The sequence below is a fragment of the Lithobates pipiens genome, unplaced genomic scaffold, assembly GCF_037356315.1.
Source record: "Lithobates pipiens isolate NorthernLeopardFrog02 unplaced genomic scaffold, aLitPip1_a1.2 Scaffold_10, whole genome shotgun sequence".
Lineage (NCBI taxonomy): Eukaryota > Metazoa > Chordata > Amphibia > Anura > Ranidae > Lithobates > Lithobates pipiens.
In genome coordinates, this window is record NW_027507686.1 from 173,992,272 (window position 1) to 174,219,477 (window position 227,206).

General features: G+C 42.1%; 1 protein-coding gene across 3 annotated transcripts; it reads left to right on the top strand.

The window, feature by feature from the left end:
• The first annotated feature begins 18,783 nt into the window (after window positions 1-18,783).
• Window positions 18,784-158,218, top strand: LOC143935844 (uncharacterized). 3 transcript variants are annotated; one of them, XM_077459970.1, is made up of 54 exons: window positions 18,784-18,890; window positions 19,775-20,036; window positions 23,890-24,004; window positions 24,213-24,303; window positions 26,140-26,255; window positions 31,898-32,114; window positions 35,051-35,176; window positions 36,772-36,889; window positions 38,232-38,370; window positions 40,504-40,614; window positions 40,833-40,902; window positions 41,782-41,919; window positions 42,836-43,000; window positions 44,628-44,722; window positions 45,829-45,955; window positions 46,814-47,069; window positions 50,287-50,333; window positions 50,906-51,006; window positions 51,455-51,606; window positions 53,439-53,577; window positions 54,549-54,659; window positions 56,655-56,834; window positions 62,851-63,090; window positions 63,684-63,840; window positions 65,233-65,364; window positions 65,734-65,881; window positions 67,568-67,605; window positions 76,088-76,228; window positions 77,865-77,909; window positions 78,329-79,423; window positions 80,440-80,508; window positions 81,920-81,985; window positions 105,350-105,418; window positions 109,381-109,404; window positions 111,875-121,186; window positions 121,560-121,745; window positions 123,346-123,632; window positions 124,040-124,214; window positions 129,710-129,954; window positions 130,553-130,736; window positions 131,885-132,089; window positions 132,958-133,133; window positions 133,778-133,847; window positions 135,924-136,036; window positions 137,271-137,302; window positions 138,441-138,618; window positions 140,045-140,149; window positions 142,874-142,914; window positions 145,005-145,124; window positions 150,387-150,482; window positions 154,986-155,111; window positions 155,697-155,736; window positions 157,183-157,306; window positions 157,861-158,218. In XM_077459970.1, the coding sequence occupies exons 1-54, from the start codon at window positions 18,815-18,817 to the stop codon at window positions 158,045-158,047; spliced, it is 17,178 nt and encodes a 5,725-aa protein (XP_077316096.1). In that variant the 5' UTR covers window positions 18,784-18,814; the 3' UTR covers window positions 158,048-158,218. The 3 variants fall into 3 exon arrangements, with proteins under 3 accessions (XP_077316096.1, XP_077316114.1, XP_077316106.1); XM_077459988.1 differs by having other exon boundaries at window positions 111,875-121,174; XM_077459980.1 differs by having other exon boundaries at window positions 80,443-80,508.
• The last annotated feature ends 68,988 nt before the right edge of the window (window positions 158,219-227,206 follow it).

The window sequence follows — 227,206 nt, forward strand, 5'->3', positions numbered from 1 at the left end:
CTTCCCCTTCTTAGTGGGCGGAATGGGGGAGTTGCGCCCATTACAAGCCTGCGGTGGGTTGCGGAACTCCCTATATGAATCTGGTAAGTCAACCAATGGGATCTGTATGTTATCACAGAAGGTCTGAAAATCGTCAGGTGTACGTAGGTAGAATTGCTTGCCCTGCAAAGTGACATTTAAAGAGAAAGGAAACTTAGGTGAAACCTAGAGTATGCTATCCAGTTCTGGGTGCCAGTCCTCAGGAAGGATGTACTGGAAACGGAGCGAGTACAAAGAAGGGCAACTAAGCTAATAAAGGGTCTGGAGCATAGGAGTTATGGGCAAAGTTTGCGAGCGCTGAACTTATTCTCTATGCAGAAGAGACGCTTGAGAGGAGATATGATTTCAATTTATAAATACCGAACTGGTGACCCCACAATAGGGATAAAACTTTTTCACGGAAGGGAGTTTAAGAAGACACGTGGCCAATATTAGAAGAAAAGAGGTTTAACCTTAAGCTACATAGAGGGTTCTTTACTGTAAGAGAAGCAAGCATGTGGAATTCCCATCCACAGGCGGTGGGCATCGATAGTTTAGGAAAGCACCTGAACGGATGCAACATACAGGGATATACAATGTAATACTGACATATAATCACACATACGTTGGACTTGATGGACTTGTGTCTTTTTTCAACCTCACTTACTATGTAAACTTCCATTTATATGGGATACTCTGTTTACGTAACACCGCCAGAAGGGGTCGCAGGGCACGTCGGTTATTCAGAGTAATTGGTGAGAGGTCCTGAAATATATTTATCGCATTTCCATTAAAAGCAATACGTTTGTTTTGCCGGACTTTTGCCATTATTTCTTCTTTCAGCTTAAAGTTAGGGAGACAACATATAATGTCGCTTGGAGGTGCTAAATCCGCCGGCTGTGCCCTCAGAGCTCTTTGTGCCCTCTATGTGTCAGCCTGGCATTCTAGCAGGTTGTTAAAGATTGAGTGCAAAGCAGAAATAATGCAGACTGGTTCCACTGTTTTCAGGTGTCAGAAACCATGAATCAGACAGAAGTACAATTAAATCACACTTGTTTATTAAAAAAATAAAAAGGTAAATAGAAAAAGCATAGTCAAGCATAGCCAGAGTCCAGTAACCAGATCGGGTAGTCAGCCAGGCCAGAAGTCAGGGATCCAAGTAGAGCAACAGCAAGAAAGGATAAGGAGCCAGAAGGGATGTCAGCAAGCCAGTCTTTAAAAAAAACGCAGGAGATGGTTTCTAGGGATGTGACCAAGGCGAAGGCAGAGCTGAAGTGAGCTGGAAGGCTTTAAGTAGGCAGGTCAGATGAGCATCATCAGGAACAGCTGGTAACTGTGGAGAGAGAAGAGAGCTGGCAATTAGCTGACAGCTGAGCGGCCAGCCCAGAGAAGGAAGGGCTAAGCCAGCCCTGACAGTACCCCCTCCTCAATAGCCCCTGTCCCTCGGAGGGCCAGCGGGCTTGAGGGGAAACCATCTATGGAACCTGCGTAGGAGGACAGGGGCATGTACGTCAGAGGATGAAACCCAGGAGAGTTCCTCCGGACCATACCCCTTCCAATGCACCAGGTACTGTATGCGCCCACGGAACCTACGGGAGTCAACAATGGATTGTACCTCATACTCCTCATGGTTCTCAACCTGAATAGGGTGAGGACGTGGCACCGAGGTGGTAAATCGGTTACAGACCAACGGTTTCAATAAGGAGACATGAAACACATTTGAGATTTGCATACTAAGAGGAAGATCTAACGCGTAAGCCACTGGGTTAATCCTGTGAAGGATATGGAAAGGCCCAATAAACCGAGGTGCAAACTTCAATGAGGGAACACGAAGCCGGAGGTTGCGAGATGACAGCCAGACTCTGTCCCCAACCTGGTAGGAAGGCGCAGGCAGGCATCTGCGGTCAACATGGAGTCCGTACCTATCATTAGCATGATGCAAAGCCTCCTGGACTTGTACCCAAGTGGAACGAAGACCACGGAGATGCTCCTCTAACGCAGGAATACTCTGTGGAACAAACGAGTCAGGCAACATGGAAGGTTGGAAACCATAATTCGCCATAAATGGAGACAATCGGGAGGCAGAATTCAAGGCACTGTTGTGAGCAAACTCTGCCCAAGGTAATAGGTCAGACCAGTTGTTATGATGGTCAGAAATATAGCAACGTAGGAATTGCTCCAAGGACTGATTGGCTCTGCAGCCCCATTAGACTGCGGGTGATACGCAGAAGAGAACGCAAGCTGGATTCCCAACTGTGCGCAAAAGGCTTGTCAGAGCCGGGAGACAAACTGACTGCCCCGGTACGAGACAATCACATTGGGTAGCCCATGTAAGCAAAAGATCTCCGTGCAAAAATGGAGCCAGTTGCTTAGAGGTGGGCAACTTCTTAAGTGGAATACAATGACACATCTTTGAGAACCGGTCAACCACCATAAGGATAACAGTGTTGCCTTGGGAGTTGGGCAACTCCACAATGAAATCCATAGACAGGTGAGTCCAGGGCCTCTCTCCATTGGGTAAGGGTTGTAGCAGGCCCACTGGAAGGTGTCGTGGAGTCTTACTCTGAGCACACACGGGACAGGCAGCTATGAAGGCAGTAACATCAGCCCATAGACTAGGCCACCAGAATTGTTGGGAAATGGCCCAAATGAGTTGATTCTTCCCAGGATGGCCAGCTGCCTCGGGTGAATGGTAAGTCTGGAGCACAGCAGTACGGAGACTCTCTGGGACAAAGCAGCGGTCACAAGGTTTATCAGGAGGAGCATGGACCTGAGCAGCAAGAATTTTGTCACCCAAAGGAGAAGTAAGACCGGTGTGAACCGTAGCCAAGGTACGATCAGGAGGAATCATAGGAACCGGAACCGACTCCGACTTGGAAGTGGAGGAAAATTGTCGTGACAAAGCATCAGCCCTTACATTCTTAGTACCGAGTAAGAATGAGACAATGTAATTGAAACTTGACAAGAAAAGAGCCCATCATGCCCTTCTGAGAGAGAGGTGATTAGCCTCAGACAATAATGAGAACTGGTACAGTGGTACCTTCGAGGAGATGTCTCCATTTCTTCAGTGCTAAAATGATCGCCAACAGCGCTCTGTCATCAATCTCGTAATTGCACTCTGCAGGTGACAATTTCTTGGAAAAGTAGCCACAAGGATGCAAAGAGCTCTCAGAGGTAGGACGTTGAGACAGAAGGGTGCCAACGCCAATCTCAGAAGCATCTACCTCTAGGATAAAAGGCAACGTAGGATCAGGATGTGCCAACACAGGAGCAGAAACAAAGGCAGCCTTGAGAGTCTCAAAGGCCTTAATGGATTCCGGAGACCAACTCTGTGGGTTACCGTCCTTTTTGGTCATATCAGTCAGGGGCTTGACCAGAGACGAGAAGTTACGAATAAACTTCCGATAGTAGTTGGCAAAGCCCAGGAAACGCTGCAGAGGACGTAAACCCACGGGTCGAGGCCACTGTAGGACTGCCGAAAGTTTCTCTGGGTCCATCGAAAAACCAGCAGTGGAAATGACATGGAATGTAAAATGTTCACGATGGAACTCGCACTTCTCCAGTTTACAATAGAGATTGTTCTCTCTTAGTTTCTGAAGCACGCGGCAGACATCTGTGTGGTGACCCTCCAGGGACTTGGAAAATATGAGGATATCATCGAGATAAACTACCACACACAACTGCAACAAATCTCGGAGGACATCGTTAATAAATTCCTGGAAAACTGCCGAGGCGTTTTCCACTCGTCGCCCTCCTTAATGCGCATGAGATTGTATGCCCCTCTCAAGTCAAGCTTCGTGAAAACCGTTGCTCCCTTGAGGCGGTCAAATAACTCTGTAATCAATGGAATTGGGTAGGCATTCTTAATCGTGACATGATTGAGACCCCTATAATCTATACAAGGTATACAATCTATACAAGGTCTCAGTTCACCGCTCTTCTTTTTCACAAAGAAGAAACCAGCACCAGCAGGAGATGAGGATTTGCGGATGAAACCTCGAGAACATGCGTCAGCAACATACTCCTCCATGGCCTTATCCTCCAAGACCGAAGGGAAAACCCGGCCATGGGGAGGTATGGCACCAGGTTGAAGGTCAATTTCACAATCATAAGACCAGTGTGGAGGCAAACTACCGGCTTGACCTTTATCAAAGACATCGCTAAAATCACGGTACTCCTCCAGCAGGGAGGGGAGTGAAGAGGTGCACAGGACACACTGGATACCTTCAGGAAGCATGTCTCACTGCATTGTGGTAACCAGGAGAGAACCTTAGCACGGAGCTAATCAACAGAGGGGTTGTGCCTCTGATGGCAAGATAACCAATAACCAGCGGAAACCTGGGTGAGGAAATAACTTGGAATTGGATTATCTCATGGTAAAGAGCCCCTACGGCCATGGACAACGGAACCGTCTCATGAGTCACATGGGCAGGCTGTAAAGGTCTCCCGTCAAGACCCTCAATGGCAAGTGGAGTGTCACGCAGCTCCAGCGGAATCGAGTGCTGCGAAACAAATGCAGCATCAATGAAGAGGCCTTCAGCCCCAGAGTCGATTAGAGCCTGTATCTCGATGGACAACTCAGCCAAAGAAAGGATAACCAAAACCAGGGGCTTATCCTCCTGGATAACTGGGGAAAAAACAACGCTACCTAAGGTCTGTCCATGACAGGACCTCAAGGTTCGGTCGTTCCCTGGACCGGTAGGATAAGACTTCAAAGAGTGAGCTGCCTGGCCACAATAAAGGCACAAACTCTCCCTCCTCCTAAAGGCTCTCTCATCCGCAGAGAGACGCGTGAAGCCCAGTTGCATGGGTTCATCTTCACTGTCCAACTCGGTACCAGGGGGCATGGGAGTTGAGGGAGGCATGGGTGGGACTACAAAGCTCGGAGGCAAACGTACAGGAGGCTTCCGCAAGCGCTCCTTAAGAGAAAGTCTTTCTCTGAGTCTGGAGTCCATGAGGATGGCAAACGAGATCAAGCTCTCTAGCTCAGTGGGTATATCTCGGGCTGCTATCTCATCCTTGATGGAATCCGAGAGACCATGAGAAAAAGCAGCCACAAGGGCCTCATTGTTCCAAGCAACCTCTGCTGCCAGAGTACGGAATTCAATGGCGTAGTCAGCAACAGTTCTCGTACTCTGTTTGATGGACATGAGGCACTTGAAGCGCAGTGTGCGGGAACGTCAAATACCCTTTTAAAGGAGGCCACAAACTGAGGGTAACTCAAGACAACAGGTTTTTGCGTCTCCCATAGAGGGTTAGCCCAGGCCAATGCTCTCTCAGAAACCCTCTGCATTGAACTGGATCACCCCCAAATCACTGGGGAAGTGGAGCAGAACCAGACATACCTCTTATCGAGGTAATACTCGAGGCGGGTGCCTGCACAGAGACTGGCACAGCAGCAGGGACAGCCTGCGACTCAGGTTGTACCGGAGTAGCCACCGTGGGGGATTCCAGGTGAGCTGTGCGATTCAGGAGCGTTTGTAACGCTATGGCAAACTGATCCATGCGTTGATCTTGCTCATCCAATCTGGAAAAAATATTACCAACAAGTGGATTGACTGTAACTTCAGAATTTATGGCCTTCGCTTACTGTCAGAAACCATGAATCAGACTGAGACAGAAGTAGAATTAAATCACACTTGTTTATTAATAAAAATAAAAAGGTAAATAGAAAAAGCGTAGTCATGCATAGCCAGAATCCAATAACCAGATCGGGTAGTTAGCCAGGCCAGAAGTCAGAGATCCAAGTAGAGCAACAGCAAGCAGTATAAGGAGCCAGAAGGGATGTCAGCAAACCAGTCTTTAAACAAACCACAGGAGATGGTTTCTAGTGATGTGACCAAGGCGAAGGCAGAGCTGAAGTGAGCTGGAAGGCTTTAAGTAGGCATGTCAGACGAGCTTTATCAGGAACAGCTGGTAACTGTGGAGAGAGAAGAGAGCTGGCAGTTAGCCGACAGCTGAGCGGCCAGCCCAGAGAAGGAAGGGCTAAGCCAGCCCTGACATTGGGTACCCCCGTACCAGTATGTTGTGTCTTCTCCCTCTGTTGTCTAAGTCTTCTAAGTGGCGATTCATCTCTATTAAGTGAGCAGAACTAGAAGCAGAGACATTTCTCTCCTACATGTAAAAATCATATTTTTTTTGCTAGAAAATTACATTATATATCTTTTTTTTTTAGGAGAGACCCTAGAGCAGTGATGGCGAACCTTGGCACCCCAGATGTTTTGGAACTACATTTCCTATGATGCTCATGTACTCTGCAGTATAGTTGAGCATCATGGGAAATGTAGTTCCAAAACATCTGGGGTGCCAAGGTTCGCCATCACTGCCCTAGAGAATAAAATGGCGGTTGTTGCAACTTTTTTTCTCGCATGGTATTGCACAGCAATTTTTCAAACCTGTTTTAAAAAAAAAAATTGGAGATTTTGAATTTCCAAAAAACAAAAAATGTGTCTGAATTTCAATTCTGACAAAACGAACTGCACATGTCTAGTTTAGCACAATGATTGGATTTGGAGAAGTACATTATAATATCTTAATTTGGTTCTGGCACTCCTTTGTGCAGAGGAGCACTGCACTGTTTTGTTGTTTATTATCCAAATACAGAACTAAGAAAGGAAGATTGTGGAACAGGTGTGGAAGAGTGGAAATGTGTTCTTCTGATGACCACTGCCACTGGGACAAGAAGTGAGAGAATTTTTTCCAATGAGAACACAATAAAAAACATGTATAATACGAATAAAGCATAATATTTTTATTGCTACTCATCTAAAACCAAATGCTACATATGGACTTTTAAAATAAACTTACTATTAAGGTATAAAAAATAAGCTCCTGGACCAACTTTTCTCAACCTTTTCAACACAGAGGAACCCTTGAAATAGTTCTTCGGTCTCTAGGATCCCCTGCTAAAAATTAGAAATCTACAACTCGTGATACAATAGTGTGATGGTCAGTGGAAAGAATGGTCCTTACACTTCTGGTCATTGTGAAAAATGACCTCCTTACAGATAGCTAAAAAGATCAATGGTGTCGGTGGGAACTTATTTGAGAGGCAGAAATTGCCCAATGCTCAACCTTTGTAGGAACCCTGGTTGAGAATCACTGTCCTGGAACATTGCAAACATAAAACAGTATGTACTAGGCCCTATTAGCACCTTGTTACAGCTTTTGTCAGACAATCTTATAATAAAATTCTATGGGGCCAAAAATGCTCAAACCTACAGTACCTCCAAGGAGCACCTGTATGGTTCATCTCAAAGTTCTAGTAATGCAAAGGACCAACCCAACAAAAACTAATTATGGACAGGTACTTTTATGTGTTTGTATACAACTGTGCAATCCAAGGTATTCCACAATTTACGTTCTTATTGAACCAAAGATACAAACAAAGTTGTTTTAATCAATTCCCAATAAAAGCCTCTTGCTTCGTGTTGTAGGAAATGCTCTAATATATACACAAAACTATTTTTGTAATCCTTGCTATTATGTAATAGTATGTAGGCAAACTCTTCAAGGTACAGTCCTTCAATGGGATACAATGCTTTATATCAGACATCTCATCACACTGAAGAATTGTACCTTGAAGAGTTTTATTTCCATGTAATACCAAGGATTACAAACATTGTTGTGTGGTGTATATATTGGAACATTTATTAAAACACCAAGCAAGAGGCTCTTGTGGGGTGTCAATGAAAGCTACTTTATTTGTATTTTCAGCTCAGTGACGATATCTGTTGAGATTTTATTGTGCTGTATATGTTTGTATCAAACCAAAACCATTAAAACCACTCCCATAGGCTGACACAGGCTCGAACAGAAGAAATTCTGGACAAGAATCCTGCTACAAAGGAATATATGTCCTTAAAGTGGTGTTGTCACCAAAAAAAAATAGCTTAAAATTCATTAAAAAATGTAAAAAAAAAATATTTGGAAAAAAAAATGTTTTTACTCACCTCTAAATGCCTGTTGCTAGGGGGTCCCTCGTAGTCTGCCTCCTTCATTACCCGGGCTGGGGACATCACTTCCCCTCAGCACTTTTTTAGGGGGTACCCCACTTTAACCACTTGCTTACTGGGCACTTATACCCCCTTCCTGACCAGGCCAATTTTAAGCTTTCAGCCCTGTCACAATTTTAATGACAATTGCGCGGTCATGCAGCGCTGTACCCGAACAATATTTTTATATTTTTTTTCACAAAAATAGAGCTTTCTTTTGATAGTATTTAATCACCACTGAGTTATTTATTTTTTGCTGAATAAGCAAAAAAGCCCAAAAACTTTGAAACAAAACAAACATTTTTCATAGTTTGTTATAAAATTTTTCAAACAGGTAATTTTTCTCCTGCACTGATGTGCACTAATGAGGCTGCACTGATGGGCACTGATAGGCATTGATGAAGTGGCACTGATGATGTGGCACTGATGGGCACTGATGAGGAGGCACTGATGGGCACTGATAGGCAGCACTGAAGGGCACGAGAGGTGGCACCGATGGACACTGATATGCAGCACTGATAGGCACTTATAGGTGGCACTGATGGGCACTGAATAGCAGCACTAGTGGGCACTGATTAACAGCACTGATTATCAGCACTGGTGGGCACTGTTGGGACCTTTGTCCCATATCAGAAGCCGATTACTGGCTTTCTTCTTTTCTCCTCACGCTGATAGAGCAAGGAGAAAAAAAAGCAGATAACCAGCTTGTGTTTACTTCCATGATCAGCTGTCATTGGCTGACAGCTGATCACATGGTAAAGGACCACTGTGATTGGCCCTTTACCCCAATCTGTGTTTAGCCGAGTCTGAAGGACTCGCCGATCACAAAGCGTTCTGCCCTTGTGCCGCAGGAGGTGGGCCAGCAGCGCGATCATGGGAGGACACCTATGGACGCCCTCCCAGCACTGGAAGCCTGCCCTGTAGCCTTCTTTTGGCTATAGCATGGGCGAAAAGTGGTTAAAGTCTATTCACTTATGTTTCAATGTGAGCGCTCCATTAAGGGTACCATTAAAATCTGGGTAAATCTCACCTTTATTCAAATGAAAACTACTTTCTCTAATGACAGTAATTATTGGCACCCCCCTTAGAGGATTGCTAGGTAACATCCTTATGTTCCCTTCAATATCCTCCCTATAATATTCATACAGGAGAGTCAAGCTGAATTCAGACTAATTCCAGTATAGGTCTTGTTATGCACCACTTACTTTCCATGGGGGACAAACCTGCTGCAAACACACCCCTCCTTCAGCTTTAAAGTGCAAAAGGACACGTATAATTCTTGTTATTAAACTATATTTATATGACCTGTTTCTGGAATAGTACAGGAGCTTATATACTTGTGGTTGGGGCTTAAGGCATCATAGTAGGGACACTGTGGAACTGTACATGGTAATGGCTGAATCACTGGCCGGAGCTGGGGTCATGTAACATCAACATTAAGGCAGGTATCCAGACTTTATAAATAAGCATCAACTTGCACAGTTAACTCCTTGGAATCCGTGGCCATACTTCTCATGCTGTTAACAATAAGCACTTTGGACATACTTTTGTTAGAGAACACCACTCCCCTGGTGGGCAGCATTTCTGAGATGGTACTGCAGAGCATGCATCAGTCTCCACCAACTCAGCAATCCCAACTGTCGTTACTGGATACAGGAAATGCATTTTCTCCATAAATCCATCCTTGTTCTCCCCCACTACATCTCTCCAGGCTAAGGTCCCTAGGTACTCTGTGTAGCGGGGACAGTCCCAGTAAGTGGGAAACAGTTGCTTGTGAAGGGGCTAAGCACACCTCCCCTCACTACCAGAGTAACTGTCTCCATTTCCTTGACACTCGTCTCCCGGCTGGCTGGGTGCATTAAGAAGTGACTCAAGCATGGCAGTCCTTTGCAATGGCAACATAGATTCATCTGGACAGCATTCTGCTCATTAGACTCACTATTGCAGGGGTGCTCAACCTGTGGCTCTCCAGCTGTTGCAAAACTACAAGTCCCATCATGCCTCTGCCTCTGGGTGTCATGCTTGTGGCTGTCGGAGTCTTGCTATGCCTCATGGGACTTGTAGTTCCGCAACAGCTGGAGAGCCACAGGTTGAGCACCCCTGCACTATTGTATCTTCTCTAACTTCAGTCGCCTTGTTGTATGCCCTGTTCTTTTAATACACCATGCATGCACCCCTTTAGAGACTTTAGACCAGGCAATTCACATGAACAAATAAAGAGCTTTTACAGAAGTAGTTGCAGGTAACAATTAACAGTTTATAAAGATAACTTCCACACAGTTTCCTATACAAAGCTCTCTAATGCCCCAATAAGTGGCTGTACCTAAGGCAAAGTCAACAAAGCAAACCTTTCAATTCAAGAGTCCATTTAGGCAGTGAATCCACAAATGGCAGCAACAGTCTCTTATGCCTCATACACACGATCAAACAATCCGGTGGAAAAGTCCGGCGGACTCAAGTCCGGCAGACAATCCGCCCGTGTGTAGGCTGCGGCTGACTTTTTTTACCCAAAAGTCCAGCGGACTAAGTCCGCCGGATAGTCTGCTTCGTGTGTACAAGGCTTTAGAGTCCATGATTTGGCAGTAATTCATAAAGGTAGTGAAGGTCATAACTGGCAGCTATAAGTCCATGAGAGCCCCTCCCCAAGGCAGTGATCCACTCCGGCAGAGTGACAGCTACATTTTATCGGTCTTTCCCCAACCAACCTTTCAGTGCACTTAGTGAGCCCTATTTATATGATATGACCTGCAGGGGGTGGTGACCTTGCTGAAAAGAGTGGGAAACATGTTAACCCTTCCTTCTGAGATACCACCAGTTCAGCAGGCCAACCTGAGGACACAGTGTAGCATTAAAGTGGAAGTAAACCCATCGATTTAAACAGTTAAAAAAAAAAATATGCCGGGAATGCTAACTGCACATTGGCTGTGCTCTCAGCCAAACTATCAAACCATCCAATGGCTGGTGTCATAACGAATCACATGTGCAGCACCATAGCAGTTGAAGATTAAACAGAGGCAAAGATGGCAGCTTCCTTGGCTGAAAATGATAGGGGAATTTACTTCCACTTTAAGACATTGTAACAATTTTTACCTGGCTGATCTAATTATTGTGAGGGCATAAAAACAGCAAGAGAAAAACAGTTTACCCTCAAGAAACCCCTTGGAAGCACCTGCTTACATACTTCATTTGTAAGTTTGGTTCCATTTACTTCATTGCCTTTAGAGGAATAGCAATAAAGATATTATGTTTTATTAGTATTTTACCTTTTTTTATTGTTTTCTAGTTTCTTGGGAAGATTTCTTTCACTTCCTGTGCCATGGCAGTGGTCATCAGAACAAGCAGTGTGAGTAAAACCAACCAGAGAACCAGAGAATCTAACCATTTCACACATTATCCTAAGATTAGAAAAAATATTTGGCTAGAGCTAGGTTTTAAAGGAAAAACTAAACTCCAATTACCCTTTAGAAATGAAAACTGATCGGCACTTGATAAAAATAGAATGTGATCTTGGACATTTTGGAACGACCAATGTATATTTAATATATCACTAGCATATTACTCAAGTATATAAACAAAGGAACTTATAAGCCTCGTGCATTCATCCAGATTTGTAGAGTAATCCAGCCAAATAAATAAGTGAAGGAGAGTAATGAGACGTGAAAAGGTATCAAGATGAAAGATAACACAAAAAAACCAGCACACAGCAACACATCCTTAAATATATTTATTACAAAGTGAACAAACAGCTCTAGATGATTGTAATGATGTAGTTCTGCCTACAGAGATGTCTTAGTTATAGCTATGGCTAGTTGCTGTGCATTGGCTTTCTTTGTTTCACAATATGGTTTATGGGTTAACAAGAGCCTAGGCTGAGCACCATTTTTTCAAATGTTCCAATTGGAAATGAAAGGTGGAGCAGTTTCATTTTACCTACTATTTCAGAATGAAATAATTCTTTGTTTGGGATTGTAGGAACTTGCATCTGTTCATTCACAGTTATGAAACGTGATGGAGTGCATGAGATCCAGACAATGAGATTATTGTGTGCGTCATTATCATTTGTATCTATAACATGACTGTTGTGAACTTTATGCATTAAATCTGAACAGCTATGGGTGGCTGCAAGGCAGATTTTCCTCTGCTGCAGTTACATAACACTTTCACGTATTGCCCCTCCCTCAACCTGTAAAAGAACATTAATGAACTTATTGCATATTTTTACTCTCCACCTATCAGCTTGTTAGAACATGGGCATTGATTGACTCCTTCCGGATTCTCCTTTTCTCAGCCTAAGCTCTGCTGTACGGGGGACTGTGACAAAAGAGCTTCACTCATATGTCACCAGTGCAAGCATGCATGTTTATGCCATGATCTCAGTAACTGCTGCATAAAATAATTGGAAGGTGGTCTAATCTTCTAACCCCCTCATCTCATTTCTTTTGTATAGCTAACCTAAACCACAGATTACTAAATAAAAAAATCCATCCGCATAACAAAACAATTAGGAACTGAATTTGTTTTTAATTTACATTTTGTCAGTTGTAAAAGTATACAATTTACAAAGGGTAACCCTCCTAGTAAAATTACAAACATTCTCTGGAGCATCATTATCAATATCAATTATCAATATCAGTTGACAATTCAACGATTCATATCGACAACAAAAATAAGATATGCTATGTTATTGTTAAGTTATGTACAAATGCATTGATTTATTGGCATACTGTAGATGTAAGTTTGGTAAAAAATGATTTATTAGGAACAAAATATGTTTTCCATACCCCAACTGTCCCTCATTTGGAGAGACTGTCCCTCTTTTGCCACGTACACACGATCAAACAATCTGGTGGAAAATTCCGGGGACTTGAGTCCATGATGACATCACAGAGCTGGTGGATGTTAGAGACGTTGCGATCCTCCACCTTACATTTGAGGATGCCCTGCAGATGCTTAATAGGGTTTAGGTCTGGAGATATGCTTGGCCAGTCCTTCCCCTTTTCCCTCAGATTCTTTAGCAAGGCAGTGGTCATCTTGGAGGTGTGTTTGGGGTCGTTATCATGTTGGAATACTGCCCTGTGGCCCAGTCCCTGAAGGGAGGGGATCATGCTCTGCTTCAGTATGTCACAGTACATGTTGGCATTCATGGTTCCCTCAATGAACTGTGGCTCCCCAGTGCTGGCAGCACTCATGCAGCTCCAAACCATGAAACTCCCACCACCATGCTTGACTGCAGACAAGACACACTTCTCTTTGTACTCCTCACCTGGTTGCCGCCACACACGCTTGACACCAAATACGTTTCTCTTGGTCTCATCAGACCAACAGGACATGGTTCCAGTAATCCATTGTGTAAAGGGGAAGAGAAGGAGGTGGAAAGGGATTATCGTGGTGCAAAAAAATACAGGGACACTATATTGGTATAAAAAATATTTAACAATATAATTTTATTGTAATGACAAAAATACAAAAACACTGAACAAATACAGACAATATGACATAAACAAAAGTTGATACAATGGGTACTAAGCAATTGATTATTCAGCTATTAAGCAACCAAAAATAATCCCACAGGCATAGATCTTGTGTTAGCTATGTTTCTATAATAATGTGTCCCTGTAGTTTTTGGCACCGCGATAACCCCTTTCCTCCTACTTCTCTCCCCCTTTACATAATAAATCCAGTAACAGGGATGAGGTGCTGTATTCACTGAGGTTCTTCCAGCCACACCCCGCCTTTTTCCAATAATCCATATCTTTAGTCTGCTTATCTTCAGCAAACTGTTTTCCGGTTTTCTTGTACATTATCTTTAGAAGAGAATTCCTTCTGTCACGACAGCCATACAGACCAATTTGATGCAGCGTGTGGTGTATGGTCTGATCACTGACAGGCTGGCCCCCCCATCCCTTCAAGCTCTGCATCAATGCTGGCAACACTCATATGTCTATTTCCCAAAGACAACCTCTTCTTTGGTCGACCATGGCGAGGCCTGTTCTGAGTGGAACCTCTCCTGTTAAACCACTGTATGGTCTTGGCCACCATGGTGCAGCTCAGTTTGAGGGTCTTGGCAATCTTCTTATAGACTAGGCAATCTTTATGTAGAGAAACATTTTTTTTCCAGATCCTCACAGAGTCCTTTGCCATGAGGTGCCATGTTGAGCTTCCAGTGACCAGTATGAGAGAGTGAGAGCGATAACACCAAATTTAACACACCTGCTCCCTATTCACACCTGAGACCTTGTAGCACTAATGAGTCACATGACACTGGGGAAGGAAAATGGCTAATTGGACCCAGTTTGGACATTTTCACTTAGAGGTGTACTTACTTTTGCTGCCAGGGGTTTAGACATTAATAGCTGTGTGCTGAATTATGTTGAAGGAACAGCAAATTTACACTGTTATACAAGCTGTACACTCACTACTTTATATTGTAGCAACGTGCCATTTGTTCAGTGTTGTCAAATGAAAAGATATAATAAACTATTTACAAAAATGTGAGGGGTATACTCACTTTTTGTGAGATACTATATATATATATATATATATATATATATATATATATATATAGCACTAACCCCCAAAGGAGCTGCTGATTATTTCTGGGCTTACCGTTACCTTCCGTTCTCCTTTGTTGCATGTCTAGGGGATGTCCCGTGGTAGATGGCACAGTAACTTGAGACTGACAATAAATCCACTTGAATGGATTTTATTTGCAAACTCAGACAATTGAACAGTCTTTCAACTTGGGATCAGAGGGTTGGAAGGGAGGTTCAGGTACTCTTATGTCAAAGTCCAAAAAAAGTTAAAGAACTTGCTTGCTTTGACTGCATCCAGAGAATAGCCATTCACAGCTGGATGAACACTCAGGTTGGACAGTCCCTCTCTCACATGGCCTAGCAGCTAACAAGGTGCTTACTCAGGAACAAAGTCTTTGTCACAGACGTTGTTGCAGAACATGTAGGGAAACTAAGCTTTAGAACACTTGTAGGATACCTGGATCTTTCAGCCTGCTTGGCGATATCCACAAAACCTGTTTGTCTCGGTTACTTCAGGCCTTCCAGGCTCTTGTTAAGAAAACCAACCCGTACATGGTGTTCTTCTAAAGAGTCCTCCCCTGGAGTGCTCAAAGTACACTGGGTCTCTCCCGAACCAGAGACGGCACCCAACCACCTCGGAATCATCCTTTAGTTTCCTTGCCTCGGGCTAGCCAGCCCTGAGACATTAGAGTCGGGTAGATCCGAACCCCAGGCCATAGTCTTCCTGGGGGCTGGTTAGGAGGACCAGGACCATGTAATCAGTACTCCATACTGGACCGGAACCCCGAACCACGTGACGTCCACATCTTAAATACCCTCCCCCAGAGGGCACAGTGAGAGGGCCACTCCCACTGACCTGGCTCTGAAAGAGAGTAATTTAAGCACCTGACCAGACCATAGTTCCACGCCTGCCAGAAGAGACCGTGCTCCCTGTGACCAGGCTGAACATCTCACAGTCCAATCAGACTGATGCAGAAGTCCAATTTAGACAAATAAACCCAAACCAAACTGCAGTTTAGGTAAAGTTTAACATTGAAAAAACGCATAGAGCGTGCTCTTCAGGAGCCCGCTGCTACATATACTGTATATATGTGAACACCTATAATGATAGGATGACTGGTGTAATGGTTGTTTAATCTAAACAATCAATAGAGGACTGGAAGAGAAACCCAAGTCTATTCCCTCAAATCACGTTTTAAACAGAAATTAAGGGAGTATAAATGCTATGGCTGCATATGCAGCATATATATTTTTACCTTAAAGTGGAAGTAAACTCCTCTACCGTTTTCAGCCAAGGAAGCTGCCATCTTTGCCTCTGTTTAATCTTCAACTGCTATGGTGCTGCACATGTGATTCGTTATGACACCAGCCATTGTGTGGTTTGATAGTTTGGCTGAGAGCACAGCCAATGTGCAGTTAGCATTCCCGGCATGCCTTTTTTTTAACTGTTTAAATCGATGGGTTTACTTCCACTTTAATAAGGAATGTCTGCGTTTGTCTCCCAAGAAAGCCCAGAACATTGCCTGGTATCATGACAGAGCTGAAGGAGTGGAGTCATGCAGCTGATCATAATCAAATCAAGTGCTTTCGATCCCTATAATCTGGGATCCATCTTCTCTGGTAAGAGGCTTTGTTTGTCATACACCATATAATAGCATGGATTTTCAAGATTCCATACTAAGGCACCTATGGACACTTGTTTTTTGAAGTTATAATTTATTTTTTAGAGGACACTTTTTGATTATTTCTGTGGATCATTTTTTCACTTTTTTCTTTGCAAGTCTTGTTATTATTCATTGCCTGTGATTGCACACTTATTTGTGTATATATTGATTGAATTTGTATTTAGATTCTCGAGTTGCAGCATTCACACATTTACACAATTTATCACATAATATTTTGGGAATACGCTGGCAGTAAAATAATAGGGATACAATTAGAGATGAAAGTAAATTTTAAGCTACGTTATCACAAAGAATTGTACAATTTGGGTCTGCAGAGCTGAGTCCTTAGGAGGTTGGATAAATAGGTCAATTGGCATTAAAACTGACTCTATCTAGTATAGAAGAATACCCTTCAAAGGTTTAAAAAAAAATTCTAAGTAAATGATATTAAGAGTTAAGCAAACAAAAGTTTCTGTAAAAAACTGTTGTTTGTTTTACCAGGTCGTAACCTAATTGAAATAAATCGAATACAGATCATTTGTCTGGCACTGGTCTGAGAAATATTTCAGAAAACCATAATGGCCATGGTCTGCCTACTTCTCTGTAAATGGGATGTTGCTTCGGATGGGCGATGGGGCATCCTGGTGACTGCTGCACTGTAATATCTCATAGGTGCTTCTGCATATAGTGACCACTGATGTTCTCTGGTCTCCTCCATATGCTGTCACTAGTAGAAATTCATCTTATTTCAAATACTAATCCTTGAAATTCACAAATAACATATATCTGACAACACAGAGCACTGAGCATCAGAAATAAAAATATAACTTGGGTCTAGTTGCTCACGATATAGATCCATATCATTTAAGAAAATTATATTTACAAAGTTAGAAGTCATCATTCTCACCACAATGAGCCACATAATTTTCCCGGATGGGCGTAAAAGATCAATAAACATGTGATAATAGGGAATGATGAATCTTCATTAATTTCATGCTTTCACTGAACAAAGAATAGATTTTGATTAGACGAATTGTAAATTTATTTTTCTGTGACTGCCTATGTACAGAATAAACAGTTATGACTTGCATACTATTGAATTAGCTTAAGGTGCACTAAGAACAATGGTTTACTAATGCTGTTTGCATATTAAAACAAATCAATTTAAATCAAGGAGACAGTGCCACAGGGCTGATAGCCAAATATCACTAGCATATTACAAGCCAACATTAAATCTGACATCTCTGTGACAGCTGAGATTCACCTTGGTTCCATCATATCACAAACACCCTTAAATTAAATATATCATAAGAATGATATGTGGGCTGCCATTGCTGACCACTTTGGTTCAAAATGTTAATTACCTGACTGTCATGCTGATGCGCTGGCTTCAATAATTTAGGTCAATGACCCAAGACAAACTAAAGATTAAAAATTCTGATTTTCCCTGGCTTTCATTTACCACATGCATATATTCTAGGTCATTGACTAGCAAATCCATTAAGACTAATGCCCTGTACACACGGTCGGAAATTCAGATGGAAAAGGTCAGATTATATTGTCGGAAAATCCAATCGTGTGTGGGCTCTATCGGACTTTTCCGACTGATTTTCCGACAACTTTGTCCGACTGTGTGTTTGCAATGCCAGTTTCGGACAAAATCCATCGGGAAAAATCTGATGGATTTTGTGGCCGGAATGTCCGTGTGTAGAAGGCATAATGCTACACTAGCAAGTGTGTCTCTGGTGTGAGCTAGCCAGTGGCAGGATCAATATTCAGGGCACGGCAGGGCAGTGAAATAATCATCTACTTGTAGCGCACCCCCGAAGGAGCTGCAAGTAAATAGGGATCCCCCACCCAGCACAGCGAGGCACACCGCATGTTAGAGAGACGGTCACAATCTCCTATCATGTGAATTGGATGCGGGGAAAGTTGTGGTTTATCCATCAATAATGTAGATCAAAATACAGTACTGGACATCATAGCAGTCACATGCTGTGCTTTAGACATAGATGTGTTCCCATTAATGAGTGTTTAGTTGTTCATTCGTATTATACCTATATATTTTTAGCTGTATTTTACTGGTTGCTATAAGTTACTTCAATCAAATGATATTATTATTAGATTGCATTAGGTCTTGCCTTCCCATCCTGTTATAGTAGATGTAGTAGGTACACAAAGTTTTTGAAAGAATGCCAGGTTCACATTAAATAATGAATGTAGAATTTTGTCTGCCATCATTTGTGGTATTATCTGTCAGCTATATACAAACAAGGTAACATGTTAGCCTGGCTAATTATGTAATTATCACACCTTAGTTTATTTACACAGTTAATACTGTCTTAGCTAAACTCACTCACTGGTCTGAATTGAAAAAAAATCAATGTCCAGCAATGACCTGGTTAAGGAAATGAATGCCATTGCTAGATCCCTCCCAAATATCTTATGAGAAATGAAAAAAAGAGAAAGAAAAAAGGAATGCTTGTTTGTAAAGATTAAACATTTTCCTCCCCTTTGATGTGATGTCATGTATACACTTCAAAATCCTATAAAGTTGTGAATGCTTCCCATACTTCTCACCATTCATTCACCCAGGGGCATTACAATGGGATACCATTCTGCTAGCCTGGGGGTACTGTGGATGGTTGTGGCTCTTTCAAATACAATTGATGTGATACCAGGTAAATGTGTTTCCTATAGCCTACAGCTTTTATTTCTTTCTCTTATGTCATTCCATTGTCTCCACTGTACCAAAGGCGACATTTAGTCATGCCAAGGAATTTCAAGCCTTTAAACATATTTTTTGAATCGAAATACAATATGCACATTCACAGATCAGTGAGTATTAAACTTGTTTTTCATAGGCAATGGGATGTAAAGCAGGGTTATTACAGAATAGACAATAGAAAATGGGCAATTAACTGTGTATTAATAAACCATCCCATGTATTTGAAGCTGCAATAAAAAAAGGCCATCTATTTTTGATGCTTATATCCCTTAAAGTGTCTTGCGGCTAATTCTGTCCTATGGCTTGACCACTGGCCTACATGTATGGGTATCTTATAGGTTTTAGCGGATTATTACATCTTAAGAGTAAAACATCACTCAAGTAAATGGACAGAAACCTATGCCAGTGCTATCACCATTTTAGCTAACCTTATTTATACTTAAATCTTATAGCACTTTTTGATTACATTTTGAATAAAAATATATGTAATATAGCCCTGATTTACTAAAGTCTGAACAGAAGTGAAGTGCAGTGAAGTGAACACAAATATGCCATTGCCTGCAGGGAAATAATTGAAAAAAAGAACATCTTTTTGATTGATATTTAAGATGAACTCATTAATTTCACTAATTACACTCACATCAAACGTTAGTCAACCTGTACTTTCCTTTAGGCCTTATGACTAAATTTATTTAAACCTGAAATAGAAGAGAAATGTCAATCTTAATAGTGTTTTTATAGGTAGTTTAAATTATTCATGTCCTGGAACAGGTATCAATTTATTGCATACTGTGAACCATTTAAATGATCTCAACTAATGACTCAATTTTTTCCTAGGTCGAAAACGTAATCATGGTCACGACGTCTGCAGTACATGGGGGAACAATCACTTTAAGACATTTGATGGGGACTATTACCAGTTTCCTGGCAAGTGCACCTACAACTTGGCTTCTGATTGCCGGGACTCTTACAAGGAATTCTCAGTCCATATCCACCGGTCAACTGACAGTGATCACCCACTCATAGACAAGATCACTATCACTGTCAAAGATGTCGTCATTCAACTGAGCACAAACTTAGCAGTGGTAGATGGAGCCATGTAAGTCACTGTAGAAAAACTGTAAATATTTTGTTAATATGATTTTTTTTCTGGTTATTATATGCAATTTTTGCTTTGTAAACCATACTGTATTTGTCATGTTTCCTGTGATGCACATGTAATATTCCTAAACTACCTATTTTGACTCCCAAATTATTTGAAGTTTATACCATTTTACAATAATGCCGCGTACACACGATCAAATTGTCCGGCGTACTTAGTCCGCTGGACCGCATTTCACCAGACAATCCGATCGTGTGTGGGCTTCAGCTGACTTTTTCAGCGTAAAGTCCGCCGGACTTAGAAAGTAGTTTTGCAGCCCAATCTTTCCGCCGGACCTGGGTTCCAGCAGACAATACGCTCATGAGTATGCTAGTCCGGCGGACTAAGAATGACGCATGCTGAGACTCAAGTACGAAAAGGAAGCTATTGGCTACTGGCTATTGAACTTCCTTTTTCTAGTACCATCGTACGTGCTGTACGTCATCGCGCTAGCAATCGCTGGACTTTCCGTGTGTCCGTGTATGGCCAAGTCTGTTCGGTAAAAAGTCCGCCGGACTATCCGCCGGATTGTTTGCTGGACTAAGTACGCAGGATAATTCGATCGTGTGTACGCGGCATTATATACACTGAAAACATTTCAAGTCCAGCTTTTAAAAAAAATCTATACATCTTCAGGAATGCTAGTGGTTTAAAAGGACACATACTGTAAAAATGTAAGCTACCATTCCTGACCTACTTACGTAAATGCTAGTTGTCTGTATGGTTGCCTGGTTTTCATAGTTTCTGAGTCACTGATCCAGAAATAGCATGCAGTGATTAAAGTCACTGTGAGGTCATATCTTCGAATGCCTGGCACACATGGGCCCAATATCATCCAGTTCAACTGAAACTGGCCGACATTCAGCACATGTGTACAGCACCCTGTCCTACAGAAGCTGGCCAAACGTCCAGCTTCTGAAGAATAGGCATGCCAGAAAAACACTTGCCAAACGGAATCTGATCAGTGATGACCAGCGTGTTCTGGTAGGGTGGGGTGGGTGGGATATTTGCAGTCCCCCTGTCAGAACACAATAGCTCAGCAGGGAGATCACTGCACTAAAATCGCATCCTTAGTTAAGGGACCTCCCCCCGAGCTCTTCAGTTGGGCTGAAAAAAACTCATAGTGTGTACCAGGCATTAACTGCAGGCTTGTTCCTGGTCATTGATTAAGAAAGTAATGAAGATAGTAAATTAGCACGACAGCTATTTACATATTAGCACAATTTTTTCAATTTTGGATAGTGTAAGAAAGGTTTAAGGCCTCTTTTATGTTTATTACTGCAGGCTATGTCCCCATTGGTGAGATTCACTCTCTATTTATCCTAGTTACTATAGCCAACTGGACTGAAAATGGGGGAAAATCCAACATTTTGAATTGTCACCACACAAGAGGAACAGATCAGAAATCTTCCAACAGTGACATTTGTTCTGGTGACAAATGTCTCAAAGGGGATTTCTTTTTTTGTTCCAGCACTCTTTTCTCTGCCAAGGCAGCCCATTTGCAGTCTACAGGCCTATGCAAAATGTAGAACTGTTTCCTTTAGTACATAGGCAGTTGATAGACTGATAGACAAGTGCTAAGTAGGTTTATAAGTAGCTTATCAAAAATGCTTCTTTGAAAGGAACATTGGTATTAAAAACTCTACTTCAGGTTTTTACAAAAACCGACAAAGTCACCTTGAGAGGTGACAAAGTGATTTGTATGACCTGGACTGTGTTTTGTTCAACAATCTTTCCTGACCTTCTTTAATTTATATTATATTTTCAGAACTGTAGTAATTTGGAGATTTTTAGACATTTTAAAATGTAAAAAGAGCAGAAAAATTACAATAAAACTTTTGCAATGCAGTTGTCCAGCCAAAAAACACACTTCAGTGGGAATGATGCCTGTTACTGAACTCAGGGGCATTTATTATTAGATCTGTCGAAATATTCCCCATATTGTATTTTTGAGGATTAATCGAGCACTGTTTAGATTATGTTTCTTGATTCCATACACATTTGCCAATTGACAAAACAACCAAAGGTACAACAGAGCGTTATCTAAATTTTAATAAGACTTAATGAATTTGTTTTTAAGTCTAATCAGAGGTCTTGATCTGCATTCCTAAATGTTTTGGGTGATTACATTTCACAATATCCATTTTTCAAGAAAGGGTAGTTTAAATGGAACTGCATTAATTATTGGCTGAAAGGTTTATAATCGGTTTTAAATGTATTGTTATCTGAGGCAACCTGAGATGTTGCGTGATATGACTAACTTCTTTCCTTTGTCGTCTTGATTGTTGTTTCCCAGGGTCACTCTGAAATCCCATATTGTGTTTTTCTACTAAAATATATTAGATGTATTATGATTTAACATTTTTAGAAAACAGTACAGTGCTTTGCTCTGCAAATTTCTAATATTATTTACAGCTCTACTTTAATCATCTAAACTCTTTTGATATATTGCCCTAGTATAATAAATAAGTATTATATGGAGACATGGGAGATAATGGGAACCAATGAGCTAATTTGTGTATAGCAAGTGAGACTGTAATCCAAATGATACATTAACAAAGACTTATCAAAAAACCTAACCATATACATGAACAAAAACTATGCAATTGCCATTGGGTATTCTGTATATTATATATGTTAAAAGAAAAAAAAATAGTGATTCTGGGGAAAAAAAATGTCAATAAGTGGCAAGAAATAAAACCTTGCATAACTGCTGGTGAATCATAATTGTTTCTAACGGTAAATTAACAAGCTGATAAAGAAATGTTAAGTACTAAGGTAAAGACTTGCAATTGCTCAGTTCAGCTAACTGTAGAATAAGTAAAAAGTGTACCCCTAGAGGAATTGTTCTATCAGGGACAACAGTCGTGTCAGTGATAAGTATGAATTTATTTTATTGGTAGACATTGGTCGCACAAAAAAGCAGTGACTAGTCTTCACTAGGGACATTTGTTGAGGGATTTTGTTCAACAATACTTCAGCAACAGATGCCTTGTTTAGGGACACCCTAGGTATCTGTTTCCTGAAATATAGCCCTTTTCTAATTATTGTCATTTTTATGTATTATGTATGTTTTCTCTTTTTATATGTAATAAGTAATTTTTATATTAGTGTTTGTTATTAGTACTGAGTCCATCACACATTCTTTGAGCCTGAGAATAAACATATGGTCAGCTTCAGCAACTGCCCTATTTTTCCATCCTCGTCCCCCTTTCTATACATAAATCTAGATGATGGTACTCTGTTATTATTTTTGAATAATAACTCTTATATGAGGCTATACTCTTTATTCAATACATGTTCAAAAATACAGAAATAGTCATGGAACAGAACATTAGTGAGGTAATGTTAGTCCCATGTCAATTTAGTGTTCTATAACAGTGTTAATTGTCCTATATTTAAATTAGTTTTGATATTAACGGCAATTCCATAAAAATTCTTGTTCCAAGAATATTACTTTCCTTCCATCGCTGTAATGCATTTCTACTGTACCCCATCATCATAAGAACCCCCCCCCCCCAAACTTTGAATATCTGTGAATACCAAAATGTTTATATAGCACACGCTGTGACATTCCAAAAGATGAATGCAGTGCTATGCTCACTCCTCACTCTTATACTCTACACATGCTCCCAAAAAGTCAGTCCAAAGCATATGTTATTAAAATATCTCATAATTTACAGTTTTCCTTCTAAACGTGTAAATATTTTGTGCGCTAAAGTCTACTGTCCTTAACTTTTTTTTTTATTAAACAGAATGTTTGCATATGTTACCTAATATTAAATCCATACTTTTAAATATTGTTTTGCAGTGCCAGGACTCCTTTCTATATGTCTGGCATCCTCATTCATAAAAATGATGCATACTTTAAGGTCTACACAAAAATTGGATTGACAGTGATGTGGAATAAAGAAGATGCTGTAATGGTGAGAGACCCCCTATAGTGTTTAAGTTACAGTTTATTGTAAATAATCTGATAGCAGCTTACATTTTATGATATCAACTTTTGTTTAATGCGCCAAAACTCACTGACACCAATCTAGGGCAGTGATATTTTTATGACATGTGAAACATTCTGTAAGGGTTGTAGTAAATTGTAAGTGTAATTATGATTGTGTAATTTCTCTTACTTAGCTGGAGCTCGACCCAAAATATAAAAATCATACCTGTGGCTTGTGTGGAGATTATAATGGTGTGCCGAACCATGATGAATTCCTCTCTGGAGGTGAGTAAGATGGAATTACCATTTCATTACAATACCTCACTTTATTTTACCACTGTTAGGAAAATATAAAAAGACAGCTGACAACTATACACTAGTTTTATATAGCATTGGCTTATTTAGTGTAAGTAGACAAGAGAGAGTCTTTGAAACCATGACTTTTTGAATACCATGGAATAACTACATACTGTAGATACTAATGCAATTAAATAATGCAAGGTCAGCCTTTCCAACCAGGGTCTCTAGAACCCTAAGGTTTTTCCAAAGGTTGCTAGGGGTTCCTTGAGCATTGAGCAACAGAAGATCCATCTCTTGACCAATGGTGCCTGCACAGTTCTAGGCTTATTGTGAGACCATTTGAGCCTCTTACTTTGCTTCTTAGGCAAATACCTACTGAAACATAAGACTTTTTTAGTTGTCTGTAAAGGTTGAATCTTTTTTTACTGACCATTAATGAAATTGAACTTTCTTCCCAAAGAACCCCAGTGTAAAGGGCATTCATTTCATGACCCCAACTGAGGGATTCTCCTCACTTCCTGTTTTGGTTATGGGACAGGAAATTAGGGCAAATCAACCCATAGGACACAATGGCAAAAAAACAACCACAAACAAAAAAACAGAGAGGGGTTAAACCACTCCATTATTCTATTCAAATAAAAAAAAAAAAAAAAAAAAAAAGTTTTGCCTTTAGTTCCACTTTAACCTTCAAAAATGTTAAACAGACATTTTGCAAGAGTAAAGTGAGGAGGTTTTAGAGAAGTGTATTTTTGATACAATGGAATGGGTAACTCTGGAAGATGTGACACTGCTGCCATAATGGTGCAGCTCTTTGTTTTTAGGGAAGATGGAGGTCAGGAAAAATCTATGGTTCCTTAAGAATGTGGGTCCCATGGGCAAATGCTCTGTTTGTTCTGCCCAACACTGGCCCTTTGGACTGTACAAGACTATTCTTTCCTCTAAAAGAAAAATTAGAAATCCCATAATACATATTATCAGTGAATAGGTACTTAATTTAGTCTTTTGTTTTGTGATATGTCCAAAAATGTCTGCACGGCAGGAAATTCTACCTCGAGAAAGACCTGCTCTTGCAATTCCCAGACATCAGACTAGCCAGTGGACATGGTACAGTTCCATTTAGCAATGAAGCTAAAGTTTTGAGCAGCTTACCTTTTTGATTAATTTTTAGCATGTGGTACTCCTGTAGATAAACAAATAACAAAGTCACATAACCCAGCATCAGCTAAATTGTATTCTTAATTGAGTTCTCCTTTAAAGGAACCATTTTAGTGGGCATTTGTGACATGCTGAATTTCCTCTCTTGAACTGTTAGTTTTTTTAATACAGGCTTTCCAATTATTAATTAGTTGATTTTATATTCTTTACTGGTATTCTCTTCTGTCAAAGAAGGCTCAGGCACACACAGGTTATTCAATATTCTGTGTGAGCTCAGTTCAGATATAAAACACATGAAAAAAACTGCCATAAAAAAGCTGCTGTCAGGATTACATAAAATAAAACAATAAAAATGTAATTGACAGTTTTACCCTCTTCCTGCATCCCAGATAGATTGTCAGTTATCATGCATGCCCCTCCATAGAGGCCATACAGCTTGAGACTGGGTAACTGGGAGAGAATACAAGTAAATACCCACCCCTACACCTATCACTCAAAGGTAGACCTGCATTACTAATTCTGATTCCTACATTCCTGATTGGGCCTCTTTAGGTTTTCCAGAGTGTTTGTAGTGATGGTGCTGTTTACTTGTCTGTGTGATTGTATCATTTATAGTAGTAGCTTTTTTTATATTGAATACTATTATTACATTTTATTGCTCCTCAGATATAATTCTCAGCTCTGCCCAGTTTGGAAACCTGCAGAATATTGATGACCCAAATAATGAATGCACTGATGTAGATGAGAGCCTATTTCCAAGCACAGAACATTGTTTCCAATATGTGAGTATTTAAATTGTGACATAAAAAGTATATTTCATGGTAAGGAGTGACTGCAGTGTATTTCACTTCCAGCTGTTTTTTTAATATTTTTTGAAAACCCCCATGTGATGGTTGCACCTATACATATATACTGTATATAGCGGTATGAGTAATAAAAGTATGTCTTCTTTTTCTTTAAAAAAAAAAAGACTTTGCTCTTCCCTGCGAGCATGATCCCATCTTGAGAATGGGCATCTGAAGCCCACTCGTTGCTTCCTCTGGGATATGGAGCTTGCACATATACATATTGTTTTAAAAAAGTGTGGCACACGAATATCGCAATGCTACAAGCAGAGGATGACCATTAACTCCTGGGATATGAGTTTCATCAATCCCAGGAGTTAATGGTCATCCTCTGCTTGTGTGGCCACTGGCCTGAAATTACATATCTCACCCCGGCGAGGTAGAGAGGAAGCAGAGCACTGGCTGGCGAAATAAGGTACATATATCGCTGGAACAAAAAGCGCCCAATGATAAATTGTGCAGTAGTCACGAACGTAGGGGCGAAAAGTTTAAAATATGGGTGGAACTCCACTTTAACTAAATATTAAACTGTATGCATTTTTCCAGCCAAATTGTGAAAACACCTCTTTTATATTTGTTACATCTTCTCATTGACATAGAATAACTTGGAAACATGTTTAAAAATGGCTGCTTACCTATTTACTTGCTATTCATGTGCCTAAAAATCATACCTAGCTTTCTCCAATATGCATGCTAAAGAGGATCTTCAGTTGCTTTTGAAAAAAAATAAAAGTCATCCACTACAAATGCTTCAGCTGCTGACTTTTAATAAAAGCACACTTCCCTGTCCAGGGATCCAGTGCCGTCCTTACCTGGGCTGTTTTTTTGCCAGTCTTTGGGTCTCCAGTGCCACCATCTTGACTATGGAAAGCCAGCTGGAACTCCTTGCAGATTCACAGCTGGCTCTTCACTGCGCATGCGTTCTGTGAATGATCCCGTAGCCTCCTGGATCCTGTGACATGTCCCAGGAGTTTGTAGACAGGGAAGGGGACCTGGGTGATTCCAGCGGAAATGGGAGCCCTTACCATTTCAAAACTAGGTACCTGCTCCCCTAAAAAAGTTACAAAAGCAGAAGTGAAATTCTGTGGAATTCCCTTTTAGGCTGGGTTCACACTGCTGCGGCTACGAGAACCAGATGTGATTCGCACCACACTGCAGTGCAAATCACATCCGACCTCTGTGCGATGCGAGTTTAGCCATACAGATAGTAGGGCTGAATTCGCATCGCACCCGCCCCAAACTCGCACAGGACCCTTTTTTTGGTCCGCAGCAGAATCGGATCGCATGGGTGTTCACACCATGCGATCCGATTCCTGTCCGAGTTTGCAGATCGCACTGCAATATGCGAACTGATCTGGGGGTGTCATTAACATTTCACTGACACTCCCAGCAGTTTGCATAGGGCAGTGTGAACTGCCGCCGAGAGGCATGCGATGCGGGAACCCGCCGCGGATTCGCGGCCTTCCCGCATCGCTGCAATGTGAACCTAGCCTGAAGGTGAGAGTGGCAATATTTACCTTTGTTAACCTTGTATGTACAGTGCTGACAGATCATCATTATCAGTTGTACACTAGATTTGAACACTGTCACCCTAACAAAGGGTTAGAGATCTCAGCGCATGGGTAGTGTATGTATGTCAATTAGGGATGAGCCGAACACCCCCCGGTTCGGTTCGCACCAGAACTTGCGAACGACCCCCGCGTTCGGTACGAACGTTAGAACCCCATTGAAGTCTATGGGACTCGAACGTTCGAATTGGAAAGTGCTAATTTTAACGGCTAATATGCAAGATAGTGTCCTAAAAAGGGTTTGGCGACCTGCCTCCTGCCTCAGGGGACATGGGTCACTGCAAAAAAAAGTTTTAAAAACTACCGTTTTGGCGGGAGCACTGATTTTAATGACGATTAAAGTGAAAAAAAAAAGTGAAATATTCCTTTAAATATGGTGCCTGCGGGGTGTCTGTAGTATGCCTGTGAAGTGCCACGTGTTTCCCGTGTTTAGAACAGTCCCTGCACAAAATGACATTAAACGGAAATAACACCATTTAAAACTGCTTGCGGTTTTAATGTTATATCTGGTTCCTGCAATATGGTTGAAAATCATTGAGAAACATGGCATGGGTAGCCCTCCCTGCCCATTACCAGCCTATTTGGGTCTTGTACGCATATTAAGGGGAACCCCGTACCCATATTAAAAAAAGGAAATGCGTGTGGCCCCCAGGCCCTATATACTCAGAACAGCAGTATACAGGCGGTACAAACAAGACAGGGACTGTGTAGGTTTGTTGTGTTAAGTTGAATCTGTTTGTCATTTTCAACCGGTACATTTTTAAAGTGTAGCTCCAGTCAAAAAAACTATCTTTAAGCTTTTTGGAAAACATAGGGAAGGGTTATCACCCCTGTATAATTTGTTTTGTCGTCCATCTTTTTTCATCTCACTTGCTGCTGTCTCCTTGCGTTTGCAAGTAGGAGATGTTTGTAAGTTGGATGTTTGAAAGTAGGGGCCTGCCCTATATTATAGCGGTATGTACTGGGTACAGAGCACGCAGACAGCACGCACTATCTCCTAACACTACTGACTGCAAGCTCTATTATTAACCACTTGTTAGCCCAATGTTTGCATAAAGTGAAAGATGAAGTTATGCTGAGTAAATAGATATCAAACATGTCACTCTTCAAAATTGCACATGCCCGTGGAATGGCGCCAAACGTCGCTACTTAAAAAATCCCCATAGGCGACGCTTTAAATATTTTTTTACTGGTTACATGTTTTGAGTTGCAGAGGAGGTCTAGGACTAGAATTATTGCTCTCGCTCTAACATTCTCGGCGATACCTCACATGTGTGGCACATGCGAGCACATGGGGACATGGGCGCTTTAATTTTTATTTTATTTTTTTATTGTTCATTTTACTTTTTTAATTTTAGTTTGACATTTTTTTCCCAAAAATATATTTTTGATCACTTTTATTCCTATTACAAGAAATGTAAACATCCCTTGTAATAGGAATATGGGGTGACAGGTCCTCTTTACAGTGAAATCTGGGGGGTCAATATGACCCCACATCTCACCTCTAGGCTGGGAAGCCTGAAATAAAAAATAAAAAAAAGATTCTGGCTTTGATCGTACTGGCGAGTTGGTAGAAGCACCGGAGGGCGGTGAGGGGTGGGGGGCGTCTATGGCTGGGTATTTCAGGGTATCACCGAGTATGGCTGGGTATCTCTGAGTATGGCTGGGTATGGCAATTTATGGCAGGGTATTACAGAGTATTGGCGGGGTATTGGCGGGGTACTACAGAGTAATAGCAGGGTACTGCAGAGTATTGGGGGTACTGCAGAGTAATGGCGGGTACTGCAGAGTATTGGGGGGTACTGCAGAGTAATGGGGGTTACTGCAGAGTAATGGGGGGTACTGCAGAGTAATGGCAGGGTACTGCACTGCAGAGTAATGGCGGGGTACTGCACTGCAGAGTAATGGCGGGGTACTGCAGAGTAATGGCGGGGTACTGCAGAGTAATGGCATGGTACTGCACTGCAGAGTAATGGCGGGGTACTGCACTGCAGAGTAATGGCGGGGTACTGCAGAGTAATGGCGGGGTACTGCAGAGTAATGGCAGGGTACTGCACTGCAGAGTAATGGCAGGGTACTGCACTGCAGAGTAATGGCGGGGTACTGCACTGCAGAGTAATGGCGGGGTACTGCAGAGTAATGGCGGGGTACTGCAGAGTAATGGCAGGGTACTGCAGAGTATGCACTGGTATTGCAGAGTATTGGCAGGGAATTGAGGGGTTAAATTCGGTGAGCAGCGATGTGGGCACTGCAGATGCAGCCCACATCGCTGCTGACACCGATCTCTTTCCCCTCCGCTGTACCGATCGGTACAGAAAGGGGAGGGAGGAACAGGCGTCATAACATGACGCCGGTTTGTTTCCAAGTGATCACTCCGTCATTTGACGGAGCAATCACGTGGTAAACGGCCGCTCATACCCGGCGGTCACGGATGCTCTCGAATGCGCACACCTCGGGGCACGCGAGAGCAGAATTCTGGGAGGCCGTTAATTAACGGCCTCTCTGAGTTAAACAACCGCCCTGAAGCCGTTAATCGGCAATGGGCAGTTGTTAAGTGGTTAAAGCTAGATCACTAGCTATATAGGTGAGGTGAATATAGTGGTGTATACTGCAGTCAGGGCACAGACAACAACCACTACACAGCAGCAAGATAGGAAATCAGCCAAAAACGATTGGTGTGTACTGTGTTGAAGGTACACAGAACACCCACTGCTTCAGATGCAAAGTAACACACTACAGGAGGCCGCCTTAAAGGCGGCCTTATATAGTGTGGAGCGTACACTACACAGCCTGAGCTATGATTGGCCACAGGCGGGATGCCTGTGGCCAATCATGGCTCTCCTCGCTGCCGGCGCTGCGATTGGCCAAGCATGCGGGGTCACAGTGCATGCTTGGCCAATCATCGGGCAGCAATGCACTGCGCCAACGCAGTGCATTGTGGTCCGCGCGCGCGTCACTCGAATTTTGACGCGAACGGCCAAAACGTTCGGAATTCGCCGAACGCACGAACAGCCAATGTTTGAGTCGAACGTACGTTCGACTCGAACACGAAGCTCATCCCTAATGTCAATGCACTTTATATCAGTCTGCCCCAGTATGTCCCCAGTTTCATTTAGTTTAGAATAGCTTGCAGACCTTTATAGACCTTCTCCAAGGAAACAACTGGAAATGTTAAACGTTTTTAAAATGATTTTCCTATGCAATGTGCCATAACAAACATATAATGGGGATTTCTCAAATCTGACTGCAAATGTGTAACTATACATTAAAGCAATTGTAAAGTAAAAAACAAAAACCCCAAAAAACCAAACATGTCTATACTTACCTGCTCTGTACAGAGTGGCCATGGACCTTCTGTTCTTGGGTCCCCCGTCGGCGCTCTTGGCCCCTCCTCTCTGTCCAGTGCCCCCATGGGAGACACTCGTGCGTGCTCGCTCCTGAGCCCTGCTGCTGCGTACAATTGCACAGACAGTGGGGCGGCCCCACTCCCTCGTCACTGGCTTTGATTAACAGCACTGGGAGCCAATGACTCCCGTTACCGCAGGAAAGCCAGTAAGACCCAGAAGTGAGGGGCGAGAAGAGCTGTAGACATGTACCTTGCTGGATTGAATGAGGGCTCAGTTAAGTAAAAGGGGGTGAGGGTGGACACTGATGCCTAAAATTTTTTAACCTTCATGCAAGGAATGCATTAAAGTAAAGAAGCATTTAGGGTTTGGAACCACTTTAAAGAGACCCTGTGCATTGTTGTTTAGCCTGCATGGAGGAACCTGTGAGATGACTTCTGTTCAGCCAGAGTATGGTCAGCTTTAGTCTCCATCTGTTTTCACAATATTCCTAATCTAATTTACTCAACTGCACCCATATTTACCCAAAACCATGCTTATGTTTCCAAAGCCTTAGCCTAATATGAGTTTGACAAAATTTTTACAACATTTATGAACCTGTCTCTGCTGAAGGTAATTCTGATACCTATAACCCTATGATTTTAACATTGTTCTTTTCCCCCTATAGCACTCAGTGTGTGAAGAACACCTGAGAAATGCTGCGTTTTCTGACTGCAAAGATCTGCTCAATGTGGATGCTTTCATTAATGCCTGTATGATGGATATGTGCTCCTGTAGCCAATCCCAGGATTCCTTCTGCCTGTGTAGCACTATCAGTGAATATTCCAGGCAGTGTTCACATGCTGGAGGTCACCCAGGAAACTGGAGGACTGACAGTTTCTGTCGTAAGTATGCTTTCCATATTGAAAAGACAAAGTACAAAACCAGGAAAGGATTGGATTAGATACTTTTTACCTAGGCAAGATGACATACTATCTTCTCTTCCAATGAAGAATGTTCATTATTCTTCTGTTTTACATAATGCATATACCAGTAGAATTTTGTTTTAAAGTTTGTAGGAAATTGTGAAAAATCGCCTTTGTCAGAGCATTTCATCTTACATCATTAAGTCAACTATTTTGTTCAATAGCCCTTAAAATTGAATCCATATATTCTATTTAAATAGAATCCCAGACATAAGAAACAGGTTTAATTTCGCCAAACAAAAAACACACTCACAGTTAGAATTTTTAACTTTTTTAAGTTAAGGAATTTAATATTCCATCCTTATGTTTTGAATTTTCTAGCCACGACAACAGAAAAATTTTATCGATTTGGCCCCACTAACCAACAAAAAAATCAAACAACATTCTGGAATAAAATAAATTCTACTGGTCTACAAATATTGATGTAGCACTTGTCAGGGGCAGGGCTTAGGTACACTATTGATTATACCATTTTCTTTCCTTCCACAATGGAGCAACACCAGTGTTGATTGGGGCATTCCTCCCACAATGCTACTGTCAGGGATACTTAACTGCTGGCAAAACACAATGATCACTGTGGGTGGTTATAGCCATCCATGGTGATCAAATAAAAAAATATACAACAGGCGTTTTATACTGACGTCGATCATTGGATCGACTTCAATACAACCAGACTGCCCTTAAATGGAATGAAACTCGGGCAGTTCAGCAGGGACCGGCAGTGATTTGATCCATCTATGGCCAGCTTTAGTAGACTGTTTGGGATGTACAGTACTAAAAAGACTGACTCAGGCAGAGAAAGCAGCAGAATACTCTTTCCCTTGAAATGGGGCAAAAGGTATCATTATACACACGAGGTCATAAACCTTTATGGGGCTAAAAATAAAAGAGACATAGTATAAGACGCCTGCATGATGATTTATCTGTTGGCAAGTCTGTCTGGATATAACCAGTTCATATATTGTTCACTGAGCTTTATCAGATTACTATAAAAGCACATAGCATTCTGCATTGTTCTTAAATATTTTGGAATGGCTTGGATATCATTGGTGACATTATTTATAAAAAGAACCAGTCACAGGTGGAATTAAAACCGAATCATAATATATTTTGTTTAACCTATTATTACTCTGCAGGCTTACCTGTAAAAGATTTATTTTAGCCTTGTTATTGATATAATCTACTCCGACCATCCAACATGACTCACTCCATAAGGTACAAAATACCCTGCTTCTGAACATCAGTGAACTCAAAGAGTCCATTTAACATTCAGATTACGTAAAGCAGAACTAAACCCTCCTAGTCTATACAGCCAAGGCAGCTGCCATCTTAGCCTCTGTTGGATCTGGATTTGTTATTGTGCTGAACATGTGATCATTTATGACATTAGCCATTTGATGGCTGGACAGTTCGGTTGAGCACAAACAACTGTAATGGTTATCATTCCTGACATACTTTGAATGCATCTGTCTTGGGAAACACTTCAATCGTTAGGTTTTGTTTGACTTTATCTTCTCTCAGTAAACTGTTCCAAAGTGTTTATTTTAACTGTCAAGAGTGGAAAACCAGAAAGATAAAGAGAAACCTGTATGTCAGGGATATGCAATTAGCGGACCTCCAGCTGTTGCAAAACTACAAGTCCCATCATGCCTGTGCATCAGGGTGTCATGCGTGTGGCTGTCAGAGTCTTGCTATGCCTCATGGGAGTTGTAGTTCTGCAAAAGCTGGAGGTCCGCTAATTGCATATACCTGATGTATGTGGAATATGCTGTACCTTATGAAGCAGGTTATGATGGAGGGACTGTTGATTTTTATTTATTTTTAACATGCACTGGGGTGGTTTTACTAAAGGCTAAAATAGACTGTGCATATTGCAAGTGCAGTTGCACTAATTTTACATAGGTGCTTAGTAAATATGTCAAAATTCTGCTGATTTCTATAATCCAATCATGTACAAGCAAGAATACTGTTTTTTATTTTCCTTGAACCTAATTGGGTGTTCTTTACCAAGCAAAGCTTTAACACATTTACTAGGTTCTAGTTAAAATGAATGCAACTGCACTTTCAAAGTGCACAACCTATTTAGTAAATCCAACCCAGGGCATTTAAAAAAAATGGAATATGCACTTTTTTGTCACGTTAGGCAGCCTTTTCAAATGAGAGCTCTTTGATTGGTGGAAAGCTGGTTGGGTGACTTTGATGGGCTCTTGCTGAGAGGCCGAGACGGGTGTCAGTCCAGGCACCTGGTGGATCCAGACTTTATTATTGCAATGTTGCGAAGCCTGGACTGATATCCTTGACGTCAGCAGAGAGCGGACTTCAGACCGCTCTCTGCTGAAAACGGGTCGCAAAATAAATCATCAGAGAAGCCCAACCAAACGAGCTCAGGCTGGACTTCTCCTCTAACCTATGTGACGTGACATGAATAAAACCATGTTAATCTTAGATCTACAAGTGAGTGCTGGTGCCTCTTCTTCTTCTATTGTCTCAAAATCCATTGCAGTCACTGCAAGCCCTATCCTGTTAAATTAGTCACAACATTGTAAAGAGTACAGCCCAGAACTGTGTTATAGTAAGATGGACAGTGCATGCTACAAGCATTAGGTTTAAGCAGGATTGCATGGTTGAGGCAAAGGATTACATCACCAGCAAAGTACAATGACCTGTAGCAAACCACCCAGTATTTAAACTTCATCAATTTGATGTAGCTTGATTACTCAAAAATGAAATACAATTGGTTACGTTGGAATACAGCACATTGGTGTTTGCATTTATTAAATAAAGATCATACATTATATTAACATTATATTAACAAAAAATAACTGTAGTAACACCTTGTCTTTTACATTTTACAGCTAAGCAATGTCCTGCTAATATGATTTATCAAGAGAGTGCCTCCCCCTGTAAAAACTCATGCTCCCGCCTAGAGATACACAGCCTGTGTGAGGAACACAATATGGACGGCTGCTTCTGTCCTGAAGGTGAGTCACATTATTATTATTATACAGGATTTATATAGCGCCAACAGTTTGCGCAGAGCTTTACAACATGAGGTCAGACATTACACTTACAATACAAATCAATACCGGAGGGACTAGAGGGCCCTGCTCGTTAGAGCTTACACATGGGGGTGATATACTAATTAAAGTAATTTTTTTCAGCTTTCCATCTATTAAAACTTCTGCCCTTGTTGTTTTAACTTTGGATAGGAGAACATTTTTTTTTCTGCCAGTAAATACCGTATACAGCCCACTTCCTGTTTCTTGTCTGGTTAAAAAGCCTAGAATTATGACATCATGCACAGCTCTCTCTCTCACTCTTGTGAGAGTTTGTCAGGAAGGGAGGGGGATGAGTCATTAGAGGGCCAATGAGAGCTGGAGGTGTGCCTCTGTGTGTCTGTTTAAATCCAGTAAGCGAACATGCAGCGGCTTCAGCTGCCCACAGTTAAAAACTCGATGGAGGGAAGTTTCTGCAGCATATATGGCAAGTACAGAATCAGAGTATACATAAAATAATATGCAAAGTGGTTGGAGGGAAGCTTTATAATGGCAAATTTGTTTTTTTTTTACAAATTATGTGAGCAGACTGCAGTTCCTCTTTAAGGTAGTTTTACCATAAAAATACATACATAAAATACATATCCAGCATAGAGTGACTTTGCATGGCTATGCAGTGTTTTGTGGGATGCATGTCCACTCCATGCATGTGCTACAAGGTAAAACATATTCCAATGAGAGCAGGTAAATCCTAAAGAGCCAGTCCAAGCAAATTTTTCAGTTATATGGAGTATGTTAGGCTCGGCCACCTGCTGCTTTTTTAATATCGCTTGAGGATTCTGATGGTGAGATTTCCCAGCCATATTTCCTGGCTCTGTTCCTGTCCACCTGTCAACATTTTTTCATGCTTCAGCCTTCCATGGAGGTGTTCTTGCTACTCCTATTGCATTTTTATAATATAGAATGATTCAAAAATGTTGCAAAGATAGTGGAAACCTCTCATAATGGCTGCTGCAGGTGTGCAGACCAAGGGACTCAGTAACTCTCACCACAGAATAAAACATAAGTTTATGCTCTGTGCAATGGTATTGCACAGAGCGGCTGCTTACTTCCTCTTCTGGGATTTCCCATTGGCACTATCTGCCTCCTCTTCTGTGTGTACCCTCATAGCAAGCTGCATGCTGTGGGGCACATGTGCAGTCATGTGTGGGCTCCTCCCCTCCGCTCCCTCCTTGTTTGATTTGATTAACAGCAGCAGGAGCCATTGACTCCTGATGCTCTCAGCAAAGCCTATGAGACCAGGAAGAGAGGATAGAAGATCTGCAGTCGGGCACAGAGCTGGATATCACTGTTCGTGGACTGACACTTTAATGATCAAAGGTAGAAATAGGAAAAATAGTGGCTATAAAGAATCCAAATACCAAGTGGAAACCCATATAGAATAATTTGAAGAAGCTGTTCACTTTCAATTCAGTACAGTCAAATGTTATTGGTTTCCTACTTTAAGGCTATGTCACATCAAAAATAGTCAAGATATCAGTCCAAATTCTGGGTTTCTAACTTTGTCATCTTATTTTCAGGCACTGTGCAGGATGACTACACTGATAGAGGATGTGTTGCTGTTAGTGAATGTCACTGTAAACACAGAGGAACTCTGTACACTCCAGGAGAAACAATACAGAAAGACTGTGATGAATGGTAAGAACCGTGAGGCTGATCTATAGCAGCGGTCATCAACCCTGTCCTCAGGGCCCACTAACAGGCCAGGTTTGCAAGATAACTGAAATACATCACAGGTGATATCATTTGCTGCTCAGTGATTGCAGTATTCTAGTCTGCATCTCCCCAAGGTAATACATAAAACCTGGCCTGTTAGTGAACCCTGAGGACAGGGTTGATGATCACTGATCTATAGGAAAGGGGAATTCTTAGCTTAGCCATACACATTTAGATTTCTCTTGTTCAGCCCAATAGGCTGAATGAGATAAATCACTTGATATGCTCATCCACACTAACCAACGTTGATGGAGAAATCTTCTCTACCGCCTCTTGCATGCAGACAGCCACATTACCTGCAACTGTCTGAATACCTGAACAGTGACTGCATCTGATTGGATGTAGTCTCAATTCAACTGACAGTGCTGAACCCAGCTCCTTTGATTTCTCAGTGTTTTGCCCACCAGGTTGATACCATCAGGGTAACCCACCACTAGAATTTCAGATGGATAATGAGTCTAGCTGTGTATGGCCAGCATTGCTCATGAAAGAGATACTATAATTGCCCCACTGGACCTAAAGTGCATACAAGCCCTAAATCAGTTTTTCAGTATTTTTGGCATCATGCCTTACTATTTACACTTTTCTTAAGCAATTTGTTTTGTGAATTTGTTACAAAGTTTCCTTACCTGGAGGTCCTGCTAGTAACAGTACTTTCTGTTGCAGTCTGACAATATCAAGTCACAGCCTCATAATTAGCCACAGTGTTGCCAACCTGCCACATGTGCTCCTTCAGTTGGTCATTGGGCTGCCTAGCAGGTCTATCAGATAGAAAGCTCAATAGCCAACAGAAAGAGCTCACACAGGAGACTGACATCACTTCTGCTAATTGTAAGGCAGTAGCCTTGTCACCTGCAGCAGGAAGTGCTGTTGCTCGCAGAATCTGCAATTTAGAAACTTTGTAAAAATAAATTGCTTAAAAAATTAATAACAATAAATCATGAGGACAAACATACTATAAAAGACATTTACAGTAGGTTTAAAAACACTTTAAAGATATTAACATTACTGTATTGATGGCGTGATTACATTTGGTAATATATATTATTGTGCTATATATTATTGTATTTGGTAATGGCATGGCGGTATGGGGAGGTGTAATATGTTTCTATCTTAGCATACTAAAATAATCACAAACAGCCAAAATAAATTATTTTACCTATAGATATATTAATTTTCAGATGTATTTGTTGTCCTAACACGCTTATTGATATAGAATACCATTAATCCTAAATACATTATCACATATTATTCTTTATTACAGCCGCTGTGAATTAGGAAGATGGAACTGCACGGATCGTTCATGTCCTGGAGTGTGTTCTATTGAAGGAGGGTCCCATATCACAACATTTGATGGGAAAACATATTCATATCATGGAAACTGCTACTATGTTCTGTCTAAGGCAAGTTTTTGTTTCTTTTTTGTTTAAAGTGACAAACTATGTTTGTAGCTGATCTCCTTTCAGACAAACCCTTTATCATTTTCAAATGTTGCTTGTTACAAGGAGGAATTGGAAATATAGGCATGTCTTCAGATCACTGGAGTGTTAATAGATATTTTTGTGTTTTGAGATTATTTGTAGAACACTTAAAATTAGTGCATTCTGGGTGTAACTTTCCACCATAGCAACAACCAACATTTCAGCATTTTTCATAATAAGAATTAAGAACTTAAGTGAATGCTATAGGTATAAATATATTATTTATTGTCCTATATGATTGGCAGTGAACTTTATGGGAAAAAAAACTAAAAGGTATGTATAAGCTGCATGACCTGACATTTGACAGCAAAAGTGCTCAGTACATACCTGTAGATTTATTCCTTGGTTTGCTTTCTACTGTACACAGCATTCTTATACATTACAGTGCAATAACCACAGTTCAAATGGTTACAATGAAGTTAAAGTGTAATAACAAATAAAGTGCAATATGTGGTTTTATTAACATTCTTTGAAATACTCCTCCAAAAATTTCCTTTGTAGCAAAAAGTTCCTTGTGTACAGTAAGTGCTCCTCTCAAATGTCTCCAAGTGCCTTGTACAAATAATGTGAAAATCAATCTGCAGATGAATCTTCAGTGCATAACTCTACCAATTTGCCTCCACTGCCACTCAGGAGAACTCACCAAAAGACCACGACCTTCCAAATCTCAGTAGGTCAATTTTCACCTTATCCCCTCAGGGGATCAAGTGTCCAGGGATTACAACAATTCCTCCATACATACTCTTCAGGAACACCAAAGAAGCCAGAAAAGAAAAAAAAAAGCTCCAATAATATAAATATCTTTTAGTAAAAGATTTTTTATACCACAACAATCAAAAGCTTATGCACTTACGTTAAATGGTGCATTTCACCATGCACCCAGGTTTAATGACTATATAATATAATAATATATAATATTACAGTCTGTCTTCTGGTGGGATGAATTCATTTTCTGTAGCTCCCCCTCATTCCGCCAGGAACATCCGGATGTAGTGAGATAAACCTGGATAGATTGGGGAAGCGGCTGTTTTCTCAGTAGGAATGGTGGAGCCGGATTGTCATATTATAGATTGATTAAACCCGGGTGTATGGCGGAATTCATAGAGTTTATCTGTGGATTGAGCTGCACATTTTATGCACAAGGCACTTTTTTTTTATTAAAAAGGACATTTTGGAGGAGCACTTCAAAGAATGTTAATAATACCACACCTTGTGTAATTATACTTTGATTTAACTGTAACCAATTGAATTGTGGGTATTGCACATTAATGCTATCAGAACACACACCGTATTGTATGTAGCAGCAAGGGATTCGATTTAATCCTTCTATGATCACTAAATGCAAAAGGAGGTGAGACCCAATCACTAAAATATAGGCACGTTTCAAGGATATTAGGATATATTAGGATTAACATGTACCATAGATCAATAGCAGTGTCAAATTATCAGTCATACATGGCATGGGGATTGTAAACATGGATATTTCAGAGTCAGTTACAGAGTTTTATCCTGTGACAGGTGCATGTCAAAAATTTCACAATCCACCATTTAGACTGGCTCAAAATGTATGCCCTAGAAAACTGCAATAATTAAGACCCTATAGATCAGTTATTCTCAACCAGGGTTCCGTGGAACCCTAGGGTTCCTCCAGAGGTTGCTAGGTGTTCCTTCAGCATTGGACAATTTCTGCCTCTCAGATAAGTTCCCACTGACACCATTGATCTTTTTAGCTATCTGTAAGGAGGTAATTCTTCCCAATGACCACAAGTGCAAGGACCATTCTTCCCACTGACCGTCACACTAATGTACCATGAATTTTAAATTTCTCACTTTTAGCAGGGGTTCCCCGAGAACGGAGAACTATTTCAAGGGTTCCTCTGTGTTGAAAAGGTTGAGAAAGGCTGCTGTAGGTCATACAGCCTAACCCGATCTCTCTAAATGTACTGTTTACATTAAATCAGAATGCACTATACACAATATACTGTACATGTAAAATATTATAAGCAGTATACTGTACATGTAAAATATTATAAGCAGTGTTCTTTTCTTTTATAGGGTAGCAGAAATGAATCCCACGCTGTCCTTGGAGAATTGGCTCCTTGCAGTTCTTCTAAAAGAGAAACTTGTCTCAAGTCTGTTGTTCTACGCACAGACAACATGCAAAATGCAAGTATACTAAAAATAAGTGAAAAGTTAATTAAAAAGTATCAAATACAAAACCAACCAAAATTATTATAAATTAATTGGAACTCCTTATGTTTCCATTTATTATCATTGCATTGCTAATTCCACACAGAGAATATTTTTATTGCAATGGATTTTTATGCTTAGTTTTTAAAGTATTTTGGTACCAGAATAACTATATTATTGCTTCATTTCTGCAGGTTGTGACTTTTAAAGCAGATGGGACAGTCTTATTAAATAGCCTTGAAGTCACACTGCCTCACATTACAGGTAATAATAATCAAATGTTTACAAAATACAATGTTTTATTGCTTATTACTTTATTAGACAGTTTGGATAGAAGCCCCACTGAAGCGCTAACCTGCTAAAAAAAAAACCTACCCTAAAACATGCTGGTGAAAAAGTATTGTGCGCTGACATGTACCAATCATTATCAATAATGAAATCTGTAATGTATTCTCAATTTTGTTTAAAGGGTATCCAAACCCAAGAACAAAAATGTAATATATTTCAGTTTACCAGTAATTAAATGTGGTGGTTGCATTTGTTTACTTTTTGAGGTGTTTTTTTACCAGGTTTAAACAAAGAGAAAAAAGCTGAAAAAACGAATGCAACCAAACACATCTAGAACTTGTGAACTATAATATATTGATTTTTTTCTCCTTGAGTTCAGATATACTTTAGCAGTGATACATGTAGAGAAATGTTAAATTGGTGTAGCCAATGTTGTATCTTAGCATTCCATTACTGTAAAAAATGAAGAAATGTAAAAAAGAACATGTTTCTCTAAGATACCCAATGATCTTAATGTGAACCTGCGTTTTGCCTATACCTTTCCTTTGATCCCCTTGATCCCTGAGAGTAAAAAATGGTAGCCTTGTGTAAGCTCCAAGTCAAAACTTATGAAGGGGTAAGTACTCTCTGAACATCCTCTGGAAAAATTCTGGGTGCCTGAATGGCTGAGGCATACCTATAGGTGCCAGTATTAATTTCAGAATGGGGCAAAAGGGGAAGTAAGTATAAGCTGCAGGGCACCACCACTTTAAAGTAGGTTGGGAACAAATATAAAATTATGCTTAGATTTATTCATTTACATTTGGAGATCTATCATTAGAAATTCCATGAAAGCTGGTGTGTTTTCTTCTACAGCCAGTTTTTCCATCATGCAGCCTTCTGATGCCTACATCATTGCTCAAGCTACATTTGGACTTCGGATGCAGATTCAACTATCTCCCATCATGCAACTGTACATTACAATGGACAAATCTGCCAGGAGAAAACTGCAAGGTTAGTTCCAATGTGGGTTGGTAGTGGACTCTAAACTAAATGAAATATGTGTATTATCATCTCCCAACCTTAATAGAGAAAGTGAATGTTGTTTCATAGTGTAAGCTATAATATTGGACAGTAGTGGGCTGGTAAGAAGGGGTACCAGACCCTAACACCCCTTTCACACCAGGGCGTTTTGCAGGCTCTATAGCATTAGAAATAGCGCTTGCAATCCGCCCTAAAGAAGCTGCACCATTGTGTGTAGTGTGAAAGCCCCGAGGGCTTTCACACTACAGCGGTGCGCTGGCAGGACGTCAGAAAAAAGTTCTGCCAGCAGCTTCTTTGGAGCGGTGAAGGAGCGGTGTGTTTACCGCTCCTCCACCACTGTTCCCCATTGAAATCAATGGGGCATTGCTGTAATGGCGCTGGCAAAACGCCGCTATTGTGGCGTATTGCCGGCGGTTTTAACCCTTCCGCGGCCGCTAGCGGGGGGTAAAAGCGCCCCGCTAGCGCCCAAAATGCGTCGCAAATCCAGCGGTAAAACGCCGCTAAAAATAGCGACGTTTTACCGTCGGCGCAAAGGGCGGGGTGGTGTGAAAGGGGTCTAAGTGGTTCAGGAACCACCAAGTGTCAATTATTAAAAAAATACAAATTTCCTGTCACAATTGTATGCGATTTTATGTAAAGCTTATACAAATACAATTTAGTATTTTTTGATACTGTGGTGTAGTCCTTGAGTACCTCAAAAGTCCATATTAATAAACTGACATTTGCTGTGTCATATTGGCAACTATGTCCATCAATACGGATGTGGCTGTTCTGTGAATGAACTGATTTTTCTGATATATGGTACTTGTTTGTGGAAACCACAATTTTCAGATTTGCTTTCTGTTATGTGTCAAGCGTTAAACAGGTTTTTTTTTTAACTTTAAAGGCCTTTGTGGGAACTTCAATTCCAAAGAAATGGATGATTTTAAAACATCAGGCGGTCTTGTGGAAGCCACTGCATCAGCTTTTGCCAACACATGGAAGACCCAGCCCACATGTCAAGATATGCCAGACTTCCTGGACGATCCCTGTAGCCTTAGCATTGAGAAAGGTAACAATTTGTTTCAACGATAGGTTTATTTCACAAAGATTTTTTATATTATTATGTCATAGCCATCAACAGTATAAAATGTACTGCCATGCCACTAATTTTGTAATCAGTATTCGATAGCTCAGGCAGAGGATATTTGGGCATAGAGAATATGATTTACACTGATCCTGAGATTTTTCTACATAATTTTAACTGTTTCTTGACTGCATAACTTACATATACGTTGGCAGAGCAGCTCTTGTGTGCTGGATCAAGTACCTAGTACGTGAACAGCATGCTCACCCGACTGTACTGTACAGCACAAGCCCATTAGCAAGTCCAGGCCAATTATTGATGGCTAGGCTCAGTAATTCACGGGTAGAGCTATGTGATGGTAAACATCACAGAGATCTGTGTAGTGACAGGCAATCTTGTTTTTTGTGGTTCAATAATTTTTTATTACAAATATATGAAATAATGTACAGTGATACAAAAATGAAGCCCCTAATCTGCCCACTCAGGGGCTATGATTGGCGACATGGAAATATCAATTCACACTCACAGTATAAATGAAAGGGGGGAGGGCCTCCTTCTCAAACATTCACATTATGCTTAAACATTACATATATGTATTTTGGGGGAACACTACTTTTTCCAAAGTAGCCAGTACATGTGTCTAAGACCCCCTGTGGGTGGTCCTGGACATCAATAGACAACCAAGGAGTGTTAACAAACCCATCAAAAGAGAGGAAACAAGAGCAAAGTTAGGAAAGAAAGGTAGGAGCGAAGGGAAGAGGGGCCCGGGATCACCCGAGACACCTGTTAAAGTCGAGCCACTCTTGTGAGAGGGAGATCAGGGAAAGCATATGTCAACCATGGTTCCCAAATGTTAAAAAACTCACACGCGAGTCGTTAAGAATATTAAACATTTGTTCATTAAGCATCATGGCCATCAAAAGGACTCTCACTCCTTGGAAGGGGACCGTAGGTTTCTTCCAGGCCTGAACAATCATTCTTTTGTCTGCTATGAACAAATAAGATGCCAGTTTTTGCTGACAAATAAGCCCGAGATGGGGCAATGCAGCAAAGCAAATTTAGCCACCTTTCAGATATTTAGGCAAAACAGGGAATACAGCCGACCAAACACTCGCGACCAAAAGCCCACCAGTCAAGAGTATGTCCACCAGGTATGCAAAACATCCCCACGTGCGCACCCCCAAAAACAGCGATCACTAGAGGTCAGGTTAGCATGGGCGATATGGCCCAGGACCTAATACCACCACAACAGCATTTTATACACCGCCTCTAAGGTGGCAGTATTAAATGAACATTTAGTAACTAATGACCAGGTCTTGCTCCAATCCACCAGATTGATCTCAGTGCCCAAATCTCATTCCCACTGCACTACATAAGAAAGTGTAGTACACAATGATCAAGGACGTGTAGAGAGTAGAGGGTTATTACTAATAGGTAGTAAGGGTAGAAAGGGAGACAAGAGGGAGCTTTTTTTTTACCAAACACATGGAGCAGAATACAGGCCTAAATTTTTTCGTATATGTTTTATAACAAAAAGTAAAAAATCTTGTTTTTTTTTTTTACATTTTAAATTTATATTATGCTTGTTTTTTTTATTGCAATCACTTTTCAGAAAAATATGGAAGTTCTTGGTGCTCTGAATTGGAAAAAGATGAGTCTCCTTTTGCCAAATGCCACTCTACTATTGATCCAACTGATTATGTAAAGGTGAGTGTTGTATGTTGTAAATACAGCAAAATTGTTAGTCCTATTTTATGTTGTTAAATAGCTTTTCATTCATGTAAACTATAGATTCCCCTTTGTTCCCTTTTAAATATTTTATATGCATAGTACTGGATTTGATCACCTCTGCAGTTTCTATTTTTTGTGCTATAAACAAAAAAAAGGGAATTTTTTGCTGTAATAAATACCCCCCCAAAAATTGTCTTCAAAATCACTTTAGGCCAATATGTATTCTTCTAAATATTTTTGGTAAAAAAAATAGCAATAAGCACATATTAATTTGTTTGCACAAAAGTTATAGTGCTTTCAAAATAGGGTATATATTTATTTTTACTAGTAATGGTGGTGATTTTTAGCAGGACTGCGACATTGCGGCACACAGATCGCACACAATGTCTCTGCTGCACTGTCATCCCAAACAGTGTTGTCAGTCCTGCTCAGTTCTTTCATGCTGAATTACAGAACACCTCTCTTTTTCTTCATTCTCATGTTATAATGGGGAGGTGTTTTGTAGTTTAATAGGGGAACTTAGGCAGGACTGATAACAATACATGGAATTTATTTCAGTGGAGCATAGTTGTCAGATCAAAAAGACGTAATGAGCTTACTGGATTTCTGACAGGATCATCCAGTGTTTTCCTGTATTTGTAGTGCTTTAAAGAAAAAAAAGTGTGGAGATGTGTGTGTATTGTGGGGATGTATGAATATATATATATATATATATATATATATATATATATATATATATATATATATATATATATTATTTAATTTGCCCAGACATACACTTTAAATTAAACCTTCCAAGCAAGATTTGCTTATATTTCAGCCCCTAAAAGAATACTTATATTCCCTGCTTCCCTATTGTAAACAGAAATAAGAAAGAAAATACATCGGTGTGACTGGGACCACCTTGTAAGCCCAGGTGCTGCTCCATCCACAGATTTTTTTTTCTTTGGGGCTACTTTGGAAAAAGCTCAGAATCCCACCAAATGTAAAATAAAAGTTTTCAATGTTATTCCCCTTTACTTATTGGTAATCCTACATTACCTTATTTTCTTTAAAACATTATGTCCTTTTCTTGTCTACAGAGGTGTCGTTATGACTCTTGTAACTGTAAAGACAGTGAGAAGTGTATGTGTGCTGCACTCTCCTCCTATGTCAGGGCCTGCGCTGCTAAAGGGATCATCTTGTGGGGATGGAGGAAGGGCATTTGTGGTAAGTCCTACACGATCAACCACCATTACAAATATTATCAATACCCTGGATCTGATAATATCTGAATTATGTTGGGGTCCCAGGGTAAGTTATCAAATTCAAAACAGCACTGCAAGTAAAGAATACATATCATTAGAAAAGTGTGTTTGTGTCTCACAATATTTCCATAAGTAAAGTCACATCAACTTTCAGAAAGTGCTGAGTTTACCCCATATCATGTCTTTATTGATGTCATAAAATGAGTGTAAATATGAAAATGTATAATAATACGTATGTGGGAATAGTTTAATATTGTTACAAGTTCTCATAAAAGCTAATAAAGACAGTTGTGTGTGTAGGGTTGGACTATTCACTTCTGTTGCATATCTTTAGAGTAAAATATATATTTTTGTTTTACATACATACACTATTTTACTATATATGTGAAAGGGGACTTAGGATTCACTGGCTGCATGACTGATACATATGCATATCGGGAAAGTCAGAATGAAGTCAGACATTCTTATTTGCAGATCTGTTCTAGGTTAATTACTCAAGCTTGGGAGCCAGGACTGTGGCATTTGCAGAATGAGAAGTCAGCAATACCAGCTTCATGTTTCCTTCAGGATACCATTTGTATTGAACTGTACTGTAATTGTGTTGTCCCCCTCTATACATTGTAAAGTGCTGTGTAAACTGTTGGCCCTATATTTAAATCATGTATACTAATAATAATAATAACAGTGAATAAAGAAAGCTAGCCAATCTGTTAATCCTTCTTCTCTTTCTGTGGTTTGTGTACAGCCAAGAAAATGAGTTATATGATACTTGTATATCGTAATATGAAAGAAGCTGCATTCTCCCCTTAATGCATTGCAGATCAGAACATTACTTCATGCCCATCATCTCAAGTCTTCCTGTATAACCTGACCACATGCCAGCCGACATGTCGTTCCTTGGCAGATGGAGAGAAAGCTTGCACTAATGTGTTTGCCCCAGTAGAGGGCTGTGGCTGTCCAAATGGAGAGTTCCTGAATGAAAAGGATCTGTGTGTACCCATCTCAGAGTGTTCATGCAACCACCGTGGTGAATATTTTAGACCATTACAGATGATCCATATACAAGATGAACTATGGTAAGTTTGAAAACTGTACACTACTGTATACATAGCCAGCTATGGCAGCTAAAGCTAATCTCTACGCTGATGGAAAAAAAATTACGAAGTAATGCAGATAATTCCATTTTATTTTTTTAGCACAGCAATGTATGCACTTGAATTTGACCTGGTATCAGTCTATAGCAATCCCTGCACTTTATAGCTTAGACTGGGAATGGAGCCAGATAGTTGTGCTGCAGTGCTCTTGTGCTCACAAACCACACACTAACAGGAGGAGAGAGCAGATTGATGAGTTTGTGAGTGTGTTGATCCTCCTTTTCTTGTCAGGCCACAGTATGGGAGAAAGACTAGTAGGTGTAGCAGCAGAGAAAAAGAAGATCCCCTGCCCTTCCAGACAGATCTGTGCAGGGTGTGTAAGCTATGTAAATCTCAAAACTCTTGAAACTGAAAAAGTCCGCTCTAGTGGATAAATACCAATAGATACCAATAAAAGCTACAAGCACACTGAGAAGTTTTCCATGCAGAAGAACTAACTAAACCAAAGTGCTGTACTACTATAAATGTCATAAGCAGTCATTACCCCATCAAACTAAATTTTGCAAAATCAAGTGAATAAATAAACATATGGTGCAATAAAGTTCAAGCCATATAAGTGAATCCAAAATCCCATACCAAAGATGTCTGCATCAACAGATAAACACTCCAAGTGGCTTACCAGATGTTAATGAACTTCAAAGTATAGAGTAGTCATAAAATGTACAGTATAGATATGTCAGTGGTAATGCCAGATCTCTTGCTCACCACCGGCATCTGGACATCCGACTGGGATAGAACTTCACAAATGCCCACCAGACCTCGCTCAATGCATGTATGTATGTCAAGAAAAAAGGGAGACCAAGTGCTTCAGAGAGTGCAACATTCCAAATAATATGTATTACAAAAAATGAATGCACTTACAGATAGTATAGAAATGATCAGCGCTGTCATAAATTTAATACCTGTGTAAATTACCTGGTGATGGAGCCTGACGTGGAGAGGAAGGCGTTCTCTTACACTTCCAACTCGGTACTCCTGGTAAAGCAACGGAAGGTACAAGAGCCTGGCCTGGCATGAGTGTCTGGTGGTTCTTGTGATGACAGCTGTAGATAAGGAGTCTGTGTGCACTTGGATGCAGGCTGGACTGTAACACAGAGCAGCAGGAACAGCAGGCCAACAGGTTACTGGTAGACAGTCAGCAGGCACTTAGCGGGTCACAGGTAAGACATAGAGCAGGTTCAGGCAAGCTGGGTTGGCAACTAGCAGGTACTTCAGGAACGGAGCAGCAGGCAAGAGAGTAGTCAGGTTCAGGCTGGAGTTGGCAACCGTAAGCAGACAGGCAGAAGGGTCAGATAGAGATGAGGTAAGCCAGGGGTTGGTTCAGGCAGAGTTCAAGCGTGCTCAGATTGATCAGGATGCCAACAGAAGATCGGGCACAGGTAGCAGGTTAGCAGAACGCTTTAGACCAGAAGGCAAAGTTCTAGTGCAACAGTGATTTTTAAATGGCCCACAAAGAACCAATCTAGTAGCGGGCAGGCGTGCGCAAGCACCGGTGTGTGCACGCGCATTAGCATGAGTTTGGCTTATAGATATTTTTGTCTGCGCATAACTAAGCACCTGGGCACATTTTGCCTCTCCTAAGAACCTGAGCCAAAAGCCATACTTCCTGGGACGCATCTGTAGCAATTACCTTTCCGCTTCACAGCTTGTTTCCTACTGCGTATCTGCGTGTCACGCTGGACTTTCTGAATGGTCCCACTATCTTCTGGGACCTCTGTGTGTCCCAGAGGGCAGCGGGGGGAAGGAGGATGGGCCCGGAAATGTCGTAGATCGCCCTGCAGTGATCTTACCCAGAAGTGGGAGAGGGTATCTGTCAAAACCAGGTAACCGCTTCCCCCAAAAAAGTGGCAAATGTGGTAGTGGAAAAGGGGAGAGTGGAGCTCCACTTTAAGTTGTTTGTCTGGAGCTCATCTTCAAACCCATGTGGTAATGCAATGAAATAAACCATTGATAATTGTATGGCATATGTGCCAATGTTAAAGCTTTTCTAATGGAAGCCAATAAAGCCAATTAAGCTTTGAAAAAAACATGGAATTTGATTGGTTTTTATGCATCATATTTTGCATGCTCCAGTTTTAGTAGATCCCCCCACACTGTCCATGTCTATATAATGCCCCGACAATAAATGTTGGATGTGAGCTTGTTGGTGGAAAGTCCGGCCGTGTGTATGCTCCATCGAACATTTGTTGTTGGACTTTCCGCCAACAAATGTTGGATAGCAGGTTCTCAGATTTTCCGTCAATAAATGTTTGTTATCAGACTTTCTGATCGTGTGTACACAAGACCGTTGGATATAAGTCCATGCATGCTTGGAATCAAGTACAAACCGGAGATATAACTAAAGTTCATAATGGAGATATCACATACATCACTACGTTCATAATTGTTGTCCAACATTTATATGACCGTGTGTATGCAAGACAAGTTGGAGCCAACATCCTTCGAACAAAAATCCATGGTTTTGCTGTCGGAAAGTCAGATTGTGTGTACCGGGCATTACAATATGACATGAACCCAGAACCTGCTGGCCTTACAAATAGAATAAATTAACTCCTAATTCCCAGGGGCCCTTGTGCCCTGCATGGGCTGCACAAATGGCATGTCTGCCCCCGAGCCCACATATGGGTGCTTTTATTCTTGATGACACTTTTAGGATAGAACATTCTGCATTATCCTAGTTACTTTATAAAATAAAGTCACTATGAAACAAATATAGTATAAAGTGAGGGCTGCTCAGAATTTCTTACATGTGAAGCTTTATACAGTTGCTCAGGCATTTCAGCTGTCAGTTTACCTCTGTTTTACACGATACCTAATCATTACTAATTTCTGCTGTTGGATCTTGATTTTACGATACAGCCTTCAGAGAACCAATCCCTTGTGGCATCACACATGTGACCCTTATGAAAGAATGATATTTCCCAGCATATTGTGTCACATTCAGAGATCTGCAAGGTCTGACTAGCTTTTTTTGCAACGGGGGGGGGGGGGGGGGAGTACTGTGGGCTATGGCTATATATATATATATAAAGTATTAATAGGCAATATCTTTATTGATGCAGAAGACAGATTATCCATTCATATACTCCTATCTGAACTCAGGCTTTAACAATACATATATTTATTTTTTCTCTGCCAGCACTTGCCGTAATGGGAAACTTATCTGCACAGTCCATGTGAATCAAAGTAAGTAATTGCATACAGTACCTGTATTATCTGCCTTAGTCATTCCTGATTTTCAAATATTGATTATCCCTGGCTGATAATAGCCTATTGGACCAACTATACTTGTGTCTTCTTCTTAAATTAATACCTAAGTTTAGCTAAAACAACAAAAAAACATAAAAAATAAATAAAAAATAAAAGAGCAATGGACAAAACTTATAGTCAGTAGAGTGTGATGCCTCTTCTTTTAGGTGAAATTATTCTCCATCCATTACCCCCCACCCCAGCCATTTACATTTTCTGGTGTGGCAGGGGCTATTACAACTATGGGGCTGTCATGAGCTCTCATCAAAAGAGCCAACTATGTCAACCCTTTCTACCCAACTGCTCCATTCATCTCTTGAGGAGCATCTGTCACAGCCCCTTGTGCTGATTTTCCTGTTTCTTATTCTAGCTACACTTAGGTCTTAATAGTCAATCTCTAAGCTATAGTAAATATGCTAAGCAAAGATGCCTTTAGGTTTTTCAACCCATCCTATTAACACTACCTAAGCATTTTTCTCCTAATTTTTGTGTACTTTTACACCTTACAGCTTGCCCTGCAGGAAAAGTCTACTATGACTGTAACAAAGACCAGAAAACTCTTTCAAAAACTCCCATGCAGAGAAGCTGCAAGACTCTTGGAGTGGAACATGTAGGTCCATTGTGTTTATATTTCATCATAATCTTTCAAAAATGAAACTGTATATTTCTCCATTGACCAGAACTAAACCTTTAGTCCTCAGGGATGTTTAAAGATGTTATTCTACCTTCAAATAAGATGTTAAAATCCTCTTTAATTAGTAGGCAGTACAATAATGTGTAGGTTCTAGCTTTAGATACATGCTGATCAGCTGTGTTCTCCAAAGCATTTGTTGTTATTTGGCAATGAAGAGAGGAAGCACCACTTCTGCTTTTTTTTCAACCTGTTGATATAGCTGAGTTTGGAAAAAATAGCTACACTATGTGACTTTTATACCAAACAAGTACCTTCTTGCACTTTGTTTCTAACAACCAATTAAAGAGGTTTCCTGTTTTTAAGTGGGAGAACCTTTCATTTTCTAAAGTGTTGATTGTCTAAATGTGTCTGTCTGGTAATCTAGTTTCAGACAGAGTGTTTGCCAGGATGTATCTGTCCCAATGGACTTTATGATGATGGCTTTGGTGGCTGTGTTCCTGAAGAAAAGTGTCCTTGTTTCCATAATGAAGATATCTACCCACATGGGACCAACATCAAGGTGGACTGCAATACATGGTAATTCATAGATGTTCGAAAATTCCTAAAGTTTACACATCCCTTTGACCTCTTTCTGGACAGAGGTTTTAGAAGCCTAAATGCCAATACCTAATTTTGCAATGGCAGGATGTAATGGAGAATAATTATATTACTAGTTTGCCTACCTAAATTATTATCATTGTTTTGTATAGGCATATATTACTTTCATATGGTACTCTGTTTAATAAAAACCCTGTCTATGTTTTGCATTGAAGTGACACTGACTACCACCCCACAATGTATATAATGCTCAAAATAATTTTTTCAAAAGCCCTCAGTTGATTGTACTGTGCTTCAGTACACATAGTTTAACGCCTCTGTGATTTATTCTCCACCTCCAACACCACAAAACACTTACCAGATTCAAAGAGCCCAGAGTTAGAGGGGTCAAAGCATGCTTTTGTCTGGAATTATCCCCATACAGGATTCCCGAAGGTACTAGCTGCAAACCTGAACTCAGAAATCAATGTAGGGTTTTTTGTGTTGGTGGTGGAAAGTGAATCCTGAAGGAGTTATAATTCATGTATTAACCACTTCAGCCCCGGACCATTTGACTGGCTAAAGACCAGAGCACTTTTTGCGATTCGACACCGCGTTGCTTTAACTGACAATTGAGCGGTCATGCGATGTGGTTCTCAAACAAAAATGATGTGCTTTTTTTCCCACAAATAGAGCTTTTTTTTGGTGGTATTTTATCACCTCTGTGGTTTTTATTTTTTGCGCTATAAACAAAAAAATTGTGACAATTTTGAAAAAAAAACGCATACTTTTTTACTTTTTGCTATAATAAATATCCCCTAAAAATATCTAAAAAAAAATTTTTCCTCAGTTTAGACCGATATGTATTCTTCTACATATTTTTGGTAAAAAAAATTGCAATAAGCGTTCATTGATTGGTTTGCACAAAAGTTATAGCGCCTACGAAATAGGGGATAGTTTTATGGCATTTTTATTAATATTTTTCTTTTTTACTAGTAATGGCTGCGATCAGTGATTTTTTTTCATGACTGCGACATTATGGTGGACAGATCGGACACTTTTGGCGCTGTTTTGGGATCATTCACATTTACACAGCGATCAATGCGATTGAAAAAGCGCTGATTACTGTGTAAATGTGACCAGCAGTGAAGGGGTTAACTAGGAGGGGGCACTGCGGGAGTTAAGTGTGTCCTAGGGAGTGATTATAAATGTGGGGGGAGGGGCTACTTGTGACACATCAATGATTACCGCTCCCGATTACAGGGAGCTGTGATCAGTGACAGTATCACTAGGCAGAACGGGGAAATGCTTGTTTACAATAGCATTTCCCCATTCTTCCTCTCCGTGAGACGATTGCGGGTATCCCTGCAGACATAGAGTCCGCAGGACCTGCAATCCTACTGATGTAGCTTGCAGCGTGCACACGCGATGGCATGGCGGAAAATTCAAAAGGATGTACAGGTATGCCGATATGTGCAGCCATGCCATTCTGTTGACATATATCTACATGCAGTGGTCGGCAAGCGGTTAAAGCACGGCACAACAGATTCCTGGATTTTGGAAAGTTTTATACATATACTGTATATTGGAACATAGTATATACAAAGTGTGGGGTGGTAGCCCCTTAACAAAAGTGCTACAGTATTTATTTGGATTTTTTTGATGGACTTTATTTCAGAATCGTGCGTATGCAGCTATTGTCGATTTTATTGTTGTTATTTTTTGTTTAAGTTGTTGCATCACTAAGCACAGATTTTTCATTTTCACTGTCTTGTATTATTACCTAGCATATGGGTAAAATGTTAAAAAATGTACTTTTTATTAACTTCAAGCTTATGTCAGCGTGGACGATGGACCTGCACTGATATCATGTGTTATGGAACATGCACAATCTATGGAAGTGGCCATTATGTAACATTTGATGACAAACTTTATGACTTTGATGGGGAATGTGAATTTGTGGCTGCACAGGTAAGTCACCTAAACTGTTTATATTTGACATAGATAACTACTTTATGTTGATCTATCTTATTTGCTGGTCTCCAGACATATATTGTTTTTGTATGGGATTGTAAAGCCTCTTTAGAATCTGCTGTAAATTAATCTGTATGTATGTAATGTAAGATAAATGTGAATACTGCTACCAATGCAGTCTTTTAATGCTGGATCCTCTTGGATTATTTAGTGGCCATCTAATTAGTCCCACTGATGGTCATTAGGTCACTTGTAGGTTTTAAAGAACTATAAGGTTTTAAAGAACTATAAGGTTCTATATGGGTAGCTTATATAACAGTTATATGAGGGTTATATGCCACATTTGACAATAAATTTACTTTTTAGTACAAAGTATGTAGGAAAAGGACATATTCCAACCATTCCCCCAAAGACACAGACCAAGAAGAAAATGAATAAAAAAATGTAAAACAAAAAAAAACGACTGAACATAACACATTCAGGTGAACAATTTATGTGCATGCCCAGGACCAATAAACATACAAAACCATAATGCAAGTCATTGGGTGATATTCACAAACTGAAGCTTCACCTCATTTACTAAGCTCTGGAATAACTGCCCTGGCAAAGTGCAGAGTTCATTTTCATTTTGTAAATCAACCCATTATGTTTATTTGCCTGGCTACTGTTTTATATGAATGCCACTTGGTTTCTTTCGGTCACTGCAGCCAATACATTGGTAATATGAAAGTATCTTATTTTCCTAAACTATTTGATTTCCTTTATTCAACTGTTAAACAATACACTCAGCTATTGAATGTTACTTGATATTATAATAGCATTTGATATATTCTGCATTCCATTCATTCAGGTAATTCAACTAGTGTAGTTCACAGAAAATAAACAATTAAATGTTAGATATATTTAACAAATTTTCCCTATGTGTGCCATGCTAAAACCATAAAAACATTTGTTTCACATAATTCCAGGATTATTGTGGTCATAATCAGTCTGATGGGAGCTTCAGTATCATCACAGAAAATGTCCGATGTGGCACTACAGGAGTCACATGCTCAAAATCTATCAAGGTCTTTCTAGGGGTATGTATATTATTTGGGAAAAACTTGAAAAAACAATCTTATATATAGCCATATCTATGCAGAGAAGTTAATTAAATTGTGTTCTGTAAAAACTTTTCAAATACAGCAACACTCATAGAGTTCCATTATATTTGGATATCTATAGCTGCGTTATGGTTCTAATATTCATATGGTCAAATCAAAATTTGTAATTATTGCTTATAGCCCTAGCTGAAATGAAAAACTGTCTTCCTTTAAAGAGAACCAGTCAGGCCTTTGTAAAAATCTGAATCTCAAATTTTTTTAAAAATGTTTTTTTATAAGCCCTAATGCCGCTTACACACGATCGGAGTTCCGGCCAGAAAAAGACCGATGAGGGCTTTTCATCGGAAAATGCGACCGTGTGTATGCTCCGTCGGAATTTAGCTGTCCAAATTTCCGCCAGCCAAAAATTTATAGCATGTTCTCAATTTTCCCGACGGAAAAAAACTTTCTATCGGTAATTCTGATCGTGTGTATGCAATTCCGACACGCCAAAAATCATGCATGCTCAGATTCAACTACGAGACAGAAGCTATTGGCTACTGACTATTGAACTTCCTTTTTCTAGTCTCGTCGTACTTGTTGTACGTCACCGTGTTATAAATGATCGGAATTGGATGTGACCGTGTGTAGGCAAGACAGCTTGAGCCGAATTCCATCGGAATTTCGTTGGGAAAACCATCAGAGATTTTTCCGATGAGAATTCTGATTGTGTGTACATGGCATAACTGTTTAGGGATTGCTTATGTGCAATGTTTATTCTCTTCCAGCCAGAGCTAAAAATGTCAGCGTGGAATTGGGATGTACGGTTCCAATAGAAGCTGAGCTCAAAATTAATAAATTACATGCAGTTCAGGCTACTGGGTCTGTCCTGGTTTGGCAATGCTGCAGAAAAGTTAAGCACTATGGAAAGTGTATATTAGTATACAACCATGGACAACTTGTGTAATCAGTGATGTATCGTACATGTATAAAAACCAATATGCACTTCTTGCATTTTGTTTCATATGCATTGTACATAAAGCTAGGTAATATTTTCTATGACAAAAAGTGTGTAAGGGTCATGTATTGCCTTTAAAGTCCCATGGAAGAAAACATTTATGTCTATTTTACAGGCTACTGGAAGAGGGTCAACTGTCCATTAGCCTTTAGTTATCTTTCATGCATTGTTGATATCCTCTTTATTTCATAATTGTTTTTTAGTGACTGTTATCAGCAGTGAGCTCTGGTGGGAGATAGGATAAAGGACAGCCTTACAGCCTGACACTTGGGTACACACGGGCTGAAAATCACCCAAAAATGGTCAGTTCAGCAGAAACTGACTGGCTTTTGGCCCATGCGTACAGCTCCCTGTCCAATGGCTGGGTTGAATGAAAAAACAAAACAAAAAAAAACACGCTGGGTTGAACGAAAGCAAGCTTGATGTGTGTACCCAGCATTGGGCTGATTATTTGCTCTGACAGGGAGGGAATATCAGTAATAATTAGTACTGAAGATACTCCATTCATAACAATTCAAGAGTGCTGAACTAAATAATTACAGTTGGCTTACTGATTCTTTTTAAACACTCTCTCAGATCTTCCATTAGTATTTGGAAACCCTACCTGCTTCTGTTCTGGTGATAGTAAAAATGTCCCTTTACTTGGCTTCTTTGGACTTTGATCCAACACACCATTGTGTTGTACTCAGTACATTCTGAATCGCTTTCACAGATTTATTTAATTTCATTACTGTGTGTTGATATTTTTTATGTGTATATTTTCACAAGCACTAAAAATTTGTTATCCTCCTTAGTTTTTGATATTTTTTATTATTACATGTATATATGTTTCCTTTATTAGGTCACAATATTTAGCGCTACACATTATCTTTGCACATCCTTTTATAGTAGACACATTACAGTAGAATTGTTTATAATTGGCAAAAAGACAAAACAAAGACTGGAGTTTCATATACACATTTTTCTCAATTCAGAATGAGATACTGAAATTAGCAGAGAAAACCATACAGAAGATGGAAGGACAAGGTGGGAAACATGTGGCTTATCTAACCCGTGAAGTTGGTATTTATCTCGTCATTGAAATAAGCAATGGTATCATCCTGATCTGGGACAGAAAAACCACCATGTTCATTAAAGTTTCACCTGCCTATAAGGTAAGCAAATTATACCCAACTTGGATCTGAGTATGAGTTGGTTTACCCAACATTGGCAGTAGTCTGTAGTGTAATAAGTGACATCAGAAACTATCAACTGCTATCCAAGTGACTTCAGCAATAGCTATTTTACTAGTATTGCATAAAGTCTACAAAATCTTCAATATCTTAGGTTGCAGTAAACACTAAGAACTAGTTTGAGGTAAAGTTAATTAATCCAAATATTGTATGTTTAACTCCAGTAAGTTTTTCATTTTCATAAATTTTTAATGAAGTTTTAGGTTAAATGAACCCTAGGAATCGGGTACACATGTACAAAATGTAGTAAGCTTTTGACATGTCCACCGTGTTGCATGTTTATATACATTACATCTACCAAAGCACTTAACAGAATATGTTAAGATTCACTAAGAGAAGGAACATGGGAAAGTATCAGCATTTGAGGGCTAAAATGCAGACTTTACCATAGTGTAGTCAGTGCAACATCCAAGACTTCTTGGATTTTGGTAGAAGGTCAAAAAAATTTTGATTTGATCACATTTTTGAAGGCAAACAATTTACAAAGAAGATTCCAAAGCTGACATAGGAAAGTTGCATACATTGGTTTAAAGAGACCCTGTTGCTAATTTCAAAACCTGCACATTTTAAATGCTTACTCATAGTGTTTTCCTTTCCATAAATTCTTTTTTATTCACTTGCAATGTGCCCTTGAACTTGCTAGAAAATGTGATTACTCCAGAAAGAGTGAATTCTTTAGCACAGCCCCTCCCTCCTTGCATATTATAGCCCTCCTCTTTTGAGAGTGAATAATTAATCCCTGTGCTGATCCAACTCATCCATCTTTCCTTTACCTCTCTGTATAATCTTTTATGTAGCTGTCAGGGGAGGAGCGAAGGGAAATACTATAAAGCATAGCCCTATGCTTTGGGTGTGCCGTGTGCCTGGGCACACCCTAGTCACCCCTCACGCTAGGGTTTTTCCTTCAGTGGAACCCAATTTCATCATTGTGCAGCAGCAGCGATGCTGGGTCCCAGATCCTAGTGGTTAGTGCACCAGATCCATGGCACAGTCCCCAGGCACACTCGTAACACATGGCACCTGATGCAGGCACAACGCCACACACCACATCTTCCCACTGACATCGTCGACACTGCTTGCCTTCCCCCAAAATCTGGGTGGCTCGATCTATGGAAGGACACAAAGACATCCTCAGCCCCCCCTACTCCTCCCTTCCACTGACAACTGTCAGCCGAGATAGGAGCAGGAGCAGCCCAGGGAGAGGACTGTGATAAGTACTGACAGGAATGGGGGCAATTCTCTTCTAGGAATGTGCTTGGACTGACAGGGGGATCCACTGTTAGGAATGTACCAGTACTAATAGAGGGGGGATCCTCTGCTAGGAATGTGCTGGCACTGATGGGGGTCCTCTGCTGGGAATGTGCTTGGACTAACAGGGGGGATCCTTAGCTAGGAATGTGCCGGGAGTGACGGGGGGTGTTGGGGGGGGATCCTCCTCTGGGAATGTACTGGGACTAACATATGGGGTATCCTCTGCTATTAATGTGCTGGAAATGATGGGGGGGGGGCTGTGCTAGTACTGACAGAGGGGATCCTGTTCTGGGACTGACAAAGGGAGGATCCTGTGCTGGGACTGACAGAGAGGGGATCCTGTGCTGTGACTGATAATGGCGATCCTGTCCTGGGACTAACAGAGGGGGGATCCTGTGCTGGGACTGATAATGGAGATTCTATCTTGGGACTGACAGAGGGGGGATCCTGTGCTAGGAATGACAGAGGTGGGATCTTGTCCTGGATAGATAATAGAGGGGGGTATCCTGTGGGAAATGTTGTGATTTAGCATATTAACATAATGGAATGTAGATACAAATCTGTTTATAGGATAGGTGTGTGGGCTTGCTAAGTGCTTTTGGTAGGACAATCCACAGATATCTGCATGGGTAGAAGGATCAGTAGACACCCCTATTCCTCTACAGCAATAACCAACATCTTGGCATTTCCCACTGGGAACAAAGAATACTTTAAGCCCTTGTACACACGGTCGGAGATTCCGACAACCAAATCCGTTGGATTTTGTCCGTCGGATCTTGTCCGAAACTGTTGCATACACACGGTCGGACAAAGTTGTTGAAAAATTCCATCTTTCAGAACGTGATGATGTCATTTTGTTACGATGGGACTACGTTCAGGCTAGTAGCCAATAGCTTTGATGTAGGAATTTGATCTGAGCATGCGTGGCACTTTGTCCGATCGGAATTCTCTACACATGATCAGAGTATGTCCTATTGGACCAGTTTGTCGGAAAATATTTCCAGCATGTTTGAAAATTTGGTCCGACGGATATTCAGACGGAAACAGTCCGATGCATACCACACACAGTCGGATTATCCGACAACAAGGTCCGATAGGACACATTCCGACGGATTCTCCGACCGTGTGTACAAGGGCTGAGAGTGCACACAAACAAAAGGAATACGACTGGCCATACAGTCTTGTGCTGGAAATGACAGAGGTGGGATCATGCGCTAGGACTGACAGAGGTGGGATCTTGTCCTGGGAATGACAGATTGGGGGGTCCTGTACTGGGACTGATACAGGAGATCCTGTGCTGGGACTCACAGAGGGGAACTCGTGCTGGGATGGAGAGGGGGGGCATCCTGTGCTGGGACTCATTCACATGTGCTTTGATTTCTGAAGAGCGACCTGTATTCAGATCGCATTTCAGGGAACATTTGAGAGGCAGTGTGGAGGTGTTGTATCCCCTCCACACTGCCTGCTTTAACCCCTTGAACTCCGCACTGCACGTGATTGTGGGGTTCATGCAGATTGCCACATGAATGGGTCATATACAGTACATACAGTGTATACAGTATATATTATATATATATATATATATATATATATATATATATATATATATATATATACACATACTGTATATATGCAACATAAACATGCATGTGTGTTTGAGTTATGGGGTGCACACCCTAATGTAATAGGCTGTGCACACCTATGCTGTAGAGTGTCACATCAGTAAAAATACTAATAATGCAAAATGATAACACATTAAAAGCTCCTATAAGATTATTGGAAGATTTTCCCATGAATGTTCTACAGCAGTGGTCCCCAACCTTTTTGGTACCGGGGACCGGCGTTGTTGAAGAAATGTGTGCCAAGGTCCGGGGGTGGGGGTGTATGCGGCTTTTCGCTGGCAATTTTTTTCGGGGCAGTGGCTGGCATTGACGCTTCAATCATCCTGGCACCATCACTGATATGATGTCAGGATGATCGAAGCACATTATTTCTATTAATACATTGTAATATATAATGAAATAGTTCAACTCACCATAATGCAGAATGCGCCAGAGTGTCACTTGCCATGTCGCCTGTCACAAGATGCAGATTGTCACTTTCCACATCGTCTGCCTTCAAATGCAGCTTGTCACTTGCCACGTCCCTTGTCACCAGATGCAATTTGTCCCTTGCCTTATCACCTGCCACCAGATGTGGATTGTCACTTGCCACCTCACCTGCCACCAGATGTGGATTGTCACTTGCCACCTCACCTGCCATCAGATGCAGCTTGTCATTTGCCATGTTGCCTGCCACCAGATGTGGATTGTCACCTGCCACCACATGAAGGTTGTCCTTGCAGTGGTAGTGGCACAGGTGTGCATATTAGTTCAGAGGCGAGCCTCGAGTAGTGGGTAGTAAGGGAGAACAGCGGTAATGGGGGGGGGCGCCGGTAGTGAGAGATGATCTCATCTCTCTGCTCCCCTGCCTCACCTCCTGCAGTGTATCAGTGTTCTGTCGCGCTGTGTCAAATTTGATGTATTGAAAGCAGAAAAAATGGGCATCGCAATATGTTGTATTTGAGGCTGCATAGTCACAGACCTATCAGGCTGCCCATGCTGACTCATGTCCACAGCTAAAAATGCCTACAATGGGCACATGAGCATCAGAACTGGACAACAGAGCAATGGTAGGAGGTGGCCTGGTCTGATGAATCATGTTTTCCATACATTGTGGGGATGGCCGATTGTGTGTACATTGCTTACAAGGGCAAAAGTTGGTACCAGGCGCACTATGGGAAGAAAGTAAGCTGGCAGAGGCAGTGTGATGCTTTGGGCAATGCTTCTGCTGAGAAAACATGGGACCTGACATTCATGTAGAGGTTACTTTGACACGTACCTCTAAACATTGTTGCTGACCAAGTGCATCCCTTCATGAAAACTGTATTGCCTGACAGCAGTGGCCTTTTTCAGCAGGATAATGCACTCCGCTAGACATGTGCGGTTCGTTTCATTCCGAATTGACGTAGGGATATCGCTGAATACCCAATTTACAATATAAACGAATTTTACTGAATGCTCCTAACAATGTAATGAAATTCGTCTGAATTTTGGAAATTCAGACTGAAATTCGAATCGAATTTTACATTTCCAGTCTAATTCTCACTACACATATTGCTGAAATCAAAGACTCTGTATGTTATTACCATATTTCCCCAAACATAAGACACCGTTTTATATTTATTTTTCCTCCAGAAGACGCACTACAGCTTATTTTCAGGGGATGTCTTGTTTTTATTAAGCTACAGCTTTACTGGTGTTTGTGGGGCGTGAGAGAGGCCCACAGACTGTTGCTGGTTGGTGCTGGGGGAGAGAGACCCACAGTGCTGAGTACAACGGCAGCTACAGCTTTACTTCTTCCCCTGTGAACACACAATACCTAAAGCAGAGCATCCTGCTCCTCCCTTCACTGAGGAGACTTTTACTTTCACTTTCTATGTCTCCATCTATGCCTCAGCTTGCAGCACATAGCCACACCTATCACTATGTCTTATTTTCAGGGTATGGCTTATATTGTGAAAATGCTTAGAAATCCTGCTACTGCTTATTTTATGGGTATGTCTTTTCAGGGAAACACGGTAGGGTACCATTTCGAAATAATGCTGTTTTTGTTAAGCCAAAGGTGATTTAAAGTGGAAGTAAACCCATTAAATTAACAGTTTCAAAAAACAGTTACATTCCCGGCATGCCAGAAATGTAACTGTCACATTGGTTGTGCTCTCAACCAAACTGTTAAACCATCCAATGGCTGGTGTCATAACTGATCACATGTGCAACAACATGGCAGTTGGAGATTAAACAGAGGTCAAGATGGCAGCTTCCTTGGCTGAAAATGATAGGAGGGTTTACTTCCACTTTAAAGAGTCATTGTAATCATTTGATGAAGATTTTTCTTTTGTTTGTTTACTTTGTTGCATTCAAATCGAAAACAATATAACATTTTCGTTTCGACTGATTCTAACATGTATTGATTATATAGTTTCGAATCGAAAAAAAATTATTAAATTCTAAGAAAATTTGAAAATTCCGAGTATGAATTCCAAATACGAATTCCAAAAATGAATTGAAGGAATCAACTGAATTTAACTAAACAAAATAACTAGATTAACAAATCAAAACAAAACAAAATAAATTGCTTCATTAAGCACATGTCTACACCCTGCCACTTTGCAGAAAAGGTTCAAGAATGAATTGAGGAACACAACAACAAGTTAGGTGTTCACTTGGCCTCAAAATTCTTCAGATCTCAATCCAATTGAGCATCAGTGGGATGTGCTGGAAAAACAAGCCTGATCTATAGAGGCCCCACCTCGCAATGTATAGGACTTAAAGGATCTGTGGCTTGGTACTAGATACCTGATCATACCTTTAATAGTATCCATGCCTTAATGGATCAGGGCTGTTTTGGTTGTAAAAGGGGTTGTTTTAATTGTAAAAGGGAACCTAACCAATATTACGTGGGTGGTCATATGATTGATGCACTGTGCACACATTATAAGATTATAAAATATAATAGTTCTAAACATGGAATGCAGTTGAAGTTTTAATATATGACAATCCACATGCTCTTATACAATATCTCATAGCTATACATTCTAATTATTATTCATGGGGATTTCATCTAAATGATCTTATTTTTTCTCCAGGGCAAACTATGTGGCTTGTGTGGCAACTTCGATGACAATTCACAAAATGATTTTAAAACCAGTCACATGTTGCCAGTCACTGATGTGCTAGAGTTTGGGAACAGCTGGAAGTATGACCCAACCTGTCCAGAATATGCCGCAGTAATTAACCCTTGCAATCAGAACCCACACCGACGCTCCTGGGCTGAGAAACAATGCAGCCTCATTAAAGGCCAAATGTTTCAAGCCTGCCACAGCAAGGTAAGGAGATAAGCAAAGAGTGGTCAGTTCTTACCTAGGGATTATCAAAGTGTAGGAACATAATCTCATTAAACTCTTGGACTACCTGCCGAATGTAATGAGAAATTTGATTGTTGTGTTCATATATAGAAAACAAGATGGATTGTTTAATACTCGTATCTTCTAAAAATTATGGTGAAAGATAAATGATGTTTCAACACACAGGATTGTAGGAAAAATTTTTATTTGTAATTAAATGGGTTCTTCAAAAGGTAACAGGTAATATCTGACAATCTAGAAAAACAGACCACATATTAAGTATCCAGGCTTGGGGATTTTTTTAATAAATCTGTAGATCATAAAGAGCGGTATAACATGAAGTGCCTCGACATATTTTGCTAATATAGTTTATTCATAAATCAAGTTTTGAAGCTTTAAGTTTATGATCTAGCAACGGCACAAGGAAATCTTTATCCCTATGTTAGGCAGCTGACAATATTTTGGAGTTTTATATCACCAGTTACTGGAAGAGTCAAACTTCATTGAAGGCAGAAAAGCTTATATGTTAGTTTTAATGAATATCTAAACAAGTCAATACATTCATCTTTTACAAGGTGGATCCAATACCTTTTTATGAGGCCTGTGTGAGTGACGCTTGCTCCTGTGACAGTGGTGGAGACTGCGATTGCTTCTGCACAGCAGTAGCTGCCTATGGTCAGGAATGCACCAAAGCTGGAATCTGTGTCTACTGGAGAACACCAGACATATGTCGTGAGTAAAAATTTACTAAAATCATTGAAACCTAGTCATTATTTGAGTACAAAAATAGGTGACAAACAATGTATTATATACAGTTTGAAGTAGTTGCTACAAATAAGTCTGAGAGCAATAAAGATTTTTGAAGTATATCTACTTTATATCTATATGTATTTGCTGTACATGCCCCAGTTGGGAGTTTTTCCTTCACTTCCCATCATTAAACAACTCTAAATAAGAGCAGATCTCATTAAAGCAAGGGAAATCTTACTATAGACAGTTATCCCCTGAACCAGTCTCCCCACTGAAAGACCCCCTTCCATTCTTGCTCCAGTGACAACTCAACATTTTTGACAATGGTGACTAGGACACATACAGAGGGTTAATCTCCCCAGTGGGCATACAGACAGCAATAAAATCTGACAAAGGTTCTACTCCTTCCCTTCTCTATTTCAAAAGGAAACAATGGCTTTAAGTACCCTTTAGGTATGCATTTACCTTCTGATAATATTCACAATGCAGTCAGATATTGACCTTAACAAATAGTATTCATTGCCTGTCTAAAGCTGGCCATACATTATACAATTTTCTTATACAATTTACCTTCAACTAAGTAGTGAAAAGGCCTGCCTGATACAATTTCAATACAAATTAAAAGTATTTAGGTTTGACCTCATATTATATGGTTTTGGTAAATCTAAAGAAAAAATGTATAACGTTTCGCCAGTCTTATTCCTTTTGTCTGTGTGCACTCTTGAAGTATTCTTTGTTCCCAGTGGGAAATGCCAAGATGTTGGTTATTGCTGTAAATGAATAGGGATGTCTACTGATCCTTCTACCCATGCAGGTATCTGTGGATTGTTCTACCAAAAGCACTTAGCAAGCCCACAAATAGTATTCTATAAACAGAGTTGTATCTACATCCCATTATATTAACCTACTAAATCACAACATTTACTAATGGGCACAAAAGTTACAAACATTAGGTCAATAGCAGATGATCCGTTATAATGGGTCTTAATGGAATATGCCTACGAAGGTGCTTACATGCAGTATTGCTGATGTTTCCTCTTCTTAGTCTCAAACTCCAATTCTAAAAGGCGGGGATTGTAACCCTTAAATACATAAGTTAACAAGTACAGAGACCAATCACTCCTAATAAGAAAGATATAAAACAGACAAAACAACAACATTCCATGAACTGTATTTTACTGTATTTTTAGGACATCTATAACAGTATATTATGCAGATTTAGGTTTAAAGCTTATAGTTTATAGCTGTTATACATTCTACTAACAGTCAGATTAGTTACACAATTTTTAGAATCTGTAATTATCAAGTTGTACTTATTACCCCTGTATGTTCAAAGTATATATTAAAAAGCATTGGTTAAATGTTTCCCAACAGCCATATTTTGTGACTACTATAACCCTAAAGATGAATGTGAGTGGCATTATCACCCTTGCGGCAACCACAACATAGAAACGTGTCGCTCCATTAACAACGTCTACACTAATGTTACCATCACTTACCTGGAAGGTGAGTATTGCAGAAGAATCTAATGTCAGAGTATTATGCGTGTGTTATCTAATGTATGCCATAGCATTAAGGATCAATTCACCCAAAACTGATATTTAGGTTTTAGTATATGCTGGAGAATTAAATCATATGACAATTTCTTATATCACTTGGTATTTGAATCAAGATTTGGTGAGATCTCTGAGTTTGAGTTATAGGGTCTGCATATCTCCTAGGTCATTATAAGAAGTTTCTACTTTCTACTCTCCACTCTACTAATAAAACAATTTAGGACTTTGCAATAGGCAGCATTACATACTTAAAACTTAGAACTAATCTATAGTTTTGTTTTTCTGTATTTTTCACTGTTTGTACATTTCTGGTTTTAAGGCTGTTACCCATCCTGCCCTCCAGAGAAGCCTATTTTTGATGAAGAGACCAAGATATGTGTGACAAAGGAGAATTGTGGCTGCTATCTTAATAATACTCACTATGAGATTGGCGAGGAAGTGCCTGATTACCGGGTTTGTTATAAATGGTAAGAAGCTGTAACTGAAAATATTCACCAGCATGGTGGGATGAGGTCGTTGGTATACAGTATGCAGTGGAAGTTGTTACGTCATAGATGGTCCACCATGGACCCAGAAGGCTACCAACTAGCACTTTGTTGATTTGTTCAGCAGCACCAGGAAGACTAATAAATCTTACAGGCTGGTTAGGCATGATTAAATGATCTGATTGGCAAATATTATTTAGATATTCAAAATATATGTAGACATATAAAAAGACGTACACTTGTACATGTACAGAAGAGGTATACATGCAATGTATATGTCTTTTATGCCCCATAGTTTGCTAATTGAAGCAGAAGACCTGAAATATTATAAATTTACATAATTATTCCAAAGTGTTTTATTTCAGTTGGCTGTTGTTTTTTTTTTTTTTTTTGGGCTTTGTAACTTATCAATTTTTAAAGAAACATCATTATGACAAGTTATAAAACATATACTGGTATGCCAAAATAAAAGTGTAAACCCACTTTCTAGACTTTAAGTAGTTAAACAGAGTTGCGCTTGAATATAAAATAGATTTGTTGGAACTCTCTTCATTGCATAGCCAGGAGAATGTTCCATTTGTCCACGCAGTCCTGTAAAGATGGTAATATGCTTAAAAAAAGGCATGGCCATTTAAAAGCAAAGCTGCCTCTTAGCCATACAAGCATGCCCCTTGGTAGAGCAGACAGCATGCCCCTTGGTAGAGCAGACAGACTGAAGGAAGATGAAATCATTGCACTGGGCATGAAGGCCTACCACTGCCAGCACGGGTAGCATTGACTTGTGTAAGCTCTGCAATAAGCCTATTCTCCTTTTAAATCAAGCCATGCTTAAATGGTAAACATGCCTTTTATTTTAATGAACCTGAATTGTAATTGCACTTATTAAAGAAAGAAAGACATGAATAATGCAAATGTTGTAGCATGATGCATAAAATATATTGTTAGTGGTCATACATACTCAAGTGCTGGTGCCTTTAATTTTATTATACTTATGTGATAAGCGAATAATAGCTCTATAACTGATAATCTACTAATGCTTTCAGCTTTTTGCTTTGCTAAACTTTGTAAGTATAAGCCTAGCACTGGTAAATATTCAGAATGAACAATTGTTATTTACTTTGGAATTTGCTCACATTAATCTTTGATCATCATCTGTCTGTGTTGGCTAAAGTTAATATACATATGTGGTGTACATGAGCAGGGGAGTATTGTTTAGCTGGAAAAGCAGAGCAAACATTGCTCACATATAGTATGCTGCTGGCGTGAGCTGGAATAATAAGGCTCCTTATACATTACCTGCCTAAAACGACACCTGTCATGAGAGAAATGTGGATACCACCATTGCTGATCTCCTTCAGAAAATGTTACATGCCTGGCTATATCTTAATTAAGTACAATAAGTCATCTCCCTGGAACAAACATTCAGATCAGTAAAGTCAGAGTGAAAACACCTGATCTATCTACTTGTTTTGTGTCAGGAAATAAGAAGTCATTGAAGCCATTAGAGTAGCAAGACAGCCAGACTACTAGCATTTGCAGGTAGGGTCAAACATGGCATCCTACATATCTCAGTACAGGTGTCCTTTAAAGGTAAACCCAGCTCGAGGTATATAATCTGGCTGTCAGTTATTTTACATAAAAATATATAGTTTCTTTATCTCTTTTTAGTGTATGCCACTCAGGAAAAATCGACTGCACTGTAGAAGGTAATTTTTGTATCAACTTGTTATTGACAAAGTATAGTATACATGCAATGTTATAATGTAGTATTTTTAGAGTAATGAATATAATGCAGCAAATACGCTTCACATCTTCACAAGAGATGTAAGTTTGAGGACTAGAAAAGGGAATCTAATTCAGAAAATGAAAGGGAATCTAGAACAGCCTTTTTCAACCAAGGTACCCAGGCACCCTGGGTTGCCTTCAGGTTTCTTCAGGGGTACCTTGGCAAAAAAAATTGTAAACAAGCCAGCAGGTGAATCAAGTCTCCCTTCAAAGTGGTTGTTAAACCACTTAATCAACTGTATACCATCCTGTCTGTTTAATAATTCTATGTGCCCCTGTGTCTGTGTTTTATAAAAATAAGACGTTCTTTACCAGTCTTCGCCCTCTCTCCCTGTCTGACAGTTGCAGAGGGTGGGATCAAGGATTCCCTGCTGACATCAGTCAGGAGGGGAATAGAGAGGCAGCAGGTCAAGTGAGTGGCGATCAGCATTCTGAAAATTGGTAAAGAACGGCTTATTCTTATAAAATACAGACACAGGGGCACATAGGATTATTATTAAAAAGACAGGATGGTATAAAATTTAAATGCAGCAGCATAGCGGTGGAAGGGGGAGGGGTGGGCACTGACACAGCAGCAGACAGGCAGGGAGGAAGGGAAGAGGGAAAGAGGACAAAGGAGGACAGGAGAGCTGCGTATGATGGAGGCAAGTAAACTGACCATGGTGTCAGGGCTCAGCAGCCATGATAAACAGTGGTCACTTTACAGAGAGGGAGGTATAGCCAGGCAGGATCAGCCAGGTATTTTAGGTATTATGGAGGGCCAAATTATACAGCACAAGCACTGTGCTGTATAACATGCTTTAAGGGAATCGGATCAAAAAAAAAAATTACCAATTGCTTTAAGTTACACAAAGCCACATTGTGCATCATTAAAATCTTCTAGGCACCAGTGTTCTGACAGTCAATGACGTCATCAGTTAATAAGGAGGACAATGGATGTCTGCACAACATCCTTGTTTGCCCCTCCCCTGCCCCTCTCCATCAGCACTGGGGTCACATTCAGGGCTGCTGTTAGAAATCACATGGCTCCATACAGCCTACCTGTCAGGGCCCCCTTCTACCTCGAAAATATCAAATAGTTTGCTAAAAATACACTAAAATCATTATTAGTGGACACAAACACAACAAAATTCCTGCTTTGTGTGTGAATGAGGTCTTGGGGCTCATTCACATGGACGTTGTGGCCTTTATTGTTTGAATCAGTGGTTTGTTTATGTGACTAGAACCTCTAAACTGTGTGCAGGAAGCTTATGTTATGCTATTGGAACACAGCCACAGCTCCTAATTTGACAGGCGTGTGGGTGCAGGTATATGGCTCTAAACACAGACAGTGTGCATTCAGGGCCACTCATCCACACCTGCCAAATTAGGATCAGTGGCTGTGTCTGTGTCAGCGCTGGGCTCAGCCCTTCCTTCTCTGAGCTGGCCTCTCAGCTGTCGGTTAATTTCCAGCTCCTATTTCTCCACAGGTACCCAGTTGTTTATGATATCCTGCTCGTCAGTCCTGTCTACTTAAGCCATTCAGCCCAGAGGATCTCTTCATTCGCCATAGTCAACATCACAGAGACGCTCTCCTGCATTCCTGTTAAAAGACTTGCTTGGCTGACATCCCTTCTGGCTCCAGATCCTGCTTACTGTTTTACTACGCTCATCTCCGGCTCCCTGACGTTTGGATTGTCTGACTATCCATTCCGATTCCTGAACTATGGCTATGTTTTGACTACGTTTGTCCTATTTACTTTATTTATGAAACAAGTGTGATTTAACTGTACTTCTGTCTCGGTCTGATTTCATGGTTTCTGACAGTAGGCGAAGGCCATGAATTCAGAAGATACAGTCAATCCACTTGGTAATATTTGTTCTAGATTGAATGAGCAAGATCACCGCATGGATCAGTTTGCCACGGCATTAAAAAGGTACCTGAGTCGCACTGCTCACCTGGAATCTCCCACTGTGGCTGCTTCGGTTTATTCTGAGTTGCAAGCCATCCCTGCTGCTCTGCCAGTCTCTGTGCAGGCACCCACACCTCTATAAGAGGTCTATGTGGTTCCCCTCTGCTTCCCCAGCGATTTGGGGGCAATACAGTTCAATGCAGAGGGTTTCTCAACCAGGTTGAGATATACTTTGAGATGCTGCCCCAGGCATTCCCCAATGAACAGAAGCAAAGTAGGTTTTGTGATATCTTTGCTTTCTGAGAGAGCCTTGGCCTGGGCAAACCCTCTATGAGAGACGCAAAAACCAGTTGTCTTGAGTTACCCTGAGTTTGTGGCCTCCTTTAAAAGTGTGTTTGATGTTCCCGCACGCTCTGCTTCTGCTGCCAAGTGCCTCATGTTCATCAAACAAAGTACGAGTACTGTTGCCAACTACGCCATTGAAATCCGTACTCTGGCAGCAGAGGTTGCGTGCAACAATGAGGCCCTTGTGGCTGCTTTTTTTCATGGTCTCTCGGATTCCATCAAGGATGAGATAGCAGCCTGAGATATAGCCACGAAGCTGGAGAAGCTGATCACGTTTGCCATCCTCATTGACTCCAGACTCAGAGAAAGACTCTCTTTAGGGGAACACTTGCGGAAGCCTTCTGTTTGCCGTCGTGCTTTGCAGTCCCATCCGTGCCTCCCTCACCTCCCATGCCTCCTGATACCGAGTCTGTGAAGATGAACCCATGCACTTGGGCTTCATGCGTCTCTCTGCAGGTGAGAGAACCTTTAGGAGGAGGGAGAGATTGTGCCTTTATTGTGGCCGGGCAGGTCATTTTTTTGAAGTCTTGTCCTACCCGTCCAGAGAACACCCCGAACCTTGAGGTCCTGTCAGGGACAGACCTTAGGTGGCGTTGTTTCATCCCCCGTTATCCAGAAGGATAAGCCCCTGGTTTTGATCACCCTTTCTTGGGCTAAGTTGTCCGTCAAGATACAGGCTCTAATTGACGGGAGACCAATAGAGCCTGCCCATGTGACTCAGTTCCATTTTCCATGGCCGTAGGGGCTCTTCACCATGAGATAATCCAAATGATTTTCTCACCTAAGTTTCAGTTGGTTATTGTTTTCCTTGGTTACAGAGGCACAACCCCTCTTTTGATTGACTCCATGCTGAGGTTCTCTCCTGGTCCCCACAATGCAGTAAGACATGCTTCTAGAAGGTAGCCAATGTCCTGTGCACCTCTTCACTCTCCTCCCTGACGGAGGAGTACCGCGATTTTAGTAATGGCCATACCCCCTCATGGCCGGGTTTACCCTTTGTTGGTCTTGGAGGATAACGCTATGGAGGAGTATGTTGCAGACGCACTCTCTCAAGGTTTCATCCACAAATCCCCGTCTCCTGTTGATGCTGATTTCTTCTTTGTGAAGAAGAAGAGTGGTGAACTGAGACCCTGTATTGATTATAGGGGTCTCAATCATTTCACAATTAAGAATGCCTATCCAATTTCATTGCTTATGGAGTTATTTGATGACCTCAAGGGAGCAACAGTTTCACAAGGCTTGATTTGAGAGGGGCATATCTCATGAGGATTAAGGAGGGCGACGAGTGGAAAACTGCGTTTAAAACCAGAACAGGCCATCGTGAGTACCTTGTAATGCTTTTTGGCCTTTGTAACGCCCCAGCAGTTTTCCAAGAATTCATTAACGATGTCCTCCATGATTTGTTTCAGTTATGTGTGGTGGTTTATCTCAATGATATCCTCATATTTTCCAAGTCCCTGGATAGCCACCACACAGATGTCTGTCATGTGCTTCAGAAACTAAGAGAGAACAATCTCTATTGTAAATTGGAGAAGTGCGAGTTCCATTGTGAACAGGTTAAATTCGGGGGCTATTTAATTTCCACTGCTGGTTTTTCGATGGACCCAGAGAAACTTTCTGCAGTCCTACAGTGGCACCAACCTGTGGGTTAACACCCTCTGCAGCGTTTCCTGGGCTTTGCCAACTATTATCCGAAGTTTATTCGTAACGTCTCATCTCTGGTCAATCTCCTGACTGATATGACCAGAAAGGACGTTAATCTACAGAGTTGGTTACCTACAGAGTCCGTTAAGGCTTTTGAGAGTCTCAAGGCTGCCTTTGTTTCATCTCCTGTGTTGGCACATCCTGATTCTACATTACCTTTTATCCTTGAGGTTGATGCTTCTGAGACTGGAGTTGGCACCCTTCTGTCTCAACGTCCTACCTCTGAGAGCTCTTTACATCCTTGTGGCTATTTTTCCAAGAAATTGTCACCTGTAGAGTGCAATTACGAGATTGGTGACAGAGAGCTGTTGGCAGGGGCGGACTGACAACTCATGGGGCCCCCGGGCAATCAGAGATTATGGGGCCACACAGTATACACAAACACACACACACAGTATACACAGACATGTTTCTATTGGCTGAAAAGGTACTGGAGAGGTGGGGCAGCTATAATCTCGGGATTTTTAGACCAAAAGGATGTCGGTAAGGGACATTTCAGAGACAGATGTAAAAAAACTCACAAATCTTTACATACTGTCCCTAGTTTTACTGAGGCTGGCAACCCTGATGGGGCCCCCTAGTGGCATGGGGCCCTCGGGCAGTGCCCGAGTGGCCCAATGGTCAGTCCGCCCCTGGCTGTTGGCAATCATTTTAGCCCTGAAAGAATGGAGACATCTCCTCGAAGGTACCACTGTGCCAGTTCTCATTCTTGTCTGAGGCTAATCGCCTCTCTCTCAGAAGGGCATGATGGGCTTTTTTCTTGTCAAGTTTCAATTACATTGTCTCATTCTTACTCGGTACTAAGAATGTAAGGGCTGACGCTTTATCACAACAATTTTTCTCCACTTCCAAGTTTGAGTTTGTTCTGGTTCCTTTGATTCCTCCTGATCGTATTCTGGCTACGGTTTGCACAAGTCTCACTTCTCCTTTGGGTGACAAAATTCTTGATGCTCAGGTCCATGCTCCTCCTGAGAAACCTTGTGACTGCTGCTTTGTCCCAGAGAATTTCCGTACTGCCGTGCTTCAGACTTACCATTCTCCAAGGCTGCTGGCCACCCTGGGAAGAATCAACTCTTTTGGTCCATTTCCCAACAATTCTGATGGCCTAGTCTACGTACTGATGTAACCACCTTCGTAGCTGCCTGTTCCGTGTGTGCTCAGAGACTCCACAACATCTTCCAGTGGGCCTCCTACAACTCATACCCAATGGAGAGAGGTCCTGTACCCACCTGTCTATGGATTTCATTGTGGAGTTACCCAACTCCCAGGGCAACACAGTTATCCTTATGGTGGTTGACCGTTTTTCAAAAATGTCTCATTGTATTCCACTTAAGAAGTTGCCCACTTCTAGGGACTGGCTTCCATTTTTGCTTGGGAGATCTTTTGCTTACATGGGCTACCCAAGGTTATTGTCTCGGACAGGAGTAGTCAGTTTGTGTCCCGGTTCTGGCGAGTCTTTTGTGCACAGTTGGGAATTCAGCTTGCTTTTTTCTCTGTGTATCACCCACAGTCTAATGGGGCCGCAGAACAAGCCAATCAGTCCTTGGAGCAATTCCTTTGTTGCTATATTTCTGACCATCATAACAACTGGTCAGAACTATTATCATGGGCAGAGTTTGCTCACAATAGTGCCTTGAATCTTGCTTCCCAATTGTCCCTGTTTATGGCGAACTATGGTTTCCAACCTTTCGTGTTGCCTGACTCATTTGTTCCGCAGAGTATTCCTGCATTAGAGGAGCATCTCCGCTGTCTTAATTTCACTTGGGCACAAGTCCAGGAGGCTTTACGACATGCTAATGATAGGTACAGACTCCATTCTGACCGCAGATGCCTGCCTGTGCCTTCCTACCAGGTTGGGGACAGGGTCTGGCTGTAATCTCACAACCTCCGACTTTGTGTTCCCTCACTGAAGTTCGCACCTCAGTTTATTGGGCCTTTCCGTATTCTTTGCAGGATTGGCCCAGTGGCTTAGGCCTTCCTTCTAACATGCGTATTTTGAATGTATTTCATGCCTCCTTATTTAAACCTTTGGTCTGCAACCACTTTACCACCTTGGTGCCGCGTCCTCACCCTGTACAGGTTGAGAACCATGAGGAGTATGAAGTACAGTCCATTGTTGACTCCCATAGGTTCCATGGGCGCATACAGTACCTGGTGCATCAGAAGGGATACAGTCTGGAGGAACGCTCTTGGGTCTCATCCTCGGACGTACATGCCCCTGTCCTCCTCCATGATTTCCATAGACGTTTTCCCCTAAAGCCTGGTGGTCCTCCTAGGGAGAGGGGTCATTGAGGAGGGGGTACTGTCAGCCTGGGCTCAGCCCTTCCTTCGTTGAGCTGGCCGCTCAGCTGTCGGCTAATTTCCAGCTCCTATGTCTCCACAGGTACCCAGCTGTTGATGATATCCTGCTCGTCAATCCTTCCTACTTAAGCTGTCCAGCCCAGAGGATCTCGACCTTCGCCTTAGTCAACATCACAGAGACAATCTCCTGCATTCCTGTTAAAAGACTTGCTTGGTGACATCCCTTCTGGCTCCAGGTCCTGCTTGCTGTTTTACTAAGCTCATCTCTGGCTCCCTGACGTTTGGCTTGTCTGACTATTCATTCTGGTTCCTGAACTCTGGCTATGTTTTGACTACCTTTGTTCTATTTACTTTTATTATTAAACAAGCGTGATTTAACTGTACTTCTGTCTCGGTCTGATTTCATGGTTTCTGACAGTCTGTACAGCTGCTGCGTCCCCTTAGAGTAACAGGTGGCTCCAGCTGCATGAACAATCCACTCATTCATGGCCATAAATAGGACTGCAGGTGGCAAATTTTAATATCCAAATGTATTATTTAAAATTTGATGAACCTCCGCCCCAGTCTGAAATCTTTTGCAGACTCTAACAGATTTTCTTCCCTGTATTTGGTGTGGATGGTGGGGATGGTGTGTTCAGGGTGATGTGCAGTGTTAGTTTTCCGCCACACACAGCATTTTGCTTTTAGACCAAATAGTTACATTTTTGTCCTATCTGACCAGAGCACCTTCTTCCACGCATTTGCTGTGTCCCGCACATGGCTTCTCGCAAACTGCAAATGGGACTTCTTATAGCTTTCTTTCAACAATGGCTTTCTGCTTGCCACTCTTCCGAAAAGGAAGGAGTTGGTGGAGTACACAACTCCTGTGGACAGATTCTCCCATCTGAGCTGTGGATCTCTGCAACTTCTCCAGAGTTACCATGGGCCTCTTAGCTGCTTCTCTGATGAATGCTCTCCCTGCCTGGACTGTCAGTTTAGATAGACGGTCATGTCTTGGTAGGTTTGCAGTTGTGCCATACTCTTTCCATTTTTGGATGACAGATTTAACAGTGCTCCATGAGATATTCAAAGCTTGGGATATTTTTTTATAACCTAAGCCTCTGCTTTTAACTTCTACACAACTTGCTCCTTGACCTGTCTGGTGTGTTCCTTGCCCTTCATGAGGCTGTTTGTTCACTAATGTTCTCTAACAAACCTCTGAGGGCTTCACAGAACAGGTATATTGAGATTAAATTACATGCAGGTGGACCCTATTTACTAATTAGGTGACTTCTAAAGGCAATTGGTTCCACTAAATTTTAGTTAGTCAGATTAAAGGGGGTTGAATACAAATGCATGCCACACTTTTCACAGATTTATTTGAAACAAATGTTGAAAACAATTTATAATTTTCCTTCCACGTAATAAATATGTGCCACTTTGTGTTGGTCTATCAAATAAAATCTCAATAAAATACATTTAAGTTTTTGGTTGTAACATGAAAAAATTTGGAAAATTCCAAGGGGTATGAATACTTTTTCAAGGCACTGTAGAAGAAAAAAAGTTACAATGTAAAAATAATGATTAGAATGTAGAATGCAATGTTTATGGCAATGGAGTTCCTCAAAAGGTTTAGTGTTAAGACGTGTTAAGCTAGGATCTTTCTTGGACATTTAGGATCACTCTTGGACATTTGTCATGTACAATCTCCTAAAACATCTTACATGTTAATACTTAACTCTTTAATTCATGTTAAGAATTTGCCCAAACTATATACCAACTGTTAGAAGAAACATTACATTTTGTGATGGTACAACTGATCAGTGACCCATAGCCTGAAATGTATCACTATACCATACCAGGAGACTGGCTGTCTGCACAACAAGATCTTCCAAGGACATTGTACTAACACATCTTCTACAATGATCTAAGTCATTGAAGCAAGTGGACTTTTTATTATGCTAACATTAGCATATAAGCATTTAATATTGTCATATAACCATTAGTAAAACCTATACTAATTATTTTTCTTTATAATTAATCAAGCCTGTCAAGAACAAAGGTGAATGCAGGTTTTTATGGTCTTAGCCTAATAAAAATTACAAAACATTTAATGGTCACGTTAAAGTAGTTTAAATTGTAACCAAACAGTCTTTAAAACTTACATCATGTTTTTGTACAGATTATAATCATACTACATCAACAAACAATGGACTCTGCAAAGTGACAATATGTGAGAATGGAACTAAAGCAATTCATCTTGAAGTATGTGCTAGTACAACACCCAGGACCACATCTACCACTCCTGTAACTATCACAACAGGTAAGGGCCCCGCAACCTGCTTATTTGTCATGTTCTTATAAATCACTACAGTAAACCGTCAATGCAATCCACAAAAATCTGTTAAAGCCAGAAGGCAAACTGAACGTATGTTAATCTGAGTTGTATGATCTACTGTAACCATATTACAAACAGATCCCAACATGTGAAGCCTGAGCTGTGAAAGCCAATCATGCTCTCCTACATAATCTTATTATTATTTAGGCAGTGTGGGCAGGAAGAGGATATGTTCCCCAATGTAATGCAAAAAGCCGGTTGAATATGGTCAGGTGACATACAAAGCTGCTGGCTCTCAGTCATAGTCACCCTTTGGTCATGTAACAAGTGGCTAAACGTAAATAAAAGGAGTGACTGTACACTTACTGCAGCTAGATGTTTGGTGGTACTCAACTGGTAAAAAACAGAACCTCCATCCCTCCTAGCACTGCATGCTAGAATTACTGATTTTGAATTGATGGAGAAACGCATGCACTGCTTGCAGGAGACTCTTGAACAGCACAACAAAGTGCTGTATGAGAATTATGGCATCTTGGGGGGACCCACCTTTGTGTTGACTGTCTAGACCTATCTTGTTAGGATATCTGTGCCATAATCGGAGAGGGGAGAGACAGGTGATTTTTTTCCTCATTTGGCTCTTCTCTCTAATTACCACCTTTTTTCTTTTCATAGTTTTATGGTAGTTTATTTATTTATTTTTTTAGCTTGAAGCTAATGGAATAGTATAGGTTTGTTGTAAAGACTTATTTACCATACATGTTTCAGGCTAAGCGGTTGTGATTGTTCTGTCAACCAGCCTGACTCCCTACTGATAATATCCTATTTCTGCAGTACAACAGTTGCATGATGGCACTAGAAACTACATTGTATAAAGTTGTACAACAAAATACTTTACTCTATTTTTATTTTTTATCGTATTGCCTAAACACTAGTTTATGTACTGCCTGTAGATTAATGGAGATTTACTTGCTGTCTTGTAGGTATTGTCTGCTCTTTCTGCCCCTTTTACATTGGTGTTTTGTCTGCCTGTTTTCCATCTGTCTATTCATTGGTGAAAAACGTTCTGCAGTTCATATATATGGACAAACTGCCATCCCCATCCCCATCCGTTCAGTTCTGTTTTTTTTTTTTAAAGAGAACAGCCAACATTCAGATCCATTGAAATGTACCAGAACAGATTTAAACAGCTGATGTCTGTTTATATCCATTCTGTTTATGTCCTATTTTAAGCAAGAAACATTTTTATTGTTTATACAATTGTCACCTCTGATTGATTTCTATAACAACAACAAAAAAAAAAATGGATGCAAAAATGGATGGAAAGTGATGTAAATTGAACTGAACTGAAGACATGTTCAAATTGATGTTAAAGCAGAGCTATACTCACCTCATCCGGCCGCTGACATCTTTGTGTGGCTGGCTTCCGGGTCTCTCTCATTGGCCATGAGGGATGATGTTATTTTCTCGCATGTGCGGGAGTTCAGTCAGATTCAGCATTGCCAAATTTGAATAGTGAGCTGCGCATGTAACAATTTTCTTAGTTTGTTTATTTACAGTATGCTGTTGACTTGAAATATGGATTTGGTTGGATAATTATATTTCTTTCCTGTTTCATTTTTAGTGGTTACAACACCTCTGACCACAACAACGCCATACTCTTCAACAAGTAGGTTACCTAAAAAGCATGTTTAGTATATGGTAACAACAGCCAAATAAAATCATCATAAATTATAAATTTTATACATTTTGCAGAGAATACCCCTCACAAATCATGTACCATGTGATGCACCAAGCATGTGAAGAAAACATATATAATCCATTCATTTTGACATATATTTTTCATAAACAAACATGCCAAAATGGTCGATACACCCTAAAGTTATGTGCAGATCTCTCCCTGTAAAGGGATAGTTGGGTTCCAAGCCCCCTTAAAAGGAAGCATTCCATTAATAGGCCTCAAATATACAGTATTTTCTGACTTGCACTTATAGCTGCAAACATGCTTCATGTGCACACTTTTGTGAAGCCCTAACATTCTGAAAATATATTTTGTTCTCCACGTATTTTTTTTTTCTTTTTTTACAGCTTGCATCTTTGAAAAAGTATGCCAATGGAGTCAGTGGTTTGATATCAGCAAGCCAGAAGATAGCTTGGACAGTGGTGATTATGAAACCTATGATGAAATAAGAAAACATTACAAACTCTGCAGTGTGCCTGAGCAAATTCAGTGCAGGGCAGTTAATGCCCCTGATGTCTCCTTGGAGGATTTGAAACAGACTGTTCACTGCAATGTATCTAATGGTCTTATCTGCCAGAACAGTGAGCAAAAGCCAGATGACAACCTTTGGCAGAAGTGCTACAACTTTGAAATCCGAGTGGATTGCTGTGACTATGAATGTGTCAAAACAACGGCTCCAACTACTACAAAGCCTACTACCACAACTCCAGCTACAACTATTACTACAGTAACTTCAACCATCACAACTCCTACTACACCTAGAGCTACAACTCCAGTCACCACCGCTCATACTGTTACAACTCCTACTACCACAACTTCAGCCATCACAACTCCTGCTACACCTACAACTTCAGTCACCACCCCTCATACTCTTACAACTCCTACTACCACCACACCTTCAACCATTACAACTCCTGCTACACATACAACTAAACCTCCAGTCACCACCCCTCATACTGATACTACTCCTATTACCGCAACTTCCACAGCTACAACAACTACTTCTGCCTCAACTCATAGCTCGACAATTCCTGCTACCACACCTACCACTACCACAATTTCTACTATCATCTCTTCGACTGCCACAACTCAAATAAACACAACTCCTTCTCCTACAACTTCTCCCACTACAAGTCATACCACAACAGCAGGCACTGCAGGTTCTGTCACTACACATTCTATAAGAACATCTCCACACACCTCTGTTTCTATTACTTCTCCTTCTTCATCTCCTATCATCACTTCTACTGCTACCACAACTCTCACATCTTCAACTCCAACTACATCCTCTCCTACAACAGTAACTCCAAAGACTACAACTCCAACAATGGCTGTCAGTACATCTACCACTAAAACGACTACATTTATTTCTTCTACACCTCATACACCCACGCCTCCAATTTCTACATCTCCACCTGCCTCAACTGAAACAAAAACTACAGGTAAGGGAATGTTGAGTTTCATAAAATATCACCCATAGATTAACTACATTTATATACTGTATAGCAGGGATATGCAATTAGCAGACCTCCAGCTGTTGCAAAACTACAAGTCCCATCATGCCTCTGCCTCTGGGGATGTCATGCTTGTGGCTGTCAGAGTCTTGCTATGCCTCATAAGACTAGTAGTTCTGCAAAAGCTGCAGGTCCGCTAATGGCATATCCCTGCTGTATAGTATTGGGTATAAGAACTGGATGTGGGACCTCAAAGGCACATACCTCAAAAAATGTAATGCAGACATAAACCTTAGTATCATGTTTGACTCCACCTATTCTCTGATTTAGGAATGAAAAAAGCCTTGCTAATATATTTAGTTTACTCAGCTCCAGGCTCACTCCAGGTTCTACTGCCAGGCCTGAGCAGTGGAGTTGAGCAAGATCTGTGTTTGGGGAGAAGTACTGATTTGCTGCTTAGACAGAGATCTCTTATGCCACATACACACGATCGGAATTATGGTCAGAGAAAAAGCTCTGATGCACTGCGGAATTGCAACAGACGATCGGAATTTCTGATAGAAACTTTTTAGAAAATTAGGAACATGCTCTCAAATTTTTGCTGGTGGGAATGAGGCCTGCTAAATTCCGATAGAGCCTACACACAGTCACATTTTCCAATGAAAAGCTCTCATCTGTCTTTTGCTGGCTGAAATTTTGATCGCGTGTTAGGGGCATCAGAGTCAATGCTAGTACACAGAGCCTCTTACTGGTAGTGGGACCCAGAGGGAAAACATGAAAGGGACCCATAGTTGGGAAAAGATAAAGTATTCAAGGTAGTAGAGATCAGGAAAGCTTGATTATGAACATATTGGAATAACCTTTAAAATTAAGAACTTCACCGATACTCAAGGCAGTCAAACAATAATCTTAATCAAAAACTGCTTTTGCATGGAAATTTTGGTTACATATAACTTGATGTGATTGTAGCCATTACATATAAACATATTCTTTACATTGCACAGCAGAAGTTACCAGCACAACAGAAACATCAACAACAGGAAAGATAACTACTATAGAAAAATCAACTACAAGTAAGTATTTTGCAAAAAAGAGACAACCTAGTGAGACCTAGTCGTTTTTAAAGTGCATTGCATGGATTATGCTTCTCAGAATGTAACAGAAGGTACGAACGTTCAGCAAAAATTAAGCTCAGTACACTGATTTACATATAATGAATGAGAAAAATCCATTACATGCAGATGAAAAACAACAAAATGTTGAAATATGTTATAATAATTATGTGTTTTATGTCAAAGGGTCATGAAAATATTACAAGTTGCCAACCCTTTGCACTAGTATATTTGGCCATTTCCCAGTGCTGATGATATGATCCAATCCAAGTTGTACAGTAAATGTGCTTTTGTTTATGATGTGGTTGAAAAGAGATATAATTCAGTAAACGAGAAAGTTAGTTGACATGTTATTACCAAGACACAAGCTTTTCAGCATTGTATCACCTTGTGTTCAAGACGACCCCCAACCAAAACAGTTTATAAGCTAGTTTTAGGTGTTTGCAAAAATAATCATTAAAAGCAAGTGATGTATTATGCAATATAAAATCATATCTTTTACTTCTGTAATATCTATGGGCAAAGCTGTGTTTTCAGATTTGGAAGCTGGCTAGATAGCTGGTTGGAGCTGTGCAGAGTTCAGTATTTTTTCAGATAAGTGTCTGAGCTGAAACTAAATGACTTGAGCAGAGCTGAAATTAGAATAAGACCGCTTGCTATGGGGGCACTTGGCAGAGGGGAGAAGCCAGGAGCGCCGGCGGGGGACCCGAGAAGAGGAGGACTGGAGCTGCTCTGTGCAAAACCATTGCACTGAGCAGGTACATATAACATTTTTGTTATTTTAAAGGGAAAAAAAATGAGACTTTAAGTCTTTTTTATACCTGTTTAGTCTTGTATGTACAGTACAAAAGAAGGGTTGAAGATCTGCCCTTCAGCCCCAGGTAACTTCCGGTCTGGGTGATGTCTACCATCACACAGCCCCTTCCTCAGTGGTCTGGCTGTCAAGGGCACACCCCCTCTAATCTAGAATGTTGTTATCATGACCACAGTGATGTGCCAGGTGGGCATTACAAGAACTGATCTGCACGCTAATGCACCCTTGCCCCATAATATGTACCTACTCCCCTTGAATTCTCCCTGAACCTTGATGCTGTGTAGATGATAGTGGAATTCTGCACTCTCTTATCATCACCTGACAATCCTGCCCACATCCCCACTACAGCCTTCCCATGATATTTCCCATGAAATACCCAAAATAACCTTTAAAATAAAAGTCTATGCTGAAGATTAAAAAAAAGTAAAAGCTTGTTTAGAATATTATAAAGAAAAAAATTACGTAAAATAAAATATATACTAATAATTAATAAATTGAAATTGCATTTGCATGCAATATATGGTTAGAAATAAACATTTGATTAACTTTACATTGCAGAAGTTACCAGCACACCAGAAACATCAACCACAGGAAAGACAACTACTATAGAAGAATCAACTACAAGTAAGTGTTTTGCAAAGCTATCATAACTACATGCCCTGGTTATTGCTAATGGAAGCTTTTGTGACACCATCAACATATTTAGTCATTATTATCATTTTCACATCACTCTGTCATCTGGTCACTTATTTTTACCAATATACCACTCTTTTGTTCAGGTTGATGATGGATTTTAGGGGCATTTGCATGGATTAAGCTTCTCGCCAGTACCCTGCAGCTGAGCCAAAAGACTGTTGGCATGACAAAAATTAGCCTAGGCACATTAATTTACATATAATGAAAATACCGCTAATGAAATGGAAATATCATGTGTTACAGAATTGGGGCTTGTACATGATTTTAGTCAATGGGCTGTAAAAATGTTAAAAATCACCAACCAGTTGCACGTTTATCTTTTCTTCGTGCTAGTAATATGATCCAATCCACGCTGGAAGGACGGTTTTGGGAATGGTACAGTTGGAAAAAAATGATAATTCAGTAAACAACAAAGCATTTTAACATTTTTAATGCAAAGCCATAAAGAAGGTTTTTAACTGTGTATCAGCTTGTGTTCAAAACAACCTCCATTTTAAGGTCTTGATCACATGGCAGCCAGGGGATGGTTTTACATAAATAAATAACAGCTGGTAATTGTAAGCACCCTGTCAGTGGTAAATGGATTTTCTCAATCCTCTAACTGCTACATCTAGAGCAGATGTACTGGCCAGATTACCAGATTAAATTGAAGGAAAGGAAGCCTAAAAATGAAAATGAATGTAACCACCACATCTAAGAACTGTTTATCTGCATATAATAAATGTATGCTTTTGGATTTAAGACCGCTTTAAGCTGGCCATAGAGTTCCTCTATCTACGCAGATGGACAGATCTGCAGGGCCTGTTGTTTTATTCCAACAGCCAGCTCTGTTGGCTGACAGAATAGGGATCAATCAGATGCATGTATTGTTCATCCAACAATTTTCCACCAGGCACCTTCAATTTTTCAATCGAAGGATGTCAGGAGGGAGGGAGCTGACAGGACCAACCATGATTCAAAACTAGAATTCATTACGATGGTTTTGGGATGATCGTTTTTGGGGTCTTGGGAATAGATTGTGAATGCATTTGACTGTGAAGACTCATACTTTGGTAGGAGACTGCTTTGGGTCAAACCTCTGTTGCTGTTGATTAAAGGTTTGATACAGTGAATCTTTACATGATTCGAGAGACTACTTTTTAATGTTGTGTGAATCTTTTGATTCAGTTTTGGACAGTGCCATTTCTGTATGATTCACAGAACTTAAAGCTGAAATCCAGGCTAAACAGATAAATACACAGATGAAATAAATATAGTTGGGAGCTGATTCCCCTGCTAAAGGATTTTCATTTCTGTCCATACAGTCCTGAGATTTACATAGCTCTTTAACACAGCACAGCCCTATCTGGCAGGGCAAGAGACCTTATTCTTTTTCTGCTGCTGTTATGTAACACATACAAGCCCTGTTCATACCTCAGCCTTTCATTGGTAAATTAAAGGAGAAGCTGAAAACTAATAAGCACATCTCACTTACATTTTGCTGTATTCTCCTACTAGCATGCACTACTGATTGGCTGCTTGTGCTGCTCCCCTCTCCCCCAGTCTTAGCTTTGCAGTACAGGAACTGCAAGACTGATGCGAGTAGGTAAACTGCTTGAATTAATAAGGAATACATTTAAGGGTCTATTAATAGATAGAGAGCTATATTAATGTGTGTCTTTTATATTTGCCTGCAGTTCGGCTGTAATATAGACCTTTCAGTAAGCTTTTCTGTATGAATATCAAGTACAGCAACAGTATCTTTTTCAAACTGCTGTACTCTTTTTAGTTCAAATCTGTCCGTGAGCTTAAAGGGGTTGTAAACCTTTGTGTTTTTTCACCTTAATGCATCCTATGCATTAAGGTGAAAAACACCTGTCAGTGACCGGCCCCCCAGCCTCCCCATTTTATTTGTCTGAGCCCTGGAACTTGACCCAATGGGGACACGCTGTCTCTCTGCCTGGGGTTATCAGCTCTAGATTGGATACATTGATAGCAGTGCAGCCGTTGGCTCCCGCTGCTGTCAATCAAATCTAATGACGTAGGCATTTGGGGGCAGGGTCGAGTCATACATTCAGTGGCTATGGACGCCGAATGCTGGACTCGGGAGTGTGCTTCTCCTAGGGGGTTATCTGATGTGGGGAGGAGCCGTGAGAGCCGTCGGGGGAACCCAGAAGATGAGGTTCGGAGCCACTCTGTGCAAAACGAGCTACACAGTGGAGGTAAGTATGACATGTTTGTTATTAAAAAAAAAACACACCCTTACAATCACTTTATGGCAAGTGACTTTGCTTAGGCTGTGATAATGTTACCATCTACTGCAAAGAGGAGAATGCATTTCCTCAGTCTCCTATGCCCAGTGATCAAACTGTGACATTGTAACTTTTTAACAAGCACAGAAAATAATTGCACAGGCGCCAGGATGTATATGACTGTCCTCATTGAGTTAGCACCTCAGTCAAGGAAGTGGATGCTAACCCTGAATAGTACCTGGAGAAAAATCATGATATCCTTCTGGAAAAAAAGCAGATTGTGGCACTGCCAGGTGGTATACTATGATCTCAGTAAGATATTGCAAATACATTACAACATAATGCTGGGTCATCTTTAATGAAAGTTGCAGAAATTTGCATCTTCCATGTTACGGTGCCTGCTTAAAGCGAACAAATAATAACTTAATGCTATGTCAAGAGTCTTACTGAGAGAGACTGAAGCTCCTTCCACTTGATCACATGGTGTAGGTTGAAGAAAAGATCAGTGCTTAATTTGGCTGTACTGCAGAAAATATCATGTGGCCAAATGCCAAGCCAATGGTGGAAATTTTTTCTTTTCTTTTATATATTAACAAATCACGTTCCCAGCAGATAAAATTAAGGACTTGTGTTTGAAATGCATTGCAGCTATGTCTGCTTTTTATTTACATCTTCATCTGCATGACTTTCAGAAATGATTCAATTACAAGGGCAATTGATTGTATGTGAAATGCATTTCTTTCCCTTTTCCCACGAAGCAGTTCCAAGCAACTAAGAAGCAGTTTGAAAACATCAACTGCAACATCTACTTATGCATCTCAGAAGCAATACATTGCTACTTAGAAGCAGGCCAAAATGGAAAGAACATTAAAACTTTGCTTCAAAGCAGTTTTGCAGCTAATAAAAAATTCCTGGAGCAGCTCTTTATTCAGACTTAGGGCTTCTGGAACCGAGTCCTGATGAAGGTAAGAGTGTCTTCCAGCTCCAGAACAAACACAGAGCTATTGCTGGAGAAGTTCTGAAGCTGAAGATGGCAGACATAGATATCTGTCATCCACAGTACCTGTTATGTCACGTACACATGATCGGACTATCCGGTGGTCTTAGATCAGAGTCCGCCTGACAATTCGCCCGTGTGTGGACTCCGGCGGACTTTTTCTTCCCAAAAGTCCGGCGGACTTAGAAAGAAGTCTTGACTTAAAATTGTCCGCCGGACTCGGCAGTCCGGCAGGCAATCCGCCCGTCTGTGTGCTAGTCCGCCACACTTTTCAAATGAACGGACTTGCCCACACACGGAATAAAGTCTGTTCATTTTGAATGTGACTCCAGCTAGACGGGCCTAGCAAAGAAAGTCAATGTCGCCACTTCCATCGGTGAGATTAACACCTCGCTAGCCCCGCCACCTGGTATGGATTTAAAAGGGAACCCCTATCCTGAAAAAACGGCATGGGGTCCCCCCAAAGTCCATACCAGACCCTTCTCCGAGCACACAGCCTGGCCGCTGAGGAAAGGGGGTGGGGATGAGCGAGCGCCCCCCTTCTGAGCCATACCAGGCCACGTGCCCTCAACATGGGGGTGAGGGTGCTTTGGGGAAGGGCCCCCCGCCCCAAAGCACCTTGTCCCCATGTTGAGGAGGACCAGGGCCTCTTCCTGACAACCCTGGCAGTTGGTTGTTGGGGTCTGCCGGCCGGGGGATGCTGGGACTGTGACATAATAAGGGGCGGGTCACCATGTGAAATCACCCAGTGACCCCGCCCTTTATGCCTATATAAGTCGCTGCGCAACGCGTCCCTGGCAATACGGCCTGAGAGATAGTTGTGTCAACATCGGAAGGAAGAAGAAGAGAAGAAGAAGAAGAAGGCGGCGGTGACAGCAACAGCGACAAACTTGAAGACCAGGCCGGCGCTAGTAAAAGAGCTGGAAGAAGATAGTGGAGGCCCGGCAGAAGAACCGAAGAGTGGAACAAGACCCTTGAAGTCGGAAGAAGACCCCCAAAGTCAGAAGAAGACCCTCAAGTTGACTAATAAACTACTTTAAAAACCTGTGTTGTGTGTTTTTTATTTACACTTTTTCCCCCCAGGTGAATGGGTAGGGGTACATCATACCCCATACTCATTCACATAGGGTGGAGGGTCGGGATCTGGGGGACCCCTTATTAAAGGGGGCTCCTGGATCACGATAAGCCCCCCGCCCGCAGACCCCAACAACCAATGACCAGGGTTGTCGGGAAGAGGCCTTTGTCCTTATCAACATGGGACAAGGTGCTTTGGGGTGGGGGAGACGCAGGGCCCTCCTTCCCCAAAGCACCCATGCCCCCATGTTGAGGGCACGCAGCCTGGTACGGCTTAGGAGGGGGGGCCACTTGCTTGTCCCCATCCCCTTTCCTGACCGGCCGGGCTGTGTGCTCGGATAAGGGTCTGGTATGGACTCCGGGGAGACTCCCACGTCGTTCTTTCGGCGTAGGGGTTCCCCTTTAAATCCATACCAGGTGATGGGGCTAGCAAGGGGTCAATCTTGCCAATGAAAGCAGCGACATTGACGTTCTTCGCTAGTAGTCCCGTCTACCTGGAGTCACGTTCAAAATGAACAGACTTTACTCCGTGTGCGGGCAAGTCCATTCATTTGAAAAGTCCGGCGGACCTCTGCCAAATGTCCGGCGGATTGTCCGTCTGAAAAGTCCGGTCGTGTGTGGGAGTGTGTGAGCAAATCCGCTCACTCAGAAAGTCTGGCGGACCTCCGCTGCAAAGTCCGGCAGATTGTCCGCCGGACTAAGTTCTCCTGATAGTCTGATCATGTGCACTAATCTTCTGGGAGAAATCAAGGTGGATTTTCCACTGCAATAATCCATTTTGTGTCATTACATAACACACATATTTCTAATGCATTTTCTTCCTTTCTATGGGACTTGGCTGTGCACTTATCTGTTCATGGTCACAGTGGTTTAATGCAAGTTATCTTTCATTTGAACCTGGTGAGGATGAAGAGAAAGATTGCAGGCATCAGGAAACATGGACACAGTCTATGTGAGAATTCAGAAGACATTTTCTGCAGGGAAAAATCACATCCAAATGCCTGACTTGCTAATGTGAAGCAGAAAGTGACATGCAATGTCTCCTATGAGCTCATCTGTGTCAACTATGAGATTCAATTGTACTGCTGTGAAGTGCCTGTTTCATGCTGAATTACATCTACTCCAGACACTACAAAAACTATAAAAACTACAACCCATAAAACCTACATTCCATGAGATACTATTAGTGAAACCATGACTACAACCAGGAAGACCTATATTCCAAAGTTCACTAACTAGCAAGACCTCAGCAAGCACCACTGAGGCCACTGCAACCAAAATTCAGATGTCAGCAAGTCTGAAGTAACTTCTAATTCTGCAGTTACTGTTCTTACAACCCGGTTAGTTTCTTCTATAACAACCGTTAACCAATAAAAAATAAGTGGGTATAAGAACACTGCTTAGAACATGCTTACCAGAAGTGTCTGGTAATAAATTGCAGATGGATCAGGATTAAAAAAGGTGATCAAATGCTTACTAAGGTCTGTATGTTTGCTTAAGCATCACAGACTCTTAGCCCTTGTACACACTGTCGGAGAATCCGTCGGAATGTGTCCAATCGGACCGTGTTGTCGGATAATCCGACTGTGTGTGGTATGCATTGGACTGATTCCGTTGGAATATCCGCCGGACCCAATTTTCCAACTTGTTGGAAATATTTCCTGACAAACTGGTCCGATCGGACATACTTTGTTCATGTGTAGAGAATTTTGATCGGACCAAGTGCCACGCATGCTCAGATCAAATTCCTACATCAAAGCTATTGGCTACTAGCCTGAATGTAGTCCCATCGTAACTAAATTACGTCATCACGTTCTGAAAGATCGGATTTTTCGTCAACTTTTTCCGACCATGTGTATGCAACAGTTTCAGACAAGATCCGACGGACAAAATCCGACACATTTGGTTGTGGAAATCTCCGACCCTGTGTACAGGGGCTTAAACAGACATGAATGCTTGCATTCTGTGAGCATGCATTTGTATACTCATAGCATAAAACTCAGTTGGCTGAACTCAAATCACAGTCTTTTTTTTTTGTGATCACTCAGCCATTGGTTGTTGCTGAGTTACCCACAATGCTGAGTACACAGTCCTAGTTTAAACTGAATATGCAATCAATCATTTGACATCACTGTCTACCCTTTGGATACAATGTTTTCTCTAAGATAGACACATTTAAGAAGGTGTAGATCACAATTTACCTGTGGTCTACACAAATATGTGAATCAAACTTCAACACGATTTAGTATAATACAGAATTTACATTGGGTACCACGTCTATTCAAATCAAATAAATGGATATCAGAATTTTTTTTTTTTAAATGCCTTTGTCCATAAACAATAAAAAAAAATTGAAAAGGTTATTAAAATGCCATATTAAAAGTGGCATTGTATTGGGCTTAATTTATAAACATTGGAATGAAGTAAAAACTGATTTACAGTACTCAAACTCTTGCTTGCCGTAAAATTCCATTTTTACTCCTGGTTTAATTTATTTTTTTATCAATAGAACTTATTTCCAAAACAGGAATTTATTAAATCTAAGCTAAACCAAAGGCACTGATATCTGTGCACTATTCTTTTGATTTTGGTGAATCAATATATAGACAGGTGTAGTGCTGTAGTACACTGCCAAGCTTGAAGAGGGCACAAGGTCACTTCTTTCAGGCTGGCAGGAGCTCATTGGGGACTAAGTTGTCCCTGATAATGGGCTCTTGGCAGCCAAATTGGGGAGGCCAGCATCTCCTTTTGTCCTTTTGGGCACTGAAATCTCGCAAGATTTGGGTGGCCATCAATGACACATAAGTGCTTAAAAAAAGCACTTACTTTCCCCTTACAGTGCATCTCTTTCTGTCAGGTTCCTGGATATTCCTCTCATCTCCAACGGGACATCCTCCAGACATTTTTTGGAACGCAGAGCAACGTATTGATACCACCTCTAAAGGAAGTGTTCCTCGTGCTTTCAGTGGTCTGTAACCCTACAATATATTGCTTGTCTGAAAAATGCCTCACTGGCAGCCATTATTACTCTACCTGAGCAAGCTGTGTAAACTATTATTAATACTGTGCCACTTCTGCAATCTGTCATAGTCCAGTTGTTTTTCAGTTTCAATATCATAAACCAACATATAAGTCTTAAGGTGGTGTGGACATCACCCAATTCTTGGGTACACTTGGTCAGCCCCGTCTACATCTTGGCATAGTTGGGGGGATATGGAAAACTCATCCTCAATGGCAGGTCCAGCCTGAGGTGTAACAATGGTATTTTTGGGACTGACTGTGGCACTGATACCCAATTATAATGGCTTAAATATTTCCGTGGCAGCCTGAGTAGAGAGGCTGGAGAGTGTGGCTCATCTGTTTCAGGTGCCGATAACACAATTGCCTTACCTGGTGATTATGTCCCTAAAATATGTGGCTGGAGAGCTGTGCTCATCTTACTAGATGCTAAACAAGCCACTCTGACACAAATCATGGTCTGATTAGAGAGCATGTATGTTGAGGTCACCCCATAGCTGAGCTAACCGCAAATTCTAATTCTGTACCCCAGTATGTTGTGGCCATTCAGTAATTATGGGAAAGAATGAAAAAAAAAACTCAGGAAGGCTGTGCTACTATTGACACCCCATATCAAGTTAGTCAAGAGCAGTTTATCTCAGGAATTAAAGATGGTTCCATAAAAAGAGCTCTGAAAGATCACGTGAGAGCCACTGCTATGGTAAAGCTTTTTCAAGAAGCAGATAAACAAGAAAAGGAGGAGGCAGTGGCCCAAGTTTCAGATATCAATGGAGACGTAAGACCATTGGTAACGTAGGAAGCAACCGTCCCCTCCCCTATATCCACTTCAGAGAGGGCAGTTAGAGATTTAAATGAGTCAATCATTTCCATCCAGCAGGAAATAACTGCTACCTCTAGGATGCTATTGATATCCATGGTTTGGAATGGCCATCAAGCAAGCTGCTTGGTTGATAATGGTCCGGAAGTGACCATCATTGACTATACTTTCTACCAGCAGCAGTTTGGTCAAGCCTCGACATTAGACTTATCTTCACTCACTTTAAAGGCCACTAACAATCTTCCCATTTCCCTTGAAGGGGGGACCTGTATGTCCATTCGAGAGTTTGATCAGACAGTAGATTGCATTGAGATAGTTTTGACCTCTCTGGGCTATGAACTATGATCAAACTGCAAGAACTGGCTTTGGAGATACTTTTGAAGGAAGCTACAGTACATTCAGCAACACATCCAAGAGCCCAGAAAAAAACTGACCCAGCTCCAGAATCTGGTCAATGCTTATCAAATCCATCAGATGCAGAATACACAGAGAAGGTGGGGTTGGTGTGGTTGCCACCTTGCCGTAGGCTGAATTTATTATCTCGGCAGGAGACAGTCTGCCCAATCTGCATAGGGACTGAGAAAAAGCTGCAAGGGTCTACTGTCATATTCAAACCTTGATGATATCTGGAGGTATAGGGAGAATGGTGACAAGCCAGGACTGTCATGCATCACGGAAAGGTGCTTGTTCAGATAGTGAATCTGGGGACTATTCCTGTTTTTCCGCCTGCTCATCTGGTTATTGCTAATGTGTACACAGTCCCAAAAAAGTGTATTGCAACATTTTGTCCTGGTATTGGAAGCCTCTCAGTACCTACAGATGGTGGAAAATGTGTCTTTGTTAGTGAACGAGTTATTGCCTAATCAATAGAAACTGTTAATCAGTTACTGATAAAACGCACACTAGTTTGTTGGGGTCCAGAAGAGCATGGCTATACTACTGCCTTGGACCATTCTATAAAAACTTTGAACATTTCTCACAATAAAGATTAGTGATGGCCGAACGGTTCGCCCGGCGGTCGTTTCGCGGCGAATTTCCGACATTCGCGGTCCGCACGTTCGAACGCCTTTTTCCGTCGTTCGCCGCGGCGGACTTACGTGTTTAATGTATACAAGAACTTTAACCTTTGGTGACACGTTTATCATGTGATACAGGACAGCCAATTGAGACATGACAGCACATGGACACTTGTACATTCCCCCTAACCTATAAATACACCCGATCCGGTGGCCATTTTACATTCTTTCTTCTGTTAAGATAGGGACAGGTTCCTGTGTGGAGTAGGGAGAGATAAACCACTAGCTATTTGGTACACAAAAGTTCTTTTCAGGACTGGTATAGGTGTTAGGTGTTGATAGGTTTGCTGTGCTGCTGATTCTTGCAGCAGCCTGAGTGTCTTTTGTTAGTTTAGAGAAAGGGAAAGGACGGTGTATGCTACAGGGACAGCCAGATTAGTCTTTCATCATCATCATCATCATCATCATCATTAGCTGTTACTATCAAGGTCCACAAAAGAGCTGTTCCAGTAACCACTAATCGTTCTCTTTTTTTGCCAATTTGTATAGGGACAGGAAGGAAGCAGTGTTGTCAGGCAGTGAGGGTAATTTTAAAGACTTGCTGTTATTATTAGTTCCACAAAGGTTCTTTTCAGGACTGGTATCAGTGGTACAGTAATAGGCTTGTACATGTATAATATTCTTTCTTCCAAATATAGAAAGGATATTATACTTGACTGCTGCCCTTCTGCTGCAGTCTGCTAAACATTCACAACTCACTTGTTCCACAAAAGTTCTTATAAGGACTGGTAACTTGGTATAGGGTGCTACGGTACATAGGCTTGAGTGCGGTACAGTCTGCTGTTCTGTAAGGACCGCTATCGGTCCACAATAGATAGGGTTGACGTGCACCACTGCTGACCGCTGCCCTATACTGCAGCAGTCCTTCAGCGGTATAGGGACTGACGTACAGTCTGCTAATCACTAACACACAACCTGCTTGTTCCACAAAAGTTCTTATAAGGACTGGTAACTTGGTATAGGGTGCTACGGTACATAGGCTTGAGTGCGGTACAGTCTGCTGTTCTGTAAGGACCGCTATCGGTCCACAATAGATAGGGTTGACGTGCACCACTGCTGACCGCTGCCCTATACTGCAGCAGTCCTTCAGCGGTATAGGGACTGACGTACAGTCTGCTAAACACTAATACACAACCTGCTTGGTCCACAAAAGTTCTTATAAGGACTGGTAACTTGGTATAGGGTGCTACGGTACATAGGCTTGAGTGCGGTACAGTCTGCTGTTCTGTAAGGACCGCTATCGGTCCACAATAGATAGGGTTGACGTGCACCACTGCTGACCGCTGCCCTATACTGCAGCAGTCCTTCAGCGGTATAGGGACTGACGTACAGTCTGCTAAACACTAATACACAACCTGCTTGGTCCACAAAAGTTCTTATAAGGACTGGTAACTTGGTATAGGGTGCTACGGTACATAGGCTTGAGTGCGGTACAGTCTGCTGTTCTGTAAGGACCGCTATCGGTCCACAATAGATAGGGTTGACGTGCACCACTGCTGACCGCTCACCTATACTGCAGCAGTCCTTCAGCGGTATAGGGACTGACGTACAGTCTGCTAATCACTAACACACAACCTGCTTGTTCCACAAAAGTTCTTATAAGGACTGGTAACTTGGTATAGGGTGCTACGGTACATAGGCTTGAGTGCGGTACAGTCTGCTGTTCTGTAAGGACCGCTATCGGTCCACAATAGATAGGGTTGACGTGCACCACTGCTGACCGCTGCCCTATACTGCAGCAGTCCTTCAGCGGTATAGGGACTGACGTACAGTCTGCTAAACACTAACACACAACCTGCTTGGTCCACAAAAGTTCTTATAAGGACTGGTAACTTGGTATAGGGTGCTACGGTACATAGGCTTGAGTGCGGTACAGTCTGCTGTTCTGTAAGGACCGCTATCGGTCCACAATAGATAGGGTTGACGTGCACCACTGCTGACCGCTGCCCTATACTGCAGCAGTCCTTCAGCGGTATAGGGACTGACGTACAGTCTGCTAAACACTAATACACAACCTGCTTGGTCCACAAAAGTTCTTATAAGGACTGGTAACTTGGTATAGGGTGCTACGGTACATAGGCTTGAGTGCGGTACAGTCTGCTGTTCTGTAAGGACCGCTATCGGTCCACAATAGATAGGGTTGACGTGCACCACTGCTGACCGCTCACCTATACTGCAGCAGTCCTTCAGCGGTATAGGGACTGACGTACAGTCTGCTAATCACTAACACACAACCTGCTTGTTCCACAAAAGTTCTTATAAGGACTGGTAACTTGGTATAGGGTGCTACGGTACATAGGCTTGAGTGCGGTACAGTCTGCTGTTCTGTAAGGACCGCTATCGGTCCACAATAGATAGGGTTGACGTGCACCACTGCTGACCGCTGCCCTATACTGCAGCAGTCCTTCAGCGGTATAGGGACTGACGTACAGTCTGCTAAACACTAATACACAACCTGCTTGGTCCACAAAAGTTCTTATAAGGACTGGTAACTTGGTATAGGGTGCTACGGTACATAGGCTTGAGTGCGGTACAGTCTGCTGTTCTGTAAGGACCGCTATCGGTCCACAATAGATAGGGTTGACGTGCACCACTGCTGACCGCTGCCCTATACTGCAGCAGTCCTTCAGCGGTATAGGGACTGACGTACAGTCTGCTAAACACTAATACACAACCTGCTTGGTCCACAAAAGTTCTTATAAGGACTGGTAACTTGGTATAGGGTGCTACGGTACATAGGCTTGAGTGCGGTACAGTCTGCTGTTCTGTAAGGACCGCTATCGGTCCACAATAGATAGGGTTGACGTGCACCACTGCTGACCGCTGCCCTATACTGCAGCAGTCCTTCAGCGGTATAGGGACTGACGTACAGTCTGCTAAACACTAATACACAACCTGCTTGGTCCACAAAAGTTCTTATAAGGACTGGTAACTTGGTATAGGGTGCTACGGTACATAGGCTTGAGTGCGGTACAGTCTGCTGTTCTGTAAGGACCGCTATCGGTCCACAATAGATAGGGTTGACGTGCACCACTGCTGACCGCTCACCTATACTGCAGCAGTCCTTCAGCGGTATAGGGACTGACGTACAGTCTGCTAATCACTAACACACAACCTGCTTGTTCCACAAAAGTTCTTATAAGGACTGGTAACTTGGTATAGGGTGCTACGGTACATAGGCTTGAGTGCGGTACAGTCTGCTGTTCTGTAAGGACCGCTATCGGTCCACAATAGATAGGGTTGACGTGCACCACTGCTGACCGCTGCCCTATACTGCAGCAGTCCTTCAGCGGTATAGGGACTGACGTACAGTCTGCTAATCACTAACACACAACCTGCTTGTTCCACAAAAGTTCTTATAAGGACTGGTAACTTGGTATAGGGTGCTACGGTACATAGGCTTGAGTGCGGTACAGTCTGCTGTTCTGTAAGGACCGCTATCGGTCCACAATAGATAGGGTTGACGTGCACCACTGCTGACCGCTGCCCTATACTGCAGCAGTCCTTCAGCGGTATAGGGACTGACGTACAGTCTGCTAAACACTAATACACAACCTGCTTGGTCCACAAAAGTTCTTATAAGGACTGGTAACTTGGTATAGGGTGCTACGGTACATAGGCTTGAGTGCGGTACAGTCTGCTGTTCTGTAAGGACCGCTATCGGTCCACAATAGATAGGGTTGACGTGCACCACTGCTGACCGCTGCCCTATACTGCAGCAGTCCTTCAGCGGTATAGGGACTGACGTACAGTCTGCTAAACACTAATACACAACCTGCTTGGTCCACAAAAGTTCTTATAAGGACTGGTAACTTGGTATAGGGTGCTACGGTACATAGGCTTGAGTGCGGTACAGTCTGCTGTTCTGTAAGGACCGCTATCGGTCCACAATAGATAGGGTTGACGTGCACCACTGCTGACCGCTCACCTATACTGCAGCAGTCCTTCAGCGGTATAGGGACTGACGTACAGTCTGCTAATCACTAACACACAACCTGCTTGTTCCACAAAAGTTCTTATAAGGACTGGTAACTTGGTATAGGGTGCTACGGTACATAGGCTTGAGTGCGGTACAGTCTGCTGTTCTGTAAGGACCGCTATCGGTCCACAATAGATAGGGTTGACGTGCACCACTGCTGACCGCTGCCCTATACTGCAGCAGTCCTTCAGCGGTATAGGGACTGACGTACAGTCTGCTAAACACTAACACACAACCTGCTTGGTCCACAAAAGTTCTTATAAGGACTGGTAACTTGGTATAGGGTGCTACGGTACATAGGCTTGAGTGCGGTACAGTCTGCTGTTCTGTAAGGACCGCTATCGGTCCACAATAGATAGGGTTGACGTGCACCACTGCTGACCGCTGCCCTATACTGCAGCAGTCCTTCAGCGGTATAGGGACTGACGTACAGTCTGCTAAACACTAATACACAACCTGCTTGGTCCACAAAAGTTCTTATAAGGACTGGTAACTTGGTATAGGGTGCTACGGTACATAGGCTTGAGTGCGGTACAGTCTGCTGTTCTGTAAGGACCGCTATCGGTCCACAATAGATAGGGTTGACGTGCACCACTGCTGACCGCTCACCTATACTGCAGCAGTCCTTCAGCGGTATAGGGACTGACGTACAGTCTGCTAATCACTAACACACAACCTGCTTGTTCCACAAAAGTTCTTATAAGGACTGGTAACTTGGTATAGGGTGCTACGGTACATAGGCTTGAGTGCGGTACAGTCTGCTGTTCTGTAAGGACCGCTATCGGTCCACAATAGATAGGGTTGACGTGCACCACTGCTGACCGCTGCCCTATACTGCAGCAGTCCTTCAGCGGTATAGGGACTGACGTACAGTCTGCTAAACACTAATACACAACCTGCTTGGTCCACAAAAGTTCTTATAAGGACTGGTAACTTGGTATAGGGTGCTACGGTACATAGGCTTGAGTGCGGTACAGTCTGCTGTTCTGTAAGGACCGCTATCGGTCCACAATAGATAGGGTTGACGTGCACCACTGCTGACCGCTGCCCTATACTGCAGCAGTCCTTCAGCGGTATAGGGACTGACGTACAGTCTGCTAAACACTAATACACAACCTGCTTGGTCCACAAAAGTTCTTATAAGGACTGGTAACTTGGTATAGGGTGCTACGGTACATAGGCTTGAGTGCGGTACAGTCTGCTGTTCTGTAAGGACCGCTATAGGTCCACAATAGATAGGGTTGACGTGCACCACTGCTGACCGCTCACCTATACTGCAGCAGTCCTTCAGCGGTATAGGGACTAAGAGTTTTGTCACAGGGTCATTTAAAAAATGACATGCAGAGGAAGAGGCAGGCCCTTCCGCAGGGGTGGTAGGGGTAGGGCAGGAGCAACAGGCTTGAGCCAAAGTGGGAAGTTGCAGAAGGTGCGTTCAATTACTTTAAAGGATGCACCAGACTTGGTTGAGTGGCTCGCTCAGCCTTACTCTTCTGCACCCTCCTCATCCTCTCGATCTGCACCCTCTTCTTCACTCTCTGCTATGTGCACCCCCAAAGACACTACCACCAACAACACGACCACCACCACCACCACCACATACCTTCCGCTTGAGTCACTGGAATTATTTTCCGATCCATATCAAGAGGACATTTCTGATGCGCAGCCACTCTTGGTATTGGATCAGGAAGAGGAGGTAGCAACAAGCGCTACTCAGCAGTCTGACGCCAGTACCCAGATCAGCCCAAGGAGGAGGTTGGTCCCCGGTGTTGCTGCCTACTCTACTTATAGCGGTGGGGAAGGTGACGTTGATGATGACGTGTCTAGTGATGTCACGTGGGTGCCCACAAGAGAGGAAGAGGAGGGGAGTTCAGAGGGAGATATGGACCAGCAGATAGGGAGGAGAAGCAGCAATGACTTACATTGCACAGCAGGGACAAAGCAGACTGCAAATGTATCAGGAGCGAGTCATCGACCATGTACGGTCACATCTGGCGCTCCCAGGACACCGGCACATGGCTCCGCAGTGTGGGCTTTTTTTAACGTGTCCGCTGCTGACAATAGCGTTGCCATCTGCAATCTTTGCAGTCAACGCGTTAGTCGCGGTAAGCCCAATACTCACCTAGGGACGACCGCCTTAAGAAGGCACATGAGCAGCCATCACCGAGCCCAGTGGGAGCAACGGAACACACAAAGCCACACTGCAGGCTCTCACCGTCCAGCCTCGTCTTCTACTTCTCCTTCTCCTCTCTCCTCACAATTGTCCTCCACTCCACCTTCCATCACGCCAAGCTCACATTTTTCTGCAAAAAGGCAGGCTTCCGTGGGCCTAATGTTTGAGCGTAAAAAAATGATGACGCCGGATAACCCTCTTGCCCAACGGTTGGCGGCTGGCTTGTCAGAACTCATAGCCCGCCAACTACTGCCATATAAACTGGTGGACTCGGAGGCCTTTCGCAAATTTGTGGCCATTGGAACACCACAATGGAAGGTCCCAGGAAGGAAGTATTTCTCAGAGAAGGGCATCCCAGAGCTATATGGCCATGTTCAGCGGCAAGTGAATGTATCTCTGGCACACAGTGTCGGTGCCAAGATACATCTGACCACAGACACGTGGTCTAGCAAACACGGGCAGGGAAGGTATATCAGTTTTACTGCCCACTGGGTGAACCTTCTGACGGCCGTCAAGCATGTAACCCGTGGCACCCGTGTAGATTTGGTTTTACCGCCACGGATTGCATGCAGGCCTGACTCTTCTTCTCCTCCTCCTACTCCATCCTCCTCCCTCTCCTCCTCAGCTGCCTCCTCCTTTTCCGCTGCTAGCGTCTCTTCCACTGCACCGCCCAAGCTCCCCAGAACCTATTCCACATGCCAGGTGAGACGTTGCCATGCCGTGCTGCGTCTGTTGTGCCTGGAAGCAAAGAGCCACACTGGCCCGGCACTCCTTTCAGCTTTGCGTTCACAGGCAGATGAGTGGCTAACACCGCTCAATTTGACAGTTGGTAAAGTGGTGTGTGACAACGGTGCCAATCTGCTTAGCGCATTGAAACAGGGCAAAATCACGCACGTGCCGTGCATGGCACACGTCTTAAACTTGGTCGTGCAGCGATTCCTTGTCAAATACCCTGGGGTCCAGGACATCTTGCGGCAGGCAAGGAAAATCTCGGCCCATTTCAGAAGATCTTACACGGCCATGGCTCGCCTTGCTGACATTCAGCGGCGACACCATCTGCCGGTCAGACGTCTTATTTGCGATTGCCCGACGCGATGGAACTCAACCTTCTATATGCTTGATAGGCTGCTCCAGCAGAAACGTGCAGTTAACGTCTACCTGTATGAACTCTGCGAAAGAAACGGTTCTGGGGAGCTGGGTTTTTTTTCACCGCGCCAGTGGCTGCTCATGCGCGACACATGCAGACTTCTGCGGCCATTTGAGGAGATCACCAAACTGGTCAGTCGCAGCCATGGCGCCATCAGTGACATGGTACCTTATGCCTTCTTTCTGGAGCGTGCATTGCGTCGTGTCATTGATCAGGCTGTGGAGGAGCAGGAGCGGGAAGATGAGGAAGTCGCAATGCTGGATGAATTCCCAGGGGGGGCTACTCTATCTGAGACAAGTCAACAACAGGAGTCTGATGAGGAGTCAGAGGAGGATGGTGCCGGGGCGGATGAGCAGGAGCAAGAAGAGCATGCTTTAAACCTTTCTGGGATCCCTGTTGTGCGAGGATGGGGAGAGGAGAATGAAGAGGACGACATTATCCTGGATGATGAGCAGGAGCCAGGCCACCACACCGCTTCCACTTTAGTGCAAATGGGGGCCTTCATGCTCCAGTGTTTTAATAGGGACCCCCGTATAAAAAGCATGAGGGTCAAGGACCAGTACTGGGTGGCAACGTACTTAGACCCCCGGTACAAACACAAAATGGCGGAAATGTTACCGCCGTCGCAGAGGGCTGTCAGAATGCAGCACTTCCAGGCCTTGCTTCGAGAAATGCTGCATTCTGCTTTTGCGTGCGCTGGCAGAGGAGCAATTCCCACTCCCAGAGAAGGATTTGCGGGTACCAATCCAACAGCGCCTGCAAGAAGAGGCCGGTTTGAAGATGTGTTGGTGACTTCGGATATGAGGTCATTCTTTCAGCCGACCCATCGACAGGTGTCATCCGGATCCAGCATCAGGGAACGCCTAGACCGTCAGGTGTCCGACTACATTGGGTTAACGGCCGATGTGGACGCTCTGAGGAGTGATGAACCCCTAGACTACTGGGTGGGCAGGCTTGACCTCTGGCCAGAGCTTGCCCAATTTGCAATCGAACTGTTGGCTTGCCCCTCATCCAGTGTCCTGTCCGAAAGGACGTTCAGCGCAGCAGGGGGGATTGTGACCGATAAGCGTACTCGCCTAGCTCACCACAGTGTTAACTACCTCACATTTCTAAAAATGAATGAGGCATGGATCTCGGAGGAATTCAACACATGTGATCAGTAGACCATGTATATGTCTATAAACAATTTTTGGAATCAAGCACACAGACCTTCTTAATTCATTTGGCTCACTTCCCTGACCCAAAAAAGCACACCGTACTATATGCCCCTACCCTCCTCTTTGAAGAGGTTGAGCGGTGTCATATTTCTACTGGGGCTGCTTATTATGAGGGGTTCCCACCATCCCTGTGCTGTGCTGACTTCCTCCTGGGTGTTCTTATTATGAGGGGCTCCCACCATCCCTGTGCTGTGCTGACTTCCTCCTGGGGGTTCTTATTATGAGGGGATCACACCATCCCTGTGCTGTGCTGACTTCCTCCTGGGGCTGCTTACGGTGCTGCTGTCAGCGCTGTATGTCACGGAGCTGCTGTCAGCGCTGTATGTCACGGAGCTGCTGTCAGCGCTGTATGTCACGGAGCTGCTGTCAGCGCTGTATGTCACGGAGCTGCTGTCAGCGCTGTATGTCACGGAGCTGCTGTCAGCGCTGTATGTCACGGAGCTGCTGTCAGCGCTGTATGTCACGGAGCTGCTGTCAGCGCTGTATGTCACGGAGCTGCTGTCAGCGCTGTATGTCACGGAGCTGCTGTCAGCGCTGTATGTCACGGAGCTGCTGTCAGCGCTGTATGTCACGGAGCTGCTGTCAGCGCTGTATGTCACGGTGCTGCTGTCAGCGCTGTATGTCACGGAGCTGCTGTCAGCGCTGTATGTCACGGAGCTGCTGTCAGTGCTGTATGTCACGGAGCTGCTGTCAGCGCTGTATGTCACGGAGCTGCTGTCAGCGCTGTATGTCACGGAGCTGCTGTCAGCGCTGTATGTCACGGTGCTGCTGTCAGCGCTGTATGTCACGGAGCTGCTGTCAGCGCTGTATGTCACGGAGCTGCTGTCAGCGCTGTATGTCACGGAGCTGCTGTCAGCGCTGTATGTCACGGAGCTGCTGTCAGCGCTGTATGTCACGGAGCTGCTGTCAGCGCTGTATGTCACGGTGCTGATGTCAGTGCTCTGTATTACGGTGCTGCTGTCAGTGCTCTGTATCTCCTGCACCCTCTTGTTTGCCTACCCTGGTCCCTGACCTTCCCTCTCCTCCATTGCCTTCATTAGCTCCATAGTCCTGAATTGTCAGAACAATTTCCCAAATAAAAAAAAAATGCTTGTAGTTATCGATCCCAAATTCACCTCATACATGTATTATGCTATTGTCCAGGTGGTGGGACTACGTGCTACCCCCTAATAATTACCCCGTGGCCGCAAATTCGACCTAAAGGTTTGCGAAATTCGCCTCCCATTGAAGTCAATGGAGCCCGCGGCGAACGGTCGTTTTCGCGAACGTTTGTGTCCGTTCGCGTTTCGCGTTCGCGAAACGTCCCGTCGGAAGTTCGTCCATCACTAATAAAGATACCAAAACTTGTTGAGTAATATGTTGTACAGTGAGGTCATTTGAGAAAGCTGTGCCCATAGTCCACGTGAAAAAAAAGTTGGCACTGTATGCTTTTGTGTGGACTACAGAAAGGTAAATTCCGGAAAAGCTTCCCTTGTCACCAATAGAGAAGCCTTTAGGTCCCATTCTCACACATACTGACAGGAAGCCCAATACAGATCATTGGGAAGCTGACAGCATCTGCAGCTATTCTTGGATGTTCACATGTAATTGGGCATATAGCGATAGCTAGCACAAATGGGCAAATGCCCATTAAAGAAGAAGATTCAGAAATAACATTTACCACTTGATAGTGTTGTACAAATTCAGGCTAATGGCTTTTGGGTTAACCGGTTCACCCAGCATTTTTCAGAATCTTATGGAACAATGCTTGGAGGACCTTAACTTTGACACTATATTGATCTATTTGGAGGATATCACCTCTTCTAAGACTTTTAAAGGTTATCTCAAACATCTTGATCAGATTTTCACACGATTAGTCCATTATGGACTCAAACTAAAGCCCACCAGACAGTAATTGAACTTCATTCTTTCTGGGGTTGGTCAGGTACTACTGACACTTCATCCCCAGTTTTGCCCAGTTGTTGCTTCACTCACACACTTATTGTGTAGATACCCAACTCACTTTAAGGGCAAAACATTACCTTTAATTCTGGCTAGCTGTCAGTCAGCTCAAACAGAAGTCTCAGAGTATCTAAAAAGAATAAACCCTTTCTGGGATAAGATGACTAGAATAAACCCATCCACGTGTAGACTGATGTCAGTTCTCAGTGACTTGGGACTGTACTAGCTCAAAAGTAAGATAGGGGTAAATGAGTCATTTCCTATTCCAGTTAAAGCTTATGACCAAGCAAATGCAATCTCCATAATTACAGATCATTCTAGCTTGAGCTAAAGGCTCTGGTATGAGTCATGAACAGAAAGTTTGTGTGGTATTTGTTGGGTGGCTGGGTAAACATTTAAATCAATAAAAATCCAGTAGCATACCTAGAGATTACCAAACTTGATGCCGTGAAACAACACTGGGTGCCTTGTCTGGCTCGGTTCAAATACATGATTTGCTACAAGATGGGACTTTTACACAGTAATATTGACGCATGAATGGCCACAGGGTGACATGGAGCAACTTTTAGTGGAGTATGAGGTTGTTTCCTCCCACTTAGGGATTCTGGAGACACCTGCAGTTTCAGCTGTCCACAACAGACAACATCAAATTGTACCTGAAATATTCACTACAGCAGAATGGGCTGAAAAGCAAAAGCAGGATCCCAACTTCTCTTGGAGATTCCTCTCTACCTTCTGATTATTACAATAGCTGAACCAAACTGTTATCCATGGCTATCCAGACATCCTCTGGGTATTATAATGCTTTGGGGTTTGTGGACAACTTTTTCCAAATTTGCCATTGTGACGCCAACTCAAAATCAAACTGCTGTCACTGGCAGTCAAACTCTTTTGGGCGCATGTAGCACGGCCATATGACTGTCCAAAACGGATTCTGTCAGATCAAGGCCCCAATTTTGTGTCATAGGTTTTTTTTTATGCTGATTCAGTGGTATTCATGAATTTCATGCCTCCCTTTAAGCATGGTAATGCATCAATCAGACTCTGCTAGGTAAAATTTATACCCCCGAGGAAAAAAATACTACCTCTTGGCCCAAGCATGTAGGTAAAGGGATTTGGGCCTACAGCCAAACAGTTCACAAGGCCATGGAATGTATGCCCTTCTTTTTAATGTTCTGGTGATGTATCAGGTTAACAGTGGACCTGCTTTTAGACATGCCAGAGCCCCTGTCTGAATGTTGGTTCAAGAATATTGGCACCATCTTACTAAAGTGGTTGGCACTGGAACATTATATTTCAGCAGGTGAATGCGTAGTTGATCTATTACTACTATAGCCTGGGGATAGGGTCCTTGTTCGTAATCCCGATTAAAATTGAGGCAGTAAATTGGAGACCAAATGGGAGTCTCATCCATGCAGCATGAAAAACCATCTCTTTTTAGATTGTCATGTGTGTGATGTTGTATTGGAGGGACAAGAAGGAATTTGCTGCATCATTGTGTCTACACTGTGGACTCCCTTCCATTGCTCTCCATGACCCTCGTGAGTACAGGAGTGGGACACTTGCCTCCAATTCTGAAATTTCTAGTGAAGTGGTGCCACCCAACAATAGAGGCTCAACTTTTGGATCAGGGATCTTGTGAAAAACAGCCTCACCCTGCTTCAGAAGTCTCAGATCCTCCTGTCCAATATGAATGGGACCCATCTCCCTGGGAGAGCTACTAGAGCACTTTTGCCTGCTAAATATTCTGACTATGTATTGAAAAACACAGTTGTCATTCTGTAATACTGGTTTAGGACCATTTCTTATACTTTGTCATGGTTGTTTGTTAGGCTGTGGACTGCATTTCCAAAGAGGCTGAGAGTTTAGGCAGGTGCAGTGCCGTGGTATGCCCAAAGAGAAGCTTCTGACCTAATGCCCTGGCCTAAAGGGAAGCTCAATAGAAACTAAGTTGTCTCCTATGATGGGCTCCAGGCAGCCATCTTGAGTCTACTGTTGCATTAAGAAATCCAGCAAGACCTGGATGGCCAGATAGCAATTTCTGCATTCAGCATGCCCACAGTGTGGCATTAGGTGAGGTACAAGTCACTGGATACGTAATGTACAGCAGTATGGATCACACATCCAATTTGTATTCATAGAACATTAAAGATAAAATCTCCCACAGGAAGAGTACAAGTAAGGATGTTAAAGGAATGTTAAAATAGTATCCCTATTTTACACAATTACAGTCAACACAATTCAAACTTGGAAAACAAGCATAACAGAAGTAAAGTAGTCATAAAAAATATGGTTGGGGTTGGTGGAGGAGAGGAGAATGTAGGAAAGTAGATGCCCTTTAGTGGTCATTATAAAGTCAAATAACTCAAAAATTAGAGCGCTACATATGTGAAAGGCGCTCAGAATATCCATTCAGGGGAGGGGAGGGCTCTCCTGTATTCTGTAGGTGATAAACTGTTTCTCAGAAAAATGTTTATTACATTCTGTTTAGTCAAGTAAATATGAAAGACCGCATACGACTGAATATGAATATTCCATATTTGCCTCTTGCAGTAAGTAGGTGACGTCTTGACTCTGGCACTCCCAGATTCAGGCTGGGTTCACACTTATGCAAATTGGATGCGGCTTACACCAGTGTTAATTTTAGTCTTAGGATTAAAATGGCATTTTAGTTTAAGTCCCATTTTAGTCTTCTGCAATTGATTTAGTTTTAGTTGTATTTAGTTGACTAAATCTCCAGTACATTTTAGTTGGCTAAAATCTCAAGTACATTTCAGTAATTGCAATTTAATTGTAGTCATAGTCTTCTGACTAAAATGGCATTTTAGTTTTAGCCTCATTTTAGTCTTTTGACTAAAATGGCTTTTAGTTTTAGTCGTATTTTAGTTGACTAAAATAGTATTAATTTAGTCGACTAAAATGTTTTAGTCGACTAAATTAACACTGGCTTACACTGCATCCAATTGGCAGAACATTTAAAAATCTATTACTTTCAATCAGACTGGTTCGCATATGTGCATTCGCACTCCGCATTATCCAAAAACCATGTGCGTTTTCTAGGCAGTGCGGTGTGAATTGCAGGCACATATTCTTTTATGGGAATGAATCTGATTCGCAGATGTGTTCTGTTGTAAACAGGAATTCTCTCCTCCCCCTCACTACACCTCCCCCTCTCCCTGCTCAGCTGATCTGCAGCTACAATGAAGAGGAAGCGGTGAGCGGCTGCTTTTTCTCTTCGCATAGAGAAGGGATTTGTACCGGACTGGTGTGAATCCAGTCATCTGTACACAACAATAGGGCAGAGCTGGGCAGCATTAGTAGCAGCATTTCACAAGGGAATTTAAACCAGGATAGTTGGCAAGTATGAGGTAGCTGCTTTGGGCCCCACAACAATGACAGGGCCCAGGGCAGCTGCCCCTTTTGCCCTGCCTTAAAAATGGCCCTGGGGCCATACAACAGGAGGGAGGAGCCAGGTGCACAGAAGAGGGGCCCGAAAAAAGGAGGATCTGGGCTGCTCTGTGCAAAACCATTGTACAGAGCAGGTAAGTATAACATGTTTGTTATTTTTATAGAAAAAAACAAGACTTTACAATCAATTTAATTTTAAATGTTTTTTTTCCTACAGCACCTGAGGTAAATATTGGTACACCTACAACAGGTTCTACAGTTCCAAAACCACCTACTGCACCACAAGGTAATTATAAAGAGAATGTCAGATCAAAAACTAAATATGGGTGAAGGTGATAGATGTTGGGAAAAGCTCCACTCCAGTCTTACCCCTTATTTTATTCTGAGGTTTGTTAAAATCTCTCTACTGCAATGCCTTTTCCTTTTTATCCTTCTGTGCTGCACATAAGAGTGAAGATCTTAAGCTTCAGGCTGCTGGATAACCACTGGACCGGGTGTTGCCCACCGCCATGCAACTCCTTTTCCAGTTATCTGGCTGCCAAGGTCTCACTTCCTCTAGTTGGGTTTAAAGCCTGTGACGAAGAATATTATTGTGAAAGCCCTTGATATATAATTTTCTAAAGAGAAAAGTGCAATTATTGTTCACATACATAATATTATTCCTAAGTAAAACGATATAAGAAAAGAAAATAACAAACACAAAAAAATGTAGTTTTATACGGTACATGACTGAGGCTTAAAGTGGAACTTTAGTCAGAAAATTCGGTCCTGCTAGATCACTTCAGGTTGGCCTCTTTTCCAGGTATAGCTATGTAAAACATTGAAAATAAGTGCTTATACTATTTAACCATTTAAAGTGGTAGTATACCCACTGAAGTTTTTTTTTTCCTGACCTGCAAAGGAACCTGCACCGCATACTAGCTCATTATGAAATACTTACCTTAGAACGAGGCCCCCGACATCTGGCCCGATCCATGCTGAGGGAGCTGACATGTTTATTTCCAGCAGGGTCCGGTGTCTCCTGGACTTTCAGCTGAGAATCCCCTGTGCGCATGTGCATTGCGAGGGGAATATCTCCTAAACCATACAGGTTTAGGAGATATTTTTTTACCTACAGGTAAGCCTTATTATAGGCTTTCCTGTAGGTAAAAGTTATAAAAATGACTATACAACCACTTCAAGCCCTGGACCAAAATTGCCGTCCTTTTTTTCCCACAAATAGAGCTTTCTTTTGGTGGTGGTTGATCACCGCTGCGGTTTTTATTTTAGGCGCTATAAACAAAAATAGAGCGACAATTTTGAAAAAAATTCAATATTTTTTACTTTTTGCTATAATAAATATCCCCCAAAAATATATAAAAAAACATTTTTTTTCCTCAGTTTAGGCCGATACGTATTCTTCTACATATTTTTGGTAAAAAAATTGCAATAAGCTTTTATTGATTGGTTTGCGCAAAAGTTATAGCGGTTACAAAATAGGGGATAGTTTTATGGCATTTTTATTAATAATTTCTTTTTTTTTTACTAGTAATGGCAGCAGATTTTTATTGTGACTTCGACATTATGGCGGACACGTTGGACAATTTTGACACATTTTTGAGACCATTGGCTTTAATACAGCGATCAGTGCGATTAAAAATGCACTGATTACTGTAAAAATGTCACTGGCAGTGAAGGGGTTAACCCCTAAGGGGCAGTGTAGGGGTTAAGTGTGTTTTTTTTTCTGTAGGGGGTGTGGCTTGGCGTGTGACGTCACTGATTGTCTTTCCCTATGACAGGGAGCAGATGATCAGTGACAGGCTCACTAGGAAGCACAAGGAGAGGTTTGTTTACACTTACCTCTCCCCGTTCTTCAGTTCTGTGAACCGATCGTGGGACACCGGCGGCGATTGGGTCCACGGGTCCCGCGGCCACGGTCACGGAGCTCAGGACCGGGTCGCGAGTGCACCGCCGGCAGCGTGCGCGTGACCCATGTTAAAGGGCAACGTACCTGTACATGCTTGTGCCCAGCCGTGCCATTCTGCCAATGTATATTGGTGTGAGGCAGTCCTTAAGTGGTTAAAATAAAGTAATACCCTGTGTCACCCTTCTCTGCACGTGCTCAGTTGCTCTCTCTTTTTAGTATACGCTTTTCATAAGCAGATACTTTTTTGGGAATCTTCTTTGGTTGGCCATTGGTTGGGCAGTCTGATAGACCTGATAGTTAGATCAGCAGTACCCCAAGTAATAAAAAAAGAAACAATAGACAGTGAGACACGATGCCAAACATCATAAAAACAGACTTTGGGTTTACATACACTTCAACATGAAAAAACATACTGAAGTTATGTCCACTTTAAATGATAACAGGTTGTGCATGACCCCCAACTTTCTGAGATAGGAAGAAGGGACACACTCTTGCCCTACTCCCGATCATGCGTATCAGGAATATATAATGAGCAATAATGTTCAGTTATGCCGTGTACACACGATCAAACTATCCGCCGGAAAAGTCCACCGTGTGGGCAGGTCCGCTCATTCGGAAATTTGGGGGACTTTCCGGCGGTTTGTCCGCCAGACTAAGTCCACCGGATAGTCCAATCGTGTGTACACGGCATTAAACACATTTCAATAATCTGAATGCTAGGTGAATAGTTTAGTGCGGTGGTTTCCAAACTGTGGCCACGGGGGCCGGATGTGGCTCTTTATTTGCCTTTATCCAGCACTTGGGGCACTTTTCCTCCCACCGATGCAAGGCACTATTCCTCTCCCTGACACCTACAAAGTGGCATAATTCCTGTTCCTTACATCAACAACAGGGCACTATTTCTCCCACTGACATCAACAACAGGGCACTATTTCTCCCACTGACACCAACGATGGGGCATTATGTCTCCCACTGACACCAATGATGTTGGTCAATGACTATTCCTCTCCCTAATGCCAAAGATGCATTGTTTACTCCCACTGATGCCACTACAACTTCAACTCCCACTGGCCGCAGTCCGGCCCCCCTAAAGTGTGAAGGACAGTAACCTGGCCATGCACTTAGAAAGTTTGGAGACCCCTGGCTTAGTGCAATTGATACACTTTTTGACGTTACATAGTATATTTGAATGACTGTATACATCTGATCTGAAAGAAATAATACAAAAGTAAGGACAGAGGAATTTGGTTTTCCAAAATCCTGAATGAGGGGTAATTGGGATGTGCATGAGGAAGAGGTGTACTGGGAGAAAAGAAAGATCTTATGATAATTGGGAAGATCTATGAACAGTTCACCTCTATGTGGTGTGATGGAGTGATTACCTGTGACTGATTGACCCTGGACACAGACAGTCTGCTTCCAGGGCTGACCATCTGCAAGTAATCGCTCAATAAGTGATTACATTTGAGCGCCCGTGATTAGCTGCTGGAGCTGTCAGCTTCCCATTGATTTCAATAGGGCTGCCTCCTGTGTCTAATCACTGGGAACCCCTGCTGAGGTTCTTGCATGTAATCGGTGATGGTCCCATTCACAAGTGTGAATCTGGATTTAGCCTTTTCCCAAAATCACTAGTTCTCTGGTTAGGCTACCCCCTAATCACTAGTACTAACTTTTGCTATGCTCCCCTGCTGCTTCCTTCATGTATGGGAGTACTGAGATATTCTTGGGTATGGGGAAGTATATTACATTCTCCATCGAGGAGAAGCAGCTTGGGCTGAGCAGCCAGATGCTATGTCTGAATTTGCGTGGATGGGTGGAACATGTAACGTATTCCCAAAGGTGAACTTATCCTTTAAATAATATGTAAATACAACATTTCATATTCCTGATATGTGCCTGTTGTACCATGTACTTGTATGAAAAAAGTATCCTGTTCACTTTGAATTGCTTCCTTTGTGTGAAATTCCTGACGATCCTTCAAGTCCTTCTGATTTTCTATTAAAAACTGAACACACTAGGCATGAGAGCACAGCGTGGTCATTTTTCTGGTTGTGTTGAGAACTCCAATGATCAGACTTTTGCTGAAACACCCTTTTTGCACGGGCGTGTCAGCAACAAGGGAACTGGGAAAATCAGTGTGTTGCTGCTTCTCCTCCCCCCAGCTCTCTGAGCTCCTTATACAGAGGGTATGTGATCACTTATAAAAAGTGAAAAGAATATAATAATATTATATTATATATAATAGGATTATATAAACATATTATTTAACTGAACATTATTAACTGTAAATCATTACGTTTTTCATTATATGTCCAAATGATTGTTTTTATTCTGTCTTGCAGTTAATCCTACTTCATCAACAAATGGTAAGTGGACTTTACATTATTAGAATAGATGGAATCTACTTTATAGCACTAAAACTAAATTAGTGCTAAAGTATGGACCCATTGCACAAGTACCCCTGTTATCAAAACACTACCTATGGATTTTCAGTATTTAACTATTTTTTGCAAGATAGTTTACAGTACATGTCAATTTACAGCATACAATGCGAGACACTGTTTTTTAGGGCTGGGATCACAATAGTACATATGTAGTGATAAGCACAGTACTGCATTATGTTTACATTAGAGAGTTGTGGTGCCATTCATTTTAAATCACGCCCATACCTACCAACATTTTGAAGTGGGAATGAGGGACACCTACTAACAAATGTATGTAGGCATAGGACACACCCCCTATCACACCCCATTAAAGGAGAATTAACCCCAAAAAGGTTAAACAAATCCACAAGGGCTTTTTTTTTACCACTACTATTCCTTTATGTTGGCTTTTAAAATTTACAAATGCAGCAATTTAGAATTAAGATGAAAGGTTTAGCTCTGGGAAACACTTTTTGAAAGATAAAAAGTGCATATTATATACAACTATATGGATCAGACCAAAATGAGGGACAAAGGAAGAGGAAGGAGGGACAGAGGGATTGCGCCAAATCAGGGACAGTCCCTTGAAATCAGGGACAGTTGGGAGCTATGCACACCCAAAACAAGACAACACCTGCACTGCGGTGTGCATTGTTGTGTGTTGTAAAACGGAAGTGAGGTTCCGTTTTAGCTTCACTAGGCTGGGGTGGAAACCCATTCAAAATAAAATGACACTAAACAATATCCTTATTATTCAAAAATGATCAGTACTAATCCAGTACTCAATGACCCAGTAATTTATTTTTTATTAATGGTTTCCTATTGTGTTTCTGCCCCCTTCTAATGCCCTCAATGAGCTCCTGAACCCCCCCCCCCCCCCCTTACTTCACTTTGTTTGGAACAAGAAGTACTCTATGCACACTACAAATCCCATAGTCCTTTGTCCATAGTCCATCTTGAAGTGAGCAAGAGAAGATGACTACGTTCCTACATACAGTAGGACCATGGGCGTCCGCAGGTAAGGGGGAAGGGGGGTCAAGTGCCCCTCCCGGAATCATATCTTAAATTCAGCTCATTTGGGTCGCTATCGGGGTGCGGGCGGCCTGCAGCCAGGTGCCACCCACCAGTGGGGTGACACCGTTAAGTTGCTGTCAAGCTCCCCCATCAGTGTAGTGTGACTTCGGGCTCTTTCCCCTGCTCAGTCCAGCAGAGAACTCGGTGGCGCTGTGACAGGAGAAAGGCAAGCTGTGGGCTATCAGAGGTTTCCCCCACTCACCCCCCCCTTTCTCCTGTCAGGGAAAAGAGATGGCGGCTCTTACCAGGTTCCCCGCCCAGCATCCTGCCCGCTCCGTTCCTTCCCTAATGGCCATAACTGAGGGCCAATCAAAGGAGACTAGGAGAGGAGAGCACCATGGGACAGGTAGTCCCAAAGATTGGTGGCCCCATTTTCCACAGGGAGGAGGCTACAGCTCGATCAAGAGAAAGATTGAGAGACTGCAGCCTGGAAAAAAGCTGAGGGAGAGAGTGCTGCAGGAAAAAGAATGAGGAGTGTGCTGGACAGAAGCCAGAGAGAGAGCCATGCTGCCCAGCACCACCAGAGAGTGAAAGACGGAGCCTCTGCCAGGGAACAGACATGCTACACTACTGACCAGAGTCGCCTCCGGGGAACCCAGAGTGACCGATCGTCCAGCGAGAGGAATCACTGCTGTAGTTTTGCTGGGTCTGGTAAGAGGGCCTGTTGGCCATTTTCCATTACTTATCCTAGGGACTGTACTACGTCTGCAGTCTCTGACCGTGATAATGTGATAATGACATTGTCGTAAAGGGGCGGTGCATGGGTGACCCTAAAATGATGCCCCCCCCCTGAAAAAAGTTCTACGGACGCCCATGAGTAGGACCATGGAGAACCAATGTAGCCACCCACTAACAGGAAGTTGGATCATAGTAGAAAAAAAGGTATTTGGATTTGGAGGAGGCTGAGAGCAATAGAAGGTTATTTTTTTATTAGGAATACATGCTTGAAAGAATTATTTTTTAAACCATAATTTAGTGACACTTTATGGAAGGGCACGTTGACACATGATATAACTTGCATTAATGTGCATTGGTTAAAGCCCTGAAAAACTGTGAACTCTGCCTAACAATTTAATGCGATATTAGAACACTAAACTCCCCTTACTCAGTACCTGATAAAGAAACACCTCTCCTCTGTAATGTACATCATGTTTTGTAGCTTTTTCATTTTTTGAACATGTTATAACTGCATATGTATCTACAGTATATATTTACACTCCTCTTACTCCTTTCCTAAGAATGCCACACCTCCCTTCTATTTCATTTTATGAGCATGTTATAGCTGCATATTCAATATTATATTCACTTTTTTATTTTTATTTTTTTTCTAATGTAACAGCTATCCAGAGCACCACATCAAAAGGCACTGAACCCTCAACGGTTACCACTTCTACTTCCACAACTTCCACACTTTCTATCCCTACTAGTGAAACAGTTTTCTCATCCAGTACTACAAAAGAAACCTCACCCACCGTAGTTACAACAGGCAGCGTTACTACCATATTATCACCTTCTACAACAACAGCCTACACTTCGGAAACTATACCAACAATAACCACTAAAGAAACACTGGCTACTACTACAGTCCTCACTTCACATCCTACCACTGCTAGTGAAACTGCAACAGTTTACACACCTACAGTATCAGTACTAACCACCACAGCAGGTGTTACACCTACTATTAAAACAGGTTCAACTACTAGAAGTGAAACAACCGAAATACAAACATCCACTGAATCTACACCATCCTCTACCACTAAAGGTATTGTTACCAGCACAACTGCAGTGCCTACTTCCAGCACAGAAACAACACATAAAACTACAACTATCGCTACCACATCTGCTGCTACTGAAAAAACATCACCTATAACTGAACTTACAGCTACAACAGTCTACATTTCCTCTGAATCTAAACCAACAGCAACCACTGGAGAAGCGCCACCTACTACAGCACACACTACACTTAGTACCACTGGTGAAACTGTAACAACAGTCACACCTACAACATCTCTACTAAGCACAACAGGTGTTTTAGCTACTACTGCTGAAAGTACCACACATTCTGATACTACAAGAAAAACAACAGAAATACAAACACCTACTGAATCTACACCAGGCTCAACCACCAAAGGAGCTGCCCCCACCACAACTGCATCTCTTACTACAAGCAGTGCTACAACACCTCATACATCAATTGCATCAACAACAACCCCAGCCACTGAAACTACAACAACTACTGAATCTCAACCATCAGCATCCACTAAAGAAACACCAACTGCTACTACAGCACACACTACACTTCTCCCTACTACTGGTGAAACAACAACAATTTACACACCTACAACATCTGCACTAAGCACAACTGCAGGTGTAACAACTACCACAATTTCTACTGCTACACATAAAACAACAGAAGTACAAACACCTACTGAATCTATACCAGGCTCAACCACCAAAGGAGCTGTCCCCACCACAACTGCATCTCTTATTACCAGCAGTGCTACAACACCTCATACATCAATTGCATCAACACCAACCCCAGCCACTGAAGTTACAACAACCTCTGCTACTATTACTGCTACATCATCTGCTTCTACTGGCGAAGCTATAGTTTCTACTACAAGTGCAAAAACAACACCTTTAACTGAATTTACAACCACACAAATCTACACTTCTTCTGAATCTCAACCAACAGCAACCACTAAAGAAACACCGACTGCTACTACAGCACACACTACACTTCTCCCTACTACTGGTGAAACAACAACAATTTACACACCTACAACATCTGCACTAAGCACAACTGCAGGTGTAACAACTACCACAAGTTCTACTGCTACACATAAAACAACAGAAATACAAACATCTACTGAATCTGTACCAGGCTCAACCACCAAAGGAGCTGCCCCCACCACAACTGCATCTCTTATTACCAGCAGTGCTACAACACCTCATACATCAATTGCATCAACACCAACCCCAGCCACTGAAGTTACAACAACCTCTGCTACTATTACTGCTACATCATCTGCTTCTACTGGCGAAGCTATAGTTTCTACTACAAGCGCAAAAACAACACCTTTAACTGAATTTACAACCACACAAATCTACACTTCTTCTGAATCTCAACCAACAGCAACCACTAAAGAAACACCGACTGCTACTACAGCACACACTACACTTCTCCCTACTACTGGTGAAACAACAACAATTTACACACCTACATCATCTGCACTAAGCACAACTGCAGGTGTAACAACTACCACAAGTTCTACTGCTACACATAAAACAACAGAAATACAAACACCTACTGAATCTATACCAGGCTCAACCACCAAAGGAGCTGTCCCCACCACAACTGCATCTCTTACTACAAGCAGTGCTACAACACCTCATACATCAATTACATCAACACCAACCCCAGCCACTGAAGTTACAACAACCTCTGCTACTATTACTGCTACATCATCTGCTTCTACTGGCGAAGCTATAGTTTCTACTACAAGTGCAAAAACAACACCTTTAACTGAACTTACAACCAAACAAATCTACACATCTTCTGAATCTCAACCAACAGCAACCACTAAAGAAACACTGACTGCTACTACAGCACACACTACACTTCTCCCTACTACTGGTGAAACAACAACAATTTACACACCTACATCATCTGCACTAAGCACAACTGCAGGTGTAACAACTACCACAAGTTCTACTGCTACACATAAAACAACAGAAATACAAACATCTACTGAATCTGTACCAGGCTCAACCACCAAAGGAGCTGCCCCCACCACAACTGCATCTCTTACTACCAGCAGTGCTACAACACCTCATACCTCAATTGCATCAACACCAACCCCAGCCACTGAAACTACAACAACTACTGAATCTCAACCAACAGCATCCACTAAAGAAACACCAACTGCTACTACAGCACACACTACACTTCTCCCTACTACTGGTGAAACAACAACAATTTACACACCTACAACATCTGCACTAAGCACAACTGCAGGTGTAACAACTACCACAAGTTCTACTGCTACACATAAAACAACAGAAATACAAACACCTACTGAATCTATACCAGGCTCAACCACCAAAGGAGCTGTCCCCACCACAACTGCATCTCTTACTACCAGCAGTGCTACAACACCTCATACCTCAATTGCTTCAACACCAACCCCAGCCACTGAAACTACAACAACTACTGAATCTCAACCAACAGCATCCACTAAAGAAACACCAACTGCTACTACAGCACACACTACACTTCTCCCTACTACTGGTGAAACAACAACAATTTACATACCTACAACATCTGCACTAAGCACAACTGCAGGTGTAACAACTACCACAAGTTCTACTGATACACATAAAACAACAGAAATACAAACACCTACTGAATCTATACCAGGCTCAACCACCAAAGGAGCTGTCCCCACCACAACTGCATCTCTTACTACAAGCAGTGCTACAACACCTCATACATCAATTACATCAACACCAACCCCAGCCACTGAAGTTACAACAACCTCTGCTACTATTACTGCTACATCATCTGCTTCTACTGGCGAAGCTATAGTTTCTACTACAAGTGCAAAAACAACACCTTTAACTGAACTTACAACCAAACAAATCTACACTTCTTCTGAATCTCAACCAACAGCAACCACTAAAGAAACACTGACTGCTACTACAGCACACACTACACTTCTCCCTACTACTGGTGAAACAACAACAATTTACACACCTACATCATCTGCACTAAGCACAACTGCAGGTGTAACAACTACCACAAGTTCTACTGCTACACATAAAACAACAGAAATACAAACATCTACTGAATCTGTACCAGGCTCAACCACCAAAGGAGCTGCCCCCACCACAACTGCATCTCTTACTACCAGCAGTGCTACAACACCTCATACCTCAATTGCATCAACACCAACCCCAGCCACTGAAACTACAACAACTACTGAATCTCAACCAACAGCATCCACTAAAGAAACACCAACTGCTACTACAGCACACACTACACTTCTCCCTACTACTGGTGAAACAACAACAATTTACATACCTACAACATCTGCACTAAGCACAACTGCAGGTGTAACAACTACCACAAGTTCTACTGCTACACATAAAACAACAGAAATACAAACACCTACTGAATCTATACCAGGCTCAACCACCAAAGGAGCTGTCCCCACCACAACTGCATCTCTTACTACAAGCAGTGCTACAACACCTCATACATCAATTACATCAACACCAACCCCAGCCACTGAAGTTACAACAACCTCTGCTACTATTACTGCTACATCATCTGCTTCAACTGGCGAAGCTATAGTTTCTACTACAAGTGCAAAAACAACACCTTTAACTGAACTTACAACCACACAAATCTACACTTCTTCTGAATCTCAACCAACAGCAACCACTAAAGAAACACCAACTGCTACTACAGCACACACTACACTTCTCCCTACTACTGGTGAAACAACAACAATTTACACACCTACAACATCTGCACTAAGCACAACTGCAGGTGTAACAACTACCACAAGTTCTACTGCTACACATAAAACAACAGAAATACAAACACCTACTGAATCTGTACCAGGCTCAACCACCAAAGGAGCTGCCCCCACCACAACTGCATCTCTTACTACCAGCAGTGCTACAACACCTCATACCTCAATTGCATCAACACCAACCCCAGCCACTGAAACTACAACAACTACTGAATCTCAACCAACAGCATCCACTAAAGAAACACCAACTGCTACTACAGCACACACTACACTTCTCCCTACTACTGGTGAAACAACAACAATTTACACACCTACAACATCTGCACTAAGCACAACTGCAGGTGTAACAACTACCACAAGTTCTACTGCTACACATAAAACAACAGAAATACAAACACCTACTGAATCTATACCAGGCTCAACCACCAGAGGAGTTGTCCCCACCACAACTGCATCTCTTACTACCAGCAGTGCTACAACACCTCATATATCAATTGCATCAACACCAACCCCAGCCACTGAAGTTACAACAACTACTGAATCTCAGCCAACAGCATCCACTAAAGAAACACCATCTGCTACTACAGCACACACTACACTTCTCCCTACTACTGGTGAAACAACAACAATTTACATACCTACAACATCTGCACTAAGCACAACTGCAGGTGTAACAACTACCACAAGTTCTACTGCTACACATAAAACAACAGAAATACAAACACCTACTGAATCTATACCAGGCTCAACCACAAAAGGAGTTGTCCCCACCACAACTGCATCTCTTACTACAAGCAGTGCTACAACACCTCATACATCAATTGCATCAACACCAACCCCAGCCACTGAAACTACAACAACTACTGAATCTCAACCAACAGCATCCACTAAAGAAACACCAACTGCTACTACAGCACACACTACACTTCTCCCTACTACTGGTGAAACAACAACAATTTACACACCTACAACATCTGCACTAAGCACAACTGCAGGTGTAACAACTACCACAAGTTCTACTGCTACACATAAAACAACAGAAGTACAAACACCTACTGAATCTATACCAGGCTCAACCACCAAAGGAGCTGTCCCCACCACAACTGCATCTCTTACTACCAGCAGTGCTACAACACCTCATACATCAATTGCCTCAACACCAACCCCAGCCACTGAAGCTACAACAACCTCTGCTACTATTACTGCTACTTCACCTGCTTCTACTGGCAAAACACCAGGTATTACTACACCACACACAACACCTATTAGAACTACTGGTGAAACAACAACAATTGTCACACCTACAACATCTGCACTAAGCAAAACAACAGGTTTAACAGCTACAGCAAGTTCTACTGCTACACATAAAACAACCGAAATACAAACACCTACTGAATCTATACCAGGCTCAACCACCAAAGGAGCTGTCCCCACCACAACTGCATCTCTTACTACAAGCAGTGCTGCAACACCTCATACATCAATTGCATCAACACCAACCCCAGCCACAGAAACTACAGCAACCTCTGCTACTATTACTGCTACAGCAGCTGTTACTACTAGCAAAGCTATAGTTTCTACTACAAGTGCAAAAACAACACCTTTAACTGAACTTACAACCACACAAATCTACACTTCTTCTGAATCTCAACCAACAGCAACCACTAAAGAAACACCAACCACTACTACAGCACACACTACACTTCTCCCTACTACTGGTGAAACAACAACAATTTACACACCTACAACATCTGCACTAAGCACAACTGCAGGTGTAACAACTACCACAAGCTCTACTGCTACACATACAACAACAGAAATACAAACACCTACTGAATCTGTACCAGGCTCAACCACCAAAGGAACTGCCCCCACCACAACTGCATCTCTTACTACCAGCAGTGCTACAACACCTCATACATCAATTGCATCAACACCAACTCCAGCCACTGAAACTACAACAACTACTGAATCTCAACCAACAGCATCCACTAAAGAAACACCAACTGTTACTACAGCACACACTACACTTCTCACTACTACTGGTGAAACAACAACAATTTACACACCTACAACATCTGCACTAAGCACAACTGCAGGTGTAACAACTACCACAAGTTCTACTGCTACACATAAAACAACAGAAATACAAACACCTACTGAATCTATACCAGTCTCAACCACCAAAGGAGTTGTCCCCACCACAACTGCATCTCTTACTACCAGCAGTGCTACAACACCTCATACATCAATTGCCTCAACACCAACCCCAGCCACTGAAGCTACAACAACCTCTGCTACTATTACTGCTACATCACCTGCTTCTACTGGCAAAACACCAGGTATTACTACACCACACACAACACCTATTAGAACTACTGGTGAAACAACAACAATTGTCACACCTACAACATCTGCACTAAGCAAAACAACAGGTTTAACAGCTACCACAAGTTCTACTGCTACACATAAAACAACAGAAATACAAACACCTACTGAATCTATACCAGGCTCAACCACAAAAGGAGTTGTCCCCACCACAACTGCATCTCTTACTACAAGCAGTGCTACAACACCTCATACATCAATTGCATCAACACCAACCCCAGCCACTGAAACTACAACAACTACTGAATCTCAACCAACAGCATCCACTAAAGAAACACCAACTGCTACTACAGCACACACTACACTTCTCCCTACTACTGGTGAAACAACAACAATTTACACACCTACAACATCTGCACTAAGCACAACTGCAGGTGTAACAACTACCACAAGTTCTACTGCTACACATAAAACAACAGAAGTACAAACACCTACTGAATCTATACCAGGCTCAACCACCAAAGGAGCTGTCCCCACCACAACTGCATCTCTTACTACCAGCAGTGCTACAACACCTCATACATCAATTGCCTCAACACCAACCCCAGCCACTGAAGCTACAACAACCTCTGCTACTATTACTGCTACTTCACCTGCTTCTACTGGCAAAACACCAGGTATTACTACACCACACACAACACCTATTAGAACTACTGGTGAAACAACAACAATTGTCACACCTACAACATCTGCACTAAGCAAAACAACAGGTTTAACAGCTACAGCAAGTTCTACTGCTACACATAAAACAACCGAAATACAAACACCTACTGAATCTATACCAGGCTCAACCACCAAAGGAGCTGTCCCCACCACAACTGCATCTCTTACTACAAGCAGTGCTGCAACACCTCATACATCAATTGCATCAACACCAACCCCAGCCACAGAAACTACAGCAACCTCTGCTACTATTACTGCTACAGCAGCTGTTACTACTAGCAAAGCTATAGTTTCTACTACAAGTGCAAAAACAACACCTTTAACTGAACTTACAACCACACAAATCTACACTTCTTCTGAATCTCAACCAACAGCAACCACTAAAGAAACACCAACCACTACTACAGCACACACTACACTTCTCCCTACTACTGGTGAAACAACAACAATTTACACACCTACAACATCTGCACTAAGCACAACTGCAGGTGTAACAACTACCACAAGCTCTACTGCTACACATACAACAACAGAAATACAAACACCTACTGAATCTGTACCAGGCTCAACCACCAAAGGAACTGCCCCCACCACAACTGCATCTCTTACTACCAGCAGTGCTACAACACCTCATACATCAATTGCATCAACACCAACTCCAGCCACTGAAACTACAACAACTACTGAATCTCAACCAACAGCATCCACTAAAGAAACACCAACTGTTACTACAGCACACACTACACTTCTCACTACTACTGGTGAAACAACAACAATTTACACACCTACAACATCTGCACTAAGCACAACTGCAGGTGTAACAACTACCACAAGTTCTACTGCTACACATAAAACAACAGAAATACAAACACCTACTGAATCTATACCAGTCTCAACCACCAAAGGAGTTGTCCCCACCACAACTGCATCTCTTACTACCAGCAGTGCTACAACACCTCATACATCAATTGCCTCAACACCAACCCCAGCCACTGAAGCTACAACAACCTCTGCTACTATTACTGCTACATCACCTGCTTCTACTGGCAAAACACCAGGTATTACTACACCACACACAACACCTATTAGAACTACTGGTGAAACAACAACAATTGTCACACCTACAACATCTGCACTAAGCAAAACAACAGGTTTAACAGCTACCACAAGTTCTACTGCTACACATAAAACAACAGAAATACAAACACCTACTGAATCTGTACCAGGCTCAACCACCAAAGGAGCTGTCCCCACCACAACTGCACCTCTTACTACAATCAGTGCTACAACACCTCATACATCAATTGCATCAACACCAACCCCAGCCACTGAAGTTACAACAACCTCTGCTACTATTACTGCTACATCATCTGCTTCTACTGGCAAAACACCAGGTATTACTACACCACACACAGAACCTATTAGAACTACTGGTGAAAGTACAACAATTGTCACACCTACAACATCTGCACTAAGCAAAACAACAGGTGTACCAGCTACCACAAGTTCTCCTGCTACCCATAAAACAACAGAAATAAAAACACCTACTGAATCTACAACAGCCTCAACCACCAAAGTAACTCTTGCCAGTACAACTGTATCTGCAACCTCTGGAGAAACTTCAGCTACTGCTGCAGCACATACTACACCTTCTGCTTCTAATGAGGAAACTACAACAATTTCCACACATACAACATCTGTAGTAATCACAACAACAGGCAATACAGCTAATACAAGTCCCACCATGGAAAGTAAAACTACAGAAACATACACGTCTACTGAATCTATACCAACTCCAACCACAAAAGTCACTGCTACAAGCACATTCACATCTAAACCATTCATATCCACTGAAGCTGCTACTCCCACCACATCCCATTATACTACATCCACACATTCCTCTGCTATAACTGTCACTCAGATTACTACATCTGGAGCAACTACACATACATCTCCGGAATTTTCGACAGGTGAAGTTACTACTCCAGTAAAGGCAACAACAGCTGAAACTACTACAAAGAACACTGCCCCTTCAACTATATCAGAAGGTACTTTAATAGGTATTACATATGTTGTAATTTTTTACTCTGTAGATAGGAGTTAAAAAATGATATGGTGTGCTATAGATAAAAAGTAATCCATTGCCATGCCTTGTTCTTTGCTTCTCCTTCTGGCCCCACTTTTAAAACAATTGCACATTCAGAATGTGATAATATAGTTTAAGTTACCATTGTTGTTGACTTGGTACTCTTGCATGAACAGTTGTTAAGGCTTTGGGGGTTACCATTGACCGCAGTTTACTTTGAATGCATTAATGAATCAAGGGTACCAGACATAGTTTGGACTGTGATGATTTAATTTCCTTTTTTCTTTTTAATAAATTGAAAGAATAAAATGTCAGTCCCTTTATTTTTTTTATATTTCTTTTAACAGCATTTACCACAATTGTTACAACTGGCCCTACAGTGACACATGAGGCACCATCTACCACAAGGAGTGAGACATCACCAGTTACAACTTCTATTACCACAATTCCTGTCTCACATAATACTCAGGACATCACTATCACTTCCTCTACAATGTGTGTATGTGTATACAATGGGGCATCTCATACACCAGGTAATGTAATCAACAGGAAAGTGATAATTATTTAGTTATGGAAACAGATGGGTTAGTTTACTAAAGGCAAATAGACTGTACAATCTGCAAGTGTAGTTGCTCCAGAATTTAGTAAATAAGGGGGAGCTCTGCTGGCTTCTATCACCCAATCACATGCAAGCAAAAAAAAGATTATTTTTTTCCTGCATGTGATTTGGTATTCTTTGCAACTCTGAAAATCTCTGATTGCAAGCACATCTATAGGTTTTCATTGATTTATTATTGGCAGATATGTTAATGGTAAATTAATTTTTACATGTACAGCCAGAAGACTCAGATAAATGACTAAAGCAGGCCATACGTTATGTCATTTTCTTCCTTCCACCTCAGGTGAAAGGAAAGAAAATAGCCTTATTCCCCCATCCACACTGAATCCCTCCCATATCGTAATTGTGTTCTGTTGGCAGAGAGCGCAGGGAGCCTTTCTCGCCGGCAGAATACAAAGATCACTGCTGGCAGCTATAGCATGCAGAAAATACGAAAGGCTGGTTTTACTGAAGTCAATCTATAAATTGGCTCCAGTAAAACCAGCCTGCCCATAGTTGGATTGAATTTCTGCCGGTCTTCGCTGAACTCGCCGAGATTCGATCCATCTATGGCTGGCTTAAGGGAGTCGGAAGGTATTGTTGAGAAGAGGAAGCACAACTAATATGACTTGTTCAAGCTTTGAATAAAGTAGTAAAGGGATATAACCTCTTCAAGGTTGTTTTTTTGCCATATGTTTATCATTAGAGGAATACCCCTTCACTAATGCCGGACTTTTCCACAGCAAAGGTCCAACGGAAAGAATCCGTTGGACAATTCAATCGTTTGTGGGCTTCATCAGACCTTTGCTGTCCAAAACTTTAGAAATAGAACATGTTTCAAATTTTTTCTGCCGGAACTCTGCCGGAACCCAGTTCCTATGGAGAAATCCGATCATCTGTATGCTAGTCCAATGGATGAAAACCGATGCTAGGGCAGCTATTGGCTACTGGCTATGAACTTCCTTATTCTAGTCCGGTCGTACATCATCACGTTCAAATCCATCGGACTTTGGTGTGCTTGTGTGTGGCCAAGCCCGTTCCTTCGGAAAGTCCGTTGTAACTCCGCTGAAAGTCCACCAAAAAGTCTAGTCATGTGTACGCGGCATTACTGTCCCAGGAACAGGTCTTTAATGAAAATATTCTCCCTTACCTCTTGTTCTGAGGACAACGCTAAAATTGTGGATTTTCCCTCACTTTCTTGGTAACAGTTGTCACCAGTACAAATAGATAGCATGTAACTCCCAATTGGGACACAAATAGCAATAACAATTTCAGGGGTCTAACCTTCTCCATCTATCCAAAATTAAATGAAATCTTTTTTTTCTATAGAGATACATTTATTGATAACAGTTACTATAAAAGTGTATAGTGAAAGTGAAGTAAAGTTACTGCATTCACACATCTAAAATATATTAATCTGATATATAAAATAAAATGGTATTGTATGGATTTTAGAATACATAATGTACTGTTGTTGTAATATCCAAAAAGCTTAATGCCGCAATTATTATGATAATATTTGTTTTAAATGTCAGGTGAGATAACCAGCGGTGTAACTGATGACACTTGCTACAAAGTCATCTGTGATCCAGAATGTCAGACTCAAGTGCAGCATTGGCCTTGCTCAACAACACCTCCGACAATTAGTCCAAAAACATCATTTACTAGTATTCCAACTCCACCTTCAACGCAGTCAACAGCCACTACAACACCATCAACTACTCCAAGACAAAGCTCAACCACCATTACTAAAACCACAACTTTAACAACTGAAGTTAAGACAACACCTACTACCGGATGCATACTTGATAAACATTATAAAGTTAGTATATTTTTTCTTATGATTATTCTATTATGGGAACATACCACCTAAGTTAGAACATCCTGCTCTGGTTATTTTATTTGCTAGCCACAAATTTATAATCTATATAATGACCTATTAATGTAAGTTATAAATGTTGCTGATTTAGAGGCCACATCTCTTATATTCTTTCAGGATACATTATTTGTCCTTTTTCTGTTTAATTTGATTACTTCTCAGTAACCAAATGTCTTAATTCAGCCATTTAAGTCCTGGTCCTTATCTATTCAAGGCTTATATTACATTTACACAAATATATGTAAATTGATCTCTAAACTACATTATGGGTCTGAAATGAGAACTTCGCCTAAGTTAAGGGGCAAGTCACACTGTCTCATGTAACCCTCTGAAATTCTGTATTTCTCCAGGAAGATGAAGTCTGGTCATTGTGTAACTGCACCAAGGCTCGGTGTTTACAAAACAACACAATTGAGATTACGCAGATCAAGTGTGAACCACCTCCTAAGATCACGTGTGCCAACGGACGCCCACCAGTACCTGTTCCAGATGAAGACTTATGCTGCTGGCACTGGGAGTGTGAATGTAAGCTCTTCTAGTCATATTAAGCCCCGGTTCACACTGGTGTGACTTAGGATGCAACTTGAGACACTATGGGGGTGATTTATTAAAACGGGAGCATGACACAGCTGTGCATGGTAGCCAATCAGTTTATAACTTCAGCTTGTTCAATTAAACTTTAACAAAAAACCTGGAAGCTGATTGATTTCTATGCAGACCTGCAGATTTTGCACTCTCCAGTTTTAGTAAATTAACCCCGCAGTGTCGCATGACAAGTGAAATCACATTATGTGCAATGGTGACCATTCGAATTAGTGTGACTCAAGATGCTGTGACTTTACATTTACTTTACATTTACATAAAGTGTGAACCACCTCCTATGATCACGTGTGCCAATGGACGCCAACCAGTACCTGTTCCAGATGAAAACTTATGCTGCTGTTACTGGGAGTTGCAGATTTTGAACTCTCCAGTTTTAGTAAATCAACCCCACAGAGTCAAATGACAAGTGAAATTACATTATTTTCACTGGTGATCATTCCAATCAGTTGATTTAAAAAAAAAAGGTTCCTCCACTACTTTGGTGCAACTCCTGTGCAATTTCAGCCCCATAGACTTTTTTATGTTTAAATATACACTTTTTATTTATTTCATTGTATAGATATAAATAAACACAGTCACATATTAAAGTGGAGGGCCACCCTGAAAAAAAAAATACATAAAAAATTTGAAAAAAATCTGAAAAAAAAAAAGATTTTTTTTTTAACTTACCAGAAATGCCTGTTGCTAGGCACATCATCCTAATCTGCCTCTTCCTCCTCCGCGGAGATCTTCTGTCTTCTCTCCTCCGTGCAGCGTCTTCTGGGTAATGGGTCGTGCTGTGTTCTGGGAACTGTGTGTCCCAGAACACAGCGCGCCCCATTCACAAAGTGCTGTGCGACTCACGCATGCGCAGTAGGAAACGGGCAGTGAAGCCGCAAGGCTCCACTGCCTGTTTCCCTTAGCCAAAATGGCGGCGCCGGGACCCGAGACCGAGGGACGGGTCAGCCTCGGGCGGCCGACATCGCGGGCGCCCTGGTCAGGTAAGTGTGCTTATTAAAAGTCAGCAGCTACAGTGTTTGCAGCTGCTAACTTAAAAAAAAATAATAATAATTGAAACCGGCCCTCCTCTTTAAAAAGAAAAAACATGCTGTTCCTTTATCTATGCTCTATCCACTTATTTCCCCTACCCCTAAAAACCTTCCCACCGGAAAAAAAAAAAAACCCATTCCATACCCCCCTCCCTCCTTCCCTCCTCAATTCTCTACATCTTTTTCAATTCCTCCAGGTTCCCAACTCCCTGAACTCCCGCCATTTTCCCCCATAAATTCCAAAATCTCTCCAATGAATTTTCTTCTATATGGATAGTTTCATCTATAATTCTTATTGTTTCAACCCCTGCAACCAAGTCCTTCATACTTGGAACTTCCTAGGACCTCCAGAGACTCGGGATTATGCTTTTGGCTGCATTTAAAAGAAATGGAACTAGGGTATTCTTATAGTGAGGGGCCATTTTCCTTGTATCATTAAATAGACAATCCCAAGGATTCTTCTGTATCTGTTCTCCTGTGATTTGGTAGGTTGCTGCCAATTTTTCAAAAAAAGCTGCGCTGTGATAATCAAATTCAAAATCATTACAATTACAATTTTTTTTATTTTTTTTATTAGGTTGCTGCCAACATTCCCTCCCAGTAGGGTTGGATCTTTGTGCATTCCCACCAGAGGTGCGCAAAGGTCCCCGGGTCCCTTTGCCCCGATCCTGTGTGCTCTCGGGGGGGGGGGGGTCACATACCATCTAGAGGCGATTCAGTTTGCATTGTGCGCTATACAAGTATTTCATTCATTCATTCATCTTGCCAGGAGTCTATAGCACATTTCAACTTTGTATCTCCTGAGGAGTAGCAAGGAATTCTCAGGATTTTCCTTCTATGTTCCTGAGCGGGCCTATCTCCTCTTCCCATTTCCCCAGATATGGAGGGAATTCTGGTTCTATTTCTTGAATTAGTATCCTATAAATTTTGGATATACTTTGATTTAAGTTAAGGGGAGAGAAAAAAAATGTCTCTATTGTCCTCATCTGTCCTTTTCCCCGTAGCGGTTGTGGTATCAGCCCCATAGACTTAGTATCAATAAAAGCCCCTTAGCCCTGTATTTATTGTAAAATTGCTAAGTAAACAAAATGTCATTATCATGCGAGAATTTATTTTTTTCATTCAGGGCTATTTGATGTTTTAATCAAAGACAATCAGGGAAGCAGTATCTGCTATAGATTACAAACAATATTAATTGTTTAGTTGTAAAACAAATTTTTATATAAATCGTAACATAAAGGCCCCTTTCACAATGGGACGGGAGCGACATCGGCGGTAAAAAGGCGCTATTTTTAGCGCCACGTTACCTTAGTTTTAGCGGCACTATTCGGCTAGTGGGATGGTTTTAACCCCCGCTAGCGCCCGAAAAAGGGTTAAAACTGCCTGCAAAGTGCCACTGCAGCAGCGCTATTCCAGCAGTATAGCCATGCTGCCCCACTGATTTCAATGGGCAGGAGAGTTGTATACACCACTCCAAAGATGCTGCTAGCAGGACTTTTTTTGGCGTCCTGCCAGCGCACTGCTCCAGTGTGAAAGCCCTCGGGGCTTTCACACTGGAGAGACAGCAGCGGCTGTTTCAGGGCGCTTTGCAGGTGCTGTTTTTAGCGCTGTAGCACCTGCAAAGCGCCTCAGTGTGAAAGGGGCCTAAGATATACAACATCAGTTTAAACTATAAATACAAAAAATAACTTAAACAATTATAGTTTTGTTTAATTTATGGTGTAAAAAAGTGCCTGAAGTTTGAAAGGATTGCTTAATTCTTTGGCATATTAAAATGTAACTATAGGCAAAGCCTTTGTTTTGTCTTATAAAGTATAGAATAAGATAGAGAAGGGTTAAAACCTTTTCTTTTTTCTTTCTGTTATTGTCCCATTGGGGAGATTTGCTACCACTTCTTGTTCCAATGACGCAATTGGAATTACGTGGGAATCTTTTGAAATTGCTGAGAAATTAAATTTTAGACACGTGCACCCAATGGAAGAATCCTCTTCAACTCCTGTTCCAGTTCCATCTGTAAAACTTGGACTTCCCTTGATGTTTTGTATGGTGACAATAGTCTCCAGGACAAACGAAATGGTACATCTACCCGATAGGGACCCAGACTGCAACAAAAGCCCAACAGAGGTTTTAACCATTCCCTACTCTATCCAAAATTACAAAAAAGAGTAGTTTTATGTTTTTAGACATATTTTTATTTTAAAACACAGGTAGTCCGTCAACCACACACAGTTAAAAAGAACCTCCATATCATGTTTGCAATCTGCACATCCCGTTTGCAAATTACTTTGGCACGGATAAAACATTTTACTGCAGAAGAATTAGGTGTGTCCAGCATAAGTTAAATAAAAAAAAGACTGTGATATGAGATGTGAGATATCCCTCCTGGCTCTGTGGGCTGTCTTTGAGAGTTTATTTTATCTGTATCTTTATCTTCTTCTTCTTCCAGCCATTTTCTTAATGCCATTTTAAATCACATGTTCCAACCCACATTTGTCAAAACAAGAATGGCAAAAACAAGGCAATTTACAATAAGATTCAATGACAGTTTGGCAAATTGAGGGATAGTCAAAGCTTTCCACCTAACAAAACAGGCCTTGGTAGCAAATATTCATTTCAGACAATGCTTATCAAAGCATGTGATGGGGTGGTAGACAAAAATAGACAGTGATCTGACATGACTAATAAATTATATCTTACTATTTATTGTTTGTTATCTCTGTGATGTGAAGTTACTGAAAAAATTGCCCCATGCATATCTAGACTTACTTTAATTGTAGTAAAATATAGCGAGTATCAAAATAAGATGTAATTTGTCTTGTTTTTTTTTTTTCTTATAAAATCTGTTTTTCATTTTTTTAATCCCTTTTCCATCACAGTGCTGCTAATGGCCTTCAGCCACTACTTGTCTGTAGGCCCTCACTCTAATGTTGGCTGCTCATTAATGATCTGGTCTGGCATCCTAAAGTGAAAACAGTAGACCAAGTCTGTACAATTTGTTTCACAATGGGTGCTTGCAGTCTCCACGGGGACACATGTCAGGGTGACGGTGCAGGAGCACACTTGGAAGATAATTGTTATCTCATAGCAGGAAGTGTCCAAATAAGGCCCCTCTAAATATTTAAACCCTAAAAACTTAAGGCTGAATTTTAGGATGATTCGATTTTTTTTTATATACTTCTTTCCTATGCACAAAAAGTATGAGCAGAAAATATTCCCTGTACCTTACGCCTATTCTGAGATGTCACACTACTGTTAGTGCTCAATAAAGACTTAGGAAGAAACAATCAAGTTGCTGGCATTTCTTGCTATTCTGAGAAAATGATGTCTGTGACATCATCAATTTTCTTCTCATGCTACGGCTATGTTCTGCTGGTGAGGGGAGGGATCAGTTTAATACCCAATGCCACATCCAATGAGCGCTAAGCAATACATGAGGCTGTGACACAACTGGTGGCCCTGCTCAAGGAGAGAGCATAATGGTGACCAGTTATATGATCTAGAAGGCCAGGGTTCAGCTTTAAAAATAATAACATAATGCTCACTTTTCCATTCCCTTGAATATAGAAACGGTATACATATAAACTAGCATTCCTATCCCCTGTGGGTCAAAAAATTAGTTCAATGTGCCTCTCTCATATAAAGCATCAAAGGACAGACATTTGCACTTGCCACAACACATAAGACTCAGTTCACTATGCTATAATGACCTTTATTTACCATAACAACCTTTATTTTCAGCTGAAAATAATAACTGTAATGAAGGTATAGTTTAGTGCATTGGGCCCATTGAAGGAAAAGGGTACGAACTTTGAGTTTTGAAAATGTCTTCACAATAACATGTTGCTTAGCAAGAACAGCCCTTGGCTACCATTGTGGATCTTTAAGATAATTGTTGTGGACACTCTATTCATATCTATTTGGTGAAGAGTGGTTTGAGATGAATGAACTATCTAACTATTTCAACCAAGATTCACACAACTTTCTTCTAATATTCACACATTCTTTTCTAACTGACTTAAGCCGGGGGGGGGGGGGGGGGTGGCATCCCCCTGTCAGAACACAACAGCTCAGTGGGGAAGATCGCTGTACTAATGTTGGATGGATAGTACAGTGGCTCCAACCAGAACTGACCGTTTCTTTGTTCAACCTGCTGGGTTGTGCAAAAAAAAAAAAAGTGTAGTGTGTACCAGGCTTTAGGTGAAAATGTGTGACTCAGGGGTGAAAGTTGTGTGAATCTTGGTTAGAAACAGTGATGTGTAGACCCCTAAGCATTGCATGTTATGAATGCACAAGTTAAATCTATTTCTTAAATCGGGCTAATTGCATAGACAACAAAATAAGTTGGTTGTGCTAAGCAGCTTTAATGAAAAATATTAATTTTTTATCTAGGTGTTTGTTCAGGATGGGGTGATCATTATAGCACCTTTGATGGGACATATTACAGTTTCCAAGGCAACTGCACATATGCTTTGGTGGAGGAGATAGAAAAGAAGACAGATAATTTCGGAATTTATGTTGATAACTTTGACTGTGGATCAAACGATCGTGTCTCCTGTAGTCGTAATATTATTATCCGATATGAAGCTCAGGAAATCCAAATGAAAAAGAAGAGTTTGCCTCATACCAATGTCCAGGTAAGATCATGTACAAATATACTACGAGGGAGATTTATTAAAACTAGTATACACAGAATCTCATGCAGCTGTGCTTAGTAACCAATCAGTTTGTAACTTCAGCTTGTTCAATTAAGCTTTAGCATTCAAACCTGGAAGTTCAGGTTTTTCTATGCACAGTTGCACCACATTCGATTGCACCAGTTTTAGTAAATCCCCCTCTCTGTGTTGCCCCTTAAACTAGAAGTGGATTGAAGGGGGTAATGATGTGTGTGCATAACCTTTTGCATAATGTATTATATATACAACAATAAACAATAGCCACCTTGCTGTTGCTGTTTCTTAGTGTAGACAGTCCCAATAAAATTCTTTTTTATGTAGTTTTCACAGAGCTGTTCAGGTTTTAACCTTGCGCCAACCAGCTTTATTATTTTTGTATCATGAAACAGACATAGGCATTATTTGCAAAGAAAACTGAACAGTTTCCAAGATTTAGATGGAGTGTTCATATACTTTTGGCCATATAATATATACACCTCCATTTTGTACAATTCAACAGAATCCATTGGGGCTATTTATTATAATTTAGTGAAATTTGAAAAAGGTCTCTTTTTTGCAGGTTTTCATAAATGGTGAAGTTGTTGGTGTGCCTTATAAGAAATACGGAGTAAAAATTTATAAAGTTGGTATTAATCATATTGTGGAAATTCCCGAGTTGAAGACTAATGTCACTTTCAATGGAGAGGATTTTTCTGTCAAAGTACCATCTAATGTTTTCGCAAAAAACACACAGGGACAGTGCGGTAAGCTTTGTGACCTGATTATTCAATATGTGATTTTTATGCTATTTCATATAACAATTACTGTGTAAAATGTAAAACAAATTAAATATGGGGAGATTTTTTTGCTTTTGGGAATTAGTTGAATACATTTTTATTTGCAATTGTCCTTTTCACTTTTTGTTAGGACCAATCAAAGGTATACAAAAGAAAATAAAAGTTGCATGTGATCTTGTGGTTCTCAGTCTTTTTATCATCATGCTCCTAACAGGTTCTCCTGGCAGAATGGAAAATCATGGTAGTCACACGATCGGGAACCACACATACAGTAGTGGTTCTCTGTCCTGTTTCTATGACCTTAGGCTGGTATAAACCCAGTTCATGTGGTAAGAACTGGACTTAGCCTGCAGCTGAGCACTCCAGGTAGAGTTCTTACCACATCAACTGGGTTTCTACCCAGTATCTATGTGTGGTTCCTGATCATGTGATCACCATGATTTGTCACCCCTTTTTTTACATATGCTTTGTCTTCTGCGTGAGTGCTTAGCTTTTCTAAGCGTTTGGGAAGGCTGTAGTTTATAGACTTGTGTCCTTAAGACAAGGTCAGTATCCAATCTGTGTGGGTACCAGACATGTGATCATTAAGATTAGCCAATGTGGGACAAACTTTAGCTTTGCCTGAAGTTTTGTGTTCCTTTGTGAGGTGGAGCTCTGAATGCCCATCCAGCTCTTCACAAAATGGACTTATGACCACTAAGTGGGATAACAGTTTTACCTACAAATTTTGACAAAATTTATTTGCGTAATTGGGTATCCTGGGTTCTGGTGAAGACAGATGCCTGCTAATGTACTCAAATAGAAGTATACTTATTTACCCATATTAAGGTAGCTGAATGATTACTTTAGGGCCCCTTGGCATCTGTCTGGTGATTTGTGTTACCGAACACTTGTTAACATGCCTTGAGGTAAGGCAGCCCAGTAATTTCATTTTGATTAGTTGATTATTGATTATCTAGTGCTCTGTTGTATAGTTTAGTAGATTTTTATACTTTATAAAAGGACTGGATGACAGAATACACATAATTACAGAAAATAAAGGGTGGACTTACAGATACAGTTATGAATGCTTAATTCCTGCACCCAGCTTTATTTGTTATTTCATTCATATGCAGGTACTTGTAGTAATGACCAAACGGATGACTGCAGAACAAGCAGTGGAGAGATTGTTTCAAGCTGCGCAGCTATGGCTGACACCTGGATTGTGCATGACTCAAATAAACCCACATGTGATCAGCATAAGCCTACACAACCCCCTCCAACCACTGGGCCCTCTGTTGTTTGTCCTCCATCACCAATGTGTGACCTCATGATGGGACCGTAAGCATTTACAGTCTTCAATTCTGTTTGTAGAGGTGTCAGAAGAAATGTCTGTTTTTCCTCCAAGTATATTCCTAATATACCTTAATTAATCGAGGTTATCTAACCAAATTGTTGTAGATCTTTCTTCGACTTACTCTACAGATGCCATATGAAAATATTAGATTTTGTATCACTTTCTGTTCCGAGGACAGTGGTCTCCTGACAAATTGAAAGAGATAATCTACCCAAGGGACTCTTAGAAATTGGATTTGTTTTTCTTTTTTTTTTAAGTTTACTGCACTACTAAAGTGGCCCTTTGCACTTTCTATCAATTCAGTATAAGCCCCCTCAGCATGTCTGTATAAGGATGCTCAGTGTTTCTTTGGAATAAGTTGATTTTAAAATAAGTTTTATTTATTTGTTAAAAATAATAATAATCTAATCCTTTAGGAAGCAAACTAGTATGAAGGTAGGAGAGTCCTAAGCAACTCAGCAATAAAGACTGTTTCTTAATTAAAAACAGCTGAAAACTCAAAGCAGCTGCAGACTTTGTACTTCTCAGCCTTCTAAGCTTTATGAATAGAGCCTAGCACTAGAGTCCCTGCCTCCCCCCCCCCCCCATACCCATTAACAAATTGCTGTTTTAATATTGTGTCCCAGTCCTTTATCTGATAAGGATCCATGCTCCATGCATACATTTCAAATTTTGATCCTAGAGAGTCCAAAAATACAATGCTATAGTCTGGATTTACCTTTAGGTATTTATTGCCTGTACGCAAACAAAAACAAGAAATACATTTTCCTTGCATAGTTATACAATAATGATTTACTGGTCAATTAGAATGTAATTGTATTTCTTTTTCTTGTGTTCCTTCTCCCTTAAAAGAGTTTTTCAGAAATGCCATGAGATAGTCCCACCAAATGATTACTACCAGGCATGTGTTTCTGATAGCTGCCATGGCGCCAGCTCTAACATGCCATGCAACAGTTTGCAGCACTATGCTCTACTCTGCGGAGATCATGGAATTTGTATTGACTGGAGAAGTCAAGCTTCTGAATGTCGTAAGTTTCATATTGAATACTTTATTTGAATGATTTTTTATACTCAGATATGGCCTTAAAACACTGAACATAATTGTGATGCTCAAAAATAAGGTAGATGCTGGTGCCTCAAGTATTACATAAAAAAAAGCATTTAACTTCCTTTTATATCACAATATTAACAACAAAGATTTAATTGCAGCATGTTTTGGGTGAAATGCTATAATGTTTTTTAACACAGTGTAGGAAATTTAGAAATACACAACAGGTAGTAGAGGTAGGGGTACATAAATCAGATGCCTCTCTGATGTACTTTTATCTCTTCCATCTATAATAATGAGTTTGTGATAAATGGGTTTGCAAAATACATGAAGTAATGCTGTCCCCTTTATGCTTAGATCCCTCCTGCAACATTTTGCATGCATTCTTTGTTATTAAGTTGTTGTTTACTTTTGTTATTTGTCTTTACATCATTTAGGCCCACTTGCTAAATTAAGCACAGTGCTACTCCCAAACTATTTGAAGTGTAATGGGGGCATATTAAAATAAAGATGCTAATTGTTCACACATAGCAGTAATAATAACAGTCCAATACTGGTCCAACATTCAAACATTTGACTTGATCAACCACAGACATCTTCAATATGTTATTGCTTTTCATTTAGCCATGGAGTGTCCATCTCACCAAGTCTACAATGCCTGTGGTTCAGCTGCTCCAAGAACTTGCCAGACCACGTAAGTGTCTATATACTACACTGCATGCTTAGTAAACCTACAATCATTGTGCAACAAAGATGAGCTTGGATTTTATAAGACTATTGTCATTAAATTGCAATATTGATGATTGTGGCTAACAGAATTGAAATGTGCTAGACTGGTGCTAGCATGACAGAGGAAACACTAGGTTAAACAACGTTCTAAGCCAGATATTACTGAATCGATAAAAATAGCTCCAGGACTAAAGTACACATAGAATAGACAATCAAGAATGATCAGTGTTGTCAACTGATGGTGGATGATGACCGTTGAGCTTCAGGGGACTGAAAAAATCTGGTCTTTTTGAGAGTTGCTAAAGGGGTAGATCAGGCATTATTAATTGGTGGACCGCAGATCTTGGCTGAGTCAATGTCTTATCTGGACCACTAAAGTCCAGCCATTTAAGTGCTGTTCTGCCCATAGACATCACTGCCGCCGCTGTCATTCTCACAGAAATGAAGATGTGAGGCGGGACATGTTCCCCAGCCACAGAGATGTGAACCTAGTCTAAGAGGACAGGGGGCTGTGATATGAAGGATCTGACTCGTAGCACAAACATGAAATTCGGACCTCTACTGGATGAAAATTTTACTTAATGGACCTCCGTGAATTTTACTTCAATACCTCTGGGGTAGATTTTGCAGTGCAAGCAACTTCCATTCAATAGATTTTGCAATTGCTACAGTAAGCTGACAGTTACTACAAACAGGTAGCAAGGGCAACAAGGTGCAGTAAAGAATGGGGATGAGGACACAAGTGATACTCAAGCAAGACCAGACAGAGTTAGCTAAATGAAAAGCAGAGGATACTAACAGGGGCTAGATGGCTACCACACAGAGAATGTGAGACAATAAAAAACACTGACCAAATAAAAGCCAGAGGGAGACATGAGACACAAATGTAATGATCTAGATCACAGGGTCCTGGGGAACTAAAGAAAAGGATGAGAACAACGTGAAAGATGACAGGAAAAAAAACAAGGTAAACATATCTGACAGAGAAAATACAGATGTCTCCTGAATGAATAGCAAAGGAATAGATACCCAGGAGGTTTTTGGGAGATCAGAAAAATGGGAATACCAGACAGCACAATGTGGTGATATAATGTAATTGTACAGACAAGTGAAGATACTTAAACACGGTTGTAGTAAGAACACAATTTAACAGATTCTGGGTTAAAAACTCCTAAGGCCGCGTACACACGGGCGGATTGTCTGCCCAACTAAGTTCGTCAGACAATCCGACAGACAGTCCGTTCAACTTTTGAATGAACGGACTTGACCACACACGATGAACAGACAGTCCGCTGAAAACTTGCGCGATGATGTGTACAGCACGTACGACGGGACTAGAAAAACGACGTCCAATACACTGCAATGCAATCTTCGACCGTGTAAATCCTTTCTGAGCATGCGCCATACTTAGTCCGTCCAACTTGCCTACACACGAGCGGACTGTCCGCTGAAACCAAGTTTGGACGGACAAAACCAAGTTTGGACGGACAAAATTACGGAAATTCCGAAAGACAAAGTCTGTCAGACTGTCCGCTGAAAAAGTCCGCTGAAGCCCACACACGAGCGGATTGTCCGCTGAAACACGGTTCAGCGGACTAAGTTGGGCAGACAATCCGCCCGTGTGTACGTGGCCTAAGAACCCACAACCACCAATAGCCACCCTGAAATATGTTAAAAACAATGACTTATTGATGTACTTAGCAAAGTTGAAAGAGTTTAAACAATCTTCAGCTAAAGAATGTTCTTCAAGTATTTGCAAACATATAGAAAATTGGGTTTGAGTTGAAGTTATGAGCTATGCCGTCCATTTTGTTGCAGTGCAAGTTTTCTATATGTTTATGACACTATAGCATTACTGACAAAAAAGTATTTTTCTGCTATTTATATGAAATCATTATGTTAATTTAAATAAACACAATGTATATGTACTTATTGTGTTATGGTGCCATTCTTTTGAATGGAACCTTAATGTACTAAAGTGCGATGCAGTGGATCACTGCACAGAACTATTAATTGAATCCTAATACATGTTATCTTCTAGTCCAGAGGAACAATCAACAATGAAGAGTGATAAACGTGTGACTGAAGGGTGTTTCTGCCCTGTGGGTACAATGCCATTCAGCCCTGCATTGGATGTTTGTGTATCTACCTGTGGTAAGTAGTCATGTTCTGTCAAAGGGCAACTAAATTACTAACAACAATGCTGTATATATACCAAATGAGGGTGAAATATTCTCTTAGATACCAGAAACTTTCTATAATATTATGAATATCTTAGCCCTTGTACACATGGTCGGAGATTCCGACGGAATGTGTCCGATCGGACCGTTTTGTCAGATAATCTGACTTTGTGTGGTCTTCATCGAACTGTTTCCGACGGACCAAGTTTTTCAACTTGTCGGTAAAATTTTCCCGACAACATGATCCGATCGGACCTTGTCCGATCATGTGTAGAGAATTCTGATCGGACAAAGTGCCACGCATGCTCAGATCAAATTCCTACACCAAAGCTATTGCCTACTAGCCTGAATGTAGTCCCGTCGTAACGAAATAATGTCATCACGTTCTGAACGATCGGATTTTCCGACAACTTTGTCCGACCGTGTGTATGCAACAGTTTCGGACAAAATCCGTCGGACAAAATCTGACGGATTTGGTTGTCGGAATGTCCCACCGTGTGTACAAGGGCTAAGACTACCTTGCCAACAGTGTAACAACAATGCAGTGTAGTTTCACTGCAGAAGAAACAGTGTTGTCTTCTTGTTAAAAGGAAAATAATAGAGCTTATGGCATGATCAACAGATAAAAAAAATGATGCCACAGGGAGGACTCAGAAAAACAAAAACTGCTGTGCTAAGTATAGTGACAGACTTCCTCATATATGTCATATCTAATATTGCCCAAAGTTACAATTTGGGTATTATCCCCACACCCGTTCTTCTAATATTCACCTTCCCTTCACTCTCTTTAAGCCCCAAATTGTACTTGTAGGAGCTACACTGGGCTAAGGACTCCTGCCCCACATGACAACTCTTGGGCTTGGCAATCAGGTTAGGAGGCAACCATTGATGCATTATGGTACAAAGGGAATGAGTCATCTGCTCCCCTATACCAAGAAGTGCCAGGTATTTTTGTTAGCTCTAAAGGATGGACATAGCAGTGGGAGAGCAGCGGTGAGTATAAGCAGTAGGGGCTCAATTAACAAAAGCCATTGCTTTGCCTAGCTTGCCACCCCTCACAAAACATACAGTATATATATATATGTTATACTTAGTTTTTTTACACAGAAATAAACATTGGGAAATCCTTTTCCCCGGCCATCTTTTATTACCTAATAGACACTTTGACATAAGGCATGATCGTAGATCTAACACTGTCTTTCTTTCAGGATGTGTTGGACCTGACAGGATACCACGGGAGGTATGTCCTAGTATGGATTACAATTTCTGTCTTCTGATTTTCTGATATCAGCACTAACGCCTACACTGCTTTTATAGCACAGTGCCAAAGCTGCCTGTACCAGTCTCACTTTTTTTTTGTTCATTTTGGTTAGAGTAAGAGAGGGTTATATAATCCCTGTAAGTTTTTTGTCATATATGCCACATTGGGGAGATTTACCTTCACTTCCTGTCCCATAGCCAAACAGGAAATCCCTGAAAATTAAGGGAATCTCTTGGGCCCCTAGGAAACCATAACTAGTGTGCCCATTGGAAAATGTATCTTCTATTACTTCTTTGGGAACAACCCAAAATTAAGATTTTTTTTTCTTCTAATTTTCTTTTACCTTCACTTTCAATGAAAATCATAAACAGGACAAATCAAGAGGGTGAATCTCCCTAATGAGAGCACAGATAGCAATAAAAATCTAATAGGTGTTCTGATCCATCTCTACTCTGTACAAAACTAAAAAAAAATGTTTGCCTTTAGTTATACTTTAATACAGTTTTAATGACTCTTTCAATTCACAGTTTCTATCTAAATCATTGATCTGTTTTTAAAGGAGTTGTAAAGTCATACTTTTTTTTTACTTAATGCTTTCTATGCAAAAGCCTTCTGTGTGTAGCAGCCACCCTAATATTTACCTGAGGTCACTCTCTGTCCAGCGATGTCCACGAGTGTCTCGGCTGTCCAAAAATCTCTCTTCTCAATTGGCTGAAACACAGCAGTGGCATCATTGGCGCCTGCTGCTGTCAATCAAAGTCAGTCAGCCAATCAGGAGACAGAGAGGGTGGGGCCGGGCCGCAGCTCCATGTCTGAATGGACACAGGGAGCTGTGACTTGGCTCGAGTGCACCCATAGGAAGCAATTTGTTGTGGAGGCCTTAACAAGAGGGAGGGGCCAGGAGAGCCGAAGAGGGACCTGAGAAGATGAGGGTCTGGGCTGCTCTGTGTAAATCCACTGCAACAGAGCAGGTAAGTATACCAGGTTTGTTATTTTTATTGAAAAGAAAACAAGACTTTACAATCATTTTAACCCTGGGTGATTGAGGGAATGGACATATCCTCAAATCCCTAGTGGTATCCAATCTAAATTAATTAACAAGAGTTTTCCTGCACAGTTTGGAGAAGAGTTCCAGTCTGCCTGCCAGCAATGTGTTTGCAGAGAAGGTGGTAGCGGCATCACTTGCCAGAAACGCCAATGTTCCAAAGTGAAACCCATCAAGTGTGATCTGGAAGGTTTCTATGCTGATGTTCAGACCAATCATCTAGACCCCTGCTGCAATGAATCCGTGTGCAGTAAGTGTTGTATGCATCGTGTTTCATTGTTGTTATAAGGTGATGTTCACACAGGCACAGAAAAAGGTCTCTTTGATATAAAATTCCAGTTCCACTATGTGATTTGGTCACCTTACCTGACACTACATCTGAAAGGGAGCAGTCAGTTATTTGACTTAGTGTACAATCTGTAGTGCTTCACATCACATTGATTTGAATGTTGCATTCAACATTTGGCATAAACCTCCTGATGGTTGATTGCCACATTTCCACCTACAGACTCTCCACTGGGACAGAATTTGAAAATCAGGTGGAACGGCAAGCAAAGCGATAACACTATACATTGTTTTTCTATCCATCTATGCAGCACTGCTTTCCTCAAATAAACGGCTTAATATTTTCATCTATCTGAAAACATGTAGAGGAGTTACATGTTTTGTTCCTATGTATGTGCCCATTCCAACACCTCAGCATGTCTATACTAAGTATGCTGAAGGTTGGAAAAAGGCTCTTCTGATAGGGTACATTGCAAACTTTTTGTGCTTTGCAGTGTGTTAGATACACTGTTATTCAGCCCAATGTTGTATACTGTGTGGACAGAAACACATAACTGTTCAGAACCAAGTTCAAGTATGCAAACTAGACACTCTCTAGATGCCATGATTAAAGCTGGCTATTATTAGGGATATTAGCAACTGCTCATTTAAACATATTTTTTTTTTGTTTGTTTGTTTTATGCATAACTCTGTGTGATGGGCATCATCTTGCTGACTGTAACAGATCCAATACTTGGCATAGGGAGATTGGCTACCAGTAGTCTTTCCAAATCATAGCTTTAAAGAAGCAGGTCTCTGGGTTGGGGCATGGTGGTGACTGTGCTTTAGCAGCTATATTCAACTTTCAATCAGACTCTATTTAACTACAACTCAATAGCTAATGTATAACAATGTAAATCCTGGCTCCCCTTTACTGGCTGTTTAGATACTGTAAAAAGAATAAAAAAAGAATTGCGTTTGTAACATATCTTTTTGCTCCTTTTAGGGACTGATCACACATAGTTTGTTTTCATGCAGAAATTGTAGACACATAGAATGATTTATGTAGTCATTCTGTAGATAACTGCAGAGCTGTGTCTTCAGCATAAATTATTAATTAACCTTTTAAGTCTAAGCAAACCATATTGAACATGACAGAGTACCATTACGAAATAGACTTCCATTGACAATTGTTAACCCTCTGTCCAGTCTTATTGTGTAAAAGCTGGGAGAAAAGTTGACATACACAATTAGGTGGATATATAGAAGTTTTATTGACCACATTTTTACTAGGTGAGGGCTGACTAAAAGTCGACAATCAATAAATAAACAATTTAAAAATCCATACATGAAAAGGAAACTTGGGCCATTTCTCTATGAACTATTTTTTCTTTTTTTTTTTACATTAACAGAATGTGATCCCAAAAAATGCTCAACAAATCCTCCTATCTGTGACCTTGGCTATGAAGCTATTGGTGACATACCAGAGGGACACTGCTGTACTGTATATACTTGTGGTAAGTTCAGAGTACAAGTTATGTTGTAAACTGAAGATGTAGAAAAAGAATGTTGAAAATAGGAATTATATAAAACTGGAGAGAGATAAGAAGGATTGTAAAGCTAATAGGGTTTATGAAAGGTTGAACTTCAGAGATACCAATTGATTATCTTCAGGAGTAACTGTCAGGTTATAAGTGATAAATCTGCAACTTCCTCCATGGCGTCTTTTGATTAAACACTGAAGGCTTCCACTGCTTCTTATTCTTTTTAACATGGAGTAGACAGTGTAGGGGAGGCTGCCAGTATTGGAGACATAGGAACAACTGGCACAGTGACCCAGGTGAAAACCAGGTTACAGACATCATGTTGGAAGTGCGTATTGTACATACAATAACATCTCATCTGTAAGTTTGAATACTGCCAAACTTTCTATTTTGAACAAAAGATTATTTATTTTTTGTCCTAAAGCAAGGGTGGACATATATGTTCTTAAACAAGATCTATAAGACTTTATAGAAAATCAGATCTTAAAGCAATTTTATTTGGGATGTCCTTTATCATCAATGGTCTATGATTATTGGGTGTACAAAATAGAAGCAATGTGGTATCACTAGCATTGTTTCATGGCAGTTGAATTGTTTATAAGAAGGATAGAGACAAATGAACACATATCTAGGAATTGTACTAGAGAACAAATAGAAGATTTACACTCCTTATCTGCTCTGTGAGATATTATTATTATATTATTATCAAACCAGCAGTTAAGGGAGGTTCTGTTATTGTGATAAATATGATTGCTTATGAGAAGGAAGTTATAAGACAATTATATGATAGTTCTGTGTATTCTCCTGTACAAGGTAATCCCGCTGTTAAGGTACAAAATAAGTTAAAGTGGTAGTGAAGTGTTTTTTTTTTAACTTGTACCTACAGGTAAGCCTATAATAAGGCTTATCTGCAGGTACAGGGAATATATCCCAAACGTGCACTGTTTAGGAGATATTCACATTGTATGCAGTCGGTGACATTACCTGGGTATGCGCTCTGAAGGGACAGCATACCGGGGCCGCCCCTTTAGAGCTCCGTGCCGCGGCCCAAAATCCTGCACGCATGCATATGAGTGATGTCATCGCAGCTTGGCCAATCAGACTGGAGCACTCAAACCCAGAAGGAAGCCTTGTCAGCGGTAACTGTTGGAGGGCTTCGTTCTAAAGTATTTCATAAAGTGCTAGTATGCAATGCATACTAGCACATTATGCCATTGTCTTGCTGAGTTTTCTTTTTTTTCTTAAAGGAGCAGTTTACTACTGCATATAACAACTAAAGTTTTGAATCAGGATATTATTAGTAATGAAATTATAACATATTTTATTCCAAAGTATCCTGCTACACTGATTTTTTTAGATTGTTTCCAAAAACATAACAATCCTTTACATCTACCTGGGAGACACATAGTGGCATGCATGAATTTTATCAATGTGTGTTCCTACAGCAAAATATCTAGTTAGGTATTTTTCTCCTGTGATACAGGGTAAAAAAAAAACAAATATACAGGATACAGGTGTTTTTTTTTTTTTTTACACCAAAAATATCTTAGTATACGTTGACGGCATGCTAGTCATTTGAGATATATCTAATTGGTATACTAACATCCAAAATGATTTGGGTATACATGCATGTCCATGGCTTCTTGAGGCATCTAAATTGTATAGTTGTGCCCAGATTGAGGACATAAGGTTGTTTTTGCAAATAATTATTTTCTTTTGAAGCATCAGCAGGTATGAGGTGCATCAATAGGCTCACATGAAGCCCCCCCCCCATGCTAACTTATTTATGAATATGATTGAGGTTTATTATTTTTTATCAAAAGTTTTATTTCAAGATTACTGCTTATGTTGATAACACTTTATTGACGATATTTTTCCTGTATTGGGTGGTGACAGTGAGTACTTATTTGATAAATATCTAATGTGTTTGGTTCTGTATTTAGAGTTTAACATGATGTATGATAGGGCTTCTATTTCTTTTCTTAAAACATGGATATCAATAAGAAGAGAGAAACTTATAAGTGATTTGTTTACTAAACCAACTGACCGTAATCAACTGCTTAATTTCACTAGTTTTCACCCTTTGGGTGTGTTTAAATTGATAGCACGCAGGCCATTTCTGCTAGTTTTAGAAAGTTCTTACAGAGGAAGACCTACTAGATAAAAGCTTAAACGATATGGAGCGTAAATAGAATACTAGGGTGTTTCCACTTACTATGCTTAGAAGAAAATGATCTCAGGTGGATAGGAAGGTTAATAATATTAAATACAACAGAATGGCATTTGTTACACAGTATCATCTGTTTTTTTTTTTGCTTAACTTCTGGGTTTCACCATCCCCCAAACTTCACATGTGAGCTAGCCCTTAGATCTATTGACTGCCTTACTCATGAGTCAGTTCAGGATGCTCTTCCAATAAGTGTTCCTAATTGACTATATGATGGTGTTTAATTACTTTATATCTGGCTCCTGTGTATGTATAAATGTTGTTAAGCTCTGTAATCTTATTTGTGTAGTGTTCCTACCTTGAGGAAGGACATCAGGTCCAAAAGCTTGCACTGTAATGCAACACTGATATTAATTTTGTGCACGTTGTATTACTTTGTATTGAATAAAGAAAAGGAGTGCTCCAACCCTGGACTTAATCTATATATACTGTATCTATATGTTTTATGTATTTGCTCTGTTCTTTTACAGTGAGGAAGAAGGTCTGTGTGCGTGAACAGGCAGAATACTTGGTAAGAACTAAAGGAAAACACTTCTAAATAATTAAGTAGAAGATTGATGTGGTGTTTCTTACTGTAAATACATGTCACAAAAACTGATTAGGATGCAATTAAAATCAGACAACATAATCCCTGATTCCCTTCCATTTCAATTGGAAAGGGAATTGGAATTCAAATTGTTGTTTTGCGCCCAATTGATGAACTGAAATGGTATATTTTATTATTCATATTCTCACAACTATCTGAGGTTCTTGCATATTGATTATCTACTCAGTGTTACTTCACATTCATTTTTATACATCCAATACTATTGGCTATTGAGTACTTTGTTTTACCTATGACCCTGAGGAGGGGATATTGTATTGGTATTGATATAAGATATTGATATGGAGATGTCCTTATGTTTTTTATAACCCTGCAAATGGGGGTATTTTTGAAACTTTTGGATCCCCCCCCCCTCTTTTATTGGAATATAGTTGTATCTGGACCTCTTATCAGTGGTGAGGACTGAGGAGCTTCAATTTCCCTTTTTGTTACAAGACAGTGGCCTAAAGGCATATACTGATATATGTAAATGTTGATATCAGAGTTTCTTAACCATTTTAAGACCAGGCCTCTTTTTTAGACTCTGTGTTTACAAGTTAAAAACATGTTTTTTTGCTAGAAAATTACTTAGAACCCCCAAACATTACAAATTTTTTCTAACACTATAGAGAATAAAATGGCAGTCATTGCAATACTTTTTGTCACACCTTATTTGCGCAGCGGTCTTACAAGTGCACTTTTTGGGGAAAAAAAATCACTTTTTTGAATAAAAAAAATAAGGCAACAGTAAAGTTAGCCCAATTTTTTTTGTATTGTGAAATATAATGTTACACCGAGTAAATTGATACCCAACATGTCACACTTCAAAATTGCGCCCGCTTGTGGAATGGCGTCAAACTTTTACCCTTAAAAATCTCCATAGGCTACGTTTAAAAAAATTCTACAGCTTGCATGTTTTGAGTTACAGAGGAATTCTAGGGCTAGAATGATTGCTCTCACTCTAACCATCGTGGCGATACCTTACATGTGTGACCACCGGTTTGACAAAGGTTTGACCACCATTTTCATATGCAGGCGCTACTCATGTATGCGTTCGCTTCTGCACGCGAGCTCGTCGGGACGGGCCCTTTAAAAAAAATAAAAAATTTTCTTATTTATTTTATTTATTTTTACACTGTTTAAAAAAAAAAATTGTCACTTTTATTCCTATTACAAGGAATGTCCTCTTAAACGTGAGCTCTGGGGTCAAAAAGTCCTCAGATCTCATATTTGAGCTTAAATGCAATAAAAGAAAAAAAAAAATTGTTATTTGAAAAAAATGACAACAAAAAAATGTGCCTTTAAGACATCACTTCCGCCCTGCTATGGTATGGAGACAGGTGGGTGCTATCTCCACACCCAGCCATGGACAGGTCCTGATCGCCTCCACGGCAGAGGGCAAGGGAGAGCGGCTGGAAGGGGGGTGGCCCCTCTCCCGCCACCGATAACGGTGTTCTCACGGTGAATCCCCCACAGAGAACACCATTATCGTAAACAGGACCGCTGGCTCAAAAGATGGATACCTCGGTTGTGGCAGCAGCTGCTGCCGTTACCGGGATATCCATCTTTAAAGTGCTGACGTATATGTACAAGAGCTGGTATGCAAAATTGATCTCTTTAGTAAGCAGGCATGGTGTTGGGTTTACAAATATTGCACATGTTTCAAGTTGGGACTGTTTTCCAAACAATACAGTGTAGGAGATACAATGATATCTACATCCTAGACTACATTATAATATATAATATAATCTCATCTGGAAGCTTCTGATTACCTTTACATATCCCCAGTGAATGAAAACCCTCAGTGAACACAGAAGCTGTAGGTCTAGTCTAGTTGGCATCTGTATATGTGCATTATGTGCAATGCTGTCTTGATGATTCTATTACACTAGCGGGGAAAGTGAAGGAAGTTATACTAGTGATTTTATGCCAATAAAACCTGTGCTTTCTAGAAATAAAGATATATACTATGTGATTGTATACATAGTTAAGTAATTCTGTATTATATATATCTGCAGCCTGGATCTCCAGTGTACTCTGATAAGTGCCAGAACTGTGTGTGCTCAGAAAATGCCAGCACCCCTACAGGGATAGAGATACAATGTACACCTGTGCAGTGCAATATACAGTGTTCGGTGGTAAGTACTGGCTAACTGCAAATTAGTCTAACATGTCTATTATGAGATCACAATCTGCAATAAACTGGTTGCATTACATTTCATTGTATTTAAAGGTGCTCATTGTCATGACAGTCTTTAACCACTAGAGATCCACGTTATAGCCGAATGATGGCTACAGTGCGGATCTGCATTGCCGGGACTACGTCTACTGATGTTGTCTTGTGCACGAGTGGTCTGTGCACGAGCAGTCAGGGCACGTGACGTGCTCTGTGGTCAGCAACTCTGTGGTGAGACTAGCTAGATCACAGATCGGAGTAAGAGGTTGATCCCGACCCCTTACCACGTGATCAGCTGTCAGCCAATGACAGCTGATCATGTGATGTCAACACATCTGGTAATCGGCTATTTTTTCTCCTCGCACTGTCAGTGCTCCTCAGTGCCCACCTGTGCCTCCTACAAGTCCCACCTAGCAGTAGGCAACAGTGCCGCCTACCAGTGCCCCCCAGTGCCACCTGCCAGTGCCCACAGTGCCATCTGTCAGTGCCCATAATCAGTGCCTGAACAGTGCTGCACATCAGTGCCACTTACCAGTGCCCATCAGTTCCCATCAGTGGCACCTATCAGTGCCCATCAGTGCCATCTATCAGTGGTACCTATCAGTTCCCATCCATACCACCCATCTGTGTCACTCATCCATGCCACCCATCCGGGCCCATCAGTGCCATCTTATCATTGGCCATCAGTGCCACCTTATCTGTGCCCATCAGTACAGACTTATCTGTCCCCATCAGTGCCACCTTATCTGTGCCCATCAGTACCGACTTATCTGTCCCCATCAGTGCCACCTTATTTGTGCCACCTTAACTGTGCCTATTAGTGCCCATCAGTGCAGCCTATCAGTGCCCACCAGTGCCGCCTCATCAGTGCATATCAATGAAGCAGAAAAATTACCTGTGTGCAAAATTTTATAACAAACTATTAAACATTATTTATTTTTTTCAAAATTATTTTCCATCTTTTTTTGTCTGTTTAGCAAACAATAAAAGCCCCAGCTGTGATTAAATACCACCAAAAGAAAGCTCTATTTGTGGGAAAAAAATGATAAAAATTTAATTTGGGTACAATGTTGTATGACCACGCAATTGTCATTCAAAGTGCGTCAGCGCTAAAAGCTGAAAATTGGTCTGGGCAGGAGGGGGGTTTAAGTGCCCAATAAGCAAGTGGTTAATTGATAAACCAATGACTGTGGAGCAGTGCACAACAAAACTGCCAAAATGATTGGGCAGGTCAGGACGCTATTATTTTTTTCTGGTGCTGGGGTAATAAGTGCACAGGTCTACCCCTCATCTGCTTTTCCCTGATGGGCAGCTAAATATTTTTGTTAAAAAAATCAATCGGCCCAGAATACCTTGTGAGACAATAGGACCATCCATGTACACCTTAACCATCATCTACTGTCTAAGACCAACTAAGGCCAGCCATGCATGGTTCAAATTTTAGCCGGTTCAGCAGGAAACCATAAGAAATTCGAACTGTTAATGGGCAAGCTGAATGCGCCAAGTTGATCGATCGTTCAACTTGGGTATAACCAGCCTGCTGAATTCTCTTGCAATTATTGCTAGTTGCTGTTATAGCTGCTAGCAATAATTACTGTCTTCCACCACCCACCCCCACCCTCCCGCTGGGAGAAGACAACTGATGACTCTCCTATCAGCACTGTCTGTGTTGATAGGGGAATTTCTTTCCTGCTTTAAAGGGCATCGTGAGAGTGTCTTTACAAGGGACCCTTCAACACACTGATACTCAGCTTGCCTGTCCTCTGCTCCTTCTTCAGACTCATCCATTGGTAATACCCAGTGCTCCCAGGAATGTGACAGTGCTAGAGTCTTTCTGCCAATAGCTAGGTCTGTCAAATGATAGCGAGAGTGACATCGCCAATACCCCACAGTGGATAAATTAGCAACCACTGGACAATTTATTGGGTCATTTAATCTAGCTCATAAAATATCAATCTTGTATGATAAGTTTGCAGCTCCTCTCACTACTATAGTACCAGTTCTACTACCCTCTTAATGCTTAGCTACTCATAGCCCCTGTACACACGGTCGGAGATTTCCACAACCAAATCCGTCGGATTTTGCCCGTCGGATTTTGTCTGTCGGATCTTGTCCGAAACTGTTGCATACACACGGTCGGACAAAGTTGGCGAAAAAATCCGATCTTTCAGAACGTGATGACGTAATTTCATTACGATGGGACTACATTCAGGCTAGTAGCCAATAGCTTTGATGTAGGAATTTGATCTGAGCATGCGTGGCACTTGGTCCAATCAAAATTCTCTACACATGATCGGAGTATGTCCGATCAGCCCAGTTGGTCGGGAAATATTTCCAACATGTTGGAAAATTGGGTCCGACGGATATTCAGACGGAATCAGTCCGATGCATACCACACACAGTCGGATTATCCGACGACACAAGGGCATAGAGTTTTTCAGACTAGCAGGAGAATACTGTTTTGATGGCAACCAGCTTTTTTGCAATATATTAATCTCAAGGTATTCCTTAATGGAGCGCTTGGCAACATGAAGGTAATATGCTACCAAGCCATCAAAAATATCTTTTGTAGTAGACCCTTTTGTACACCGCTGCAATAGTAAGTGTATAAGCATAATATACCATAAGGCAAGTCTGGAGTAGCTCAAATGACATATTTCTCCATTTGCAATTTTGGCTGTCATGGGCCTGTTTAATATTTGTGCTCCATGTGGCTTTTCATCTTTGTGTAAATTTCAGCTTGAACTATTGAGCTTTGTAAACAATAGCTTCTTCTTAAATAAACCAACTAATCATACCCTAAGAAACAAGTAAACAGGAGCTAGGCTGGATGTGTAAATGCAAAATGATTGTATGCAGTATATCAGATATAATTGACTAAAAAGGTAAAGCCATTTTATTTTTCCTCTTCTGAACATAACTACTGAATGAAAATTTAATAATTTTAATAGTAAATTTTCAGGTCAGAATCTTACTTTAATGGCCATTACCTTATACATTCATGTATGGGAGAAGGATGGTTATGGTGAATCTTCGATAGTGCAAGAAAAACATCATATTTACTCCAGCCCTATATAACCAGCACAAGTTATTTACTAAGGGTTGTTTCTGTAAGAATTTACATGTTTGTAGTCATAAGGGGTTATTTACTAAAGGAAAATCCACTTTGCACTGCAAGTGCACTTAGAAGTAAAGTCGCTGTAGATCCGAGGGGGACATGCAAGGAAAATAAAAAACAGCATTTTATCTTGCACATGATTGGATGATAAAATCGGAAGAGCTTCCACTTATTTCAGATCTACCCCTTAGATTTAGAGCGACTGCATTTCCACGTCTACTTTCTGTGCAATTTCAAGTGCACTTGCAGTGCAAAGTGGATTTGCCTTTTCTAAATCACCTCCATAATATCTAGCATTGATAATGTATTGAGTGTAGAACTGTGGGAGTACAGAAACAATTAAAATGAACCTCAGCTTTGGCCACTATTTCACTACAGTCACATGGTCACGTGAATGTTTTTACATTTTTGGGGTTGTATTCGATATGTGCAAAGAGTGATCACACAAATACGTATAAGTATAGCATTTAATAAAATTAATGACGACTATATATAATATTAGAAAATATAACATGAATGCTAAGGGCACTTTCACACTGAGGCGCGGGGCCTCGGAGGTAAAGTGCTGCTAGTTTTAGTGGCGCTTTACCGTCTTTTAAGAGGCGCTTTTGCTCGCTAGCAGGGCACTTTTAACCCCCTCTAGTGGCCAAATTGGCAGGGTGCTTTAGGAATGATGTATACACCGGTCCTAGAATGCCTCCAAGATGCTGCTTGCAGGACGTTTTTAATGTCCTGCAAGTCTTTAACACTGGAGTGACTGGAAAGGCACTTTACAGGCGCTTTGCAGGTGCTATTTTTAGCGCTATAGCGCCCGTAAAGCGCCTTGGTGTAAAAGTAGCATAGTTCCACCCATATAAAAGCCAACAGCTACAAAAAGTGTAGCTGCTGACTTTTAATAATTGGACACTCACCTGTCCCACGGTCCAGCGATGCGGGCGAATGAAGCCCCACTTCTCTCCCCCTCCTCTCTGCGACGCTGGCATTGCCACTGGGGGTGCCTGGCTGTGGCTTCACAGCCAGGCAAGCACTGTGCATGTGCGAACCGCGCTGTGCACTGTGACTGGCCGGGCAATCATCTGAGACCTGTGATGGGTTCCAGATGATTGCCAAGAGGGGAGGCGTGAATTTGCTTCTGGCGGTGCGGTGACCCAGGAGGAAGTGGGAGTTGGAACCCTCTAAAAAGAGCGTATCCGCTCCCCCCCAAAAAAAATATGACATGCCAAATATCACATGTCAGGGGGTCACCATCACTTAAAGCGGTAGTTACATTTTTGTGTGGAACTCCGCTTTAACTAAAGATGCTGTTTCCGTCGTGGGTCCCTCCTATTATATGGCATGGCGCAGAGAATCAGGAACAGACACATGCCTACCCCACTTTTAAGTACACAATGGGATTTATTTACTAAAGCTAGAAAGTGCAAAATCAGGAAATTTCTGTATAGAAACCAATGAGCTTCTAACCCCAGCTTGTTCAATTAAGCTTTGGTAATAAAACCTGGAAGCTCATTGGTTTCTATGCAGAAGTGAGCCTGATTTTGAACTTTCTAGCTTTAGTAAATAAACCCCATTGTGTACGTAAAAAAGTGGGGTATGCCTGTAGTGGGCTGGCTTGTCCATATAGTCAGTTTACAATGAAGTCAGCTAAAGTGACTATCATTATATGTTTTGTATGGCCCCTTAACCAAGCTTTGGAGGCTTAGAATTTGTTAGTGAGCCACAATATTAATATGGAAATATGTAATATGCAAATTCCCTATCAGTCCCCAGGCAGCATATACTCACCTTCACTCGGCTTCCATTCCCCCACCACTCTATTCAGTCACCAGGAGCAATGAAAATACTTATTAGTACAGAAGGGCACTAGTACAGGCACATATGGACAGGAAAACAGTCCATGCTATGTAAGCTCAGACTTAAACTTAGGCACAGCTGAATGGAGCAGTGGGGGAGTGAAAGGAAGATAAATATGGACATAGGGGGACGAAGGGAACATGTTGCCTTTCTCTGCATAGGCAGATCAGAAGAATGCGTCCTAGCTTTAGAATTCTATGTTGTGTGTAGTGAACAGATGCAAACAATTCAAATACTGCTTCATTTTCTTTGCAGGGCTTTGAGCTGAAGAAACGGACCGATGACTGCTGTGGAGTGTGTGAACAGACGCACTGTGTCTTCAGTCGGGATGGACATGACCAGCTGATTAAAGTATGTATGTCCAGAGGATACACAGTGCATGGTCAGGGTATAATAAATTAGCTGATTGTAGATAATAACATGACTGCTAAAACATTTGTCCTAGCTAATGGATATGAATGTATAGTACTGGATTATATAATGCTTCATCATGTAAGTGCCTGCTTTGAATAAAGCATCATTGGCTTATAACCATTGAAGACATGTATGTATAGTAATAGCACTATCAAGGTTAAAACTTCCCCAAGCTTTACATTTAGGCATCATTTACATGGGCCTTCTGCATTTGATGTATTTAAACACAGGATAAATTGATCTGGAAAGTATAATATTTGCTATGCATTTCTATGAAAAACGTATACGCCTTTAGATTACTTTATAGATAGACCCGTTGTACCATGTACTTGTATCTGTTCTCTTTGTATTGCTTCCTATGTGTGAAATCCCTGGTGTTCCTGCCAGTCCCTCTGATTTTCTATTAAAAGCTGACCACACTAGGCACAATAGCCCATCATGGTCAGTTCCCTAGCTGTGCTAAAAAAAACTCACCTTGCTCTCCTCCATGATCAGACGTATCCTGATATGACCCCCCCTCCCCCCCAAACCATTCACTGTGAAGACCAGTGTACTTCTGTTTCTCCTTCCGTAGCTCTTATGCAGCTGAGAACAGAGGGAATTTGATCACTTATAAAAAAGGGGAGAAAGGTATTCATAATGTTTTTTATACCTATACACAAATTTTTCATTTTTATTTTAACCTCCCTGGCAGTATGATTAGTTCTGATTTTAGGTCCTGAAAGCGGTATAATTATTTTGCATGGAAATTTGGCGTTTTATATTGTAGGCCTGTAATTCTTAGGAATAACTCTCTTAAATCTGTTCAAACCAGAGTCTAGCAGACATCCCGGGTATGATAAAATGTATAATATAATAAATAATAATAAAAATTATTCAATAATGTAATCAAATCCAAAAACACTGAAATTTGCTAATTTGCAGAATTGTCGCTGTCATTAGATTTAGTGTTTGATGACGATTTTCCCCACAAATCACTATCACTCAATTCTGCAAGTGATTATAATTTATTATCGCTGTTTTCTAGTTGGTCTAAAATCACTTTTGACATAAAGGGACAGTTCTTGGTTGCTATGGGCAATCTCCAAATTCCAGGCAGAAAAAAACAGTATTTATAATATAAAAGTGCATGCAGGGCACTGCACAGACCACTAGGGACAAAGGGGGGGGGGGGTGTATTTTTTTATACAGTACTATAATCTGTAAGATTACAGTACTGTGTGTGTTTTTACTTTTTTGAATTTGGCGTCGATCTCCGCTCCCGTGCACCGTAACGTCGCAGGGAACGGAGCTCGGCGGCACTCGGGCACTGTGTGAATCGAGCGGAGGACAGCTCGATCACACAGCGCGGAGGACATTGCTGGATCCAGGGGACAAGGTAAGTAAGTCTCCCTGTATCCAGCAATGCGATCCCGAGTCTGGCTCGGGGTTACCGCTTATGGTACTGAAATCCCAGCCCGAGCTAGACTCGGGATCACCGCCAGGGAGGTTAAACTGAATGGCTTGTTTTACAAGGTGGGAGTTTACATATACTTTAATCGTTCAAAAACACAAAGATTTCCATTTTTTTCTCCGTGAATTTAAAGCGGGAGTCCACCGGGACTCCGCGTTTTTTTTTTTTTTTTTTAAAGCCAGCAGCTACAAATACTGCAGCTGCTGACTTTTAAAATAGTGACACTTACCTGTCCAGCGCGCCCGTGATGTCGGCACCCGAAGCCGATCTCTAGGTCGTCTGTCGGGTCCTGCCGCCGCCATCTTGGGTATGGGAATCAGGAAATGGAGCCTTTCGGCTTCATTTCCCGGTTCCCTACTGCGCATGCGCGAATCGCGCTGCGCAATAAGGATGCTCCCCGCTGCCTCTGGGATCTGTGTGTTTCCCAGCAGGCAGCGGGGCACTTGCGGGAAGGGGTGGGCACTTGCAGAAAGGGGCGTAAGTTACGCCCCTTTCCGCAGAGAGCTATCCCGGAAGTGGGTGCAGTTACCTGGATTATCCAGGTAACTGCACCCCCTCCCCCCTGAAAGGTGCCGATTGTGGCACCGGAGGGGGGGAGGGTTCCGATGAGCGGAAGGTCCACTTTAGGGTGGACCTCCGCTTTAAACTGAATGCACAGTGTGCAATATACCATTTACAATCATTACATGTTCTATGCCCTATAAATGTAAAAAACTGTATGTGTGAATAAGGCCTTAGGTCCATTATAATCAATAGGGAGGCGGCATGGACTTTGGATAAGGGAAGGAAAGTCACATTTATTATTGTTGTCTGGATCCCTGTTGAAGGGATTTCTCCTAACTTCCTATTCTCTCTGAAAATGATCACTTGGGCAGGAAGAAAGGGGAAATCTCCCCATTGTAGACACAAAAAGCAATAAAACGGGACAGAGTTTTTAGCCATTATCCATGCAACAACGCATTGTTTTTGTTGCTCTTTGCATTCAAGTTGAATAAATATTTCTATACTTCCTGTTGTGTCTGACACCCATAACATTGAAAGTGAATAAAGGAAAATCCCCACAAAGAGAAAAACAGCAATAAAATTGACAGGGATACTAATGCTTTCCTGCTTTATCTATATTTCAAAAAAAATTCTGTTTAGAGTCAAGCTTTCAAGAAAATCTTTGCTGGGGAAAAGCATTTCCATAGCTATTCCTAAAGTGAAAGTGCATGTACATTAATTTTGTACCAATGGGACAATAAAAATGAATGTAAATAGACTATATGTTATGCTGTTCAATTGTAAATCACTGATTTTGCATGGAAAATATTGCATCTGGCCACTAGATGGAGTTAAGTATCATAGAAATGCCCTGTAATACTTAGCCTCATCTAGTGGTCAAGTGTAGCATTTTCCATTTAAAATCAACAATTTACATTTGAACAGCACATGACTTATGCCTATACTATGAACCTTACTCATGCCTATTTACCTTTGTTTTTTGTCCAATTCACATAGAACAAATGCACATATACTTTCAATGGCTATGCAACATCCCCTCTCTCACAAAAAAATATATAAATATATAGATAAAGGAAGGCCCATAGACTATCTGGATTATGCAAAAGCATTTGACACAGTTCCCCATAAACGTTTACTGTAAGTTCAGTTGGCATGGACCATAGGATGAGTACATGGATTGAAAACTGGCTACAAGGGCGAGTTCAGAGGGGGTTTATAAATGGGGAGTACTCGGAATGGTCAGGGGTGGGTAGTCGGGTCCCCCAGGGTTCTGTGCTGGGACCAATCCTGTTTAATTTGTTCATAAACGACCTGGAAGATGGGGTCTTTATTTTATTTTCAGACTATACTAAGCTAAGCAGGGCAATAACTTCTCCGCAGGATGTGGAGACCTTGCAAAAAGATCTGAACAAATTAATGGGGTGGGCAACAACATGGCAAATTAGGTTCAATGTAGAAAAATTTAAAATAATGCATTTGGGTGGCAAAAATATGAATACAATCTATACACTGGGGGGAGAACCTCTGGGGGAATCTAGGATGGAAAAGGACCTGGGGGTCCCAGTAGATGATAGGCTCAGCTGCTGCTAACAAAGCAAACAGAATATTGGCATGCATTAAAAAGGGGATTAATTCCAGCGATAAAACGATAATTCTCCCGCTCTACAAGACTCTGGTCCAGCCACACCTAGAGTATTCTGTCCAGTTCTGGGCACCAGTCCTCAGGACGGATGTACTGGAAATGGAGCGAGTACAAAGAAGAGCAACAAAGCTAATAAAGGGTCTGGAGGATATTAGTTATGAGAAAAGGTTGCGAGCACTGAACTTATTCTCTCTGGTGAAGAGACGCTTGAGAGGGGATATCATTTAAATATACAAATACTGTACTGGTGAAGCCACAATAGGGATAAAACTTTTTTGTGGAAAGTGGTTAACAAGACACGTGGCCACTCATTAAAATTAGAAGAAAAGCGGTTTGACCTTAAACTACGTAGAGGGTTCTTTACTGTAAGAGCTGCAAGGATGAGGAATTCCCTTTCACAGGTGGTGGTCTCAGCGGGGAGAATCAATAGTTTCAAGAAAGTATTAGATAAGCACCTAAACGACCGCAACATACAAGGATATACAATATAATACTGACACACATAGGTTGGACTTGATGGACTTGTGTCTTTTTTTCAACCTTACCTACTATGTAATATATATATATATATATATTTATATATATATTTATATATATATATATATATATATATATATATACTGTAAATATACAATATATATCGTATAGGCTGCTAATTCTAACCACTTTTTCTGAACATTCATGTCCCCTTGGTTGACTTGCGTTTTGGGACCACTGACTTTATAAGTCTGCATACTTGTAGCATAGTGACTAAAAAACAAACAAAAAAAAACTGTTGAAACCAGAGACATCAATGTAGTATATGTTTTTTTTTTTTACTATAATTTCTTGTTTTTTTTAGCCTGGGGAAAACAAATATTCAGAGGATAACTGTACAATTCACAGCTGCACAATGATAAAGGACCAGTTCATCACATCCATCTCAAGCATTTCCTGTCCAGCTTTCAATGAAGAAAACTGTGAACCTGTAAGTAGAAATTATCTGGTTGGTGAAGTGAACTTTAACCTTTTCCTAGTAATTATGTAGATTTTTGCAAAGGAGAGGTCTGGTCTAAGCGAAAAACGTTTCTGTAGCTTCTGACGTTACTGCAGTCACACTGATGCATTTAAAAATGCACATTTCTAAAGCTGAGCTATGTGCATTACATACTTGTTTGGCTGTGGGACACTGTGACATACTGCAGGCTCCACAATGCGGGCCACATTTTATAAACATGGAGGCAATAGAGTGGAACAACATTGTGGTATGTAGCAAGAGCGAGCAGATGGCGACATCAGCTCTCTATTTTAAATGGAGGCCCCCTACAGTAAGTTACAGTGATGTGCTTTTTTTCTATATGTTACAGCAATTCACAAGTAAAATACTGCATGGCCTATGGTAATTCATAGGGAGACTGTCTGCACTGGAGTATGATTGGAAGTGTAAAAAAAGTGATCCTGGGTTTCTGATTTGTTTGAAAGACCCAATCATATCAGTTTATTGCCAAATTATATATTTGCTTATCCCTTCTTCCTCATTTCATCATAACTATTTTTTATTCAAATATTGCAGGGAACTATTGAAGTTTTACCCAATGGCTGCTGTAAAATATGTGAGTATTTTATTCTTCATAACTGAAGGGCCATGCTGCATGTTCCATTCACCTGTACCATGCCATTTTATCTAGAAAACTCCTGGTGCAAAGAATCACACCAGTATCCTCTGCACCAACATGTCATAGGCCTGCGTGGTAATTAACCACGCTGAGATCCCCGTAGCAAAATATATACACCAAGTTGCCTGCAACTCTTATGGTTAGGCTAATACTTGCAATCTTTGCAATGTAGCACCCAGGGGAGAAGAAAAGGGAGAATACTAAAGAGTGTTAATTGAGGGACAGCTTTGCGTTTGCTGGGGCTAATGACATCATATCCAAAATGGCTTGGCAAAAGCAGCAGTCTCAGGGCTTTTGGATGTCTACAGAAGGGCGGATTATACAGGAATAAAGCATATTTAAAATACAATAACTGCACATATAAACATAGTCGTGCACATGGGGTTTGCCGGATGTGCCTGGGCACACTCTAATCATCCTGTGGGTGGCAGATTCCTCCTGCTGCCACACTGCTGCATTTAAAAATGCACATTTATAAAGTTCAGCTATGTGCTTTACATATCCTGTCCCCCCGCAGCTCTGCCTGATTCCCTTCTCTCCTCTACTTCCGGCTGCTGCTGCACACATGGTGGTGTTTCAGTATGGAGAGCAGAGGAAGGGGTCTATAAATATGTCCTTTACCAGCTGCTTTCTTTTCTGAATGAACACAGTGAGTGATCTCTATCAAGTGTATACTATGTTTTTGTTTCTGAATGAACAGGAAGCCACTCAGCACAGAGCACTTCCAATTAATTCACTGTCCAGTGCTGAGGCTGTAAAGAAGGGGACTGGGGAATCTCTGTCCCCAGTCCCTTTCTCTGTCTCAAAAGTGAGGCATCAGGGGTCTGCTTAGACCCATGACCTAGTATTTGAACAAAGTCCCTCAATGGGGCTCCTAAAAAATTGTAAAAATAATAATAATAATGATATTGTAAAAAATAAAATAATAAAAATAAGTAACCACTGTTACTATATACACTGTGTTTGAGTGTTTTGGGTTGCACATCCTAATGCAATAGGCTGCACACATCTATACATATAGTCTTATGGAAAGATCGTTGTTGAAATGAATGGCCTGGCAAAAGGGTCTCTTTAAGGTAGTTGGTTAAATAGAGCAGACACGGGTTATTTAGCCTGCAGTAGATCTTATATCTTTTGGCAAACCATTACACTCAGCCAGAGAACAGTTTACCTTACCTGAAATATTAGGGCTTAGGCCCTGCTTGGCAGATTGGTAATGTTTTTGAGAAACACTGGCTTGCTAAATTTTAAGTTAAGTATATGCTAAATACTGATTTTAAGATACTGGATATAAATCTTGGAACTAAAATGATAACTGTGGTCAAATAGTTATTGACATTGTAGAATGGTTTTAAATCTTATGCAATATTATTAACCATACAGGTATTGAGAAGAGTACAGGATGCAAGGCTTATCAAGACTATGACTATTTGTATGACAATAATTGTCAGTCCAAAGAAAAGGTGAAGATAGCTCGGTGTGATGGATTATGTGAAACTTTGTCTATGTAAGTAACATATTATTTAAATTTTTTTTAAAGAAAGTTCCTAAAAATCATAGTTTATCATTATTATTTTTTAAATGCAATCCTAGTTTTGCAAATACAAATTCAGTACACGCTGCAGTCTTGACATTCACAGAGCATAATACATTTTATAAAGATAGAGAACATCAGAAGTTGTTTAGTTATACAAACACTGATTAGAAATCTTTAGGGCCTTCAGGAGGGTGCAGGTTTCTCTCATGTGACTTATTCAGTTGTGTATGTGCATTTCAGCTTGAGCCATTGAGCTCTGTAGCCTGCATTTATATTCAGGCATAACAGGTAAAAATTGCTTGTGAAAATGCATGAAAAGGGACCTAGGACTCCACCTGCTTGTCGGAAATGAAAATAAGAACATTTATTCATAGGCATTATTTTCTGTATGTCTGAAAAAAAGTATACATAAACACAAAATGAAACAGTAAGCAAAACCACGATAACTCCCTCTTAAGTATCTGGCTTCCATCTACTGTCCGGATTTACAAAACTCATTTTGAAATTCTTATTTATATCTTTAGATATTCTGCGGCTGCTAGATCAATGTCACACAAATGTTCCTGCTGTCAGGAGGTGAGGAGCAGCAAGAAGAAAGTGATGATGCAGTGTGCTGATGGAAGTGAAGTGGAACATGAGTACATCGATGTGGAGGAATGTAAATGTGTCAGCACTGACTGCATGGCAACTCAGTCACCTACCAAAGTCTGACGTTCCCTAAAGTAAAAAAAACGAAGTTTACGTTTGCATTAGGACAGACCCTCCTACAGGGATTTAGGAAATTTACTGCAAACTAATTTTAAAATGCAACTGTTATACATGTTTTGATTCTTTACCTTTTTCCACCTGAAAAAAAAAATAAAAGCAATTTTTATCAAATAATTTAGTACCATGTCTTTCTGCATATATATAAAACACAATTCATAACACAATTCATATTTACATGAATAAAAAAGGAAACAAAATGAACTGATGCTTGAATTTTCATGTATCAAGTCAGTGCAAAATAGTAGAAATATGCATAATGTAAGTGTGGCATTGAAGTCTTTGCAATAGTACCTGAACCAGCAATGGCAGGAGTAGATACTGTATGTGTTTATAACACTAACCCCACAGGAGCATATGATTGGTACTCTGTTTTTTGCTCTTTTACCCTGACCTTCTCAATTACTTCAACCCCTCTGACACACTAGATTGAGTGAACAAAGCTTGTCATATCACATAAATCATTGAAAGGAATACCAGGTACACAATAATGATGCTGTGTCAGGAAACAGACACCTAACAATTTAGTAAGTCTCAATACATTGTCACACAATATGATTGGTAACGATAGTGAATTAGCAATAGTAGTAGTACAACTCAACATACAGTATGATCAGTAGCCAGCAGTAGCTACAGGATAATACTATGCACTAGGATCAACATAAACAGTAGCAAGATCACAGTGAGTGCAAATATCAACAGTAATGTGGCTAAATCTACTGTATTCAGACTATACTGCCAAAGTACATTACAGGTGACTATGCTAGGCCTTAACTAACAGGATGGAGGTACCCTTTAAATGAATAGTAAATAGGAGAGATAGGCGAGGGCTTGTAGAATGGCTTTATAGGAAGCAGTGCTTTATAGTGTTCTTCTACTGGCTGTAGTTGGGACCCATAAGCAGCATTGATGTATTTAACAACAGGCTTGGTGAACCAGCATACTGTGAAGATGCTCTTTACTAAGTATCCTGCTTCCAATGACTAGGTCTCTGCTATCAATGTGTGAATCGTGGGCAGTGGCCTTGTCACCAGTCTCTGTGCTGCTGCTGTATACTCTCACTGTAGAAAAGGGGCCCCTTGGCTCTGTGCAGATGGCTCCAGTGATCGGAAGTAAAGGAGGAGAGAGTGAGAGATCACTCTGTTCCCCTGCAACAAGGGATGGATTGATGGAAGTCCGTGCAGGGCTGCCCCTGTGTCACTGCTGTCAGGTTCTGATCCTTGCTGATCTGGACCTGCAGAGATGTGTGCTCATGTGCTCACATGGACTCCAACACTGCCAAGAGGAAGAAGTTTACAGAGCAGTCCAGTAAAAGCTATCCCCCCCCCCCCCCCCCTGCCTCAGTATGCTCTGTTGTAAAAAGATCCATGAGTCCCATTATATGGTTGATGCTCCAGACTTCAATTCCCATGATCCTCAGTGTTCTGCATAAAAGTCGATGGGCTTTCCTGGTTATAGCACTCCCTGTGCTGACTGGAGGAGTGCAATACATTACCCAGCATAGAAATAGAAATTGAAAGTAAAATTGACTTCAAAGAGGATAATGTCTTCGCAAAGTTTCTGTAGTCCAACACTTGGCTACATGTTTATACACCATATATGCTTTTCTCTACACTTGCTTTGGACTTGAAAATATTTCTTACAAGGGCTAGTAGCTTTTTAATACACTTACACATAGTTGTCTACTTTCGAAAATAATTATGAGGGAAACCCGGAAGGAAACAGGAAAATGTAGTGTGTAACCCACAGAAACACCTTTGGGCTTGGTCAGTAAAGTGAATGGTGCTTCATGTCATATGGCTTGTAGTGTGGCACCTTTACTTGTTTTGGTTTGCTATGCTTAGACAAAATAGGTTATGGGGTATGCGGAAGGGAAAGTTGGTATAAAATAATCCTCATCATTAGTGTCTGTAACCACAATATCATTGTTAGTTGCTGTAAAAATAACCCTCAGAATTGGTGTCAGTGGGGACAATAGTAACCACCTTTCATTGACGGAGAATGACAGCAATGTTAACCCCTTCTTTTTCATTGGTGGTCAGTGGCATTAATGTTAGTCCTTCCTCTTTCATTGCTACTCGGTAAAAATAACATTAACTCACTCCCCCATTCATTGGTGTTCAAGGGTAGTAATCATAGTCCACCACTGGCCCCTTTATTGGTGCTCAGTTTCATCAATGTTAAAACTTCCTTCATTGGTGTTCAATGTTTACTTACCTTGTACACTTCCATGCTGCCTGAAATCACTCCACCTGACAGTATTGCAGTACAGCAATAAGGATGTGGAACTCCCTTCCACAGTTGATGGTGTCTGCAGGGAGTATAGATACATTTAAAAAACTTTTAGATGGGCATTTTAGTAAAGGCAATATACAAGAATGTGGGAAATTATAGTAACATTAACACTGTCATATGGAGTGCCTGAGATCATCAGCATGCTGCTTGTAAAAGTAAATAGGCGTTTTTGGATTCTCAAAACAGGCAAACACAAATGGATTTCCTCAGCAAAAGTAATGTAAACAGTTCCTGCTATAAAGGATAATACATGGAAACCATAAAACACAGCTCACCTTCAGCCATTTGGTCCCACACTGGGGTTTAGGATTCCCATTTGTTTTGGGATACAAGACAAGCCACAGAAGTTCAGCAAAATCCAGTCTAAGCCTCCAGAGAGTCTACCCTTTTTCACGGCTGTGAATTGCTCCACACTACCTTACAGACTGCTTCCTTCCTGCTGTTTTTTAAGGCTCCCTTCACATGGCCTAGGATTTGGAGGTTCTTCTTTACCAAAACTCTTCGAACCTCTGAACTTGTGGGACTCTAATAAGGACCTACCAATACAGAAAGTACTGAAAATCAGCCCTCTCCTCTCCAGCCAGACTGACTTCAATCTTAATATGCAAAGGTGTCATGTATCCATAAATGGATATAAATATATGTAAGAGACCCAGAAAGATAGCCCGACACATATAACAATTAAGGAAAATAACTTTATTAAACGCATAAAACCTAGATCATACAAAAACCTAGTATCTAACCAATAAAATCTGCTTCTCTAAATTCTGCCCAGAGATTGTTTTATTATTCCATCAATGCTCCCCACTTCTCCCCACTGCCACTTTGCACTGTTTCCAATTTGCAGGAAATGACAGAAATTGGTGAAAAATCTGCAACAGGGACATATACAACAAAAAAAGCTGTTCTAGCCTTCTCATATTCTTTTATTTCTGTCTGTGTTGTTCTATGAGATCTACCTCATTTCCTGTCTGATGAAACAGTTTCCTTTGAAGGGGGTGTGGCCGGTGGTGGAGGTAAATGGGCGCAAGCTAGCTAAGCTCTGGGACACTCATGCTCCCTGTGCAGCTAGCAGTGACCCAAAGTGTGCCCGAAGACACAGCACAAACCTGGAAGGTGAAGGGAACAAATCTCTCTCCATGGGGAAGCGCAAATCGTGGCAGAAACCCTGCAAATTAGGGGCTTTTCTCAGTCCGGCCAGATCTCCCAGGACAGAAAATTGCGCTCGCTCCTCCTCCCTCCCACACACAGGCAAGAAGGCAGTTCACTCTGAGGTAATGGGAGAGAGGAGAGACTATGCAGCAGCAGCATGATAATGAAGCATTCCAGTCTGATGTATCAAGCCCTGTGAAGCAAAGAAAAAGGCTGTCTGAATCAGAGGAACATGTAAGTCATATTAACATTTACTGTGACTCTGTAGTATCTAATAGTCCTTATGAGGAAAAGCTAGCTTCCTTCCCAAGCTTAGGAAAAGCAATATTAGACACGGATATGAAAGAAATGTTAAAGTCCCTACGAGGTGCAATTCAGTATGACATGAAAGCCTTTATGCAAAAATCCAAATTGGAAATGGATGAATTGGGGGAAAATGTAGACTATATAGAGAACAAAATGACTGATTTTACTGAAGCACATAATGAACTAGTTCATGACCATTTTGAAATTGAAGATGAACATATACAACTAAACTATAAAGTGGCAGACCTAGAAAACAGATCTAGATGCAACAACATCAGATATCATGGTATTCCTGAAAATGTCAAAAATAATGACCTGAGACAATTCTTGCAAAAAAATGATCCTAGATCTCATCCCGACACTACCAAACCAAGAATTAGTGATCCATAGGGCCAACAGGCTGCTGAAACCACCACATACAACTGAAAAATTGCAGAGGATCACCAAGATTCATTTTTTTGCATGTAAAGGATATGCTCATGCAGTTTGCAAGACATCATGCAACGCTCCCTGATCCCTATGCAGGCATAATGTTATACTCTGACCTCTCCCAGGCAACCATTCTGGTGTGAAAAAACCTGAATTCAATCACTAAAATATTGCGCAACCACAAGACAATATGCAAGTGGGACTTCCGCACTAAACTGGGGATAGACAGAAACAACATATTCTACTCAATCTACATGATCAAAGACAGCCTCAAGCCTTTGAAATCATAGGGCCTGCTCCTCAATGACAAAAAATCACTTCCAATAAAAACCCTCCGGAAAAAATTACATTCCAATGGAATATTAGCCATGGAAGAATGAACTTCTTGTTGACCTCCAACGGATACCCCCATGATCCCTATCCCTCCAAAGTTGTCATTCATTGACCACCTCAGTTTTTACATTAATCAGATATACCTCATGTTCCCCAGCTCCAGGCTAACCTATGCCCCACAATTAAAGGGCAATTTGTGATGCACACAAACGTTGCTTGGCAACTCATTAGTTCTTACATGTTCTATTTTGTTTTAGACCATGAGACTCATTTTCTCACTATCTACCTTTATGAGAATCTTCTGCTGACCTTTCCTTTGTATGGAAGTTACACCACCCATGGATCTCATATTAACTTTATGGTTCTACAAATTTTAGGATTTAAGCTGTACCTACATGAGAAATATCTCCAACATGGCTAATCTCAATCTTTTGTCACTGAATGTAAAAGGTCTTAATAACCCCTTTAAGAGGAAAGCTCTGTGGAGTGACACAGTGGCAGTGATAGCCTCTGTATCCAAGAATTACGCATTACAAGAGACAATCCTCCCAAATTCTCCCATCCTAAATTCCCTCACATATTTTCAGCTAATAACAACAGGAAGAAAAAATAAATTGTCATGATCATTAAGGATTCTGTTTCTTTTCAGCTTATTGATTCCAAAATATATTCTCAAGGAAGATATGTCATATTGGTTGCAAATATAGAAAACTCGATACTGACAATTTCTAATGTCTATACTCCCAACAAAAGTCTGCAACAATTCCTCCAAAAGGTCCTTAAAATAACGAAAAAAATCCAGAAAGGTAAAGTTGTAATATTTGGAGACTTTAATGCTCCGATGGATCCGCATATGGACACCACTAAGGGAATTCAATCCACATCCATTGAATCAAAATAAAAAATGGTCCTGCGCAAATTAACTATAATAATGAATAAAGTGCTACGTGCTTAAACAAAAATCATGCATAATAGTGAATATACAGAAAGCAGGCACAGAATATAGTCCATATAATAAATCTCAGAATCTTGTTCAATGGTGCCAGAAGTATTCAAGAAAATTTCAGAGAAACAGCAGGTAAAAGGTACTTCTATAACACGAGAGACTATGGGCTCCCAGAACTCTCACCTCAAATCGTTGAAAATAGGCACATCAAGCAAAACAAACAGCCTCCGTTCTGTCTTTAACCACCAGGGGGTCTTCAGTTGTGGCTGACTGGAAAATAATAGACATCCACACTAGGCCACAAGGGGGCCATACATCCCTGTGTTAACTGTATTGTAACTGCGGTGGCGATTTCCACGGATATATGCCGCTCAAAAAAATAACATGGGGAGAGGGAAAAGGCTCTGATAGCGTAGTATTTATTTAAAACGTAAGGTTTAATCAGTTAAAATATAAATCGGACTCGGACTAAACCTTACATTTAGTCTCACCTTACTTAAGAATAAAAGATGAATATTGGAAAGAAAGTGGCTTAAATCAAAACTTCCTCAGGACAAAATGGCGTATCGGATCTATTATCTAAACAAAGGCTGCAAAACGCCATAAAAGATCCTATTATAACGTTCAAATAATGCAAGCCTCGAACAAGTCTCTGGAACTATTCACATTGGTTAGGGATATATTTGAACCAAAAAAATGTTATTCTAAGATTGTCCTATCTATGGAATTAGGCTCTGCGCTTCAGTCTTCCTTTGGGGAAAAAATTTGAAAAATCCGTAACCAGGACAAAATCTTGCCTGATGACGTTGACTATGTGATGCATAGTAGTCCATTATGCTTTGCCTTTGCAGGGAATGAAAGAGGAAGTAAACTCATCAGGGTTTACTTCCTCTTTAATGAAGCAAAGACTGAGGTGATGCAGGTGGGCCCTCAACCAACCACCAATTTTCTCTTGGCCTGGCCCACTTCATTCTGCCCCATCCCAACGCCGGCAAAACAGGTCAGGAACCTAGGTATCATCTTTGATTCCTGCCTGTCACTTATACCTTATGCAAAACTCTGTATCAAAAATTCCAACTTCTATATACAGAGACTCCGGAAAATTAAAGATCTGTTTTCACACAAAAACCGGCTAATGCTTGTACAGGGCCTTGTGCATTCCGGGTTGGATTGCTCTAACATCTTTTTTCTTGGACTTCCATTGAAGTGGCAAAGAAAATTGCAAGCAACTCAGAATCAAGCTGCTCGCCTGGTCTCCAGATGCGAACTGCACTGGCTTCCTATCACCAAGTGAGTACTATTCAAGGCAATGTGCTATATGTATAGGACACACTGGGAACTGGGCCCAATTTATCTGTCTGAATGGGCCTCTCACTATTTACCCTCAAGACCAATCCGATCGGCCAACTTACTTCTCACAGAACCGACAATCAACAGACTAAAATTTACTGGTAACACACACCTGGATAAAATGGGCAATGAGCTGTGGAACTCCCTTCCAGCATCTCTAAGGTCCTTACCCTTCCTCCTAAATTTGAGGAATGGTTTAAAAACCTTCCTCTTTATCCAGGCCTATGGATAATCTGATGAAGAAAAGAAATCGTGAAAAAAACACAGATTTTGTATGCTCTTTTTCCTCCCCCATCTGGAGGGTTAGCCTCTCCCCCCTCCCCAGTTTTTCTCTGTTTTACTTTACTTCTTTCATATTGGGCACCCTAAGCTCCTTTTTTAACATTCTATTGCAAATCTGAACTTGATTTTAGGGTTTCTGTGCACCTAGATGCGCTCCTAACGGAGCGCATTTGGCACAGTACAAATCCCATATCAAATCAAATCAATTTGGACAGGGTATAATCCTCAATCCTCATTAAATTAGTAGGTATGATGCCCGATGGGTGTGGAGAGGCGACTCGTTGTAAATCTTGCAGCATGTATGCTTTCCTTGATCATCCAATCAAGGGTGAATACTGCTGTCTAAAATGTAAGCACATTGTTTCCCTGGAAGCCCAGGTTCTGAATCTGGGGAAGCAACTGTCAGCACTGAGAAGTCCCGCCATGCTAAAGGAGAGCCAAGAACGTACACGGAAGGTGCTGGCAGGGGCCAGCACAAAGGCGGGTGGAGACAAAGAGGTGCTGGCACTAGGAAAGACTAGATGGATGACAGTCAGGAAGGATAGAGGGGGAATTGTCAGGGAGGCATCCCAATAAGTACACTACATTGAGTGACATTGGTGAAACCAGTCAGGGACTAGCACTGCTGAAGCTGAGGGACTCTCCTAGCTGCTGGGTGAAGAACTCCTCCAGTGAGAGTGGGGGGGAAGCGAAGGGAAAGGAAAGACAGATTGTAGTGGTAGGGGACTCCATTCTTAGAAGGACAGAGAGGGCAATGTGTAACAAAGACCCGAAGCGCCGAACTGTATGTTGTCTACCAAGCGCTCGGGTTTGGCCCATCACAAATCTTGTGGACAGATTACTGGGAGGGGCTGGGGAAGACCTGGTTCTCATGGTGCACATTGGCAGCAATGACAAAGTCAGAGGCAGATGGAGTGTCCTAAAAAATGATTTTAGGGAGTTGGGAGCGAAATTGAGAAAAAGGACCACCAAGGTAGTATTCTCAGGAATACTACCAGTACATCGAGCCACACCAGAAAGGCAGAAGGAAATTAGGGAAGTAAATAAGTGGCTGAAGAGCTGGTGTAGTAAGGAGGGGTTTGGGTTCCTGGAGGACTGGGACGACTTCTCAGTCGATAAAAACCGGTCTAAATTACATGGCATGTTCATGGGATTTTGTGGGAATTTCAAAAACCTGGTTCAACAGCTCTCATGATTGGCTGGCAACCATTCAAGGGTATACCCTTTATTGCAAGGATAGAGAGGGTAAAAATAGGGGGAGGGATATGCCTATATATCAAGAATAATGTACAAGTGAATGTGAAAGATTACATCATTAAGGGAGCTAGGGAGGATGTGGACCCCTTATGGCTGGGGTCTCAAACTGGTGGCCCTCCAGCTGTTGCAAAATTACAAGTCCCACGAGGCACTGCAATTCTGACAGTTACAAGCATGACTCCCACAGGCTGAGGCATGTTGGGACTTGTAGTTCTTCAACAGCTGGAGGGCCACCAGCTTGAGACCCCTGCCTTATGGGAAGAGCTCCAAAGGAATGAAGCTAAGGGGAAAATAATACCGGGAGTATGTAAAAGGAGAGAATAAAATTGGGACTTTGAATGAAGCACACATCAGTAAGAGAATAAGTCAAATTGCTATAATATTTATTTTGTATAGTCCATGATATGTTATACAAACATTTTAGGCATCAACCTCTAAAATGCTCTGGGCATACAGCCTCCACACAATAAATCATGGACTAATATTACATAATAGTTTACAATCCAGAAAACATTCCCATAAAACACAAAAAACAGTAAATGCATGTATATACATTTCCTGCTGTGGTTGAACCCAAAATGGCCAAGATAACCATGGTAACTAAATACTAAATTAAAAAATTGATTAAAAATGCCTAAATAATACATTATGAATATTGATATTCCATGATTGAGATAAAAGATAATGGCTAAAGGCTCTACGCGTTTCGCGGCATTCCAACCACTCATCAGGAGCATACATCATGGAATAATTCTACAAATTATATATATAAAAAAAATGATTTAAATTGTTGGATAAAAGTTGACAAAATAATTTTTTTTGTTATAATAAATTTGAAGGCTGAGCGTCTAACTCACATCTGCATCAGCGGGCCAGTAAAACAGCATCAGGGTTCGCAAAAAGAGCCGTAGTGCATAGCCACCAGGCACCGAGGCAGCCTGCAGGAAAGGTAGCCACCACCATAGGCACTCCCAGGGTGGGAAGATGCAATGTGAGGAATCTATGTGAAACAGACCACATATGGATCTGTGTGTGGGTTGTGTATAAAATGTATGTATTGGAAATTAATATGGTGAAGTGACAGAGGGGCAAAAAAAAAAAAAGGGGGAACATAATTAAACTGTCAAACTAGCAAAAGACAATGACCACCAAAACATGAAAAAGAAAAGGGTGTGAGCAAGGAAGAAACCTAAAGTGATTGGTGAGTGAACTTAGTGTCATAAGTGTATGTGATCGTGCAAGGAGGGAGAGGGAGATGTGTATAGCCCAACCTGTGAAGTGCCCACAATGGAGAACCATCCTGGTTCCAAACACCGGCGTCACACAGGTGAACACACCACTGGAGAGTGGGACCGCTTTCACCTGGGCGGCTCAGCCATCTGGTGATTAGCGCCGATCCATCCCCCTAGTGTGATCGCGGAAGAGTAACAGTCTGATGGCACCAGTGCACCACGAGGACGCCTAGTGCCCGGCATATATAGCATGACGTCTGTGAAAAGGGACCAAGTATCTGCCCCCTCCACATGACCAAAAGGAGGGGAGACTGGAGGAAACCCACATAGCACACCACCGTACGTGGAGGCCGGCAATAATGGACAGATCAGCGAAACCCGAACCGATGTCAAGGGCCCGCGAATGCAGTCCAAGCGGGACGAATTAACCAAAATACAATTGAATAAGTAGTAACTATAGGACCATTTATCACAACAGCCTATACATGCTTGTAAAAATATTATGCGGACTACTGATGTGTGCTTCCATCCCAGGTATTTGATAATCAAAAAAGAAAAGTTTTCGGGACTTTGAATGAGGCTAGCACTAAAGGAATGCCTGCCTCTATTCCTATCAATAATATGTAAAAGAAGAGAATAAAATTGGGACTTTGAATGAAGCACACATCAGTAAGAGAATAAGTCAAATGACTATAATATTTATTTTGTATAGTCCATGATATGTTATACAAACATTTTGGGCATCAACCTCTAAAATGCTCTGGGCATACAACCTCCTATATAATATTGGGAGTATGCTATAGGCTCCCTAACCTGAGGGAGGAACAAATGAATGAGGTGGGCAACTACATGGCAAATGAGGTTCAATGTAGAAAAATGTAAAATAATGCATTTGGGTGGCAAAAATATGAATGCAATCTATACACTGGGGGAAGAACCTCTGGGGGAATGTAGGATGGAAAAGGACCTGGGGATCCTAGTAGATGATAGGTTCAGCAATGGTATGCAATGCCAAGCTTCTGCTAACAATGCAAAAAGAATATTGGCATGCACTAAAAAGGAGATTATCTCCAGAGATGAAAGGATAATTCTCCCGCTCTACAAGACTCTGGTCCGGTCGCACCTGGAATATGCTGTCCAGTTCTGGGCACCAGTCCTCAGGAAGGATGTACTGGAAATGGAGAGAGTACAAAGAAGGGTAACAAAGCTGATAAAGGGTCTGAAGGATATTAGTTATGAGGAAAGGTTGCGAGCTCTGAACTTATTCTCTCTGGAGAAGAGACACTTGAGAGGGGATATGATTTCAATATACAAATACCATACTGGTAACCCCACAATAGGGATAAAACTTTTTCGCAAAAGGGAGTTTAACAAGACTCGTGGCAACTCATTAAAATTAGAAGAAAAGAGGTTTAACCTTAAACTACGTAGAGGATTCTTTACTGTAAGAGCTGCAAGGATGTGGAATTCCCTTCCACAGGCGGTGGTCTCAGCGAGGGGCATTGATAGTTTCAAGAAACTATTAGATAAGCACCTGAGCGACCACAACATACAGGGGTATACAATGTAATACTGACATATAATCAAACTCATAAGTTAGACTTGATGGACTTGTGTCTTTTTTCAACCTCACCTACTATGTAACTATGTGATGCTTAAAGGCGAGTTCAGAGTCCAGGACTACACCTAGAACCTTGGCATGTGGGGATGGGCTTATAGTTGTGACATCAATTTTGACAGAGAGATCAGGATAAGGGGGAGGGGCATATGGGGGAGGAAAAATTATAAATTCGGTTTTGGATATATTGAGTTTGAGGAAGTGGTGTGGCATCCAGACTGATATATCTGATAGTAAATTAGTGATACGTGAGGAGATAAATGGAGTGAGTTGAGGGGTAGAGAAATAGATTTGAGTGCCCTTAGTGTAGAGGTGGTATTGGAAGCCATGGTAGGGTGACCCATCAGCTGACCCAGGAAGGAGGTGTAGATTGAAAATAGGAGACATCCAAGAACAGAACCTTGGGAGACCCCAACAGAGTAAGAACGAGGAGAGGAGGAAGTAGAGTTGTAAGAAACGCTAAAGGTGCAGTTGGATAAGTAGGAAGAGAACCAGCGAAGAGTACACTCACAGAGACCAAAGGCATGGAGTTATTTTAGGAGGAAGGGGTGGTCGACCGTATCAAAGGCAGCATAGAGGTCCAGGAGTAGGAGTATAGATTTGTGTCGGTTGGTTTTGCCCATTAGTAGATCATTTGTTAGTTTTAGGAAAGCAGTTTCTGTGGAGTGTTGAGGACAAAATCCAGACTGAAGGGGATCAAGAAGGCTATTATCAGCGAGGTGGATGCTCAGTCGGTTCTAGACCAGACGTTCAAGGAGTTTGGATAAGAAGGCGAGCAAGGAGATGGGGTGTATAAGTTGTTAAGATTGAAAGGGTCCAGTGAGGGCTTTTTAAGTATGGGTCTGACAAGTGTATGTTTTAGAGAGTTGATGAAGATGCTAGAAGAGAGGGAGAGATTGAAGATGTGGGTTAGAGAGTGTAGCATAGAGCCAGAGGGTGAACGTAGCATTTGTGAGGGAACAGGATCCAGAGGGCAGGTGGTAAGGTGGATGTCAGCAATTAGTTTAGTAACCTCGTCTATAATGGTGGGGTTGAAAGAGGGAAGTAATGATTGTACCTGTGAACATAAAGTGCAAAGCCGTATCTGAAGAGTAGAGAACTCCTCGCCAATTGTATCAATCTTCTGTTTGAAGTGATTGGCAATCTCCTGGGCAGTGAGTGAGTTGGCAGGTGGAGGTGGTGGAGGGCAAAGTAGAGAGTTGCAAGTAGAGAAGAGTTGCCGGGAATGGGATGATAATTTTCTAATGAGAGTAATAATATAGGTCTGCTTGGCAGTGAGGAGGCTGGAATTGTATTTTTGGAGGACAGATTTATATTGGTTGAAATCTCTCTGAGACTTTATCTTATGCCACAGATGCTCATGAGCACGAACATTTTTTTTAAGACTTCTGGTATCATCAGCAGTCAGCAGCAGGTCCTTTAAGTACTGTAACTTGTGTGATTGGGCCTCCGTGGATTTACCTTGTTTTTCCAGAACATCCCACAGATGCTGGATTGAGTGAGATCTGGAGAATTGGGAGGCCAACCTACAGTTCAAACTCGTTCTTGTGTTCCTAAAACCATTCTTGAACCATTTTTGCAGTGTGGCAGGGCACATTATCCTGTTGAAAGAGGTCACTGCCAACAGGAACCACTATTTCCATGAAGGGGTGTACTTAGTCAGCTACAATATTTAGGTAGGTGGTACGTGTCAAAGTGACATGCACATGAATGGCAGGACCATGGTTTCCTAGCAGAACATTGCCTAAAGAATTACACTACCTTCTTCCCACAGTGCATCCTGGTGCCATATCTTCACCAAGTAAGTGACGCACATGCCCCCGGCCATCATGTAAACGTGATTCATCAGACCAGACCACCCTTTTCCATTGCTCGATGGTCAAGTTCTGATGATCCCATGCCAAATGTAGAGGCTTTTGGCTGTGGACAAGGGTCAGCATGGGCACCCTGACTAAACTGCGGCTGCTTAGTCCCATACGCAATGAACTGCGATGCCCATTTTTGTTTGCTTTCCAACATAACTTCATGGAAAACATGTTCATTTGATGTCTAATACACCCCACCAACTTTCAGATGTCATTGTATCAATGGTATTCACATAATCTGTCAGTGGTCATAAAGTTGGAACTGATCAGTATATACAGTGCTTGAAAAAGTAAATGTATTTTATTAGAATTTTGTAATAGACCAACATAGAGTGGCACATAATTGTGAAGTGGAACGAAAATGATAAATGGTTTTCTCAATTTTTACAAATAAATACCTGGAAAGTGTGGCGTGCATTTTTATTCAGCCCCCTTTACTCTGATACCCCTAACTAAGATCTAGTGGAACCAATAGCCTTCAGAATTCACCTAATTAGTAAATAGAGTCCATCTGTGTGTAATTTAATCTCAGTATAAAAACAGCTGTTCTGTGAAGCCCTCGAAGGTGTGTTAGAGAACCTTAGTGAAGAAACAGCATCATTAAGGCCAAGGAACACACCAGACAGGTCAGGGATAAAGTTGTAGAGCCATTTAAAGCAAGGTTAGGTCATAAAAAGATATCCCAAGCTTTGATCACCACATAGAGTACTGTTCAATCCATCATCTGAAAATGGAAAGAGTATGGCACAACTGCAAACCTACCAAGACATGGCCAGTGTCCACCTAAACTGATAGGCCTGGCAAAGAGAGCATTAATCAGATAAGCAGCCAAGAGGCCCATCGTAAACTAAAGGACAACTATTAGTCGTGCACGCCACAAATTTGGGAAGCTGTTCAGAGTTGATGGGAAGATGGATGGAGCCACTAAGATGACACTGGGGCGGAGGTTTACCTTCCAGCAGGACAACGACCCTAAACATACATCCAGAGCTACAATGGAATGGTTTAGATCAAAGCATATTCATATGTTAGAATAGCCCAGTCAAAGTGTAGACCTAAATCCAATTGAGAATCTGTGGCAAGACTTGAAATATGCTGTTCACAGATGCTCTCCATCCAATCTGATGGAACTTGAGCTATTGAAAGAAGAATGGGCAAAAATGTCACTCTCTAGATGTACAAAGCTGGTAGAGACATACCCTAAAAGACGTGCAGCTGTAATTGCAGCGAAAGGTGGTTCTCCATACTTTTTAGATATTTATTTGTAAAAAAAATTTAAAACCATTTATAATTTTCTTTCTCCTTCACAATTATGTACTACTTTGTATTTGTGTGTCACATAAAATCCCAATAAAATACATTTATGGTTCTGACTGTAACATGACATATTGTGGAAAATTTCAAGGGGTATGAATACTTTTTCAAGGCACTGTAGAAATATATGTATTCAACCTTAAGATAAATGCATATATCTATGTGCATCATCAGTGCAAAAGAGTCTGTGTGACAGAATATTTTTTTTATATATTCTTTATTTTAATATTTAGTACTTAGTATTAGTATTAGTATTTAGTGTGGCAGAATATACCATCATTACAATTCTTCTTTCAAACAGTTAATTTTATTAAGTTCTAAATATGAAATGAACCTCTGACAATCTTTGCAATCATTCATCTACAAAAGTGCTTTTTTGGCTCCACCAAACCACAGCATCTATCAGGTAGAACAAACTCACCAGTTTTTATGGACTTTTATCACTACGCAGGTCATATACACTTAAAGCGGTTCTTCACCCTAAAGGGGAAGTTCCGCTAATCTGATCCCTCCCCTCCTCCGGTGCCACAATCGGCACCTTTCAGGGGGGAAGGGGGGTGCAGTTACCTGGATAATCCAGGTATCTGCACCCACTTCCGGGCAGACCGCCGCAGACCCCCCCAGACGCCCCCCCCATTGTGTTCTGGGAAACACACAGTTCCCAGGACACAGCGGGGGACCAGAAGAGACGCGCAGCGCGACTCGCGCATGCGCAGTAGGGAACCGGGCAGTGAAGCCGCAATGCTTTACTTCCCGATTCCCTGACAGAGGATGGCGGCGGGGGCAGCAGCTAGATGAGCGATCGCTGGACCCTGGGACAGGTAAGTGTGATTTTATTAAAAGTCAGCAGCTGCAATATTAGTAGCTGCTGGCTTTTAATATTTATTTTTTTAGGTGCAGAACCGCTTTAAACATACTGGTTAGGTTACACATTTACTGCTCCAGATTATCCAGCCTTCTAAACATTTCATATACAGCTCTGAATATATCTATATAACAATCAAAAAAAATATATATATATACGATTTCCTACCATAAAGTGGTAACTCATACCATAGGAGGTGCTAACTTAGAAGAATTCACAATGTAGGCATACCAAATGCCAAAGACTTCCAGCCCTTCATATCCAACTGTGTGAGATGACTTCACATCACCTTTCACCACCAGGATCACCGGACAGCAATAAAAACATAAAAAACATTCCAACCTTTCCCCACTTTATCAAAAGTTAAAGAAGGAAAGTTTGACTGGACATACAGTATACAGTATCTGCTAAAAAATATTATATTATACTGTCATGTAGGCTGTGCAACATTACGCCTAGTCTTCATTCCCCCTACAGTACTCCACATTATAGCCTCAATTCTCAAAGTCATAAAATGTGTGCTATTCGCCTTAATGGCTGTTATTTTTAGCCATGTGGCTATCATTTTCATCCCTCGTTGGTTTTATTTGCTGGAGATAGTAGTCATTATGGGAAATAACTGTGTTTATTGCTTAGTGACTTGAGCTTTATTTCTTCAAATTCCAACTGCAGAACCAGAAAAGTCACTAATTTCATTTTTTTTCATTGCATCACCACACCCAGAAACATGGATGTAAACACTGTCTGACTGCAACTCCATATAAAACTAGCTCATGTTGTTACCATCACAAGGATAAATAGTGCACCAGATAGGGCACGTAACTCTTTCGTTGAATAAAAATAAAAATACTAAGTTTACATTATACTAAATAGGGAATGCTTGCATGAGGGTACCAACATTTTCCTTGTCCAATGTTGTCCACAAATGCCTCCCATTTTGTGACAGCTAGCTCTAACATAGTTCTGAGGAAGGTTTAGAACCACTTAATGCATCATAGAGTAGCAGTTAGCCCATCTCCCCCATTGTAGATTTTATGGAAGCAATGATGAATCGTCAGATGAATCTTGTAGAGAACTTGATTATTTCCAGCTAGCAGTGAACAGCATGTAAACCTTTTTATAGTTTCATTTCATAAATTCGTACTTCCTGTTCCCACCCCTAGGTCCTCACACATCTATGTAAATCTGCAACACATAGATATTCTACAACCATGATATTACTTATTCATAAAATCATATCAATACTTGGAACTTACCGTATTTATCGGGGTATAACACGCACCGGCGTATAACACGCACCCCAAGTTTAGGAGGGCATTTTAAGGAAAAAAGTTTTAGGAGGGAAGTTTAAGGGAAAAACTTACATTTAAATGCCCATCAATGCAGCCTTATCAGTGTGCATTTGCAGCCTTGTCCATAATTGCAGAATGATCAGTGTCATTTGCAGCTTGCCCACCGCTGTTTGCAGCCTTGCAGAGTGTCATTTGCAGCTTGCCAGTGTCATTTCTAGCTCGCCCAGCGCCGTTTGCAGCCTTGCCCATGTTTAAATATCCCGCCGCCGAGACAGACCGAGCGAGCGCCGCCGAAAAAGACAGAGCGCCGCCGAAAAAGACCGAGCCGTCTGCTCAGCTCCACTCGTAGTCCCGCCTCCCTGCTGTTTCTGGAGCGAGCGCTGCCGAAAAAGACCGACCCGACTCTACTGTGTATTCGGCTTGGCTCGGCTCGCAGTCCCGCCCAGTATGGTCTTTTTCTGCGCCGCTCAGTATTTTAGCTTCACAGACAGTGGGGATCGGCGTATAACACGCACCCACGACTTTCCCCCGATTTTAAGGGGGAAAAAGTGCGTGTTATACGCCGATAAATACGGTAATTGTTTTTGTGTTTTTGATTTTGATCAGTCTTGCGTTAGCCTAGGCAGCAGGACAAACAACAAGGATCAATATCTACAGTAGATACACTCACATAGTTGGCAACGGCTGTAGGCAGAGTCACATTATAATTCGGGGGCATGGTATGCGCTTGTAGGTGTGGCATAGAAAATATAAAAATGCAACGAAAAATGGGCATGGTTTACGCAAAATAGTGGGCATGGCTTAAATGGGCATGGCTCAAAGGGGGTGTGGTTAGAGTCTGGGATGAATGAGGGATGGAGAGGGAAAGGGGGAAAGGGGGACAGCAGGCCCAGATCCTACACCACAATAGAAATATGTATTCCAGTTTAACAATCAGCAGATAAAGATACTCCAAACACCTGGTGTTAGCGCAGGCACCATGATTGTTATGGTGTCAAAATGATTGAAGTGCATTATTTCTATTATTACATTGTAATATAGAATGAAATCATTCAACTCAATCATAATGCAGAATCAGTGGGATCCCTGAGCTTGTCACCTGCCACCGTCACCTGCCAGCAGGTGTCCCCATCAGCAGGGCCCCTCCTTACATCTGTGTTCCCATCAGTCCTCCTTACATCTGTGTCCCAATCAGCGGAGCCCCTCCTTACATCTGGGTCCCCACCCATCCTCCTTACATCTGTGTCCCCATCAGTCCTCCTTACATCTGTGTTCCCACCAGTGGAGCCCCTCCTTACATCTGTGTCCCTATCAGTCCTCCTTACATCTGTGTTCCCATCAGTCCTCCTTACATCTGTGTCCCCATCAGCAGAGCCCCTCCTTACATCTGTGTCCTAATCAGCAGAGCCCCTACTTACACCTGTGTCCCCATCAGGCCTCCTTACATCTGTGTCCCCATCAGCGGAACCCCTCCTTACATCTGCTTGGTAACATAAATTGCTAATCGGTTGCTAATCAGCCAATCACTTGGCAGCAACTCAATGTACTTAGGCATCTAAATGTGGAGAAGACGACTTGCTGAAGTTCAATCTGAGCATCAGAATGAGGAAGAAAGGGTGTTTAAGTGACTTTGAACATGGCATTGTTGTTGGTGCCAGACGAGTCTGAGTATTTAAAAACACTGCTAATCTTCTGGGATTTTCATGCTCAATGATCTCAATGATCTCTAGGGTTTACAGAGAATTATACTAAATAGGGAATGCTTGCATGAGGGTACCAACATTTTCCTTGTCCAATGTTGTCCACAAATGCCTCCCATTTTGTGACAGCTAGCTCTAACATAGTTCTGAGGAAGGTTTAGAACCACTTAATGCATCATAGAGTAGCAGTTAGCCCATCTCCCCCATTGTAGATTTTATGGAAGCAATGATGAATCGTCAGATGAATCTTGTAGAGAACTTGATTATTTCCAGCTAGCAGTGAACAGCATGTAAACCTTTTTATAGTTTCATTTCATAAATTCGTACTTCCTGTTCCCACCCCTAGGTCCTCACACATCTATGTAAATCTGCAACACATAGATATTCTACAACCATGATATTACTTATTCATAAAATCATATCAATACTTGGAACTTACCGTATTTATCGGGGTATAACACGCACCGGCGTATAACACGCACCCCAAGTTTAGGAGGGCATTTTAAGGAAAAAAGTTTTAGGAGGGAAGTTTAAGGGAAAAACTTACATTTAAATGCCCATCAATGCAGCCTTATCAGTGTGCATTTGCAGCCTTGTCCATAATTGCAGAATGATCAGTGTCATTTCTCAATCTGAGCATCAGAATGAGGAAGAAAGGGTGTTTAAGTGACTTTGAACATGACATTGTTGTTGGTGCCAGACGAGTCTGAGTATTTAAAAACACTGCTAATCTTCTGGGATTTTCATGCTCAATGATCTCTAGGGTTTACAGAGAATGGTTCGAAAAAGAGAAAATTACAGTGAGCGGCAATTGTGTGGACGAAAATGCCTTGTTGAACTCAGAGGTCAGAGGAGAATGGGCAGACGTTCAAGATTATGGAAAGGCAACAGTAATTGAAAAAAAAAAAACACTTGTTACAACCAAGGCATGCAGAATACCATCTCTGAGCGCATAACGCATCAAACCTTGAAGAAGAGGGGCTACAGCAGTACAAGACTACTTCTGTCAGCTAAGAACAGGAAAATGAGGCTACCATTCGCACAGGCTCAAAACTGGACAATAGAAGATTGGAAAAACATTGGCTGGTCTGATGAGTCTCGATTTCAGCTGTGACATTCAGATGGTAGGGTGAGAATTTGGAGTAAACAACATGAAAGCATGGATCCATCCTGCCTTGTATCAGCGATTCAGGCTGGTGATGGGGGTGTAATGATGTGGGAGATACTTTCTTGGCACACTTTGGGCCCATTAGTATCAATTGAGTATCATTTAAATGCAGCAGGCCTACTTGAGTATTGTTACTGGCCTTGTCCATCCCCTTATGACTACACTGTACCCATCTTCTGATGGTCTCCAGTGGGATAATGCACCATGTTACAAAACTCAAATCATCTCAAACTGGTTTCTTGAACACGACAATGAGTTCACTGTGCTCAAATGGACTCCATAGTCACCAGATCTCAATCCAACAGAGCACCTTTGGGAGGTGGAGAAATGGGAGATTCACATTATGGATGTGCAGCCAACAAATTTGTATGTCTGTGATGCTATAATATCAATATGGACCAAAACACCTTGTTGAATCTATGCCATGAAGAATTAAGGTAAAAGTGTATCTAAACTGGTACTAGAAATAACTACTAACTAATAACGTGGCTGTTGAGTGTATAATGGTACTTTATGGTGTCATTTAGAGTAACTGCCAGCTTTTGGTAACATAAAGTGGTACCTTCTTTGCATAGATGAGCACGTTCTTCAAATTTTTCGACCAGGTTCACTTCAAGTTAATATCATCTTCTTCACTAGGTATGATATTTTGATTCCACTGATGATGATTTCCAAGCATATTTGCAGGATTTATATTTGCTTGAACAGGCAAATTATTGGCAAATCCAAAGTGGTAAAATTATGCCCATGATGCCTTGACCACCCACCCATGAGGCCAGCAGACTCAACAACAACAACCAGTAATGCAGGTAGCTGGATAACCTAGGCCCTTGTTATTAATGGGTGGGCTGATATCCCTGTGTGTATGGGCCTCTGTAGGACAAGGATATGGAGAGATCTGTCTCTTTAATAAAAAAATAAAAGTTAGGCACAGACCTAACAATAAACAAATTGGCAGGCAAGCCTAAAGACAGAGGCAGCAGTGCTGGGTATGAAGGTAGTAGGGGGTAATTGACCCCACAAGAAGTTACTGCATAACAAAGAGATTGTAGGGCTGCACATGGCCACTGTCTGTATTTTCTTGGGCAGAGTGGCAGACCAATCTAGCCACAGCACAAAGTGGAGGTAACTGGCTAGCACCTGAAACATGCATGATTTGCCTCCCCAAAGGTACAGAACAGACAATATTCAGCCAGTTGCGGATGTGCCCTTTTCCTCAAACCACATCTTTGCAAACTGGCCAGAATAATTCAAGTGCTCCATTTCTGGCTTGCTGCATGAGATAATACAAACAGGTGAATAATATATTGATATCCACGTTACATAGTTGGTGAGGCTGAAAAAACAAGTCCATTATGTCCAACTTGTGTGTGTGCGTTTATGTTAATAGTACATTGTATACCCCTGCATGTTGTGGTCGTTTAGGTGCCCATCTAATAGTTTTTTTTTTTTAATTATCCATGCTCCTCACTGAAACCACTGCTTGTTTAGGAGAATTCCACATCCTTATCGCTCTTACAGTAAAGAACCATCTATGCAGTTTAAGGTTAAACTGCTTCTCTTCTAATTTTAGTGAATGGCCACGTGTCTTTTTAAATTTCCTTGCGTGGAAAAGTTTTATGCCTATTGTGGGGTCACCAGTACAGTATTTGTACATTGAAGGCATTTCCTTTCTCTCCTTCTTCAGAGAGAATAAGTTCAATGCTTGTAGCCTTGCCCATAGCTGAGATCCTCCAGTCCCTTTATTAGCTTTGTTGCCCTTCTCTGCACCCTCTCCAGTTACAGCACATCCCTCCAGAGGACTGGTGCCCAGAATTGGATGGCATACTCTAGGTGCGGCCGGACCAGAGTCTTGTATAGTGGGAGAATTATCATTTTATATTTGGAGTTAATCCCTTTTTGTAATGCATGCCAAAATTCTGTTTGCTTTGCTTGCAGCAGCTTGGCATTGCATATTATTTCTGAGCCTGTCATTTGCTAGGACCCCCAGGTCCTTTTCCTTCCTAGGTTCTCCCCCTAGCGAGTAAATTACATTCATACTTTTGATATCCAAATGCATTATTTTACATTTTTCAACATTTAACCTTATTTGCCATGTAGTTGTCCACCCCATTAATTTGTTTAGATTTTCTTGCAAGGTCTCCACATCCTGCGTAGAAGTTATTGCCCTGCTTAGCTTAGTATCGACCGCAAATACTGAGATTAAGCTGCTGATCCCATACTCTAGTTCGTTTATGAATCAATTAAATGGGATTGGTCCCAGGACCTTAGATTGTGCAGTAAACCTTTATGGGGAACTGTATCAAATGCCTTTGCAAAATCCAGATACACCACATCTACAGGTCTTCCTGTATCTAGATGGCAGCTCACCTCCTCATAGAAGGTTAATAGATTGGTCTGGCAAGAACGATTCTACATGAATCCATGCTGATTACCACTAATAATATCGTATTTATTACTAAAATCTTGTATATAATCCCTTAACACCCCCTCCAAGAGCTTACAAACTATTGATGTTAGGCCAACTGGTGCTTAGTTCCCAGGGATATATCTTCACCCTTTTTTTAAATATTGGTGCTACATTGGCTCTTTTCTCCAATCAGCTGGTATCATTCCAGTCAGTATGCTGTCCATACAAATTAAGAACAGTGGTCTGGCTATCACTTGACTGAGTTCCTTAAGGACCCTTGGGTGCAAGCCATCTGGTCCCGGTGACTTATTAATGTTAAGTTTTTCAAATCTATTTCTAATTCTATCCTCTGTTAGCCATGAGTGTGTTTCCTGTGACGTGTTATGAAGATAAACATTGCAGTCTTGGTCACTGACTCTCCCGTTTCACTTGTGAAGACTGAGGAGAAGAATGAATTCAAAACCTTTGCCATCTCTCCGTCTTTTATAACCAGATTCCCATCATCATCCTTTATGAGGCCAATATGTTCTGACCTCCTTTTCTTACTATTTATATACTTAAAAAGTATTTTTTTACTCTTCTCCGCTATGTGCCTTTTTCGTGTTTTATCTTAGTCACCCCGATTGCACCCTTACATTTCTTGTTGCATTCTTTTTAATGTTGGAATGCTGATGATGACCCCCCAGCCTTGTACTTTTTGAAGGCCTTCTCCTTTGCTTTTATATGCATTTATACGTTGGAGTTAAGCTACCCGTGACTTTTGTTAGCTCTTTTAAATGTATTTCTTATTGGGATGCACTGGCCAATACCTTTATTTAATATGCTCTTAAAGCACTCCCATTGTTCTTTGTCCCTAGGATTTTATGCCATTTAATATCTTCTAGCAAGGAGCGCAGTTTAGGGAAGTTGGCTCTTTTGAAATTCAGTGTCTTTGTATTACTCTTGTGTTTCCTATTTGTGTGATTTATGCTGAAACTAATTGACCTGTGGTCGCTGTTTCCTAAATCGTCCCGTATTTCCACATCCGCAATCAGGTCTGTATTGTTAGTAATCAGTAGATCTAGTAACGCTTTGTTTTTTGTTGGTGCATTTACCATCTGACCAATGAAATTTTCCTGCAAGACATTTAGGAAATGGTGAGCCTTAGGCGATGCATCGTTCCTTCCGCCCAGTCTATGTCTATGAATAATTAAAATCCCCCATTATAATGACACAAAGTCTTCCTTTCTTCTCCAGCAATGGCAAAAGGAGGATGACAGCAAGTTGAGAACAGTTGTAAACTGTTTCTGTGCATGTCAGTACTTCAGAGGAAGCCATGCTCCAGGCAGGAGACAAATGATGCAAAACTGTTGTGCTGCTGGGCAGTTTGTACACATTTGTATGTAGGGGGTGAGGCTCTAATTTGTATGTATAAATAGCTACCTGTTTCATCTGCTGCCAACTGATCAAGAATCAAATAAAAGTAGACAGACTGAGGTGCTGCTGCAAGCAAAGCTATTTAAAAAACGGAAAATTTATATCAAATACTTACCGTAATTTTCCTTTCCTGATAGGCTCCATGGCAGCATACGTGTGGGTAGCCCCGCCTCCACGATTACCCAATAGGACCCAACTCCCATAAATCTTTTCTCCCGGCTACTATCAGTGTTCCGTAACTAGCCAACTCCAGACATTTGGGAGGGAACTCCTGCTGCCATGGAGCCTATCAGGAAAGGAAAATTACGGTAAGTATTTGATATAAATTTTCCGTTTTCCTGAAAGGCTCCATGGCAGCATACGTGTGGGAAATAACTCGCCAAACACACCCGGGTGGGCAAAATGTTGAGCAAAGAACAAAAGTTTATTTAGCATTGTCAACCGACAAAACTTGCAAACCAAAATTAACAGAAGACAGAGCCGCTGGCTCTACACAGTAATGAGAAACAAAGGTATTAATGGAAGACCAAGAGGCCGCTCTGCAAATAACTTCAGGCGCCACATGACGAGAAGCTGCCCACGACGTTGAAATACTCTGTGTTAAATGAGCCGTTAATGCCTCAGGAGGAGCCAAGCCCTTTGCTCTGTATGCCCTCTGAATGATCTGAACGATCCAAGTAGAGATAGATCTAGCCGAAGCTCGCAATTCTTTATTCTTGCCATGAGGGAGAACAAAAAGGAATTTTGTTTGCCTAAAAGGAGCTGTGACTTCCAAATATTGTTTTAGTGCGTGTCCTACGTCCAGAGGATGAACATCCTGACTCTCTGAGTTTTTGAAAGTGGGAAGCATTCTCATGGAAGACCGAGGTTACTTTGGGATTCGATCCCAACATGGGAATCAATACTGCCCTGTCTGGAAAGAAAGTCAGAAAAGGTTCCTCCGAACCTAGATTCCTAATCTCAGAAACTCTCTTGGCTGAGGTTATAGCTACCAAGAAGATGGTCTTGAGAGTGAGATCCCTTATGGACAGAGGCTCTGTAGAATCCTTTCCAAGGTTTGAAAGAAAATCCAGCACTAAAGGGAGGTCCCATTTAGGAAATCTTGGTTTTCTTTGGGGTCTGAGCCTGATAGCTCCCTTGAAGAATTGTCGTACCAGTGCATGGTTTGCCCAGGAAATACCCGTAAAGGCTGAAATAGCCGAAACTTGGACTCTCAATGAACTGATAGCTAAAGGTAAATCAAGGCCTGTTTGGAGAAAGCTTAGTATGTCTTGTACTGTTGGAGAACTGCAAGAATTTTCTCTGGAGGACATATGGGCTGAAAACTTGGACCATATGTGCTCATATACCCTATTAGTACTCCCGCGTCTGGAATTGAGAAGGGTTGGAATGACTTCTTCCGGACAACCAAGAGCTTCTAGCCTTTCCCTCTCAAAAACCATACCTTGAGGTGCAGACATGATGGGCATGGATGTAACCTTGTGCCTTGAGATAGCAAATCCGGCCTGAGAGGCAGGGGAACTGGCTCTTGATAACTGAGGAGCAGCAGTAGAGGGAACCAAGGTCTGTTGGGCCAGAATGGAATCACTGCGAGAATCTCCACCTTCTCTGTCCTGAGCCTCCGAAGGAACTGCAGGATCACCGGAACTGGAGGGAAGGCATAAGCTGTCTGAAACTTCCAATGTTCTGTGAGGGCATCTATCCCATATGCCTGAGGATCCCTGAACCTTGAGTAATATTTCGGAAGCTTCCGATTGCACGGGGAAGCAAACAAGTTGACTTCCAGGGACAATCCTAAGGTCAGGAGCCAATCGAATACTTCCCCGTGTAGGGACCATTCGTTGTTGTCCAACTCGACACGCGATAGGAAGTCCGCCTGAACATTCTCCACCCCTGGGATGTAGACTGCAGAAAGGTTGGACAAATTCTTCTGAGCCCAATTCATTATCGGCTCCATCTCCTGTAACAGGGACCAGCTGCGAGTTCCCCCTTGCTTCTTTACGTAAGCCACCGCGGTTGTGTTGTCCAACCTTAGCATGACCGAGGCATTCGCTGTCAGATGGTGGAATGACCGAAGCGCCTGGAAGGCCGCTCTTAGCTCCAGAACATTGGAGACGACTCTTTGTGATGGAAATGTCCACCTGCCCTGAGCGACATCCGAAAGGCAGTGAGCACCCCATCCTCGGTTGCTGGCATCTGAAGTTACCGTGACCCATGAGATGGGAATGACCGAATGGTGGTTGCGCAGGTTCTTCCCCTGCAGCCACCAAAGAAGAGACGTCCTCATGGCTGGAGTGAGGAATATGCGCTGTGTCTGGCTGGATAAGTCCCACTGTTGTAGAAACCCCTTCTGAAAGGGACGAGTGTGCCACTGGGCCCACTTTACCATGGGAATGGTGGCTGACATTGTGCCAATCACCTTCAGACATTGGAAAGCCGAGAGATGGGATGATGCAAGGGCTGCATGAATCCTGTCTCGTATGACTCCAACCTTCTCTTCTGGAAGGGCGATAGTACCTTCCACTGTGTTGAACTGCGCCCCTAGGAAAACAAGAGACTGAGTTGGATCTAGGTGACTCTTCTCTAAGTTCAGAAGCCACCCAAACTCCTGTAGAGTGGAGATGACTAGGTCTTTGTGCTCCAAGAGCTGCTCTCTATTCTGGGATAGCAGAAGAAGGTCGTCGAGATAGTGGTGGAGACGAACACCTTTGACTCTGAGAAAGGCCACAACTGCCAAAAGAACTTTGGAGAAGACCCGTGGGGACGTTGTTAACCCAAAGGGAAGACATGTAAATTGAAGATGTTGATTGCCCACCGCAAAGCGGAGGTACTGTTGAAACTCCTTTGCCACGGGGACATGGAAGTAAGCGTCCTTCAAGTCGACTGATATCATCCAGTCCCCCAGATGCACAGACTGCTGGATGGTAAGCAGAGATTCCATCTTGAACTTCTCTTTGTGAATGAAGGAATTGAGATGGGTCAAATCTATTACCGGCCTCCATGTGCCATTTTTCTTTTGAACCATAAACAGAGGGGAATACATGCCCTCTCCACGTTCTTCTTCTGGAACGGGAACGGCTGCGCCTTGATCCAGTAAAGAGTTCACGTAGGTCAATAGGACTTGTTTCTTCTCTTTTGATTCTGGAAGATTTGTGGGAATAAATCTTAGCCTTGGGGTGCTGATAAAACCCCACTTGTGACCTGAGGAAACTGTTTTTACTGTCCAAAAATCCCGAATTGAGGCCGCCCAAACATGCCTGAAGTGGAGAAGACGAGCCCCCACCTGACAAGTTTGAGAGGGCCCAATTTCAAAAGGATTTCGCGGAATCCTGCTTGCCGGACGAACCCCCTTTTGAGGTATTTTTGAAAGAAGACTGCCTGGATCTCCATGACCTTGAGAATTCTCGACCAGGTCTATAGCTCCGCGCCTCCCTGGCACGATCAGGGCCTTGTCTTCTAGGAAATGGACGCTTTTGATTTTGAAGACGTCTGTCCTGGGGAAGAAACCCAGATTTCCCACCTGTAGCCCGGGATATGGCAGTATCCAGCTTGTTACCAAACAAAGATGTCCCCTCAAAAGGAATACGGCACCAGGCCTGTTTGGATGCTGGATCCGCCAGCCATGGACGGAGCCATAACGCACGGCGTGCTGAGACCGCTGCTAACATATCCCGAGATATCAGGCGAATAACATCAATAGATGCCTCCCCCAAAAAGGCAGACGCCATCCTGATTTCTTGAATAGGGGAGTCTTTGGCTGTTTCAATAGAAATACCCCTCAGGAATTCTTCTACGGAATCAGCCCAGGATTCTATGGCCTTAGATACCGCTGCCATTGCAAGCACTAGTTTGCAAGCCATTCCAGAAGTCAGGTATATCCTTTTAAGGTCTGAATCGATCCGCCTTTCCAAAGGATCTTTAAAAGATACCGTATCCTCTAAAGGTAGGGTTACATATCTCACCAAACGCATGAGCGCTGCATCCACCAGTGGTGCTGACTCCAGGTGCGTCACATCTTCTTCTTTAAAAGGGTATAACTTCAGGATTTTTTACTGCATGGAACCCTTTTTATCCATCTTGCTCCATTCCTCGGTGATAATGTCACCCAACTCTGAAAGGAAAGGAAAATATTGTCGCTCCTTATTGAGCTGTTTAAAGAATTTACTCTGCTTTGGTGGGGAAGTAATAGGGTCTTCCCACTTCAGAGCCTCTCTCACTGCTTTGACCAATGAAGGCACCAGCCCAGAGTCAAATCCTAAACCAGGATCCTCCCAGTCAGATTCACTGTCTGAGATGGGAGCAGATAGGCGACTTGGTTGAGAGGATTCCCATGCCTCCTGCAATAGGTTCTCTCCGGTTGGAGGAGCCAATAATTCTGACGGGGATTCACACAGCTGTAGAGCGTCCCTCTCCTGCAAGGACTCCTTCAAAACCCATCTTACTAATGACTCCAAACGCTGGTCTGCACCATCCCTTTCATCTGCAGCTTTGGAGAAGCAGTGATCGCATAAGGATTTGTCTGATGGAACAGGCATCCTGCACCCCCAGCATGATTTTTCCGTATGCCTGCTGGAGTGAGCAGCAGGGGGGTGAGAATAATCCTTGTCACGCTGTTCAGACCTTGACCTATGCTGGCTAGACCTTGAGGAGGATTTATGGCGGTGTGATCTTGATGATCCACTGCGTCTAGAGGTATTAGGCTGTGGATCAGACCCAGAAGGGCTGTAAAGATAAAACAGACAGAGAGAGAAAAAGATACACAGTCAATCCTACCTATGCCAAAAACTCTCTCAATTATATAGAAAAAAACATGAATACTAGCAACCTACCTAACATGAGCGGGCTGGCCACTAGGAGGCAGTAAGGCGTCCATATTCCAAAATAAACCAACAATTTAAGAAATACTGCAACCAAAGAGAAAAAATAAAATAATTTTTTTTTTTTTTTTTAAGTAAGCATTTCCCTAGCCTAAGGTACATGCTCTTACCTTAAACCGCCGCACTGACAGCCCCGGGAAGTCGCTGCGACCACTGCAAACATTCCCAAGGTTCTGACAGCTTCCAAAGGCTTTTAAATTTGGCGCCCGTGATGTCATTGCCGACGTCAGACGCGAGGCGCTCGCGCGCATGCGCGGGAACCAAGCCTCGGTCTCACACCGGGTTCGCACATGCGCAGAACGCCTGCATAACCTGGAAGTAGGAGAGAGGTTTGCTGGAACGCGGAAGCGACCGCAAACAGCATAGAGGAGACCGCTAGACAAATAAAAGGAGAAAATACACACAAATACATTGCTGCCATGGATAGACAAAAGGCTCACCACTCCACCAACGATCACCTGGCCGAACGGACTGGGACACACACGCCGCACCTCCAAGCAGATAATGGTCACCCATAGCAACAGGACACAGACCGTGTGCACTCAGGTAGGAAATCCTTTCTTCAGCGCTACTCTGCAAATACACTCCATACCCTGCTTAACAGTCAGGGCCTATCGGAGGAAAAATTCTCAGTCAATCAGCAAATCGATCGTCGTGAAGTTTTGTTTCCAGGAAAGAAACCATCTGGTCCTACTGGGGAGGACAAAAAAAGGAACACTGATAGTAGCCAGGAGCAAAGATTTATGGGAGTTGGGTCCTATTGGGTAATCGTGGAGGCGGGGCTACCCACACATATGCTGCCATGGAGCCTTTCAGGAAATAATAATTTCACAGGCAAAAATACACTGGAAAAGTACAATATAGTAAAAATATTAAACATCCCACTCAAGCCATGGGGAATTCTAGTGCACGTAGTTGAGATCCAGTAAACCTCACTCTTACACAGTTGTACATATACATCAACTCCTCTCTTTTAAGCCCAACTCCATGCAACTATAAAATGATCTCTTGCAGTAAGGCTGGACCTGCACTGCAAGGATTAAAGTGGTTGTAATTTTTTACATTTTTTACCTGTAGGTAAGCCTAGAATAAAGCTTACCTATAGGTAGTGGAAATATCTCCTAAACGTGCGCCGTTTAGGAGATATTTCACTTGTAGTGCGCCAATGTCATCATCGGCACATGTGCTGTGAAGAAACGGACCACAGTGCCGTTTCTTCCCCCAGCGTGTGCCATGACTGATGGTCCCCGCATGCATGCTAGTCACAGAGCCGGAGTCCGTGGCCCCAAAAGGAAGAGAGGTGAAGATGAATGTGGCCTGCTCAGGGGACAGTGCTGGCTTTGTTTGTAGGTAAGTGTCATATAGAGGTCTAGCTTCATGGAGGAGTGGAGTACTGGGTAAGTAATTCTTTTTTGGTTCCCTAAGACCAAATTGAGCAATTAAGCCTTGCAGTGCAGGCACAGCCCCACTTCATGGGATAATTTTTTAGTTAAGTTGGACTTTAAGGGTTAAACCCTTTTAATTTCTTGAACATTTAAAAATGTCTGCATTATAACACTCATTAAAATGTGGGGTGACATTTTCTGGGGTGATTTTTAGCAGAGTTTTCCTTTAAATGGTACCTTGGCCCTTGTTGTTAGAATAAACATCATTATTATGTAATATAGGGTGGTATCTTTCAATATCCTCCTATTTTTTTCTAAAATAGTAGAATGTACTCTGTAGAATGCCTTTTACAACCCCAACTCCAAATAAGTCAGAATGCTCTGTAAAATGCAGGGCTTTTTTTCTGCGGGAAAGCAAGGGTGATGCAGTTCCGGCACCTCTGGCACTGAATGTATGTAATGTCTGGGAGGTACTGGAGGGTCTATTGCTGCCTGCTGGGGGATGTGTTATTTCTGGAGGGGATCTATTGTTGCAGGGGGACTCCTGTTGCTGGTGGGGGATCTATTGAGGGAGGAGTCTATTGATGCTAGCTGCTTGGAGAACTATTGTTGCTGAGGGTGGTATTGCTTTTTACAGGAGGTCTATTGTTGCTGGAGGATCTATTTTTGCTGGGGGATCTATTGTTGTTGGGGGATCTATTTTTTGTGGGGGTCTGTTGCTACTGACTGCAGGGAATCTAATTTACTACTTTCCTTGTTATCATTAACAAATTACATACAAATTACATAGCACCACAAAATGATACTTGGTTCTGTATTTTCCAAAAGGGATGATACTGGGAGGTGGGTAGGGGTGGAACTAAGGGACAGTTCTCAAAGGTGGGTAGGGGTGTAACCAAGGGACAGCACTAAGAGGTGGGTAGGGGGTGGAGAAAAGCAGTGACTCAGAATCGGGGAATACCTGCACTTATTCTCTGAGAAAAAAACCCTGGTAAAATCTATATAAAAATAGAATGCTTTGCAAATCCCATAAACCCATATTTTGTTCACAATAGAAAGCACATTAAATGTTTTAACTGAGAAAATGTACCATTTTAGGGGGAAAAAAGGTAATTTTGAATTTAATGGCAACAACATGTCTCAAAAAAGCTGGGGCAGGGCCCTGTTTACCACAATGTAGCATCCCTTCTTTGAAAAACACTCTGTAAACATCTGGGAACTGAGGAGACCAGTTGCTGGAGTTTTGGGAGAGGAATGTTGTCCCACTCTTGCCCAATATAGGATTTCAACCTCTCAACAGTTCTGGGCCTTCTTTGTCAAATTTATTAATTTAAAGATGTGCCAAAAATGTTTAACTGATAAAAGGTCTGGACTGCAGGCCAGTTAAGTACCCAAACTCTTCTACTGTGAAGCTTTGCTGTTGTCATAGATGCAGTATGCAGTTTAGCATTGTCCAGCTGAAATATGCAAGGTCTTCCCTGAAAAAGGCCTTGTCTGGATGAGAGCATAGGCTGCTCTAGAACCTAGATATATTTTCAGCATTAATGGTATCTTTCCAGATGTGCAATCTGCTCATTCCATATGCACTAATGCACCCCCATACCATGAGGGATGCAGGCTTTTGAACTGAGCTCTGATCTGGCTGATACGGCCCCTATGGTTGCCAATTTTTCTTTTTTTTTAATATTTGGCCAAATTCATTTCACCACAGCATAGTTTTATAAGAGGCAATCTTAACCGTTTTACCTTTTGACCATTTGACATTTTTTGTGATACGGCACTGCCAGTGGCGGCTGGTGAAGTTTTTGGATGGGGGGGCGCCAGACCCCGCCCATCATGACCCCGCCCATCATTTTGGCCCCTCCCACTTCTCATAAACCACACTCCTTATGTAATCTGAGAAAAAATTTGGCGTGGGTTCCCCCCTCCGAGAGCATACCAGGCCCTTAGGTCTGGTATGGATTCCAAGGGGAACCTCCTACGCCGAAAAAACGGCATGGGGTCCCCCCCAGATCCACACCAGACCCTTATCCGAGCACGCTACCCGGCCGGCCAGGAAAGGGGGTGGGGACGAGCGGGCGGCCCCCCCCTCCTGAGCCGTACCAGGCCGCGTGCCCTCAACATGGGGGGTGCCTTGGGGGAGGGGGGGCGTGCGGCCCCCCCACCCCAAACACCTTGTCCCCATGTTGATGAGAACAAGGGCCTCTTCCCGACAACCCTGGCCGTTGGTTGTCGGGGTTTGCGGGCGGGGGGCTTATCGGAATCCAGGAGCCCCCTTTAATAAGGGGGCCCCGGATACCGGCCCCCCACCCTATGTGAATGGGTATGGGGTACAATGTACCCCTACCCATTCACCTGTGAAAAAAAGTACAAAAAAAACACAACACAGGGTTAAAATATTTTATTGCACAGCTCCGGGGGTCTTCCGTCTTCGGGGGACTCCTCCGCAATCTTCTTGTAGCTCTTTTGTTAGCGGAGGAGCCCGGCTTTCTTCCTCGCCGCCGGCCTCTTCTTCCGACTTCGGGGGTCTTGTCCCCCTCTTCGGTTCTTCTGCCGGGCCACCGCACCTTCTTATAGCTCTTTTACAGGCGGTGGTCCGGTCTTCTGTCGCCGTCGCCGTCACGCCGCCGTCCCGTTCTTCTTCTTCTTCTTCTCCAGGAGATGTTAACTCGACGCTCTCTCCGGCTGGAATGCCAGGGACGCGCTGCGCTGCCACTTATATAGGGACAATGGGGCGGTGTCACATGGGTTGATGTCACATGGGTTGGTCACATTGGTTGATGTCACATGGCGACAGTCCCAGCATCCTCCGGGACTGTGACATCGTAAGGGGGCGGGGTCACCATGTGACATCAACCCATGTGACCAACCCATGTGACATCAACCCATGTGACACCGCCCCATTGTCCCTATATAAGTGGCAGCGCAGCGCGTCCCTGGCATTCCGGCCGGAGAGATCGTCGAGTCAACATCTCCTGGAGAAGAAGAAGAAGAAGAAAAACAGGTGGCGGCGGCGGCGACAGAAGACCGGGCCACCGCCTGTAAAAGAGCTATAAGAAGGCGCGGTGGCCCGGCAGAAGAACCGAAGTCGGAAGAAGAGGCTGGCGGCGAGGAAGAAAGCCGGGCTCCTCCGCTAGCAAAAGAGCTACAGGAAGATAGCGGAGGAGTCCGGCGAGAAGACCCCGGAAGACGGAAGACCCCCGGAGCTGTGCAATAAAATATTTTAACCCTGTGTTGTGTTTTTTTTGTACTTTTTTTCACAGGTGAATGGGTAGGGGTACATTGTACCCCATACTCATTCACATAGGGTGGGGGGCCGGTATCCGGGGCCCCCTTATTAAAGGGGGCTCCCGGATTCCGATAAGCCCCTCGCCCGCAGATCCCGACAACCAACGGCCAGGGTTGTCGGGAAGAGGCCCTTGTCCTCATCAACATGGGGACAAGGTGCTTTGGGGTGGGAGGCACCCCCCCATGTTGAGGGCACGCGGCCTGGTACGGCTCAGGAGGGGGGGGCGCCCGCTCGTCCCCACCCCCTTTCCTGGCCGGCCGGGTAGCGTGCTCGGATAAGGGTCTGGTGTGGATCTGGGGGGGACCCCCACGCCGTTTTTTCGGCGTAGGGGGTTCCCCTTGGAATCCATACCAGACCTAAGGGCCTGGTATGCTCTCAGAGGGGGAACCCACGTCAAATTTTTTTTCTGAAATTTGGCGTGGAGTTCCCCCTTCAGAGCTCATTCTCTGATTGGCCACGGCAAAAGTCGCCTGGCCTGGGGAAACCTTTCTGGCTGTGAAAGCTTTTTTTCCATTCATTCAGCTAAATGCATGAACATTCTCAACAAAGTAGAAACTAGAAAGCCTTTATGCGGTGACTCACCTCCTGCCTCACTATCTTGCAGCTCCGCTTGGGCTGAGGAACGGAGCTGCCGACGTCACTTCCGGGTTTCGTGAAGCAGCCGAAAGCCGGAAGTGACCTGCCTGTCTAAGAATGACAATGCTACCGCCCGTAGAATCACAGTGATTTTACGGGCGGAAGCTAGTCGGCGTTCTGCAGTGCGCCGCAAGGCGGGTTTTTAACCCGCAAATGAAGCGCCATGGATGCAATCTTGTGATTGCATCGACGTGGCGCTTCTCATAGTGCACTGTGACCGGCGCCACAGTGCACTATGTTAAATTGTTAAATGACATTTTTATTTTTATTTTTTTAAATGTCTTAAAGGGCCCGTTTTATTTTTTATTATATTTTTTTTTACTTTTTTTAAAAAAAAATTTTACTTTATTTTTTTTTTTTACACCTAGGGGGAGGGGAGGCGGCGCCCGGGCGCCCCCTATGGGGGGGCCCCAACTGGGCACTGCGTTACTTTAAATGACAATTGCACAGTCCTGCATCCAAAAAAAAATTATGACATTTTTCCCCACAAATACAGCTTTCTTTTGGTGGTATTTGATCACCTCTGCTTCTTCTTTTTTCTTTTTTTTGCACTATAAACAAAAAAAGATCTACAATTTAAAAAACAAAAAAAAATATTTTTTACCTTCTGCTATAAAACATGTCAAATAAAGATGATAAAAAAAATGGATTTCTTCATAAATTTAGGCCAATATTTATTCTGCCACATGTTTTTGGTAAAACAAAGACCTTTTACACACGGTCGGACATTCCGACGGAAAATGTCCTATCAGACCGTGTTGTCGGATAATCCGACCGTGTATGGGCTCCATCGGACTGTTTCCGTCGGAATATCTGACCGAAAAAGTTTTAGAGCTGGGCTATAAAATTTTCCAACAACATGATCCGATCGGACTTCGTCCGATCGTTTGTAGAGAATTCCGATCGGACAAATGCTCAGATCAAATTACGAGACCAAAGCTATTGGCTACTAGCCTGAACGTAGTCCCGTCGTAACGAAATAACGTCATAACGTCATCAACGTGTACAAGGGCTAAGATTAGATTGGTTTATGCAAACTTTATAGCATCTACAAACTATGGGATACAGTATATTTATGGTATTTGTATTTATCTATGTATTTATTTTTTACTAATAGTGGCGACGATCATTGACTTATAGCGGGACCATGATATTGCAGAGGCCAATCGGACACACACTTACACTTTTGACACTTTGTGGGAACCAGTGACACTAATACAGTGATCAGTGCTAAAAATATGCCCTGTCACCGTACTAATGACACTGATTGGGAAGGGGTTAAACATCTAGGGCAATTCTCAGAATTCTTTGATTAAAAAAAAAAGCATTTATATCATAAAGTGTATCAGAACAAAAAAATCATCTATATAGCATGTAAACAATTTAATGTGTTCTAAGTTGGTTACTAGCTCCAAGTATGCAGTGCACTTCCACCAACCAATGTATAATTTGAACAAAGAGGGAGAAAATGTCAAATGTGACAAAATGATGAGTGAGCAAATAATTCAAAATTTTAATGGTAGACTCCTTGTGTACATTAGTGTCGATTGATTGCTTTTTTGATAATTTTTCTAAAGTCTGAGAGAGTAGAATTTTGTCAGCTTCATTCATCACTATCAATTATTGTTACTTTATGTATACTTTGCAAAGTACAGAAAAAGTTTAAAATTCAATACTATCTAAATATATAACAATAATGTACAACATTGTACACAGGATTTTTAACATGACTCAGGCATTATGTAGATATGGCAAGCATAAAGATTGTTCTATTTTAGTGAAAGTATGTATATGCCATCCACTTTACATTTCAAGTGTAGGCGTTTTACTAGGCACATTTTTTAATGCAAAAATCTGCTGCAGTTACCAGTTGGCTTGACCTGTACTCTGCAAAGGTATCTGTTCAGCAGGGATGATGAGAAAGCTTACAGATATATAGAGAGGTGTGGCAGTATTATAAAATGATCATAGCAAAATTAAACTATACGTGCAGACAACCACAATACAGGATGAATTGTTTTTAAATACATGATAGAATCCCTGACAACAACTCTTCAATTTACTCCACTAGTTACCACTAGAACCTATACACCAGGGGTAATGAATTAAAATTCAAGGAGGTCCGATCGCCAAAATTTTCTTTGGGCCGAGGTCCAAATCTCAAGTCTGTGCTATGACTCAGAAATATTGTAGTAACTGTATATCTATCAAAAACATGAGAAATGTACAATTTCCTTAGCATTTCAACAATATTTATTGTCAAGTTACATCTGGTGTCCCCAGATCAAGTTAAATCTGGTGTCCCCATCACAGTGCCCCTTTACATCAGGTGTCCCCATTACAGTGCCCATTTACATCAGGTGTCCCCATTACAGTGCCCCTTTACATCAGGTGTCCCCATCACAGTGCTTCTTTAAATCAGGTGTCCCCATCAAAGTGCCCCTTTACATCAGGTGTCCCCATCACAGTGCCCCTTTACATTAGGTGTCCCCATCACAGTGCCCCTTTACATCAGGTGTCCCCATCACAGTGCCCCTTTACATCAGGTGTCCCCATCACAGTGCTTCTTTAAATCAGGTGTCCCCCATCACAGTGCCCCTTTACATCAGGTGTCCCCATCACAGTGCTTCTTTAAATCAGGTGTCCCCATCACAGTGCCCCTTTACATCAGGTGTCCCCATCACTGTGCTCCTTTACATCAGGTGTCCCCATCACAGTGCCCCTTTACATCAGGTGTCCCCACCACAGTGCTCCTTTACATCAGGTGTCCCCATCACAGTGCCCCTTTACATCAGGTGTCCCCACCACAGTGCTCCTTTACATCAGGTGTCCCCATCACAGTGCCCCTTTACACCAGGTGTCCCCATCACAGTGCCCCTTTACATCAGGTGTCCCCACCACAGTGCTCCTTTACATCAGGTGTCCCCATCACAGTGCTCCTTTACATCAGGTGCCTCCATCACAGTGCCCCTTTACATCAGGTTCCTCCATCACAGTGCCCCTTTACATCAGGTGTCCCCACCACAGTGCCCCTTTATATTAGGTGTCCCCACCACAGTGCTCCTTTACATCAGGTGTCCCCATCACAGTGCCCCTTTACATCAGGTGTCCCCATCACAGTGCCCCTTTAAATCAGGTGTCCCCATCACAGTGCCCCTTTACATCAGGTGTCCCCATCACAGTGTCCCTTTACATCAGGTGTCCCCATCACAGTGTCCCTTAACATAAAAGAATTGTCATGCTGATGGGCACATTTTATATGAAGGGGCACTCTGATGGACACAACAAAATGTGCCCCTTAACTTAAAATTTGCCCATCAAAGTGCCCCTTTTAATATAAAATGTAGCCATCAGTGTTGCTCTTAAAATAAAATCTGCCCATCAACGTGCCCCTTAACATGAAATAAGGGTCACACTGATGGGCACCTATTATGTTAGGAGGCATTCTGATGGACACATTTTATTTTAAGGGGCATGCTGATGGGTATATTTTTAATGTGCACATTGATGGGCATATTTTATAGGGCACATTTTGCTGTACCCATCTGCGTGCCCCTTAAAAAAATATGCCCATCGATGTGCACATTAAAAATATACCCATCAGTGTGCCCCGTAAAATAAAATGTGTCCATCGGATTACCTCTTAACATAAAAGGTGCCCATCAGCGTGTCCCTTATTTTATGTTAAGGGGCACGCTGATGGGAAAATTTTATGTTAAAGGGCACTCTGATGGGCACATTTTATTTTAAGGGGCATGCTGATGGGTACATTTTTAATGTGCACACCGATGGGCATATTTTGTTAAGGGGCACCTTAACAAAACATGTCCATCAGTGTGCACATAAAAAATATACCCATCAGCGTGCCCCTTACAAAAAAAAGCCCAGCATTGTGCATATTAAAAATATACCAGTGTGCCCCTTTAAATATGCCCAACAGTATACCAGTGTGCCCCTTAAAATATGCCCAACAGTGTGCACAATAAAAACATTCTTATTTATAGATCACTAATGTGCCCACATACCTTAACTGCAGGAGGGTGGGCACAACTGAAGCTGCCTCGCAATGAGGTCCAGGACCCGGGAATCGGGAACCGCGGGCAGCAGGGGGGCAGGGCACGCACGTGACGTCACACCCCTACTGCCCGTGAGTGTCTCTTCAGCTCCAAGAGACGCGGCCAGGAGCAGGGGGCGGGCGCAAGCGCGCAGCGTCACTGGTTGCTGGGGAAACCCGCGGTCCCAGCAAACCAGTGATTGCTGCTGTCGTTTACTACACTGGCGGCATGGCGGACTATACGACGGCTGCTATACACCTTTGAGTAATCTTGTTTCATGATGATTAACCACTTCAGCCCCCGGAAGGATTTACCCCCTTAATGGCCAGGCTATTTTTTGCGATTACGGCACTGCGTCACTTTGACTGACAATTGTGCAGTCATGTATTTCTGTACACAAACAAATTTGATGGACTTTTTTCCCCACAAGTAGAGATTTCTTTTGGTGGTATTTGATTACCTCTGCCTTTTTTTTTTTTTGCGCTATAAACAAAAAAGAGAGATAATTTAAAAAAAAAAACAATATTTTTTACTTTTTGCTATAATAAATATTTCAAAATTAAAAAAAAAGAAACAAATTTCTTCATCAATTTAGGCCAATATGTATTCTTCTACATATTTTTGGTAAAAAAATCGCAATAAGTGTAGATTGATTGGTTTGCACAAAAGTTATAGCGTCTACAAAAAAGGGGATAGATTTATGGCATTTTTATTATTAATGTATTTTTAATGTAATGACAGTGATCAACAATTTTTAGCAGGACTGTGACATTGCAGCGGACAGATCAGATACATTTGACACTTTTTTGGGACCAGTGACATTATTAAAGTGATCAGAGCTAAAAATAGCCACTGATTACTGTATAAATGGCACTGACAGGGAAGGGGTTAACACTAGGGGGCAATCAAGGGGTTTACGTTTTCCCTAGGTAGTGATTCTAACTGTGGGGGGAGTGTACTGACAGGGAGTAGAGAGAGATCGCTGTTCCTGATCACTAGGAACAGACTATCTCTTTCTACTCCCCTGTCAGAACAGGGATCTGTGCATCGGTTTTGGTGCCTGTGATAGCTGTTAAAGGGACCACCGTACAGCTACAGCAATTCTTGCAAACGGGCCAACCTGCATAGTATAACTGTGATGGCTGGTTGGCAAGCGTTTAACCACTTGCTTACTTGGCACTTATACCCCCTTCCTGCCCAGGTCAATTTATAGATTTCAGCGCTGTCACACTTTGAATGACAATATGTGCGCTCACACTACACTGTACCCATATGATATTGTTATCATTTTTTTCACACAAATAGAGCTTTCTTTTTACCACCGGAATTAATATTTTTTGCTAAATAAACCAAATTTTTGAAAAAAACTAACAAAAAGGTAACTTTTCTCCTTCACTGATGTGCTCTGATGAGGCTGCACTGATGGGCTGAATTGATGGGTACTGATGAGCCAGGACTGATGGACTCTAAGCCCTTGTACACACGGTCGGACATTCTGACAACCAAATCCGTTGGATTTTGTCCATTGGATTTTGTCCGACGGATTTTGTCCGAAACTGTTGCATACACACGATCGGACAAAGTTGTCGGAAAATCGAATTGTACATAACGTGATGACGTTATTTCGTTACAAGGGGACTACGTTCAGGCTAGTAGCCAATAGCTTTGGTCTAGGAATTTGATCTGAGCATACGTGGCACTTTGTCTGTCGGAGTAGGCTACACATGATCGGAGCATTTGTTGGAAAATTTTACGGACAAGTTGGAAAACTTGGTCCGTCGGATACTCCAACGGAAACAGTCCGATGGAGACCACACACAGTCGGATTATCCGACAAAACGGTCCGATAGGACACATTTCGTCGGAATCTCCGACCGTGTGTACAAGGGCTTATAGGCTGCACAGATGGACACTGATTAGGGTTTACTAATAAGAAGACACTGATTAGGCAGCACTGATGGGCACTGACAGGTGGCACTGAAGGGAACTGACAGAGAGCACTGATTGGCGTCACTGATAGGTGGCACTGATGGGCAGCACTGATGGGCGGCACTGATAGGTCGCACTGATGGGCACTGATAGGTGACACTGATGAGGAAGCACTGATGGGCACTGATAGGTAGCACTGGTGGGCACTATTGGGACTACACTGATAATGTGTAGATGTCCCTTTTACACAAGCCAGTTATCAGCCCTCCTCAGAGGAAAGAAATGCCAATAACCGGCTTGTGTTTACATTGTGATTAGCTGTGATTGGACACAGCTGATCACGTGGTAAAAAGCCACTGATTGTCTCCTTGCCTCGATCTGTGATCAACTGAGGACACAACGATCACAGAGCTTGCTGCCTGCGAGCTGAAGCAGGCACGAATGCAAGAGGTTGACAAATGATGCCCTCCCAGTACTGGCTGGCCAGGCTGTTGCCTTCATTCACCTATAGCTTGGTCGGCAAGTGTTTAAAGGACATAAGTCCAAGAACAAAAATTGAATATATTGCAGCTTAGATGTGCTAGCTGCATTGGTTTACTTTTTAGGGCTAGAGCCATTTTAAGCAAATACCAAGAATACCTGTTGATCATACCTTGAATGTTATGTCTTCATCACTTTCTGTGAGTTTAAATGAAAGCTCAACTTCTAATCCCTCTCATCCACATTTCATAGACATGAAGAGAGAAAGACATGTTTGAAGTTCAGGCTTGGCAACAACCATGACTTCCTCCATAAATACAAAAGATTGATCGAAGTAGACAACCAGGGACACGAATTGAGGTGCTTGCAAGATTACCTGTTAAAAATAAAGAAAAAAAGCCAGAAAAATTTAAACTAATGCAGTTACCTCATCAAAGTCTAATTAGCTGCAATATATTACATTTTTGTTTTAGGGTTTAGATGCTCCTTAAGAAATGCTGTTAATACCATTCAAAGAGGATTTTCCTAATCTGTACAATTCTGAGGATTTGCATGTTGATGGGAAAATAAATTATTCAAAGGTCTGATTATACCTGATGGAGCCATTGCATTGAATTTATTTACTTTTAAAGCTGAACTCCAGCCAGATAAAAAAAAAACACTGCAGCGCTGTAGTCATTAATCCATCATAATATATATATATATATATATATATATATATATATATATATATATATATATATATATATATATATATATATATATATATATATAAAAATATAAAGAAAATACAAGCAGTAAGTAACAGAATTTGAACTGATTTGAGCCGCTTGCATTATCCATGAAACTGAGTAGATGAGGGGGCTCTTCCTGCCCCACACTTCTGAAGGTGGTGACAGAGAGTGTGAGGGCATAGAGTGCAGGGCTAGGATAAGGGGAGGAGGGCACCTGCACAGCAGCCTCATTCTTTATATGCCATATATTAAAAATATATATTTTTTATGGTGGGGGGGTGTAGTTGGTTTACTTATTAGTCTTTACCAGGAGCTTCTACCCCACTTACTACTGATCTCTGATCTCTGACCTCTGAGTCACTTACCTCTGACCTCTGCCTTACTTGCTTATGATCTCTGACCTCTGCCTCACTTACTACTGATCTCTGACCTCTGCCTCGCTTATTACCGATCTCAGAACTCTGCATCACTTACTACTGATCCGTGAACTCTGTATCACTTACCACTGACCCGTGAACTCTGTATCACTTACTACTGACCCATGAGCTCTGTATGACTTACTACTGACTTGTGAACTCTGTATCACTTACTACTGACCCGTGAACTCTGTATCACTTACTACTGACCAGTGAACTCTGCATCACTTAATATTGACCTGTAAACTCTGCATCACTTACTACTGACTTGTGAACTCTGTATCACTTACTACTGACCCGTGAACTCTGCATCACTTACTACTGACCCGTGAACTCTGTATCACTTACTACTGACCAGTGAACTCTGCATCACTTAATATTGACCTGTAAACTCTGCATCACTTACTACCGCTCTCTGCGTCAATTTCTTATGAGCTGTGAACTCTGCATCACTTACTACCGCTCTCTGCGTCAATTTCTTATGAGCTGTGAACTCTGCATCCCTTACTACTGATCTGTAAATTACTTACACATATAAACAAAGAAAGAATGAATTACTCTTGCGCTTCTGAAGGTGCTGCTGGTATAAGGTTGTAGTACTTTCAAAGGCAGTGAATTAGCAAATGATTGTGCGTGTCCCGCTGCCTAAACTGACCAGGGGTGGTCCGAAGTGAGCCAGGTGAAGGAGAAAAGAAGGAAGGCGCATGATCTGACGCTTTGATCAAAAGATTTATGCCATTTATTCACATAAAAAAATGATGAAAGCATATGCAAATTAATTATGTATTCATACAAACAGGTTTACAACATATTCACTTTAAAGTCTTATTTTTAAAATCAGACATGCCCATACAAGGACAAGTATTCAAAAGGTGGGCTAACGCGTTTCAAGGATGTCCTCTTCATCAGAGCCTTGAGTAACAACAAGAAATGTCTGCACAAAATATATATAGAGAGTGGACCAACATGAAAGGGGAATGATTAGTTGGGAGATGTCACATGTTACATGATGATTACTCCTTAGCTTTGCAGCTGTCCATATCCCAGCGCTCTATACAGTGTAGAGGATAGTAGTTCATATGATCTTTATGCAAAAGGTGCCAAAAAGGCAAAAACAGCATAAAAATTTATATATAATATTTGGTGCCTTTTTGTATCTTTTAACCTGAATAAATTACCCAACAGATTTTACCTAAGGATGTCCACCATTGTTTTCTTCTGGGCCACGTTCGATCCGCCATACACTGAGCTGCATTCAAGCCTGCATCTGATGCCCGGGACTGCTGCTGTCCAGGTTGGGAGATCTCTCCATAAACACACTGACTAGATTGGGACTGGATACTTATTGAAGAAAGGGCCCTGGCTGGGCGTTAGTCACAGGCACTGTTTGCCTGCCAGCTGGTAAGTGCACAATCTAATCTATGCGGTGGTGGGTTCACTAAGGAAGTCACAATTTGTTTTGCCAGAAAAGTCATAAGGTTTTTGGAACTGAACAAGTCGTTATCTGAATCAATCTGATAAAGACATTTTGGAGATTTGTTTATTTATATTGGACTTTTTACACTTTTTTCAGTTTTTACTTTTATTTATTCCATATTGACCACTTATTAGTCTCACTGGTGTTCATTCACAGATTCTTAATTTTAAGATATTCACTTATAGAGTATTTAATATTATCTGCATTATTTAGTCTTGTTTAGAGCACAGCCATTTTTGTTTTTCCATATGCATTTGTGTATTTGTGTGTATCTCACGCTGTCTTGCAGCTTTTGATAGATTTAAGTTTTTTTTTTGTTCCAGTGCAGTTTTTATTTCTTACCATTAAATATATATATACAGTCTCCAACATATGTATCCACTGCATCTAGTCCAGCCAAGCCTATACCTGACTATAGGCCACTCCTGGTGTACGTATTCAAAGACACTTTCAGGCAGGCAGGCCAGGCAGGTGATTTAGTGACCTGCAGTGCATAAAGATATATATACATTCTCCTACATGTATATCCACTGCATTCTAGTCTAGCCAAGCCTATACAGTGTACCTGACTGCAGGCCATTCCTGGTGTAATTTTTCTAGTAAACTTCAGGGGGTGTTTTGCTAATCCAATTTTACAGCATGTCTGGAAGGCCACTAAGGAAAGGTAGATGCTCACAGGCCACTAAAAGAGGGCAAGAATGCTCTGTGTCTACAGCCAACAGTGCCGGTCATGGACACGGTGCCTACTAAGAACGTGGCTGTGGGGCACGCTTGTCCTTTTTTTCAACAGTTGGCCATGTTGAGCCACAACATGCAGAAGAGTTGGTAGAGTGGATCACAAAGCTGTCCTCATCCTCCTCATCCTCTGTCACTCAGGCTAAGACAAGTTTGGCTGCCAATGCAGCCGCCAAAGTGGCCTATTCCATCGGCTCAATGGCATCAGTCACTCTTTCCCTAGCCCCACCATCATGTCCTGAGGAGTCCCCCAAACTTTTCGACCACAGGGGTGCAGGAGGATGCGGAACGTTTTAAAGGCTCCGATGATGGTACCCAGCTTGAGGATTTGCTTCAGTGGGGAGGAGGGAGGGGATGATGAGGTCACTGACTCTACGTGGGTGCCTGATAGAAGAGAGGAGGAGGAGGCATCCTCTCCGCCCTCCAACAGGGACACTTGGCTCATGTTCCCTGTTTGGCTCACATCCTTCATTTGGTGGTGCAGCGGTTCTTGTGCAGGTACTCAGGCTTGATATAATATTTCACAGAAGGGCCCATTCCAACGCTCCACCAAGAGTAACTGTGAGGGCTTACAGTGTTGTAGCACCACCACCACCACCAAAGGCCCAATTATTCTGCCCCTGTTCTGCCCCTGTTGTAATTACAATTCTTGATATAATATTTCAAAGCAGGTCCCATTCCAGTGCCCACCAAGAGTAACTGTGAGGGCTTACAGTGTTCTGGTACCACCAACACCTAAGGCCCAAATTTTTGCAGAGTATATAAGGCAGGCTGTATAGTATATACAGGCGGTCCCCTACTTTCAAACATGCGACTTACAAATGACCCCTACTTGCAAACGGAGGGAGACAACAGAAAGTGAGAGGAAATCTACCCCTAGGAAGGGAAATTCTCTGCTGTAAGAGTTAATATGGGAAAAAGGGGTCCCCACTAAAGCTTTATTACCAATCATTGTTTCCCTAAAAACCCCATATTTTCAAAATCCAATTGTCATTGGGACAGAAAGTGAGGTGCAATCTTCAGAACAGAGGCATGGACAGCAAAACAAATGTTACAGGGGTGATAATAACCCTTCCCTATGTTATCCAAAAAGCTTAAAAATAGATTTTTTGGCTGGAGCTACACTTAAAAAATGTACCTGTTCCAAATTATAAACAGATTCAACTTAAGAACAAACCTACAGTCCCTATCTTGTTTGTAATCAGGGGACAGCCCGTATACTGCTGTTTAGAGTATATAGGGCCTGGGGGCGCACGCCTTTTCTTTTTTTAATTTGGGTGCGGGGTTTCCCTTAATATCCATACAAGACCCAAAGAGCTTGGTAATAGGCTGGGGGGTTACTCAATGCCGTTTTTCTTAATAATTTTCATCCATATTGCCGGGACCCGACATTACATTACAGCCGCAAGCAGTTTTAAATGACTTTTATTCCTTTAGAAATGTCATTTTGGGCAGGGACTGTTCTAAACACGAGAAACACGTGCCACTTTACAAGCATACTATAGACACCCCCCAGGTACGATATTTGAAGGAATATTTCACTTTTATTTTTTTCACTTTAAGTATCATTAAAATCACTGTTCCTGAAAAAACAGCAATTTTTAAAACTTTCTTTTGCATTGATACATGCCCCCTGGGGCAGGACCAGGTCCCCAAACCCTTTTTAGGACAATAACTTGCATATTAGCCTTTAAAATTCACACTTTTGATTTCTCTCGTTCGAGTCCCATAGACTGGAACTGTGTTTGAGAGTTTGCGCAAACTTTCGGTCCGTTCACATGTTCTGGATACGAATCAATCCGGGGGGGGATGTTCAGCCCCCCTGCTTACAATGATCAAAGAATGTAAGTCCCTGCCCTGCTTTTTCTTTCATAGAACAACAACAACAACCCACCTGGTAGTATCCCTCTACTTCCACCATGTTGTGCCTAATTCAATGCCAGAGGCCTTCCATGACACCCCCACCCATTAGCATTTATATTAAAAAGAACAGGAGGTCCACAAAGAATATATAAATTATGCACTTTACTGATGTTACTTTGGATGGCGGCAGTGACAAGTCACATCACATAGACATACTATCTGGGGACATTTGACATTGCTTTGTCAATAACATATAGTGGATGAACTGCAGCGGTTATGTGAAAGCAGCACACAGCTCATCACCCTTAAGTCAACTTCACCATTTGCATAGTCTCATACCTTCCCAGGGTCATTAGTACTAACTCAGAGGGCACTGACTTGCCCGTGTATCCAGCTCATGAGTTACAGAGACAGGATCACTGCAGTTCTACCTCTAGCTTCAGTATATTTCTTCCAGGGGCTCCAAGGGGGTGGAACTCATTGTAGAGAACACTTGGACTGGCCTGAAAGGCCTTTTTGCAACATGCTCTATCCTTCACCAATCATAAGAGACAGGATGACTACTGCTGGCTCTTCTGGGTGCAGAGCTATCTCCCTTTGCCTTCTCTAGGGCCTTTACACTAGCTTATGACAACTGCATGCTGGCAGGGTATCTGGCCCCCACACCCCAATTGCTCCTCCCAACCTGACTTATATCTGGGTATTGACTCAATCATAACATCTTTACATGATGTCTCCTGCTAACAGGGGCCTAGCACCTGACTACACTAGTCTCTGTCAACACACGCTGTTGTGAGACAGAGCCACCTAGTGGCAGACTAGCTAACTGCACCTGCTTACAAGCTTTTTTTTAAATTTATGTGAAACCTTTATACCAAAAGAAAAAAAATCTGTTTGTTGCAATTGCTTATTAAATGTTAGCTGGATTTTGACCCTGTCCACACAGCAGGAATTAATACAACAGTAAAAGAGGAAGTTCAGCAGCATTTATCAGCTACAGTTCAAGTTGCATGTGTTTTTTGTGACTACATTAAATTTTTTTTTTTTTTTTTGAATACATGGATGCATTCATTGACGAATATTTATACATGGTTGGAGTTTGGCTTTAAACTTTGCAAAGAAGACTGTGGTGCTATAAAGATATTTAATGAGGAAACTACGTGGAATAATAAAACCATATTGATAGGATAATGGGATGAGGCACCATTTGTCACGCTGTACACTGAGTTATATAGAAATGGGAATATATGACAAGTAAATAGATTTTGCAGTTTACGCACTGAACAAACAGCAGCTGTGAATGCTTTGAAACGTAATATTATATTTGCTTAAGATGTTGCACTATAACCAGTCAATTCCAATAGCATACCCATGTCTGTTTTAGAGTGATTACAACGAATGCTGAAAAAAAACAAAAACTTGTTTATCAGGTTTAGAATTGAGTTTATATATCAAATCACAGGTATTAAGAAAGGTCATCAATTATATGTTCCTGGTATTGTACAATCGTATTTCTACAGAATTATAGGTATTTTACCTGATCCATTTATTTAAGAAATGGGTGGCACCAGGATGTACAGATAATAATGATAAACTTGCCTAACGACCAACATAACTACGTTGATAACATAAAAACAATATAGAATATGGGGCACATTTATAATTGAGACTGAATAATGCTATAATTTCTAATCAGGGCTGCACACATTACGGCTCGCATTTTACAGCCCCTTTATAAAATGTAGACTGCTGTGTGCAGCAATAAGAGCTCAGTGATTGGAGGAGAGCTGGTCATATGTCTTTTACAGGTCATATTTTAGGCTCTTCTCCAGACATATTTATCTTAGGGACAGAATCATTTTAAAGCTGAAGCCAAAAAGCAAACAATACGCGGTCCCATAAGCGGAATCCACATCTCAAAATGACAAATGATAAATATTGTATCCTAATGTAATTCCTATAGATTATTTACAAAAAGTATAATTATAAAAAGTTAAATCTACAACACATTCAGGTGACAAGATGTCTAGGCCTTTCAAATACATCTGGGAAAATAAGTGTCATTGTGTCATTAGTCTCCCAAGGGCCATTTGAAAGTCCTATATAACTTGTAGCAGATGCTGGGATTTTTTTATTTATTATTTTCCTTTATGATGAATTTTAAACTACCGGCACAAAAGGAACCACCAATGTGTAATTTTTGTTTGCTGCAACCTAATATAGAACCGTCACTTTGTGAACCAATCCAATTTAGACAAATATATAAAAAGTGGGTTGCGCTAACTGTTAAATATGACCAAAAATTGCTGTGCTTATGTGAAAAACCCCTTTGACAAGGGAAATTACTCAACCTTCATCATGATAAGTATTACCAAACCAAATATAAAAAAATAATCCAAAAAATACAAAAAAATATAAAATAATTATTAATAATTTTTATATTTGTGTGTTGGCACCTCTGCGGGGCTATCCCCTCTATTCGCATCACAGGCTAATCACCCCCTCAGTGGTGGCAAACTCATTTAAAGTGCCCAACAGTGCCTAAACCACATGAATTATAAAAGTAATTACAATGTACTATGAATGTCCCAAGTGAGTGATCACTCCTATAATAAAAGTGCACAATGCAAAACAATCACTCCAATGCTGACTGATTCTTCTTATTTTTAAAGTGCTTTTCTTCAAATATAAAGTTCTTCTTGTGACCACCAGCCAAGTAACTCCACCACCACCAAATTAAATGGCCACTCACCAGACCTAATCTGTATATGCGCCTTTAGTTCATTTAGGATAACCACTCCTTTTAGGGATCTCACCAACAGCCTCTCCAGCCAGAAAAGTAGAACCCTCTCGTGCTCTTTATCTCATCGGAAGCTTTTAATCGGCCATCTTAACTATTGTACAATGCCCTATTTGTCCCCTGGTATTCCAGTGGCCATACGTGATCGCATGTACCTATCCACATGCCATGATCCACTATACTTGCCTCACCCTACGGTGACTCCCCTCACCATCAGCCAACTTGGAGGTCATCAAGCTTCTGCTCCACAGCGTAAATTATGATGATTTCTATTACCAGTCTGCCTGTGTATGATAAATAGGCTCTCCCCACATACATACCTAGGCAGCTTTTACAATATTTTAAAACATTTATCATTCGTCTTACATTTTGCACAAAAGAAAAATATTTTTTTCTTTCTTCTTTCTCTTTCCTTGTACCAAAAAACCCAAATAATTATTAAAACCAAAATACAAGGGGTAAAATGTAAGACTTAATACCGGACACTTTCATCCCCTTCCTGCCCAGGCCAATTGTCAATTGTCTATCTCATTTTATGAGACCCTAAAATGTGAGAATAGTACAAATACCCCCCAAATGACCCCTTTTTGGAAAACAGACAGTCCAATGTATTTAATCGCCGCCATTACTAGTAAAAGATAAATAATAAGAAATGCAATAAATCTATCCCCTATTTTGTAGAGGCTATAACTTTTGCATAAACCAATCAGTATATGCTTATTGCGATTTTTATTATAATGTTTTTTCTAAATTTTCACTCTTTTTTTGTTTATAGCGAAAAAAATAAAAACCGCAGAGATGACCGCCAAAAGAAAGCTCTATTTGTGGGAAAAAAATTACGTCAATTTTGTTTGTGTACAGCAATTGTCAGTTAAAACGGCGCAGTGCAGAATCGCAAAAAATGGCCTGGTCATTGAGCAGCCAAATCTACCGGGGCTGAAGTGGTTAAAGGAGCTAAAGCCCCTGTGTCTGCACCACAGATCTTTTTGACACCTGTATGGTTTCACCATGTGCCTTTAGTATGATACTCAACCTATGGGTCTTGAAGAAGCTATGCAATCCAGTGAAACACATCGACTCCTGAAGGATTAAGCTAACTGTACACCTCAAGCTTATTTTTATATAAGTATGATAAAAGGTGTTAGAAGATTATTGTATCATATCATAGCACTATTTCTTTTTTGATATTTAATATATTGTATATCTTCTTTTATACATTACCCATTTCAATTTTAAATTGTTTTTAATAAAACAATTTTTTTATAATTTCATGGTCTTTTTCTCATGTAATACCACTAAAGTCTAGCAATGATAGGGTATACCTGCAAACCCCTTTTTTTTTGCTTCATGTTTTGCACAAAGTTATTAGTTTAACAAGTTATTTCTCACACACAGCATAGGCATACTTATAATTACACCTCAAAACACATTCTGCTATGTCTCCTGAGTATGGGCATAGCACATGTCTGAGACGTTTTTACAGCCTAGATGCATAGAGGGACCCAAAATCCAAGGAGCACCTTTGGCCTTTCAAAGAGCAAATATTGTGCATCTGATTTCCTGACTACATAACACATTTTTGTAGTCCTGGAGAATCAGTACAGTAGAAACACCCACAAAATGACCACATTTTGGTAAGAAAACACTCCAAAATATTTTGTGAATGGCATAGTGAGTCTTTTGAAAATGTAATTTTTTGTAAAAAAAGTTTTTGTAAAATTTAGGAAAGAAAATTCATTAAAAAAAAAAAAATTTTTACACAAAGTTCTCAATTATTAACATGTTTTGATCATAGGTATACTTAGAGTTACACCGCAAAGCACACTCTGCTCCTCCTCCCAAGTATGGTGATATTACATATGTGAGGCTTTTTCACAGCCTAACCACATTGAGGGACCCAAAATCCAAGGAGCACTTTCAGGTGTTCTAGGTACATAAATTACACATCTAATTTCCTCACTACCTATCACATTTTTGGAGGCCTGGAGCAACAGCACAGTGGAAACACACACTAAAGGACCACATTTTGGAATGCAAAAACGCCAGGGTATTTTTTAAGAGGCATTGAACATTTAATTATTTGCCATAAGTTTTTTGGAAATGTAGAAAGAAAATGAAAATGTATGAAATATTTGCAAAGTTGTCAATTTAATAAGATATTTCTCACACACAGCATGAGCATACTAAGGCCGCGTACACACGGGCGGATTGTCTGCCCAACTAAGTCCGTCAGACAATCCGACAGACAGTCCGTTCAAAATTTGAATGAACGGACTTGACCACACACGATGAACAGACAGTCCGCTGAAAACGTGCGCGATGACGTGTACAGCACGTACGACGGGACTAGAAAAACGACGTCCAATACACTGCAATGCAACCTTCGGCCGTGTAAACCCTTTCTGAGCATGCACCATACTTAGTTCGTCCAACTTGCCTACACACGAGCGGACTGTCCGCTGAAACCAAGTTTGGACGGACAAAACCAAGTTTCCGCGGACAAAATTACGGAAATTCCGAAAGACAAAGTCCGTCAGACTGTCCGCTGAAAAAGTCCGCTGAAGCCCACACACGAGCGGATTGTCCGCTGAAACTAAGTTGGACAGACAATCCGCCCGTGTGTACGCGGCCTTAGAATTACACCCCAAAACACATTTTGCTACTCCTTCTGAGTATGGCGAAATACGACATGTGTGAGACTTTTTCACAGTTTGGACCAATTATATACACAAATCAACCAATTTTTTAAAAACCAATGCACTGCAATGGTCACCTCTATATAAGTGGTCAAGGAATATAGCTTAGTGTAGAGTCACCTATAGCAATCCCAGTTCCTATAAGCGAAGGAAGCCTAGCCTACTGGTACATGACTGGCCCCAGAAATGCCATGTTCACCAGCCAGGAGGTACAGGAGACTGAAGAAAGGAAGAACAAAAGAGTCCTTGTGGTTCCAGGAGTGCAGTTTCCAGGGGGTGGCTGGGACTTTTGTCTCACAGGAACATAGTCAGTCGAAAATGCAGATAGGTCAGTTTAGGCAGCAGACAGAGACATTGTCAACAAACAGGCAAAGGATTGATCCAGGCAACAGACAGGAATGCAGTAAATAAACAGGCCAGGGTCAGTACAGGATTCTGGTAGAGGGATCACTGCATTGGTGGGACAGTGATCAGGAACATTGTAAATGGTGTGGCGGTCACCAGAGCAGAGCAGTGTTACCATGATAACACTACACCACTCTAAGGAAGTTATTGGGATGTATATTTTTTTATGCACTATGATTGCATATACAGTCTTGATGGCTACATAAGCAATACTTTCTGACAGTTCTCAGCTAGCATTCATGCAGCTAATGAGAATTACTGTGAAAGCTGTGATTGGCTACAGCTATCACATGGTACGGGGAAGCGGTGCTCGATGGTAAATCACAGAAATCGCAGTAGTTCTCTATGGCTGTATGAATAACAGTCATGCTTACTACTGGACATGTGATCACTGTGATTGGTCACAGAAATCACATGGTACCAGGGAGGAGCACCATGGTTTGGTACTCAGATGGGATGACACCAATTCACGCCCCTGGGGGCTCACACAAGGCGCAGATCAGATACGTCCTCCCAGATCAACGCTTGTCCCATCCAGCCATTTATGAACAGTGGCTGGGTGGAAAGTGGTTAAAGACATTTTTGCACAATCACTTTTGTTTTAAATTGAACCTGAACTCAAAACCGAAGATCTGCTGTGTTGTATGGAACATCTAGAAATGGTAATTGTTTCTAAGTAGTGACCAGAAAAATGTACTTTTCCTGTATATGAACACGTCATAACTGTATAACTGTATAAGATAATTTTAGATCCTCTGTACCTGACTGCTCGTCTCATGAGATTTAAAGTGAGATTTGGTGATGGAACTACTGCTTACTGCTTACTGCCTATTGTTTAGAGAACTTGCAGGAGAAGAAGCTGTACCTGAGAGGCTGCAGTGTAAGGATTTTCCTTAATCTGCATCATCCATTCTATTTATTTGTGTTTCTTAGGCCTCTACTGCTGCTTCTTCATTAAACCCCCATCAGACCACCAGTCATCAGGGGTCAGCCCTGACATGAGAAAGCACAAATCTGCCTTCCTTCTCCATACAGAGACATAATATAGAGCAAGACATGCTAAGTGCAAAAGTGGGAAAAGATCAGCTTTCTATTAATTTTCTATTTATTGTGTTCTACCATATCTATTTATACAAAATATCTATTATCAAGACATCCCTGGATTAAAAGTGTATCTATGTTCAAGATGTAAAATTATTTATTCATTTCCACATTGTATTTCAATTATTTTCAGCCTACTCTTAATATTCTGAATGATCTGGATGTCTGTAAAATAGTTTTTTCAAGAATCCCACACATTTCCTGAAATTTTTTGACACAATTACTAAGGCTCCATGCACACTGAAGCTCAAAAAAGCTTTTTCTGGACGCCAGATTGCTGGCAGAAAACGCAGGTTTAAAAACGTGTTTTGTACTAGCGTTTATGAGCATTTATTAGCGTTTATGGGCGTTTTCAATAAGGCTCCATGCACACTGGAGCTCATAAACTGCAGTTTATTGGAGTTTGGACGCTTTTTTTAAAAGCCCATGAACGCCACTCTATTTCTAGTTTCATGCTCCCAACTTTATGGGAACAGTTTAGGGGTGGCCCCTTCCTGTTCCAACATGAATGCACGCTACTGCACAAACAAGGTCTATAAAGACATGGATGAGCAAGTTTGAGGTGGAGGAACTTGACTGGCCTGCACAGAGTCCTGATCTCAACCCGATAGAACACATTTGTGATGAATTAGATTGGAGACTGCGAGCGAGGCCTTCTCGTCCACATAAGTGCCTGATCTCACAAAATGCACTTCTGGAAGAATAGTCATACATTCCCATAGACACACTCCTAAACCTTGTGGACAGCCTTCCCAGAAGAGTTGAAGTTGTTATAGCTGAAAAGCATGGGCCAACTCAATATTGAACCCTATGGACTAAAACTGGGATGCCATTAAAGTTCATGTGTGTCCCAATACTTTTGGTAATTTTGTGTATTTACATTCAAAGCATAAAACATCTAAAGCATTAGTACAACATTAACATCATTAATCTTTTGATATATAGTATAAAGGTACAGAAACACTATAATGTGAGCCAGTCACTATCATTTATCAAACAAACGCTAATCTTTATGCTCACTAAATATGTCCTGTGTCTCTTAATTAATGTAGTAGAAGCAGAAAGGTCACATTCTCTAAAACATGCAGTAGTAACTAATCTAGTCTTATACTGAGTTTTATTAATGTTTCCCCTGTGTTATTAACTAATATTTTATATAAATTCACACCTAAATAGAAACAGCATGTTAAGTGTGAATAATAGTGGCATTATGTTTTTCCACTTTTTTTGTGTCATAACAAACAATACAAACAACACAAACATAAGAAATAAACATGAGAATGCTTAAAAATTTGTAGAAACAGAACGAAACTCTGGATAGCTTAAAAATTTGTAATTGCAACAATTTTCTGGGTGAAGTGGTGAATTATCTGACAGAAATGCAGAATTTACATACTTTGTAAATAAGTAAGTTTTCTCCTTCACTGATGGGCTCTGACGGGGCTGCAGTGAAGGGCACTGATAAGGTGGCACTGATGGACACCAATGATGTAGCACCAATGAAGTGGCACTGATATGTGGCACTGATATGGGACACAAATATGCACTGATAGGTGGCACAAATAGGCACTGATAGGTGGCACGGATTGGCATGGATAGGCGGCACGGATGGGCATTGATAGGCGGCATGGATGGGCATGGATGGGCGGCACGGATGAGCATGAATGGGCACTGATAAGAGGCATGGATGGGCACTGATAGGCAGCATGGATGGGCACTAATAGGCGGCACGGATGGACACTGATAGGTGGCATTGAAGTGTATAGTATTGTACGGATGGATGCCAATTAGTGCCACACAATAATGCATGCCAATCAGTGATTCCCATTGTGGGCACTGATTGGCATCCATTGTGGGCATTGATTGGCATCCATTGTGGACACTGACTGGCATCCCTGGTGGTCTAGGGTGACATACCTCGTGCTGAGCATCCCTGATGGTCTGGTGGCATCCCTGGTGGTCCAGTGTGGGCTTCCTCGGGGGGGGGAGCTGTGCTGATAATCGATCAGCACAGACCCCCCCCCGTCAGAGAAGCAGCCGATCGGCTCTCCTCTACTCGCATCTGACAGACGCGAGTGAGGAAAAGCCGATCAATGGCTCTTCCTATTTACACTGTGATCAGCCGTGATTGGACACGGCTGATCACATGATAAAGAGTCTCTGTCAGAGACTCTTTACTGAGTTCATAGTTTCGGTGTGTCAGACTGACACACCGCAACAATGATTGCCACGGTTTACTATCCTGAGGATGTCATATGACTTCCAGTCAGGATATTGGAACCACTTTGCCGCGGTCATTCTGCTATATGGTGGGTGGCAAGTGGTTAAAAACTCCAACTGGATGTGAAAATTCTCAGTGTCATTCACTGGTTATCCTTCCAGTATCCAGTTACTCCAGTAGCATGGCAGCTATGGAAGGCTTATGTCACAGGTTCTTATTTATTTCAGGTACTTATATAGCAATGCCAATATATGCAGCACTTTACATATACATTGTATATTCACATCTGTCCCTACCCTCAAGGAGCTTACAATCTATGGTCCCTAACTCACATTCATACATACACATACTAGGGCCAATTTAGACAGGAGCCAATTAACCTACCAGCATGTCTTTAGAGTAGTGGAGGTAACCGGTAGTGATGGCCGAACGGTTCGCCCGGCGGTCGTTTCGCGGCGAATTTCCGACTTTCGCCGTCCGCGGGTTCGAACGCCTTTTTCCGTCGTTCGCCCCGGCGGACTTACGTGTTTAATGTATACAAGAACTTTAACCTTTCGTGACACGTTTATCATGTGTTACAGGACAACCAATTGAGACATGACAGCTCATGGACACTTGGACATTCCCCCTAACCTATAAATACACCCGATCCGGTGGCCATTTTACATTCTTTCTTCTGTCACTGTAGGGAAAGGATCCTGTGTGGAGTAGGGACAGAGAAAACGCTAGCTATTTGGTACACAAAAGTTCTTTTCAGGACTGGTATAGGTGTTAGGTCAGCAGCCTGAGTTTCTTTTGTCAGTTTAGATAAAGGGACAGAGCGCTGTATGCTGCTATTTTAGGGACAGCTCAGCCAGATTAGTCTTTCTTCATCATCATCATCATCATCATCATTAGCTGTTACTATCAGGTCCACAAAAGAGCTGTTCCAGCTAATCGTTCCAGCCTACTCTTTTTTGCCAATTTGTATAGGGACAGGCAGGAAGCAGTGTGTCAGGCAGTGAGGATAATTTTAAAGACTTGCTGTTACTATTAGTTCCACAAAGGTTCTTTTCAGGACTGGTATCAGTGGTACGGTAATAGGCTTGTACACGTATAATATTCTTTCTTCCAAATATAGAAAGAATATTATACTTGACTGCTGCCCTTCTGCTGCAGTCTGCTAATCATTCACAACTCACTTGTTCCACAAAGCTCTTTATCAGGACTGGTAACTTGGTCTGTCTAGGGTGCTACGGTACATAGGCTTGGGTGCGGTACAGTCTGCTGTTCTGTAAGGACCGCTATCGGTCCACAATACATAGGGTTGCCGTGCACTACTGCTGACCGCTGCCCTATACTGCAGCAGTCCTTCATTGGTATAGGGACTGACGTACAGTCTGCTAATCACTAACACACAACCTGCTTGGTCCACAAAAGTTCTTATAAGGACTGGTAACTTGGTATAGGGTGCTACGGTACATAGGCTTGAGTGCGGTACAGTCTGCTGTTCTGTAAGGACCGCTATCGGTCCACAATACATAGGGTTGCCGTGCACTACTGCTGACCGCTGCCCTATACTGCAGCAGTCCTTCATTGGTATAGGGACTGACGTACAGTCTGCTAATCACTAACACACAACCTGCTTGTTCCACAAAAGTTCTTATAAGGACTGGTAACTTGGTATAGGGTGCTACGGTACATAGGCTTGAGTGCGGTACAGTCTGCTGTTCTGTAAGGACCGCTATCGGTCCACAATAGATAGGGTTGACGTGCACCACTGCTGACCGCTGCCCTATACTGCAGCAGTCCTTCAGCGGTATAGGGACTGACGTACAGTCTGCTAAACACTAATACACAACCTGCTTGGTCCACAAAAGTTCTTATAAGGACTGGTAACTTGGTATAGGGTGCTACGGTACATAGGCTTGAGTGCGGTACAGTCTGCTGTTCTGTAAGGACCGCTATCGGTCCACAATAGATAGGGTTGACGTGCACCACTGCTGACCGCTGCCCTATACTGCAGCAGTCCTTCAGCGGTATAGGGACTGACGTACAGTCTGCTAAACACTAATACACAACCTGCTTGGTCCACAAAAGTTCTTATAAGGACTGGTAACTTGGTATAGGGTGCTACGGTACATAGGCTTGAGTGCGGTACAGTCTGCTGTTCTGTAAGGACCGCTATCGGTCCACAATAGATAGGGTTGACGTGCACCACTGCTGACCGCTGCCCTATACTGCAGCAGTCCTTCAGCGGTATAGGGACTGACGCACAGTCTGCTAAACACTAACACACAACCTGCTTGGTCCACAAAAGTTTTTATAAGGACTGGTAACTTGGTATAGGGTGCTACGGTACATAGGCCTGAGTGCGTTACAGTCTGCTGTTCTGTAAGGACCGCTATCGGTCCACAATACATAGGGTTGCCGTGCACTACTGCTGACCGCTGCCCTATACTGCAGCAGTCCTTCATTGGTATAGGGACTGACGTACAGTCTGCTAATCACTAACACACAACCTGCTTGGTCCACAAAAGTTCTTATAAGGACTGGTAACTTGGTATAGGGTGCTACGGTACATAGGCCTGAGTGCGTTACAGTCTGCTGTTCTGTAAGGACCGCTATCGGTCCACAATACATAGGGTTGACGTGCACCACTGCTGACCGCTGCCCTATACTGCAGCAGTCCTTCAGCGGTATAGGGACTGACGTACAGTCTGCTAAACACTAATACACAACCTGCTTGGTCCACAAAAGTTCTTATAAGGACTGGTAACTTGGTATAGGGTGCTACGGTACATAGGCTTGAGTGCGGTACAGTCTGCTGTTCTGTAAGGACCGCTATCGGTCCACAATACATAGGGTTGCCGTGCACTACTGCTGACCGCTGCCCTATACTGCAGCAGTCCTTCATTGGTATAGGGACTGACGTACAGTCTGCTAATCACTAACACACAACCTGCTTGTTCCACAAAAGTTCTTATAAGGACTGGTAACTTGGTATAGGGTGCTACGGTACATAGGCTTGAGTGCGGTACAGTCTGCTGTTCTGTAAGGACCGCTATCGGTCCACAATAGATAGGGTTGACGTGCACCACTGCTGACCGCTGCCCTATACTGCAGCAGTCCTTCAGCGGTATAGGGACTGACGTACAGTCTGCTAAACACTAATACACAACCTGCTTGGTCCACAAAAGTTCTTATAAGGACTGGTAACTTGGTATAGGGTGCTACGGTACATAGGCTTGAGTGCGGTACAGTCTGCTGTTCTGTAAGGACCGCTATCGGTCCACAATAGATAGGGTTGACGTGCACCACTGCTGACCGCTGCCCTATACTGCAGCAGTCCTTCAGCGGTATAGGGACTGACGTACAGTCTGCTAAACACTAATACACAACCTGCTTGGTCCACAAAAGTTCTTATAAGGACTGGTAACTTGGTATAGGGTGCTACGGTACATAGGCTTGAGTGCGGTACAGTCTGCTGTTCTGTAAGGACCGCTATAGGTCCACAATAGATAGGGTTGACGTGCACCACTGCTGACCGCTCACCTATACTGCAGCAGTCCTTCAGCGGTATAGGGACTAAGAGTTTTGTCACAGGGTCATTTAAAAAATGACATGCAGAGGAAGAGGCAGGCCCTTCCGCAGGGGTGGTAGGGGTAGGGCAGGAGCAACAGGCTTGAGCCAAAGTGGGAAGTTGCAGAAGGTGCGTTCAATTACTTTAAAGGATGCACCAGACTTGGTTGAGTGGCTCGCTCAGCCTTACTCTTCTGCACCCTCCTCATCCTCTCGATCTGCACCCTCTTCTTCACTCTCTGCTATGTGCACCCCCAAAGACACTACCACCAACAACACGACCACCACCACCACCACCACATACCTTCCGCTTGAGTCACTGGAATTATTTTCCGATCCATATCAAGAGGACATTTCTGATGCGCAGCCACTCTTGGTATTGGATCAGGAAGAGGAGGTAGCAACAAGCGCTACTCAGCAGTCTGACGCCAGTACCCAGATCAGCCCAAGGAGGAGGTTGGTCCCCGGTGTTGCTGCCTACTCTACTTATAGCGGTGGGGAAGGTGACGTTGATGATGACGTGTCTAGTGATGTCACGTGGGTGCCCACAAGAGAGGAAGAGGAGGGGAGTTCAGAGGGAGATATGGACCAGCAGATAGGGAGGAGAAGCAGCAATGACTTACATTGCACAGCAGGGACAAAGCAGACTGCAAATGTATCAGGAGCGAGTCATCGACCATGTACGGTCACATCTGGCGCTCCCAGGACACCGGCACATGGCTCCGCAGTGTGGGCTTTTTTTAACGTGTCCGCTGCTGACAATAGCGTTGCCATCTGCAATCTTTGCAGTCAACGCGTTAGTCGCGGTAAGCCCAATACTCACCTAGGGACGACCGCCTTAAGAAGGCACATGAGCAGCCATCACCGAGCCCAGTGGGAGCAACGGAACACACAAAGCCACACTGCAGGCTCTCACCGTCCAGCCTCGTCTTCTACTTCTCCTTCTCCTCTCTCCTCACAATTGTCCTCCACTCCACCTTCCATCACGCCAAGCTCACATTTTTCTGCAAAAAGGCAGGCTTCCGTGGGCCTAATGTTTGAGCGTAAAAAAATGATGACGCCGGATAACCCTCTTGCCCAACGGTTGGCGGCTGGCTTGTCAGAACTCATAGCCCGCCAACTACTGCCATATAAACTGGTGGACTCGGAGGCCTTTCGCAAATTTGTGGCCATTGGAACACCACAATGGAAGGTCCCAGGAAGGAAGTATTTCTCAGAGAAGGGCATCCCAGAGCTATATGGCCATGTTCAGCGGCAAGTGAATGTATCTCTGGCACACAGTGTCGGTGCCAAGATACATCTGACCACAGACACGTGGTCTAGCAAACACGGGCAGGGAAGGTATATCAGTTTTACTGCCCACTGGGTGAACCTTCTGACGGCCGTCAAGCATGTAACCCGTGGCACCCGTGTAGATTTGGTTTTACCGCCACGGATTGCATGCAGGCCTGACTCTTCTTCTCCTCCTCCTACTCCATCCTCCTCCCTCTCCTCCTCAGCTGCCTCCTCCTTTTCCGCTGCTAGCGTCTCTTCCACTGCACCGCCCAAGCTCCCCAGAACCTATTCCACATGCCAGGTGAGACGTTGCCATGCCGTGCTGCGTCTGTTGTGCCTGGAAGCAAAGAGCCACACTGGCCCGGCACTCCTTTCAGCTTTGCGTTCACAGGCAGATGAGTGGCTAACACCGCTCAATTTGACAGTTGGTAAAGTGGTGTGTGACAACGGTGCCAATCTGCTTAGCGCATTGAAACAGGGCAAAATCACGCACGTGCCGTGCATGGCACACGTCTTAAACTTGGTCGTGCAGCGATTCCTTGTCAAATACCCTGGGGTCCAGGACATCTTGCGGCAGGCAAGGAAAATCTCGGCCCATTTCAGAAGATCTTACACGGCCATGGCTCGCCTTGCTGACATTCAGCGGCGACACCATCTGCCGGTCAGACGTCTTATTTGCGATTGCCCGACGCGATGGAACTCAACCTTCTATATGCTTGATAGGCTGCTCCAGCAGAAACGTGCAGTTAACGTCTACCTGTATGAACTCTGCGAAAGAAACGGTTCTGGGGAGCTGGGTTTTTTTTCACCGCGCCAGTGGCTGCTCATGCGCGACACATGCAGACTTCTGCGGCCATTTGAGGAGATCACCAAACTGGTCAGTCGCAGCCATGGCGCCATCAGTGACATGGTACCTTATGCCTTCTTTCTGGAGCGTGCATTGCGTCGTGTCATTGATCAGGCTGTGGAGGAGCAGGAGCGGGAAGATGAGGAAGTCGCAATGCTGGATGAATTCCCAGGGGGGGCTACTCTATCTGAGACAAGTCAACAACAGGAGTCTGATGAGGAGTCAGAGGAGGATGGTGCCGGGGCGGATGAGCAGGAGCAAGAAGAGCATGCTTTAAACCTTTCTGGGATCCCTGTTGTGCGAGGATGGGGAGAGGAGAATGAAGAGGACGACATTATCCTGGATGATGAGCAGGAGCCAGGCCACCACACCGCTTCCACTTTAGTGCAAATGGGGGCCTTCATGCTCCAGTGTTTTAATAGGGACCCCCGTATAAAAAGCATGAGGGTCAAGGACCAGTACTGGGTGGCAACGTACTTAGACCCCCGGTACAAACACAAAATGGCGGAAATGTTACCGCCGTCGCAGAGGGCTGTCAGAATGCAGCACTTCCAGGCCTTGCTTCGAGAAATGCTGCATTCTGCTTTTGCGTGCGCTGGCAGAGGAGCAATTCCCACTCCCAGAGAAGGATTTGCGGGTACCAATCCAACAGCGCCTGCAAGAAGAGGCCGGTTTGAAGATGTGTTGGTGACTTCGGATATGAGGTCATTCTTTCAGCCGACCCATCGACAGGTGTCATCCGGATCCAGCATCAGGGAACGCCTAGACCGTCAGGTGTCCGACTACATTGGGTTAACGGCCGATGTGGACGCTCTGAGGAGTGATGAACCCCTAGACTACTGGGTGGGCAGGCTTGACCTCTGGCCAGAGCTTGCCCAATTTGCAATCGAACTGTTGGCTTGCCCCTCATCCAGTGTCCTGTCCGAAAGGACGTTCAGCGCAGCAGGGGGGATTGTGACCGATAAGCGTACTCGCCTAGCTCACCACAGTGTTAACTACCTCACATTTCTAAAAATGAATGAGGCATGGATCTCGGAGGAATTCAACACATGTGATCAGTAGACCATGTATATGTCTATAAACAATTTTTGGAATCAAGCACACAGACCTTCTTAATTCATTTGGCTCACTTCCCTGACCCAAAAAAGCACACCGTACTATATGCCCCTACCCTCCTCTTTGAAGAGGTTGAGCGGTGTCATATTTCTACTGGGGCTGCTTATTATGAGGGGTTCCCACCATCCCTGTGCTGTGCTGACTTCCTCCTGGGTGTTCTTATTATGAGGGGCTCCCACCATCCCTGTGCTGTGCTGACTTCCTCCTGGGGGTTCTTATTATGAGGGGATCACACCATCCCTGTGCTGTGCTGACTTCCTCCTGGGGCTGCTTACGGTGCTGCTGTCAGCGCTGTATGTCACGGAGCTGCTGTCAGCGCTGTATGTCACGGAGCTGCTGTCAGCGCTGTATGTCACGGAGCTGCTGTCAGCGCTGTATGTCACGGAGCTGCTGTCAGCGCTGTATGTCACGGAGCTGCTGTCAGCGCTGTATGTCACGGAGCTGCTGTCAGCGCTGTATGTCACGGAGCTGCTGTCAGCGCTGTATGTCACGGAGCTGCTGTCAGCGCTGTATGTCACGGAGCTGCTGTCAGCGCTGTATGTCACGGAGCTGCTGTCAGCGCTGTATGTCACGGAGCTGCTGTCAGCGCTGTATGTCACGGAGCTGCTGTCAGCGCTGTATGTCACGGAGCTGCTGTCAGCGCTGTATGTCACGGAGCTGCTGTCAGCGCTGTATGTCACGGTGCTGCTGTCAGCGCTGTATGTCACGGAGCTGCTGTCAGCGCTGTATGTCACGGAGCTGCTGTCAGCGCTGTATGTCACGGTGCTGCTGTCAGCGCTGTATGTCACGGAGCTGCTGTCAGCGCTGTATGTCACGGAGCTGCTGTCAGCGCTGTATGTCACGGAGCTGCTGTCAGCGCTGTATGTCACGGAGCTGCTGTCAGCGCTGTATGTCACGGAGCTGCTGTCAGCGCTGTATGTCACGGAGCTGCTGTCAGCGCTGTATGTCACGGAGCTGCTGTCAGCGCTGTATGTCACGGTGCTGCTGTCAGCGCTGTATGTCACGGAGCTGCTGTCAGCGCTGTATGTCACGGAGCTGCTGTCAGTGCTGTATGTCACGGAGCTGCTGTCAGCGCTGTATGTCACGGAGCTGCTGTCAGCGCTGTATGTCACGGTGCTGCTGTCAGCGCTGTATGTCACGGAGCTGCTGTCAGCGCTGTATGTCACGGAGCTGCTGTCAGTGCTGTATGTCACGGAGCTGCTGTCAGCGCTGTATGTCACGGAGCTGCTGTCAGCGCTGTATGTCACGGAGCTGCTGTCAGCGCTGTATGTCACGGTGCTGCTGTCAGCGCTGTATGTCACGGAGCTGCTGTCAGCGCTGTATGTCACGGAGCTGCTGTCAGCGCTGTATGTCACGGAGATGCTGTCAGCGCTGTATGTCACGGAGCTGCTGTCAGCGCTGTATGTCACGGAGCTGCTGTCAGCGCTGTATGTCACGGTGCTGATGTCAGTGCTCTGTATTACGGTGCTGCTGTCAGTGCTCTGTATCTCCTGCACCCTCTTGTTTGCCTACCCTGGTCCCTGACCTTCCCTCTCCTCCATTGCCTTCATTAGCTCCATAGTCCTGAATTGTCAGAACAATTTCCCAAATAAAAAAAAAATGCTTGTAGTTATCGATCCCAAATTCACCTCATACATGTATTATGCTATTGTCCAGGTGGTGGGACTACGTGCTACCCCCTAATAATTACCCCGTGGCCGCAAATTCGACCTAAAGGTTTGCGAAATTCGCCTCCCATTGAAGTCAATGGAGCCCGCGGCGAACGGTCGTTTTCGCGAACGTTTGTGTCCGTTCGCGTTTCGCGTTCGCGAAACGTCCCGTCGGAAGTTCGTCCATCACTAGTAACCGGAGTACCTGGAGGAAACCCATGCAGGCACAGGGAGAATATGCAAACTCCAGGCAGGTAGTGTTGAGGTCGGGATTCAAACCAGAGACCCTTTTGCTGCTAGATGAAAGTGTTAACCACTACACCACTGTGCTGCACCCATTTTAGCGTCAGTAACAGAAACATTTACAACTCAAAAACCCCCTTCAAATATGATCATACTTAGTCAAAATGCTTCCATTTGCTTGCAATTAGGGATGAGCCGAGCACCCCCAGTTTAGTTTGCACCAGAACTTGGGAACGGACTGATAGTTCACGCAAACTTTCAAACCCCATTAAAGTCTATGGGACTCGAACATGAGAAATCAAAAGTGCAAATTTTAAAGGCTAATGTGCAAGTTATTGTCCTAAAAAGGGTTGGGGGACCCGGGTCCTGCCACAGGGTACATGTAAAAAAAAGTTTTAAAAACTGACGTTTTTTCAGGAGCATGGAATTTAATAATGCTTAACCACTTGCTTACTGGGCACTTAAACCCCCCTCAGTCCCAGACCAATTTTCAGCTTTCAGCGCTGATGCACTTTGAATGACAATTGCGCGGGCATACAACACTGTACCCAAATGAAATTTTTATCATTTTTTTTCCCACAAATAGAGCTTTCTTTTGGTGGTATTTAGTTACAGCTCAGAGTTTTATTTTTTGCTAAACAAACAAAAAAAGATGCAAAAAAAAATAAATCATGTTTTAATAGTTTGTTATAAAATTTTGCAAACGGGTCATTTTTCTCCTTCATTGAAGTGCGCTGATTAGGCGGCACTGATAGGCTGCATTGGTGGGCACTGCTGGGCTGCATTGGTGGGAACTGATAGGCTGCATTGGTGGGCAATGATAGGCTGCACTGGTGGGCACTGATAGGCATAGTTAAGGCGGCACTAATAGGCACAGATAAGGCGGCACCGATAGGCACAGATAAGGCGGCACTGATGGGCAAAGATGGGCACAGATAAGATGGCACGGATGGGTGGCACGGATGGGTGGCACGGATGGGTGGCACGGATGGGTGGCACGGATGGGCACTGATAGGTACCACTGATAGATGGGACTGATGGGCACTCATAGGTGGCACTGATAGGTGGCTCTGATAGGTGGCACTGCTGGACACTAATGGGCGGCACTGCTGGACACTGATGGGCGGCACTGCTGGGCACTGATGGGCGGCACTGGGGTGCAGCACCTTTGAGGCAGATTGTGGGCACTGTGGGTGGCACTGCTGGGTGGCACTGTGGGCACTGCTGGGTGGCACTATGGGCACTGCTGGGTGGCACTGACGGGGGGCACTTACTTTTTATTAGGGTGGCACTGCAGGGGGCAGGTGGGCACTGGCAGGGGGCAGGTGGGCGCTTGCATTGCTGGCCGTGATCGGGACTGATGTCCCGATCACGGCCGCCGGTGATTGGCTTTTTTTTTTTCTCCTCGCACTGTCAGCGCGAGGAGGAATACTAGCCGATTACCGGCTCCGTTATGTCACCTGATCAGCTGTCATTGGCTGACAGCTGATCACGTGATAAGGGGTCGGGATCGACCCCTTGCATGGATCGGTGATCAGGCGAGTCTCATGGACTCGCCGATCACAGAGCGCGCCGCGCGTGCCCCTCAGGGGGCGCGCAGGCCGCTCGTACACGGGACTACGTCAATAGACGTAGTCCCGGAAAAGGAGATCCGCGCTGTAGCCGTCATTTGGCTATAGCGCGGATCTCAAGTGGTTAAAGTGAAAAAATAAAAGTGAAATATTAATTTAAATATCGTGCCTGGGGGGTGTCTAGAGTATGCCTGTACAGTGGTGCGTGTTTCCCGTATTTAGAACTGCCCCTGCACAAAATTACATTTCTAAAGTAATAAAAGTCATTTAAAACTGCTTGCGGCTTTAATGTAATGTCTGGTCCTGGCAATATGGACCAAAATCGTTGGGAAAAAAGGCATGTGTACCCCCCTCCCCAGCCCATTACCAGCCCCTTTGGGTTTTGTATGGATATTAAGGGGAACCCGCACCCAAATTAAAAAAGAAAAGGCGTGGGGCCCCCAGGTCCTATATACTCCGAACAGCAGTATATAGGTGGTCCAAACAAGACAGGGACTGTAGGTTTGTCCTTAAGTAGAATCTGTTTGTAATTTTGAACTGATATATTCTTAAATTGTAGCTCCAGCCAAAAAATCTATTTTTAAGCTTTTTGGAAAACATATGTTTATCAACCCTGTAACCTTTGTTTTGCTGTCTGTGCAGATCTTCAAAAGATTTCACCTCACTTTCTGTCCCAATGACAATTGGATTTTGAAAATGTGTTTTTTTTTGTGAAACAAGGAACTCTTACAGGAGAGAATTTACCATCCTAGGGGTAGATTTCCTCTCACTTCCGGTTGTCTCCTTCTGTTTGAAAGTAGGAGTCGTTTGTAAGTTGGATGTTTGAAAGTAGGGGCCTGCCCTATATACTCTGCAGAAATGTGGGCCTTAGGTGTTGGTGATGCCACAACACTGTAAGCCCTCGCAGTTACTCTTGGTGGGCGCAGGAACAGACCTTGCTGTGAAATATTAGATCAAGAATTGTAATTACATGCCCTTGTTGAACAGGGTCGGAAAAATTGGGCCTTTGGTAGTGGACGGTGTGGTGGTGTTGCCACAACACTGTAAGGCCTCACAGTTACTCTTGGTGGGCGCAGGAATGGGCCCTGCTGTGAACTATTAGATCAAGAATTGTAATTACAAGCACCTGTTGAACAGGGGCAGAAAGTTTGAGCCTTAGGCACTGGTTCTGGTGCCACAACACTGCAACCCCTCACACATACTCTAGTTGGAGCACAGGAATGAGCCCTGCGGAAAAGTATTGCATCAAAAATTGTAATTACATGCCCCTGTGAAACAGGGCCTCCAGGCCTCAAGGCGCCCCAACAGGTCATGTTTTCAGGATTTCCATTACTTTGCACAGGTGATTTGATCAGTCTCACTGCCTTAGTAATTACAACAGCCATTTCATCTGAGGGAAAACCTGAAAACATGACCTGTTGGGGCGCCTTGAGGACTGGAGTTGAGAAACACTGGGCTAGACTATATATATATATATATATATATATATATATATATATATATATATATATATATACCGTATATACTCGAGTATAGGCCGACCCGAATATAAGCCGAGGCCCCCAATTTACCCCCAAAAAAACTGGCAAACTTATTGACTCGTGTATAAGCCGAGGGTGAGACATGCCTGTCCATCCCTGTGTGTGTGTCCGTCCATCCCTGTGTGTCCGTCCATCCCTGTGTGTCCGTCCATCCATCCCTGTGTGTGTGTGTGTCCATCCATCCATCCATCCCTGTGTGTGTGTGTCTCCATCCATCCATCCATCCATCCCTGTGTGTGTGTGTCTCCATCCATCCATCCCTGTGTGTGTGTGTCTCCATCCATCCATCCATCCCTGTGTGTGTGTGTATCCATCCATCCCTGTGTGTGTGTGTGTCTCCATCCATCCGTGTGTGTGTGTGTGTGTGTGTGTGTGTGTGTGTGTGTGTGTGTGTGTGTCCAGCCTACCTGTGTCCCGAGCCTTTGTCCCGAGCCTCCGTCCCGTGCCTTGCCTCCTTGCCTCCGTCCCGTGCCGTGCCTTGCCTCCGTCCCGTGTCGTGCCTTGCCTTGCCTCCGTCCCGTCCCGTCCCGTGCCGTGCCTTGCCTTGCCTCCGTCCCGTGCCCTCTTCGTCGGCGCCTCGGCGGCCATTGTAAAATTCAAAAGCCGCGCCTCCGCCTTCGCCTGTGATAGGCGGAACACTGAATTTCCCAGCAGCCTGTGTTCCGCCTATCACGGACATCGTATCATCCTCGTCCGTAGTACGAGGATGATACGATGTCCGTGATAGGCGGAACACAGGCTGCTGGGAAATTCAGTGTTCCGCCTATCACAGGCGAAGGCGGAGCCGGAGGCGCGGCTTTTGAATTATAGAATGGCCGCTGTCTGTCTGCTCGACACGCTGATCGAGCGGGCAGACAGCGATGACTCGAGTATAAGCCGAGGGGGGCACTTTCAGCCTCAAAAAAGAGGCTGAAAATCTCGGCTTATACTCGAGTATATACGGTATATATATATATATATATATAAAATGGACTGAGCTCAGTGAGTCACCTGCCTGGCTGAAAGTGTCTTTGCGCACTCAGGCAATGGCCTAGTCAGGTATAGGCTTGGCTAGACTATATATATATATATATATATATATATATATATATATATAGACAAGCCTGCATATATATACACAATACACTGCAGCTATCTAACTGTCTTGACTGCCTGCCTGATGTATATTAGCAACAGAACACCAGGAGGGAATTGCCTGCCTGCCTGCTGAAACTAAATGAAATGACAGCCTCTATGTCTCTCTCTTTCACAAACGCCACCAACGTACCACACACGGCCGACGTGCAGGCAGCCTTATATAGTGTGGGGCATTTACTTAACCTCCTGAGCCATAATCGGCCACCAGCTTTTGGACAATTATGGCTCTGTTTGCTTACGGCACTGTGATTGGCCAAAGCATGAGGGTCATAGTGCATGCTTGGCCAACGATAAGCCAGCAATGCACTGCGATGACGCAGCTTATTATAGGCCTTGACGCGCGGCTCAAATTTGGCGCGAACGGCCCATAATGTTCGATCTTCATCAAATGATCGAACAGCTGATGTTCGAGTCGAACTTACGTTCGACTCAAACTCGAAGCTCATCCCTACTTGCAATAATGTTTTTTCTGGTACAGAAATTGGAACAAGTCCATCAAGGCAGTAACAGCTGGGAAGCGTTCTTGTAACACCACCTCATTAGTCACGTATACTACACAGCACACCCTGCAGTACTTGTAAATCAGCATGCATGAGTGAGTTAAATAATATGTATCATTTGAAAATAACGCATATTTTGTTAATGGTGTAAATTTGATAAAGAGTACAAAGGAAATTTCTGTAGTGTGTCTTCAATCTTTCATGCAGGGTCTATATATCATTTTTTCAACAATACTTTTTAATACATACAGCAGTTATCAAAATCAAAAGAATGAAGTCCGGACAACTGTACTACTGGTACAACCGTTATTGAAAAGTTCCCAAAAAAACAAACAGAAGACATTAAACAAGCAGTGGAAGGGTAAAAGACCAGATAACACAGAGTGTGAATTGCTATGAATAAGCCTTAGTTTAACATGAAATGCATTGGATGGTCTTTCACCCTTTCACTGCTTATTTTATGAATTCTATTTGGTTTGATAAACAGTTTTTAATAAAAGTGGATCCAGTAATGCGGCTGTTAGAACTTCTTTCTTCAGATCATTTCAGCTGTGAAATGGGCCGGCACCTATCTGTGTAATAGTTACAGATTCAGACAGATTGATCTGGTGTGGTGATTCTTCTCTTAGCCCTTGTACACACGGTCAGAGATTCCGTCTGAATGTTTCCTATCGGACCGTTTTGTCGGATAGTCCGACTGTGTGTGGTCTGCATCGGACTGTTTCCGTCGGAATATCCGACGGACCAATTTTTCCAACTTGCCGGTAAAATTTTCCGACAAAATGCTCCGATCGGACATACTCCGATCATGTGTAGCCTACTCCGACGGACAAAGTGCTACACATGCTCAGATCAAATTCCTAGACCAAAGCTATTGGTTACTAGCCTGAACGTAGTCCTGTCGTAACGAAATAACGTCATCATGTTATGTACAATCGGATTTTCCGACAAGTTAGTGCGACCGTGTGTATGCCACATCACTTCCGGACCTCTTCCGGAATTAATCCGTCGGAATTACTCCGACGGATTTGGTTGTCGGAATCCCCAACCGTGTGTACAAGGGCTAACTGTTTTAGTTATCAAAATCAATTAAAAAAATGTTTTCAATTAAAAAAAAAAATCAAAATCACAAATGATACTATGATGAAATAATGATAAAACCCACATAACATAAAACAATTGTTAACAATAATACACCCTGAGAAAAATAAATACTAAACTATGTAAATATTGGTTTAGATTATTGTACAAAGGGAAGTTGAATATTTATATACATGGAAGCTTTTTAAAATACTGTATTCAGGGTAGAAGATAATAAATGGTCCTAAACAAGACA

What these genes read in the sequence shown, in the direction of transcription:
- LOC143935844 (XM_077459970.1), top strand. Translation starts at nt 18,815, where the DNA reads ATGGGATACCATTCTGCTAGCCTGGGGGTACTGTGGATGGTTGTGGCT. An exon ending in TGATGAATTCCTCTCTGGAG is followed by an intron (nt 24,304 to 26,139) that starts GTGAGTAAGATG and finishes ATTGCTCCTCAG; the next exon opens with ATATAATTCTCAGCTCTGCC. An exon ending in GCACAGACAACATGCAAAAT is followed by an intron (nt 40,615 to 40,832) that starts GCAAGTATACTA and finishes TCATTTCTGCAG; the next exon opens with GTTGTGACTTTTAAAGCAGA.